Here is a 288,358-nt window from a genome sequence, read left to right as displayed (position 1 = left end):
GAATGCTTGTGGCGTGGGCGCATAGTTCTAATGCGTAGAGTGCTCAATGCTATTTTGGTGAAGCCATTAGCACATACAAAGTTAATGTCTGCTGGAAATATGCAGAGCGGGCAGATCATGATGTCAAGTAGTGTGCAACATTAATGTGACACCAGAGCTGTCATTTTGGAGTTCGGAACGTCAGCTGACACTCTCTTTTAGCCCCGCACAGCTGAACATGGGTTAAGCAGCAGGCAGAGTCTCTGATCATCATAACTTAAAGGGATCATCAACTGATTTTGGTTTATTTCTTCAGGCTGTTGCCACTCTTCTACACATTCTCGGCGCTTCCCAGAGTTGGTTCAAGTTTCAAAGGTCTTCAGGGAGTGATGTGGCAGGTGCTGAAATACTATTTGCTCAGTTCATGGCTTGTGCATCAACCAGTTGTGTCCAGACATGGGTGCACAAATAGGCATCTCTCTTGGGATAAGACATTACTGGGATAGTGAGCAGAGTTCACGCAGAGCAGGACAAGCTACTGGAAGGAGGAGGAGAAGGAGAGGGAGAAGGAAACTCAGCAGGAAGGTACACGTATCCAGGGTGCTCAGGGAACAATTCTCCTATCTGAACATCAACAACAGACAATGTCGGAGACACCTAGGCTTCACAAAAGGTTTCATCACTGAAACCTACCAACTGCTGAACCACAACTGCAACCTCAGAGCAGGGCAAGGACTGCATTGCTGGTAGTTGTGGAAGTGATCTTGACTCTGAATATTTATGTATCTGGCCTCTTCCAGACTAGAACTGGAGATATTTGCAACATCCCTCAGTTTGCATTGCATCACTATATAAGGCAGGTCATTGAGATTCTCTTCGCAAAGACAGATCATTTCATTTAATTTCCTCTCACCTGGGAATAGCAGATAGAGTGAGCACTGGAATTTGCTAGGATTTCAGGCATTGACTGCATGAACATGGCTTTGCTTATACCATATGTCAATGTCCAGCTTGCGTGCGGTCATAGGCAGAGCATCATTAAGGAATTCAGCCACCACTACTTTACACTTGTTTTTCAGTCCTTACACTGTTCATTTCAATCGAATTGATGAAGGAGATACGCTGCTAGTTGTCTTCTTCACTCAGCCCTGTTTTCCTCAGCTGCACCGATATCATCTCGTACTTTAGCAACTTGACACCTAAAAAGTATGAAAAACCCCAACATGCAAGTGTAAACCTAACTGATGGTGTTTAAATATCCTGCTCCAGCAAATTTATATCGCTATGAGAAAATGAGAAAAGAAAGAAAGAAGCAACCTACATTTACATAATACCTTTCATGACCTCACGATATCCCAAAACCAACGGAATGCTTTTGAAGTGTTGGAATATGGGAATGGCATTACAGTGCCTCATTAGGACAGCCTGCAGCTGTACAACATCCCACAAATGAGCTCACTGACCAAATAATCTGTTTTAGTGATGTTGGTTGAAGAACAAATATTGGCCAGAATACCAGGGATGTTTCCCCAGTTTTTCTTCAAGCAGAGCCAAGGGATTGTTCACATCCACTCGAAAGATGTGCATGATGGGATCTCAATTCAATGGTTCATCGGAAAGGCAGCATTTCTGACAGCGCAGCACCCCCTCAGTGCTAAACTGGAGCGTTGGCCTTGATTGTGTGTTTCGGTCGCTGAAGTGGGCCTTGAACCCACAACCTGCGGATTCAAAGTGTCTCCAAGCAAACATACTGACCTTTAGGAGGCAAAGGTTTATTGTGCCAGGCAGCTAATGTAAAAGACAATCCCTCCCTCTGGGGCGCTACCCCATCATTCACAGTCTGATTGTGTGTAACACTGCTTGAGACACCATGGTCAAGCTTTGTTTTCTTTTTTATTATATAAATTTAGAGTACCCAATTCTCTTTTTCCAATTAAGGGGCAATTTAGTGTGGCCAATTCACCCACCCTGCACATCTTTTTTTGGGTTGTGGGGGTGAAACCCATGCAGACACGGGGAGAATTTGTAAACTCCACAGGGACAGTGACCTAGGTCGAACCCGGGTCCTCGGCGCCGTGAGGCAGCAGTGCTAACCACTGCGCCACCATGCTGCGCCTAAATTTCCTTTTAAACCAAACTGACGCTTTTGACCGAGCGCAGCTTGTATATTGTCTTTGAGATTACTTTTATGGCAGATAGGTTGTGGGCTGGGCTAGGCTCCTCAGCACTAATTGCAGCCAATGATACTTGGCGTAAATGCAGGAGGATCATTCCTCAGTGTCTGCATTTTGAAGTGGCAGAAGCTGGTGTGAGGCAAGAATAATTTTTAGTCTTGTCTGCTTTTTTACATTTGTCATGTCACCGGCATTAAAGGTACTCTTCATCCCTTGAAGGTTATCTTATCTTGTCAGGTACATGACAATCTCCGTCGTATTAAACAAATGAGAAGTGCTGTTTCGATCAGGCTGCAAAGCGGGGGAGCAAGCATTATGTACTGCTTAACTGACTCTGCTTATCCTGCCTGCTCATTCCCTATTGTCATAATGATCACGTGTAACTACATTGGAGGATTCAATTACTGACCCAGCTCTGCGTTAATGCGGCTGACATGTAGTCCTAAACAAGCGCCTGTTCATTTAGACACAACACCAGTTCTTTGGCATTTTCATACATATCCAATATTCATTTTTTCCCTGGATTTCTTTTTTGAAGGAAGATTGAATATGGAACTTTTCTGGATGTCCCATCGGTGTGGCTGGCAAATGTAAACCACACAAACCCCATGTTAGATCTGCAACCTGTGCTGAGTTAGATGGCTGTTTGGCTACAACTTTCTTCAGTGTTCCCAGGTCAGAGATGGGAAAAGTTACCCAAGCTCCAGATTGCTGGCTCCCTTCCAAAATCACCCAAATCTAAGCAGATACCTGGCCAAAACTGTTCCCTCCCAATGGTGCAAATACTGTCACGGTCCTTATTTTTCTCCTTATCTTGTTTCCATTCCCAACTCCATTTCTTAATTCCACATTGTTAACCATCCTATTCTACTGAGGGTTTGAACATATCATGGAATCATAGAATCCCTTCAGTGCAGAAGAAGGCCATTAGGCCCATCAAGTCTGCACTGACCATCTGAAAGAGCTCCCTATCTAGGCCCACAACCCCACCCTATCCCCTAGCTCCACCTAACCTTGGGAAACTAAGAGGCAATTTAGCATGGCCAATCCACCTAATCTGCACATCTTTGGACTGCGGGAGGAAACCAGAGCACCCGGAGGAAACCCACGCAGACACAGAGAGAATGTATAAACTCCATACAGTCACCCGGATTCGAACTTGGGTCCCTGGCGCTGTGAGGCAGCTGTGCTAACTACTGTGCCATCGTACCACCAATAATCCAGTTTAACCATCCAGTGTGGTACTGAGGGAGTGCTGCACTGTCAGTGGAGCCCATGGGTGTTTGTGGGAGCTGCTGTGCACATATTGGCTGCAGCATTTCCAATATTGCAACAATGATTGCTCTTCAAAAAGTACTGAGTTGGGTGTGAAGTGCTTTGGGATGCTCTGCAGTCATAAAAAGGCGCCATATAAATGTACGATCTGCCTTTCGTGTTGAGGTGTAATTGAATCCTTGTTGAGCCGACCTGCCTCTGGGGACTGCAGAAATGAGAAACCTGGCTGATTTTCCCAAAGTGTAGGCCGGGGGCTGCAGAAGGTGTTCTTCAGTATCGGCTGTTTATCCGGCTCCTTCAGTGTAGAGCCGACCTCAGATGAGGACACGGCGCAGTTTTATTAAAGATCTCAGGTGAGTAAGGCTGAAGAAGTTTCTGTCATTTCTGCTATGTAAGTAGACACACTCTGTAGTGGACCTGAAGGTTTAGGAAAGCAAAGAGAAGAATATATCAAAGAGTGTCAGTTTGACTCCACTGCCCAATCATAACTGAGCTAACCCATTACGTTGTTATGGAAAGAGGAGGTCACATTGAGCAGCTTCAGTGAGCTGCCAAATACCTCCAGCAACTTTAATAGACAGTCACTACTCTTATGGTCAAATATCTTGGTGAGATCATTGAAAGCAATATATAGTGGCCTCCTTTGTGCATGGCACTTCTTTTCTAATTACCAAACTGAGTTGATGTCAATCATTTTTTAAATTATTTTTATGGGGTGTGGGTATCTCTGGCTAGGCTAGCATTTAATGCCGATCCCTAATTGCCCTTGAGAAGGTGTGATGAGCTCCCTACTTGAACCATTGCAGTCCATGTGGTGCAGGTACACCCACGGTGCTGTGAGGGAGGGAGTTCCAGGATTTTGGCCCTGCAACAGTGAAGGAACGACAATGTATTTCCAAGTCATGATGGTGAGTGGCTTGGAGGGGGAGTGCAGGTGGTGGGGTTCCCAGGTGTCTGCTGCCCTTGTCCTTCTAGGTGGTAGAGGTCATGGGTTTGGAAGGTGCTGCCTAAAGAACCTTGGTGAGTTCCTCCAATGCATCTTGCAGATGGTACACACGGCTGCCACTGTGCACCGGTGGTGGAGAGAGTGAATGTTTGCGGATGGGGTGCCTATCAAATTGGCTGCTTTGTCCTGATGGTGTTAGGTTTCATGAGTGTTTTTGGAGCTGCACTCATCCAGGCAAGTAGAGAATGTTGCATCACACTCCTGTCTTGTGCCTTGTTGATGGTGGACAGGCTTTGGGTAGTCAGGAGGTGAGTTACTCGCTGCATTCCCAGCCTCTGACCTGCTCTTGTAGCCACATTATTTATATGGTTAGTCCAGTTCAGTTTCTGTGCTTTTAAGACTAATTTTAGTCAACTTTTATATTGATAAGCTATTTGCTTATATGGTCACAGCTGCTGTGAGTGCCTAGAATCAGATAGCTCCAACTTCCACTGGTGAAATTAATTAAATGAAAGTACATTGACAGCAGCTTGAGGTCCATATGGACAATACTCTCCACAGTAAGCACTGGATAGTTCTTGGTTACAACAATCTGCTTCTGACAGCACGTTATTGTTCAAGCAACACTGTCATTCCTGAGTTGGAGGAAGTTATGATAAAAAATACTTGTGGCAAATTGGTAAAATTTTATTTGAATGGCAGAATTATCGAAGTGTTACCTTACCTCAATTTCCACCAGATCGACTGCTCAGGGTGTCACCCCCTTTAGGAAAGGACAGAGGAATGCAAATATTTATTTCTGGGATAGAATCATAGAAGATTCATAGAATCTCTATAGTGAAGAAGGAGGCCATTCGGCCCATTGAGTCTTCACCGACCCTCCGAAAGAGCACTCTACCTACGTCCACTCCCCTGTCCACCCCGCTCTATTTCCATAAGCTAACCTGCAAACCCCTGGATACTAAGGGGCAATTTAGCATAGCCTATCCATCTAACCTGCACATCTTTGGACTGTGGGAAGAAACCGGAGCACCCGGAGGAAACCATGAAGACATGGGAAGAACGTGCGAACTCCACACAGGCAGTCACCCAAGGCCGGAATTAAACCCGAGTCTCTGGCGCTGTGAGGCAGCAGTGCTAACCACTGTGCCACCTTGTTTGATTTGATTTTGTGATAAGAGGCTCAACTTTTTCTGCTTGGTAATCTGAAGGGTCTAAGTGTGGGGAATGGAGCACTCGTGTTATGTGAACCTGTTTAGCTTCCTCTGTTTTGCACTCATCAGTGACCCTGATCTTTCAATCACCGGTTTATTGGAGACTCGTCATATGATCCTGATGCACATCGGGATCCCATGGAAGTCCTGATGCACAGACTTACTGTGGAAATTGTCCATGAAGTTTGATTTTCTGATGGGCAGTTCCCCAGCTCCCCAGGTCCATCATTGAGAGTCTCCAACTCTGAGTTACACTTACACTTACCTACCTGGATAGTTACCCAGGAAATGTGAGGAAAATTCCTAGTCTTAATCCTAAATATAGGTTTGGGGGATAACTGTTACATAGAATAGAATAGAATCCCTACAATGTAGGAGGAAGCCATTTGGCCCATCAGGTCTGCACCGGCCCTCCGAAAGAGCACTCTATCTAGGCCCACTCTCCCACTCTCCCCCTGTAACCCTGCGCATGGATCATGGCCAACACACCTGTTCTCCAATACAACATCTCTGCAAAACATTGGAATCCTGCTTCTCCCTCATCTATCCCTTCCTTTTCCCTTCTGAGGTGTGTTGGGTGCCAATCAACCGGAAGTACCTTGTTCAAATGACGATTGATTTGATTTATTGTCACATGTACCAAAGTACAGTGAAAAGTATTTTCTGCGGCCGAGGAACGTACAAAGTACGTACATAGTAGACACAAGAATAATCAACAGGGAACATTGACAAATGGTACATCGACAAAACAGAGATTGGTTACAGTGTGGAACCAGGGGCCAAACAAAGCAAATACATGAGCAAGAGCAGCATAGGGCGTCGTGAATAGTGTTCTTACAGGGAACAGATCAGTCCGAGGGGGAGTCGTTGAGGAGTCTTGTAGCTGTAGGAAAGAAGCTGTTCCTATGTCTGGATGTGCAAGTCTTCAGAACTTCTACCTTCTGCCTGATGGAAGGGTCTGGAAGAAGGCAATGCCTGGGTGGGAGGGGTCTCTGATAATGCTGTCTGCCTTCCTTAGGCAGCGAGAGGTGTATACGTAATCAATGTGGGGTGGCACGTTTGTGTGCTGTGTTGGGCTGAGTTCACCACAGTCTGCAGTTTCTTGCAATCTTGAACTGAGCAGTTGCCATACCAAGCTGTGATGCAGCCGGATAGGATGCTTTCTATCGCACATCTGTAGATGTTTGTGAGAGTCGATGCAGACATGCCAAATTTCTTTAGCTTCCGCAGGAAGTAGAGATGTTGTTGGTCTTTCTTGACTGTTGCATCAACGTGAGTGGACCAGGACAGACTGTTGGTGATGGTGACCCCCAGGAACTTAAAGCTGTCGACCATCTCCACTTCGGAGCCATTGATGCAGATGGGAGTGTATGTCTGCTGTGCTTCCTGAAGTCGATGACCAATTCCTTGGTCTTTCCAACATTTAGAGAGGTTGTTTTCGGTACACCGTGCAACCAAGTTATTTATCTCCCTCAATTAGTTATATAGGCATTTGCAATCTTTGCAGGCTATTCAGTTTCAGGAGACAACACAAGCAGTACTGAACATGTCCTCACCCAACACGGTCACTGGCTGATGGTCAGGCACAAAATTCCTGCCCATCTTTCCCTCCGCTAAACCAGGGGAACCAAGGCTAGCTATGAGATCAACTGGCTTAGTTCAGATTGGAGATGATAAAGCTCGGAGCTTTCTGGTCAGTCAAAAATTTAATCTTGGAGCTAAATGTTGTTCTGTGATCCCCATTGGCTTCCAGTCCAGCAACACCTTGATTTTTAAATTCTCATCATTAGGATAAAATTCCTCCCTGCCTTCTGTAACTTCCCCAAGCACTGCACGCCCCCAAGATATCTGCAATTCTCCAACACTGGCCTCTTGCACATTCCCGATAGCCATTGCACTCCAGCCTTCAGCTGCCTAGGCTTTACACTACAAATTCAATCGCTAAACATCTTCACCACTTCACTTCTCTCTTCTCCATTAAGTCACTCCTTATAACCTATCTCTTTGACCCAGCATTTGATCACCAGTTACTAATGTCTTCTACTCTGGCTCTGTGTGAAATGTTGTCTCATCATGCTCCTGTGAAGTATTTTGGAGATTTCTACTGAATTAAAGATGCTATATAAAGACAAGTTATTGATGGCATTAGGGGATGTGCAGGAGCAGCCCATTAGATGAACACTCTGCCTTACCCTCACTGTCCAGAGTCGTCTCCCCCCACCACACGCACATACACACAGCGGTTCAGTGCAGACAACTAACTCTCAGATCGTTGGATCGTAGGTGTGAATTTCAGTTTTACCTTCCTGCACATAACTTTAATGCACCCATGGTGTAGAGGAAAATCTGGCAACTGCAGTAGTAATATTACAAGACAAAGGTAAACAGAGAAGTGACTTGGTGTATTATGAACACAAGAATTGAAAATGTAGTAACAATTGATTATTACGTTCATTTTAAATCTCAAGATATTCAATCTTAACATTATTTTAAAGGTCAGTTCTGATTGTCGATTCATCAAAGTGTTGAAAATGAAAAGGCAGCAGCTGTAATTATAAGGCACAGCTGGATTCAAACACCATGCAGTGTGGTATAGTAAGCATTCAAATGTATACATAGAGTGACTGAATGCCCGAACACTCAGTATCTTTTGATGCCTGTAACATTACTTAGCATTAGGAGAGTGGAGCAGTTCCTGTGCTGGCTGTTGAGAGGCAACAGCTGTTTCCTACCTCTCTGTGGGGGACATTATGTTGGCTGCAATCTGTTCCAAGTGGGGAGTCTTCCAGTTCTGCTCCTAAAGCCAATTCACATTAGGGAAAAAAAAGAAGCAATAAACTTTTTTAATGTTCCATATTTTTTGCCACTGATAATATTCTGATGTTCCAAGTTGATTTAATCAATGCTAAAAAAAAAAGACCATTTATTAAAGGGCTGGCATTGCCAAGATTTAAAAGCTTGTGTTTCATTTTTCTTTCAGGGCTCAATAAATAAGCCACCTCACCTGCGAGTCTGCGGAGTAATTACTGAGCCATCTTTTCCTGGAGCAGGACTTCTAACTGTCTCGTGTTTATTAGAATTGTCCTTACATGTTCAGGGATTTTTAATTTTCTGCTTGGCAAGATGCTGGAAGTACGAACTGATAAACTGAGCCAACAGGACTGGCAACTGTGTGTCTCTTTAACCAATCAGATCAAATGACTGAGAAATGAACTGAGAAGTGTTGTGTTTGACCTTTTATACCATACAAAGGAATCCACCAAACACCTCGATTTGTCCAAACCAGAATCTTTATTGAGTCTCGTGTGGTAAGATAGACATCTGTTACAGAGCGCGTTATCATGGAGTCTGCTTATTACTCCTCTGGAATCTGCACCTAACATCGACCACTCACTTGTATGTCTTATTACCCTCTCAATCTTCTTCTGAAGATGGCTGGATGTGTCTCCCCTTATATGGGAGTCGCTGGTCACATGACCTTGGTCTTGAGACCGCATGGTGTGCCTGTACCACCACCTGCTGGTTGGAGGTCGCACACCACCCAACTATGACATAGCCCATAGACATATCACCACAAGAGGAACTGAGGGGGAAGTGTAAATTAGAAGGGGTAGACTTAATGCTACATTAGGTGGGCTAGGAAAACAAAGGTAGTTTTAAAGTATTTATATTTGTATGGTAAAGATTAGAAATAAAATATAGATTTAGCTGGGTTTAATTGAATGTTTCTGTGCCTGGAAGGGACCTGGTATTAGATTTATGCTGGGCAAAGGTGTTTGTGTGTGTGGGGGATGTTGGTTAACTTCCATCTGTAATTGAGGGAGCTACAACGGGAAGAGTAAATATAGTTCCTTAGCAACTGGAGGCCCTTGTAAGAGAAATAAAAGCTCTCCTTTGTTCTTTAGTTTTAACTGGACGTTAGGGTAGTTAGTAGGGTGCATCTCCCACAGCTTGTGAGCTGGTCAGGAGAGTCACGGCAAGACAAAGCAGTGGTGGTGTGAGCTGTATAAAGAGCTCCAGGGCCTCTGGTGAATAGCCTACTAAGAAAAAACTGAAGTCTGGAACAAAGCAGGTATAAAGATGATTTATTGAGGTATGGCTTTGTTAATTGTACCAGTACAAAGCCCATGCCTGTTATATGTAGGGAAGTACTAGCAAATGAGAGTTGGATGCTAACAATGTCTTACTTGCAGACATCTTTTCAATTCTAAATGAACTGAACCTCAAATTGCAAGGGAAGGATGATGATTGCTTTCGGCACTGTGAAGAAATCGATGTTTTCCAAAAGTCACTGAAAGTTTGGCAAGTGCGAGTACAAAGTCAAAACTACTACATGTTCCCCACTCTGCTATGACACATTGAAGAAAACAGCATTAATAAGTCTCAATAGACTGGCAAGCCTTATTGAGTCGCATCTGGCTGTGCTGATCAACAGTTTTTGTTGACACTGTCCAGAGAAGTTTCAGATATTGAAAGAGAAGAGGTGGGTGAAAAAATCCTTTTGAGTTTGAGACCCCAGAGACAATTATTAACTTACAGCTGACTCCAAATTAAGAGACTGAACTTCTGGGCCTGACCAGGCACAGAAACATACAGCACATTAAAAACACACCACAAGTCCATGAGGCTGTCAGCATTCTACAGTAGCGTCTCCGAGGAGTAGGCAATGCTGTATAAAACAAGCATTTTGTTGCTATTGCCCTTCAGAACGGCCTACATGTGCGAGGTTGGATTTTCCTTCCTCACAAAATTGAAGTCAGCATGGTGGTGCAGTGGTTAGCACTGCTGCACCATGGCGTCGAGGTCCCAGGTTCGATCCCGTCTCTGGGTCACTGTCCGTGTGGAGCTTTGCACATTTACCCCGTGTTTGCGTGGATTTCGCCCCACAACCCAAAAATGTGCAGGGTAGGTGGATTAGCCACGCTAAATGAAATGAAAATCGCTTATTGTCACAAGTAGGCTTCAATGAAGTTACTGTGAAAAGCCCCTAGTCGCCACATTCCAGCGCCTGTTCGGGGAGGCTGGTACGGGAATTGCCCCTTAATTGGAAAAAATGAATTGGGTATTCTAAATTTATAATTTTTTTAAAAGTTGAAGTCAACACAAAGGAATCGGCTGAACTCTGCACCTGATATGTGCATTGCCCTCTCCTCCTGTGAACCTAATTGGAGTGAGATTGTGGCATTAAAGGTAAGAAAATTGGTGTTTTGCAAAGGTCAGTCAGCATGGGTCACGAAGGTCGCCTGGTTGGGAAAAATGGGTCCCAGGAAAAAAGGTTTGAAAAACCTGGGTTGGATTCCCTGTTTCAGCGGCTAAGTGCTGTTTTACGATGCCAAAATCGATGCTGAACCCTCACCGATTCCAGGATTGGTGAGGGGCCCGCAGCGGCGCCAGGTGAAACTCCCAGCTCCCATGTCGAAACCAGCCGGGTCCCTGGCCGCGCATGCACACGGCGACGACCTGCAGCAGTCAAGCCGTTCAAGATGGCGACGGCCATGCGCGGACTCGACCCATCATCTATGACCCCACAGGCCACCCCTGGCCGCCCCCACCAGATACCCCAGCCCTCGCGGAAGCACCCCCGGCCGAGTGTGGCGGCGCTGGACACAGTCCGCAGCTGCCATGCTGGGCTGAGTCCACACGTCGACCGCGCAGTCGGGAGCTCGGCCCATCGTGAGAGGACCTTCCGATGACGTGCCAACGCCTTTGCAATGGCGTGTGGCGCACAAGATGATTATGCCACCGTGAGGGCGGAACATGGCTGACTGGCATCAAACTGGCGCCAGCCCCGATTTGGGCGTCGGAGCCCATTCTCTGCCCGATCTCCAATTACGATATCGGTGTTGGGCAACAGAGAATCCCACTCCCTGTCTTAAGCATAAGTAGATTTCAGAAAAGAAATGCAATGTTTGAAGAAAATGTAATAATGTTAGTTTCATAACAGTATTTATTGAAGAAACATGTTCGCAGCTTAGAGGCTGAATTGATGTGCAATTTAGATCAAAAAAATCCATATATAAACAACGTAATCAGGTTAAAAATATGGAAACACAGGACACTCATATAGGAACAGAATTAGACAAAAACATTCAGCAAGTACAGGGAAGTGGTGGATGGGATATTAAAAGGAGTAGTATTGAATTGAGATCATATTAAAATTACAAACTGGGCAGCACGGTGGCGCTGTGGGTTAGTCCTGTATCCTCACGGCGCCAAGGTCCCAGGTTCGATCCCGCCTCTGGGTCACTCTCCGTGTGGAGTTTGCACATTCTCCCTGTGTTTGCGTGGGTTTCACCTCCACAACCCAAAGATGTGCAGGCTAGGTGGATTGGCCACGCTAAATTGCCCCTTAATTGGGTACTCTAAATTTATTTATTTTTTAAAAATTGCAAGCCAATACACCATTACTACATAACGGGCACTGAAGGATATGCAGTTTTTATAATTTGAGGTATGTCATTGAGGACCCAAACCATATAAGGAATAGGGTTACATTGGTAATTACCACCCTACATCTTATGGGATTGACTTTAATCAAACCCCTGAGTTGCAATGGCTCTAGGTATGGTGGTAGCCGCTTCCCAAAATTGGGTAGATTTCATAAGGGATCCATTTATTTTGCTCCACTCATGGCCATACAATGTCTGAAAGGGTTTTACGCTGAATAAATCTTTGAAATACTATCGCTACTTATGCACAGTACGGTGCCATGACCAGCAATGAGATTATCACTCATGTGTACTGCTTTTATTGTTGTTTGAAGGACACTGGGGAACTCTCCTCCTCTTCCTGAATAGGTAAAGGGATTTTTATTTTACATTCTCCGGGCAGCCAGACAAGACCTTGGTTTAATATTTCATCCAGAAAGCCCCTTTTAACAATGCAGTGCCTCCCTCTGTGTGAAAATAAAGTAGCAATGTGTTCTTCCATAAGTCAGCAATAGGAGCTCCAACTCTGAACTAAGGCTGACCTTTAGAAGTGTAAGTTGTCCTTTCGACAAGGGTCAGGCCTCTTCCCAAAAAGGAAATAGTCTTGCCATTAGATTTTCTGTGTTTTCCAGTGATTTAGAATCTACCATCACTTCTATCTGAATGTGTGATGGGTCACGCAGACACATATTCACTTCACTCCTCTCACTCTCTTTGATGCATGGCTTCAATTTTGAGTGTGTGTGTGGGAGCCACATGGCCTGGCTGTATATGTGTGTGTATCTGGCTGTGTGTGTGTGTATATGCGTGTGCATTTGAAAAGCGAATTGATTTCAATATTAACCAAATAAAGTAAGAAGTTTTACAACACCAGGTTAAAGTCCAACAGGTTTGTTTCGATGTCACTAGCTTTCGGAGCGCTGCTCCTTCCTCAGGTGAATGAAGAGGTATGTTCCAGAAACATATATATAGGCAGATTCAAAGTTGCCAGACAATGCTTGGAATGCGAGCATTAGCAGGTGATTAAATCTTTACAGATCCAGAGATGGGGAAACCCCAGGTTAAAGAGGTGTGAATTGTGTCAAGCCAGGACAGTTGGTAGGATTTCACAGGCCAGATGGTGGGGATGAATGTAATGCAACATGAATCCCAGGTCTCGGTTGAGGCCGCACTCATGTGTGCGGAGCTTGGCTATAAGCTTCTGCTCGGCGATTCTGCGTTGCCGCGCGTCCTGAATGACGCCTTGGAGAACGCTTACCCGGAGATCAGAGGCTGAATGCCCTTGATTGCTGAAGTGTTCCCCGACTGGAAGGGAATATTCTTGCCTGGTGATTGTCGCACGATGTCCGTTCATTCGTTGTTGCAGCGTCTGCGTGGTCTCGCCAATGTACCACGCTTCGGGACATCCTTTCCTGCAGCGTATGAGGTAGACAACGTTGGCCGAGTCGCACGAGTATGTACCGCGTACCTGGTGGGTGGTGTTCTCACGTGTAATGATGGTATCCATGTCGATGATCTGGCACGTCTTGCAGAGATTGCCATGGCAGGGTTGTGTGATGTCGTGGTCACTGTTCTGAAGGCTCAGTAGTTTGCTGCAAACAATGGTTTGTTTGAGGTTGCGCGGTTGTTTGAAGGCAAGTAGTGGGGGTGTGGGGATGACCTTGGCAAGACGTTCATCTTCATCGATGACGTGTTGAAGGCTGTGAAGAAGATGTCGTAGTTTCTCCGCTCCGGGAAAGTACTGGACGATGAAGGGTACTCTGTCGGTTGTGTCCCGTATTTGTCTTCTGAGGAGGTCAGTGCGGTTTTTTGCTGTGGCGCATTGGAACTGTCCAAACAAAGGAACAGGAGGAGACCATTCAGCCCCTTCGGCATGTTCTGCCATTCAATTACATTGCACCGTAACTCTATTTATCCACCTTGGTTCCATATTACTTACTTACCTTACCCAATGAAAAGCTTTGTTTCAGAATTTTCCCCTGGCCCCAGCCTCACCAGTCTTTGAGGGAAGAGAGTTGCAGATTTCCATCACCCTTTGTCTGAGGAAATGCTTCCTGAAATCACCCTGAACTGCCTCGCTCTTATTGTAGGGTTATGTCACCTTGTTCAGCTTTTTCCCTCCCAGGGGAAATAGTTTCTATCTACCCTATCGACCCCATTAATCCCCTCAACCACCACAATGAAATCACCTTTAATCTTCTCTGCTCAATCGATTACAAATATTGGGATGGCCTTCTCCATTTTCTTGTCGAAACGGGGGCGGGCAATTCCAGTGGCGCCGTTCCTCCTGTTACAAGTTACTATCAGATTGGTTTCCAGACAGGACATTCCAGATCATAACACGTCTCTGCATAAAAAAGTCTCCTCATTTCCCCCCTAGAATTTTTGCCAATTATTTTAAAGGTAATTGTGTGGGCGCATCACTGGTGGGTAGAGAGGGATGGAGGAACTGGCATGCAGTGGATAGCTGAACCCCGTGCTATGGCAAGGCTTCCATCTCTGAAGCCACACTTCAATTTTTGTGCAGAGATTCTTGTGTTTCACTTTCCAGACACTAATTCATAGAATTTACAGAGCAGAAGGAGGCCATTCGGCCCATCGAGTCTGCACCGGCTCTTGGAAAGAGCACCCTACCTAAGCCCACACCCCCACAACCCAGTAACCCCACCTAATCCCCATAACCCCACCCAACACTAAGGGCAATTTTTGGACACTAAGGGCAATTTATCATGGCCAATCCACCTAACCCGCACATCTTTGGACTGTGGGAGGAAACCGGAGCGCCCGGAGGAAACCCACGCACACACGGGGAGGATGTGCAGACTCCGCACAGACAGTGACCCAGGCCGGAATCGAACCTGGGACCCTGGAGCTGTGAAGCAATTGTGCTATCCACAATGCTACCGTGCTGCCCTACAATGCTACCGTGCTGCCCTACAATGCTACCGTGCTGCCCTACAATGCTACCGTGCTAATGGCAGGAGAATTAAGCAGTCATGGTAACCAAAGTGATCATTGACGACACTCTGCAAACCAATGAGTTGTAGATAGGGTGGGATTTAAGTTACGACTTCTGAAGGAATTCCCATAAACTATGTATTTCACAGCAAGCAATATATAGTTATTGAAGTCTGTTTAAACAGTGCACTACATCAAACAGTCTACAGAATCTACTTGACCAGAGTCTCAATGAACAACAGCAAACAGAACATGACTGAGACATGACTGCAACATCTTCTAATAAAAGCAAAACCATTTCTCCAACAAAATGAGTCGAGTTCAGTTGCAACAAGGGCAATACCAACTTAGATTTAAAAAACACTCTTGTTATATGGCACCAATAACCTGCTTCACAGGAGCATTTTGAAACAAAATATGACCCTGAACCATGTTAGGAGATATTTGGTCACCTGACCAAAACCTTGGTCAAAGAGATTGATTTGAAGGAATGTCTTAAAGGAAAAAATCCAGGCATGGAGGGTACAGGGAGGATAGCCAGAGTAATACAAACAGAAAATGCTGGATAAACTCAACAGGTCTGGCGGCATCTGTGGAGAGAAAACAGAGTTAATGTTTTGAGTACATATGACTCTTCTTCAGAGCTGAAGAGAGGTAGAGATGTGATAGAATACATAGTTGGGAGGGGAGTGGACGAGGTGGAGCAATATAGAAGGTATGGGATAGGTCACAGCTAAGGAACGAGTGACAAAGAACTCATGAGCACAAGACAAAGAGGGTATTAATGATAGCATTAAGGACTGACGAAGGTGTTGACAGTGGCATAAAGGTAAGATTGCAGAATGTGTTAAAGTTCAGTGCTCAGTGAAAGCAAAACTAAAGAATAAGTGACAGATGGCCCTGTGGGGGAGGGGGTGGTTTCCATTGGGACAAACAAAGAATACAAAAAAACATAAAAGGAATAAAGATGGAGGAGAAAGTTCACAGTTGTTGTACTCCATGTTGAGTCCAGAAGGCTGTAACATGTCCAGTCGGAAGATGAGGTGCTGCTCTTCCAGTTTGCGTTGCAGCAGGCCAAGGGCAGACATGTGGGCACAAGAGCAAGGTGCTGAGTTGAAATGTCAAATGACTGGAAGGTTAGGTTCTGTCATAACCCACATGGGATTAAGAAGTGGCAATGATTAAACTCCCCGTGAGGCTCACTGAATACGAGCTCCTCCGCTAAAGGGGATGGGGAATCTTAAACCATGTATAGCTAAACGCCTGTATAAAGTCAGCCAGTTTGGGTACCGACGGCAAGAAGAGACCCAGCTGGGATCCTTTGTGCCGTGTAAGTAATAGTTATTGTAATTAAACTTTACTTCCTTCTACAACTCAGTGTGGACTCGCTTCGTGGTCTACTAAAGGGTCATGCTTGTGGACTGAGTTTGTGTTTGGTCTCCTCAATAAAGAAGAAGCTGTATTGGAAGCAGTGAATGTAATAAACCAAATTGAAGGAGGTGCAAGTGAAATGCTGCTTTATCCGAAAGGCGTGTTTGGGGTTTGAACAGTGAGGAAGGAAGAGGTAAAGGGGCAGGTGTTACACCTTCTAAAATGGCATGGGAAGATGGCGTGGGAAGGGGATGAAGGATTGGGCAATGGAGGAATGGTTTACTGTGTTTTTACTATGAGTGATATAGGTCTACCTCAGCAACGATATCCCATTCCAAATAAAAAGTGTAGCGTTGCGTAGAATTCCATAGTATTCACTGCATAGGTAATTTCACCCAACAGGGTCACACTGGCCTTTATGCTCCCCATGAGTTACCACCTAACTATATTTCACCCAATCAGCATATTCTACCATGTGTATACCTATCACTTCTCAGTCCGTATAGTCCGCCTCAATCACTCCAGGTGGTCACAGTTTCCTTGAAAGCTGATGCACAATCAATTACACTCAAGACGAAGTGATTTCAGAACTGAAGGCTTTAATCTACTAGAACTCTTTCCCCAGCAGCTTCGATACAGAAAGTGAAGGCTGCTGGGACGGCACCGTTCCCTATACTCAGCCTGTCAGGGCAAAGCTACGTACAACAGCCAATGATAGACTCCTGGGTCTAACCAATGGTCATCAGCCTCTTAGGTACCGCAATACCTGGTACTACCACATTCACCCCCTGTTAAAAAGGAGCACGGCGGGGGTGGCGGCCAGCATTAATACTCGTCTTTAGCATGGTATGACCAGGTATGGAGGTACCGTGATGTCGAGAATATTTATAAAGTGTTCACAGTGCAGCAATCAGTCAATCGGGCGGCCTGGTCGTCCTTCTGGAGCTTCTGGGTTTCGGCGGTGAATCTGATGGGGGTCCCGGCGGTTGCGACTCCGGGAGCGTGGTTTTGTCCGCCCTGGCATCTTCGTCACCCCTAGGCGGCGCTGTGGGGGCAAAAGGTTGACATGGGTGGGGGGGCGCCTGTAGGGGGCGTCGGTGGGTGGTCGGGCCTAGGCAGGAGCGGCAGGAGTACTGACCCTCTAGTGAGGTGCTGTGGGGGAGGTGGGGGTGGGGGCAATGGTTCGGGTGCGCGTGGGGTTCCGGCGGGCGCCAGGTCCCAAAGGGAGACTGTGTCTTGCCGGCCGCCAGGGAACGCCACGTAGGCGTACTGGGGGTTAACGTGCAGCAGGTGGACCCTCTCGACCAACGGGTCCGCCTTGTGCACCCGCATGTGCTTCCGAAGCAGGATGGGTCCGGGTGTCGCTAGCCAGGTTGGGAGCGAGGTCCAGGAGGAGGACTTCCTGGGAAAAACATGGAGACGTTCATGAGGTGTCTGATTTGTGGTTGTACAGAGCAGCGACCGGATGGCATGGAGGGCCATTGGGAGGACTTCATGCCAGCGGGAGACTGGGAGATTCCTGGATCGTAGGGCCAGTAGAACGGTCTTCCAGACCGTTCCGTTCTCCCTCTCTACCTGCCCGTTACCCCAGGGGTTGTAACTGGTCGTCCTGCTCGAGGCGATGCCCTTGCTGAGCAGGAATTGACGCAGTTCGTCGCTCATAAAGGAGGACCCCCTATCGCTGTGTCTGGAAGCGGGGAAACTGAACAGTAAAGATACCCTGGAGGGCCTTGATGACGGTGGTTGTGGTCATGTCTGGGCAGGGGATGGCGAATGGGAACCGGGAGTACTCGTCAATCACGTTCAGGAAATACGTGTTGCGGTCGGTGGAGGGGAGGGGGCCTTTGAAATCCATGCTGAGGCGTTCAAAGGGACGGGAAGCCTTTATCAGGTGCGCCCTCCCTGGCCGGTTGAAGTGCGGTTTGCACTCCGCACAGATTTGGCAGTCCCTGGTGACTGACCTGACCTCCTCGATGGAGTAGGGCAGGTTGCGGGTCTTGACAAAATGGAAAAAGCGAGTGACCCCCGGGTGGCAGAGGTCCTGGTGGAGGGCTCGGAGGCGGTCCACTTGTGCAGTGGCACAAGTGCCGCGGGACAGGGCATCAGGAGGCTCGTTTAGCTTCCCCGGACGGTACAAGATCTCATAGTTGAAGGTGGAGAGTTCTATCCTCCACCGCAAGATCTTGTCGTTTTTAATCTTGCCCCGCTGTGCATTATTGAACATGAAGGCAACCGACCGTTGGTCCGTGAGGAGAGTGAATCTCCTGCCGGCCAGGTAATGCCTCCAGTGTCGCACAGCTTCTACTATGGCCTGGGCCTCCATTTCGGCCGAGGAGTGGCGAATTTCGGAAGCATGGAGGGTTCGGGAGAAAAAGGCCACGGGCCTGCCCGCTTGGTTAAGGGTGGCCGCTAGAGCGACGTCGGACGCATCGCTCTCGACCTGGAAGGGGAGGGACTCGTCGATAGCGCGCACCGTGGCCTTTGCAATGTCTGCTTTGATGCGGCTGAAGGCCTGGCGGGCCTCCGTCGACAGGGGGAAGGTTGTGGGCTGGATCAGGGGTCGGGCTTTGTCTGAGTAGTTGGGGACCCACTGTGCATAATAGCTGAAGAACCCGAGGCAGTGCTTCAGGGCCTTGGGGCAGTGAGGGAGGGGAAACTCCATAAGGGGGCTCATGCATTCAGGGTCGGGGCCTATAACTCCATTTCGCACTACGTAGCCGGGAATGGCTAGACGGTCGGTGCTAAACACGCATTTATCCTTATTGTAGGTCAGATTAAGGATTTTCGCGGTCTGGAGAAATTTGCGGATGTTGGTGTCGTGGTCCTGCTGGTCATGGCCGCAGATGGTGACGTTATCCAGATACGGGAACGTTGCGCGTAAGCCATACCAATCAACCATTCGGTCCATCTCTCGCTGGAAGACCGAGACCCCATTAGTGACACCAAAGGGAACTCTTAAAAATTGATAGAGCCGCCCATCTGCTTTGAAGGCAGTGTACTTGCGGTCACTAGTGCGGAGGGGTAGCTGGTGGTAGGCGGACTTGAGATCCACCGTGGACAAGACCTTGTATTGTGCGATCCTGTTTACCAGGTCGGCTATACGGGGGAGAGGTTACGCGCCCAGCTGCGTAAACCTGTTGATGGTTGATGACCATCCTATGCTTCTCCCCGGTCTTTACCACCACTACTTCAGCTCTCCAGGGACTGTTGCTCGCTTCGATGACCCCTTCCCCCAGCAGCCTTTGGACCTCTGACCTGATGAAGGTCCGGTCCTGGGCACTGGACCGCCTGTTCCTGGTGGCGACGGGTTTACAATCCGGGGTGAGGTTCGCAAACAGGGAAGGTGGGTCGACCTTAAGGGTCGCAAGGCCGCAGACAGTAAGGGGAGGTATAGGGCCGCTGAATTTAAAGGTCAGGCTCTGCAAATGGCATTGGAAGTCCAGCCCCAGGAGGGTAGCCGCGCAGAGGTGCGGCAGGACATACAGGCGGAAATTGTCGAATTTCTTTCCTTGGACAATGAGGTTCGCTAGGCAGAACCCCTTTATCTCCACCGAGTGTGACCCGGAGGCCAGGGAGATCCTTTGATTTACAGGGTGGGTTACAAGTGAACAGCGCCTTACCGTGTCAGGGTGAACAAAGCTTTTTGTGCTCCCAGAGTCAATCAGGCAAGACGTCTCGTGGCCGTTGATGAAGACCGTCATTGTAGCTGTTGCGAGTGTCCGGGGTCGACTTTGGTCCAGTGTCACCGAGGCCAGATGAGGCAGTTGCAAGTTCTGATCGGGCAGCGTGTAGTCGGCTGTGCTGGGGGCCTGGGGCCCCATCCAAGATGGCGTCACCATGGGTCGCACATGGTGTCCGGGGATGAACAAGATGGCGGCGGCGATGGACAAAATGGCGGCCCCCACCCATCCAGCGTGGTGTCCGGGGGGCAAGATGGCTGTGCCCGTGTGTCGCAAGTAGCCCTAGGATAGGGCCTGGCGGTGAGCGCTGGCCGGTCGGGGCCTGAAGGGGGGGTTGCCGCAGCGGTCCATAGTCGCTGAAGACCGCGGCCATGCGCGGGCCTGGCAGACCCCCACAAAGTGGGCCTTCTTGCCGCACCCTTTGCAGGCGGCGGTGCGGGCTGGGCAGCGCGGGTGGGGATGATTCGCCTGCCCGCAGAAGAAACAGCGGGTCCCGGCGGCGTTAGCGGGCCATCTCGTAGCGCAGGCCTGCGGGGTTAGGGGGAAGGTCTGTGGGGCTGCCGCAGCGGGGTGCCACGCAGCCCAGGGGGCTGCCGCGCGGTCGGGTGCAAAGGACTGCGCGTTTTTGTAGGCAACGTCCATGGACCTTGCCAGGGCCCGTGCCTCTCTAAGTCCCAGAGTGTCCCTTTCTAGGAGTCTTTGGCGGATATCTGGGGAGCTCATACCTGCTACGAAAGCATCCCTGATTAAAAGTTCCGTTTGCTCGCTCCCCGAAACTTGCGGGCAGCCACAGTTTTGGCCCAGCACCAGTAGCGCCCGGTAGAAATCTTCCAACGTTTCCTCGGGGCTTTGCCGCCTAGTCGCAAGCAGGTGACGAGCGTAGACCTGGTTTACAGGGCGGATATAATGTCCTTCTAGCAGTTCGATCGCGGCAGCATAGTTCTCCGCCTCCTCAATAAGGGGGTAGATCCCAGGGCTGACCCGTGAGCGCAGGAGATGCATTTTCTGTCCTTCTGTGGGGGTGCCTACGGCCGTGTCGAGGTAGCCTTTAAAGCACGCCAGCCAGTGTTTAAAAAGTGCAGCAGAGTTCTCCGCGTGGGGGCTGAGCTGAAGGCACTCCGATTTGATTCGGAGATCCATCCTTCCAGCTTAAGTTATAGTCGATTAAATTGATGCGCAATCAATTACACTCAAGACAAAGTGATTTCATAACTAATAGGCTTTAATCTACTAGAACTCTTTCCCCAGCAGCTTCGATACAGAAAGTGAAGGCTGCTGGGACGGCACCGTTTCTTGTACTCTGCCTGTCAACAGCCAATGGTAGGCTCCTGGGTCTAACCAATGGTCATCAGCCTCTTAGGTACCGCAATACCTGGTACTACCACAAAAGCACCTGATGTTTTGTGAAGTTTCTTTTAAAATTTAAAGTACCCAATTATTTTTTTCCAATTAAGGGGCAATTTAGCGTGGCCAATTCACCTACCTGCACATATTTGTGTTGTGGGGGTGAGACCCAACCAGACATGGGGAGATTATGCAAACTCCACACGGACAGATTGAACCCGTGTCCTCAGCGCCGTGAGGCAGCAGTGCTCACCACTGCATCACCATGCCGCCCAATATTCGCAGAATCAATTCCTGTTGTCCGATGCACGTTTGTTAATGTTGGTTAATCGTTAAAGGCTAGGCAGAGAGCTGGTAAAGAGGTGCTAAGATAAGGCAAGTTTGGAAAGCTCATTGTGAAATTCTATTCCTGGATACTTGACGGTAATGGAATATTTATGTTGTTTGTAGGCCACGTCTGCGGGAATTCTCAATGTTTCTATGTAGAGTTATAGTTGGAGGGATATCTTGCAGTGGTGCCTGGATTGAGGATGCAGCACAGGAGAGGAAACAGCTGGAGGTTGCACAATGCTGCTGACGAGCTGTGTGAGGTGCTAGGTCTCATGCTGTTGGCCATACTCACCTGACAGCTGTTCCGTGTAGAAAGACACTGTCAGGGTTGACCTCCCTGATTACTGTGCAAATGATTTTGTATACAGCCATTTCTGAATCCAACTGGAGTTGGAGATTTGAGTCAATAGGGGAGAATGTCGGAGCCCTGAGATTTTGCTGGGATTCATGGGGTTGGATTCTCCGCAGCCCGATGCCGAAATCGCGGCCGGCGGCGGGGCGGAGAATCCAGTTTGACGTCGTTATTGGGCCTGGCACCGGTCAGGCCATTTTCCGGTCATCGTAGAATACCGGGGCCATTACCAGAGGCCCGCTCAGCAATCCTCCGCTCCCAACCGGCCGAGTTGCCGATGGCGTGGAACTAACCACCTATTGCCGGTCGGGATGCTCGCGTGGCGGCTGCGGACTCAGTCTGCGGCCGCCCGGGTCAGGGGCGTGCGGATCGGAGACCAGGGGGAGCCTTAGACGGCCGGGGATTTAGTGTGCGGGGGTTGAGACTCAGACACGTGGCCGATTGGGGAGTCTCTTTCTTCGGTCTGGCTCCGCAGTCCGGATCCGCCATGGAGCACGGCATGGCCGCTGGAGGCCGCAGCTGTGCGCATGCACGGCCTCTGACCCGGAAGCGCAGGGGTCCGTATCTGAAGCAAAATCTGCGAGATTCACTCCAGGTCCCTGCTCGCCCCCTGCAGGGCTCAGAATTCATTTAACTTTTTGTGGTAGTCACCACTGTTTGTAGAAGATGTGTATTAGAGGTAATACGGTAAGGGTCCTGTACTACAGGTACGGGGGTAGATCCTTGCCTGCTGGTTCCGCCCAATAGGCAGAGTATAAATGTGTGTGCACACCGAGCTGCTACCATTTCTAGTAGTAGCTGCAGGAGGCAACACATCTCTGCTTAATAAAGCCTCGATTACTCTCTACTCTTGTCTTGTCATAATTGATAGTGCATCAATTTATTTAGCAGAGATGTTACAGCGATGTAACTACACCTCAAGCCTGATCGCCTACTGCTGCACCCGCAAGCAGTCAACGCCGCTTCGGCCTTGAAACTCCAGGTCCTCTACTCACGGGTGAGCTCCGATATTTTCCCCCTTATCCGGGATGCGCCTACTTACACGGAAGCAATGGTGCTCCTGAAAGGACATTATATCCGCCCAATCAACAAACTGTATGCCAGGCACCTCCTGTCCACGAGACAGCAACTCCCTGGTGAGTCTTTAGATAATTTCTGGCGTGCTCTGCATATTCTGGCAAGGAACTGTGATTGCCAGGCAGTTTCGGCAGTTGAACGTACTGAACTTTTAATCCGGGGCACTTTTGTTACGGGCATGGGGTCAGCGTACGTCCATCAGCGCCTTTTAGAAGGGGGTACGCTCGACCTTGCGGCAACCAGGCAACTCGCAAACTCACTGACTGTTGCCTCCCGTAACGTACAGTCATACGCCCCCGACTGCACGCCGCCCTCATGGACATCGTGGACCACACCAGCGGCCGCCCCCAGCCAACCCCAAGGCTGCGCCGCGCGGCAGCCAGCCAACCCCGGGGGGCCCAAATGCTACTTCTGCGGCCAGACAATGCACCCCAGGCAGCGCTGCCCGGCGCGGAGTGCAATCTGCAAGGCCTGTGGGAAGAAGGGACATTTCGCTGCAGTGTGCCAGGCTCGGTCGGTCACCGCTCTGTCCAGGCCCATTGTTCCCGCACCCCCCACGTGCGACCCATGGGCGCCGCCATTTTGATCCCCGCAGCCCACGTGCGGTCCCTGGGTGCCGCCATCTTCCTCCCAGCAGAACACGTGCGGCCCGTGGGCGCCGTCATCTTCCTCCCATCAGAACACGTGCGGCCCGTGGGCGCCGCCATCTTTACCGCCACCCGCCACGTGTGCCCCATGGGTGCCGCCATCTTCAGCGCCATTTTGGACGGCGCCTCAGGACCCCTGCTCGTCGAACACCTCATCTGGCCGCTCATCGTCTGCCACCGCCGCCGACCAGCCGGTGGCCTACCTACACCGGCCGCAGCTCGCCTCCATCACGCTCGACCAGTCCTGGCCGCACAACCTCGCAGCTGCGACGACGGCAGTGAAAGTTGATGGGCACGAGACATCCTGCCTTCTGGACTCCGGGAGCATGGAAAGCTTCATTCACCCCTCTACGGTAAGGCGCTGCTTCCTCGCGGTACACCCCATTACCCAACGCATCTCCCTTGCCTCCGGATCACGCTCCGTGGAAATCTGGGGGTACTGTATCGCCACCCCCACCGTCCAGGGCGTAGAGTTCAGCAACTTCCGGCTCTACGTCCTCCCCAACCTCTGCGCTGCCCTGTTACTCGGCCTGGACTTCCAGTGCAACCTCCAAAGCCTAACTCTAAAATTCGGCGGACCCCTACCACCCATCACCGTTTGTGGCCTCACGACCCTTAAGGTCGACCCACCTTCCCTGTTTGCACACCTCACCCCGGATTGCAAACCCGTCGCCACCAGGAGCAGACGGTACAGTGCCCAGGACAGGACCTTCATCAGGTCGGAGGTCCAACGGCTTCTGCGGGAGGGCATCATCGAGGCCAGCAACAGCCCCTGGAGAGCTCAAGTGGTAGTAGTTAAGACTGGGGAGAAACACAGGATGGCCATTGACTACAGTCAGACCATCAATCGGTACATGCAGCTCGACGCGTACCCCCTCCCACGCATATCTGATATGGTCAATCAGATTGCGCAGTACCGGGTCTTTTCCACAGTGGACCTGAAATCTGCCTACCACCAGCTCCCCATCCGCAAGACGGACCGCCAATACACTGCGTTCGAAGCAGACGGCCGCCTTTACCATTTCCTTAGGGTTCCCTTCGGCGTCACTAACGGGGTCTCGGTCTTCCAACGTGAGATGGACCGAATGGTTGACCGGTACGTGCTGCGGGCCACCTTCCCGTACCTAGATAATGTCACCATCTGCGGCCACGACCAGCAGGACCACGACGCTAACCTTTTCAAATTTCTCCACACCGCCAAACTCCTGAACTTCATGTACAATGAGGAGAAGTGCGTGTTCAGCACCAACCGCTTAGCCATCCTTGGCTATGTGGTGCAAAATGGAGTTCTAGGGCCTGACCCCGACCGTATGCGCCCCCTCATGGAACTCCCCCTCCCCCACTGCTCCATGGCCCTCAAACGATGCCTGGGGTTTTTCTCCTATTACGCTTAGTGGGTCCCTAACTATGCGGACAAGGCCCGCCCACTCATCCACTCCACAGTTTTCCCCCTGATGGCTGAGGCTCGCCAGGCCTTCAACCGTATCAAGGCCGACATCGCCAAGGCCGCGATGCACACGGTCGACGAGACCCTCCCCATTCAGGTCGAGAGCGATGCATTGGACGTCGTTCTGGCCGCCACCCTCAACCAGGCAGGCAGACCCGTGGCATTCTTTTTCCGCACCCTCCATGCCTCCGAAATTCGGCACTCCTCCGTCGAAAAAGAGGCCCAAGCCATCATAGAAGCTGTGCGGCACTGGCCGGCAGGAGATTCACTCTCCTCACTGACCAATGGTTGGTTGCCTTCATGTTTAATAATTCGCAGCGGGGCAAGATCAAAAATGATAAAGTCTTAAAGTGGAGGATCGAGCTCTCCACCTATAATTACGAGATTTTGTATCGCCCCGGTAAGCTCAACGAGCCCCCCGATGCCCTATCCCGAGGTACATGTGCCAGCGCACAAGTGGACCGACTTCGGACCCTGCACGACAATCTCTGTCACCCGCGGGTCACCCGGTTCTTTCACTTCATAAAGGCCCGCAACCTGCCCTACTCCATCGAGGAAGTCAGGGCTGTCACCAGAGACTGCCAGGTCTGCGCGGAGTGCAAACCACACTTCTACCGGCCAGATCGCGCGCACCTGGTGAAGGTTCCCGCCCCTTTGAACGTCTCAGCATGGACTTCAAAGAGCCCCTCCCTTCCACCGGCCGAAACACGTACTTCCTGAACGTAGTCGATGAATACTCCAGATTCCCCATTGCCATCCCATGCCCGATATGACCTCTGCCATGGTCATTAAAGCACTCAACAGCATCTTCACCCTGTTCGGTTTCCCCGCTTACATCCACAACGACCGGGGATCCTCCTTTATGAGATATGAGCTGCATCAGTTCCTGCTCAGCAAGGACATTGCCTCGAGCAGGACGACCAGCTACAACCCCCGGGGAAACGGGCAGGTGGAGAGGGAGAACGGGACGGTCTGGAAGGCCGTCCTGCTGGCCCTGCGGTCTAAAAATCTCCCGGTCTCCCGCTGGCAGGAGGTTCTCCCCGGCGCGCTCCACTCCATCCGACCGCTACTCTGCACTGCGACTTATGAAACCCCCCCCCCATGAACGTCTCCTTGCCTTCCCTAGGAAGTCCACCTCCGGGGTTTCACTCCCAATGTGGCTGGCAGCTCCAGGATCTGTTCTCCTCCGCAAACACGTGCGGCTCCACAAGGCGGACCCGTTGGTCGAAAGGGTACAGCTGCTGCATGCGAACCCGCAGTATGCCTACGTGGCGTACCCAGACGGCCGCCAGGACACAGTCTCCCTCAGGGACCTGCCGCCAGCAGGATCCCCACCCACGGCCCCACACCACTTGCCACCCCCCCCCTCCGATTGCCCCGGCGCCACCCACCCTCCACCCAGCGCACCTCAGTACAGCCCCCGCCCAAGGACGATCCGTCCTCCCACTGGTTGCACCCGGGGATGAAGATGAGGACAACACGCTCCCGGAGTCACAGGTGACCAAGCCGGCGCCTGCATCACCACCGGGACCGAAACGTTCACAGCGGAGGATCAAGGCACCCGACCGGCTAAATTTGTAAATTTTCAAAAGACTGGAAACTTTAAATTCTCACATACTTGTAAATAGTTCTCTCCCCCCCCCCCACCCCCCCCAACTCTGCTGGACTCTTTTTTAACAGGGGGTGAATGTGGTAGTCACCACTGTTTGTATAATATGTGTATTAGAGGTAATACAGTAAGGCTCCTGTACTACAGGTACAGGAGTAGATCCCTGCCTGCTGGTTCCGCCCAGTAGGCAGAGTATAAATGTGTGTGCACACCGAGCTGCTACCATTTCTAGTAGTAGCTGCAGGAGGCAACACATCTCTGCTTAATAAAGCCTCGATTACTCTCTACTCTCATCTCGTCGTAATTGATAGTGCATCACTTTTTTGCAGGAATTTCAGGAGTAAAACTCCGCCGCTTATACGCTGGTGTGGGGACATAGTCTCAATATTGGAGAATCCAGCCCATAGTTTTCGAAAATGAGCCGAGAGAGAAGCAAACCCCCCAATTGCTCATCCATAGATTGAAAACTGTGTCCTTCCAGGCCTCATTTTCCTGTCTGCACTGTGCCCAGCAACTCAGGATGCCCAGCAACAGCGCGCCAAGTAAATCCCTCCCCCTGCCCTCTAGCCTCTCTCCTGTACTTTACATGATAGGCTTTCAAGTGGAGTTTCCTGGAGCCGAGATTGTTTGTGAGGAGATCCTAAGGGCAGCAGAAGATCAGGAAATTTGGCAAAGATTCCTCACTTGGTCTTTTGTTCCAATTCATTTGAATCATAGGGGGTGATTCTGAGCCCACGTTAGCTGTCGGTGAGAACAGAGAGCGATTCTCGCCAGCAAGATCGTGTTTCCTGATTTTCCACACCCCTCGTTGGTGATGTAACGAGATTCCCGCCATAGAAGGTCAGGAGCCTCATTTGAATACATCAACATATCATTCACGGGCCCTCCTGCCGGGACATCCCCCTCACTGAATATTCATCAGTTGCCAGCATGACATCACGCCAGCGTGATAAGTGCTACTCGGGGCTGGGGGTTCAGTATCGGCATCTCAGAGGGTGGGGTCAGTCGCAGGCCTTAGCGGTTCTTCATATCTGTGAGCCTCTAGGTGTAAAGAGGTTTGGCAGCTGGTTTGCAGGCAACGCTTCCCTTGTTCTCCTCGCTGGGCTTGTGGCAATATCACCGCTGAGGGATTACCCTTCAAGAGTGGCACCTGGAAAGTGGGTGGGAGCAGGTGAATCCACGGGGCCAGCACACGAGGCACCTGTTGAGGTACCTGGGTGGAGGCACGTGAGATACCAGGCTGCATGGGCAAAGTAGGGTCCTTGACATGGGGCACTTCCCAGCTTCATGAGGGCAGCAGGGGGTAAGACGAGTGCTGTCAGAATTAACCCCACCCTCACACTGCACTTTGCAGTCAGAGGGCATGATCTGTCTGGAAGTGCAAATCCACTGGTTATGGAGGCCAAGCTGTCAGGAATTAGTGTCTGGGTGATGCGCTGTTCAAATTGGAAGGCTCGTTTAATCCACAGCCCATGAGAATAGGGGGAATGAGGTTGTCCTCTAAGGATGAAGTTGAATGTAAATTTCAGTCTTCACATGCATCAGATGTGCCTCGCCTGCTACAAGGGGAAGCCAGTTGCCTAATCAGGGGCGTCATTCTCCGACCCCCCGCCGGGTTGGAGAATCGCCGGGGGCTGCCGTGAATCCCGCCCCCGCCGGTTCCCGAAGTCTCCGGTACCGGATATTCAGCGGGGGCGGGAATCGGGCCGCGCCGGTTGGCGGGCCCCCCCGCTCGATTCTCCGGCCCGAATGGGCCGAAGTCCCGCCGATAAATTGCCTGTCCCGCCGGCGTGGATTAAACCACCTTTTGAACGGCGGGACAAGGCGGCGTGGGCGGGCTCCGGGGTCCAGGGGGGGGCGCGGAGCGATCTAGCCCCGTGGGGTGCCCCCACGGTGGCCTGGCCCGCGATCGGGGCCCACTGATCCGCGGGCGGGCCTGTGCCGTGGGGGCACTCTTTCCCTTCCGCCTCCGCCACGGTCTCCACCATGGCGGAGGCGGAAGAGAGTCCCTCCACTGCGCATGCATGGGAAACTGTCAGTGGCTGCTGACGCTCCCGCGCATGCGTCGCCCGGGGATGTCATTTCCGCGCCAGCTGGCGGGGCAACAAAGGCCGTTTCCGCCAGCTGGCAGGGCGGAAATTCCTCCGGCGTCAGCCTAGCCCCTCAATGTTGGGGCTTGGCCCCCAAAGATTCAGGAGAATTTCGCCCCTGGTCTCTGACCCTTCCTTCATGATTCAATTATGCCAATTCAGCTATCATTGCAATGCATGAGTGTGCCACTGATGGGTGCCCAATCAGGGGAGACACTACCGGGTATTCCAATGTAGAACTTCCTATCTCCAAATGTCAGAAGACTGCATCTGTCCTGGGGGAAAGTGGAGCATCTATGCCAGTTGATGCAAGAGTTGGCACCACGTGGACTGGGAGGTCACCCCATGGCCTGTGGACCTGAAAGTTACTGCCACTCTGAACTACTATGCCATTGGCTCGTTTCAAGACTGCACGGGTGACCTGTGACGCATATCCCAGTCAGCAGCACACAAGTGCATAAACAGATGCACTATTTGCGAGGGGCCACACGTACATCAACTTGGATTGGGACCAGGTGAGCCAGAACACGAAGGCCATGGGCTTTGCCCACATAGCAGGCATGCCCCAGGTGCAGGGTGTCATTGACTGCACCCACATCGCTTTGTGTTCCCCATGGCGGCATGCAGTCGTACTTGTGAACTGTAAGGGATTCCACTCCCTCAATATCCAGATCGGCTGTGACCACATGATGCAAATCATGCAGGTGTGTGCCCGTTTCCCGGGAACCATCCATCATAGTTGCTTCTTGGGGTGCTCGCAGATCCCAGCTACTTTTGAAGGGGAGCAGCGACTGGAGGGTTGGTTCCTCGGGGACAAAGGTTGCTCACTCAGGAGGTGGCTGATGACACCAGTGGGGAGGCACAGCCTGCTGAGACTCGCTATAACAAGGCTGGTGCATCAACATGTGCACTAGCTGAACAGGCGATTGGACTGTTCAGGATGCGGTTGCGGTACCTGGACCAGTTGGGGGGGAGCCTCCAATACACCTCCCAGAGAGTGTCCTGCATCATTGTGGTCTGCTGCGCTCTGCTCAACCTGGCACTGCAGCGGGGAGAGCAGCTGGGTGAGGAGGGCATGGAGGTGCGCCACAGATCCTCAGGTGAGGAGGATGTTGAGGAGGGTGGCGAGAGGGAACCCATAGAGGAGGAGGAAGGACTTTGGGTGATGTGCAGGGCCCTCACAGGGTGCAGGGCTAGGGGCGCCTCATTGACTCTCAGTTTGGAGATGCTCAGGACTAGAGTGTGAAGACCTCTCCCAACATGAGGTCTTACATTCTCTCACTACTGTGGTGCCTCTGGGAGGTCATCATGATGGTCGCCCTATTCATGGGCAGGGCACTAAAGTGACTGACCGGACGCTGCAGGAGAATGATGATGACTTGCAGTGAGGACAGAGTGATGCTCCTCTTATCCTCTGAAAAATGTCTAACTCCTGCCTGACAGAGAGCTGAACGTAACCTGCCACTGAACAGGGTGATCGAGGGACACAGAGGGGCCCAGAGAGGCAGAATAACACATCTCAGCTGCCCCTGTCTCCCCTGAGGTCAGGGGTCCCGGTGTGTTTCTCATCGTAGTGATGAGGTGGACAGACTCTCACACCCTTTCAGCCCTTGGCATCCTCCTAACTAGAGAATACTGGCAGGCATGAGAAGCCTGAACATTGGTGGGAGACGTGGGGCTGGGGGGGGGGGGGGGGGGGGAGCTGTGCAGCAATGATGCTGCTTTACTGCGTCGTCAGTGTTGGAGGTGGGGGAGACATTGTGCTGCCGTTCTCACACTGCACAGGAAGGAAACGCCAAGGGTGCGCAGGGCTTGTGGAACATGGCGCCATGACTTGACAGCGTGGAGGTTCTTTATGGGTGAACAAAGTGATTGTGAATACAAGTGAGTTATTACAATGATGTCTTTTCTCTAATAGTGTCTAAGGGTCACCCGTGCCCACTAGGTGCCGATCGTTTATTGTCTCCCTCGCCCTCCTATTGCGTCCAGGTGTATCCCCAGGACCCAGAGCTGAGGTTGAGGAGGCCTGCTGACTTCCGCACCTGTTGCCTAAGATTACCTTGGCGGGTGTCCGCTGGGGGGGCCGGGACATTGAGGTCCCGCCTGCTTTGGGCTGCGTGGATGTTGCAGTGCTGCCCTCCTCAGTGTGCGGGACTGGAGATGTGTCTTTCACAAGGAGGGGGATGTCCGATGGGCTGGACAACCACAGGGTCTCCTGGGTAGAAGGCCACAGGCTGCATTCCTGACGATTCTCTGTCTTTCGGGTGCCTGGGAGCCCTGGGTTCCTCCATGGGATGGTGGGGCAACTGGAGTGAAAGCCAGACGACCTGTTGACCTCTGGCGCTGACACTCATGGATTCCCACTAGTGCCTGCTCCATGCAGTTGAAGCCCTGCACCATGGAGTTCATGAGCTGAACCATGGAGCAGACATATCCACCATGGAGTGAATCTCCTGCACCAAGGTCTCCACTCTAAATGCCATCCTTGCAGCATGGGGCACATGGTGTCAGATTGATGGCATCAGCTCCTTGGATAGAAGGCGATGGGACTCTTCCAGCTGGCCTTAGTCTGAGGATTGCTGTTATCCCTTCCTAATGCGCACGACTCTACATTTGCCGTACCAGCAGCTCTGGGTCGACCGGACGCAGGGACACATCATCAACCTGGGGCTCAGCAGTGCTCTGTGCTTTAGTGCCGGATCCCTGGAATGTCCCTGTCGCCGCCTGCTGTGGATATTCAGCTGAGAGGTGCTCACCAATGAGTGACCCAGAAGCTTGAGTACTAGTTATTCCCACCAAGCATGACAAGTGCTGGGACCCTGTGGGAGAACACCATGGAGATGTGATGGGTGTGCGAAGGGTGCAGCGGGAGACATGCGGAGGCAGACCTCCCCTGGCTGCACGGAGAACTGGCACTCACTATCACGGTCACTGCCTCCCAGGCAGGGCTGGTGACCTTGCTTGCTGGATGTCTGGCTGATCACGGGCAGAGGATGTCAGCCCTTTGCTCAACACTCCAGGGGTTTGGTGAGGACTCCCTCCGTGAATCGTGGTGCTGTCTTCCTGGCAGGAATTCCCGTGTCTGGCCTCGGAACAAGTGCTGGGGAGGCGTTTAAAAGGAGCGTCCCACTGATTACAGAGATTAACTGTTCCCGGGGCGAACGAACCAGAGGCAAGCCACCACGAGCGCAGCATAAAACACGGTGGGGGGGAAAATTTGTTCAAGAGCTGAATATATGGTGATTTTTCCCATCGCCAGTGCTGGCCGGTAAAGGGGCCGACACTTTGAAAGAAAATCAGAAAATTTCGCCCATAGATTCTTTCAGCATGGAAGGCAACCATTAGGACTACCATGTCTGTGCTAACCCTTTGAAAGAGATATCCAATTGGTCTAACCCCACTGCTTCTCTCTGTTCTGTGTCAAGAGAAAGGTGGTGACCATGGGCACAATCTTTCAGCAGCTAATTGCACAGAGGCTGGATGAATTAATGTCAACCGAGATTGGTCAACTAGGTTCTTTGAGAACTTGTGTCTCTTTGCTATGCTTTTGTTAGTTCAAGAATCCCGGGAACAGTTAATCTCTGTAATCAGTGGGACGCTCCTTTTAAACGCCTCCCCAGCACTTGTTCCGAGTCCAGACATGGGAATGGCTGCCAGGAAGACAGCACCACGATAACAAAAAAATTCTATGAGTCCTCACCAAACCCCTGGAGTGTTGAGCAGAGGGCTGACATCCTCTACCCGTGATCAGCCAGACATCCAGCAAGCAAGGTCACCAACCCTGCCTGGGTTAAAATTGCTGAGGGCATCTACAATTACAAACAATTTAAACTCCATTATTCTATCTAAATCCATTTCCCACTGTGTCAGTCCAGTTTGCAACAACCTGCAGACATGTCAGTTCAGCCTCTGTTGTAAACAATGGAACATGAGACAAGGGCCAGAAAGTTGCCATTTGCATGTCAATCCCAATGTCAGGACGATTTCTGAGTTGGGAACCCAGAAGTGCGCATGATGGGACAACCAGGGTCATCTTCCCAGGCCATTTAAGAAACTGCCTGTGCGAGTGCTGTCCAAATAGGGACGGCGGGTATGCTATGTATGTGTGAGAGCCAATCAGAATGCCCAAAGTGAATTGTGGCTGAGTCCCAGTGTGCTGCTGAGATGAATGGAGAGGAAGATGGTGGCAGAAAACGGAGGTATTGTATTGTCATGTGAGAGTACCTTTAAGAAATGGGTGTTTATAAATGGGTGTGTATATAAGTATCTGTAGTGAGAGTACCTTTAAGAAATGGGTGTTTGATTGTGATGTCAGAGAGTGGGTGGAGCTGGGCTGTCTGTCAGCTTTTTACTTTTGTTTTAGGCTATTTGCTGCAGGGTATGTTTTAGTTTCATTTTCAGAGCTGGATGGCTGCAGTCACAGCCAGAAGGTGTATGAATCTCTCTCTGTAATCTAAAGACTGTAAATCGATCCTGGTGATTTAAAACTAATAACAGTCATGACTTGAACCTGATGTGCTTCTGGTAAAAGGTGTTTTACGTCTTATGGATGTTAAAAGGAAAGCTTAAAGGATTACCTAGTGTTGTATTCTTTGGGGGTTGTATTTGAATTAATGGTTGCTAAGATATTCACTGTATGTTTTAAAAACGTTAACTTGAGTTCATAGAATAAACATTGTTTTGCTTTAAAAAATACTTTTCCATTTCTGCTCTTCCACACCTGTAGAGTGGGCCGTGCGCTCCCCATACCACAATCTATTAAAGGTTGTGGGTCAGGTGAACTCCATGATACACTTTGGGGTTCTCTAAACCCTGGCCCATAACAGTATTGATGCTGAAACTACATGTGGTCCAGCATTATCTAGTGGATCTGTCTGCAGGAGAATCACTACCAATTGAAAGCATTTGCCTATGGCTCTCTTGAAGACTGTGCTCCATTAAAGATTAACTCTGATGATGGAATTCGTGTCTCTCTGGTCTCATATTGTGCTGTTGCGTTTGGTGAGGAGATGAGCTGCAGACACAGTGGGGAGTTCCTATGCACCTCCAACGAACAGTCTGAGGAGAATCCCAATTAATTGCCGCTGTTATGACCAAAATTGACTTTCTGCTGCTGATGGGCGCAAGTCTCATTATGTATTTTTTGCTGAGAGCCCTGACTTCCGTTAGAAGACTGACAGTCCTGAGCCCAGGGAAAATAGTGCTTGATTGACAACTCTAGCTCTCTGATCTATGCTGCCAATTGCATAATGCTTATTACACAAAATGAAGAGGTTTCAAAGGCTTGCAATTTTTAAAATGTATTTATTTTTTTTTTTTTTTTAAATTTAGAGTACCCAATTATTTTTTTTTGCAATTAATTGGCAATTTAGTGTGGCCAATCCACCAAACCTGCACATCTTTGGGTTGTGGGGGTGAAACCTGTCATAATATGCACTCATTTTCATAATGAGATACAGACAGACAGTGATGGACACACACAGGAACCAATCACTACACAGAATATAGAACAACCAATCACCAGGCAGGACACTACAGGGTACATTACCACTATAAAACACATGAGGCAGGAAGGCTCGGCCTCTTCGTACTGGTGATAGCTGTAGCAACAGTCAGGGTGCAATGTACAGTCAGCACCTACTACACATGGCACAGATCAAGTCTGGACAAGCCAGAGCAAGGTTAGCAAGCTTAGATTAATAGAGTGTCGACCCACAGTGAACTGCGTACATAACTCGGCAAGTTCAATAAAGCAGTGTTGAATCATCTGCAGCGTTGGAAGCCTGTTTTCAAGTGATACTGCATCGAGTTGCAGTCCGTGTTTATCCAACATATGTAACCCATCATGGCACCAGAAATCTATTAACTCTAACGGACCTACCTCGAGTAAATCTGAAACGACCGGAAAGCAAGTAGCAAACAGCCAGCGGTATGGAGAAGATCCAGGCCCCTCCACAGCTCCGGATCTCCGGCAACCTCGGCACCAACTGGAGGGTCTTCAGACAGAAGTTCCTCCTACACCTCGCAGCATCCGACCTTGAGGAAGCATCAGATGCCAGGAAAATCGCACTGCTCCTGTCGATGGCGGGGATCACGCCATCCACATCTTTAACTCGCTCACGTTTGCCCAAGAAGAAGATAAAGCAAAGTTCCAGACCATTCTGCAAAAAGTCGACAGCCACTGTGAAGTCGAGCTAAATGAGAGCTTTGAACGGTACATCTTCCAATAGAGGCTTCAGGGTAAGGACGAACCTTTTCACTCCTTTTTGACCCATCTCTGCATCTTAGCACAGTCATGTAACTATGACTCGACTGCTGATTCCATGACCGGGATCAGAGTGTTTTCGGGGTCCATTCCGACTCCCTGCGGGAGCAGCTCCTTAAAATCAAATGTATGACCATCCCGATCGCCATCGAAACATGCGTTGTCTATGAACATGCCAGAAATCGCTACTCCCACATCAAGGCGGCAGAAACGGCAAAACTAGCCTCCCACAAGGCAGAAAGTGTACAGGCCATCGTTAGGCTGCAGGGCCTGAGCATTGAGGAGAGCGGGTTTCAGTGACTGTTTCGTGGGCTTTCCACGGGGCCCTGTGCAGGCACACTGCGACTGGGAGGACAATGCGGCTGAAAACCCCACTGCGCATGTGCCAACGTCGGCCGACCGCACTGCGCAGGCACGAAGGCGCACGGAACGCACTGACGTCAGCGTCATGACGTGCTAAAATTGTGGCTCCGCCCATTTAAAGTGGCAAGGCCCAGCCAAAGGAAGGCGATGTCTACAATGTGGAAAGCTTGGGCATTATGCGGCCTTATGCAGGTCCGCTCCACCGGTCAAAAGCCAGCGATCCCAGCTGCAATGCAGACCTGTCCACTGCATACAGCAAGGCATGCAGGATTCCGATCCCGAAAGCCCAACGGACCCATATGATGACTGCCTCGAGTCTCCATATCAGGTGGGCATTATCACCACACGTGAGAATGTCTCCTCCACTCATGCAAAGCGCCTCTCAATCCTAAGTGTGGATTCTGGTGACGAATGGCGCGCGGTCGTTAAAGTGAGTCAGTGCAGAATCCAATTCAAACTGGACACTGGTGCGTCTGCATCCGAGACCAACCCAAAATTCTTCCGCCAGCCTGCCAGCTCATTGATTACAATGGCAATGCCATTGCTGCTAGTGGATCGGGTCATCTAGTTGTATCCCACAAGGCAATCACGGCGACGTTAAGATTCAAGATTGTCAGGCCTGACAAGGCATCCCTGCTCGGTGCCCGTGCATGTAAACTCCTAAATCTGGTACAGCAAATCCATGCCATGTCCTCTGCACCTCCGGCTGCCTCATCTCACGTGAATTCACAGTCTGACATAGACGACATCCTCACGCAATATCCCGATGTGTTCGATGGGATGGGCACGCTCCCGTATCACTACAAAATACTACTCAAGCCGAATGCCACCCCAGTCATTCATGCACCACGCCGGGTCCCGGCTCCTCTAAAGGATCATTTAAAAGCGCAGCTCCAAAGCCAGGGCATCATTTCAAGGGTCACGGAACCAACAGACTGGGTCAGCCCCATGGTCTGCGTGAAGAAGCCCTCAGGCGAAATACAAATCTGTATCGATCCCAAAGACCTCAATCGCAACATCATGAGGGAGCACTACCCGATCCCGAAGCGGGAAGAATTAACCTCTGAGATGGCACAAGCCAAATTCTTTACCAAGCTGGACGCCTCACGTGGTTTCTGGCAGATACAACTGGACGACTCCAGCAGGAAGCTCTGCACGTTTAACACTCCGTTCGGCAGGTACGGTTACAACCGCATACCTTTCGGTATCATTTCAGCCTCCGAAGTCTTTCACCGCATAATGGAGCAAATGATGCAGGGCATCGAGGGTGTGCGAGTCTATGTGGATGACGTGATCATCTGGTCCACGACCCCCGAGGAGCACATAGATCGGCTCAAGCAGGTCTTTAAAAGGGTCCACGAGAATGGCCTCAAGTTAAACAGGGCTAAATGCTCATTTGGTCTGTCATCAATCAAATTTCTGGGCGACCAAATATCCCAGCAGGGTGTGCAACCTGATTCCGACAAAGTAACGGCAATCAATGCCATGAAGACCCCAGAGGACAAAAAGGCGGTACTACGCTTCCTGGGGATGGTGAATTTTCCCAGAAAATTCATTCCTAACATGGCATCCCACACCACAGCCCTCCGGCATCTCGTAAAAAAGACCACAGTATTCCAGTGGACACCAACACATCAAGCGGAGTGGATGGAGCCCTAGGCAAAGCTCACCACGGCCCCAGTCCTGGCATTCTTTGCCCTGACCAAGGAAACAAAAATATCCAGGGACGAGAGCCAAGGCAGCATTGGTGCGGTGCCCCTCCAGAAAGGTGACTCCTCGTCCTGGGCTCCAGTGACATACGCATCCAGGGCCATGACTCCGACCGAGCAAAGGTGAGCACAGATTGAAAAGGAGTTCCTGGGTCTCCTAACAGGAATCGTTAAATTCCACGATTACGTATACGGTCTGCCAAAGTTCACGGTGGAAACAGATCACAGATCCTTAGTCCACATCATCCAGAAGGATTTAAATGACATGACGCCCTGGCTACAGCGCATTCTTCTGCGACTCCGCTGATATGATTTCAACCTCGTCTACACACCGGGCAAGGAGCTGATAATCACGGATGCCCTATCCCAATCCATCACCGTGCCCTGCGAACATGTAGACTTCATTCGCCAAATTGAGGCACAGGTGCAGATGTGCGCCAGCAACCGCCCGACCACTGATGAACGTGTCGTCCAGATACGAGCAGAAACTGCCAAAGACCCTCTGCTGCAAAGGGTAATGCACCACCTCGCAAATGGGTGGCGCAAGGGGCAATGTCCCCAGTTTTTTAATGTCAAGGATGATTTGATGGTTGTTGAAGGGATCATTCTGAAACTGGATCGAATTGTTATCCCCCACAGCATGCAGGTCTGGTGCTCAAGCAGATCCATTAGGGTCACCTTGGAGTCGAGAAATGCCAACGCAGAGCTCGACAGGCAGTTTACTGGCCTGGGATCAGCCAGGACATCTCCAATATGGTCCTCAATTGCACCACATGCCAGAGATTCCAACCATCTCAGCCCAAGGAGACGCTCCAACAACATGAGCTCGTGACCTCTCCGTGGTCCAAGGGGGAATAGACCTCTTTCACGCAAATGGGCGTGACGATGTACTTCTGATCGATTACTTTTCGAACTACACAGACGTTGTGAAGCTGTCGGACCTCACGTCAAAATCAGTCATCAAGGCCTGCAAGGAGACGTTTGCCAGGCACGGTATACCACTCACAGTGATGAGCAACAATGGTCCATGTTTCCACAGCCAAGAGTGGTCCATCTTTGCACAATCCTACCACTTCAAACAGGTCACATCCAGTCCCCACTACCCGCAGTCAAACGGGAAGGTGGAAAAAGGGGTCCACATTGTGAAACAGCTGCTCTGCAAGGCTGCAGACTCTGCATCTCATTTTAACCTCGCGCTGTTGGCATACAGGGCAACCCCTCTGTCGACTGGTCTGTCTCCGGCTCAACTACTCATGAATTGCAACCTGCAGACAACTGTTCCAGCCATCCACGTTCCAGACCTTGATCACCTCACGGTGCTCAGATAAGTGCAGCGACTCAGGGACCAGCAGAACATCACGTATGATGCTCATGCCACTGATTTGCCTGTGCTGGCTCAGAAGATGTTGTTCACATCAAGCTGCCTGAGGGAGGTTGGTCAGCCCCAGCTGTAGTAGTACGGCAGGCTGCCCCCAGGTCTTTCGTTGTTCGTATGGCTGATGGCTCCATTCACCTGACCATACCCCTCCTTATGTCGAGACGCCTCCTCCGGACATATCAAACCATGAGCCCGCCAATCTGGCAGCAATCCCGCTTGTTGAGACGCCGGCGTCCCCCCCGCCACCTCTGAGGCGGGAGACAAGAACCCGTCGCCCACCACAAAGACTGGACTTATAGACTTTAACTGTGTAAATTTTGTTCACCTTGTTCTGTATATGCACGATAGACACCTTCCCATGTATATATGTTCACTCACTCACCATTTTGCACATAGTTCCACGTGTAAATACAAGCACACAGCCACAAGCATTCAAAATTTATTTAAAAAGGAGAGATGTCATAATATGCACTCATGTTCATAATGAGATACAGACAGGCAGTGATGGACACACACAGGAACCAATCACCACACATACAGAATACAGAACGACCAATCACCAGGCAGGACACTACAGGGTACATTACTAGTATAAAACACACGAGGCAGAAAGGCTCGGCCTCTTCGTACTGGTGATAGATGTAGCAACAGTCAGGGTGCAATGTACAGTCAGCACCTACTACACATGGAGCAAGTCTGGACAAGCCAGAGCAAGGTTAGCAAGCTTAGATTAATAGAGTGTCGATCCACAGTGAACTGTGTACATTACTCGGCAAGTTCAATAAAGCAGTGTTGAACCATCTGCAGCGTTGGAAGCCTATTTTCAAGTGATACTGCATCGAGTTGCAGTCCGTGTTAATCCAACATATATAACACATCAAAACCCACGCAGGCACGGGGAGAATGTGCAAACTCCACACGGACAGTGACCCAGGGCCGGGATTTGAACCCGGGTCCTCAGCGCCACAGTCCCAGTGCTAACCACTGCGCCACATGCCGCCCAGGCTTACAATTTATGCTATTGATATTTTAAAGCAGGATTTTCCAAAGTGCAGGTCACGACCCACGGGTGGGTTGCGTTCAGGTGTCAAGAGGGTCAAGGAGCGATCGGTTGCGGTGGTCCTGTGATGTTCCCGATTATGGGAGAAGCGCCCAATGGCTGTGGCCAGCTTTTAAATTGAGGATGCCAGCCATGACCAACTTTTAAATGGAACGATGCAATCTTCCGACCAGAAGCAGCGACAGAGAGCAGGTCACGTGCCCAGCACGTACACGGACGTCATGCGACGTGTGCGTCCATGTTTTTGGCTTAAAATCATAGCGGAGAGATTCCTCCATTTTCTAGAAGCAATTAAGCAAGGCAAGGAACTATGAAGAACTGAAGATGGATCATTTGTTATAAGGAAGAGAGGGCCAGAGACACAAACAGGCAGTGTACCTATTGGCCAAGATCTCACAACTGAATCTGCTGGAAAGAGCTGCCCAGGAGAGTCCATGGCAGGACAAAGTAGTGCTAGTATTAGCTCTGTACAGAGTTCCAGGGTCACTGGTGAACCGCCAACAAAGAAAAACTGAAATTGAGAACAAAGAAGTATAAAGATGATTTCTTGAGCTATGGTTTTGTTAATTGTGCCAATGCAAATCAGGATGCAAAGCGAATATGTGTTATATGCAGGGAAGCACTGGCAAATGAAAGTTTAAAAAGCTCAAAACTTCAAAGGCATTTGAAGAATAACCATGGGGAGTTTGAGGACAAACCTATTGATTTTTTCCAAAGGATGCAGCAACAACTTAATTCATCAGCTGAAGTCCTTTGTAGAAATGTAACATTGAATATCAAAGTAACTGAGATCGTGAGGACCAAGCAGACTCACCTTTCGCATTTAAGGTAAGCAAAGGTTGGCCAGTTGGTAAAAGTGGGTCCTGGGAAAAAATGTTTGAAAGGACTGGTTAATTGACACTTTTATTGGGCTGCAGTTAAAAAGGTTGTTTTATGAAAGTCTAAAGTTATCAATGACATTCTTTAAAGCTTGTTTTACACATCCTACTGTCATTACAGGTTTCCATTGATCTATATGGCGGCTGGAATTCTTTGGCTGTTGCGAGTAACTTTTCTGCCAGCTGCGCTCCCCCTGCCCAAGGGTTTCCCGGCAGTATGGGATGGCTTCAATGGGAAACCCCACTGACAAGCAACGGGAGGACAGAATTCCGCCGCCAGTGAATGTTGCGCCGCCGGGACATATGCAGCGGGGGAACCGGAGAATCCAACTCGGAGTATAGTCAGTAAATAGCCACATAGGAAGTGCCATAGCTTGGCATGGGGCATAGGGGTTGTTTGGGTGCATACCATGACAAGGGAAGCCATTATGTTTGTTGGGGGCATATATTTGCAGGGGGCAGCAGGCGTAGGACATTTTGAACTTATCATTCCAAAAGTTTCCTCATGCAGACTATAGTCCACAACATCTCTGAGGTGCCGTGAACCACAACTCTTTGAGAAGCTGACTCAACTCCATGAAAATTGTGGAGGATTAGGACATGCTTATCCCTACAATGGAGCCAGCCAGATCGGGAACTTAGGGTGAGGGCTCACGACCTGAACCAGCCCACACCCTTAAAAGGCCCTGTTGAAAATTGGAAACCCTGGGAATGGGGTCAGGAAACACAGAATCGGGACCTGGCCGCCACTTTCAATATCCAACCCCATGAAAACCCAATCCCACTAATTGTGTGGGAAGGAGAAACTCAACAAAACATTTATGGTCTCCAAATCCCGCAAACCGGTTATTAGTCTGTCTGAAATCTTTGGAACTTAGGTATTAACCGTGCTCATTGCGTAACACTCTCAGCTAAGTCAAGAAAGTTGTAGGTTCGTGTCCCACTGCAGGACTTGAACACAAACTCTAGGCTGGCACTTGCAGTGGTGCGTAGCACTGTTGGAGACATTGTTTCCTGGGTGATGTGTTAAACAGAGGCCCTGTCTACCCTCTGCGCTGGATGTGAATGATCATACAGCAAAGATAAAGTGATTCTTAATGATGGGTCCAATTTTATATTCATTGGACCTGCCACTAAACGTGACCACAGAGCTCTGCCCGACAGCAAGTTGCAGAAATGCTTGTTGGACTTGTGTAAGAGTAACGAGCTGTCTTGTGGTGTGCATGATAGGATTCACCCTCATGGTTCACTGCACCCATGTGTATCTGGGCTGTCCAAGAAACACAAAAGTGATGTCCCTCTACAACCTAACTTATCCATGACAAGTTCTGCACAAAATGAATTGGCTAAGTGGTTGAGTGAGCTGCTATAATCAGTTTTGAGCAGGTTTTCCACATAGGATTCCTTCATCTTTGCAAACTAGACTTGCATATCAATAACACTGCCACATCCATGTGCTTGTTCAACATTGCTAGATTATTCACCAATGTAATGCTTAAAGAAGCCATAGACATTTACACTGTACCAGTATATCAAGCCAATCTAGATGTGCTGCCATGTTTTGAATCCAGATTCATTGAGTTCATGAACTCAGCAACTTGGCCTGTTGAGTTCAGGTTAAACAACGCTATGGGCAGATCTTTCTCATTTTCTGTCTAGGTAGAACCCGGATGGGTAAAGCAAAAGAAAAGCCTCCCCCACCGTCCGCACAGCCAGCTTTCCCACCATATTTTGAAACATTTAAGACAAAATAAAGTGATGGACGAGTCCCATGACGTCAAGCTACTGGGGTGTGTTCTGAATGAGCCTGCCCTAACTCCCCTAACTAAATATTCATACCTCGCCAACGTGACATCGACAGGAATTACAACAGGTTTGGTCAGATGGGAATCAATTGAGGGGGTCTCTCCAGGGGTACAGAGGTATGTTTAGTCCCGGGAGGGTGAGGGGGGATGCTTCGATGCTCCGGGCAGTCGGGCAGTGCCCTGGCAGCCTGTGCTGGAGGCATGCCAGCGATGGGCCCTAGTGGGAACCCCATGGTGGGAGGGGATGGGGCGGAGAGGGCGTTTCATTTATGGGTGGGAGCGGGGGTGCTGGGGAGTCTAGACATTTGAAGTAGAGAGTGGGGGGGGGGGACCCATACTGCCCGTGGCCCTAAGTTGACAGCAGCATGCGCAGCTGCATGGCTGCCTTGCCGGCTGTGTCAATGGTGTTTCGTGCCCATCCACCCCGACCCCACAGTCCATCTACTGGTCACCCCCGCTACTCCCCCCGGCCCTGGCAGAAGACCCCGGCCAGCGGCACAACTGTCAGCAAATTATGGTGAAGTTGGACACTTTCCGTCCCCCCTCTCTCTTCTCCAGCAGCCACGGCGCCTGTTTGATGATTTTTAAAAGCAACAGCGAACCACACTGTTGGGAATTCCCCCAGGTGGAGGCGGAGAATCGTGGAGGCCCCGGAGAATACCGGGACAGGCCCGCTAATGACATGACAACGGCATTTACAGTACGTATGGAGTGGAATGCATTGGCGCCGCTGTCGATGCATGGGAGAATTGCGATTTGGCGTGAAAACGGCGCCCGCCACGATTTCGGCATCAAACCAATTCTCAGCCCAATTGCGTGTCCCGATTCCGGCATCAACCGGCGGAGAATCCCGTCCCTGGTCTGTGCAATTGGAGAGTTCCAGTGTTCAGTCTGAGCCCGAGACGTTACCAACTCCTGGTAAGAATCTGTCCGTTACTTTGCTGATTTAATCTCAGTTTGTTCATTTATGTAGAAATGTATTTCACGTCAAATAAAATTAAGTGCTTCAAGATAAACTATCTATAAGGTTCACACTGCAGGGTGAGCTTTTATTTTCTACCAAATTACAGAAATGTGGCATACAGCATTAAACTAAAACAATCAAGATATTACAATGACGTCATGTGAAGTTCGATAGATTTATGAAGACCACCTGTGCATTAGATTTATTATAGAATTTTCATTGCTTGTGGGTAGGAATTATGATATATAACAAAAGTTATTAAGAAGAAAGTGTCTTGCAGTTTTAATAAAATATTGATTCACTAGCTCTCCCAACGGCTCAGATTGCAATGCAGTTAGGAAATCAGGTGCATTTGCCCCGATATTTAAGGAAAGAGAAAACAGTCATGAAAGGGGGAGCTTGTAAATCATGGCATGTGGGGGTCCTGCTGAATTTAACTGCAGGATCGCAAATCATTCTGTTTTCATTTCCCGCCAACAGCCACCACATTGATAGCAGGAACCCAGCAACAGGGGCCACAGCCAGGGATTTCTGGGAATAATCCTGAACAACTGGGTGGGATTGAAGATTGGAGAGTGGTGAGGAAGGGAAGATAGATTGAGGCTGATGCTCAGTGACTGATGGTTGTGTGGGGTGTTATGGAGCAGGTTGGAGACTCGGGGTTTGTCAGGATATTCAGATAAACATCATGGTGCAAACACACACACACACTGATGGACAGATCAACGGACCAATCAACACACACGCAACATCACAGCCAATCACAAGCAAGGGCACACACACTATAAAACGGGGAACACCACAGTTCCCGCTCTTTCCAGCAGGAGACAGCTCAGGGCACAGAGCTCACAGCAAGCCATTCAGACATTCACCATGTGCTGAGTGCCTCTTCAAGATAATGTTAGGGCTAGGTCCACAGGTTAAAGGGTAATGAACGAACCACAGTAACAAGTTTACAGATGTTGTTATTGATAGTAATAAAACAGAGTTGTACCATCTGCAACCATGTTGGTTCGTCTGTGTAGCAGAGCACCCAACACGACAGGGTTTATGGCTGGTAGAATAGGGCGTATTATCAAGCGGTATAGTGAGGACAAGCTACAATCAGCAGTATGGAGGCCTAAGGTCTTCTCGGGGGGGTGGGTGTGGGGGGGGGGGGGACGGTGTATCACTATTGTGTGGATATTGTGGGAAAGTTGAGGCTGGGCAAGTAGTTATGGTTGGTGGACACTCGTATTCCTCCTGGATCACAAGGAGTGCTGTATATGTTTTAAAAACTAGCCTACTGGGGCCTACTGCCCTGACACCATTTTACTGCTGCTGGTCTGACAGCATCTGTTAACTTTCAATCAACCAATTTAAATATGATAACGAAATGCCCCTCTGGAAGACAGTCACATGCCTGACAACCCAACGCCCCAATAGCAGCAGTCTCAACGGCAATAGGTTGTGTATGCATTCCCCGAAGGTTTTATATTTATTTCTCTGTCGGCTCCCATCTGTTGTTGGGGTTAAGTATTGACCCCAAATACTGCCAAGTCAAGAATACACCTCCTGACCTATTATGTTATTCCCCGTTGCACAGCTTGTCAGTAGGATGGCCCCAAATGTCTATTGCCCTCTAGTTATTACCCAAAAGCTCTTTGTTGAATGTTAAATGTGCAGTGGCCAGGGAGAATTGGAGCTCGGCTGTGATGGAGAACCCCTGCTGACACACAGTCTCCCACCCCAGTTCGGTGGGAAATGGAGCGGCGGGGTGAGGGTAGTGTGGTTAAAACGAGAGGTACCACGTACCCCCACATTCTGATCACGCTGCCTTCCCGATGGGTTTGAATATAAAAGCTGTTTGTTCGAACAGGAAGGCAGCGGGGTTGGAGGGACCCAGCCTGTAATTATGGTTGATGGCCAGTTGGGGGAGCAGTGATGGCAGCAAGGGTTTCCTGAGACTGAGAGGCAACTTTAAACCCCCCACCCCCCACCCCCCCACCTCACCTGGCAGGAGTGTTGGACAGCAAACCTCCAATAGAGTAGAGGCAGGAATGGTGGGGAGACGGAACTGTGGGTTGAGGGGGCCATTCTAATGGAGGAGGAGTGGACGAGGAGCGGTAGGGAGGTGTTGACCACTTCGTCCTGGCTAATTGTGATCTAATGTTACAGGTGCCAATGGCACTGCCCTCTAGCTCTTTAGATCTGGAGCTAATGTCACCAGTCACCCCAGCTATTTTAACCTGTGGCCTGGGTGGGGGAAGGAGGGGCAGCAATGGCTCCTGCACCTGGTCAAACCTCATAGCCAGAGTAAGCTCAGATGGGTGTGTTTTTGGGGTTTTAAACAGATAGGGGCTGTTTAGCACACTGGGCTAAATCGCTGGCTTTGCAAGCAGACCATGGCAGGCCAGCAGCATGGTTCAATTCCCATACCAGCCTCCCTGAACAGGTGCCGGAATGTGGCGACTAGGGGCTTTTCACAGTAACTTAATTGAAGCCTACTTGTGACAATCAGTCATTTTCATTTCATTCATTTTTAAAAAAACATTTGTTACGTTCTTTGTTCTTCCAGACCCCAACAAGAAATCTTTGATTTCCCTTTTCCCTAAGCCGGCTGTGCATGGAGACTGGTCCATGATGACGAGCCTCTGTAAGAGAAGGGAAACCAGGCAGAAAGTTCCCAACTTCTCCTCAATCTTGAGATGGAGAAAGGCACTCGAGCCTGAAGGCTGATTTGGGAATACTTTGTGAAAACGCACCCTGGGCTATCCAAGTTGGACAAAATACTGAAGGAACTTGGTTCTGATCCATTTGATGACATGACCTTCGTACAAGGCAGCCAGTCACCTGAAAAATATTCAACAGAACCACAAGGAAATGCTCGGAAATGAAAAGCTCAAAGCAAATTGAAAGTCTGGGTTTACTTTCCCAGTGGCTACGTCCTAAACATACTTTGGCATTTGTTGTTTTCCCTAATCGATCCCTCTTGAATCATCTCCCAGGATCAGGCAGCACATTCAGGACAGAAAGGAGAAAATGAGCAATTGCTATTTTGACACATCATGGGCAAGATTTTCCCAAAAAATTGCCATGCATCAATTTTGGCTCGAAAACGAGCGCAATTCCCCTCAGCGCGATTCCCCTCAGCGTGATTCCCCTCAGCGTGATTCCCCTCAGCGCGATTCCCCTCAGCGCGATTCCCCTCAGCGTGATTCCCCTCAGCGCCCAATTCCATCAACGCGATTCTGGTCTCGACATCCCAACGTACCCCGATGCTGACTGCCTCGAGTCTCCATATCGGGTGGGCATCTTCACCACACGCGAGTTGGTTTCTACCGTGCCTGCCAACCGCCATTCAATCCTCAGTGTGGATCCTGACGACGAGGGGTGTGCTGTCATCACGGTCAACCAGTCTCGCAACCGATTTAAATTGGACACTGGCGTGTCTGCGAACCTCATATCACAGTCGGCCCTCGACAGCATCTGACACCGAGCTAGCATTCTTCCACCAGCTTGCCAGCTCCTTGACTACAATGGTAATGCCATAGCTGTCAGTGGATCGTGTCAGCTAGGTGTGTCTCACAAGGCAATCAAGGCGACGTTGAGATTCAAGATCGTCCGGCCTGACAAGGCATCCCTACTCGGTGCTCACGCATGCAAACTCCTAAATCTGGAACAGCGAGTTCATGCCATGTCCTCGACACCGGCGATGGCCTCGCCCAATGCGAATCTCCAGGTGGAGAAGACGACATTCTCACACAATACCACTGTGTGTTTGATGGGATGGGCACACTCCCATATCGCTACAAGATATTGCTCAAGCCGAATGCCACCCCAGTCATCCATGCACCACGCCGGGTGCCGGCTCCTCTCAAGGATCGTCTCAAAACACAGCTACGAGAGCTCCAAGACCAGGGCATCATCTCAAAGGTCACGGAACCCACAGACTGGGTCAGCTCCATGGTCTGCGTCAAGAAACCCTCTGGCGAACTCCACATTTGCATTGATCCCAAAGACCTGAATCGCAACATCATGCGAGAGCATTACCCGATCCCGAAGCGTGAAGAATTGACCTGTGAGATGGCGCACACCAAATTCTTTACTGAGCTGGACGCTTCCCATGGCTTCTGGCAAATTCAGTTGGACGAGTCCAGTCGGAGGTCCAGTGCACTTTTAACACTCCGTTCGGCAGGTATTGCTACAGCCGCATGCCTTTTGGTATCATATCAGCTTCCGAAATATTTCATTGCATAATGGAGCAAATGAAGGATGCCCTATCCCGATCCATCACCACGCCGTGTGAACCGGGTGACTTCATTCGCCACATTGAGGCACAGGTGAAGTTGTGTGCCAGCAACCTCCCAGCCACTGATGAACGAGTTGTCCAGATACGCGAAGAAACTGCCAAAGATCCTCTACTGCAATGCGTGATGCAACACCTTGCCCATGGCTGGCAAAAGGGGCAGTGCCCCCAGTTCTTCAACGTTAAGGACGAGTTAACGGTTGTCGAGGGGATCCTTCTTAAACTAGATAGAATCGTCATTCCCCAAAGCATGCAAACCATGGTGCTCAGAAAGATCCATGAGGGTCACCTTGGGGTCGAAAAATATCGACGCAGAGCTCGGCAGACAGTCTACTGGCCTGGCATCAGCCAGGACATTGCCAACACGGTCCTCAACTGCACAACATGCCAGAAATTTCAACCAGCTCAGCCCAAGGAAACACTGCAACAGCACGAGATCGTGACTTCTCCGTGGTCCAAGGTGGGGATAGACCTCTTTCACGCAAATGGGAGAGATTACGTGCTCTTGGTCGACTACTTCTCCAGCTACCCGGAAGTGGTGAAACTGTCGGACCTCACGTCCAAGTCAGTGATTAAAGCCTGCAAAGAGACGTTTGCCAAGCACGGGATACCACTCATAGTAATGAGTGACAATGGTCCATGTTTCCACTGCCAAGAGTGGTCCGACTTTGCACGATCCTACCAGTTCAGTCACATCACATCCAGTCCCCATTACCCGCAATCGAACGGAAAGGCCAAAAAAGGGGTCCATATTGTCAAGCGGTTGCTGTGCAAGGCTGCAGACTCAGCCTCGGACATCAACTTGCCGCTGTTGGCATACAGGGCAACCCCTCTGTCGACTGGTTTGTCTCCGGCGCAGCTGCTCATGAACCGCAACCTGAGGATGATTGTTCCAGCCATCCATGTTCCAGACCTTGACCGCCTCACGGTGCTGCAGAAAGTGCAGCGATCCAGGGACCAGCAGCAGATCACATATGATGCTCATGCCAAGGATCTGCCTGCGCTGGCTCCAGACGACGTTGTTCGCGTCCAGTTGCCTGAGGGAGGTTGGTCAGCCCCAGCTATTGTCATCAGGCAGGCTGCCCCCAGGTCCTTCATTGTCCAAATGGCTGATGGCTCCATTCTACGGCGCAACATGAGGGCACTGCACAAAGTTCCCTGCCCACCGCCTTGCCGCATGAGGGGAATCGCGCTGAGGGGAATCGCGTTGATGTCATCATGCCTCCTCCGGACATCTCGCTCCACGAGGCCACCGATCTGGCAGCGATCCCGCCTCTCCACGAGGCCACCGATCTGGCAGCAATCCCGTCTCTCCATGAGGCCACCAAAATGGCAGCAATCCCACCTGTCCACGTGCCGGCGTCCCCCGCTCCACCTCTGAGGCGAGCGACAAGAATTTGTCGCCCGCCACAAAGACTGAATCTATAGACTTAAATCTTGTAAATTTTGTTCAGTTTGCTCTGTATCGGCATGATAGAGACCTTCCCATGTACATATGTTCATTCACTCACCACTTGTATATAGTCATGCATGTATACAGCCACGTTCCAAAATTTACTTCAAAAAGGGTAGATGTCATTATATCCACTCATGTATATAATGAGATGCAGACAGGCAGTGATTTACACACAGGATAACCAATGAACACACACAACACATAACAACCAATCACCAGATAGGACACCACTACTATAAAGCACACAGGGCATTAAGACTCGCCCTCTCTCTACAGGACACAGCTACTGAGATAGTAAGAGTGCACAGGCCAGTGAGCACTATCACCATGTGGTAGAGAGTTAGTCTGGTCAAGCCACAAGGAGGTTATCAGTTAGATTGATAGAGTGTTAACTCACAGCAGACTATGTACAGCAATCAGGAAGTTCAATAAAACAGTGTTGGACCATCTCCTGTGTCAGAAGCCTGTTCCTAGTTTCACTGCATCCAGTTGCAGTCAACGTCGAACCAACTTACTTAACACATCACCCTCAGCGCGATTCCCCTCAGCACGATTCCCCTCAGCGCGAATCCCCTCAGCGCGAATCCCTTCAGTGAGATTCCCCTCAGCGCGATTCCATCAACGCGATTCCCGACAGCGCGAATCCCCTCAGAGCGATTCCCCTCAGCACGATTCCCCTCAGCGCGATTCCCCTCAACACGATTCCCCTCAGCGCGATTCCATCAATGTGATTGCCCTCAGCGCGATTCCATCAACGCGATTCCCCTCAGCGCAATGCCAACAACGCGATTCCCCTCAGCGCGATTCCCCTCAGCGCGATGCCATCAACGCGATTCCATCAACGTGATTCCCCTCAGCGCGATTCCATCAACGCAATTACCCTCAGCGTGATTCCATCAACGCGATTCCCCTCAGCGCGATTCCCTTTCGCACGATTCCATCAACGCGATTCCCCTCAGCACGATTCCCGTCAGCACTATTCCCGTCAGCGCGATTCCATCAACGTGATTCCCCTCAGCGCAATTCCATCAACGCAATTCCCCTCAGCGCGATTCCCCTCAGCGCGGTTCCATCAATGCAATTCTCCTCAGTGCGATTTCATCAACGCGATTCCCCTCAGCGCGATTCCCCTCAGCGCGATTCCCCTTAGCGCGATTCTCCTCAGTGCGATGCCCTTCAGCGCGATTCCCCTCAGCGCGGTTCCATCAATGCAATTCTCCTCAGTGCCATTCCATCAACGCGATTCCCCTCATCGCGATTCCATCAACGCGATTCCATCAACGCGATTCCCCTCAGCGCGATTCCATCAACGCGATTCCCCCTGCGCGATTCCCCTCAGCGCGATTCAATCAACGCGATTCCCCTCAGCGCGATTCCATCAACGCGATGCCCTTCAGCGCGATTCCCCTCAGCGCGATTCCATCAACGCGATTCCCCTCATAGCGATTCCATCAACGCGATGCCCTTCAGTGCGATTCCCCTCAGCGCGATTCCATCAACGCGATGCCCTTCAGTGCGATTCCCCTCATCGCGATTCCATCAACGCGATTCCCCTCAGCACGATTCCCCTCGCCGCGATTCCCCTCAGCGCGATTCCCCTCAGCGCGATTCCATCAACGCAATCTGGACCACAGTTTTTAGGCACTTGGAGAAAAGAAGTTTCCCCAGCTGAAAAACGCCGCGCCTGAGGTGCAATGCGCAAGTGCAGGCGCAATGCGCCTGATTCACCCATCCCGGGGGGTCATCTGAGCGTTTAAACAGCTCCATGGCAACTACTCTCATTCAAAACCGGAGGATGCAGCAAGGACCCCTGCTCCTCGAGGGGCCCTCACCCGTATGCTGGCTATTGTGGAGGAAAGACGGGCAACAGTGTACCCTCAGGCCAGCAGGAGGACCTCCAACAAGATGATGCCTGGGAGATGGTCACAGCACTGGTTAGTGCCAACAGCCCGCTCAGGAGGATGGGGGCACAATGCCACAAGAAGGTGAACGACCTACTCCACCAAGGTAAGTGCTCCTGCTATCCTCTCTGCACTCCACCTGGCCGTCACCTCGCGGAATGTCAGCTCGAACTCACATACTGCCACTTAGCATGGCCCCAGCACCCGACCTCCCACAAGCTTCCTTAGACCCCCTCGCACTCCTCTACAGAACCCCTCCCTGCTGTCATGCAATGCCCACAAGTGTCAGATATCATCGACATCTTGGATTGGATTGGATTTTGTTAATTGTCACGTGAAAAGTATTTTTCTGCGAGCAGCTCAACAGATCATTAAATACATGAAAAGAAAAGGAAATAAAAGAAAATACATAATAGGGCAACACAAGGTACACAATGTAACTACATAAACACTGGCATCGGGTGAAGCATACAGGGGTGTAATGATAATGAGGTCAGTCAATAAGAGGGTCGTTTTGGAGTCTGACCCACCAGGTGACTAGTGCACATCACTCCCATTCATGTTCCTGCCGGATAAGCTTGACTACATCCCCGGTGAGCGAGAGAAGACGGGCGGTGGGATGCCCAAATATCCTGACTCCTTTTGAGGTGAGAGCCCTGGAGCTTGGAGGGGAGAAGCAGGAGTGCGCTTGTGCTGAGAGCAAGGTAGGTCTGCAAGGGAAAAGTGAGGAGCCACTGCACCTTCATCCAGAGAACCAATCCCAAGTGAGCTCTGTGTATCCCAGACCATTGGCCTGACCATGTACTAATACCATGTCCCTTTCATTGCAGGAACATCACTCGATCAGCATCGCTCATCCACCAGCATTGTCCTACCTCTCACCCTCGACACGACCTCAGAGATCTCGGAGGACACAGATGAAGCATCACGGCTGTCACCTGCACCATCCACCAGTGCAGAGGTACACATCGGTGGGCGATCAGAGCAGACAGGCTTCTGAGTCACTATCTGGTGAGCACCACATAGCTTCTAATGCACATAGGGCTGAGGCAGGGACATCCCAGGGATTGGCCTGTCAGAGGTCTGCTGGATCCCAGGGCTCAGCTGAGCCCCAGCCAGGTGTTGTGCCTCTGGACATGTTCGTCCCTCACATGCTGGAAATGCAAAGGCAGAGCCGGGAATGCCAGGAGGTGTTGTCAGCGACACCCCTGTGACTACAAGGCCGAATGGAGGAGTCCCAAAGCCTTCAGTCGCAGGAGATGGTGCCGGCAATGCATGACACCCAGGCCAACACTGAGAGGGTGGCATCTGCAGTGGAAAGCCTGGGCCTTGAGGTCAGATTCTTGGCGGCAGAACTCTGAAGCACGGCTCAGTCCCTAAGGACCGTGGCTGAGGGCTTCACATGTATGGCTCAGACAATGGCAGGCCTCCAGGCGGCACCAGTTGACATTGAAGCTTCTGGAGCTGACGCCAGCTGCCCTTCCATCCCATGAGAAACCCAGGGGCCCACAGACACCCGGAAAGAGAATGATCCACTGGAGCACACCCTGGGGCCTTCCACCCAGGAGACCAGGGGAGTGACCAGCCAATCCGAATCCCCCTTCCTGTGACTGGTGCAACTCAGGCACAGCGGACAGAACCTGGTGTTGCTATAACACCAGCGCCACCTGAAAATAGGTTGGGACTCACACCAGGATTCAGCCCTCCAGAAGACATCCGACAAGGGCATCTCAGGCGATAGGGCATGGAAGGCAGCAGGCTGCCTCCACCTCTGATCTGCATCCTGGGAACATGTAATGGGAAGGTATGAAAGTGGAAGGAATTGTAGGAATGTGGTGTGGACACAGGGGACGTTAGGCACTAGTAGTTGGGGGACATTGGCACATGTCACATTTTGATATGTCAGATATATAATACATTAAATATTATTTATCTCCTCAGAATCTTTAACCCACCTCAGAGTGACTTGGTGCTTCTCCCCATCGGGACACAGGTGTTCTCAGTGGGCCCCAGGCCCCCTCAGAGCAAATGTTTCAAATGCAGTGACAGGACTCAGGCATGATTCAGTGAATCCTAGACCCTTGCCCCTAATGCCCCTCCACAGCAAATGGACAAAGGAATTTAGGGCCGAACCTTACTCAGTCATGGGCCAGGGAGTCAGTGCGCTGGCAGCAGACAGACAGGTGTCAGACATAACCGCTGGTTGAGGAGCATCACAGACTATTGCTCACAGTGAGTCATCATCACCCAACGACATTGACCGGGCAGGAAGCACTCAAGGACTCCCCAGCCCCAGCACCCTGATGATGGATATGTCGGCCACCTTCATCCTCTGGTCGCAGAGGGGGTCATACAATCCTAAGGGCGGATGGGGGGCTCACGCTGTTGGACAAGCTAGTCTTCCTCCAAGAAGTGGGAGACATTGAGGGTGTCTCTAGCCCTCCGGCCCATGTGCACCCTCGCTCCCGCCTGGCCTCCATCTTCAGGCTCCTCCGTAGGCTCTTCCTCAACATCCTCAGGCACATCCCCCTCATCCAAGGACATGTGCCACTCCTTGAGGTCAGCCTCAGGAAGCTGCTTGCCCCGCTGAAGAGCTAGGTTGTGGAGGGCACAGCAGACAATGACAAAGCGGAAGACCCTGTGCAGGTTGCATTCTAGACCCCACTAGACCTGTCAAGGCAGTGGAACTGTACCTTCAACAGGCCAAGGCACTGTGCGCCTCATTGTACCTGATCTCCTCAGTGGTCTGCAGCCTCCACATTGGTGACAGGCGGTGACCCTGAGGAGATATCCCTTGTCCCCAAGGAGCCAACCCCATAGCCTGCGGTGTTCTTTGAAGATTCCAGTGATCTGTCACAGGCCGAGGATGTAGCTGTCATGCACAATCCATGAAAAAGGTACACATGTGCACGATACTCGTTTGCTGGTCGCACGCCCGCTAGGCATTGAGGGAGTGGAACCCCTTTTGGTTGATGAAAGGAATTCCCTGGTGCCACAGGGCCCGGGGAATGACATGGATAGTCTATTGCCCCCTGCACCGGTGGCAGGCCAGCATTGTGTCCAAACTACATCCTGCCTGGTCCAGAACAAAGTGGATGTAGTCCAGAGCCAAGGCACACAGTGTATCTGTCACAGTCTCCACCATAAGGCAGAGTCTTCTACGGCAGATGGTGTCGGACAGCGCCATGAAGGACAAATGGGTCCGGTAGATCCTTTGTCTTCTTTGGTGCCTTCATGCCCCATGCACGGCTGCAGCCTCCAGCTCCTGAGCCTTACCTCCTGCCCCCTGGTTCTGCAGGGTCTTCCCTCGGTGCGATCACATGTTGCTGCGGGAGTCAGTGTTCCTCCAGCGCAGTGACTAGTAAGAGAGTCAGCTCCACTCTCTCAAAACCCCTTATGATTTTGAATACTTTTGTTAAATGACACTGAAGCATCCCTGTCCTCACAAACCATGAAGGAATATCTAGCGTCGAGACAGTGCAGGAATGCCTTTGATTGCAATGCACTGAAAACTGACCAGCAGCCACCAGCATGTGGGTAATAAGAAGACCTGTGACTACTGGAAAGAAATAGAAAATGCCAGGAATGCCTCGCCTGCCAGAGAGATTCACTAAGGAGACAGCAGTGAACTGAGTGCTCCAAATACTGACTCAGTGTACAGTTGCAGCAACTGACACCACTTAGTATCTGGCGAGATGATGGCCCTCATGGCCCAGAGGCTGAACTCTTGGCTGTGGGGCTGCCTGACATTCTGATGGCTCCTATTGCAGATTTCATCAGCTCAAGAGGCTGATAACCTTGAGGTTATGAGACGTCCGTCTTGGACAGCTGCCGCTACCCATCACACCCTGAATCTTTCATCAATGCAGCTGATGGAGAAACAGTGACAGCTGTCAGGACACATCCTGTCAGTCTGCCGGCCTCCCCAAGAGGAAGTGCCAGTCCGACATCGGGGTACCATCCTTCCAGGATTGTCTCTGGAGTCTCGAGGGATTAAAGGCCCTTCCGAGAACGATCCACCAGAAACAAAAGTCAGCGGGCTTAAAAAGGTCTTTGAATTTACATTTATGACTTATTGGAGATGAAGGAATGGTATGCTTGGCTGGGTGGGGTGGTTAGAGGTGAAAGTTCATGTGATGAAACCTACAGGAATATGTTCAACCAGAGTTGGCAACCCTAGATGCCCATGACTGAAAAATCTTGTCAGAATTCTACAAGCTCCATTTTATTGTTCAATTATTTTGCCCTGTTAAAACGCCACCCCCAACCCAAAGAGATTTAGATTTAAATCCCTGCTTAGTCCATATTATCTGCACTGTTCAATTTGTCTTTCTTGAACGTTACGGCCCAATCAGTTGAAAAAAGCTTCCATCCTATTGGTGCAAATGTTCTAATTTTCACTTGATGAATTCTAGTGGAAGTAGAGAGCAGAACACAGACACAAAGATGAACCGAGAGCAGTCAGAAGTCAATTGGAAAGTGGTACGGATTAGTTACAGCAACCTAATTCAATGGAAAGTGTGCAAAATGCTGTCAATCAATACCACATCATCTCAATCCCAGGACATCACTGTCGGAGTTCCTTAGGGTAGTGTCGTTGGTCCAACCATTTTCAACTGCCTCATCAATGACATTCCTTCCATCATAACGTCAGAGGTGGGGATGTTCACAGATCATTGCACAATGTTCAGCACCATTTATGACTCCTCAGATAACGAAGCAGTCTATGTCCAAATGCAGCAAGACCCATACAATATTCAGGCCTCATCTGAAAGTGGCAAGCGACATTCGCACCACACAAATGCCAGGCAAAGTCTATCTCCAACTAGAGAGTATTTAAGAATCTACCTTTGACTTCAAAGGCATTACCATCACTGAGTCCCCCACTATCAACAACCGAGGGGGTTACCATTAATCAGAAACAAAACTGCACCAGCTATATAAATGCTGTGTCTACAAGAACAGGTCAGAGGCTGGAAATCATGTGGCCAGTAACTCATCTCCTGACTCACCAAAGTCTGTCGACTATAAAGCACAAGTCAGGTGTGTGATGGAATACACCCCACTTGCCTGGATGAGTACAGCTCCAACAACACTCAAGAAGCTCGAGACCCAGGACAAAGCAGCCGCTTGATTGGCACCTTTCCACCACCTTCAACATTCACTCCATTTCCCACTGCCGCACAGTGGCCGCAGTGTGTGCCATCTACACGATGCACTGCAGTAACTCACCAAGGCTCCTTCGACAGCACCTTCCAAACCTGCAACCTCTACCATTTAGAAGGACAAGGCAGCAGACACATGGTAACACCACCACCTGCAAGTTCTCTTCCAAGTCACTCACCATCCTGACTTGGAAATATATTGGCCGTTCCTTCACTGGCACTGGCTCAAAATCCCGGAACTCCTTCCCTTAACAGCACTGTAGGTGTTGTAGCCACGTAAAATGGCTGCTTCCCGATTAAATTGGCCAAAACCTGGGAAAAGCAGGTAACAAGACAGAAACGGACAGCTGCAGACAGAATAGCATATTCGGCTCTGGGGAAGTTGGCCCAGATCGATACTCAGGGCTATTAACAGCCCATCCACCCAGACATCTGCAGTGTAATCAGCTATCCCCGGGAACAATTGCAACATATTAGCAATTGAATACCGGGCCAGACCTGTCGGTGTCTGCAGTGGCCGAAACAAAGGCAGGTGAACGACCATCCCCCGATCGGGGAATCGCCTCGCAATTGGACGTATCGACCCCAGTGATTGGGAACAGGTCCAATCACTTGGGACTCAGGGTCAAGGGCCGCCCCGGGAGGCGGGAAGCCCCTGGGCCCTATAAAGTGAGGGGCCAAGTTCAGATCACTCTCTCTCTCCCTTCTTCGCCTGCTCGAGACCTTCGCAAGAACAGCAACCGGCAACTGTAAGTTTGAATCCAGCGATCGCTATCCGGTAAAGACTCCTAGCCATCGACCTGTAGCTGCCTTTTGAATCCCGCGGGCCAGATCCGATTGGATAAGCCATTCGTTTCCCTGACCTGGTGGGCTCTTCCTAAAGTTAAGTATTGGCCAGTAGTGATAGGTTTATTATATAGATAGTAGGATTATTGTGTAAACATTACTTGTTGTATATAATAAATGACCGTTGATTTCAATCTTACTAAGCGGTGTGCTGACTTATTAATCATAACTTGAACTTGAACCACGTGGCGGTATCAGAAAGATACCTGGCGACTCGTGAGCAAAGGTGACGTAATCAGAGCTAATAAGCTAAGGCTAAAAAGAGCAACAGTGTACCTACACCACATGGACTGCAGCGGTTCAAGAAGGTAGCTTCTCAAGGCAATTTGGGATGAGCAATAAATGCTGGTCTAGCCAGTGAGGCCTATTGGGTTTCCTTTACCGAACTGTTTGTAAAGAGAATATTTATTTTATTTACAACAACAATTTTCATAGCATCTTGAACACAGTAAAACTTCCCAAGTCACATCACAAGAGCATTAGATGACAATTGCTTTAAGGAGCATCTTCAAGGAGAAAAGTGAGGTAGAGGTTTAGGGAGGGAACTCTCGAGCTGAAGGCTATAGAAGCTGAAGGTACAACCACCAATGATGGAGAAATGAAAATCCGAAAGGCTCAAGACGCAGGAATTAGAGGATCACCTTTGGGCCTGAGGTGGATTCGGAAATAGAGAGGGGCAAGGCCTGAAAAGGATTTGAAAAGGGTGAGATTTTAAAATCAATGCATTGCTGAACCCAGATCCAATGTAGCCGAGCGAGCACAGGTTTTTTTTTTAAACAAACAATTTTATTGAGGTATTTTTTTGGCATTGTAAATAGTTACAGGTAACAGAAATGTGCAAACATCAATATAAAACCACTACTTCAATCAAACCATACTGCACGTGCCCGCTCCTCTCCCCTAGACACTACCCGCCTATTTATCCCTCCTACTCTACCCTAATCTCCCCCCTCACCCTCCCCCCTCTTCCTCTCCCCCCCACCCCCCCTGCTGACGTTCACTCTCCCGCGAAGAAGTCTATGAATGGTTGCCACCTTCGGGCGAACCCCAATACAGATCCCCTCAAGGCGAACTTAATTTTTTCCATACCCAGAAAACTTGACATGCCCGAAAGCCATAGTTCGGTCTTCGGGGGTTTTGCGTCCCTCCATGCCAGCAGTATTCGCCACCAGGCTATTAGGCTATTAGGGAAGCAAAGGCCAGAACATCGGCCTCTTTCTCCCCTGGACTCCCGGGTCTTCCAAAACACCAAAAATTGCCACCCCTGCACTCATCACCACCCTTGTTTTCAGCACCCGAGACATGACCCCCGCAAATCCGTCCCAGTACCCCCTAAGCTTAGGACATGCCCAAAACATGTGAACATGGTTCGCTGGTCCTCCCGCACATCTAGCGCACTTGTCCTCTACCCCAAAGAATTTGCTCATCCGAGCTACCGTCATGTGGGCCTGGTGAACGACCTTAAACTGAATCAGGCTGAGCCTGGCACATGTTGCGGTTGAATTTAGCCTACTCAGAGCTTCCGCCCACAGCCCGTCCTCCATCTCCCCGCAGAGCTCCTCCTCCCATTTGAGTTTCAGTTCCTCCGTCTGGGACTCTTCCCCCTTCATGAGCACCTTGTAGATATCCGAGACACTACCCTATCCTCCTTCTCCTCTAGAGACTATTCTGTCATGGATCCCTATTGGCGGGAGGCGTGGGAAGGATGGGATCTGTCTGCGTACAAAGTCCCGCATCTGTAAGTACCGAAAGTCATTTTCCCGTATCAGCCCAAATTTCTTCTCTAAGCCCCTCAAACTCGCAAAGCTCCCCTCCAGGGACATATCGCCCATCCACCCCACCCCCGCCCGCTGCCATGTTCGAAACCCTCCATCCATGTTCCCGGGGGCGAATCGATGGTTATCACATATTGGAGCCCAAACAGACGCACCCCCCCCCCCCCCCCCCAATGGCCCCATATCCGCAGGGCCGCCCCCACTACCGAGCTGATGGAGTACCTGGCCGGCGACAGCGGTAGGGGAGCCATGACCAGGGCTGCCAAACTGGTGCCCCTGAACGAAGCCGAGCGAGCACAGGTTTGATGGGCAAATGTTTAACGGTGAGTGTAAGGACACAGACAGGAGAGTTTTGGATGTGCTAAAGGTTATGGAGGGTGGAAGCTGGGAGGTCAGCCAGGACCCAATAGAATAATCACGTCTGGTCACGGTATCTTCCCCAATAATTGTGGAAGGTCTGTATAGGCTAGAATGTGTAAAAATGCCTTCAGAGGCAGTCTACCACTCGCCAAAAACAAGGTTCTGAGGGCACTGTTGCTTGTAGCAATGCTAGAGCAATTGGCCTTGCTAGGCAAGATCTTCAAGGTCTCACTTAATATTTGAGCCTTCAAGTCCAAAATGATCGATTTTTGTTTGGTGAGGACACCAAGAGATTTGAAGCAAATGGGTTTAAGGTGCAGTGCAGCCTTTCCGGGTTGTCGTGGCATCTCCTGGGACTGACTACAATGTCCAGGACACTGCTGTCAGCCACCCAGCAGAAAAATCATTGAGGCATTCAAAATTACATTTTTATTCTTGATAACAATATGGGATATGGAGAAATAAGGCTGTTTGACCAATCATCCAATTGGGTAACAAAGCATCTCTTTGCTTTCCAATTGGCCAGGGTAGAGGGTGCACCAAGACGACAGTGGACCAATGGCAAGTACATAGGATGGGGTGAGGTTATTGACACCTCCGACCAGAGTTAGACAATCCTAAGAGGCCATTTAAAAAAAGCCAAGGTCACTTCTTACTAGCTAACCTAGAACAAACCACATGGAGACGAGGATTTTCAAAGCCTCACTTATTTGCCAAGTCAGACGTTGATAGATTTTTGCCTGTTCAAGGTATCGAAGAAATGAAGCAAAGAAGAAAATTGTGAGTTGAACAATGATGCCATTGGAGCAGGTTTGAGGGAGCTGAATGGCTTACTCTTACCTACCTTTCCTTACTTGCTGCTTGTTCTCCTGCTGAAAATATGGCTGCCATTAGTAGTTGGAATTCGGGTGTAATAAAAGGTTCACGTTTCCAGAGTAGAGGGGCAGTTTAATTTCCCCTTAGTTAGTGTGTTCACCTGACATTGCTCCATTGTTAAAGCACTTGCTAACCATGTAAAGTCAGCACGGTCAATGACTGTGTGACAATGGGCGGGATTCTTCGGTTCATCAGCTGTGTGTTTCTTGTGGCATGCCATTCGCTGGTGATGGGATTCTCTCTTGTCAATGGGATTTCCCATTGAAGACACCCCACGTTGCCGGGATGTGCCACCGGCGGGAAAGGAGAATCCCAATGGCCGGAGAATTCCAGCCAATAGCTCACCCATGGCATTTTAAACAATTGCGTCGAGCGGAATTACCCGAGGTGTGGTTCAACTTCAGGCTTCACTTCAAAACCAAAGCATTTTAAAATACAAACACACAAACATATCAAATGGTTTTTTTTAATATTCAGTTTATTGATGAATAAAGTATAAAAATCTGAGTTACTAAAATGCTTCAAAAGGAACACTTCGTAAAACTCTGAAGTATCAATAAAAAGTTCCACATAAGTGAGTTTTATACACTATCAGTGTTTCCCCCTTACACACGCAAGATTAAATGTTTATACAAACAGAATCAAAACATGACACCCCCCTCGACAGCTCATTTACAAAATGTTTTGACGCTTTTTTTTTTAAATTTCCAAAATAATTTTTTTAAACCCCTTTTAACTATTGTATTTTTTTAAAACTGTTTTACACATAACAGGAACACACTGACTGTTAAAGGAAGTTCACAGAGCAAAACCCAGGGTGGACCAGCCTCCTGCTTGCTCTTGTTTTTCTATTTTTATGGTACTCAAAATTACAAAAAATCTTTTATCGTCCACTAGCAGCTACTTTAGAGAATCCAGTCAGTCAACAGTATTGCACTTTAATAACTGAGGAGATTTTTTTTAAGGGGGAAGGGTGTGGCGGGTTGGGGGGGGGGGGTTAGTGATTTTTTTTTGTAAATCATATTGTTACAATGCTCCTTTTTAAAACAAAAACATTAGTGGCTCTTTACAAGTATTAGTACAATCCTCTGTTTTATAGCAGGAGCTAGTTACAGGAGGGATTTAAAGTGTCATCATTTAAAACTATTTTCTGGTTGAAGTACACATCTCGATGCAAAGCCAGAAATCACTGGTAACAAAGAGACTGAAGTTGCATTCAGATAACTTGTTACATTTTATTTTGTAAATAAAAAGAGCATCAACATCACAAGTTGTACATTTAGCTAAGGTCGTTATCTCCCCTTAATGCCCAGAAGGTACCTCTCACCTCGAATAGGGACAGGAGCTAAATGCAATGGGGAGGCACATCCTTACTTTACCCATCCTACAATCTGACATCTCCTAACTCCTATAAAAATCTCATAAAAGAGAGAAAGAAAAAAAACTTGCATTTCTAGAAGCTCCTTTCACCCAGCTCAGGATGCCCCCAAGCGCTTAACAGCCAATGAAGTACTTCTAAAAGTATAGTCACTTTTCTCAGGAAAAATGCCAAAAGATGTCAATTAACCCCAAACTGTACGGTTACAAAATTACCACAAACCAGTTTTAAAAACATGGAGATTCAGCATTTTCTGATCAACCTTAGCAAAATGCGCTTTGAACTTGTGATGCCTTTGCACGAACTGTGACAGAACAAAACACAGAGCTTACTTTTTATTCATAGCATTGTTAAAATAGTGTTATTGTTTTTAAAACAAGGTGGTGGATTATAAATTCAGCATATTTTGGCAATGTGTAGTCAGCTTTTCCAGACATAAATCTGCACCATTTTCTTAGTGTAGCCAGAATGATTAATCTATGGAATATACACCTTGTAATGCTTGACCACAAAGGATTTTTTGAAATAGTGCTGACTTGAATCGAGATGATCCATTTGATGAGTGTGGGTAGTGTTTAGAATCAATGTTAACAGGTGCTACTGCTAGGAACCGTTGCCCCCCCCTCCTGCTTAACAGCTGACAACAGCTGTTAAGGTGCTAGCTCTCTGATTGTTTCCTGACACAAAATTCTGCCGCTCACAAAGGGGTGAAGAGTTTTGTCAGTTTTTTTGGCCTGGTGCCTAAGTGGGGCTGACCTCGGCCTATGCTGATGTGAGTGAGCAGCCCAGTAAAGGTAAAGGAAAGAGCATTTGGACAGGTGCCCAGAAGGATTGATGTGGAGAGGAGGAAAGAATAATGAGCAAGAACCCAAATGAACAGCAAAAACAAAAATATTCCGCTAAATTATTATCCATTAGATGCCTCACTAATCTCCAAGATTTTTTTAAAAGTCTTTATTTAGAAAGAAAATATAATACAAGAGCTTCAAAATAAAGGAACTGTTTGTCCTACCTTAATTGTACCCAAAGGTTATGGATCCCTGACTCGGGTGTGAACTTTATTCTAAGCTTTCATTCATATCCAATAGGTATTGTACAAAGAAATATATGCAAGGTTTTTATCCTGGTGATTTGCAATCGGTTACAATAGACTTGAGAGAGACAATGTAGGAATTTAAAGGTTGTATCATGGACAAGGAGGATATGGTGCAGTTGTTCCCCTTAGTCGAAGGGTCAGTTACAAGGGGACACAAGTTCAAGGTGAGGATTTGAGGAATTTTATTTTTTATTTTTTTTACAGAGAGGGTGGCGGCGGTCTGAAATGCATTGCCTGGGAGGGTGGTAGAGGCGGGTTGCCTCACATCCTTTAAAAGGTGCCTGCATGAGTACTTGGCATGTCATCACATTCAAAGCTATGGGCCAAGTGCTGGCAAATGGGATTAGGTAGGCAGATCAGGTGTTTTTATGCGTCAGTGCAGACTTGATGGGCCGAAGGACCTCTTCTGCACTGTATTCTTCCGTGAGTCTGTGTGAATTGATAATATTATTGTAATGGCCAATTTCGCTGTAATGTGACACAGTGACAATTTTTTTTTTTCTTTAATAAATTTAGAGTACCCAATTCATTTTTTCCAATTAAGGGGCAATTTACCGTGGCCAATCCACCTAGCCTGCACATCTTTGGGTTGTGGGGGCGAAACCCACGCAAACACAGGGAGAGTGTGCAAACTCTACACGGACAGTGACCCAGAGTCGGAACCTGGGACCTCGGCGCCGTGAGGCAGCAGTGCTAACCACTGTGCCGCCATGCTGGTCCAGTGATAATTTTTTAAGTTCAAGTCCATCATATGAAGGAATTCTGCAGAAGAGTCATTTAGATCTGAATCATTAACTTTATTTCTCTCCACAGATGCTACCAGACCTGCTGAGTTCATCCAGCATTTTCTGTTTTTATTTCAGATCTCCAGCATCTGCAGTATTTTGCTTTTAAGGTGTTGGGTGTCAGAAAAAAATGTAATTGGGTATGGAGATGTGAAAAGGCCAATGGAAAGGTAGCAAATTAAACCAGCAAATACTGGAAATTCAGTCAGGAATTGATAAAAGGGACGCGCTCTCAAATATAATCTGTGGTTTGTTCAGACGCTGACTGACTTATTGTCTTAACTTCGGCATTTTTCTGTTTTTATTTCAGATTTCTGACAGTGTACTTGTACTTCTGCTGAACATGGACAAATAGGGTGTAATAACTCGGCAGGCAAGAATCTCACAGGATTGAGTACAATACTGGTTTTACACATCATTCATTATCACTCGCTGGTGACTTCAGTGAGTATAAATCAGGCAGTATTCCACCTGATCGAGTCAGCTTCCGCTTGGGTAGGTTTAGTTCAAATTAACCCCCTGGTGTTTGTAAATACAGGAAATAATATTAGCACGGCTCCCATGTGCATGACAAATAGTGTAGGGAGAGGACACAACACAGTGTTACACAGTACTTGTCAGGTAACAGACAAAATAACCTGATGTCCCAGCCTAGCAAGAGTTGCCCTATAAAGTTGAAATTGGGTCATCTGAAAAGGGACCAATACATCACATTCACAACATTTAATACTTGAGAGAGTTTTGTTAAGCTTTGAGAATACATTATTTTCCGACTGCTTCTGTCTTGCAACAGGATTTCATCTCGGGAGTAAGGAACTCAATTTTAAACAAGCAGGGATAACAAATGCATTTTGGGCCCATTCAGTGACCAATAAGATGCTGGCGGGATAATTGACTTGGACGGCAGAACTAAACAGACGATATCACATTGCCCAGTCCCATTAGAGGGCTGCCACTGGCTTCATACCTCTGGCTAAAATGCGCTCCTGCCTGCCACTTCTTGTCCTGCTTTGGAATTATGGCTGAAATGTTTATGTTCATTATCTCACCAGTTTAAAAATAAAACTCGCTTGAAAGTGTGTGTTTGATTTCCTGCCATTTGACACGCTTTTCATTTATAAAACCCCACTTGAGACACAAAATGTCGACGAATTCAAATTAATAAAGATATCCGTGTCATCAAAAGAGCTGCAGCGAAATACCAGTCTAACAGAGGCCACATAAAGCTAGACTGTCTTTACACAATGTTAATTAAAATTGTATTTGCAGCTTCTCGGGAATCTAGAGGTTAATTAAAAAGGCGGTGAAACAAGACGATAGTTCTACCAGAAGAACTGGTTGCTCTGGTTACAAGTGCGCATTACATTCTGAGGAAGTGGCCTCCCTATGACTGAACATTTCCCATTCTGATAGCTCTGATGCATTCTGGTCTCCTGCAACAGGTGCAAAGTGCAGAGTCTCACATAAGTTGTGCATTTTTTCCAGACCCATAGTCAGGGCACACTGATGTTTTGAATACTTTTGTGTATATACTGAAAAGGACTTGAGCATTAAGCTTTCGGAATATCACAGCAAACACTTTAGTTTAAAAAAGGAACACATTTTGGGATGAATTATTTCAGAGAACTTAACAGTGAAACTGAAAAGAATGGTGAAATTACTTGGTTTGTTTTGAAAAGTAAAACTGGTCAGGAGTCGCTGGTGTCAAAAAGGCTTTCCATTTGACTTTATTTGCTAATGTGTGATCTTCAGCTGTTGATCCCACTAAAAATTATGACAATGCCTGATTTTTTTTAGATTAAGTGACTTTTATTAATGATGTTAGGCACCAGTGAATGTTATGATGAAATTTGAATGGCCCAACTTTAAAAGCCCAACTTGTTCAACAGGGACACCTCTGCTGTATTTTTGTTGATATTATTCACCATAAGCTCCTGCAATACTTAGTTTTAGATGTATTCTAAATATTAATCAGTTCTGAGCCAAAGACAATCCGCTTGGTGGGGGATTTGATGTGGTTGGACTGATTCTGAGCACAAATGTCAACTGTGTCCACTGGGCATGCTCAGTGATGTGGTGCATTGTGGGAATGTGTCTGGTGAGATGGTCAGGGAAGACACCACTCCCAAGGTGCACTAGAGTCCAATACATGAAGAGCGTATACTGTAGTTCCACTGACGTGGATTCAAGTGCAAGTGGTTTGCAATTTCCCTGCAAAAGAGGCCTTTTATATGATTCTCTGCAGTTAATACCAATATGGAGTGAACTGCGAGTGGCATTCAAAGGTTAGTTGTAATTGTCTGTACAACACATATAAGTATCTATATACACAAATACAATGTGAAAATCTCTCTCCTCACTCTCGATTGTCGGTGATCACCTCTCCTTGGAAGGCATTCGGCAGTGAAATAAGTGCTCTCCATCAACACTATAGTTTTCTTACTTAGTCGCCACCTAGGCAAAATACTGTTCGAGTTCACTGTGAATTTACATCTGTCTATCCCTGGAAGAGTTCATTGATCTCACAAGCTATAAATAGAGCTTAACTCTCTTATATCTCTGACAGGTCAGATTTCCCAGTCATTGGAAAAGACACCGTTCAGACATTTGATACAGGACATGAGTAGACCAATCTGACAACTATACATAAAAGTGCTTCCCTTGCCCCAGCTGAACTGAATGAGGCCGAGAAGGAAGTAATCTGTGCTGTAGAAAAATACAATAATATAGTATCTCTTCTAAAACTTATGTTTCTCTTTTTAATCGACATGCTCCAAACTCAGACGATGCTCTTCACCTGAAGTGAAACTGAGGCCTTTGACCTCTGCATGTTCAAATATGACATCAAACAACAGGCGGTGACCACCAGCACCAGCACAGGATCCTAATCAAAAGGAGCCAAAAAATGTCCGGACTAGATGGTGAAATGATGTCATCCTATTCACTCGTATTAGGCGCGTAAACCATTCTTTGTCTGTGCCTGCGGGGAGCCTTGCTGGTTGGGAACACAGGTCAGCTAACTTTCCCCAGACTGACAGGCACCGCTGGAGGCCCGTTCTGGCAAAAAAAACAGCGATGGACCGGGGTAGCCACTTCTTGGGAAGTTCCAATGCTTTGTCCCGTCTTTATTTAGTTTTCCCTGAAAGGCGCAAATTCTTGATGCCACTCCACCTTTGTTTATACCTTAGCAAATGATGGGCACACCATCCGTATTGAAGATCATGCCTGTGGTTGGCTCGTATGTTCCAGCCAAATGATACAAGTCCTCACTATCTTGGTACTTCTTAGTCTTCGCCATCAGCTCATACTGGTCAAGGTTGACTACCTGACACTTGTGGGAGATGGTCTGGACGTCATTTTCGTCTATGTGCGAAGACTGGTACAAAGCACGCTGAGGAGGGAAAAGGGAGAATATCATGGAATCTTACAGCACAGAACATGGCCCTTTGGCCCATTGTACCCCTGCTAGTTTTGAATACAAAATTACACAAATGTAGACAGCCCATCTGCATTTTGCTTTTGCACTGGAAGTATGTGAGCAGTGAATCAGCTGAAAGGAAAAAAAATTCTGTCCACAGTCATTCATTTTTATCTCTCTGATGAGACTATTTAAGACCAGATCTAACTCCATGTTGCAGATAAGGTGGAGGGATGTGCATCCTGAAAGGAGGCGCAATAATAATAAATCAAATTGGATCTTCCTAATTTCCGGAAAGAGTATCAGAAATGTGTGACATCAACTCGCCCAGAAATTCGGGTACATCAGTTCATGGAGGGGGCAAACGGTAAATGCCCTGTGCTAGAAAGATTGAGGCCGAACCTTCCAGGGTATTGAGCCTTGGAGCTCATTGTCATGGAGCAGGTGCAGCGGCCCACTGGTAAAGACCACAAAAAGTCTGAGGATAGAATAAACAAACAAATCCAACTGCTGCAAGCACTGCATGGCAAACCGGTCTTGGCGAGGGAGACCCTCAAACAGTCCTTAGGTCTCTTGTTTACACATAGTGCCTCTTCATTCATTTGCCCGTACCCAATTTGGCTGTCACACACTTCCTATCTGGCTTTTGGAGTCATCCATGTAACCTGCTTAATGTCTGAAAAATTGAACACTGTGTGTCTCAATATCTAGGCCCCTAAGTTTCCAGGATTTTCTATTTGGTCAGTCGAATACAGAAAACATAAGTCTTTCCCAGTGGCTTGAGGAGTTAACTCAGTGAAGCAAGTGAATCATATAAACTAGGAACTGTGAAAACTTGACTGGTACCCATCCTGGTGGCAGGAAGGGAGCCACCATTGGCATCAGCACTATCAGGTTAGGAAGGGGAAAGATTGCCATCCAGTACTGTGTGCTGGAGATAGATGTCTGGATGTTGGGAGGCAGACCCAATTAGATTTGCCTATTATGCCCTCTGATGTTGAAACGGAATACCAACACCCATTGTCAGGGCTCGTTGATGAATAGTTGTTTGTGGCCAATTATGCTGGAGCACAATGGAAACTACTGACTCACGTGGAACCATACCCCAGAAAAACACACTTGCTTTCAGGAGAGGGAGCAGGCAGAACACTGTAAAGAAAGGATCAGCAGGTTGATGGTTACTATCTCAGGATTTTCTAACTGGTTAATAGTTGTCTGGTAAAATGTTGCAATCAGGAATGTGGCTTGACAAACCAAACCTAAAGATGAATGAAAACCTTACTGGTAACAGTCTGATACCAATTCATGTGCTGCTAATCCTAGAACAGAATCATAGAACCCAACAGTGCAGGAGGAGGCCATTTGGCCCATCGAGTCTACACTGACCCCCCCTGAAAAAGCACCCTACCCAGGCCTACCTCCCCGCTCTACCCCGTTAACCCAGTCACTAAGGGGCAATTTAGCATGGCCAATCCTTCTAATCTGAATTTTGGAGTCCTACTATAATCCATAAAAGAAAATAGATCCCCCGTAAATTGCAATAGTCATTCAAACGTTGAAGTATATTCATTACCAGAAAATTACATGACCAGGAGCTGCTCCCAGTGGTGTTAATGGGTTAAAGGTGCGAGTTTAAAATCGACCAAAGATTACTTTCCAAACTCACCTTGCCATCGTTGAGTTTTTTGCCCAGGTTGGTCTCTTCTGGGTGGTAGAACCATTTCACTCGCACCACCATGTTGTTGCCCCAGGACTCCCACATGCTTTGAATCCTACCAATGTACGGCAAGTTGGGGCGTCCGGCAGAGAGGAAGACGGCACAGTCTCCAAGGCGAATGATTTCTTTGCCTCTGACAATAGCTTTGTAGAAGAGTTTCTTCGCTTTCCCTTTCATTCCTCTCCTCTGCATAAAGATGAGGTGTGTTAATCATTAGTATAGTAATCATGACGTTTGCTTTCCAGCTTATAGACTGATGATACAGAGGCATGAACTATAAGAACAGTTTCTGGTGTTCATTAAGGTAAAGTCATTTGTGACTATATATGTCACAGCAAGTAGATTTTCAAACACATTGTAAATACAAATATTACAAAGCCTTTCTATAGCCTTTCCTTTCAGAATCTGTTTTTGACACAAACTGATGCTGTGGAATACTGAACTGGGTGAAAATATTTCCATTGATAAGTAACTCCATATACCTACACTACACGACAAAAGCAGAAATTTTTTAAAGAGCAGGCTTCTCGAAGGAGCCCAGAGCTTTTAGCAGCTGCCATTCCAGTTTAAGTTAAATAGGAAACATTACAACAATACTTCTTTTTTTAAAAAATCAATATGTTCCGTAAAGTATTGTTGACTATTTCTTCTCCCCAAAGGGAGTAGACAGGAAGAAACCTTTTCCCCTTGGTGGAGGGATCAATGACCAGGGGACATAGATTTAAGGTAAGGGGCAGGAGGTTTAGAGGACATAGGAGGAAAAGTCGTTTCAACCAGATGGTGGGAACTCGCTGCCTGAAAGTATGGGGGAGGCAGAGACCCTCAGAACATTTAAGAAGTATTTATAGATGTGCACTTGCGATGCCAAGGCCTTCAAGGTTATCGGTAAAATGCAGGAAAATGGGACTAGAATAGTTGAGTGTTGTTTTGACTGGGGCCGACGTGATGGGCCGAATGGCCTTTTCTACGCTGTAGACCTCTTTGACTCTATAAAATGTTTTGCTCAGAGGGCCTTGAAAGGTCTAACATCTCTATCAATCTATCATCAGATTTCTGTATTTTTCAGTATTGGTTGAAAAGCTACCATCTGAACTTTGTGGCTTTAAATATATGTCAATAAACAAAATGTTTTCTGCAATATTAGAATCGAAAAGTAGAAATGTGATTGCATTGAAGCTTAGTTGGACCACACTACCATGTGCAGCTCTGGTCTCCATAATATAAAAAGGATACCGGGGCACTGGAGGGGGCGGGGAGAAGATTTACAAGGGCAGAAATGTGTGGGTTTACATATCAGGAGACGATTGACAGGCTGGATCTCTTTATTCATGAAAAACGAAAGCTGCGAGGTTTTTAAACCTCGAGTCTTTAAAGTAATGTAGGTATTTGCAGGCTAGATAGTGGGCAAATGTTCCCACTTGCAGGGGAAGTGTAAAACTAGAGGCCATTAATAAAATACAATCACCAAGAAATCCAAAAGGAAATTCAGAAGAAACATCTTCACCCAGAGAGTGGTGAAAATGTGGAACTGGCTCCTAAAGGGCATGGCTGAGGTGAATAATATAAATTAATTTAAGGGAAAGCTAAAAAGCCAATGGGGGAGTAGAGAATGCAGGCTAATGCTGACAGATGAAGGAGGATGGGAAGAGGCTTGAGTGGCAGTAGTGATTGGGAAGGCCGAGTGGCCTGTTTCTGTTTCATACATGCGGCCCTAATACAAGAAGGGGTTTCCTCAAACAGAAAACTTTGTAAAGTCTTACAGCAGCATATCTGGCGCTGAATTCATATTGCTGACATGCTTCCGCTAAACAGCCCCGTTTATGCCACCCTAACACAACGCCAGGTCAGCAGTGTTTTAAAGTCATTGATGTCCCGAGCTATGTTGCTTGGATCTGTGCAACCTTTCCAATTGCTGAGGATGACAACAGTGAGCGAAACTGCACATTGCTGGGCTGATGTTTGAGAGTTTAGTCAGAAACATAGGTCTCTCCACTTACATTTATGACCAGAAAAGAAAAAGGCTTGAATTTATATAGCACCTTTCATGACCAATGGACATTTCAAAGCACTTTACTGCAAATGAAGTAGTTCTTGCAGTCACTGTTGTAATGTAGGAAGCACAGTGGCCAATTCGCATACAGCAAGATCCCACAAAGAACAAAGTGATATTGACCAAGATCATTAATTTTGCTGATGTTAATTGAGGGATAAGTATTGACCAGGACACCAGGGAGAATTCTGCTGCTACACTTCGGAAAATATTGTGGGATCGTTTATGTCCACTTAAGAGGGTTCATTGTGCCTTTGTTTAACAAATGATCCGAAAGCCTTGCACTGTGCTCCTGAACCTGGTGTGGAACCCACAAGCTCCTGATTCAGAGAGTGCTGGCCACTGAGCCAGGGCTCACACCAATAGGAGACATACTAACACCATCACAGGTTCCAGCATTGGTCAGAAGAGGAAAGGAAACAGGTCAAATGATGGTATGTGATTTGTAATTGTTAGGACTAGATTCAACTTAACAGGAATTTGATTCACTGTGAGTCAGTCATGGAGGAGTTGGTATTGTCAGGGTTACTCAGGAGCAGTCAGGAGGGGAACCCATGGAGATATTTCTGTTGTCCAGCCTGAGGAAGCTCAGGTTAATTGTTAACCTGGGTGGGAAAAGCATTTCGCGAGGGCTGGGGGTACTGGTGGGGGTGGCCAGGGGGACAGTACTTGGCAGGTCGGGTCCTCGCATGGCCGGCGCCATGTTTTTCGGTGCAACCGCTGCAGGTCGTCGCCGAGCGCATGCGCGGCCATGGACCTGGCCATTCTCCGGCCGTTTTTGTCATGGGAGCCGGGAATTCCCAGGATCGGTGAGGGTTCGGCGCAGGTTTTGGTATCGTAAAATGCCACAGTTCCCACACCGTCATTTAGTTGCAAAATTGGTGAATCCAGCCCATTGTCTTTATCTCGACTCCTGTTCTTTAACCAATTATTTTATATCAGTTTTAAGATTGAAATTGCCTCTCAATGAATTACATTTTCTGTGACAAATTGTGCAGATTCTAGCCAATTTGAACCCAAGACTGGAACACTATTCTACAGGAAACCTGGACGTTTCTCTATAGAACATATTTCCTGGGTTTCCAGGCCCACTGCATCTTCGACACTGTTGGACTGAGTGTGTGTGGCTTGCCTATAGGCTGATCTTGTGGCAATTGCTGTCCCAGGTGATCTGCCTATAGACAGAGAGCATGGAAAATTCTCCCTTTAAGTCTTTCCTGATGTACCTATCAACATGCAAAGTGTCCATCACACAGGGGAACTCTGCCAGGCTTGAGCACAATGCTGCTATTGAGACATAGAACATACAGTGCAGAAGGAGGCCATTTGGCCCATCGAGTCTGCACCGACCCACTTAAGCCCTCACTTCCACCATATCCCCGTAACCCAATAACCCCTCCTCACCTTTTTGGTCACCTAAGGACAATTTATCATGGCCAATCCAACTAACCTGCACGTCTTTGGACTGTGGGAGGAAACTGGAGCATCAGGAGGAAACCCACGCAGACATGGGGAGAGCGTGCAGACTCTGCACAGACAGTGACCCAGCGGGGAATTGAACCTGGGACCCTGGTGCTATGAAGCCACAGTGCTATCCACTTGTGCTACCGTGCTGCCCATAAACTGGTAATTTATATCTTCTGGAGCCAGGATGAAAACCTTCAAATTTTACGTTTAATTGGAGATCTCAACTCCATCAAATTCTCAATGCCTCAGCACCTCATCTCATTCACACACTCCATCCTTTACCAGTCCCTCCCAAGTCTCCGTCAGTCCACCCAGATCCTCCAGCACTCTAACTCAGAGCTCTCTAATTAGCAGTTTCGAAGCCGCGTGTGGCCTTTTAACAGTTCATTTGCAGCTCCCAATCTTTTCCGTAACAGAAAACCGCAAAGTCAAGAAAAGTAACGGTAGTACTGTTGTCGTGAAGATAAAAGGCTAACGCTTTTGTTGTGAGGAGCAAGTTTTATGGTTGCTTCCAATATTATTTATAAGAAAACTGAAATGATAAATTATTCGAAATGCATTTTTAGAAGTAAAACTTTCAATCATGAGAATCAATAGCAGAAAAAAATGTCTTAATTCAATGCATTTTAAGTTGAAGTCCATTTTAAAGATGATTTTCGAACAAAATGATGGTTTAAAAAAGTTAAAACACAATAATTCAGAGCTAGGTCTATTTTAATTTTGATTCCCCCCCCCCCCCACCCCCCCTTCTACTGATGAATAAATTCAATGCGTATATTTTGCATATTATATGTGCAAATTGTCCATTTGGTTTTGAAATGTCAGATTTTAACCTTGCAGCATCTGATAGTTTTCAGTTTTCATTTGAAATGTGTTTCAAAAGGTTCGTCAGGTGAAAAAGGGTTGCTGAGCCCTGTCCTAATCCCTCTGACAACCAATGTCACCCCAACCTTCGATGCTCACCCAGCAACATGGGGCTTCGACCAGTTTATTGTTAAAGAATAAATATAACCTCATACAAAACGATGCAAGCATTGGAAATATTCCTCTCTTTTTTTATTCATCACGATTTGCTTCGTAGTTTTAATCTGGAGGTCCATTGATTGAATGGGTTATGATATTTCAACTGTACTCATCTTATTTTTAAGATATGGATAATATTTACCTGAGTAGGCTTCCCAAACCATTTCCAAAGCTGTCTGGCGGGAAGAAAGGCAGCAATTTTAGGCCGGTTCTCCACCGACGGCAGCCGTTGTCGTTTGGCTAGCTCTTTTGTCGTTGGCAGGTGGATGCCTTCCCGTTTCTTCGGCTTACTTTTGCCCTTACTCTGCTGCTGTTTCTGCTTTTGCCTTTGGGCTTGCTGCTGGGGCTGTGGTTCAGGGGGCAGGCGGGTCTGTTGCCCTGACGGCACGGTGGGTGCAGGGGTGGATTGGTAGCTGGATTCCTCGTCAGAACTGCAGGACGAGTCTTCGTCTGTGGTCGATGACGAAGAGGACGAGCTAGACGAGGAAGAGGAAGAGGATGAGGACGAGGAGGATGAAGACTGGGACGACGATGATGCTGGCGATGAAGCTCTCGAGCTTGTTGTACTGCTGCTTCTCGGAGCCTCTCCCGTGTTGTTTGGTTGATCATCGTCACCATCAGACTCGGGACTGCTACTGCTGCTCGCACTATTTTCCCCACCTTCCTTCTCCTTGTTCTTTATTTTGGTTTTAGTGTCGGAGTTGTTACCAAATGTCCCGCCAGAGTAAGCAGCTCCCACATTGGGTTCCTTCTTCACACCCTTACTTTTCGAGAGTTTCTGCTTGAATTCACTGCTGCTAGTTGCTGCTGTGAAGGTCAGGTTGAGCAAGGCTTTGTTATCTATCTTGCACGTTAGGTTTTGATCTTCCATCATCATTGCTTTGGTCTTCTTCGTTTTGGGTGACATCACCCCTTCGTGGTCTAACTTAATGAGAATCTCCGCCTCCAGTTGTTTCCTTAGTCCCTTCCCGACTGTCCCAAATTCTTGACCTTCTTCGTCCACTTTCTTCCCCTTCTTTGCTTTCACATTCGTTCCAGCATTCTCGGAGGCGGCAAACGAGTCCAACTGCCCTGGAAGCTCACCATACGTTTCCACGGGAAGAACGTTCCCAAAGACGGGAGACGGGAAGGCGGGGGGCTGCTGTGCATTTTGTTTTGGGACAAGCCGCACTTTACCCACTTTCTTCTTCTTCTCATTGGCGACTCTCGATGGAGCTCCATCAACGTTCCTTTTTTGGAGACACTTACGTGTGGTTTTCATAACCTGTTTGCTCTGGCTGTCTGCATCGTCCTGACTCTCCACCAGCTCAGAAACCTCGGTCTGATCGGAGACTGTCTCAGCTCCTAAACGAGTGTAAGAGAGAAGAAGAGAAACCTCTCAATTATTTAATATTTTCTTCCATTATTTCCTTGTGCAAAGCATTGCCTGCTCATTCAGATAGGCAGAAAAGGGGCCATTGTTCTAGTCAGAGAAGTTCAGGAAGTTCCCCAGTGACATGGCCAATAGTTTTCCCTCAACTACATCACTAAAAAACAGATAATCTGGGAATTTTTCACATTGCTATTTGTGGAGTCTTGCCGTGTACAAATTGGCTGCGGTGGTTGCTACATTACAACAGTGGCTGCACTTTGAGCCTATTACCTGCCAGCAGACAGAATTTGGCACCAACGGATGCAATGGCATAGTGGTATTGCACGAGACTAGCAATTCTGAGACCCAGGGTTCAAATCCCACCATGGCGAATGGTGAAATATGCATCTCAGTCTAATGATGACCATGGAACCACTTAGGGAAGAAAATCTGTCACCCTTACATGGTCTGGTCGACATGTGACTCCAGATCCACAGCAATGTGGTTCGTGGGCAATTAAGGGTGGCCCAAAAAAATCTCACTACAGGGCTGCTGGAAACACCAATAAAGGTTAGGAACGCAGTAGCACCTACATTCAATTAGACTAACCTGCATCTGTATCTTGACTCCCTTCTGTATACCCAACAGAAAAGTATCAAACTTGGTTTTGAAATTTTCATTGACCACGAGCCTCAGCAGCTTTTTGAGGAGAGTTGCAGATTTGTGCGTGAAAGAAGCTTCTGTCACAACGATTTACCTTCATTATCACAGTCAATCTAATGGTCGACTTACCAGCTTTCCCTTTGGTGGATGCTTTCCTCCCACGGCCTTTATTTTTGGCTGCACTGTTATCGGTGCCCTGAGCACTTGCCTCCTTGCTGTCCACGCCATCTTTGCTGGCTTTCCGACTCTGTCGTTTGGTGTTAGGCACCAGCAGAGCAGGCGATGGCTCTGCACCTGTTAAGAGGAAGCCAGTCTCTGAATCAGACACTGACAGACATAGCCACTTTTAACTTTTGTGCTACTCGTAACAGCAAAAGATTAAACGAACGGAGGAAATAAAAAGAGAACACAAGGGGAAGGGACGGGGTCGTTCCTGGAGGGTGACATTATCGCACACTCCACCTGATGGTGGCCATTGCTTTCGACTCTCAGGGATGTCTGTTACTCGAATCTGATAGACATGGTTGCAAACTGTTGTGCGCCAAGGTCTTTCCTATTCTGGAGAGACCAGAATGGTGACAATAGAGATTAGGGGTTGGGGAAATCACTTATTGGACTTCTTCTGCCTTCCAAAGTGAGCAGAGGGCTACATAAGGATTGGAGGGAGGAGAGGAGAGAGGAGGATGGAAACTTTAAGGGAAGAAAAAAAAAATCTCCCAGCAACGTTATCTATTATGTTCACTGTTACAGTGGAGAGATCTCCTTCTACTGTTCATTCTGATGCTCTCCATTCAAATCAAGCCAATCAACTCTGGGTTGGTAGAAGCAGCCTTTTTATCACCACCGCCTGCAGTTCTTATCTACAATTTAATGCAACCCCCCCCCCCGCTGATTTATCCCTTTTAAAAAAAAGAGCCAGTGCAAAACCACGGCTAAATTGCTTTCAAGCCACTTGAAAAGGTTCCTGTCAAATGTCACACGGTCATCCTTCTAACATGAACGGACATAGTTTGATATGAGGCCATCGGTTTTACGTACATTGGATCTTATAATCTGGAGGCAGCAGGCGTATGTGGGAAAGAGGAATGCGTCCAGTGTCACCATCATCAAACTCCACCGTGATCAGATCCTCATCTTCATCAGGGTCCGGACTCCCTGGAGAAAGAGGGAAGCAAAAGGGGAAAGAGGGTTAGGAGCAAAGCTAAGGGAAGGGCTGGAGATCTGGGTTGTGGCTGGAAGGAAATACATGGGCAGTTGGATACAGCATAGTTAATGTCAGATAACGTGCCATTGTACAAAACATAACCAGAAAATATACCTCTCTTCAGTTCTGAAGAAGAGACATATGAACTTGAAACGTTAACTCTCTTTCTCTCTCCACAGATGTTGCCAGACCTACTGAGTTTATCCAGCATTTGTTATTTTTGTTTCAGAAAACATACCATACCGATTGGAAGAAGATCTACCCTTAGGTAAAAGTAGGACTGCATGCAGGGTGCTATAAAATCCTCACTGACATATCTGACAAACAGGGACTTGTACACATAATCTGGGACGATGGTCGGGTGCAGTGTTAAGGGACTTCTGCACTTTTGATGGCATTGTCTTTTGACACAGACAACAAATTGAGACCTTACCTGCTCCTTTAAGTAAATTGAATCGTAGAATCTCGACAGTGCAGAAGGAGGCCATTCGGCCCATCGAGTCAGCACCAACCCTTGGGAAGAGCGACCTACCTAGGTCATGCCCCCACTCCATCCCGTAACCCCACCTAACTTTTTGGACACTAAGGGGTAATTTTTTTTACCATGGTCAATCCACCTAACCTGCACATCTTTGGACTGTGGGAGGAAAATGGAGCACCCGGAGGGAACCCACACAGACACGGGGAGAAAATTCATACTCCACACAGACAGTCACCCAAGGCCGGAATTGAATCCGGGTCCTTGCTGCTGTGAGGCAGCAGTGCTAAGCACTGTGCCACCCCCAGTTCCCATAAAGGTTCCCATAGCACCCTTCAAAGGAGAGTAGGGGAGGTCTGCTTGGGAGACTTGGCCAATATTTATTTTTCATCCATTACTAAAAAAATATATTATCTGATTATTATCATCTTGCTGTTTGTGTAATCGTGATGTTGAAAGATTGGCTGCCATGTTGTAACAGTCGTTACACTTCAAAAGTACTTCATTGTCCACAAAATGCTGGAGGCCATCCTGATGTTGTGGCAGCGCGACATAAATGCATGTCTTGATTTCTTCCTGGATCACTAGCTTGTTGATGGATAGTGATTCAACCAGTTTATTGTGGTGGTTTAAGAAAGATAAACAAAGTGTAGCTTTCATGCACTCGTGACCCAGTCTGTCCAATATGTATCTGTGGAGTTTTCTTTAGTAATGTGTCTGGCAGCGTATCAATTCAGCAGACCCTGCGAGAATTGCACGGGAGTTGGTAAGTCTGCAGATTGGAAGCGATGAGGAGCTGTTTTTATTTTGCACAGTCCATTACCTGGTGACATTTACCGAACAGTAAGAATCTTCCCCACCCTATTCTTGCATGGCGAGTATGACTGAAAAAGAATGGGCCGTATACACAATAACAATTCTACGTAGTAAAACAGTCCAAGGCACTTCACAGGAGCGTTATGAAATCAATGACACTGAACCACACAAGATATATTAGGACGGAAAACCAAAAAGCTTGATCATAAACATCGGGTGCAATTTTCCCAAAATTGCACAGTGTTGGAGCAGGTGGGAAAAGCCGTGTGTAACATCTTTTCTCGTCTGATTAAACAGCACTCTGTGGATTTTAAGAGTGCTCCCGAGGATCACAGTCAGCTGGGGGAGGGGCTCCAGGGCCTAAACACACCGGCAAAGCCGGGATTCTGAGATCAGGACGCAATTCTTTTAAGGGAAGGGCTCCCCGATCTCAAAGTTACATTAAAGGCCCCCCTCCCTGTCCATGGAGAATGGAACCCCCCCCCTCATGGAGATCAGGTGCCCTCTCACGGAGATTGGGACATGCTGCCACCCCCCCCCCTTCCCCCCGCCAATAACACTTGGAAACCGGGGTGCTCCCGTGGAGATGTAGGGGCCCCTTCTCCAAGAATTGGGTTTACCCGGCCCCACCATAATGTCAACATCAGGGCACAACCTCTCCACCCCGATCTCACAGGCATCGGAGCGTTCCCCCTCGCAGACTCTTCCCTCTCCCCCCAACACACATCAGGGGAACCCACATGCCCAATGGAGGCGTTACCCCCCCTGCCACTACCCTGTTGGCAGAGGGGTAACCCTGCCAGGATGCCAGGGGCAATGCCCAGCCAACCCCTGGGGCTGCAGGCACCTCGGCGTCCCAGGTATGGTCATCATAACCAGTTTCGCTTTTGAAAACCAGGAGCAATTTGTGCAGGCGTGACGGATCCGTCGTAGGGTGAGCCCACTAATTATATTAAAATGTATTTAAATCTATGGAAATCAGGTTCACACCCTCACTTGAGAACCTGATTACATGACCGGTGGGGAGCGGGGGGTGGGGTGATCTCAAACTGCGATCTCGCTGGCCCAAATCCACTTTAATGTCGCTTGAAAGATTTTACGGCCATTACGGGATTTGCGTCCGTGGCTAACGGGGCCCCGAGACCATGGCCATTTATCGTAACAAGAGAACAGCCCAAGTGAGATACTGGGAAAAAAAAGAGGCTACAGAATGATGGGCTATAGTCTGAAGTGGCAGCCAACATGCCTGGACACACAGAAACTCTGGTTATGCGAGCACAGCAAAGATCCTCAGTAACAAGTTGCTAGTTCGGTGGGGCGGGGGTTGGGAAATATTAAATGCCAATTTAGAAGTTGAGAACCAGAAAGCGTTCAATATGATGTGGTGCTCTCTAGCTGCGGAAAGTTGAAGCGCCCCATTCAAAAGGCAATTAGACTGTGATGATAAAAGAAAGGATTTGGAGAGTCCTGGGTAGAAGAGCACCAAGTGACCAGCTCACCCGGAGAGCTGCTGCAGCCACAATGAGCTGAATAGTCTCCTTCTGTGTTGTAAGGATTCTGTGATGTGGAGTTATGTGAAAGTTTTACTAACCATTTCATTCAATCCTGAACTTGGAGTGCTGAAAACAACTTCAGAATACGAACAAAGTGGTCTTAAGATCATGTGGTGCAATAGGAATTTCTGGTATAATTTGGTGGAGGTGGAGATACAGTGGAATTGTCTGGAGAATGGTCAAATTTTAACAACTCAATAAAGTATCTGGAATTTTTAAAAAACATTGTCGATTGTCGTAAAAATCCTTCTGGTTCACTTAATGGCTTTTAGGGAAGGAAATTTGCCGTCCTTATCTGGTCTGGCCTACGTGTGACTCCAAACCCACAGCAATGTGGTTGACTCTGAACTTGCCTCTGAAATGGCCTTGCAAGCCACTCAGTTGTATCCAACCGCTACAAATGGAACAAAAAAGGAATGAAACAGGTTTGACCACCCTGCATCGACCAAGACACTGGAAATGACAACTGCAAACCCAGCCCTGTCGACCCTGCAAAGTCCCTCTTGCGAACATCTGAGGACTTGTGCCAAAGTTGGGAGAGCTGTCTCACAAACAAGTGAAGCAACAGCCTGACAGTCATACTCACGGAATTAGACCTCACAGATAAAGGGCGGGATTCTCCTTTCCAGGGACTAAGTCCCCACACCGGCGGGAAAACCGGCATGAACCACACCGGCGTCAACAGAACCCGAAAGTGCGGAATTCTCCGCACTTACAGAGGCTAGGTGGACTGCGCCGAAGGGCCAGCGTGATCTCGCGCATGCGCGGCACCGCCGTCGTGGTTCAGCGTATGCACAGACCGGCCAGCGTATTCTGGCGCATGCGCAGAAGGTTGTCTTTTCCGCGCCGGCCATGGCAGAGCCGTACAGGGGCCGGCGCGGAAGGAAGGAGTGCCCCAACAGCACCCGCAGATCGGCGGGCCCCAATTGCGACACACAAGTGCCAGGCTATGACTATCTCCCGACAAGGGAGGATCTGACCATCGCCCTTTGACATTCAATTGCATTACCATTGCTGAACCTCCACTATCAACATCTTGGGGATTACCATTGACCAGAAACTGAACCGGACTAGCCACATAAATACTGTGGCTACAAAATCAGGTCAGAGGCGGGAAATCCTGCAGCAAGTAACTCACCTCCTGACTCCCTCAAATCTCTCCATCATCTACAAAGCACAAGTCAGGAGCGCAATGAAGTACTGTCCATATGCCTGGATGAGTGCAGCTCCAACAACACTCTAGAAGCTCGACAGCATCCAGGACAATGCAGCCCACTTGATAGTTACCCCTTCCACAAAAGTCTATCCCTCCTCCACCGATGAACAGTGGCAGCAGACACACTATCTACAAGATGCACTGCAGGAATTCACCAAGGTTTCTGAGGCAGAATCTTCCAAACCCACGATCTCTACTATCTAGAAGGACAAGGGCAGCAGATAACAGGAACCCCACTACCTGGAGTTTCATCTCAAAGTCAAACACCACACTTGGAAATATATCGCCGTTCCTTCACTGTCCCTGGGTCAAAATCCTGGAATTTCCTCCCTAACAGCACAGTGGGTGCACCTACATCTCAGAGACAGCAGCAGTTCAAGAAGGCAGCTCACAATCACCTTCTCAAGAGCAACATCGGGTAATAAATGCTGACCCAGCCAGCGATGACCACGTCTCATTAAAATGATTTCTTAAAAACTCTAACATTGCCTTAGTTTGGGTGGCAGGGTGGTGCAATGGTTAGCACTACTGTCTCAAGGCACTGAGGACCCAGGTTTGATGCCGTCCCCAGGTCACTGTCCGTGTGGAGTTTGCACATTCTCCCCGTGTCTGCGTGGGTCTCACCCCCACAACCCAATGATGTGCAAGTTAGGTGGATTGGCCACGCTAAATTGCCCCTTAATTTGGAAAAAAGAATTGGGTACTCTAAATTTATATTTAAAAAAACAGTGTCTTAATTAAATCAAGGAAAAACCTATCAAAACCGATAATTTGAACATAACATGAAGTATATTGCTGTCAGGTTTTAAATTTAAACCATGGCTCTCAAAGGATGAAACATGCATTTTCTGATTTGATGTTTTGGCTCTGGTTATAATCACATACAAGTGTCAGTTCACAGTGAAAATGAATATTACACCTCAAGTGAAAGTGTTGTCTGCAGGCTGCTTTCTGGAACCACTTAAAACTGGAGCTAAACACCGAGTGTGTTACTAAGCTGTGTAGAACATATAGGTCCAGGTTCGATCCCAGCTGTGGTGCGTTAGCTAATCTCGGGGTGGGGGTGTGGGGAAGGGGTGGACATAATGGCCACCTTACATTGGGATTCAATATCCCTCACTAGAGAAGGGTGCAGCTAGCCAGGGTTCCTGCTCCTAATTGCTAACCATTATCTTCTGTTAACCTTGTATGTGACCAGACTCATCGGTGATTCCTCTCCCGAGGTCTATTAACCTGTTGGGACCTGCCTAGACTTCCACCAAAGAATAGCTCTGTAGAAGAGGAAGGCTTAAGCTCGTGAATTTCCTTTCTAAATCTCTCCGTCTCCCTGCCACCCTCTCCTTTTTTGAGACTCTCAAAGGGGAGGCAGTGGCGTAATGGTATTGTCATTGGACAGAAACCCAGGGCAATGCTCTGTGGATCCAGGTTCGAATGCCACCATGGGAGATGGTGAAATTTGAATTCAATTTGGAATCAGAAGTCCAATGATGACCATGAAACCGTTGTCGATTGTCTTTAAAAACTCATCTGGTTCATTAATTTAGGGAAGGAAATCTGCCGTCCTTACCTGGTCTGGCCTACATGTGACTCCAGATCCACAGCAATATGGTTGAGTCTCAATGGTCTAGTGAGCAATTAAGGATGTGCAGTAAATGCTGGCCCAACCAGTGATGCCCACATCCAATGAATTTTTAAAAACCTCCTCAAAACGTTTGGTCACCTGTCCTAGTATTTTCTGTGTTTGGTAAAGCTCCCATGAGGGGCCTCGGGGTGTTTCAACTAATCTGAAGGCGTTATATAAATGCAAGTTCTTGGTGTCATATTGGATGATGGCTGGAGACCAGCCCGAGCCCTGCACTAGGGGGTGAATATCAAGTTCAGCAGCTGACCGACATTCTACTGCAACCCAACTCACTGCTCGCGAGGAAAGAAAAAGGTTCCAGTTACCCAAACGTAGATGTTGGCGTGTCTCAGTTTTGATAAAGGCAGACCATCATCCTGGGTGCAATGTCCAACTCGGATTGGTGATTCCTCTCCAAGATCTACTCTAGTCCAAGGAATTCTACAGTGCCTTTGCGCTGCGGGTGGAGAGTAAACTGGGTCTTATGCCATTTCCCCTGGAGCCTATTCAAGCAGTTGTCGGGGACAAAGTCAATTCTGTTTAGAAATCAAAGCTTGCTTAGCGTTTTATTCTTTTTGCCTTTTTATGGAGATGATTACAGTTGTGGCTGCTGTGTAAACACTCAACATGTTGAATTGTCTTGTATGCCTCTCCCGTCTCTTCAGATGTGATTAGCTACCATCTTGAGATTTCCCTAAGCAGGAATGAAGATTAGGGGCGCAATTCTCCCGAAACGGCGCGATGTCCGCCGACTGGCGCCCAAAACGGCGCCAATCAGACGGGCATCGCGCCACCCTAAAGGTGCGGAATGCTCCGCATCTTTGGGAGCTGAGCCCCAACATTGAGGGGCTAGGCCGACGGCGGAGGAATTTCCGCCCCGCCAGCTGGCGGAAACGGCCTTTGTTGCCCCGCCAGCTGGCGCGGAAATGACATCTCGGGGCGGCGCATGCGCGGGAGCGTCAGCGGCCGCTGACGGCATTCCCGCGCATGCGCAGTGGAGGGAGTCTCTTCCGCCTCCGCCATGGTGGAGACCATGGCGGAGGCGGAAGGGAAAGAGTGCCGCCACGGCACAGGCCCGCCCGTGGATCGGTGGGCCCCGATCGCGGGCCAGGTCACCGTGGGGGCACCCCCCGGGGCCAGATCGCCCGGCGCCCCCCCCCCAGGACCCCGGAGCCCGCCCACACCGCCTTGTCCCGCCGTTCAAAAGGTGGTTTAATCCACGCCGGCGGGACAGGCAATTTATTGGCGGGACTTCGGCCCATCCGGGCCAGAGAATCGCGGGGGGTGGCCCGCCAACCGATGCGCCGCGATTCCCGCCCCCGCCGAATATCCGTGCCAGAGACTTCGGCAACCAGCGGGGGCGGGATTCACGCCAGCCCCCGGCGATTCTCCGACCTGGCGGGGGGTCGGAGAATGACGCCCTAGATGAGGGTTTTCTTTTAAAAAAACAGCTCTAAAACCTACTTTCAACACATTCCTAATCCAATCCAAGAGAGATTTTTTTTTAATATTGGAAGATTGGCCAAATGTGCTTCTGGCTGCAGTACAGGGGGAACAAAAAGCAGAGTTTTTTTCTGGTTCCCTTTATGTAGCCAGCTGCAAACGTTGGTGTTCCCACTATAAAGGGAGCGGAGAATTGCAGATTTATGGCAATAATTAGAGGATAGCAGTTATCACAATGTCAGCACACCATGATAAATCCCCGTATCACATTCAAGAGCAGAGTGATAAATCTGCTCTGAAAGCAAACGGCCCAAACACAATTAAAAAATAAAAGTTACAAGCTTCGAAGACCTTCCTGTCAGCGTTAGGGACCAGCTAGCCATTTGGGTACTCCACTTAAGTGCAAGTCCCTTAATTCTGATTTATTCTAATCAATACATTGGATCAAAGGGTTGTGCAGCAACCAGGAAGAAGTAAAACGGAAAACTCCTTAAAAGAGTTTTTCTTGGTGTGGGATTTATCATAACGCATATAAATGATCTGACAGTTTCAGTAAGTGCTGAACCAGGGAGGTTAAAGTGAATGCTAATTTCTGCCTTTTGTAGGAATCTCACTGGATTTTATTTTATTCGTTCGTGGGATGTGGGTGTCGCCGACAAGGCCAGCATTTATTGCCTGCCCCTAAATGCCGTTCAGAAGGTGGTTCATCTTCAGGAACCGCTGCAGTCCATGTGGTGTAGGTGCACCCACAGTGCTGATAGGGAGGGAGTTCCAGGATTTTAACCCAGTGACAGTGAAGGAACGGCCAATATATTTCCAAGTCAGGGCGGTGTGCGGCTTAGAGGTGATCTCGCAGGTGGTGTTGTTCCCACGTATCTGCCGCCCTTGTCCTTTTAGATGGTAGAGGTTACAAGTTTGTAAGGTGTTGTCGAAGGAGCCTTGGTGAGTTGTACATCTTGTTTTTTTTTTAATTTAAAAAAATTTGAAGTGTCAAATTCTTTTTTTTTTTACCAATTAAGGGACAAATTGGTGTGGCTAATCCACCTACCATGCACATCTTTGGGTTGAGGAATGAGACCCACGCAGACATATGGAGAATGTGCAAACTCCACACGGACAGTGACCTGGGGCCGGGATCAAACCCAGGTCTTCAGCGCCATGAGGCAGCAATGTTAACCATTGTGCCACCGTGCCGCCTGGTAGCACATCCTGTAGATGGTACACGCTGCTGCCACTGTGTGGTGAATATTGAAGGTAGCGGATTGGGTGACGATCAAGTGGGCTGCTTTGTCCTGGATGGCGTTGAGCTTTGTGTGTTGTTGGAGCTGCACTCACCCAGGCGAGCGGGGAGTATTCCGTCACACTCCTGACTTGTGCCTTGGAGGTGGTGGACAGGCTTCGGGGAGTCAGGAGGTGAGTTACTTTCCGCAGAATTCCCAGCTTTTGACCGGTCTCGTCGCCAAAAAAAAAAAAACAGCCATGAAGACAGGCACAGAGGCTGCCGGCGCGAAATTTGTTCACTCCCCTCCCCTTCCAAAAAACTGCGGGCTAGCATAAAGAAACCCTCATCTGCTTGTATCATGGACCGCTGAGCCTGTCCAAGGCCTCTCCTGACAGGAATCTCTGCTTCACAGCTGACATTACAACGGAGCACACAACCCCAAAAACCTTGTCCTAATACCCCCACTGCAGGTGGGCCCTTACCCTTTATTTGAGAACCCCGGACCTAGCGAGTTAGTGTTGGCTATTCATTGGTCAAGACAACTTCTGACCAGGGGCAGCACGGTGGCGCAGTGGGTTAGCACTGCTGCCTCACGGCGCCAAGGTCCCAGGTTTGATTCCAGCTCTGGGTCACTGTCTGTGTGGACATTGCACATTCTCCCCGTGTTTGCGTGGGTTTCGCCCCCACAACCCAAACGATGTGCAAGGTAGGTGGATTGGCCACGCTAAATTGCCCCTTAATTGGAAAAAATGAATTGGATACTCCAAATTTATAAAAAAAGAAAAAAAAAGACAACGCGTGACCTGTCCTTTGGATGAGCTAGTAAACAAAAGCACGGTTTACCCTCTCATGTGGATACAAATGTCACTATTTCAAAAAGAATGGGTGTTCTCCCTGGTCTCCTGCCCAATATTTATCACTCAACCAATATTAATAAAAAATAACAATTTAATCAGTCAATATCTCAATGCTGTGTGAAAGTTGACTGTCACATTCCTACATTAGAGCTATACTTCAATAACACTTAATTAACTGGCATGTTCTGAGGTTCTGCAAGATGTTTTATAAGTGCTACGTTTTTATCTTGGCGTCACACACTCGTACTTTTCAGTGGCTTATAATCTGGGACAGGCTAATACTTTCCCAATCTCTCCGAGTGGTCCAAGAATACTGGAATATTGGCCAAATGGATACCAGTTAACAAGTGCAGGAAGAGAGTGTGTCTGGAGCCCAGGCTCTACCCGTGTGCGTCACGCACTCACTGGATAAACTCACTGCTGACCGAGCCCAGAGCATTTTACTGGACTGGCCAACTCTTCCCTACTCTCCAAGTCATTTTATGTTCCACAGCAGACCTCCCCTCCCCTCATTTCTCCTGCACTCTCCTCTACCTCCTGAGCCCTCCCCTCAACCATCACTCTTCTCTTCTCACCCTCTCCTCCAACTCCCCTCTGCTGTACCTTCAATTCCATTTCCCACTCTATCCCCTCCCCTCACTCTCCTCCCCTTCTCTAAATGCCTCCCCTCTATCACCTCTCTACTTCCCTCTATCTCTTTTGTCCTCCAACTCCCCTCTACCTACCCTCCATCTCTCAACTCTAGCACCCTCCCTCCTTCTCCTCCAACTCCAATAACCAGATTTTGTTTCCAGAGTATTTAGATTTGAACCGCAATTTACATGGAACAATGCGTTTTTGTTTCTTCTAACCCCCTCGTCTCTCACTGTCCTCTCCTCCAACCCCGTTCCTCCAATCCCCCTCTTCTCTAACTCCCCTTCCCTGTACCTCCCAGCTCTACCATCTTCCCTTCCCTCTGCTCCGCTTCCTCTTCCCTCTCCTCTCACTACCCTCCCCCTCGTCTAACCCACTCTCCTCTATCCTCCTCCTCCTCAAACTCCACTCTCCCCACTTTCCTTACCCCCTCCCCTCTAACCCCTCTTCTTTAAACCCCGCGTCTCTCACCACCCTCCCCTCCTCTCCCTCTTCTCTATACCCTTTCTCCTCCAACTCCCCTCCCTTGTACCTCCCAGCTCTAACACCCTCCCTCCCTCTCTTTCAACTCCCCACCCCCCAAAATGGCGAGACAATGTCATTTCAAACCCCTTCTGAAATCGTTTGGGAAATAAATACATTCTACTAATTAGAAATGTGGGAAATAAGAGGGGTTATTTTTTGTGCTCAAAGGGGAGATCAGTCTGCACGTAAAGCAGAGCAGATCCTGTGATTAATGCACTTCAAGGTGAACACATTAGAGCCTCCATTGCTGAATCAGCATTAAGCCATCATTCTTAGACTGCCCAAATGGGAAGTTTGGATGATAGTAATTTTTAAATTGATGACAGCGTGACAAGACAGGACTTCCATTTTGGCATTTTGCGTGAGCTACTAATAAACAGTGACAGTACCTCTGACAACGGTTCCTGGGTAGAGGCAGCGATACTGCTGGCTCCAGTAGGCAGCAATTCGGGTGCCCTCGGGCAACAACCTCACAGAGGTGGGCTTAACATCAATGATCTGCTTCAAAAGAAAAACAAGATCCAAAATTAAAGCCGCGTCTGAATTTCAGAACAATTCGATTCTGACAAACTAAAGGCTGATCTCAGAAGCAAGGCGATATCCTTAGGCCATCACTCACTGAGTTGCAAGTTGAAAAAGTTGTGTTTTATAAAAATTTGCATGTTTCTGCTTGATCTTTTTGTATGTTATAAACTGAAGGTTTTCTGAATAAAAATCGTTTTTTTTTGAAAAAATAAAAAATTGTGCTTTAGACGAAGGACAGAGTTTCACTAACCTCCAGAATACAGGGGGAGAAGGTTTGTGCAATCGGGGGAAATGGGTTGTTTTGACACTCTGACCACATCCTGCCGTCAGGGAATTTTACTGAAATTGGATATGCCGCCCACTTGATTGAGACAACCAGCTCAACCACCTGGAGGAGGCTGCCAGCTAAATAAAGGCATAAAGATGGCCTCCCAGTGCGAAGAAAGGTTATGTTAAAGGGAAAAGGGGCCCAAAGGCCTCTATGATATCCCTGGAGGCGTTTCCCTACCAGCCCTGGGCGCTGGATTTTTTTTGCCTGCTTTCCTCAGCAGTGGTAACTGATGGCACTGCTGAGAAAGTGGCCCTCTGATTGGTCTAACTGCTCTCAGGAATGGGCTGATAAAATTCAGCAGAAGGCCCACTGGCCATCCTGCGCGTGCTGGCAACACCCTTTTTCTGCTGATGCCAGGCTGTCCTCCCAAGCTGATAAATAACAGCCACAGATTCAACACTGGATAGTCCCACAAGAACACTGGGGCATCCATGCAGCGGAATCGGGCTTACAGTGTGGACAAATTTCCAAACTTCAACTGAGAAATAGCTGAGCATGTGCAGTTTGGCACACGTGTGTGTGCTGTTTCTGTGGTGAGGAATATGGTACACAGCTTATATATGCTAACACTGACTATTTACATTTCCAGCTTCTACAAGATACCCTGGCGCGATTCTCTGCTCCCGTGCCGTTTCAGAGAATCGCCTGGGTTGCCATATTTTCCCACGACGCCGGTCCGACGCTCTCCCGCAATTCACGGAAGCGGGCAGATCGGCACAATCACGTTTTGCGCAGCGCGGTCCAGTGAATCGCCCGAGACAGCCAAAATGGCGATTCACTGGTACCCCCGTGATTCTCAGTTCCGGATGGGCCGAGCGGCCTGCCCAAAACGGCGGGTTTCCCCCGGCGCCGTCCACACCTGGTCGCTGCTGGCGGGAACGCTGTGGGGGGGGGGGGGGGGGGGCTGGTGGTCTGCGGGGGGATCCTGCACCGGGGGGGGGGGGGGGGGGGGGGGGGGGGGCTCAAATGGTGTCTGGCCCGCGATCGGTGCCCACCGATCGTCGGACCGGCCTCTCTGAAGGAGGACCTCCTTTCTTCCGCAGCCCCGCAAGATCCGTCGCACATCTTCTTGCGGGGTGGACTCGGGGAGGACGGCAACCACGCATGCACGGGTTGGTGCTGGCCAACCCGCGCATGCGAGGGTGACGGCAGTTATGCGGCGCCGGCCGCGTCATGTATGCGGCGCCACCTTTACTCGGCACCATGGCCTGGCGCGCGTAAATGACACGGCGCTGCTCCTAGCCCATTTTCGGGCTCTGAATCGGTTGGGATAGGGGCCGTTTCGCGCCGTCGTGAACCTCAACGGCGTTCACGACGGCGCGAACACTCTGTCTCCATTTTCAGAGAATCGCGCCCCTCGTGTTGTAACCTGCATGGCCTTACGGGGTAGGATTGATCCATTACCCATGGAGGTTGGAGAATAAGAGTTCTCTCAATAAGAGGGAGGAGGACCCTTAATTAAGGCAATGTGCCATTGTATAGAGTCGGCCAGTCAGGCAATGACTAGAGAAGACCCAGTAGGGAACTACTGGAGCAGTGTATATAGTTAACGTGTAAAATTAAAATACATTATTTTTCTCTACAACTTGATTTGTTGTCCCTTACAAAACCTTGGAAAACTACCTCGTGTGCCTGGCAACAGGAGCTTGACTTTACTGACCTTCAAACTCTAAATTGGGGTTTTAAATTAAACACACTGTCGTGTAGTGTCGGGGTGGGGGGGTTAACATAGAACAGTACAGCGCAGTACAGGCCCCTTGGCCCTCGATGTTGTGCCGACCTGTGAAACCACTCTAAAGCCCATCTACACTATAGCACATAGAACACTATAGAACAGCTCAGTTGGCTGGACGGTTGGTTGATGTTGCGGAGTGGCACCAATAGCTCGGCTTCATTTCCAGTAATGACTGAGGTCATTCATGAAGATTAATGTAGGTTCGGTAGGGTTACGGGGATAGGGCAGGGGAGTGGGCCTAGGTAGGCTGCTCTTTTAGAAGGTCAGTGCAGACTCAATGGGCCGATTGCCCTCCTTCTGCAATTAGGAATTCTATGGTTCTATGAAGGCCCTGCCTTCTCAACCTAAGGTGTGGTAACCCTCAGATTAAATCACTACCAGTCAGCTCTCATTCAAAAGGGAGAGCAGCCTATCGTCCTCTGGGACTGTGGCGACATTTACATTTTAAAGTGTGGTCTACCCCACATAAGACAAATATACTGTTTGTTGTAACGATCTGTGTCAAAACAATGGGCAATAGGGAAAATCCATAGACAAATAATTTCATTGCAAACATACTTCCAAAGGAAAATCACATCAAATCCTGTGTACTGGGTTGGTATTATAAGCAGCATCTGCAAAGGGACGTTTCTTGCTATTGTTCTCAGACGTGTACAGCATAGAGGAAAATGATCCCTCATTTAAAGTGCTGATGAAGACATCAGATGCAATGAGGAGCTCTGAGCCTTTTAAAATTTTGATGGGTTTTCCCTGTCTGGATTCCACAATGAGTGATTTCACTTTGCTATCTGTACATCCAGGACTGAGGAAAAACTGACACGATGTCGTAACTAAGCCGAGCAGCATGTGGCGGAAGAGCACCTAAAACCGAATCTTAGAGGAACTTCGGTAATCAAAAACAAGCCTCTCACCGCTTCTTGTAGGAGCTGCTCCAAGGAGTAGATGTGAGGACGGTTTCCCCTCTCTCCCTCTACAACCACACGGTATCTAGAACAGATATGTTAATGTTTTAGGCAGGGCAGAGTGTTTACACAGTGCAATCTTTCTGTATTTCCATTAAATCAGAACCTCAGAGTTGTTGTTTTTTTAAACTTAGAGTATCTAACTATTTTTTTCCAATTAAGGGGCAATTTAGTGTGGCCAATCAACCTAACTTGCACATCTTTGGGTTGTGGGGATGAAACCCACGCAGGCATGGCGAAGAACCTCAGAGTTATAGCTGGAATTTAAACACTTCTTTAAAAGAGAAATCTCTGTCCGTTCCAACAATTGTTGAAGAGAATTTGAAATAAAGGAGATTGGACTCAAATCAAGCCAGGGATTTGTCATTTTAATCTCAATGGGAGGTCACTTATTACTCCCACTGCATAATAAGTGCAATTTTGTGTTTCTCTTTTCTTATCCAATGAAGTCCTGTTTTCTGTGTACAGATAATACAAAGGACATTTTGTAGATCACTACCAACGCATTATCATCGGACTTTAGCGGCTCTGTCGACTGCTCCTTTGGTAAATGCCAGAAGAGTAGCATTCATACACAAACATAGATTTCAACTTTGCTCCACGTGATACTGCCCCACTGAACTTTCATCTGCATGTACAAGCAAAAAACACACACATCCAGATAAAAAACAACACAGAGCTCGTCATATTTGCATCTCCCCGCCCTCTGTTCCAGAGTGTGATGACTCAAGTTGCTTTCATATTGTTGCACACGAGGACAGAGGGGCCTTGCAGATTTAATTACACAAAACGAAAAGACATTTCGACATTCACTCAGCGCATCGCAAGTATTCCAGGATAGTTCTGGCTGGAATGAAGTGGTTGGAGCTCCTTTACTGAAAGAACACTCAACAAGGATTTCACTCTTTTGGTCACTTCAGTTTTACTGAAAAAGAAAATGTAGATAAAGGGATTTCTATTTCTACACATAGTACCTTTAACATCGGAAAAGACCAGCCCATTGGACAGTGGTTAGCACTGCTGCCTGACGGCGCTGAGGACCCGGGTTTGATCCTGGCCCCCTGTCCGTGTGGGGTTTGCACATTCTCCCCGTGTTTGCGTGGGTCTCACCCACACAACCCAAAGATGTGCAGGGTAGCTTGGCCACACTAAATTGCTCCTTAATTGGAAAATATTATTGGGTACTCTAAATTTATTTATTTTTAATCGGAAAAGACTTGCGTTTATATAGCACCCATCATAATCTCAGAATGCCCCAAACCGGAGTACTTCTTGAAGTATTACCATTGTTTATTGTAGCCAACTCAAACAGCCATATCCCAGAGGGACGATTATTGGCTAGGCACCAGGGAGAACTCTCCTGCTCTTCTACAAATAGCACCATGGGATCAGGAGTGCTCATCCAAAGCTTTGTTATAAAAATCTCACCTGAAAGTGGACACCTCCAACAGTGCAGCACTCCCTTCAGCACCGCACTGGAGCATCCATTGATATTATGATCTCAATCCCAACCTTATGACTTAAGGGCAAGAGTTGCTACCCATTGAGGCACAGCTGGCACCAGACGTAGTGCAGCTATTTTGGCACAGGCTAGCTGTGTTCGGATCTGTTCTGGGTTCCTCATGTACACAAAAACTTATTTTTGTATCAAACCCTCTTTGTTAAAACATCCCTTGAAGCTGGAAGTTAATCATTTGAATGGAGGAGGAAGAAGAAATATATTAATTTGTTTTGGACCTATTACTGGACAGTCATTGTTTCTGCGGAGTTCAGTTCGAGTACACGTCAGGCACATGATTACAGCATGGCTTCACAGTTACTTCACTACAATGCAGCTATTGAAATCAGGCAGATAGAACATGGAACAAATATACTCTCCCAACCATATTAGGATTCTTTAATTTCTTGCACTGGCTGTTCAATAGGGGGAAACGTGAATAGTTTCCTTCAGCCTCAGACACCAAGGACAGACATTAACGAAAGAGAAAATGCTAGAAAATCTCAGCAAGTCTGGCAGCATCTGTAGGGAGAGAAAAGAGCTAACGTTTCGAGCCCGATGACTCTTTGTCAAAGCTTTGACAAAGAGTCATTGGACTCGAAACGTTAGCTCTTTTCTCTTCTTACAGATGCTGCCAGACTTGCTGAGATTTTCCAGCATTTTTTCTTTCGTTTCAGATTCCAGCATCCGCAGTAATTTGCTTTTATCCAAGGACAGACATTACTTCTGGGATCCGTCTCTCGCTGCCCTTTACTACAGGAGAGTTCAGCCGTTTTCGTCAAGCTCAGCAGAAGGTCGCGGGATAAGCCCATTCTGAGACCTGAACGAATAACATAGGCTGCTGAGGGAATGCTGCGCTCTCACAAGCACCATCTGGCCGAGGAGATGATAAAACAAGGCCTTGGGCTGTCTTTTCATCACGAGGACAAGAGACAGGAGACAGGTTTGTTTCTGGTTCACTAACCTTCAAGGGGGCGCGGGGCGGCTGATTAAAGTTAGGATGTTCACGTGAACCCTTAATTGACATGGAGACAGGCTTCCTGTCCACTAAACAGTGGTGGTAGGCTCTCGAAGCTAGCCAATCAGAGGATTTCCAACTTCAGAGGAGCACCTGGCTAGTAAGGGGAGAATGTGCAAACTCTACACAGACGGTGACCAGGGGCTGGGATTGAACCCGGGTCCTCAGCACCGTAAGGCAGTAATGCTAACCACTTCACCACCATGCCACCCTCCTAAATGTACCTTGAACAAGTACTACTTCTATTAATCCCTGGGCCTCCTGCTCCGGGCAGGTGCTCTCCCCACCTTGACAGCACCAAGGCTCTGCTTGATACGAATGGATTTTGACCCTGAAAATGGTCACAACGAAGAGGAATGAGCTAATCCTTCCAATTGGAATCCAGCAGTGTAAATTTTCCCTGTGTGGGTCAGGAGATCATTGGGCTACAGATTTGATCAGTCTGGATTTTTGTCGTAGTATTGAAAGCATTCCAGATGGCTGAGAATCTGACAAAATGGCCTCAGGTAGGCCATGGGGTGGCCAGGGTGCTCTTGGGCATTGTTGCCACATTGCCTAGCCACCTCCTATTTTTGATTGTCAGATTGTCTGGGCAAAGGTGTATAAAAGATTGCCCTAAACAATGCACATTTCAATCCTTTCCTTTTGCTCATACAGCTGCCAAACTTACATATCAGGAGAATGGACAGTTTTCACATATCCAGCATAAAGCAACTTGTCATCCATTGGAATCAGCACCCGAAGACCATCTTTCAACTCATCCTCGTCAATCACACATGAGCGAGGAGCTGTGGAAACAGAGAGAAATCTCTCAGTAATGCCTTAGTGATGAATCTCTGCATTCACAGAACAACTTACAATTATAGAACACCTTCAATGTACCAAAATATCCCCAGGTGATTCCCAGGAGCACTATCCAACAAAACTTGATACCCAGCCATGGAAGGTGACCAACAATTTGGGTTGGGATTTCCCGGCCCCACCCACCACCGGGATCTTCTGATCTCCCCCCCGCGAAAGTCAACTGAAGTTTGGCTGGCCTGCGGAAACCCACGTGACAGGGCCAGGAAGTGAAGCAGAGTAAAGGAATTCTTCGATGCATTTAAGGAAATGCTTGAAAAATAGAGGAGGGAGAAAGGGATAGAAGAATAGGATACAATGGAGTAAGGTGGAAAAAGGAACATAAAGGCCAGCACAGAGCAGTTTCTGTGCTGTAAGCTCTATGTACACTGATTGAAGTAAACACAGAGCGGGATTCTCCATCCCCCAGCCACATGTTCCTCAGCAGCCCGCCATTTTTTGCTGGTGGTGAGATTCTCCACTTCTGCTGCTTGTCAATGTGATTTCCCATTGAAACCATCCCACACTGCCGGGAAAACCCCCGGGCGGGATGCGTTGGCAACAGGAACAGGGAATCCCAACGGCCATATAAAACAAAGTTGTTCTGAGCATAAAGAATTTTAACGATAGTAATCGTCCTGTGAGGCCACTTGCAAATAAAAAACAATGAGGCTTTTAACAGATTGCCGATAACTCATCTTGTCAGGGAAAAGGGAAAGACAAAAATTGGGAAAGGGAAAGAAAAAAAGAATTTGCTTAATCAGCCTATCATGTGAAGTAACATTTTCTTGCAAAGGGCTCACACCTGTGACTCCGCCACCTGTCACAAGCATCTAGAAACACTAAGGAGGGATAGCTAACACAGGTAAGAATGAAAGGTGCACAAAGGGCATAGACCTCAAACATCAGTCATCTCAATAGCTGAGCATGGTCACAGGAGTTAACAAAATCATTTGTAAAGGAAAGATGATAATGTGGAAGACTACCCAGCTTCTTAATTCATTTTGATCAAAACATTATACAATGGTTATTGTCACAACTATATGCAGCACGGTGGCACAGTCGTTACCACGGCTGCCTCACTGCGCCAGGGACCTGTGTTCAATACCGGCCTTGGGTGACTGTCTGTGTGGAGTTTGTCCTTTCTCCCCATGTCTACGTGGGTTTCCTCCGGGTGCTCCAGTTTCCTCCCACAGTCCAAAGGTGTGCAGCTTAGGTGGATTGGCCATATCTTTTTATTAAAACAGTAAAAATATATACAAGGCCATTTTGTGTTGGAGAAACAGGGTACCCTCCCCTCAGTACCAATGTAGGGGAGGGGGGGGGGGGGGATACTCTGATTATTAAAACAGTTCACAACACGTTTCTACAAAAACCAAATGGTACAAGCACTAAACTTTGCGCTGGAGAGACCAGTGGCCATGCTAAATTGTCTAAAAGATGTGCAGGTTAGTTGGGGTTACAGGATAGGGTGGGGGAACGATGCTCTTTCTCAGATGGTCAGTGAAGATTCAATGGGCCGAATGGCTGCCTTCTGCACTGTATGAATTCTATGATGACATGAAGTTATGACATAGGACAATGGCTTACTGTTGTTTCTCCATGCACTGAGTTTGAAGGACTGTATTCGAATGCTCACTTTCAATTTAAAACTACGGCTATATAAGCAGTTCAACCTGTTATTAAGACATGTTTATTTTTGCAGGGACATCTGTTGAATGACTAATTTGATAGGCATTCGTCCTTGTTTTAAGTCTTGGGGACACCAAATGTGAGAATCTAGTAGGTTCTATTTAACGAGTGTTAAAACACCCAATACTTGAAGTTAAGAACAGGTGCTGGACGTTGGTTTGTTAATTATACTCAATTGTATAAAAGGAAGAGTCAGCCAAGACTGACGGCCTGGTGTGCCGGAGGGGAATAAGCTGGGAGAGTTTGTCTCTCTGCTCAGCAAGTTGAAAATAAACCTGAATAACATAAAGACTAGCATTGGACTGATTCTTCTGCAATATGCATTTATCAGAGTTGTCTTTGCTTGGTTGCGTTCTTAGGTTTGTCGTCTTTAGTCAAGTCCAAAATCAGACTTCCCGCACAATAGGCAGAGGGTAGAATAATTCGGGTTTAGTTTTACTGACGATAGGAGAACCTTAATTTACCCCATAAAATAAGAAACAAATTAGAAAACAATTATTCAGACAGAAGAAAATCAGATTTTACATTTTACAAGTTCCAGCATAGCCCAACACAACGGGCGTGGAACTCTCCAGTACCACAGGCCAGTTCTCCCTCCACATCTTGAGCCACTTCGCCAAACAAGAGTGAAACCAGGCCAAAAATAACCCAACATCTCGCCCCCCCCCCCCCCCCCCCCCCCCCCCCGCCTCACCCACCGACTTCCAGACCTGACAGACCTCACCCCCGCCCCAACTTTCATTCTTGGCACCGCACCGCCCCCCCCACCGTCCCATTCACTCCAGATACCCATTTCCATTCATCGCCAGTATGCCCATTCAACCCCATGCCCCTGGACCACCACATGTCGACAAAAAAAACCTCTCCCCTCATGGGGCTCCCACTAGAGCCTGCTCATGGCACTGCCTCCTGGCATAGGTTGGCGGTGCCAACCTGTGCCACTGGCCTAGACATGTTCCTGGGGGCTATTCTCACCTCTGCACTCCAGAGGATTCCCGGGACAACTTTACGCCTGGCCCAGCCTGTTGCAAACCTCGCTGACATGGTGTGACATCGGCGAGGTTTGAAGATCTCGCGAGGGGGCTTCATGTGGCAGAGTGACAATTAAATGAATTGGAATTTATTCGAATGAGGTTCAAGTCCTTTGTGGCCGGGAATCTCTGACGCCGCCGACGAGGGGCAAGGAAAATCGGAAACGCAATCTCGTTGACGAGAATCACGTTTCCTGATACTCCTGGGATTTTCACCCAGCATGACCATCTGGTCTTACAAAGTAGGTTGCTGACAAATTCCAATGATTGTCATACTGGTGCCTCATATAGACACCACGTGTCATGAACGGAGGTTCAGCAAGGTTGACAATGCAGAATATTTTATCATTGGCACCAACTAACCTGGTGTGGAGGGCCTCTCAATGAGCATGCTCAGTGGTAGGTTCTCATCTTCAGAGAAGCTGCTATCTTGGTTCTGCTCGAAATCCTCATCAGCCGCCATACTCTCCATGAGTTTACTGACAGCGCCGCCTTTGGAGCGTGCCTGCTGAAGAGACGAGGCAAATGATTGGCAGTAAAGAAAAACTGCTATCAAAATGCAAGTCTTTCTTAAAGTGTCATTTTTTGTTTCTGTTAAAACAAATCTCACTAAGCTTCCACCACCCGTGGCCCTCCCATGCTGAAGGCCCCCAACTCTTGTGTCGGTGTGATGTACCACAAGGTCTGGTTGCAGGATGATACACAGATACATGTCTGTGTGTACCAGAAACAATTTCTAACAAACAGCAATGAAATTCAGTAACAGATTACCAGCTTCAGTAATGTGTAATAAATATTGGCCAGGAAAACAGTGCCATTGGATATCTTACAGCCAAAGAAGAGAGAAATAGGGGTGTCTATTCAAAGTCTCATCTAAAGAAAGTGTCTCCAACAGTGCAGCACTCCCTCAATGTTGTATTGAGGTGTCAGCCTACATTACGCACTCAAGTCTCTCGGGTGGAACTTGAACACACAACCTCTTGACCCAGAGGCTGCAGTGCTGTCCATTAAGCAACAGCTAACACTTTAAATGTAGGCAAAGATACAAACATTTGATAAGGAACCAAATAGGGCAGACCGAGGAAGGTCTTTCTGACCTCTTGGGTGAAAGGTGGTTAGAGTTTTCCTGAGTTTGAGAGTTAGTTGCAATCTCAATGTGATTATTACAGTTTTTGTCCAGAACAATGGGAGTCAAAACTGTAGCCTGACATGTTACACCCCACATCAGGTCCGAGTATTGGGTATTGGCAGAACAATAGAAATACACAAGGAGTATCGCTTAATTATTTGAGATGAAGACATAAGAATCAGGAGCAGGAGTAGACTGCTTGGCCCATCGAACCTGCTCCGCCATTCAATACAATTCATTTTCCTGCCCTTAAATGTATTCAACGATGAAACATTCACAACCCTCTTGGAGAGTAGAAATTTCCAAAGATTCTCAACCCTTTGAGGGAAGACATTTATCCTCATCTCAGTCCAAAAGGATTCCCACACCCCCACCATGTTTTGGATTCTCCAACCTTTGGAAACAATCTCTAAGTGTCCACCCTAATGATCCCAATATTTCACCTCTCATTCTTCTAAACTTGGGAGTTTGTCTAGGTTGCCCCGTTCCTTTTTGACTGCCTCACACTTAAACCATCAAGACGGCCATTATGGCTAGTCCAGAGGTTGGATGTGAAAGAACTTGTTTCAATATATATTCTCGTATCGTGTGACAGAACCCACTAAGAAAGGATACACAATATGTCAGGCAACTGATCCTCAAAGGTCAGAACTCACAGGATGGCCAGAAAAACAACATCTACAGGGGCGGCATGTGGCAGAGTGGTTAGCACTACTGCCTCACAGCATCAGGGACCCGGGTTCAATTCCGGCCTTGGGTGACTGTGTGGAATTTGCACGTTCTCCCTGTGTCTGCGTGGGTTTCCTTTGGTTTTCTCCCACAGTCCAAAGATGTGCTGGTTAGGTGGATAGACCATGCTAAAATTGCCCCTTGGTGGTGGGGTTACGGGGATTGTGGGGGGGGGCTTTGGTAGGGTGCTCTTTCAGAGGGTCGGTGCAGACTGGATGGGCTCCTTCTGAACCGTAGGAATTCTGTGATTCGGAGACCAGGTTTGATCACCCTGGGTATGCAAGAGAACCAGGTTGTGTAAATCTATTGTACAACCTTTCATAATTATTATGTTATCAGTGTCTGAGTAATAAAACTTACATGGGGACATCACACTCAAGCCTGAATCATGAGGAATCATTTATCTATGTTGGAAAGATTTCCTAACATCGATAAAGGCCCCGTAGGATCATCTGTGATCAGTAACTGGGCTTTCACCAGTATCCTGGTCAATATTTATCCCTCAACCAACAGCAGCAAGATAGATTATCTGGCCATTTTGGCACTGCTCCGTGCCATGTGCCATTCAGCTGACAGGTTTCCGTACATCCTAACAGTGACAGACTTCAAAAAGCACTTCATTGGCTGTAAAGCTCTTTGGGATTTCAGAGGTTGTGAAAGATGTGATGATAATGCAGGCCCCTCTTTCTTAAACAATGAACAGAATATTTATTCAACAGTCTGAGAGGCCATCCTGGAAAAAGGATCCACTTGGTATGTGCCTCAATAAAAGAGAGAAACAAGATAGTGCTTTGTGTGAGAGGGAAAGGACAGCTGTCAAAATAGACTCCAAAAATGTCCAATGCATGAAATGAAAGAATGGATTGAGATGCAAGGGATCAGTTGAGCACTTATTTTGTGTGCTGCTTTCAAACTCTAAGAGAATCTGTAAATGTACAGCTATTATCTGGAGAAGGTCCACTACATAAAGCGAGCTGGAAAGCTGCAGTAGGTATGGAGGTAGGTGGGGACATGGGGAGTGGCCGCCTCCTGCTTCTAGTTCTTATGAAATTCTTTGTTAGGATGGGGTGTACAGTGATTAAATTTGTTTCCGCCATCCCTCACACTAGGGTGTCAGCTGTGGCTCAATTGGTGCCACTCTTGGGTCACTGTTGTGAAGTCCCAATCCAGAACTAGGCCTCAGAAATCAAGGGTGATGCTGCAGCTCATCACCTTTCGAGTGGCACCTTCACGTAAGATCCCGTCTGCCCTTTCAGGTGGACGTAAAAAATCCCACAAATATTATCCTCAGTGTCCTCCGCACAATCCCTACATTGTCATAAATCCATAGAATTCCTACAGTGCAGAAGGAGCCATTCGGCCCATCATGTCTGCACCGACCCTACAAAAGAACCCTCTACCTAGGCCTACTCCCCCGGCCTATCCCCATAACCCCACCTAACCTACACATCATTGGACTGTGGGAGGAAGCCTGAGCACCCAGAGGAAACCCATGCAGACATGGGAAGAACGTGCAAACTCCACACAGTCACCCAAGAATCGAACCCAGGTCCCTGGCGCTGCGAGGCAGCGGTGCTAACCACTGTGCCACTGTCCTGGCCAATTTTTATCCCTCAACCATCATTGCAAGATTATCTGGTCATTATCACATTACTGTTTGTTGCTGGAGCTTCTTGTGCCATGTTCCCCATGTTGCAGTGGCAACCCCTCAAAACTGTAAATTTGCTGCAAAATGATTTGGGACATCCGGTGCTCCTGAAAGATGCTCTAATAATGGAAGTCTTAAATGCACTTGTACACACCGACTAATTCTATACCATGATTGGAACCTGACAATGGTGACAATTCTTAAACCCCTCGCATCATCCCTCTTCCTGTGCTAGTTTGGTTTGAAATGGGATAGGACCTACTTAAGAACACTAAGGAGAAAGTAGATAGAAGCATAAGGGAGGAGGAATAGAAGGTTAAATGGATCGGGTCAGAAGAAGGAGGCAAGTTTACAGCATGGAGCAGATGGGCTGAATGGCTTTACATTCAATGTAATATTCTATGGTGTACGACAGCATTAAGTGTTTCTACAAGAAGATTCACCATTGGAAAATTCACCCACATATTTCCTTGCTACCTAAACATTGCAGTGAACTAATCAGTGTAAACCAGCTGCTCGTTTTGCTGTACAAATGCAATCTTCGACCTACGCATATACACAAAAGAAATATAAATCTGTGTTAATGTAATAAAACTCCAGAATACAACCTACTGTGCATTTATACAACAGTATTACCTCTTTTTTTCCGTCCTTTGCTTTCACTTTGATTTTATTCTTTTTGCAGGGGCTGGTGCTGCGTAGGAGACTGACCCTGGGTTCAGGTGTGTTACTCGCCATCTGGGCTGAGGGCAATCCGGGGGACAAAGGCTCCTTTCCTTTCTTCCTCTGAAAGTGGAAAACACAGCAGTGAATCAATAAGCCATCCCTCAGCTCCTTCAGAAATCGCAGCACATCAATACTTCCCAGCTCATGTTCCCAGTGCAGCTCCACAGTGTGGAATATGTATTTGGGGTGCCTGCCTTTTGGGCTGGATCTTCACCAAGTTAAGGCGATTCAGGAGCCCTTTAAAAACCAGATTCCGTGACTTTCTGATTTCAGGGAGTGCCTTTTAAGGGGACTGGCTGGGCCAGGTTGCGAGCCTGCACCCTGGACCTGGCCTGCTCCATTGCAGAGATAGGCATGACCTGGTCCTCCATAATTACCTTGGGGTCAAGCCAGCTTCTCAAAGACTCATTGTTCACAGCACCTCAAGGGGGGCCTCTTAAACAGCATTCCCCAACACCTACCAGCTCCTGTGACTGGCTCTGAACCATATCCAAGGTCAGCTGACCCAACTGCAGCCTGCAGCTCCTTCCCCACTGCTGGAATTAAAGTCTGGACCTTGCAGTCACTGAGGCTGGTGGACGAAGCAGTGAATCTTCCGGACTCCTGTTACCCACCTTGAGGACAAATGTCCAGTCTGTTACCTTTCCACAGGCCAAAGCCGATTTCAATTTAACCTTTCCACAGGCCAAAGCCAATTTCAATTTAACATGAGTGGAGCACTTTGAGAGGCTCATGAAATCGATGGGCATTGGTATGGGATTTGGGTCACACAAGTGCTGCACAGAAAAATCAATCAAGCCTCAATACCAGGCTGTCTTAAGAGCAGGATAGTGACCCTCAGTTGACCACCTGGCACCTGGGAGGGGCGGGGAATGCTGGAAGGAATAGTATGAACTGGAACGTTCTTTAAGAGGGATCTCACTACCTTGTCCTTTGCTTTGTTCGTCTCTTTCTTTGGGCTTGCCACTGAGTTCTTAATGCACCGACTGGCTTTAATGGCGGGCACTGCGCTCGGAGGGACTGTCGGCGACAACACGGCAGAAGCACTGGCGTCATTGAGGAAAATCCTCTCGCTCCTCCGCCGGTTCCACAAGTCGTCATCACTGGCCTCGGGACCAAAGTCGAAGGTGAACTCCCGGGGAGATTTCTCCTTGCGCTTCTTTCCCTTTTTCCCTTTGTCGGCTCCCCTCAGCTTCTCCGGGCTCTGCAGCTCGCTGCCGATGCCCACGGCGCCCCCTTGCTCCTGAACGGATTTCTTTGCTCGTGGCAAAGCAGCTGGTTTCTGTTTGATTTTGATGTCACTCTCCGAGTCTGTGTATTCAAATTCCGTGCCTACGTAGACAAAAAGAGAGACGCTAAGATAAAACAGTTTGAAAATGTTATCTAAAGTAAAGAAAATAAGGGCAGAAGTCTCCCCTCCCTGCTGCTTAAATCGGGAATCCAGATCGGGTGGAGAATCTGGCATTGGCTCAAAAACGGGATCGGTGCAGGGTGCCAGACCTGTCCCTAGTGTTCAGTCCCCGTCCCCCCCCGGGCATAGCACACCTCCCGTCCTGCACCAGCAAGAACGTACAAACAGTTCATATGCATTCATCTCAATGCAATTAATGGACTGAAAGCCTAAATCCCCACACCCTCATGATGCTCCGATCCCCACACTTGGAACTTCACCGGGTGGGCTTTGCTGCAAGTGCTATCCTGGCAGGATAGATCCCCAAGGGGGTTCAAGGAGGTTAGTTCATTGCTCATGTCACCCTCTGCTCTTGCCAGACTGCAGAGGGAGGGTCCTGGGGTTGGGTGGGTAAGGGGTTGACACCGGCACACTCCACTGCAATGGGGGCCCTGTGTCTGGACTGCCCCTTCTAGCCCTCGGCACCCTGAAGTTCATTCTTTATATTTATCTTTCCCTTCTTGAATGCACCTGAGGTACCCTCCATTGATCATGCTTGAATGCATCCCAAGTATGTAATGTTTATAAACACCTATTTCTGATTGACAGCTGCTGGCCACTTCAACAATGCTAAGTGCTTTCTGCAATTAGAAAAGAGGAAGTGAAAGAACTTAGCGGGTGGGATTTTCCACTCCCGCGCCGAAGTGCCCACGCCGTCGAGGTTCACGACAGTGTGAAACGGCCCCTATCCCGACCGATTCAGGGCCCGATAATGGGCTAGGAGCAGGGCCGCGTCATTTACACGCGCCAGGCCTTGTCGCCACGTAAAGGCGGCGCCGCATAACTGGCGCCACCCGCGCATGCGCGGGTTGGCCGGCACCAACCCACGCATGCATGGTTGCCGCCCTCTCCGAGTCCGCCCCGCAAGAAGGTGTCAGACGGATCTTGCGGGGCTGCGGAAGAAAGGAGGTCCTCCTTCAGAGAGGACGGCCCGACGATCGGTGGGCACCGATCGCGGGCCAGACCCCATTTGAGGTCCCCCCGGTGCAGGATCACCCCCCCCCCCCCCACAGGCCGCCCCCCCCCAGCGTTCCCGCGCTGTTCCCGCCGGCAGCGACCAGGTGTGGACGGTGCCGGGGGGAACCCGCCGTTTTGGCCTGGCCGCTCGGCCCATCCGGGCCTGAGAATAGCAGGGGTGCCGGGGAATCGCCATTTTGGGTGTCTCGGGCGATTCTCCGGCCTGCGCCGCGGGGAACTCGGCGGGGCCGTTCTCGCCGCTTGGGAGAATCGCGAGAGGGCGTCGGACCGGCGTCGCGGGAAAATTCGGCGACCCAGGCGATTCTCCCAACCGGCGTGGGAGTGGAGAATCCCGCCCAGCATATTTGAAGAGGTCAACAGCTGTCAACCAGAACAAGGATGTTTATAAACATTGCGGTTAGGATTAATGGAGGGTACTTTAGATGCATTCAAGCATGAAGGGAACGTTAAATAACCAAGCCTGATATGTTTAAACCATTAGACTGTCAGGTGCGGGAGGGGCAGTGGCTATGAGAATTGGGTTACCCTCATACGTGCATGGTGTGTGGGGCGGGTGCCTTTCCTTGATGAGGGGTTGGAGGTGCTCCCCTTGTCAGCGAGGGAGGGAGGTAAAGCATGCTGTCTCTGGATGTTGGGATCGGGACCCCTCTTTTCAAAATGGCGGTACGAGATCACTAAGTGCAGGGAGACCGACATGCTCGCCACAATGCGTAATTTAGCACAATAAAGTTAGGAGAATCCCACCTTGGCGACATTCCTAACGCCAGCGGGTCCATTCTCCTCTGGCGGGAGCACTTAGTTTTGAAACTGACGAATCACACACCAATTGTAGGAAATACTCAGCAAGTCTGGCATTGTCTGTGTTATAGATTTTATACTTTCAAAAAAATTAAATATAGAAAAATGTGAAAAAAGTTAGGGGGCACGATTCTCCACTCCCACGCCGGTTGGGAGAATCGCCTGGGCCGCCGAAATTTCCGGGGACGCGGGTCCGACGCCCTCCCGCGATTCTCCCAAGCGGCGGGAACAGGCCGGTCGAGTTTCGCGGGCCGCAGGCCGGAGAATTGCCGGAGATAACCAAAATGGCGATTCTCCGGCACCCCCGCGATTCTGAGGCCCGGATGGGCCAAGCGGCCAGGCCAAAACGGCGGGTTCCCCCCGGCGCCGTCCACACCTGGTCGCTACAGTCGTGGACGGTGCGTGAACGCTGGGGGGGTGGCCTGTGGGGGGGCGAGGGGGGATCCTGCACCGGGGGGTACCTTGAATGTGGGGTGGCCCGCGATCAGTGCCCACCGATCGTCAGGCCGTCCTCTCTGAAGGAGGACCTCCTTCCTTCCGCGGCCCCGCAAGATCCGTCCCCCATCTTCTTGCGGGGCGGATTTGGACAGGACGGCAACCACGCATGCGCGGATGTCATCCGTTATGCGGCGCCTTCCGCGTCATCTATACGGCGCCGCTTTTACGCGGGCGACAAGGCCTGGCGCGGGTAGATGACGCGGCCCCGATACTGGCCCATTGTCAGGGCCTAAATCGGTCGGGACCGGGGCCGTTCCGCGCCGTTGTGAACCTCGACGGCGTTCACGACGGCGCGGCCACTTCGGCGTGGGGGTGGAGAATCGAGCCCAGGGTTTTTTGAAATCTAATTTATATTAATCTTTGCACAACCTTTCATTTTTAAAGCTTCAATGGGTATGAAATTATCTAATGGGACCTAGTAGAGATATATATGGCAGGATAATGAAAATAACCTGCCATTGTAAAAAAAAAAACAGGAATTTGTTGTCATCCCTCCACCCTTCCTCTCAACATACACATCCATTTCCGATGGCGTGTCTTCCTATGGTGCTGTTGGCTGAAAGGACACTCCTTGGGATGCAGGTTTTGCCATAAGTGCCACCCATGAAGCTACCAAGCGTGGTTGTGGGTTTTTGTTTTCAGCATTGGCATCCGTTGCTAATCCATTGTAGCAACGGAATATCGTGGTGGCACTGGCCAGTCCATAGGAGGCGTTACCATTTTCCTCTTGTTGTCAGCCACTGATTCCCCAGGTGCGCTAATCGATGCCTAGCGCCTTCATCACATGCTGACATCCGTCCGTAACGATGGAGATTGCAACAGGTACAGGGGCATCTCACTCTTTAGCATCACAGGGAAGGCCTTTGCTAGGATTAGACTTAAAAGATTCCATCTGCTTGCAGACCAATGTACCCTGAAGCACAGTGCGGTTTCTTTTTTTTTTTAAATATAAATTTAGAATACCCAATTCCTTTTTTCCCAATTAAGGGGAAATTAGCGTGGCCAATTCACCTACCGTGCACATGTTTTGGGTTGTGGGGGCGAAACCCACGCAAACACGGGGAGAATGTGCAAACTTCACACGGACAGTGACCCAGAGCCGGGATCGAATCTGGGACCTCTGCGCCGTGAGGCAGCAGTGCTAACCACTGCACCACCGTGTGGTTTCTGCTAGGTACGTGATCTTCTCCATAGGCCCAAAAAGTAGAATGCAGCATAACAAAAATACAGGCTCCAGATAAATGAATATCTGTTGAAGCACAGTCTCTCTATAATAAATAATTTCTTACAAACGTTCCCTTATATCTAATTTATTTTCCATGTATAACAACATATAATTCTGATCCAAATACACAAAAGTTGTCAATAATTTACTGGGCGCATTCAGGCCATTTCCTCATTTTATGTGAAGACTGCAGCATATGTTAAGTCTAATCTTTTGTGCCCACTTTCATTTCAGCTATTTTCGCAACGGTCAGATGTTTGGTATTATGAAATTCTGTTACACAATGCTAACTTGGGCTAAGGTCCTCACGTAAATTCCATTGAATGGCTGATTCCAGCAGAATTTGTTATGACAGCTCTGCTGAATTGGTTTGTTTAGCATTCAGTGTACTGCCTCTTTGACTCAAATCAATGTTGAATTCCTGACAGTAAATTACATACATATCTATATTGAAAGGAGTAATGTAATTGCATTAAAAACACGACTAAACATGTCTTATTGTATGAGGTCATTGAGCATTAAAGGGCCATCATCAATTGAACTTACAGATGCATTAAGGTTTGGTGTTCACATTTTAAACTAAACGGAGGGCTTTCACTGCTCCTCACAGCGCCAAAGACACGGGTTCGATTCCGACCTCGGGTGACTGTGTGGAGTTTGCACATTCTTTACCGTGTCTGCATGAGTTTCCTTCTGGTGATCCAGTCTCCTCCCACAGCCCAAAGATGAGCAGGTTAGGTGGATTGGCTACGCTAAATTGTGACTAGGTGGGATTACGGGGATAGGGAGGGGGATTGGGCCTACGTAGGGTACTCTTTCAGTGGGTTGCTGCAGACTTGATGGACCGTCAGGCCTCCTTCTGCACTGTAAGGATTCTATAATTCTGTTTTGGAAGGAGCAGCACAGTGGTGCAGTGGTTAGCACTGCTGCCTCGGGGCAGCACGGTGGTGCAGTGGCTAGCACTGCTGCCTCATGGCGCCGAGGTCCCAGGTTTGATCCTGGCCCTGGGTCACTGTCTGCGTAGAGTTTGCACATTCTCCCCGTGTTTGGGGAGGCGAATTGGCCACACTAAATTGCCCCTTAATTGGAAAAAAAAAGAATTTGGCACTGTAAATATTTTTTTAATTAAAAAAAAAAAGATTCTGTTTTGGAAAAGGCTCGAGTGATATTTAAACTACTTCGAGTGATCAGGTAGTGGCTGATGTGGGTCACCTTGTTTCTTGAGCTCAATATAACTTTAACAATGTGCACTGATATTGAAACCAAGATGTCAATCGAATTCAGTAAGATCAGGGCAGCCTCGGGTTAGGCGCTTGCTTTTCACCTTGTCCAACTTTACGCTTCACTGAACAACTGTTGGGAGGCCCAAACCGGTCCTGATCTCACGGGGGTGGGTATTAATAATAATAATCTTTATTGTCACAAGTAACCTTACATTAATACTGCAATGAAGTTACTGTGAAAAAACCCTAGTCGTCACATTCCGGCGCCTGTTCGGGTACACGGAGGGAGAATTCAGAATGTCCAAATTACGGGACTTGTGGGAGGAAACCGGAACACCCGGGAGGAAACCCACGCAGACACGGGGAGAACGTGCAGACTCCGCACAGACAGTGACCCAAGCAGGATTCGAACCTGGGGCCCTGGTGCTGTGAAGCAACAGTACTAACCATGTCCTACCATGCTCAGGATGTCTAAAAATGTGAATGTATTTGCTTTGCACTGGGTATATCCACATCAAGTTTGCACTAGTCAATGAATACAGACGAGTTGTCCATTGGCTTTGCATTGACTATTCTGCCAGGATCTATATTATCTGCTTTTCATGGGTAAGTCACTTGCTTAACCACGTCACAAATGCAGGGAGAAACCAATTTTGCAAAGGGGTCCTGAAATAAGCTTATTCGTATAAATAAAAAAGCTAAATTCCGCGGCGACATGGTGGCACAGTGGTTAGCATTGCTGCCTCAATGCGCCGAGGACCCGGGTTCGAACCTGGCCCCAGGTCACTGTCCGTGTGGAGTTTGCACATTCTTCCCATGTCTGCATGGGTCTCACCCCCAAAACCCAAAGATGTGTAGGATAGGTGGATTGGCCACGCTAAATTGCCCCTTAATTGGAATTAAAGAATTGGGTACCCTAAATTTATTTTATAAAATGTTGAACTCCTGTTACATTGGAAGTGCGTCCCAGACATGGTTAGCAACATTTTATCCAATGGAAGACTACAATGTTTAAAAACAGACTGTTTCAGACAGAATCACGTCCAATATTCCCTCTAACTTTTCTTATGCTGCACAGCCTATTTATTGCACCTCACAGTACATTCAGGATTGTTGTACAGCTGCACGCCCATGCAGCTCAGAGTTCTGATGTTTCTGTCCACAGATGCTGCCTGATCTGCTGAATATTTCCAGCATATTCTGCTTTTATTTCAACCTAGGAGAGAATGTTGGTCATGACAGGAGCCTATGGGCCCGATCCTCTGAACAAATTTCCAAGTGCTGTAGCGAGTGGGAATTCCCGCCAGTTTCCCCGGCGCTCGGCCCAGGAAGGCCGGAAACACTATTCAACTTAATTGGTCTACTTAACGAGGCTTCTCGCTTCGAATGCTGGCTCGCCAGCTGATTCGCCGGGACCGGGCTCGCCAACCCCCCCACTAACAACATTGAGCAGCACATGGGGTGCACTTGCTCAGCCAATCCCATCCAGCTCGAAAACAATGGCGCCAAGGAGACCGGCCTCAAGATTCGGGGATGATGACTTGGGAGGGCACCTGGACATTGTGGAGGCCAGGAGGGATGTCCTGTTCCCTCGGGGGTCTTGGAAGGTGAGCCACAAGGCAGCCAGTGCTGCCTGGGACGAGGTGGTAGCAGCAGTCAGCAGTGTGACCAGGAGGATTGGCCTCCAGCATGAGAAGAAGGTCAACACGAGTAAGTAGACACCAATGCCCCACCTCCCAGTCCTCCAAGGGAGCATTCCCCCAGGCGGCCCCAAACCCTCCCTCCATCCCCCTCCCCCTTCAGCACACCCTCCACCCACGCCTTCAACCCTCCCTCCACTCCAACCTTCCCTTCACACCCACCCCCACCACTGTGAACCACAGATGTGTCTAACGATGCCCTCTGTGTCCCCTCAGGAAAAGCTCTCCCATAATCAGTAGGAGAGGGCCCAGACTGGCGGCGGGGTGACGGACTTGAGAATCCTCACCTCCTTCGAGGAGTGGGTCATGGAGGTGACCGGGGTGGTGAGGACAGGACAGTCACCAACTTGGAGGCTGGTGGACACCACAGAGGTGAGGGATCCCCAGGTTCCACCCGGAGGATCTGTCAAACGTGAATAGTGATTGCCTTACTGACTGACCCAGCCCTCCCACTGACCACATGTCCATTCCTCTGCAGGTCCAGCAGAACACCTCGGAGGAGAGCTCCGAAGATGTAACTGTTATAGTCGTGGCACAGCTGTCATCCCCACCCTCCACCAGCGCAGATACACGCACCTCGGTGGAACAGGTTAGTAGTCAGGCTTCTGGGGCACAATCTGGTGAGCACCATACTGCGTCTGATGTACATCTGGTGGAGGCAGGAACCCCCAGGTGAGACAGTAGTCGGAGGTCTGCTGGATTCCTGGATCCAGCTGGGTCCCAACCTGTTGCAGAGCCTGTGGAACAGAGTTACCCGGGGCAGATGGGGATGGTAGGGACCAAACTGGACGTTCAGAGGGAGATGCCAGCATCACTCCAGCAAATCCATAGCTGATTGGAGCAGTCCCTGAGGCTACGGGCAGGAGGTGACACTGGCAATGAATGGCACTGAGGCCAACACTGCTCGGGTGGCGACCGCACAGGAGAGCCTGATGCACGACATCAGCACCATTAGTGAAGGTGTCCAAGGCATTGTGCAGTCGGTGACAGCCATGGCGGAATGTCTCGGTAGTATGTCTGCCTCACTGGGGGTGTCACCCAGTAGCAGTACGACCTTGATGGGGTCCTACGGGACATGTCCAGATCTCAGATGGGAATGGCCGAGGCGCTGTGGAGCTTGTCCCAGTCACAGGGGGATGTGTCCCAGGAGCAACGCCAAGGGCTGGCAGAGGGGGTGAACCCCACAGCCCTATGGGCACGGACCAGGAGGAGGTGCTGAGTGCCAACCAGGGCCTGTCCCATGGGGTGGCGAAGGTGGCCACCAACCCTCCCAAGTTCCACCCCCCTGATGAGGCCGCGTCTCGGGATCAGCACATGGGACAGGGCGGCACAGCTGGGCGTTTGCCGTCAATAAGAGAGCCGGGTCCCTCTGATCCCAGAGCCCCCAGAGGATGCCCGCCAGGTGCATCGAAGGCCACAGGACAAGGTAAGCAGCTGGCTGCCTCCACCTCAGATGTGCATCCTGGGGAAAGACCAAGACATTGTGGTCGAGTTAGGAGGGCCAGGCATGTTGAGCATCACTGAGGGCACTATCGGAAATGAGGTATTGTACAGCACATTAAACATCTTTTTTCACATCATGATGTCTCTGTCACTTTCATCCGCAATGAGGGCTGACGCCCGGGCCCTTTGCCTGTCTCTCCAGGCAATCCCCGCCCCCCTCCCCGTGGCACTCACCCCTTCTCCGGCCGTGGTCATGTCCCCAGAGCTATGTCCCATCCCTTGGGAGTTCGGATGTTGGCTGCTGTGTTTGTGGTGATGAATCCCACATAGTGTTCAGGCATCAAGGTGCGATCGGAATGCTAGGCAATGACTCCCACATGCCAGTGGCCTGCCTACCCACGGGAACCCAATTGGCATGTGTCAAGTACTCACTTAACCACGATTGCCAATTCCCTATTAGCGATTGCCTTCAACCGCGCAGCCAGAGGTCTCAGCAGTTTGTGGGGGTTATGGGTGATCGGTGGGTCAGGGGCAGGGACAGGGGTTGCTCCTGGAATGGGATTGGGATCCAGGAGTTAGCATGGTGGTGTCGCGAGCGATTCCCCCCCCCCCCCCCCGCCAAGTGCCTCCCTCCATGCCCTCCCATGGCAGCCCACCCCTGGGGAGGGACCCCCAGCCCCCGCCGAGCCCTGGGGTGGAAAGCCCTTTGCCTGTGAGCAAAGTTGGCTACACCCCTCCTCGGCTCCCCACAGAAGCCCTTCCGTCAGGTTCATGTTTGTCAAAAGGAGTACTAGTCGGCACCAGTGTGAGCACTTGTTGGCGAGACCGGTGAATGACAGGAGGGCGTTGGATTACGGGTGGCTCTCGTTAATTGTATGGAAATTGGGCTTAAGTGGTGATAATTGGTTTCTCGCCATGCTACGGCGAGATTCTGAATTCGCTTACGGGAGAGGGCCGGTTGCATTGCAAACTGTTTGGCGCCTGGCGAAGTTCCCGATTTTGGCCTCTCCCGCTAATCACCAGCCTTGTTATGCTTAAGTGTCATGAGGCCAGAAGATTGCGCCCCAAGTCATGTAAATGGTAGCATTAAAGCTATTCCACTTTCTGGCAGGCATGTCAGCATCATGTCCTTGTGGCATTCTATTCCTCATGACGCCAATGGTTTATCCGAGTAGTTCTTTGGATGTGGAAACTCTCCTGTGTCACTTATTCCCAAACTTTATCATAGTTGGTCGGAAATCAATTTCAGCAGAGGATCTTCAGAGAGGTTAGTGTGAAGGTCCTGTGGAACAAAACGCAACCCATCTGGCTACCAATTTCTGTATGATGGGGATTTCTGTTTATATGCCACAATGTCGGACTGAAAAGAGGTCACTTTAGGTTGTCTCTATAACTTAGGGTTCAAATGACCTGTTTGTAAAGTGTGTCTCTGCAAATAAAAGTTTTGGATGTGTAATGCTTAGGCTCCAGTTTTATCCTTCGCAAGTTACTGGGAGTAGAACACCTATCAGCCCTTTGGGACATTCACAAATAAGGATCAAAGTTTTTCAATTAATCAAAAACATGACAGATGGCAGCCAGATTGGCATGTTGCACTGCTGTGCCACCCTCTAGTTATCCCATATGGGATTTCCATGGATAACTGAACAGGTTCTGTTAACCCTTCCTTCTCGGAGTTGTTCCAATGTTTCATCTTGCGGGAACATTTACAGACCAAAACAAATCCTGTTTTCGTTGAATTTCTACAAATGGAATTGTGTTACTTGCAAGGAGCTTGGCGAAACAGAGACTTTGGATTCAACCTGACTCTACTAAAGAGCAAACAGGATTTATTGCTTACACCAAATAAAGAAAGTAAATCTAACTAGTTGGTTTGTGTTAAAACAAGTCAGAGCTACATTCCACTCTTATGCTCAAGTAACTGGATGGTTGGCCATTTTTTCAATGAATGAGATCTACTTACCCATCAGGTTTTGCCTTTCTTCTTTCTTCTTGGCCTTTTGCTTTGCTTCAAGCTGAACAACTGATAACGGTGGAGTCATAACCGGACTTGGCTGAGCACTGGCGGCAAACCTGGCTAGTAGACCAAGACCACTCTCATCCAGGATTGGCGAGGAAAGAGCATCACTGCAATCATTCCTATAATCCTCTTCTTCAGAGGTGTAATCTACATTGAGAAAAGTAGCAAGTTACCGACAATAACAACAATCTATGCAATAGAGTCTGGGTTGAAAGCACTGGAGAATGACACCCGTTTGTGCTTTTATTACCGTTTACTTTTATAATTGGTTATATTGCCGTTTACTTGTATAATTGGTTATAAATCCTTTAAAGGCTGGAGTCGAAACTATTTGGACTAAAACTTTAAGAAGTGGACAATAAGATTGAGGCTCTTCAGATTATTTTGGAGCAAATAATCCTTACTTCTTATTCATTTTGCCCATTAATAATCTATAACTGATTTGTGTTTAAAAATAAATGGGGGATACTGAAAGTAGGTAAAGCTATTAACAAGGATGGTGAGTGTGTGAAAAGATTAACCACTCCTCAGTCACAGGCGATAGAAACTGGCATTCAGAGTGCATGGTAACCTCCTTTCAACCTTCCCATCAATGCAAAAATCATAAGCAAATCCATTATTAGCCAACATTCTCCACTCCTCCAACCCACTTTTTTGACCAAACAAGTTGCACAGTTTATAACTATAAACATGTGAGAGCTTTAAAATAACTGCGTGTGAAGCAATTTCCATCCTGCGAGTCTCATTTAATCCTTTGACTGTCAGTGGCAAGAAGATGGGCACCTTGTAGTCAAAAGCTTAAATTTACAAACGTCTTACATACAAATGTACCGTCAAGCAGATAGATACACCAACAATTATTTTCTTTGACTTTTGTCTTTATGCATCAATGAAGTATTTGCACCAATCTCGATTAGAATTTATTTAATTGTCAACATAATTTTCTTTTGGTGGTTTTGTTTCAAAATGTTACAAACAGTGTGCACCTCTACTCAACAGTGCAAGATTGGTTAGGGAAAAACAAAATCAGAAAGCCGAATGTTAGCAGCACCGTTGTTATTTAAGGAGATATCGAGCAGCGTAAGTATGTTAAGCAAAGAAAGATTTCATCTGAGCAATTAGCACCCAGGATGACAATTCACAGCTTATTGATAAAAGCAAGCAAGCCTACTGCGCACAAAGCAGGCTGTGTGTAGGCAGACTTTGAACAGTTTTGGGTCCTTTGTTGTCATGGTAACAATTTTATCTATTTTATCACATAACAATATCTTTAATTGCAACAGCATAATGGGATGTGTTTTTCTCTCCAAAACATTTAAATTTAACTATGCTTGGTAAAGGTACAATTTATAAAAACAAGAAAAATTGCAAGGACAGTGGTCAGAGTTCATAGGTTACATGAAGAAAATTGCTGTTCCTACCTACATAACAATGTGCAAGGTTCTGCTGTCATGGAAAGTGACCCCACTGCGTGGTGTCTGCCCTACTCCCAGCCAATCACTTTGCTTCTTAGTGCAGCATGAGAGCAATGCAAGATACCGATAGACATTCAAGCATCATGGATAAGGGTCAAAGGTGAAGGGGTGTCAAGCAGCTGCAAGGAGAAAGCGAGCATTCTAGAAAAGCCAGGTTATTGTTTTAGTACTGGACATCAGGGGACAGCCATAAAGAACCCTATTACCCAAATATCCCTTGAGGCAATTAGTAACAGATCTTGCCCTTTATCAACAATACAAGGGCAACCCTTTTCTGACCTTTTATAGGCAACATACCAAAGTTCCAAGAAAAACAACTTCACTTTCAATGTACCGTTGCCAATTATATGAAAATCCAGTGGCCCAACTCCATTTCTTGTGCTCTTAGCTTAATGAACATCCTGTCTAATTGGAACAGAGCATGTCCATCATGCATCAGCTACCTTGATCTCACAGCCCTGGATATATCTGCATGCACGTACAGTGGGTTGTTCTCTTCAAACAGAACCACCACCAGAATTGATCAATTCTTTGCCACAGCAAGGACACTGTCTAGTACAGAGTCTATTGATTTTGTTGGCAGTTGTAAAATGTGTTAATACAACCAGGCGTTAATGGATTTGGCTGCACTGCAGACTGCGGAACAGGACCAGGAATGAAGGCCAGACCACTGGGTTATTTACAACCGGCATTGCGTCCCCATGAAGATTCATGAATAGATTATATCCCAAAGATAATGTCAAAAAGATATAATAAAAAGATTCAGGCTCTGTGAACCTCAACCATTCTCATAGAACTGGATGAGCAAAAGATTAGAAATGGCCCTTTCAAAGGAGCATCATTTTTTTACACTTCTATCATTTCCTGTTCATTTTCATTTGAATAAAAGCCCCACCTTTACCTCAGAGTGCTACTCCAGTGTCCTTTGGATTGATCACCTAAAGATAGCCTGCCATTTTTCACTCCTGTAAAGGAGCACAGTCAATCTCAACCTTTTGCTCAGCCTTGTTCAAATGTCCAGCCAATATTGATGACCGTTGCCATTTAAAAAAAAAACAAATGGCTTTTTGGCAATGAATACCTCCCTTCTGTAAGGTTCATGTGATTGCTTGCTGTTATGTCTCCACCTAGTCCTAATGCAAGTCCAATTCTGTGAATTTGGTTTTTTTCACCAACTGTTAATACCAAAGGTGCTAAATCAAATAAACCCTCCATTCCCAATAAACTTTGCTTTATTTGACAGAAGTCTCTGAAAACAAAAAAAGGATTCTGCAAACTCCCTGGTGTATAAAAGAGTTGGAACGTCTGCACTCTCGAACAGATGAGTGAAGAATACATTGACACATGTGGGACCCATGTGGACAATGATTAATTTACACCTACCATTTAGTTATAAAAATGGGAAATTCACCCCCTAGTTTCTGTGGTACAACACTATTTAAATGAAAACCATAACAGATCTTTAAGATATTAATACAGTTCATTGCTTTAAATTTTGTACAAATTTCTTTTTGTTGAAATAAAAGTACATGTAAACTTTCAACCAGTCCGATCGTATCATGGGATACGGCTATTATCAAGATTTCAAACAGTGACATACTTTTACAACTGGTACAACAGTTGCATTAAAATATATCACTGTCCCAAGAAAAAAGGTTTGAACTGTCAAATAAAAACAAAATTGGAAATCCCGAGTTAATTTTAAATGTTACACTGTTTGCATTTAAGTAAGTAGGATTTAACATGATAACAAAGAGGTGTACAAAGACATTTTGTTGTACTGGAAAACCAGTTTGCTATGTCAATAGTTTGAAAATATCTGGGGAAACTGCTCCGAAAACTTTAGTATCTCCAGAGACTCTATTACACGGCTGGTGACAATTTAATGCAAGGGCTACAGGTGAAATGTTATAATAATAATAATCTTTATTTTCACAAGTAGGCTTACATTAACACTGCAATGAAGTTACTGTGAAAAGCCCCTAGTCGCCACATTCTGGCGCCTGTTCGGGTACACAGAAGGAGAATTTAGAATATCCAATTCACCTAACAAGCACGTCTTTTCAGGACTCGTGGGAGGAAGCCGGAGCACACGGAGGAAACCCACGCAGTCACAGGGAGAACGTACAGACTCCACACAGACAGTGACCCAAGCCGGGAATCAAACCTGGGATCGTGGCACTGTGAAGCAACAGTGCTAACCACTATGTTACCGTGCTGCCATAAAATCCTGACAACTGATAAAATGTACTATGTTCAGACTGATCAGTCTCACATACTCTTACTCTTAGCATAAACCAATATTCTTGTCTTCAAATTATGTTTCATATTGGCTTAATACTTGATGCTAAATAGACCGTTCATAGGATTTCAACCAATTGCCAACTTAATGAATACCCCTGTATATGGTTCCTTGCTCAGAGTCACATATTACTCCGCTTTCCATTTTGGGAAATTTGCTGAGTGCTTCAGTTAAATGCTGATGTTTTTATCAGCTCAAATAGAAAATGCCAATCAACTCGCCAAGACAATGTTCAAGCTGTGATGTTTCCACACATATCTTTTCTTTTGTGATTTGGAAACAGCTTGAACCAATAAAACAGAAAATATGAGAATCAGAAAACAAGGATGTTGAAATTACTGGACATTCGAGGATGTATTAGAAACTAGAGGAGGCGATACCAGCAAGCTTCTGAGGAATAAAGACAGAAATAACCAACATTACTGCACTTTCTATAAAATTACATGAAAGGGATATCTGAATAATAGAGTGTTCTATTGCAAGTGGAAATGAAGTGAAATGCCCTTTCATCTATTAGAAGAAGGCTACATATTTTTTAAAAAAAATTAAAAGCAGATGCAAAGCAAGAGAAACAAAGCACGCTCATTTAGTTAAAAAAGAAATTAACATGTTTAATTAAGCTTCGGCACCACAATGCAGTACAAATATTGGGAAAACACACACACACACACATAGTATTCAATTTACAATTCCAGTGGTTCATTGCAGCCGCTCAAGAGGCCAATCCCAAGTGGGGGGGGGAAGAAAGGACTTAGAAATTAGCCAATTAGACATAGGCTCCAAAAGAGCCAATATTTAATCCATCACAGTTATAAAAGAGCAGCCTACACCTGCCAAATTCCAGATGGTCACTACTTTGCACCATCATATTCTCTCAACACCTGAGGTTTACTTCTATTAACCTTGATTGAATGAGTCCTCCGAACTGTCACTGAAAGATGATCCAGGCGCAGCTCCCTCCAGCAGCATAGCAAAGTGCTTCAGATTTTTCTTATCTGTTGCCCGTTGTGATCGCATAGTCCCAGTGGCAGACGCTAGTCTTTTGGCCTGCTTTGTGCCCAGCAAAGCCTTGCTTTTCTTTGATAATATGCCATAGAGAGCAGGCGCCTTCTGTTTGGAGGCTGATCGCTCGGACATACTGGAGGTGGACTGCAGTGGCCATTCATCCTTTACCAGCTCCTCCTCATCCTCATCCTCTGTGTCAGTATCTGCAGTGGTAAAGGTAGCACTCAGTGTCACCGTTCAAAGCTTCAGTTTACCACAGTATTGTGAAAAGAAACATAAAAGTCAAAGTGACCAGGCTTCCTCAATATGCCAAATGTCTGAAAACGGAATTGCAGGTGGTTGAGATGCCAACGGTTTTCCAGCTAATGCATTATTGGGTATAATCTGTTAAAATTCTCATCTGTTTTCCAATCCCTCTAGTGGCCTCACCACTCCCTACCTCTGTAATTGGCTCTATAACGTTCTGAGGTACATAGAACATAGAACAATACAGCGCAGTACAGGCCCTTCGGCCCACGATGTTGCACCGAAACAAAAGCCATCTAACCTACACTATGCCATTATCATCCATATGTTTATCCAATTAACTTTTAAATGCCCTCAATGTTCACTACTATTGCAGGTAGGGCATTCCACGGCCTCACTACTCTTTGCGTAAAGAACCTACCTCTGACCTCTGTCCTATATCTATTACCCCTCAGTTTAAAGCTATGTCCCCTCGTGCCAGCCATTTCCATCCGCGGGAGAAGGCTCTCACTGTCCACCCTATCTAACCCCCTGATCATTTTGTATGCCTCTATTAAGTCTCCTCTTAACCTTCTTCTCTCCAACGAAAACAACCTCAACTCCATCAGCCTTTCCTCATACGATTTTCCCTCCATACCAGGCAACATCCTGGTAAATCTCCTCTGCACCCGCTCCAAAGCCTCCACGTCCTTCCTATAATGCGGTGACCAGAACTGTATGCAATACTCCAAATGCGGCCGTACCAGAGTTTTGTACAGCTGCAACATAACCTCCTGACTCCGGAACTCAATCCCTCTACCAATAAAGGCCAACACTCCATAGGCCTTCTTCACAACCCTATCAACCTGGGTGGCAACTTTCAGGGATCTATGTACATGGACACCTAGATCCCTCTGCTCATCCACACTTCCAAGAACTTTACCATTAGCCAAATATTCCGCATTCCTGTTATTCCTTCCAAAGTGAATCACCTCACACTTCTCAACATTAAACTCCATTTGCCACCTCTCAGCCCAGCTCTGCAGCTTATCTATATCCCTCTGTAACCTGCTACATCCTTCCACACTGTCGACAACACCACCGACTTTAGTACCTGTGCCTCCACTAATTCTGGTCTCTTGCGCATCACAGGCTCACATTATTCAATCATTGGCAGTCATGCTCTCTGCTGCCAATGCTGAGTTTTGGAACTCTCTCTGAAAGTACGCCCTTTTCTCAAACTCTCTCGCCTCTATAAAGCCGCACCTTGAAACCCGCTTCACTGACCAATCTTTGACCATTTGTCTTAAAATCTCCATCAGGGTAGATGGCTTGTCAACCTTCCTGTGAAGCACCTTGGGATGTTTTATGAATAGAATAGAATTTACAGTGCAGAAGGAGGCCATTCGGCCCATCGAGTCTGCACCAGCTCTTGGAAAGAGCGCCCTCCCAAGGTCCACACCTCCACCCTATCCCCATAACCCAGTAACCCCACCCAACACTAAGGGCAATTTTGGACACTAAGGGCAATTTAGCATGGCCAATCCACCTAACCTGCACATTTTTGGACTATGGGAGGAAACCGGAGCATCTGGAGGAAACCCACGCACACGGGGAGAATGTGCAGACTCCGCACAGGCAGTGACCCAAGCCGTAGTAATGTAGTAATGTTTTACTACATTAAAGATGCGAAATAAATGCAAGTTGTTGTTGTACGCTGGGCAGATTATACAGTAGTAGTCGAGTCTGATGGTATGGTCATTTTTCTATACATGCAAGGTATATCTTTTAGCACCCAGCTTGTTTTTCTCTGTTAACTTGTTTAAGAATTAAGAACCTGAAATGAGAATTACACACCTAAAACTTTGAAAACTGTTTACTACTAGCTAAGCCTATCAATTAGCTTTGACTAATGAAAAGCATGACAACAGATAATTCACGTTCCTTTCTCCAACTTTTTATGTTCTCCTTTCCCAGTGGGGGCTGGGTATGGTTATACTTGTGTCGGTCGTCATCCGACGCCTGACCTCAAAAAACATCACTGGACCAGTGAGCCTCACCGGGCTATTCCACCATGAGCTCAGTCCTCGGCAAGGCATCCACACAATTTTCCACAGACATCACCAGAGAAACATCAGAAGTGGGGGCCTGGGTTGACATGACCCATCCTCCCCAGCAGTGGGAAGCTAAAGCGAAAGGTTAGCCTCTCTCCGGCTACCCCACTGAGATCATCACAAGCCAAAGAGGGGGACAATCAAACCTGCCAGCCTGCCTGGCTCACTCCCACATTGGTAATGTATTCACTCACTAAAGGCACCAAGTCAATCAAACTGGGCTATGCAGGATTCATGATAATTCACTTTAACTAGCCTTGTTAAGCTAAGTTACCATATTGAGACCTTCTCAAGTAACACAGACAATACAATAAGATGCGATATAAAATTCAAGACATAATAAAGTGCAGCATCCATACCTTTCTCGTAATGTCCGCACAATATTGGTAAATTATTTGGCAATCAAAATTTTAACATCAGATCATTGGACAATAAACCCCAACATATGTTCCAAAACAGCGGAACAAGGAGGCAGCTCATATCAGTGGCACACTGCAAGTATAAGATATACTTAGACAAAGGTAATGCTCTCCTGAGGGTTGGGGTGGATTTTTAAGCTGTCGATCAGCCAACTTGGAAACCACCTGATTTTCCAATCCCATCAATTTTAGAGGAATTGAAAGGCAGGAAGCCCCTTTAAGGGCTGGCTGATCGTCAACAGCAGCTTCACTGTTGGAGCAATGAGCTGTAAATTGACCGCCTTGTTTAGTCAAAAGTGGGGGTGAGAGGGAACTTTTGTCTGTAGCTGACCACAGTCATACCAAACCTTAGAATGCCACCATTGGCTGCCAGAAGTGGAAAGTATTTCATTTCTCCACATTGACATCCATCGCCTTGACAATCAAACACAAACAAACAAAAAATCACCAAGAACCTTATCAACAATATAATTATTTATGGAATTGTCTTAAAGCAGAGGCAGTTGACAGGATACATTTTACACCACAAGCTCCCACCATCCAACCTCATCTGAGAATCAGTAAACATGGACTGGTAGGAAGTGACATGGAGGACTTCAATTAAACATGTAGGCTACTTTCCTCTGAATTAGTAAGGCTTTTAATTTTTTTGACTGTGTGTTTCCACATCCAGTAATCAAATCCATTTCAGATAATAACAGGCTTAATTTTGAATAGTTTTTACTTGTGGGGTAATGCAAGAAATATACTTCAATTAATTTGAAAAAGTTGAACTTACTGTAGGAGTAACTGCTGACCTCTGATCTTGCTGGAGAATTGGATGCCTTCAGCCTACCCTTCAACTTTGAACTTGAGTCCAACTTCCTGCCTTTGGCTGCCATTTTGCTTTTACTTTCTTTGGAAGAAAGCATACCCGATGAGCTACTGATGCCTTTATGCAGTGCCTTCCTTCCATCCTTTCCCAGAAAGTCCTTACGAGAGCTCAGGTACCTGCAATTGTCCATAATGCTGCATTTTTGTTTCCCCGTCGAACCATCTGCAAACTTAAAGGGTGACTTTAATTTAGTTAGCGAGAGGGTTTGGTGCAGCTTGGTCGCTAGCTGATCCTGTTCACTGAGTTTCCTCTTCTTCTTGAACTTAATCTGGCCATGGCTCTGTTGGGTTTAAAGTAACAGAAGTTTAGGATTTAGAGTCATTCCAACACAAACGCCATCCTCAGTATCAGTGGACGCAGATGTGCTTGCGGAAGATACAGAACATCTATATCTACCAACCTCCTACATGCAGCCAATTGGTTGCTCAGGACTTTGGATCACCAACGACTGACGTCATGGACTTGTAGGATAAGAATTTTGTGTTGAGCCTTAATCTTAACTGTTTCACTGTGGGGAGACTAAAGAAGCTGGGATTGTTCTCCTTAGAGCGAAGAAGGTTGAGGGGAGATTTAATAAAGGTGCTCAAAAATTATGAAGCGGTTTTGATTGAGTAAATAAAAAGGGATATGCTGCCTCACGGCGCCGAGGTCCCAGGTTCGATCCCGGCTCTGGGTCACTGTCTGTGTGGAGTTTGCACATTCTCCCTGTGTTTGCGTGGGTTTCGCCCCCACAACCCATAGATGTGCAGGGTAGGTGGATTGGCCACGCTAAATTGCCCCTTAATTGGAAAAAATGAATTGGACACTCTAAATTTGCATGGTGGCGCAGTGGTTAGCACTGCTGACATACAGCGCCGAGGACCCGGCTTCGATCCCGGGTCACTGTCTGTGTGGAGTTTGCACATTTTCCCGTGTCTGCATGGGTCTCACCCCCACAACCCGAAGATGTGCAGGGTAGGTGGATTGACCACGCTAAATTGCCTCTTAATTGGAAAAAAAATTTAATATAGAAGGATATTGAAAGGTTAGGTGAGGAGGCAAAAACTTGGCAGGTTTTTTTTATTCATTCATGGGATATGGGCCTCGCTGGCTGGGTCAGCACTTATTGTCCATTCCTGAGAGCGTTTAAGCGACATCCACATTGCTGTGGATCTGGGGTCACTTACAGGCCAGACCAGATAAGAACGACATATTTCCTTCCCTAAAGAACATTAGTGAACCAGATGGGGTTTTCCGACAATCGACAATGGTTTCATGATCATCAGTAGGCTTTTAATTCCAGGTGTTTATGAATTAAAATTTTACCATCTGTGATGGTGGGCTTGGAACCTGGGTCCCCCAGAGCATTACCCTGGGCCTCTGGATCACTATTCCATGGACAATACCACTACCTCCCCCATTATGGAATATAATGTAGGAAAATGTGAAGTTCTGTATTTTTTGTAGGAAGAATAAAGGAAATGAATATTATTTGAATGGAGAAAGACTGCAAAACAGAGAGATTTGAGGATCCTCGTGCATAAATCACAAAATGCTAACCTGCAAGTTCAGCAGGTAATTGGGAAGGCAAATGGAATGTTGGCCTTTATTTCAAAGGGAATAGTGTATAAAAATAGGGAAGTCTTGATAAAAGTATACAAAGTACTAGTTAGACTGCACCTGGAATACTGTGAACAGTTCTGGTCCCCTTATCTAAGGAAAAATATACTGGCATTGGAGGCAGTCCAGGGAAGATTCCCTAGGTTGATCCCAGGTATGGAGAGATTTTCTTATGAGGCGAGGTTGAATATGTTGGGCCTGTACTCATTGGAGTTTAGATGAATGAGAGGTGAACATATTGAGACATATAGGATTCTCAGAGGGCTTGACAGGGCAGATGCTGAGAAGATGTTTCCTCTTGTGAGAGAGTCTAGGACCAGAGGGAACAATCCCAAGGAATAAGGGATTAGACCGAGATGAGGATAGTAAATCTGTGGAATTCTTTACCGCAGAGAGCTATAGGGGCTCGGTCATCAGTATGTTCGAGGCTGCGATAGACAGATTTTTAATCAGAAGGGGAATCAAGGGTTTTGGGATTAAGGTGAGAAAGTGGAGTTGAAGATTATATCAGATCAGCCAAGATCTCATTGAATGGCAGAGCAGACCCGATGGGCTGAGTGGCCTGCTACTGCTCTAATTTCTTATGGGCTAAACTGTTGGCATTCGATTTCTTCAGAATGTAAAAGAGCACATGAGGAGATTCAATGCTTACTATGTTTATTGTTTGACACAAGAGGGACACTTGTGAAGTCCAATCTTTACATGTTGCGATATGTGTATGCGCTTATGAATGGACTTCCATAACCACAGCATCACCTTGCTTTTAGCAGAAGTTTGGAATAATAAAGTACCCAAATAATCTACACATTGTGCAGTTGCTAAAAGCTTTGCTCTTGATGCAATTAGGTTTCAACTAAGATACGGCCAATATAATGCATCAGTAGATAACATGCTCTAGCCCCTGAGGTAGTGGGATCTGGATTCCACTCCTCCTCTAGAGATGTGAAGACATTCTTTAGGGAGTGCTGCACTTGTTGGAGGTGCAGCCTTTTGGATGAGATGCCAAGTTGAAGTCTTGTCTATATTCATATGTGGACACAAAAGACTCCAATTGCTATTTCAGGAAGATCAGGGTGGCTTTCCAAGTGCCCTCCTCAAGACTTAAGCCCCAAACAACAGATAGCTGGACATTTATTTTATTGTTATATGTGGGAGCTTGTTGTGCACAAACTGGCTCCCAGATTTCCTACATTCAAACAGTGACGACACATCAGAAGTACCTTGTTGGCTGTAGAACACTTTGGAATGTTCTGAAGTCATGAAGGGTGCTATATGTACACTTCACTTGATTACATTAGGAAGGGATATTAACGGCAGAGTATTCCCTTTCATTTTCATTGGTGCAGGAGTAGACATACAGCTCATTGAGCCTGCTCCATCATTCAATATGATCATGGTTGATCTTTGGCTTCAACTTCACTTTTCCACCCGTTCCCCATATTCCCCGATTGCCTGAGAGGCCAAATATCTGTCCATCTCAGCCTTAAATGTATTCACCAATGGAGCATCCACAACCCACTGGGGTAGAGAATTCCAGAGATGTACAACCCTTTCAGTGAAGACATTTTCCTCAACACATTCCTAAATAATTGGTCCCTTATCCTGAGACGGTGTGCCCTTGTTTTAGATTCCCCAGCCAGGGGGAAACAACCTCTCAGTATCTACCCTGTCAAACCCCTTCATAATCTTGAACATTTCAATTAGGTCACCTCTCATTCTTCTAGGAGTATAGACCCAATTTGCTCAGCCTCTCATCATAGAACAAGGCTATCATCTCAAGGACCAATCTGGTGAACCTTTGCTATACCGCCTCCAATGCCTTCCTTAAATATAATGTGGAGATGCCAGCATTGGACTGGGGTGAGCACAGTAAGAAGTCTTACAACACCAGGTTAAAGTCCAACAGGTTTGTTTCAAATCACTAGCTTTCGGAGCACTGCTCCTTCCTCAGGTGAATGAAGAGGTATGTTCCTGAAACATATATATAGACAAAATCAAAGATGCAAGGCAATGCTTTGAATGCGAGCATTTTCAGGTAATTAAGTCTTTACAGATCGAGAGATAGGGGTAACCCCGGGTTAAATATAGTTCCTTAAATATAGTAAGAAGTCTTACAACACCAGGTTAAAGCCCAATCTGGTTTTGTAAGACTTCTTACCATGCTCACCCCAGTCCAACACCAGCATCTCCACATCATTCCTTAAATATGAAGACCTAAACTGTACACAGTATTCCTGGTGTGGTCTCACAAATGCCCTCTATATTGTAGCAAGACTTTTTTTATTCTCATAATCCAATCCCCTTGCAATATAGGCAAATATGCCATTTGGTTTCCTGATTGCTTGGTGTACCTACCTGCCTGCTATGTTTTTGTGTTCCTTGTACGAGTACACCCAAATCCCCGTGAATGTCAACATTTTTCAGCTTCACACCTTTTGGTAAAATATTCTGCTTTTCTGTAACCTCACACTTTCCCACATTATACTCCATATGCCCACCTTGTTGCTCATTCACTTAACCTTAATATTTTTGCAGGCACTATCCACCTAGTTTTGTACTGACAGAAATGTAGCTATATCACTCACTGTTTCTTCATCTAAATCATGAATACAACAGTTGATGTCCAAGCATTGATCCTTGCATTACATCACGAGGCACAGCCTGCTACCAATTTGAAAATGCTTCATTTAACCCTACTCTCTGCTTCTTGTCTGTTAACCAATCCACTATCCCTGCTAATATATCACCTCCACTCATGAAACCTTATCTTGTGTATCAATCTGTTGTGTGGCACCTTAGCGAATGTCTTATGGAAATCCAGGTATATTACATCTACTGTTCCCCTTATCTACCCTACTAGCTACATCCTCAAAAACTCTAATAAATTTGTAAAACAGGATTTCCATTTCATAAAACCATGTTGAATTGTTCTAATCATACTATGCTTTTCAAAGTGCATTGTTAAGATTTCCGTAATAATTTCCGTGTGGAGTTTGCACATTCTCCCCGTGTTTGTGTGGGTTTCGCCCCCACAACCCAAAAATGTGCAAGTTAGGTGGATTGGCCTCGATAAATTGCCCCGTAATTGGAAATATGAATTGGGTACTCTATATTTTTTTTTTAAGATTTCCGTAATAATAGATTCCAGCACTTTCCCAATGACTGATGGCAGGCTAACTGGGCCCATAGTTCACTTTTTGTTTTCTCTCTCTCTCCTTTCTTGGATAGTGGTTATATTTTGTAAATTCCAATCTGCTTTCAAACCCTAAGTGGGGGCCATGAGGTCCTGGGGATTTGTTGGATTTTATTGTTATATGTTGGAGTTTGAGTTTATCAGGTACATATCCCTGTTGATATTAATTACTTTAATTTAGTCAGTCTTAATAGTGCCTTGGTTACCCTCTATTCCCAGTATGTAACATGTTCATTTCTTCCTGGGAATTTTCGATTATCTGCTACAGTGGATCAACATCCACTTTTACTTGTAAATATGTCCAATCAGAATAATAGAAAGTGGCTAATACTGTTTTTTCACCTGCCCATTGACTGTCTATAACTTCATACACTTGAAGAAAACCACTACTCTTAAACCTTTCCACATTCCCTGGAAGTGAATAGTTAATAGAATAGAAAAAGTATCCACTGACCAAAACAAGGCAGGAACATTGATTCAGTTTGTTATTGCTAACAGTCAGAAACATATCGTTTATACTCATATTCCCCATTTTACTACACATACCAAAGGAACAAACCGGAATCATTGGAAACGCATCAACAGGTATTTTGGGTTTTTTCCCCTCCTTTTAAAAAACAAAATTCCAATTAAGGGGCAATTTAACGTGGCCATTCCACCTACCCTGCACATCTTTGGGTTGTGGGGGTGAGACCCACGCAGACACGGGGAGAATGTGAAAACTCCACACGGACAGTGACCCGGGCCGGGATTGAACCCGGGTCCCCGGCACCTTGACGCAATCAACTGGTATTTTTATACATGGAAGAAACGGCATTCTAAAGAACGTAGCAAATTAGCAAAAAAAAATAGAAAGTTTCATTAACTGACAGTTTACTCGTTCAAGCAATCCCACTTGTGTGACCTCACTAACTAGTACAGGCTTTCTATTCTGAGAAAATCACATTGGGGAGTGAGAGACAGCAGGATACAGAAATCACTACTGATCATCTATAATCCCAAACATGATAAAATACATTATCTGTGCAATTATATTGGTTGCTTCTTATTGCTCTTGGTTTTATTTGCTGAACCTGATTGAGGCAATCTGGAGGGCAGACATTTCAACGGTCGTTTTACCATTGGTTGATGATGTGAAATGGCCGACATATATTTAGCTGCCCGTTATAAAAAGGAAAATCAAGAGGCCAATTTGGTAGTGTCTGTATACATTGTCACCTCAAGTTAAAATGACCCCCTTTGAGTAGAAACATATCCTTTGGCATGATGTTCAGGTCACTGAAGTAATGAATAGGAATGATGAATTATGGTTAGATTGATAATGTCAATGGGGCAATGCCAGTTTGAAGCCAGGTTTGTGTTGTGTGTGGTCCCCTGATCTGATGTTGTTAAAAAAACATATTTCCAAAAATACATGGTTGACAGGAGTCTCCCATTTTCTGTCTGGGTCTACATTCAAAGTGGTCCCACCAAACCACACACTCCCAACTAATTGAGCTTGAGAGATCGACAGATAATTTAGTAATTTTAATAACCATATGCATTCAGCAGTACTGTTAGCCAAGTCACACACAGGAAATGAACAAGATTTATGAAATATTATTATAATAGTTGTTTTGCAAGATTGGGAAAGAGCTCAGCAACAGTTAATCAGACTTTTTAAAATAAATTTAGAGTACCCAATTCTTTTTTTTCCCATTTAAGGGGCAATTTAGCGTGGCCAATCCACCTACCCTGAACAACTTTGGGTTGTGGGGGTGAGACCCACGCAAACACGGGGAGAATGTGCAAACTCCACACGGGGCAATGGGATCGAACCCGGATCCTCAACGCCATGAGGCAGTAATGTTAACCACTGCACCACCGGCTCTACAGTTAATCAGACTTAAGGGCAGGTCAGCAGGTCAACCAAAGGCATTTCTGGAGAAGCCTCAATTCCATTGACTCACGTCATGTGAAAAGCTGGAGGATGCATCTTGTTCATCCCACATTCGACTTCTGCCTTTCACTTTCAGGCTCACGCTTTCCACCTCATCGTCTTCATCTTGGTTTAGTGTCCTCCCTTTCTTTCTGGCCCCCTCGATCATCTCCATCTCATCCAATAGCAAGAAACCTTTCCCGTTCCTGGTGATTGAAAGGCAGGAGTCAAAATCCAGACTGAGTGCACACCATAAAATTGTGGAAAAGAAAGAATCTTCCGGAGCTGGCACGCCATTTAATAGAGGATAGAAACAAAGCAAACCTGAGCAGAGAGGTGTACCTTTTGCAGACTGGTCCTGAATTCCCTAAGACTCAAACAGTTGGTTAAGTGCTTTCTTCCAGCTTGCTTCCCTACCTTGCTTGGTCCCTCCCTCTATACCAGGCTGACAATTTTCTCATCAGAAGGTGGGTTGATAGCTAGAATTGACGAATTGCTTTGAAAAGGTGTTGGGTGTTTGATGTGTATGTGGCGGCGTTGTGGGGAGGGTGGGGGGTATAGGCTGCATTCCCCAGCCTGCAGTGGCTGCCTGGTGCTCATTCCGATAACACAGGCCAAGTCGCAGCTAATCAATGATGAACCATTTCTCTTCACGCATTAACTTACTTCCCACTCTTGCTGTCACTTCGCCCTCTATCAACATGCGGTGACGGAGTGCTTGAGCCATGCTTTCTCTTTCGCGGCCTTCCAGGTCCTCTCCGCGACAAACTCCTACTTTTCTCATCCCGTTTTTCTCTACGAAGATACAATATGATTATTTAAATGTGATTTAGCAACTAAACTTGTTAGTAGTAGAGAATTTCTGCTAGGCCTGGCCTTAATCAGGTGCATCAATGTAAGCCCTATCCCCACTTACACGTTGTAGTTAACTTTCCTAATGGGGCTCTTGTTGGGCAGGTCGACTGAGCTAACATGATTTTGACAGTGTGAACTTGCACCTTAATTGTTGTTTCAGGAAGGATGGTTTACGGTTGGGGTGTGGGGTGTTTTTGCTATGCATTTGTCAATATGCAGCTCTCTTTTATGATGACTGAGTTGCAGTCGCTAATGGTGGTAAGAGACTCTGAGGGTCCCAGATTTATCTCCTCTCTGTGAAGATTTCAGTCATTGAACAGAATGGCTGTACCAGCTTGCCTCGGATTTGCAGGCCGTTCACTGGCTTGTCTTTGAGGCCATGTCACTTACTCTGAGTCCCTCCTCTTCTGGAGTTTGGCTAGTTCCCTTTGCTTCTCCTTGTATCTCCTCTGTAGTTCTGCCAGCTTCATCCTGTAATCCAACTCCATGGTGCCCATCCCCTCAATGGCAGATTTAATGGAGAACATCTAAGTTTGAAAGCACACTGTGTCAGAGACATGATTGAAAGAAGCTCGCAGGAAATAACTGTTTGGAATGGAATGAATTTACATTGGGCGAGGTTCTCCATTTGGGAGACTATGGGCGCGATCTTCCCAAATGGGAACAAAGTCCTCAAGCGAGCGCGTTCAGCCGCGTGTTTCCTGGCATTCGCAGTGCCGAGAAACACGTGACTATTCAACCTACTCGTGTTGAATAAGGCCGAGGCCGCACAAAGCCCCTTTTTTTTACAATGGAGAATTCCGTCGCCGGAACTCCCCGTTGTAGCGAGAGATCGGGACGCCATTTTTAAATCCGAGATCTCCCGAGGCCCACAAAAAAAACCCTGACCTCCCCCAGCCCGAACACAACCCTTACCTCCCCCGGCCCCCTCGAATATACACAGTGGGCATGCCCGGCCCATCTGCACATGTGTAAAACATGCCATATTGGCACCTTGGCAGTGCCAATCTGACATCCTGGCAGTGCCACCGTGGCACCAGCAATGCCAGGGCACCACCCTGCCCAAAGGGCATTCAGCTGAGGGCTTTCAATCCCCTTAGAGACCGTCACAAGTGCCATTCCGTCTGGTCCCCGTTTGTGGGGACCAGCACCAAACAGCGCTCGCCCAAGGTCCCCGGGGTGAAGGGATTGAATCCCAAAGCCTCAGGTACCTTAGGGATCTGCGCATTAGAGTACGGCTTACTGCCTTGCTCTAATATGAAGATTTGAAATTGTGGGCGGGATTCTCCTTGCAACGGGATTACGTTGAATCTCGCGAGACATTGCAAGCCAGCTAGATCCCGGTGATGGGGTCTCCCGGCTTTCACCGGCCACGCTGCGCCGCGGTGAGATGCTTTTCCAGCGCAGCATGGCCAGATGATCGTGCCCTTTGTTTTCCCGCCGGAGCTGAATTGCAACTGATTTGCGTTCCCAGGAAGGGATTCCCAATCCTTGGCCGTGTAAATTAATGCAGGGTGAAGATTGCGAAGGATTCCCGAGGGAATCCCGCTATCAAGCTGCCATTCTAGCAGGCAGCCCGATAGCAAGGTTCCGTGGCTGGCCATCCCCCACATTGTAATTCGTCCCCTCACCCCCGGATTTTCCTGGTTCCCCCCCCCCCATGTCCGCCAAACACGGGGGTGACCTGACCTGCCCGCCCCCCCAAAGACCCCCTAAATAAAGAAGCCACCCAGAGAGCCCTTAAATAAGGAGGTTCCCCTGAGACCCCCTAAATAATGAGACCCCCTCAATAAAGTGACGCCCCACAGAAAAGAGATTCCTGTCAGACAGCCCCCCACTTCCAGAAGAGAGACCCTGTCTAGAAGCTGGAGAGCAATCCAGACAGAGACAGTGAAAATAATTCATGTTGTAACACTCACCTGGGCATACACCTGCTGGCTTAAACACAGAAAGCACCACGCAACAATTCCTGGAAAGAGAAGCAAGTCAGTTGTGTTTAAACCCCTCAGATCCTTGTGCTGAAAGCCATTCATTCATTTCTCTTACTAGGCTGTGATTGACAGCTTCCATACATGCACAGCTGTCAGCCTTGCTTCATTCATCTTGCATCAAGGATGAGTAACCCTGAAGTGCCCTAACCACAATGTTTATTAACATCAACCACTTCAAAGAGAGTTAAGTGCTGTCAATTTCCAGCTGGTCACTTCAAAAATCCCTCAAGGGTGATTGGAAAGCACTTAACACTCTTTGACATGGTTGATGTTTATAAACATTGTGGTTAGAGCACTTCAGAGTTACTCAACCATGAAGGAGGATGAATGAAGCAAAGCTGACAGCTGTGTGTGTGCGGAAGCTGTCAATCACAGCATAGTAAGGGAAATGAATGAATGGCTTGCAGTTCAAAGATCTCAGGAGTTTAAACACAGCTGACTGATTTCTCTTTCCAGGAATTGACATGTGGTGTTTCCCGTGTCTGAGTCAGCAGGTATATTGCCCAGTTGAGTGTTGCACAGTCATTATTTTCACTACCTCTGCCTGGGCCACACTCTAGCTTTCAGGCAGGGATCCCTTTTCTGGGGGCCTCCTGACAGGGGCCTCTTTTCCGGGGGGCTCCTGGCAGGGATCTCTTTTCTGGGGGTCTCCTTATTTAGGAGGTCTCGGTGGGGGAGTCTCTTTATTTAGGGGTCTCCGGGAAGAGACTTTTTATTTTGGGGTCTCTTTATTTAGGAGTCTCTTGAGGGCTTGGGGGGGGGGGGGGGGGGGGGGACGGACCGTCTTGGGGTAGGGGGTGGTGTGGGCAGGTCTTTCATTGTGGGACGTGGAGGTGTGGCCCTCGGATAGACTTTGGAGGCAACTTCCTTCAGGAGTCACCTCCTTGGCCCACTGCGAGGGCCACCATCTCGGGGCCACATTTTTCCAAACCTGCAGTAATCCTCGCCCACTTGATTCCTGGACTAGAGAACCGGAGAATCACACGAGCCGCAAGAATCTGGTGCCCGGCCCGTTTATGATGCTCCGGCACCCCTCGATTCCGCTGCCAGTGGGACGACTGGAGCATCATAAACGGGTCAGCGCCGCGCAGGATTCTCAGCCTTGCCGGGAACTCTTCTCTCCCAATCAAAACCTTTCAGGGTGTAATTAGGTCAAAGATTCATATCTATGTTGGCAGTGTATAGTTTGTAGTTTCAAAATGTTACAACCATCGGCTTAAAATGCAGGTGGACTCCTCTGACTATCTCCACCAGATTTTAATAACTTCCAGTAAATATTACAAAGACTAGTAATATAAAATCTGATCCTTTTATGAAAATACAGAAGTTATGTAGTGGACGTGCACATTCTGTTGTTTTATGTAATTTAGTTAAATATAAACCCAAAAAGCACCCTCTATTTACCAGTAGAAACATCAAAATGGAATAAATTGAATGTCCCCTTGTATTATTAACCTGCAGTATTTAAATAAAACATTTTCATTCATGTAAGCTCTGTGCTTTTGCCTGTGGTACCTGGTTTTGGGGGTGGGTGTTTTCCAGGTGATCGGAGGCACCCCGGGTGGTCAGCCTCCAGGGTGGCACCCTAGCACTGGGGTCACCTGGGCACCTTGACACTGCCAGCCTGGCATCATGACCCTCCCCCCCCCACCTTATAGGTGAGTTAGAGTGTCAGGGAGTCGAGAGATCACGACAGAATTTTAAAATGTGGTCTCGATCTCTTGCTGCATTGAGGAGCTCCATTCGCCGGAGTTCCTCAGTGCAGGAAATGACGCTGAGTGCAGCCTCAGGGTGGTGGGGCGTTAGCCACCGCGACATGAAAAAAAAGAGTGCAGTTAGATAGTGGGGTCGTACCCGGCGTCTGCCCAGAACAGACACTATTTTTCCTTAGTTAGATCACCACTGTGTGGCATGGTGGTGCAGTGGTTAGCACTGCTGCCTCTCGGTGCTGAGGACAAGGGCTCGATCCTGGCCTGGGTCACTGACCATGTGGAATTTGCACATTCTCCCCGTGTTTGCGTGGGTCTCACCCCACAACCAAAGATGTGCATCGTAGGTCACGCTAAATTGCCCTTTAATTGGAAAAAAATAATTGGGTACTTTAAATTTATTATTAAAAAAGTTAGATCGCGCACCACATCACTATTTCAAAGAGGATTTGACCTGGCAAATACTGATCCCTCAACCGACAAACTAAATAGATTATCTGGTCATGGTCACGTTGCTGTTTGCGGGATCTTGCTGTGTGCAAATTGGCAACTGTATTTCCCATGTTGAAACAATTTTGCAGTCTATACCTCAAAACAAGTTTTTCATTGGCCGTGTCACGAGTTGTGAAACATGCTCTATAACTGCAAGCCTTCTTTCTCTCTATAATCTTGGAAGGACTATGCTCGTGTTTTTTAATCGACAGTAACCTAACACAGCTCTTGTCTTTAATTTTAAATTCACTCACGGGTTCATCCTTCTTCTGCATCCAGCTGTATCTTTTATTTGGATTTAGCTCACGAGGAAGCCTGATGATTACCGGTCCGCTCTTTGTATCCTCAAGAGCTTCAGTGTTCATGGAAGGCATGGAATCCATCATCAGCATTTGGGTGCTGGCAACCAGGAGACTTTCCAAATCCAGGTGGGCCCCTCCTCCTTCCAACCCTTCAAAATAAATGGGAGCTTTGCTTTTAAAAGGTTTCTTGTTCCCTTGTTATAATCTCATTATATATATTTTTTTTAAATACACATGCCTCTCATTTATTTTTTAGTCAGTATGATTGTGCAATGGTTATATTCCTGGACATGTAATCTAGAGGTCTGGGCTGATAGTTCAGAGACTGAGAGTTGAAATTCTATTGTGGCAGTTTGTGAATTTGGATTCAGTGTAAAAGTAATCTTTAAATTAATAGCCGGTGCAGAATGAGTATAAAGATACCATGGGGCTGTTAAGTCACTATTAAAAGAAACAACTGATTGTGCTCTCCTTAGCTGGTTGGGCCGATATGTGACTCTAGACTCACAGCAATAAGGCTTGTTAGGTGAATTGGACATTCTGAATTCTCCCTCAGTGTACCCGAACAGGCGCTGGAGTGTGGCGACTAGGAGATTTTCACAGTAACTTCATTGCTGTGTTAATGTAAGCCTACTTATTATTCTACAGAAACGTTAACTGTACACTTGACAAAAGTAAACAGCTCCATGGTGCCACAACCACGATTTTATGAGTGTGTGACCATACATCAACTATTGGAAATTTATTTGAAAGAGCTCCTTTGATACTCCAATTTAAAATCCTGGTTCCTAGCATCTCACGAGGTATGAAATCAGTGAAAGGACATTTAGATGGAAGATAACGGACGGACTTTTCCAGCCGTTCCTGCCGGCAGGGTCCTCTGGACCTGCCGACAACGAGCCCTCTCTGCCGCCAGGGTGAGAAGAATGGGAAAACCCATTGACAGGAGCGGGACTGGAAGATCCTGCTGCTGGACAATGGTGGGCCCTCTCTGTCGCTGCAAGGTGAGGGTGGAACCCCCCCCCCAAAATGTTCATTTGAAGTAAGAATGTTTAAGCTTACTCATCTCCAAATGATGGTGGGAGCAACAAAATGTGAAAGAACAATGCATGATTTTTTTTTTAAGAACTGGCCTCTCACTTTGGCTGCAGATTTGAAATCCTGGAATATTAAACCCTAAGCCTGACGACAATGGCGGTGTCTGCGGGTTTGCCTCCTCTACACCAGTAATACTGTTCTGGATGGTGGTGACTTGCCAAAATGCAACTGACAAAACGAAAAGACATTACATCAATGAGCCTGATCAGAACAACAGAAAAGGCTGCTGTGATTACCTGGCAATAAGCATCCATTCATAGGAAGTCAGATATGCCTTTATTCATTTACTTCCTCGGTAAAAATGGCACCAAACATTCCACAAGGGAACCTGTGGTAGAATGTTTACTGTTGAAGATCTGCAGAAAAGCCACAATTGGCTTCAAACCGTTGCAACAACAACTTGAAGGCCAAACTGTTGTGGTATTGAATGGGTGGATGGAAAAAAAAGTTTCCATTTATATTTCCTTTGGCACATTTGTATGCTAATTAATTCTGGCAATAGATTCCCTTTCCAACTTTTGGCACTCTTTATCAGATCAAGGAGTCCTGGATGAGGTACAGCAATAGCCAGATGCGATGAACAGCTCCCTTACTGGGAATAGGGTGCTTTCAACACCAACCCAATGGCGCCTCTCCTCAGTGTAATGGTTCTACCTTATGGTTTCTCTCCCTTTGCCAATTAAGGCTCATGAGAGGAGACCAAACACAGGATAATCTCAGCTGAGATTGGTCTTTCGGATTTCCCTTAGGATGTTTGTGGCCATACAAAGGCAGAAGCCGTTCAATCTATGATTCAATCTTTCACATAGATTTTAACTAACATCACTCAGTTATATTGAAATTAAGTCAAATGTAAACATTTCTCGCTCAATAGATTAGATCACATTTTGCGTTGCAGGATGGAAATGACTCTTGTGTGTAGAATAATTTTGATTGCAAGTGGCTTCTGGTCGTAAAACGGTTGACCTTAAATGGGGTCCTTTGTATTTTTGTTGCAAGGTTTTGTTTTGCATAATTTTCAATTTGAGTTCTGATTTTAAAAAGTGGATTTTCAAAGCTTTTAATATTTGGATTCTAGAGTCCAGTTGCAGAGGCATCTCCCAACTTTACTGACTGTAAGGGATTGTGTGCAAGGCGAGTTTAGGCAGTTTTCAATGTGACACTTAAGGGCCGGATTCTTCGGCCTCCCAGCGGCATCTTTCTCTGCGGCGGGAGGTGGCGCCCCATTAGCTGGTGGCGGGATTCACTGATCCCACCACTGTCAATGGGAATTTCCAGTGCAGCCACTCCACGCTGCTGGGTAATCCATGGGTGGGGGTATGCTGCGATGGAGCAAGAGAATCCCGCCGCCAGCGGCTGGCCAGAGAATTGCGACCTAAATAGTTTATCGTACCCTAGAAAAAGATCCTGAATGGTTGGTTTGACAAATGCAATGATCACATTACCGCAATGGTGGAAGTGGAGAGAGGTGTTAACTGAAGTCAGCACTAAGCCAATTCTAGGATTTGCTAGCCCCGCCAATTTACTGCGGGACCAGACAATCCCAGCAGCAGGTGGGGCTGGAAAACATCGGCCAATGTTGTTGAGTCAAAGTAGATGGATGCTTAAGCTGCATTTAGTTGTTCTCTGCCTGCCGAGAGTGCTAAATGTGTCCTGCTGCCCGACGCTAACATCCCCGGGCACCTGGATGAGTGGAAATTCCCTGGGGACAGGGATCGAAGACGTGTCGGGAATCAAAGCTTACTTACGTTTATTGATCTCACTTGGTCTACGTCGTTTCAGTTCAAGTTCAGCGATTTCACTCAGGAGAGCTATGCCAATAAGGGAAGAACTGTCAGCCACACTGAAGTCAGAAGGCATTGTGAGAACACTAGACATAGTTGGCTCAACTGGTAAGGAACATGCCTGGGGAAGCTCGACAGCAGCCACCAGCGCATTCATTCCGGCCATAGGATCGTCTAGTTTTATTTCTGGTGCTTGATTATCAGGAACCTGAAAAAATAACAATTCTCTTTTCAGCTCAAATTGTTCCAAAATGGGCGCCGTTGTATCTGTAGGTGCGGAGTGTAGTGCATCTTCAACGGTGCTCTCAATGTCCGCCTGCTCAGTTTTAAAATAATGATCATTATGTTCTGACAATTCCTCTATTTTTGAACTATCCACTTCCGAATGTGTCAGAGTGCTTTGATAGTCACCATGTGGAGAGCTAGTCTGCACTTGTTGCAGCTCAGCTTTGGCCTCCACCTCCGGAGTGTGAGCTATTGTCTGGTAAGGTGACTGACAGCTTTGGTGGTCTTCATGACTCTGTAAATTAGCTGAGGCTTTGTGTTCTGTGGTCAGGTCGGTTGGCCCATTGTTCATCTCTACGACAAATGGCATGGGCTTGCTTTGAACCTCGAGATGTCGATCGCACAGGGTCTTGCTGTCCTCGAGATCACTCAGATCCTCACATTGCACTTTGATCTCAACGGTCTCAGCAGCGATGCTGGGGCGCAGGTCCTCTTGCACTGCTGTGGGATGCAAGTGTATTGGCTTGACATCAGGTGAGGACGGAGCAATAGAAGAGGACATGGGCTCGGAGGACTCTGGTAGTGGTACATCCGGTGCCAAACCATCAGCATCAGATGCAGCAGTAGGATGCAGGAGGTAGGGGTAATGGCTGCCAAAAGATGTTGGGAGGGACCGATAAGAATATCCTTGAGGAATTTCTATAAAATACAAAAGAAAACAAGAGTTATCTTCCACCAAAATGGACAATAAATGTTGGCCTAGCCAGCGATGCCCATATCCCATGAATGAATAAAAACAATTCACATAAACACTGGTTTCTCTAATGAAAGAGCGAAAAACACAGGTGGACTGCATCCCACACAGATTACAACATCTTACTGATCTTATTTAGAAATCCATTCACTAACATTCTGCAAACAAATGAGTGACCTGATAAGAAAAGGTTCATCTTAAAACACTTTCACCTATTTTAATTTGGAACATTCCTCGTATCAGACAGAACCAAATGTGAGTGGCAGTCACATCTGGTTCCCATGATGATCAATGACAAAGCCTAATACCACAAAAATAATTTAGAGCCTTAGCAAATATGAATGGCAACAACCTTTTTGATGTATGTATTCAAATGGAGGCTCAGAAGTGAAGAACAGGGCCGTCGACATGTATTGAACAATGATATTCACATTAGCTTCACAAGGAGCTACGCACGGCAGTCCAGGCCAGTTGGTCATAACAGAATCCCTACAGTGCTAAAGGAGGCCATTCAGCAAATCTAGTCTGCACCGACCCTCCGAAAGAGCACCCCACCTAGGCTCACTTCCCCATCCTATCCCCACAATCCCACCTAACCTGCACATCTCTGGACACTAAGGGACAATTTTAGCATGGCTGATGCACCAGCCTGCACTTCTTTGGACTATGGAAGGAAACCGAAGCACCCTGAGGAAACCCATGCAGACATGGAGGAGAACATGCAAACTCCACACAGTCATCCAAAGCCGGAATTGAACCAGGGCCCTTGGCGCTGTGAGGCAGCAGCGTTAACCACTGTGCCACCACCTTCTGATACCAACCCAATCAGGCAACGGCATGGGCATCTGACCGTGCAAACACCACTCATGGGAAGGAAGCTGGCTCAACATTAGTGAGGAGGTCATTCTCCAGCAGAAGCAAGGTCAGGCATGGCATGGATGCCAATATGTCCCTGGCCAGAATGGTTTGAAACTTGTAGAGATCGCGCAGTACTTGATGCAGTAGATGGTCTGACTGATATCCAATGTTAGGAGTGGCCCTGTTCAGCTTAAGATTTCCTCACCTCCATTCAGCACTCAAATATTTCACTGGCACGGCACATGATGGCAAATCTCATCAATGAAATGTAACTCCTTACCGGGAAACAAGGTCTGAAAAGGAGTGGAGGCATCTTTCTCCAAGCCTTTCTTCTCAGACTCTTCGGATACTTCCACTTTCTGGGGCAGAGCTGGGGCCGGAGGGGGTGAACCATGTGGAGGACTGGGCGGATGGGATGCTGGTGACGGCGAATGATAAGCTCGTGGGGGCAATGGATCCCCCACCTCAGCTCTCACGTCAGGCTTCAATTTTAATCTGGGAGATGAGGTATGCGATGAAGGAGGTGGGGTGCCTGTCTTGTGAAAGGATGTGGATGGCGCTGGAGAATGGGATGAGTGCCTCTTCTGTAATATTCCTGAAGAGGAGGCCACGAGCCCGTGTTTGCTTCCCTCAGAGCTTCTCTTGCATACTTTATCTTCCATCTCATTTCTTTGCTCGTTCGCTTTCAGCCTTTCCTGGTGTAAAAATGAAATGGCGGCACATGTAGTGAACACTGTTTTCCCCCTGCATCCAACCTTTCTTACTGCTAAATAAAGAGCAACGGGGAGCATACAAAGTGTTTTAAAAAAAATAAATTTAGAGTACCCAATTCATTTTTTTTTCAATTAAGGGGCAATTTAACGTGGACAATCCACCTATCCTGCACATCTTTGAGTTGTTGGGGCGAAACCCACGCAAACACAGAGAGAATGTGCAAACTCCACACGGACAGTGACCCAGAGTCGGGATCAAACCTGGGACCTCGGCGCCGTGAGGCAGCAATGCTAACCACTGTGCCACCGTGCTGCCCTATACAAAGTGTTTTTAAGGGATTCGTCTATTTTGGAGCAGGGCTGGCAAACAGGTGAAGGGTTACCAAACCAAATTCTACAATAGCTTCATTTACAAGAGCTCAACAACAACTATACTCTATGCTGCAGATGCTACAGGGGGGACTTTCCTGGGCTGGTGCCCAGAACTGCCCGTATTGAGAATAGGATAATGGGCAGGTGGATCAGAGTTTATTTCTCTAACGGAACCCTCCTGGTTATATGGCATTTTCCATGTCCAGATAGTTTCTGGTTCGGAAGAACCAAGTAAGGGATATTTGCCAATTGGCAGCCTATTGGTACCAATACTCTCAACAAATTCCAACATGCGCCATATTAATGCAACTGCTGAAATGACACAGGGAAGGTGCTGTGGTTTAAGGATATTAATAACAAAAACAGCACCAAATGTAAACTAGATCCTAAAGATCCCTGTGATGATTTTGTTGCTACAACTAAAACATGTTTACGGAGAGTTACACAAAGGTGTGCTGCCCCTATCAGCTGTCAGCATTAGCTCCGTGGTTAGCACCTCCAATTCAGAGGCAGAAAGTCAGGAGGTTCAAGTTCTATTCCAGGGACCTGAGATGAAAATCTAGGCTGACAATCCAGTGCAGTGCTGCACTGTCAGAGGTACTATCCTTCAGGTGAGAAGTTACAACTGAGGCCTATCAGCCTTCTCAAGTGAATGTAAGAAGATACCACACTACTATCAAAGGAGGATGTTAGGACTGCTCACTGTTGCCACAGGCTGTGGTTAAAAGGTAAAGTCGCTGTGTCCCAGGTGACCATAGGTTACTTTCTCCTTTGAGGGGGAGAGCTGACTGGTGGTGATTTAACCTGATGGTCACCACACCTCAGATTAGGGGCACAGTTGAGAAAGCGGGGCCTTCATGAATATTTATCACTTATATAGATTACATGGGTTCGTCACATTTTGTATGAAGGACTTATTGCCCACAAAGGGTGCAATTTAACAAAAAAACAAACTGAGTCCAACGACTTGCTATCTAACTGCACTCTTTTTTGGGAGGCCTCAGTGGGGAACGCCCCTCTGAGGCCACATTCAGTCGCATCTCCTGCACCGAGGAACTCTGCTCGTGAGTTCAAGAAGAGATTGAGCGCCATTTTAAAATGGCCCCCCAATCTCCTGACAACTGGGGAAATGGCAGGCTTCCAGTCGAGGCCTTGCCCACCCTAGCGAAAAATCGCTTCTACATCGGGGGGGGGCAGCAAAATGATGGCAGTGGCCACTTCCAGCTGCTTGCTCCATTTTTTCTGTTGGTGCCTCTGGGGTTATGTAGGTAAGCCCTAGAACCAGTAGGGAAATTGTAGCGATAATGTGCCGCTGGCAGCATTGAAGTTAAAATGCTTGCCATGAAAGGTCACTTTGTCAAACATCACGCCTCACTGGCTTTCAACAACTTGCATTTATATAGCACCTTTAATGCAGCAAAAATGTCCCAAGGTGCTTCACAAGAATGTTATTGAATAGTATGTGACACCGTGTCTCCTGTTCAAGAAGCATCTTAAAGGAGAAAAGAGAAACAGAGAGGCCAGAAGGGGAATTTAGAGCTTGGGGACATGTCCTGGCTACTTGTCCTGCTGATTTAAATCAAGTTATACCTCAACCCCTTGCAGCTAAAAATAAAATCTCCAGCTCAGCTCACTAGATTCACCTGTTAACATTATTGACTCCTCTCCAAATCTTGTTCAATGTTGGGGGACTTTTGGAGAAAAGGTTGAATCTGTCAACCTAAACTTCCCTCCTGCTCCGAGACTTCACCCCCTTTGACGTTGACCAATCAACAAGGTCACACTTCATCTCCTCTGACTGTGCGTGTGGGAAGTGACTTGTGAACAGGACCGGGCAGCGGAGAGAAAATCTTTGCTCTCCTGTTCGCAAGCAACCTGCCAGCGCAGCTAACCTGATGGCGAAGGAGTGAGGGATGATGGAGTGAACTTACCACGAGCTGTGCATTGCGTTGGATTTCCATGGCGTGGGCTGCCTGTTGCTGCAGCATGTAGAGCTCGTGCTGTCGGAGGAGCTGCTGGTGTGACAGTAACTGGAGCTGGTGAGCGTGCTGCAGGGAGCTTCCCGTCGGAGGGTACATTGAAGGCCACAGAGGCCGCTCCATTAACTCTGCTGCAAGGAAATGCACATAGAGGTCACAATCAGGACCAGAAACGAAAAGCTGCACAAATTGTGTCTATTCAAGACTTTCAGATTCTTCAACTATAAGGGAGTCGAGTCGTGGGGAACAGGCAGGAGAGTGGAATTGAGGTCAAGGTCAGGTCAGCCATGATCGTATTGTATGGCAGACGAGGTTCGAGGGGTCGAATGGCCTATATGCTCCTGGTTCTTATGTTCTTATCGGCAGCACAAACTAAAGCAAAGTGAGAAGCTATTAAATACCTCAGCAATTCAGCTGTCAAAGTCCCTCCCGAGCTTGGTAGTGCATAGTTGTCCATTAGATAACAGACAGGTGGACAGAACCCTCCCGAAATGGACACCGGATAACTAGGAGCTCTTCATTGGCATGGGGATCATCAAGTGTGCCTCCTATCCACACCCCATACTCCACCGAATGGTCCTCATACAAGATGGAGGTGCTAAGCTTCAGCGGCAGATGCTGGTCTCCCTCCAATCTGATCATGGTGGACACCGAGACATTGACTAAACCGATCCATATTCTTAGCCTTGGTCTTCAGGAGGCACATTCGGCCTACAGCAATGTGACATAATCGGGACTGGCCAGCAACAACTGTTACTGTATCAATCAGCTGCCATTTTAAGACTGTTTTTGAATACAGGACCTTGCCCTCGAGAAGGAATTTTAACATTCCAGTTTAATTAATTTTAAAAAATAAATTCAGAGTACCCAATTCATTTTTTTCCAATTAAGGGGCAATTTAGCGTGGCCAATCCACCTTTTCTGCACATCTTTGGGTTGTGGGGGCAAAACCCACGCAAACACGGGGAGAATGTGCAAACTCCACATGGACAGTGACCCAGAGCCAGGATCGAATCTGGGACCTCGGTGGCGTGAGACAGCAGTGCTAACCCACTGCGCCACCGTGCTGCCCTAATTCCAGTTTAATTCATGCGTACACAGGCCGGCCTGACCCTTTCTCTTCCAACATACCAAAGTGCGGTATATGTTCTGTCGGGATTATGACCAGCTGGCCAGACTGTGGGTCTCTCGCGAACTGGTATGTGGATGGGATTGAGCTGGGTATGCTGGGGTGAAATCCTGGTGACATTCCCTGGTGTAAAGATGGATGAGTCAGACCTGCAGGAAACAACAGAACAAATTGGACGTGAAGACAGTCTGAAATAATCCTGCGTCATTACACTTCCTAAATATAAATAATAATGAAGTAACACTTGCTCAATGTGCAAACTAAATGGAATAATGAAAAACTGTGAAACAATTATTCTGATTCATTCGGAGTTCAATACAGGCTCAGTAGAAAGATTAAATAAGGTCACAGTCTGCCTGGTGACTGTGTCTTTCATTAGCAATTGGATTGTACACAATAATGACCAGTTCAACATTAAATGGGAGAAGAGCCACCGGCCATTTCACTGAACTGCAAGGTGGTTTGGGTTCAATTCCTGCTCTGTGGTGTAAGCTGGGGAGTACTTTCTATGCCTCCAAACCTGGGGCAGGTAAATCCATCAAGCATTCACTTGTGTGAACGCTGCATTAGAAGAGGACTGGGGAATCATTGTTGCCTCGGGGGCTATCTTTTCTGTCTGCGGCGCCATTGATCCCCCAGAGGGCCTTCCCCTCCAGTTGGCAAGCTCTTCCCCCCCCCCCCCCCCCCCCCCCTGTGACTTTCAAATAATACTTACCCGCCCCAGAGTGCTTCCATGGTGCCTGACCGGCCTGAGCAGTGCCTGCCTCTTCCAGCGGGGCTGTCAACGCTTCAGAGCTGCCAGCCCCCCCGATTTGGTCAAGTAGGAGGGCTTCTCCGGGAATATTCCCAAGCTGGGCCAGTGCAGGCTCAGGACCCCCATGCGTCTGGATCCAAGAGCCCGTAGTAAAATTCAGCCCAAGTTAAAACAGTGTACCAAAATATCTGAGCGAGGTGGGTGAACGTTACACAGTTGTTTTTAAATTTAGAGTATCCAATTATTTTTTTTCCAATTAAGGGGCAATTTAGTGTGGCCAATCCACTTACCTGCACATCTTTGGGTTGTGGGGGTGAAACCCACGCAAACAGGGGAGAATGTGCAAGTGAACATGACATATTTAACAATCAGATCCATGCTGGTATCCTCACCAATGTCATTACCATAAAATAAACCGCCTCAAACAGATGGTGAGAAAGATCAAGAACCATCCTCCTGTTAAAGTAAGGCAGGTCACATTGGCAACAAATACAGGGTCTGAACTTCAGCTGCTTTCAGTAGATATATTCACTTGTGCCATTTTCTTAGTCTTAACCCCTTCATTTGCAGGTGCAGTGTACCTATCTGCACATCCACAGGAAGTTATTGATCATCGGGCCATCTTACCAGGGTACGTCTTGACTTTGTGTAAAATGGGTGATAGTGAGCTAGCCCATTTGTATCTCCATTCGAAGGAGGGATGTGATACAAACCTGCTGACTCGCTCAGCCACCTCACACCGAGTCACAATAGGCCAAACAGGCATCTCTCTTGGATAGAGAAAGCTGAGACAGTGACCTGGTGGACGCATTAAAAATTATGATGGGTTTCAATTCCACTTGTGGGCGGGGGGGGATTTCAGATCATAAACATATGATAGTCACTAATAAATCCAATAAAATATGAGGAGAAACCTTTTTACCCAGAAAATGTGTAAGTGGCTAACACATGGACTAGCTGAGTCAACTTTCATATGATGAATTAAAAGAAAAGCAAGATAAACATATGAGGAAGAAAGGAATAGAATGTAATGTTGATGTCGCTCATGTGGGGCAGAATCACTGAGCCACACCACTTGGGCCAAATGGCCTTTTCTTCTGCTGTATATTCCTGTTAAGACCTCCCTACAACATGTCAACTTGCAAAATAAATGAAACGGATCCATCTCTGGAGTTGTACTGACCATACGGATGTCCTGTCAGCCACATGGAGGGACTCCCTGTCCGAGGAAGCCACGGGTGAGATGCTAAGTGTGAGGTGGGATCGGTAGGCCAGCGAGCAGTTCCAGTCACAGCTGGGCCTCCCATCACCATCAGGTTAGAGTTCAGACTACTGGTACTGCAGCCTGGAGGGTGTAGCCGAGCAAAATCTGCCAACTCCTTACTCTCTCTGTGGTTGGATGAGAAAATAGCCAATTAGATTTAAACAAATGTTAATGCAGAAAAGCGTTGTTGCTATTAGAAAGTCTCTATATACATTGAAAAATTCCTGCAAAAAGGAATGTGGACAGAGGTCATAAAATGGCAACAATTGTATTGTGGCTTTAATTACTGAGCCAGGCTGGTTGACTAATTTATAACTGACAAGACTATGAATTACATTTGATCAAAAGTCCCAGAAGAGATTTTTAAAAATCCAGCTGCACCAACGTATCATGACATATGCTGCTTATAATGCTCGCACTTTCATTTGGAAAGTATGTGTAAATTTTACTGCTAAGGTGGTTTTATGTAGCCAGGGGAAAGAAAGCAGAAGGAGCTGCTTACATACATTAATATCATCTGGAGATCTATTAACTTGGCACAACTACTGCAAAGTCGGCTGTGGGGCACGTCCAGATATTAGTCTTCTTCCTGGTATATATTAGAGGGACCTTACTAGCTCTCATTCAAGCACAACCCAGACAAAGAGCAATAACTGAGCTGTCATCTCGAGCAAAATATTTCCTCAGTGGTCTGGGGAGAAGCGGGCAGGTGGGCAAACGATCTAAAGGACTATATATTGGAACATGTAGGCTGGAATGAATAGGTAGGCCGTCTGATTTTTCTTTATCACAAAATATGTCTTAACCTGTTTAAAGAAAATTGATGACCATTGACCGGAGGAGTGAGCTAGCTTGCTTGAACACTTGCACGGATAGCTCTGTTTAAAATGAAATGAAGGGTAAAAGTGCAAAAGTGAAGACTAAGTCCTGAGGTACCAAGAGAATGGCCAAACATTTTGATTGTTGTTTTGCTGTTCAGTTTTTACAGGAACGTAAAGAGGATGGATGCTGAGGGACAGATTTCGAAAATGTCCTGACCTTTGCAGCAACTCGCAAATCTCTTTGGTTCAAAATGCAGATTGTTGGGTTTGCAGACCTTGCCATGTTATCTTTTATGTACATGTATCCAAGTTTCTCTAAGTATTGTAAGGGAGCTAGGAAAGTAAAATTCAAAAGCACTTTGCAGAACAAACATCTTTAGCTTTCATCTTTGACTTATCTGTGCAGGCAGAAAGGCAGGAAAGCATAAATCACTTAACAGTATAACAGCTCTGTACCTCAGTGGAGCGAAGTGAATAGGCCCCCTCTCCCTGTACACACAAACACACCGAACTACACTGACAAAAGACAAACAAACAACTTCAGAGGAAAGCAGCCAATACCAGGGTCTCCAGTCAGTTGTTTCAGAAACCTTTCATCCCAGACAAATGAAAAGAGGGCCTTAAAGAGATTTTTTTTTAATATAAAAAAACGATTCTTTCCTCTCCAAAGGCAAATCCCCCAACAAATGCGCTTTCATTGTTCTGTGTTTCCAAGTGAAGGCTAAAAGCATTTTTTCCATTCCCGTAAGATTGAGCAGGCACAACAGAGAGCTGTTTCTTAGAGTGGAACTGCAGGATTCAGATTCCATCAGCTACAAGGTCAAGTTTGGAATAGTACCAATCAGCCGACAGAATAGAGCATGCCCAGTTGTCACATCTGGCACCCTCCCCATCTCCTTGATGCTAGGCTGGTGCAAGGCACAGTTATACATGGTGGGATGTAGAAGCTATATATTGGAAGCAATGATATCCATTGGCAGTACCCGTGGGGAGGGCACAAGAGGTAAGGAATACATTATTTTTAAAACACACAAGAACACTAAAGGTGTAATCATTGACAAAGCATGCAGCTCCCCTCACCTGCTCTCCCCCACCCATCTCACCTCCAAAAGTCGCCTTTGCAGCTCCCCCAGCCTGACACCCGAGCTTGCTCATCATGTATGGGAGTGAGTTCTGTCAGGATTTGGCTGCTCTGACAGGTGGGACTTCCCATTGCAGGGACACACGCACAGAATCGGTGGCTGAAGTTGGCCTCTGTAGCAAAAGGTTTTTGTTTTCACATGAGCCACACCCTCAACTGGCACCAATAACACTTGGGGACAAACTCCCAACAACCCCATGTTATGGGGAAGTTTTACTGGCACCTTAAAGCAGTCACCCTACGATTGGTGAGTATTTTTTTAAACTTACTCAGAAAATTTCCAAACCATTGAAGCGATTTTTCACTTGTGTACTAGCTGAACCTAACAGTTCTTTATGTTATATATAAGCATTTGTCAGTCTTTCATTTAAACACTTCCAGACAAACAACTAAAATTGTGCACACAGTAGGGAAGTTGCTAACTGATTAATTAATTATTGTGAAGTGAATTCAATGTTAACAATTCTGCTGAACTGCCCTCTACTCTTAAATGACACAGAGGGAGATATCTGTATGTATCAACATTGCTCAAGGACCCTATTTTATACTCTCCAACTGCTGGCTCAAGTAGATAACTTTATAGAGCACTCCTGTTCTGACAGGGCGTCCAGAATACACAGTCCCCAGTTGTGATGCTTGTGATGTGAAACATGACTTCACAGCAGATCGCCACAAAATGTCCACTCCTGGGTTAGCCCCAACCCACAACACCCGGATCCAAAACTGAGTGACAAGGCAGTGACTCAACGAAACCACTAAAGGCACAGATATTCCCTTTTGAGGTGCCAGCTCTGGCTCAAGTGAGTAGCACACTTTGCCTCCGAGTCAGAAACTATGATGAGTTCAAGTCCTGCTCCAGAAACCCGGGTATAAAACCTAGGCTGATACTCTAGTGCACTAATGAGAGAGTGCTGCCCTGTCTGTCTTAAGTTGAGGCATTAAACTGTGGACTCATCTGCTCTCTCAGATAAACGCAAAAGATCCTATGGCTCCATTTCAAGGGAAAACAGTGAATCCTGGCCCGTATCAAATTCGCAAACACAGATTACCTAGTCACTATCGTAGAGATGTTAGCGGGGGTTTTCTATGTGCACATTGGCTGCTGTGTTTCCTACCTTACAACAGTGACTGCAATTCAAAGACACCTCATTGGCTCAAAAGTGCCTTGGGATGCCCTGAGTTGTGAAAGGTGCTATATGAATGCAAGCCTTTTCTCTCTATTTTAATATTTAAGATTATGGGGCAATTGGTGGAAGAATACCTCTGTTTCCCCGGGCAAAATGCAGCAATGGATGTGAGGGATTCATCATTCATCGCATACCTGCTACATTTAGAACTAACTCCTTTTGTGTTCCCGTACAAAATACTTATGAAAATATTGGAGCATTCTGCCACTTGTCTGACCACATCACAAACTGTTTTTATTAAAAGCAACTCAAAAGTGTGAGGTTAATGTAAGAGGATATCTAAAAACATAAGTACCAAACAGTAATTCAACTGACAGGGGGAAAAATAGCAACAGCTGTAAATCAGGATTAAATAACACAAATCCGATAAAGGGGGTCTTTGTGTCCCTCCAACAGCCCTGTCAGCTTGGATCTGTGCCAGCTTCAGATAACACAGCTGTACCCTTGCCATCCCTATCTCACTAACTGCAGTTTGCGCCGGCTGAGACTTTGTTGCGTCTCGTTAATGTCTCTCGAGGCTTTATAGGAGCAGACACAGAGAGGGTAAACTACAGTCAAAAAAACATTCCCTCCAGGGAACCATGAGTAGTAAACATAATAAGAATAATTCCTCCAGTATACACAGTACAGCTTTTATTTTTAAACTGTTTGTCTTGGATGGCTTAAACATAATAACACTTGTAGAACTTGGGAGTATCGGAATTAATGAGGCTACTTTTAATTTCACACAACATTTTTCCAAGGCCAGTGAATGGGCCTGATTGTTACTTCAAAGAAAAAGCATTTGTTACACTTGTCCTTTTGACTGAGGTCATTGTTGAGCTGGTCGCTCTACGATCTCTATAAGACATTACATCAACAACCAATTCCTGGCATTTTCCTCTGTATGATACTTTCCTTTTTAAAATTATTATGAGCTGATATGCTATGGCATTACTCAAGGTGAACGACAAGTCAAAGGTGCATTTATATAACATCTATCAGGGCCTTGGGATGTCTAAAGTGCTTCACAGCCAATTAGGTATTTCTGAAGCATTCTCAATTTTCGGACATTTTGATTCCACAAACAGAAAGGATTCGCTATTCAGCTCACTGTCTGACACCATGCCTGTTTGTTGTCTCCTGTCACTCCGCTTACCACCTCACTTGCTCACCGCCCCCCTCAACAATCCACTTACTGCTTTGCTCTCCCCACCCACCACTGTACAGAAGATCTGAAAACGGCAATAAACAAAACTTGTACCTTAAATGTACGTCTAAGTTTCAAATAAACTTCAGCTTTCTGTGTTACAATGGAGTTCCATTTCAGTGCTCTTTGATGCAGGCAGCTACCTGTGAAGTCACATGGAGTGGCAGCAAACGTATCCATGAATGACTAGGCCATCTGCTCTTTGGTGATGTTGGTTTAGATTACATACTTGGCCAAGGAACCAAATGCTTTATCCCCATTCTAAAATGCCACCCGAGCAGACAAATAGGTCCTGGGTCTAATGTCTCATTTGAAAGACGCCATCACCCAACAGCATGACTCTCTCATTATTGCACAACTTAAATGGATTCAATCACATGACTTGCCCCTCCACACTCAAGCCATTATTTTGCCAACAGATGGCATTCCCACACCAGTTGGAAAGAGACTCAATACCCAACTGGATCATGCCTCAGTCAAACAGTCATTTCCCCCCATTTTCAATTTTTTAGTAATCCGGTAAAAAGAAATGTTCAAAGAAAATGACAAAAAATCTTTTTCTAATGTCTGAATGATTTTTCTCCAGGGTTGCACACAGCCTGGTTCTTGAGATGGATCTTCCGATTCCTGGAGACTCCAAATGAATCCTGGAGGGTTGGTCACCCTAACTGCCTGCCTAGACAATATGCTCAAGTCATAAAGAAAATACTTAAACCCATGAATGTCTGACATCACAGGGCCAAGTTGAATTAGAGGTGATTGAGTTTTATCATAATTGGGCTATTGTCAACAAAATAAGATGGGGGAAGTGCATACTGACTTAAACACTTTTTGTACATTCTTGTCCAGGTAAGAGACAGAAAGCCTACAGGGCACATTTGGTACCAAAGAGAAGATTGTGGTGGGTCTTTTAAGATTTGCCAGTGGCCTGACCCCAGTTAAGCCTATGCTGTGCCAATATGCCTGGTCCAAACATGCAATGCCCCTTTTTGAGGGAAAGCGCTGAGCTGGCGAAATGTGCACTGACTATGTTCTGTCAGGCTCCAGCCCACTCACCTCAATAGCTTCTCCTGCTCTCGGGCAATGAGGCGCTCCTCTCGATGGCGGTGCCGATCGTCGCTTCGTTCTTCATCCGTGCGTCCAGGTCCTGAGAAGAAATAAAAGCATACCTCAAAAGAATAGCATGACCTCAGTGACATACTGCAGACATTGTCACACTTTAGCCACACACCAGTTTAAAAGGAACTTTAAAAAAGTGCCGAAGTTATCTTGATCAATAAACAAGTGGCATTCGAGGCAGGGAGAATCGTGTCAGACATGGGGGGTAGGTACATAATGGTGAGTGGGAAGCTGGAGGGGGTGCGGGTGGTACTCGTGAATGTATATGCTCCGAATTGGGATGATGTGGAATTTATGAGGCGGGTGTTAGGTATGATCCCAGACTTAGAGTCACATACCTTGATCATGGGGGAGATTTTAATCGTCATTGATCTGGAATTGGACCGGTCAAAATCCAGGACAGGGAGGGTGCCAGCCGCGGCAAAGGAATTGAACGGATTTATGGAACAGATGGGGGGAGTAGACCCAGTACATGGAGGTTTGCACAGCCAAGGGCGAAGGAGTTTTCTTGTTTCTCCCATGCCCACAAGGTATACTCTTGCATCGACTTTTTTGTTCTGAGCAGGGCTCTAATCCCGGGGGTGGTGGATACGGAGTACTCGGCAATCGCAGTGTCGGATCATGCCCCACATTGGGTGGATCTACGGGTTAGTTTGGCGATAGGACAACGCCCACTGTGGAGGCTGGATGTGGGTTGTTAGCGGACGAAGCAATCTATGGGCGGGTGAACAAGTCCATCTAAAACTACCTGGAAACAAATGATATGGAGGAGGTCCCTGCAGCAATGGTTTGGGAAGCTTTGAAGGCAGTGGTCAGAGGGGAATTAATCTCGATAAGGGCCCACAGAGAAAAAGCAGAACGTGCTGAAAGGGATAGGTTAGTTGAGGAGATACTCCAGGTGGACAGGAGATACTCGGAGGCCTCAGACGCGGGGCTACTGAGGGAGCGGCGGAGGTTACAGGCAGAGTTTGGACTGTTGACTACAGGGAAAGCGGTGGAACAACTGAGGAAGGCAAGGGGGGCGATTTATGAGTATGGGGAAAAGGCAAGCAGAATGTTAGCGCACCAGCTCAGAAAAAGGGAGGCGGCCAGGGAGATACGGAGAGTAAAGAGTTGGGGTGGGATTACGGTCCTGGACCCAGTGGACGTGAATGAGGTATTTAAGGACTTTTTACAGCAAATTATATGAGTCAGAACCCCCGGCTGAGGTGGAAGGGATGAGGCAGTTTTTGGGTCAGTTGAGGTTCCCGAGGGTGGATGAGGATCTGTGGAACTGCTGGGAGCCCCAATTGAAATTGAGGAAATAATTGAGGGGCTGGAGGACATGCAGTCGGGCAAGGCCCCAGGGCCGGACGGTTACCCGGTGGAATTCTATGAGAAGTTTTCAGAGATATTGAGCCCACTGCTGGTGAGGACATTTAATGAAGCAAGAGAGAAGGGAGTCCTCCCCCATAACAATGTCGCAGGCCTCGATTTCATTGATCCTGAAACGGGAGAAGGATCCGGAGCAATGTGGGTCATACAGGCCAATTTCTATACTGAATGTGGACACCAAACTGCTGGCTAAGATACTGGCCACAAGGATAGAGGATTGTGTCCCGTGGGTGATAGGGGAAGACCTGACGGGATTTGTAAAGGTCAGGCAACTGAAGGCCAATGTTCGAAGGCTTTTAAATGTTATTATGATGCCCTCAGAAGGAGGGGAGATGGAGGTGGTGGTAGCGATGGATGCGGAGAAGGCTTTTGATCGGGTGGAATGGGATTACCTGTGGGAGGCGCTGGGAAGGTTTGGGTTTGGTGAGGGCTTCACTGACTGGGTGTGGTTGCTCTATCAGGCACCAGTAGCGAGTGCGCGTACAACCGGCTGAGGTCGGGCTATTTTAAACTACATCGAGGGATGAGGCAAGGGTGCACCCTCTCCCCGCTACTGTTTGCTCTGGCCATAGAACCAATGGCCATGGCGTCAAGAGGGGGGGGGGGGGGGGGGGCGTGGAGCAGCGGGTCTCGCTTTATGCAGATGACCTGCTCTTGCATATTTCAGACCCTTTGGAGGGGATGGGGAAGTTATGCAGATCCTCGGGGAATTTGGTAATTTTTCGGGATATAAATTGAACATGGGGAAAAGCAAGATGTTCGCGATCCAGGCAAGAGGGCAGGAGAAGAGACTGGGAGAGCTGCCGGTTAGAATGTTAGGAAGGAGCTTTCGGTATCTGGGAATCCAGGTGGCCCGGAAATGGGATGCACTGCACAAGTTAAACCTATCCCAGCTCGTAGAACAAATGAAAGAGGACTTTAAGAGATGGGACATGCTCCCGCTTGTCATTGGTGGGGAGGGTACAGATCGTGAAAATGACGGTCCTCCCCAGATTTCTGTTTGTCTTTCAGTGCCTCCCCATCTTCATCTCAAGGGCCTTTTTCAAATGGGTGAATAAGGTTATTGCGGGCTTTGTGTGGGCGGGTAAAACCCCATGAGTGAAGAAATTGTTGCTGGAGCGCAGTCGGGGGGAGGGTGGGTTGGCGCTGCCGAACGTTTGTAATTTATAGTGGACGGCTAATATAGCCATGATTAGGAAGTGGGTAGTGAGGGAGGGGTCAGTCTGGGAGCGGATGGAGGCGGCGTCATGTAAAGACTGATATCGGCACCTCTTCTGTTCTCGCCAGCCCAATACTCCACAAGTCCGGTGGTGGTGGCGGCTCTGAGAATCAGGGGGCAGTGGAGGAGATATAAGAGAGTGGAGGGAGCATTGGTTTGGACCCCGATTTATAATAATCATCAGTTTGTACCGGGTAGGCTGGATGGTGGGTTCCGGAGATGGCAAAGGGCAGGAATTAGGAGGATGGGGGATCTATTTATAGATGGGAGCTTCCCCAGCTTGAAAGCCTTGGAGGATAAATTTGAATTGCCAGCAGAGAATGGGTTTAGGTATCTGCAGGTACAAGACTTCTTGAGATGGCAGGTTCCAGCCTTCCCGCTGCTGCCGCCACGGGGGATACAGGATAGAGTGGTCTCCAGTACATGGGTGGGAGAGGGGAAGGTATCAGATATCTACCAGGAACTTTTGAATGCGGAGGAAACCCTGGTGGAGGAGCTTAAGGGCAAGTATGAAGGCGAGCTAGGTGGAGAGATAGAGGCGGGTCTGTGGGTGGATATTCTAAGCAGGGTTAATACATCCTCATCATGTGCCAGGCTTAGCCTGATACAATTCAAGGTAGTCCACCGGGCACACATGACGGTGGCCCGGATGAGCAAGTTCTTTGGGGTAGAGGATAGGTGCGCGAGGTGCGCGGGAAGCCCAGCAAATCATGTCCACATGTTTTGGGCTTGCCCGAAGCTTAGAGGGTTTTGGCAGGGTTTCGCTAAGGCAATGTCCAAGGTATTCAAAACATGGGTGGTGCCGAGTCCGGAGGTGGCGACCTTTGGAGTGTCGGAAGAGCCGGGAGTTCAGGGGACGAAAGAGGCTGATGTCGTCCGCCTTTGCCTCCCTGGTAGCCTGGAGGCGGATCTTATTAATGTGGAGGGACTCAAAGCCCCCGAGTGTAAAGACCTGGGTTAGTGACATGGCTGGGTTTCTCAGTCTCGAGAAAATGAAGTTTGCCTCAAGGCGGTCAATGCTGGGATTCACCCGGAGGTGGCAGCCGTTCGTCGACTTTCTCGGGGAAAATTAAAATGTCAGCAGAAGCAGAATTCCAAAGATGGGGGGGGGAGGTTGGGGTGTTTGGAGATTGTGATGGGGGTGGAAATGTTTTTTGTACCATGTTTATGTCGTGTTATTGTTATTATTCTAAAAACTTGCCATTACCCTAATAAAAATATATTTTTTTAAGTACCGAAGTTGATTGAGATGTATTCCTTCCAATTAGATTTATGACATAAAAATGTCACCCCCAATTGTGTGGTGTTGTTGAAGATTTTTGAAGGATTAAGAAATGTGGACAATCATACTATCACAAAATATCATTGGGCGGAATTCTCCGTCTGTTCACGGCCGGCAGCAGGATTCTCTGATCCTGCTGGCAGCGGAAGCGGGGCGGACTCGCAACGGAGAACCCTGGCCATTAATTCTATCAGTTCCCCATGAAGACATAGGGCACAATTCAACTAAAAGGGAACAAGAAAAGAAAGAAGAAAAAAAAAATTGCTTATTGTCACAAGTAGGCTTCAATGAAGTTACTGTGAAAAGCCCCTAGTCGCCACATTCCGGCGCCTGTTCGGGGAGGCTGTTACGGGAATTGAACCGTGCTGCTGGCCTGCCTTGGTCTGCTTTTAAAGCCAGCGATTTAGCCCTGTGCTAAACAACAATGTCCCATAGCGAGCGTGTTTAGCCGTGTGTTTCCCAACGCTCGCAGAGCCGAGGAACACATGTCTATTAAATGCCACCCGCGTTAGATTAGGGGCCTAAGCAAAAAACGTGTGGCCGAGGCCGCAAATAATAATAATAATCTTTATTAGTGTCACAAGTAGGCTTACATTAACACTGCAATGAAGTTACTGTAGCCCCGTTTTCAGCACTGAGGAGCTTCGCTCGCCAGAGCTCAACCCCTGAAACCCCCACTAAGCCTCAACATGCTATGGGAGGATCCCCGCAACTCCCAACACCCACACAGGGCACTCAGAGCTTGATCTCCAGCGCGCACAAAATGACAGCTTGGAACACTGACCGTGCCAACCTGGCGCCTGACAGTGCCATCTTGGCACCTTGGTAGTGTCAGACTGGCACTGCCAGGGTGCCAGATTGGAGGTGCCAGGGTGCCCAGATGGCACTAGCAATGCCAGTCACGCAGTCGAGGAACCCACTGCGGGGTAGGTTGGGGGCACCAGTGGCGGGTCCGGAAGATCCCACTGGTGGGAAGGGCCGGAAATTCTCAGCAATGAGTGGTTAAGATCTGGATTGCCCTGCCTGAGTGTGGTGGAGACAGGTTCAACTGAGGCATTTAAGAACAAATTGGATTATTATCTGAAAAGGCAGAATGTGCAGAGCTATGGGTAGAAGGTTCGAGATGATACATGCTGAATTGCCAGCACAGGCACAGAAGGTTGAATGGCCTTCTTCGGTGTTGTTGCTGTTCAATTAATCCATTAATTCTCTTTTGAAAGCCACAAAAAAAAATCTATCATCCCACTCTCAGGTAGTGCATTCCAGATCCTAGTCACTCGTTATGTAAAGAAATTCTTTATCACTTTTCAAATACCTGCTATAACTATGGTTTGGACCGAGAATTCCACATTCCTAACTCCCTCTGTGTAAAGAGGGTTTCTCGAAGTTGCCTGAATTCTTCTGTTCCTGTCAATATGTGACGCTGCTGACAATCTGTTGCTATTTACTTTCTTAGTAAGCCTCATTAATCTTGATTATCTGCTGTAAATCCTCAACAGAGAACACTGCGATCAACCCGGGACAGATTCCGGTAGCACGCGTGATTAGCCGGGTGTTTCCTGGCGCCATCTGAGAAGATCAGGGCCCTCAGTGGGGAACGTGTGGCAAGTCCGCACTTAAATGGTGTCCCAATTTCTTGATCCCCCAACACAACTCCCGAACACCCGCAAGCCCCAACACACGTATAAGGGGGTACTTGGCCCTTTCCGCACCCATGCAGAGCAACCCCAGCAAAAAAACACCATGCAAAAAACACTAGCTTGGCACCTTGAGCCTGGCAATGCTCCTGCCAGCTGGTAGTGCTATGTGGGCACCATGGCAGTTCCAGGCTGGCACTGCCATGATGCCAATGTGACCAGGTGGCATCAGCAGTGCTAGTGTGCCAGCCTGCCCAGAGAGCAAGCAGCTGGGGGCCTCCTGGGTAGCACTGCAGCCTCACAGCGCCGACGTCCCATGTTCGATCCTGGGTCTTGGTCACTGTCCGTGTGGAATTTAAACATTCTCCCCGTGTTTGCGTGGGTTTCACCCCCACAACCCAAAGATGCGCAGGGTAGGTGGATTGACCATGCTAAATTGCCCCTTACTTGGAAAAAAAATGATTGGGTACTCTAAAAAAAATTTTAAAGGTTGCCTTTAAATCTACTGCTGTCTGTCGCTGGATATTAAAATGTCAGTTTTTTTTGTACATTGACATTAAAAATTCCTGTGATACTGGAACATTTAACAGTTCAACGAACAATATTGGATTGGATTGGATTGGATTTTGTTTATTATCACGTGTACCGAGGTACAGTGAAAAGTATTTTTCTGCGAGCTGCTCATCAGATCATTACCAGCTCAACTGATCAGTTAAGATAAGAAGCATTGTACCAGAAAAGACACTAATATTTTACTCTTCTTGATGATGCTAATTAAACTTTAAATGGATAAGTTGCTGTTTTGATGAGACCGATGTTCGAGTACTTCAGGGTTAATCAATCGGCTGCTGTCATATTGGTTAGGTGGGGGTCAGGAGCAATCGAAGGTGCCTAAAAGACTCCATGGGAAACAAAGACCTGGGGCCAGGTGGAGAAAGAAAAATATTTCTGATATCTAAACTCAACAGCAGTTCAAATAAACTCCAAGTTAACATTTCAGAGAACCTTAAAGTGCCTCCGCTGATTAAAAGAAAGACCATTTTTGCAGGCCTTCATGTGACTTAACTGAACCTGTAGAGAACTCTGCAACAGAGCAGCTCTGTTTTTCTGAAATATACTTTTAAAAAATAAATTTAGAGTACCCAATTCATTTTTTCCAATTAAGGGGCAATTTAGAGTTGCAAATTCACCTATCTTGCACAAGTTTGGGTTGTGGGGGCGAAACCCACGCAAACACGGGGAGAATGTGCAAACTCCACACGGACAGTGACCCAGAACCGGGATCGAACCTGGGACCTCGGCGCCGTGAGGCCGCAGTGCTAACCCACTGCGCCACCTTGCTGCCCCCTTCTGAAATATACTTAGAAGAATGCGATGGACAGGAAAACACGGGTAAACTGTCAGGAAGAGGATTTTCCCTGTGGGCTTTTGACCCCCCCCCACCACCACAATCAGTGTGAAAAGTGCATCAGAGGCTGGTACGGTGTGGGAAACAGTCACTCATTGTGATTTTCCCCGTGTCGGGACCAGGGGGCAGCCTTGCCATCCAATTAAAAGACGGCAGGCTCCCTCCCACAGCCTGGAAGGCCAATCAGAGACCAAAAATGGAACAGGGACGGGGTGGAGCTGGGGACCAGACGGCTGGCCGGCGGCACTATTTCTAGTGCCCACCCGCCTCAGATTAAAGAGGCCTACAAATGAAGTGCTGTTTGTTTGTAGGACCATTGAACGCCGCAAAACAGTGAACTTGGTTTTGATTGCCTCAGGAGGTCGGAGAGGAATTTACCTGAGAATTATTGGCCCTGGGATTTGTTCTCTGTTTTCTTTTTGCCTCTCCTGAGAGATTACTTAGTTGCAGGAGGGAGGAAGTGTTTTGTGATGATGCTCTGGCCAATAATGTGGGACTGGCTTATAAGGTGATCTGTCTCAGCCCTTCAATGTTGTGCGCTTATATGTAACTGTGCTCACTGCCACATTCTGTTCTGATGAGTATAGCAGTGGGGTGGGTCGGTATACAAATCATTTACTCTAGTCATTCTCTATTCCATTACATTTAATGGGGCCCCTCTTGTACTAATGCCTAACCTCTGAAGTGCTGCATTTGAAAATTCAATTTTTCAGGCGGGTGATGAATTGAGGGGTAAAAAAATACATTTTGAGCTTTGTCATAAATGCACATTTCTATGTGTAACTCATTTATTCTGTCAATAGGAATGGTTGCTGAGTTCCAGAATATAAATGGTAAAAATGTGTGTTTAGGCCTTTGGAGAAGTTTGATTTGATGAACAGCATTTTGTGGTGTTGGAGGAATTAACCTAATTTGCACAATTAACAGGAGCTTTGTCAATTTTACAATTCTGACTGCCATTAATGGAATCAAAAAATCGTTAATCGTATGGATATTAAAGCAGTCATGGCATTCATTATAATAATCAATTTTAATTTCCCTCTTCTCTCTCCATATATTCCTACAGAGGTTTTGTAGAATGAGATAATTCTGCAAAAGACTGAAAGCTGCTGCTGTTATCCATGAATAGAAGCCTTGTCTTTAAGGAAAGTAAGAAAAGAGTATGTACAGGCCCCACACCTACCATGCTCAGTGGAAAGGCTTAGTGCCGTGTCTAGGTAACCACAGTCTAAATATCAGCATTTACTCTTACAATGCTCCAGATTCGTCATCTAAACTCTGCTTTTACCTTCCTTTAAAGCTCATTCAGTCCGGAATCTTCTCTTATCACGAGCAGGCTAACATTATTACCAGACTCTCCTTGCGCAGGAGGGAAAGAAATTAATACTTTTTCTCCCAAGGCTTGTCCTGTCGCCTAGCAACTGGCTGGAAGGCCGATTAGAATTCAGTTCTTGTTTGCAGCTTTTAGTTCTGCTCAGTAAATTACATTTAATGTTAGCTGCCTGTATCCTAGTCATTGAAATGCTTTACAAACAGCTCCCTGTGTTGCCATTGCCTACTGTGGACTGTTGGGCCTTGGCAACAGCCAGGCAAACTACTTCACAGACAAAAGATTTCAACGGTAGACCACATGATGTCTAGCCTAAAGAATTTCTATACAACGACATGCAAAAGAGAGGGAAGTGTTCTCCTTTATTCTCTCCCACTGTGTCACCAATCAATTTGTACATTAAAAACACATCATATTGTTGATGATAGACAGGACTGGGTCATGTGACCGGCACACAGACATACTGGGTTGAATGGTGCAGTGTTGCTTTATTCTTTGCCCCCCTGCTCATAAATAAAGAAAAAAGGAGGCTCCTATCGTTTGGCACAAGTATAAAGCCACATTCCACCCAGCTAATGAGTTCAAGGTAAACGTCAAAAACACACTCTTGTACATCTGAATAAGCAGTCGCTTTAGAATACTATGGACGTGGACTCTTTGAATTTTTTTTATTTACCAATACACAGAGCATTCTGATTTTTGTTAAATAAGCATCAAGTAAGTCAATAATCCTAAAGACGATACGTTCCTTCTGCCTCAGGCTTTTGCTCAGAACGCAACCTAGCCTTGGGGCCCCAAGATTTCACTTCGTATTTTCTGCAAGATTGAGATGCCCAATGTTATTTCTTAATTGTAAAGCCATAAAAAAAACAGACTGCTTTGGGCTAGGCGACTTAAGCCATTATGAATGGGAAACCAACATCTAATTTTATCAATTGTTTGACAAACAATTCTGTTGGTTCCAATATTATATTATCGCCCTTCAACTGCATTCTTGTTCCAATGAGAACAGTCCCAGCTTCTCCGACCTATCCTTGCAGCTAAATTCCCTCAATCCTAGAAGCATTCTAGTAAATCTACCACCTCCATCCTTTCATGGACCGCCACTCCTTTCTGACAGTCTAATGATGAACTGGATGCAGTTGTAGGTTGACCAGAGCTTGGTAAAGGTTTAGCATAAAGACTGACACTAAGATTTTCTACAGATATGTGAAGAGAAAGATGTTGGTAAAGAGAAATGTAGGCCCACTGCAGCCAGAAACAGGGGAATGCATAATAAGGGACAAAGAAATGGCTGAGCAATTAATTACATACTTTGATTCTGTCTTCACCAATGAGGACACAAATCAGGGGCGAGATTCTCCGACCCCCCGCCGGGTCGGAGAATCGCCGGGGGCTGGCGTGAATCGCGCCCCCGCTGGTTGCCGAATTTGCCGGCACCGGATATTCGGCGGGGGCGGGAATCGCGCCACGCCAATTGGCGGGCCACCCCCCCCCCCCCCCCCCGAGATTCTCCGGCCCGGTTGGGCCGAAGTCCCGCCGCTAAAATGCCTGTCCCGCCGGAGTAGATTAAACCACCTACCTTACCGGCAGGACAAGGCGGCGCGAGCAGGCTCCGGGGTCCTGGGGGGGGGGCGCGGGGCGATCTGGCCCCAGGGGGTGCACCCACGGTGGCCTGGCCCGCGATCGGGGCCCACCTGTGCCGTGGGGGCACTCTTTCCCTTCCGCCTTCGCCACGGTCTCCACCATGGCGGAGGCGGAAGAGACTCCCTCCATTGCGCATGCGCGGGAATGCCGTCAGCGGCCGCTAATGCTCCCGCGCATGCGACGCCCGGAGATATCATTTCCGCGCCAGCTGGTGGGGCACCAAAGGCCTTTCCCGCCAGCTGGCGGGGCGGAAATTCGTCCGGCGCGGGCCTAGCCCCTTAACGTTGGGGCTGGGCCCCCAAAGATGCGGAGCATTCCGCACCTTTGAGGCGGCGCGATGCCCAACGGATTTGCGCCATTTTGGGCGCCAGTCGGCGGACATCGCGCCGATACCAGAGAATTTTGCCCCTGATCCCAGAAATGTTGGGAGAATGAAAGGTTTAGTGAGAGGGAAGAACTGAGGGAGATCAACATTAGTAGAGAAATGGTGTTGGGAAAACTGATGGGATTGAAGGCGGATAATTCCCCAGGGCCTGAGAATCTGAATCCCAGAGTGCTTAAGGAGGTGACTCTGGAAATAGTGGATGCATTAGTGGTCATCTTCCGGGATTCTATATACTCTGGAACTGTCCCTGCAGATTGAAGGGTAGCTCACGTCACTCCGATATTCAAAAAGGGAGGTAGAGAGAAAGGGAATTATAGACCAGTAAGCCTAACATCGGTAGTGGGGAAAATGCTTGAATCCATTATCAAGGACTTTATAGCGGAACATTTAGAAAGCAGTGGCAGGATCAGTCAGAGTCAGCATGGATTTATGAAGGGAAAATCATGCTTGACAAATCTGTTGGAATTCTTTGAAGAGGTAACCAGTACAGTTGACAAGGGGGAGCCAGTCGATGTGGCATATTTGGACTTTCAGAAGGCGTTTGACAAAGTCCCGCATAAGAGATTATTGTGCAAAATTAAAGCGCATGGGATTGGGGGAAATGTATTGAGGTGGATAGAAAACTGGTTGGTTGAGAGGAAACAAAGAGTAGGGATTAATGGGTCCTTTTCAAATTGGCAGGCAGTAGCCAGTGGGGTACCACAGGGATCGGTGCTGGGACCCCAGCTATTCACAATATATATTAATGATTTGGACGAGTGAACAAAAATGTAACATCTCAAAGTGTGCAGATGTAACCAAATTAGGTGGGAGGGTGAATTGTGACGAGGATGCAGGGATCCTACAGCAAGATCTGTACAGGTTGGGCGAGTGGGCAAACCAATAGCAGATGCAGCATAATTTGGATAAGTGTGAGGTTATTCATTTTGGAAGCAAAAACAAGAAGGCAGATTACTACCTGAATGGTTGTAAATTGGGAGAGGGGAGTGTGCAGCGGGACCTGGGTATCCTTGTGCACCAGTCGCTGAAGGTAAGCATGCAGGTGCAGCAGGCGGTAAAGAAGGCTAATGGTATGTTGGCCTTCATTGCAAGAGGTTTCGAGGATAGAAGCATTGATGTGTTGCTACAATTGTACAGTGCCTTGGTGAGGCCACACTTGGAGTATTGTGTGCAGTTTTGGTCTCCTTCTCTGAGGAAGGATGTTCTTGCTCTCGAGGGAGTGCAGCGAAGGTTTACCAGACTGATTCCAGAGATGGCGGGACTGTCATATGAGGAGAGATTGACTTGGTTGGGATTGTTCTCGCTGGAGTTTAGAAGAATGAGGGGGGATCTCATAGAGACTTATAAAATTCTAACAGGACTAGACAGGGTAGATGCAGGGAAGATGTTACCAATGATAGGTGTGTCCAGAACCAGGGGTCACAGCCTGAGGATTCAGGGTAAACCATTTCGGACAGAGATATGGAGACACTTTTTCACACAAAGAGTGGTGGGCCTGTGGAATTCCTTACCACAGGAAGTAGTTGATGCTAAAACTTTGAATATATTCAAGAGCGGCTGGATATAGCACTTGGGGAGAATGGGTTCAGAGGCTATGGGGAGAATGCAGGATTAGGCTATTGAGTTGGATGATCAGCAATGATCGTGATGAATGGCGGAGCAGGCTCGAAGGGCCAAAAGGCCTCCTCCTGCTCCTATCTTCTATGTATCTATGTATAACTTCCCTGCCTTTGTACTCAATTCCTCCATTTCTGAGGCCCCAAATCCTGTGCTTTGCTCACTGCTCTCTCAATGGCCTGGGTTTGCATCCTCAAGGCAGGTAGCCACATCCTTGACCTTGCCTTCTCATAGAGTCATAGAGGTTTACAACATTGAAACAGGTCCTTAGGCACAACTTGTCCACGCCACCCAGTGTTTACCACTAAGATAGTCCTAATTGCCCGCATTTGGCCCATTTCCCCCTATACCAATTTTACCCATTTAACTATCTAAATGCTTCTTTTTGTATAAGTTTAGAGTACCCAATTCATTTTTCAAATAAAGGGGCAATTTAGCGTGGCCAATCCACCTACAAGGCATGTCTTTGGGTTGTGGGGGCGAAACCGACACAAGCACGGGGAGAATGTGTAAACTCCACATGGGCAGTGACCCAGAGCCGGGATCGAACCTGGGACCTCGGCGCCGTGAGGCTGCAGTGCTACCCACTGCGCCACCGTGCTGCCCTTAAATGCTTTTTAAAAGACAAAATTGTGCCCACCTCTACTACTGCCTCAGGCAGCTCGTTCCAGACACTCACCACCCTCTGTGTGAAAAAATTGCCCCTCTGGACCCTTTCACCTTAAACCTATGCCCTCTAGTTTTAGACTCCCCTACCTTTGCGAAAAGATGTTGACTATCAATCTTATCTATGTTCCTCATTATTTTATAGATTTTTATCAGATCACCCCTAAGACTCCTATGTTCCAGGGAAAAATGTTCCAGTCTATCGATACAGCCTCGACTCAAACCATCAAGTCCTGGTAGCATCCTCGGAAATCTTTTCTGCACTCTTTCTAGTTTAATAATATCCTTTCTATAATAGGGTGACCAGAACCGTACACAGTATTCCAACTGTGGCCTTACTGATGTCTTGTACATCTTCAACAAGACGCCCCAACTCCTGTATTCAATGTTCTGACCAATGAAACCAAGCATGCCGAATGCCTTCTTCACCACCCTGTCCACCTGTGACTCTACTTTCAAGGAGCAATGAACCTGCACTCATAGATCTCTTTGTTCTGTAACTCTCCCCAACACCTTACCATTAACTGAGTCGGTCCTGCCCCGATTCGATCTACCAAAATGCATCACCTCACATTTATCTAAATTAAACTCCATCTGCCATTCATCGGCCCACTGGCCCAATTGATCAATATCTCGTTGCAATCCTAGATAACATTCTTCACTGTCCACTATGCCACCAATCTTGGTGTCATCTGCAAAATTACTAACCATACCTCCTAAATTCTCATCCAAATCATTAATATAAATAACAAATAACAGTGGACCCAGTACTAATACCTGCTGGTCACTGGCCTCCAGTTTGAAAAACAAACCTCTACAACCACCCTTTATCTTCTGTTGTCAAGCCAATTTTATATCCAATTGGCTACCTCACCCCTGGATCCCGTGAGATTTAGCCTTATGCAACAACATACCATTCGGTACCTTGTCAAAGGCCTTGCTAAAGTCCATGTAGATAATGTCGACTGTACTGCCCTCATCTACCTTCTTGGTTACCCTTTCAAAAAACTCAATCAAATTCATGGGACAGGGGGCTGGATTCTCTGCAGTCCCGCATCAAAATCGCATTTGGCGCGGGTGCGGAGAATCGAAGTTCCCGTCCGAATCGGGTCCGGCGCCACTCTGGCGATTCTCCGGACCCCGGAGAATCGCGCATCCGCGAATTACGCTGCGCGGCTGGGGGGCCATTGCCAAAGGCCCTCCCAGCGATACTCCGCTCCCGACGGCGTGGAACTAATGTGTATGGCCGGTCGGGACTCAGTCCGCGGCCGCCCTGGTGGGGGGCCTGGGGATCCAGCACCGGGAGGTGCCTTATGGCCGGCTGGGACAGCGATCGGGCCGGTCCGATGCAGCGGCGCGTGGCCGATCGGGGGGGCCTAGTTTGTTCGTGTCGGTCCGCAGTCCGAGTCTGCCATGCGCGGACTCGGAACTGAAAGTGTGGGGGCCCGTTACCGCAGCCAAAGCTACGTGATGCTCCCAGGGTCCCTGCTAGCCCCCAGAAGGTAAGTGAATCACCTTTTATTTTTTGCAGGATACTAGGGAGTGCAACGCCAGCATTCTTACCCCGGCATGGGGACATAGCCCCATTTTGGGAGAATCCAGCCCATGATTTTCCACTCACAAAGCCATGCTGCCTGTCCCTAATCAGTCCTTGCCTCTCTAAATACCTGTTGATCCTGTCTCTCAGAATACCTTCTGACAACGTACCTACCACAGACGTTAGGCTCACTGGTCTGTAGTTCCCAGGCTTTTCCCTGTGGCCCTTCTTAAACAGAGGTACAACATTTGCTACCCTCCAATCTTCAGGCACCTCACCTGTGGCTGTCGATGATTCGCATATCTCTGCTAGGTGACCCACAATTTCCTCTCTAGCCTCCCACAACGTCCTGGACATTTAATCAGGTCCCGTAAATTTATCTACCTTGATGCGCTTTAAAACTTCCAGCACCTCCTTCTCTGTAATATGTACTCCTCAAGACATCACTATTTATTTCCCCAAGTTCCTTAACATCCATGCCTTTCTCAACAGTAAATACCGATGAGAAATATTAATAGATGACCTTGTAGATCCTTAAGAGGCCCTACTCTCTCCCCAGTTACTCTTTTGGCCTTTATGTATTTGTAGAAGCTCTTTGGATTCTCCTTTGCCCCCCTCTCTAGTTGAGCCATCCACATACTGAATGAGAAATTCCTCCTGAATACAATCAACAAATTTCTCTCCATCCAAGCCCCTAATGCTATGGCTGTCCAAGTTAATGTTGGGAAAGTTAAAGTCCCCAACTATTCCCACCCTATTTTTCTTGCAGCGCTCTGTAATTTCCTTACATATTTGCTCCTCAATTTCCCACTGACTATTTGGGGGCCTGTAGTACAATCCTATCAAAGTGATCTCTCCCTTCTTATTTTTCAGTTCTACCCATATAGACTCAGTGGACGAACCCTCGGATATATCCGCTCTCAGTACTGCTGTGATATTCTTCCCAATCAAAAATGCAACTCCCCCTCCTCTCTTACCTCCTGTTCTATCTTTCCTGTAGCATCTGTACCTTGTGGTTTTGTGAGTCCCCAATTACAGATACGGCCATCTCTGAACACTTCATTGTATCGCTCCCCACCCACAAGCCCTTTCACACCCCAACCCTTCTGCAGCCGTTGACAGGTTCAAACACATCGCCCTCCTCCGATGCCTCGCCACCGTCATCCAGCTGGATGGGACTGCTCTCACCTGGTTCTATTCTTAACTATCTATTCACAGCCAGAGAATCACTTGCAATGGATTCTTTTCCTGCTCCCGTACCTTTACCCCTGGTGTCCCCCAAGGATCTATCTTTGGCCTCCTCCTATTTCTCACCTACATCCTGTTCTGCGACAACATCATCCAAATGTACAGTGTTAGTTTCACAATCACACTACGACATCCAGCTCCATCTCACCTCCACCTCGCTCAACTTCCCCACTGTTGCTAAGTTATCAGACTGCTTATTCAACATCCAGTGCTGGAAGAGCAGAAACTTCCTCCAATTAAATACTGGGAAGACAACAGCCATTGTTATCAGCTGCAACTTCAAACTCCATTACCCATCGACCGAATCCACCCCCTCCCTAACAGACTGAGAAAAGCCAGTTTGTTCACATCTATGGGTCGTGAATTAAACCCCAAACTGAACCTCTGTCCACATATTCATCCCACCACTAAGCTGCATATTTCCTCCTTTGTAACATTGCGTGACTTAAGGTGGGACGGTCTCTCTCTGTCGCTGGCAGGTCAGGTACAGGCAATTAAAATGAATGTGTTGCCGCAATTCTTGTTCAGTGCCTGCCGATCTTCCTGCCAACGGCATTTTCCAAGGAGGTTGAAAAGATGATTGCCTCGTTTATATGAGGGGGTGGAGGAAGGTGGCTAGGATTAGGAAGGTGCTGTTGCAGAGAGGACGGTAGTTAGGGGGGGTTGGGTCTTCCAAATTTACTATATTATTACAGGAAGGCGAATGCGGAGAAGGTTAGGAGCTGGGTTGGGGGGGGCGGACTCCCAGTGGGTTAGAATGGAGGAGAGAGGGCAGCACGGTGGCGCCGTGGGTTCGCCCTGATGCCTCACGGCGCCGAGGTCCCAGGTTCGATTCGGCTCGGGGTCACTGTCCGTGTGGAGTTTGCACATTCTCCCCGTGTCTGCGTGGGTTTCGCCCCCCACAACCCAAAATATGTGCAGGTTAGGTGGATTGGCCACGCTAAATTGCCCCTTAATTGGGAAAAATGAATTGGGTACTCTAAATTTAAAAAAAAAAGAATGGAGGAGAGTCTGTATAGGAGATTGGGGCTGAGGGCATTGGCAAGAGCGCAGCTCCCGATGGCCCCGGGGAAATACTCTGGGAGTCCGGTAGTAGTAGCAACGTTGAAAATCCGGAGGCAGTTACGCCAGCACTTTAAGCTGGGGGCGGAGTCAAGGCAAAATGCCAATTCGGGGGAATCACAGATTTCAGCCAGGGAAGTGGAATAGGAATTTTAGGAGATGGGAGGAGAACAGAGTCAAGGCATTAAAGAATTTGTATCTAGTTCCGGGTGCGGCGATGACCAGCTGAGTCGCACGTTTCGGCAGCTCCCGGCGGAACGGACTTTTGGGCTCTTAATAGGAGCCCCAACGGCAATTTTAACGGCTAAAAGTACTGTGCGATGAACCAGAAGGGAATCCCCCCTTGATACGGATGGAAAAAGGAGAGGAAGGTGGCCGGATTGCGGTGGATCCTTTAGAGCAGCGGCAAGGAAGGCAAGCAAAAACCAAGATGGCGTCGGAAGGTGGCAGTTTAATATGGGGCCTTGAACAACACGAGTTTTTGAAACGCTGCGTGGAAGAACTCAAAAAGGAAATGAAGAAGGAGCTGTTGGCCCCGATATTACAGGCGATCGAAGGGCTAAAGGATGAGCAAAAGACCCAGGAGCGGGAGCTTCGGGCCGTGAAGGCAAAGGCTGCCGAGAATGAGGACAACATACAGGGCCTGGTGGTGAAGACGGAGATGCACGAGGCACACCATAAACGATGTGTGGAAAGGCTGGAGGCGCTGGAGAACAACGCGAGGAGGAACAACCTAAGGATTCTTGGTCTTCCCGAAGGTGCGGAGGGAGCGGACGTCGGGGCATATGTGAGCACGATGCTGCACTCGTTAATGGGAGCGGAGGCCCCGGCGGGTCCGCTGGAGGTGGAGGGAGCATACCGAGTGATGGCGCGAGGACCGAGAGCAGGAGAAATTCCTAGAGCCATAGTGGTGAGATTCCTCCGTTTTAAGGATAGAGAGATGGTCCTTAGATGGGCAAAGAAAACTCGGAGCAGTAAATGGGAGAACGCGGTGATCCGCGTATACCAAGACTGGAGTGCGGAGGTGGCGAGAAGGAGGGCGAGCTTTAATCGGGCCAAGGCGGTGCTTCACAAAAAGAAGATAAAATTCGGAATGCTGCAACCGGCAAGACTGTGGGTCACATATCAAGGGAGGCACCACTACTTTGAGACGGCGGATGAGGCGTGGACTTTTATCGTGGAAGAAAAATTGGAATGAGCGGGTTATTAAAAAAGAACGTTTAAAACAAAGTGGTGGGGCGAGTATGGGGGGCGAAGAGGGGGGTAAAAAGGGGGGGAAAAGGAGTTTTATGTTATTAATCCTGGGATGTGGTAACTTTTCTCTCTTCCACAGGTGGTGGTGGGGGGAGGAAAGGAGGTGGAGGAGATGGGGCGTTGGCCATTGGGGGCGGGGCCAAGGGGGAAGCGCGGGCTCGGTTCCCGCGCTATGATAATCATGGCGGGAATAGGGAAGCAGGAAGGAGGGGGCGTCGCACGGTGCGAGCCGAGGTCACGGGGGGAAGCCGAGGTCGGCCAGAGTTTGCTGACTTCTGGGAGCAACATGGGGGGTGTAACTACGCTAGGGGGGGATCTAGCGGGGGGGGGGGGTGGGAGGGGGGAATTACTGGGCTGCTGCTGCTGGGGAGAGGGGGGAGCTGATATGGGGTGGGATGGGCGGGGGGGGCACCGCCTGGGGGGGGACACAGCTGCGTGGGAACCGGGTGAGGAGCTGGAAAAAGGGGATGGCTAATCGACAAGGGGGGGGGGGGTAAAAAGCCCCCCAAACCCGGCTGATCACGTGGAACGTGAGAGGGCTGAACGGGCCGATAAAGAGGGCACGGGTACTCGCACACCTTAAGAAACTTAAGGCAGACGTGGTTATGTTACAGGAAACACACTTGAAACTGATAGACCAGGTGAGACGACGCAAAGAATGGGTGGGGCAGGCGTTCCATTCGGGGCTAGATGCGAAAAACAGGGGGGGTGGCTATATTAGTGGGGAAGCGGGTAATGTTTGAGGCAAAGACTATAGTGGCCGATAGCGGGGGCAGATACGTGATGGTGAGTGGCAAACTACAGGGGGAGACGGTGGTTTTGGTAAACGTATATGCCCCGAACTGGGATGATGCCAATTTTATGAGGCGCATGCTAGGACGCATCCCGGACCTAGAGGTGGGAAAGTTGGTAATGGGGGGAGATTTCAATACGGTGTTGGAACCAGGGCTGGACAGGTCGAGGTCCAGGACTGGAAGGAGGCCGGCAGCAGCCAAGGTGCTTAAAGATTTTATGGAGCAGATGGGAGGAGTAGACACGTGGAGATTTAGCAGACCTAGGAGTAAGGAGTTTTTGTTTTTCTCCTATGTCCACAAAGTCTATTCGCGAATAGACTTTTTTGTTTTGGGAAGGGCGTTGATCCCGAGGGTGAGGGGAACGGAGTATACGGCTGTAGCCATTTCGGATCACGCTCCACATTGGGTGGACTTGGAGATAGGGGAGGAAACAGAAGGGCGCCCACCCTGGAGAATGGACATGAGACTAATGGCAGATGAGGGGGTGTGTCTAAGGGTGAGGGGGTGTATTGAAAAGTACTTGGAACTCAATGATAATGGGGAGGTCCAGGTGGGATTGGTCTGGGTGGCGCTGAAGGCAGTGGTTAGAGGGGAGCTGATATCAATAAGGGCACATAAAGGAAAGCAGGAGAGTAGGGAACGGGAGCGGTTGCTGCAAGAACTTCCGAGGGTGGACAGGCAATATGCGGAGGCACCGGCGGAGGGACTGTACAGGGAAAGGCAAAGGCTACACGTAGAATTTGACTTGCTGACAACGGGTACTGCAGAGGCACAGTGGAGGAAGGCACAGGGTGTACAGTACGAATATGGGGAGAAGGCGAGCAGGTTGCTGGCCCACCAATTGAGGAAAAGGGGAGCAGCGAGGGAAATAGGGGGAGTGAGGGATGAGGAAGGAGAGATGGAGCGGGGAGCGGAGAGAGTGAATGGAGTGTTCAAGGCATTTTATAAAAAATTATACGAAGCTCAACCCCCGGAGGGGAGGGAGAGAATGATGGGCTTTCTGGACCGGCTGGAATTTCCCAAGGTGGAGGAGCAGGAAAGGGTGGGACTGGGAGCACAGATCGAAATAGAGGAAGTAGTGAAAGGAATTAGGAGCATGCAGGCGGGGAAGGCTCCGGGACCGGATGGATTCCCAGTTGAATTTTACAGGAAATATGTGGACTTGCTCGCCCCGCTACTGATGAGGACCTTTAATGAGGCAAAGGAAAGGGGACAGCTGCCCCCGACTATGTCTGAGGCAACGATATCGCTTCTCCTAAAGAAGGAAAAGGACCCGCTGCAATGCGGGTCCGATAGACCTATTTCCCTCCTAAATGTAGACTCTAAGATTCTGGCCAAGGTAATGGCAATGAGGATAGAGGATTGTGTCCCGGGGGTGGTCCATGAGGACCAAACTGGGTTTGTGAAGGGGAGACAGCTGAATACGAATATACGGAGGCTGCTAGGGGTAATGATGATGCCCCCACCTGAGGGGGAAGCGGAGACAGTGGTGGCGATGGATGCCGAGAAAGCATTTGATAGAGTGGAGTGGGATTATTTGTGGGAGGTGCTGAGGAGATTTGGTTTTGGAGAGGAGTATGTTGGATGGGTGCAGCTGTTGTATAGGGCCCCAGTGGCGAGTGTGGTCACGAATGGACGGGGATCTGCATACTTTCGGCTCCATAGAGGGACAAGGCAGGGATGCCCTCTGTCCCCATTATTGTTTGCACTGGCGATTGAGCCCCTGGCAATAGCATTGAGGGGTTCCAAGAAGTGGAGGGGAGTACTTAGAGGAGGAGAAGAACACCGGGTATCTCTGTATGTGGATGATTTGTTGTTATATGTAGCGGACCCGGCGGAGGGGATGCCAGAGATAATGCGGATACTTGGGGAGTTTGGAGAATTCTCAGGATATAAACTGAACATGAACAAAGTGAGTTGTTTGTGGTGCATCCAGGGGAGCAGAGCAGAGAAATAGAGGACTTTCCGCTGAGGAAGGTAACAAGGGACTTTCGTTACTTGGGGATCCAGATTGCCAAGAATTGGGGTACATTGCATAGGTTAAATTTAACGCGGTTGGTGGAACAAATGGAGGAGGACTTCAAGAGATGGGACATGGTATCCCTGTCACTGGCAAGTAGGGTGCAGGCGGTTAAAATGGTAGTCCTCCCGAGATTCCTCTTTGTGTTTCAGTGCCTCCCGGTGGTGATCACGAAGGCTTTTTTCAAAAGGATTGAAAAGAGTATCATGAGTTTTGTGTGGGCCGGGAAGACCCCGAGAGTGAGGAAGGGATTCTTACAGCGTAGTAGGGATAGGGGGGGGCTGGCACTACCGAGCCTAAGTGAGTACTACTGGGCCGCCAATATCTCAATGGTGAGTAAGTGGATGGGAGAAGAGGAGGGGGCGGCGTGGAAGAGATTGGAGAGGGCGTCCTGTAGGGGGACTAGCCTACAAGCTATGGTGACGGCCCCATTGCCGTTCTCACCGAAGAAATACACCACAAGCCCGGTGGTGGTGGCGGCTTTGAAAATTTGGGGACAGTGGAGACGGCATAGGGGAAAGACAGGAGCCTTGGTGGGGTCCCCGATAAGAAATAACCATAGGTTTGCCCCGGGGAGAATGGATGGGGGATTTGGAATATAGCAAAGAGCAGGAGTAACGCAACTGAAAGATCTGTTTGTAGATGGGAAGTTCGCAAGTCTGGGAGCGCTGACCGAGAAATATGGGTTGCCCCAAGGGAATGCATTCCGGTATATGCAACTGAGGGCTTTTGCGAGGCAACAGGTGAGGGAATTCCTGCAGCTCCCGACGCAGGAGTTGCAGGACAGAGTGATCTCAAAGACATGGGTGGGGGACGGTAAGGTGTCAGATATATATAGGGAAATGAGGGACGAGGGGGAGACTATGGTAGATGAGCTGAAAGGGAAATGGGAAGGAGAGCTGGGGGAGGAGATTGAGGAGGGGCTGTGGGCGGATGCCCTAAGTAGGGTAAACTCATCGTCCTCGTGTGCCAGGCTAAGCCTGATTCAATTTAAGGTGTTACACAGGGCGCATATGACTGGAGCACGGCTCAGTAAACTTTTTGGGGTAGAGGATAGGTGTGCGAGATGCTCGAGAAGCCCAGCGAATCACACCCACATGTTCTGGTCATGTTCGGCACTACAGGGGTTCTGGGTGGGGGTGACAAAGGTGCTTTCGAAAGTAGTGGGGGTCCGGGTCGAACCAAGCTGGGGGTTGGCTATATTTGGGGTTGCACAAGAGCCGGGAGTGTAGGAGGCGAGAGAGGCCGATATTTTGGCCTTTGCGTCCCTAGTAGCCCGGCGCAGGATACTGTTGATGTGGAAGGAAGCCAAGCCCCCGGCGGTGGAGAATCTCGCCCCATATTCGGTGAATTGGATCGGGCAGGGTTGGAAGCGGGAGGGATGGCAGATGTTTTAGCCTTCGACTCACTGATGGCCCAAAGGCGGATCCTGTTGGGGTGGAGGTCAGTCTCTCCATCCTGTGCCCTGACACGGTGGTGGGATCTGTTGGAGTTTTTAACACTCAAGAAGGTGAAGTTTGAGTTGAGGGGAAGGATGGAAGGGTTGTACAATTTATGGGCTTTGTTTATTATGCACTTTCAAGAATTGGGTGACATTGAACATTGGGCGGGGGGGTTGTATATGTAATTTTTTAGCAAACATTTTATTACGGCATTTATGGTTTTATAACAACAAAAGACACAAAATACAAATGTAAACATAATTCAGTGCGTAACACCCCCCCAACCAAAAACCATACCCCTCCAACTAGGCCTCTACACACACTCCCCAAGTCCATTTCTTCTCGCTGTACCAGCCTAAACTAAACTAAACTAACTCACCCTACCTCCCTTATTCCCTACCCCCCCCCCCTTTATTCCCTAATCCCCGCCCCTTATTGTATCTGCGAACAGTTTAGTTTTCCCCGAAGAAGTCGATAAACGGCTGCCACTTCCGGACGAACCCTAACATTGATCCTCTTCGGATGAACTTGATTTTCTCAAGCCTGAGAAACCCAGTCCTGTCGCTAACCCATACCCCCGATTTCGGGGCTCCAAGACCCTCCACGACAAAAAGATCCGTCTCTGGGCTACCAAGGAGGCAAAGGCCAAAACGGCAGCCTCTTTGGGCTGTGTATGTTGTTGGTGACTATGTCTGGGTGGATGGTTTTTCCTGAATCAACAAAGAACAAAGAAAAGTACAGCACAGGAACAGGCCCTTCGGCCCTCCAAGCCAGTGCCGACCATGCTGCCCGACTTAACTAGAATCTTCTACACTTCCTGGGTCCGTATCCCTCTATTCCCATCCTATTCATGTATTTGTCAAGATGCCTTTAAATGTCACTATCGTCCCTGCTTCCACCACCTCCTCCGGTAAGCGAGTTCCAGGCACCCACTACCCTCTGTGTAAAAAAAACTTGCCTCGTACATCTACTCTAAACCTTGCCCCTCTCACCTTAAACCTATGCCCCCTAGAAATTGACCCCTCTACCCCGGGGAAAAGCCTCTGACTAGCCACTCTGTCTATGCCCCATATAATTTTGTAGACCTCTGTCAGGTTGCCCCTCAACCTCCTTCGTTCCAGTGAGAACAAACCGAGTTTATTCAACCGCTCCTCATAGCTAATGCCCTCCATACCAGGCAACATTCTGGTAAATCTCTTCTGCACCCTCTCTAAAGCCTCCACATCCTTCTGGTAGTGAGGCGACCAGAATTGAACACTATACTCCAAGTGTGGCCGAACTAAGGTTCTATACAGCTGTAACATGACTTGCCAATTCTTATACTCAATGCCCCGGCCAATGAAGGCAAGCATGCCGTATGCCTTCTTGACTACCTTCTCCACCTGTGTTGCCCCTTTCAGTGACCTGTGGACCTGTACTCCTAGATCTCTCTGACTTTCAATACTCTTGAGGGTTCTACCATTCACTGTATATTCCCTACCTGCATTAGACCTTCCAAAATGCATAACCTCACATTTGTCCGGATTAAACTCCATCTGCCATCTCTCCGCCCAAGTCTCCAAACAATTTAAATCCTGCTGCATCCTCTGACAGTCCTCATCGCTATCCGCAATTCCACCAACGTTTGTGTCGTCTGCAAACTTACTAATCAGACCAGTTACATTTTCCTCCAAATCATTATATATACTACAAACAGCAAAGGTCCCAGCACTGATCCCTGTGGAACACCACTTGTCACAGCCCTCCAATTAGAAAAGCATCCTTCCATTGCTACTCTCTGCCTTCTATGACCTAGCCAGTTCTGTACCCACCTTGCAGCTCACCCCTGATCCTGTGTGTCTTCACCTTTTGTACTAGTCTACCATGAGGGACCTTGTCAAAGGCCTTACTGAAGTCCATATAGACAACATCCACTGCCCTACCTGCATCAATCATCTTTGTTACCTCCTTGAAAAACTCTATCAAGTTCCTTTTCTTTGATGTTTTTATTTAAAATGTTGAGGGTTGTTTGGGGGTTGGTGGAAGGGAGGAATTCTTGGCCAGGGAATTGACATTGTATTTGTCACCGTTGATTGTTTGTTGGTGGGTTGGTGTAAATTTGGATGAAAATGTGAAAAAGGCGAATAAAAATATTTATTTTTTAAAAATATTGCGTGACTTCACCAGTGTCTCAGCTCTTCTGCTGCTGAAACCCTCATTCACACATTTGTTACCTCTAAACCCCTGGGTGGTCTTCCTCATTCTTCCCCTCTGTAAACATGAGGTCACCTAAACCTCTGCTGCCCGCGTCTTAACTCGAAGCAAGTCCCGTTCCCCCACCACCCCCAATACGCGCTGCCCTACCTCGGCTCCCAGTCGAACAACGCCTCCAGTTAAACAAAGTCTTGATTTTAAAATTCTCTTCCATGTTTTCAAATCCCTCTATGGCCTCACCCCTCTTGATCCCTGTAATCTCCTCCAGTCCCACTACTTTCTCTCTCGATAGCCACTAATTCTGGCCCCTGAAGCATTGCCAACTTTAATTGCTCCAAGGTGTGGCCATACCTTTGGTTGCCTAGGCCCCAGGCTCAAGAATAGCTCTCTGGATCTCTCTTATCTCAATCCTCAAGGCCCACCTCTTTGGCCAAACTTGTGACCGAATATCCCCTTATATAGCTCATTGTGAGATTGAGTTTTTTAATGCCCCTTTGAAGCATTTGGAACATTTTACTACATTCAAGGTGCTTTATAAATATAAGTTGTTTGTTGTTGAGCATAAAGGATTTCAAGCAAAATTACAAAGTGAGTGGCACTAGAGCTTGCTCACACCTTTTCCAAAATAATTTTCAGCCAAGAACCAACATATGTCCCTTTTTTAGATTAAATTTAACTAAAATTATGGGCAGCACGGTGGCACAGTGGTTAGCATTGCTGCTTCACGGCGCCGAGGTTTGATCCCGGCGCTGGGTCACTGTCCAAGTGGAGTTTACACATTCTCCCCGTGTTTGCGTGGGTTTTGCACCCACAACCCAAAAAAGATGTGCAGGGTAGGTGGATTGGCCATGCTAAATTGCCCCTTAATTGGAAAAAATGAATTTTTGAAAATAAATGTAGAGTACCCAATTAATCTTTTCCAATTAAGGAGCAATTTAGCGTGTCCAATCCACCAACCTTGCTCACCTTTGTGTTGTGGGGGCAAAACCCACGCAAACACGGGGAGAATGTGCAAACTCCACACGACAGTGACCCAGAGCTGGGATCGAACCTGGGACCTCGGCGCCGTGAGATGCAGTGCTAACCACTGCACCACCATGCTGCCCGGGTACTCTAAATTTATATATTTTTTAATGTTTTTATCTAAAATCATAAAACAAGAAAATAAATTTATGAATTTCATTCATAATATTAATCCCAGTGCTGGCTACATCCTTCAGTCCCTGTGGTGCCCAAACAATGCAGGAGGTCTCAGATGTACTGGTGGGCACCATGCACTCCTTTCCCAGGTATACCCAACTTTGTGAGGCAGACAGCCAGAGTGTTCACCCCTGACAAGGCCCCGTCCAACCTGGTCCGTGGACACCCACCTTGGCCAGGCCCAGAGGCCGAGTCACAAGGTGTATCCTCCAAGCTGCAAGCCCTTCCCCTCTATCCTCTGCCCATGGAGTTCACAAGAACCCAGGCATTCCATGATTGGTGTCAGAACATATAATTTGCCCTACTGCAGGCCTCTCAAAGTTATGTCGGCCATGTTCTTACCTTTCATGCTGTTCATAGAGAGCGACCGATCCCTGTCCATGACACCAGGACCAGGTTTGCTGCTGTTGTCTTTCTGACGGGCTACCGCCACTGCAATCCCCACAGGTGGATGCCTGACCTCCACCTCGCCCTGTGTTCCGTATCCATCTCTCCCGAATGATTTTGCACTCTCTGGCCTCTCTGGGTCCTTCTTGAGTTGTTTGTTCAGTTGTTGAAGTGGCAGGTGCTGTATCTTTGAAATGCTGTGCTGACTGGAGTCAGTCTTCATGTTCCCGAGTCCTCCAAATGGACTCTTCTTGCCGCTTCCCGGCCGCCCCGAAGCCTCTTTAGCAAAGCTGCCGCTGTATTTTATTAAGCTCTGCATGGCCGACACCTCGTTGGGATTCCCCACCACAGCCGATCTTTGAAGACTTGCTGGGTCCAGAAAAGCCTTTTTTTGTTCCTCCTCCACTCTGCTCCCGTGACCGTGCTGTGCAGCCAAGGCTGCCATTTGAGTGGTTGCGTAGGTCGCCATTTCAAATGGTTTCCATTTTGTCTCGGGAGTGCTAGATCGCTTTAGTTGGGATTGCTCCAAGTGCAGCCGTGCGACGTCTACCCCATTAAAAACTTTTGAAGAATCCTTCAAACTGGACCTTTGGAACCGTTCCCGCTCTTGAGTTCTGTGATCGACTTCAAAGCCTGATCTGACCAAATCTTTCGATGTGGCACACGAGTGCAAGTCTCTAGTTTCGGAAGGACTAAGGCCTGGTTTGTTCAAAAACAGTTCAGAGGTCATGGGCCTCTTCATTGCTAAAGAGTTGGACCTAATGACTGAACCTTCTTCCCTCGTGATGTCTACCCTTTTGCTATCTGCATGCACAGGCAAATCCTGTGTAACCATTAACCGGGAGGTATCCACCAGTGTCCTCTCAGAGGGGCATTGCAAAGTGCCTGCTCTGTCACCAGCTGCTCTGTTGATATCTTTGTCTTTATTTTTGTCGTTTTTATTGTCTCTTGCCTGAGATGCTATCTGAATGGGCCCATTTCTGTCCTCATAAAACCCAACCGAAGGCACAAAGGTAGGTGCAATAACTTTATGTTCCTTTCCTGGCTCCCTGGCAGTGGGGTAGATTGTGTAGATGCTGGAATGAACAGGAAGAGGAGGGAATGTGCTAGAAGATGGCATTTGGGCCGTTTGAGAAGAGTGGGGTGATGGGCAGCCACAGGAAACATGCAAAGTGCCAACTGAAGTCACCACGGTGTCACACTTGCGGGTTTTTTCAGTGTGAACATGCAGCAAAGGCCTCATGTTCTCATCGCGCTTAATAGAGTCTTTGGAGCATCTGTCCTGTTCAGTGCCGGGAAGTCTTAATGAGGAACTGGAGCCACTGTTACAATTGCTAAGAGACAAGGTCTGCAAAGGGTTTTTAGACTTTGGTTCTCCGTTGCTGTTGCCCCGGTTTGGAGAGTGATTGGTAAGAACCGCAGAATGATGCTCGCTGACCTTGGTGGGCTTGTCAAGAAGGTGGATCCTCCTATCAATTTCAGTCCGTCCGTCTTGTGTGAGGTCCACCACACTCCAGGGCCTAGACTCTTCCCTGGATTTCTCCTTCTCCTTTTTTGCCATGTTTACGCTTACCTCAGTCCTATACATTTTCTCTTTAGAGTCTTTCGCAAGATACCTCTCCGACTCCTTCGAGCTTTTGTGAGGGTGACACATTTCCTTCTCTCGCAGGATAGAAGCTGACGTGTGATTGGATGCCGTCCTGGAAATGGTGGCTTGAGAGTGTGCTGTGCCATGGAGGGCTGACTGTCCTGCATGGCCATGTAAATAATATCCATCTGTAATTGAAGCAAACAAAATGTCAACACGGTAGAAAAAGTGACAATGGCCATGGTCTTCCACGATGTGCAGAAGTCATGGCTTCAGTCGGATCAGCTGGTGCACAAGTAAAACCAAATACTCCACAGGTCAGGTCACACCAGTGGTGAGCGCGGGAGTGTGTTTCAGCTTGATCACCTTTCATCATGGACTTCTGGTGAAATGATCATCGACCTGAAAGGTTAGGCTGAATTAAATAGAGCCCCCCACCCCCCCAACCCCGTCCCGCAAGACTCTGAATACCCACCTGCTGCCCAAATGCTAATTAGACATGGCCCTTAAAATGGACCAGGTCATTCGGGATGCTAGGAGCCCGAAACTGGGGTGGGGGCACAGGCAGACAAGCTACCATGTTATAGTAGTTATAGATTGTTAACTCTCAATCGTGTGCACCACTCCATAATACATTGTATTTTAAGTGTCAGACACGCGCCTGTCCTTTCTTTAAACACGGTTGAGTTCCAATAAGAGAATAAGAGTGACTGGGGTACGGGTGCTTTAGGCAGGGTCACAGAACCAACAAATTCAAAACATTTCTCAGCTGATATTCAGTATGGGCTAACTGGGAGGAATTCTATTCATGCTCAGCTGATAGGTGGGATGTATTGCCTTCTTGAAAAAAGTTCATCTCTTCTCACAGCTTGGCTTTTGATCAATGGCCATGGATAAAGTTTACAGCCCAGATGATTCTATTCTTCTAGTTGAAGGACATATGAAGTACAGTAGGCAGCTGCAATCCTGAGCTTAATGTGGATCTTTCGTTAAAACTGGCTCCTATGTTTCAGCATAGGGGAATACAAATAACTGGATTTCCATTTCTTTCCTTGTCGGATTTACTGGGGAGGCTCACATTTTGTGTGCTCCTTTATCCAAGGAGGTGCTGTAACAAACGACTAGCCCCGGATTCCTCATGTCCTTAAGCCGCTTCACCAACACTAAGTCAGTGATGGATGCGGTACATTTGCTTTCCTACTAGCAGTTAGGTTTCTAATAAATCGCCTGTCAATTTTGAGTCTTTGGAAAAAGTATAGTCAATTCAAAAAAAAATCATACTTGATTGAAGTCTGCAGATCCACTCCAATGTACACCGTTACAATCCCAATCACTCGTACTACTATTTGTAGAAATGCTGGTCAATGCATAAAGAGTCTGTGTGGAGTTTGCACTTTGTCTCCATGTCTGCGTGGGTTTCCTCCAGGTGCTCCGGTATCCTCCCACAGACCAGATTTGCAAGTTAGATGGATTGGCCATGCTAAAATGCCCCTTCGTGTTAAAAGGTGTGCAGGTTAGGTGGGGTTACAGAGTTACGGAGATAGGGCAGGGGAGTGGGACTGGGTAGGGTGCTCTTTCAGATGATCGGTGCAGACTCAATTGCTCGAATAGCCTTTTTCTGTACTGTAGAGATTCTATGGACTTTATGGGAGATTTGTATGTGTTGTGCCCATTTATTGGGCATAAGAAAAATGTATCAGTCACAAATCATGCCAATTTGGAGTCGGGTGCCTGCACTGGAGTTGATCCCACCTAAATTTATGGTGGGTCCATATGTTTCAGCACCTTAGCAGACACCTGACACAGGTGATAGGCCCCTTGTATATGCAAACTAGGGGCCAAATATTAAACAATCCAATTCCAGGATTAGTCGGTGGTGCAACACTACAGGTCCTTGAGCCAGCAATGAAAAGTAAGTTGATTTTTTTTCAAAATAAAACCTGTCCCTGGGAGCCAGGAGCAGCAACATTGCGTCCTCCAAATCTACAGACATCACAATCCAACTTTGCCTGCTGGGATGTACCCTAGGGTTGCAGCCCAACATTCAGATTTGTTTCACTGCTAAACTGCTTGAGGATGCACAGCAGGTGTCCTCAGCTCGCTGGCCTAATTTAATTGAGGCCCAATTTTGTTCAGGCCTGAGGCCTAGCTGTTGCTGTGCAGTAATTGCTCCCTATGCCTAGTTTGTGCCAGCAGCCATGTTCTATGCATTTCTCAACCCTCTAAGATTCAAGTCATAATGACACAAAAATACCACTTTGCTCCAATTATCCATTCCTTCAATATTTGGGGAGTATAAATGATGTAATTTTAAAAATATAACTGAAGGAGATCTACATTAATGGACTAATTTTGAGTGGAAACTGAAAGTGCTGGATATCCATAGCAGATTTATGAGAAAGGTAAATTAATCTTAAGGGTGCTGGTCAAAATGTTAACCAATCATTCTGTTTCTGCTGCTGACCCATCTGCTTTGATTTTAATGTTTTTATTCCCCCTTCTCCATCCAATCTATTTATCCTGTTCCTCAATATCACTATCTTCAGGGCAGCATGGTGGCACAGGAGTTAATGCTGGTGCCTCACGGCGCCGAGGTCCCAGGTTCGATCCCGCTCTGGGTCACTGTCCGTGTGGAGTTTGCACATTCTCCCCATGTTTGCGTGGGTTTCGCTCCCACAACCCAAAATATGTGCAGGGTAGGTGGATTGGCCACGCTAAATTGCCCCTTAATTGGAAAAAATGAATTGGGTACTCTAAATATTTTTAAAAAATAAATATCACTATCTTCCAAATGAGCGTTTTGATTCTGTAGCAAAATGGGGAAGTGGGGAATATATCTTTTGTAGGCGCAAACCAATGTCGGACGCTTTCGCGTTTTAAGTTGGAAAGTTAAATGAAGGCGAGAAAAAAAATCTCAAACCAAGTAATTCACAGGAAACCAGCAAATGGTCCAATTCTAATGGGATGTGTACTTCTCAATAAATGGTAGCATTTGCCATGAAGTTGAGTTTTATGAAGGCAACTTAAGCATTCTGAAATAAAATATGTTAACGATCTTGGTATGTGCTCCCACGGAGAAACAATAGACACCATTGCCAGAAATACGTATTGCTCTGGGCAAAATATGATTTGCATAAACACCCACGTTATGACCATTCTTCACAGCACAAAGCATCTTTAGTGAGGCGGCTTTGCTACCTGTAAGATCATTCATTTTTTTAAAAAGGTTTCAGAGCGCCAAGCCAGATCATGAAGACTTTGTCACGCTCAATTTTGGGGGGGCTAATGGACTTGTTTAAATCCCAAAACTATACAGCAAGCATAAATATAAAATCAGAAAGTTTCCTCCATTAATCAGACCTTGCATATCCCACTCTAATGTAGTCTCTTCTCAACTTATTTAATCTCCTGGTCAGATATGACTAATTAGATATTTGGCTTCCAGGATGTCAATGCTCTGTTATATTTCTGTGACTCCTATTCCTCAAGGTCATCACGCAAGATGTCCGGGATGTCAATTTAACATTGCAATCCATATCATTCGACCCTGACTGCTTACGTTGATGAGATTCCCAAAGTACCAGAGGAACTGGAACATTGTGATTATTTGCAAAGGTATCAACTGTCTATCTTTACATTCCTGAATTCCATTCTAAGCACAAAGTCTTACAACACCAGGTTAAAGTCCAACAGGTTTGTTTCGATGTCACTAGCTTTCGGAGCGCTGCTAGTGACATCGAAACAAACCTGTTGGACTTTAACCTGGTGTTGTAAGACTTCGTACTGTGCTCACCCCAGTCCAATGCCAGCATCTCCACTCCATTCTAAGCCATATAGATGTACAACTCCTATTTGGATTTGTTTATTATTACGTGTACCGAGGTACAGTGAAAAGTATTTTTCTGCGAGCAGCTCAAACAAATCATTTAGTACATGAAAAGAAAATACATAATAGGACAACACAAGGGACACACTGTAAATACATAGACATCGGGTGAAGCATACAAGAGTGTAGTATTAATCAGGTCAGTCCATAAGAGGGTCCTTTCGGAGTCTAGTAACAGCGGGGAATTTATAGGGATTTAATTAGCTTGTTAACTCATTGGGTGTTTCTTTATATATCTGCTATCCTCTAGATGGGAAAAATCTCCTGGTCAGCAGGACTTGAGAGTTGCCAATTATTTGTTCTAACCTTCCATTTACACAGCTGCAATTAAATGATCCGGCTACAACAACATCATCTGTGATTTGCAGCATTTGAACATTTAGATTGCAACCTCTTTCAATCTTCCTGTCTCGAATAAAAGAGACTTACATCCTCTAGTCATAAATAAAATTTTTAGATGTTAGTCAATAATTGTTGTTCATTTGCTCCAGATGCTCCTTTGCAGCATGGACCACGGTTTCTTCAAATCCTGACGTCAGTTCCACAAATCTGCCAGGCTAGAATTATTGCATTATTCACCAACCATGAAAGATACTGTTCATCAGACATTGGTTTATGGGTGGGAGCCAAGTGTGAGCGGTAACAAATGGCATTGAGCAAGAGGCCCAAGTCCGATATTTGGCATTCCGGAGCAACCCCTAAATCAAACATTATCCAATCAAAGCACCAAAGGGTTAACTTCCCAATTTGAGAATAGCCGGATGGACAAGAGGATAAGGATGAAGTGAGAGATGTGCCAACAAATGATAGACACTGACCTTTCTGAGACTCAAACAGGCCATGCTGGCTGAGCTGGGCTAGAATGGGACTGCCATTGCTCGGATGCTCCAAGTGGCCAAGTGGAATATAAGGAGGATAAAGGCTGCTTGACAGGTGCGAATAACCTACAAAAGTGAAGAACAACATTTTACTCATGCATCAGATGGCAAGTATCACTCAAATTTGACAACAACGTAATTCAATTTCACACTGTTCCGAACATTGAGTAAATATCTTTACAATCAGATAAAATTCCTGTTACAGGGTTCTGAAAGGGAGGAAATAAGTTTAATTTATACATCGCTTTCACAAACTCAGGACATCCCAAAGTGCTTTGAAGCCTGTGAAATGCTTTTGAAGCACAGTTATTGTTGTGTCATAGGAAATGTGGTAGCCAGTGCCTGCTCAGCAAGTTCCCGCGACCTGCAATGTGACAATGACGAGAGCAATCTTTTAATGATGCCGGCTGAGAGACGACTATTAGCCAGGAAACTGGGGCGAGCTTCCCTGCTCTTCTCTGAAACACTGCCAGGGATATTTTCCAGCCATCCCGAGGGGACAGGCAGGATCTTGGTTTAATGACTCATCGAAAAGACAGCACCTCCAACAGTGCAGCACTCCCCTCAGTGCCATACAGGATTTTGTGCTCAAAGTCTTGGGGGGTGGGAAATGTTTTCAGCACCAAACCTGGGCGTGTGCAGCAAAACAAAAATCTCTGGATTAAATACAAAACAAAACAATGCCAAAATATTTCTTTTTTTTTGGTGGGGAGCGGGGGGGGGTTACTTTTTTTTAAAGCAGCTAGTGATGGAAAGGGGAACTTCTCTTGGGTAAAGCAATCTGAGGCAGAAATGCAAACTGGAGTCAGCCATTTGACAAAAGCACTTCACTCAAACTATAACCCTTCAGATTGTTCGTCGTAATATAATAATTGGTTGCAGTTGCTTCCAAAAAACGACAACGTTATTTGGAGGTTTTTTGGGGGGAGGGTGGGGGAGGAGAACATGAATCAATGAAGCAAATAATTTGCAAATTGTTCCCTTCCCAGGCACAAGGCAATCACATTAACATGAAGCGGTTCAGTAATACAAATTAGGCACTTTGTCAAACCTGCCAATAGACTATCCTATCTGCAGTGGGGCCCAGATGATCAAGGGGGGAATTGGGGGGTATAAGAAGGTTAAAAGTTCAAAGGGCAGGTCACCCAGTTTAAACAAGTATTAGCGAGGGTCAGAGCAAATGTTTGACATCAAGCATTCCCAAAGCTATGTGCGAGAAACACTAAACAGAGACCCATCTTCTGTTCTCGATGTAGAGATTGGCAAGATCTACCTCTCAGTTCTACTTTACCAGTTCGGAGATCTGCCACTTGCCAGCAAACAAGATCAGAGGCAAGGTGGGCTTTTACTGATGCACTATCTTTATTTGCTGCTCAAAAAATGAATGCTGGGACTGTTTGCCCCTGCGCGGTGAGTTTTCCTGTGGCGGATGCAGCAATCTATTTCATTTCCTGTTCACTTCTAGCGGGGCCGGAAGATCCTGCCAGTGGGAAGGGCCGGAAAATCACAAACAAAATCTTGGAGTGACAACCTTACACCATGCTCATTAATATCTCCACACATGGGAAGACAGATGGCCAGCAGCAGCAACCCAGGGGGAGAGGGGGGGGGGGTTAGTTTAGGTCAAAGATAAAGGGGTTTTGTTACTTGTGTATTGTTTAAAATTTCTGTATTGTTATTGTTGCGTTTACTTTGTAAGAGGGGAAAAATTGTTGTTTGGGAAAAAAAATTCAATAAAACATTTATAAAAAAAAAAATTAATATCTCCACACACAATGATAGCAACCCAGTGCTCACGCGAAGGAAGCCAAATGTCAAACACAAGTTGAGAGCTGAATCAAACCAGCTTGGATCAAGAAACCCCAGGAGTCCTTCGCAGGTTCTAGTTTAGGGACCCAGAGATGCTGGGCAGTTTCAGTAGCACTGCGAGTTTAGTAAACCACTGGCCAGATCTGTTGAGATATTTGGCAGAATTGTCTAGCGCTGTGCCCCCACCCCCAGTGGAGGACTTTCCCACAGGGGAGGCAGCTCACCATCAGCCCCAATGGGATCTTCCTGTCCCGCCGAAGTCCATGGTGATTTACATCCCTTGCCCGAGCAGCTGTCGGGAAACCATGGCAGGAGTCCATTTTGGCTGGACTGGAAGATCCCGCCAGCTGCAGGAAGGGCTGGAGGATTCCACCCATTATGTCCAATTCTGAGCATCATGCTTTAATGAAGGTTGTCAAGGCCTTGGCAGGGGTGTAGAGGAGATTTACCAGGATGATACCAGGAATGACAGACTTCGGTTACAAGAAGAGACTGGAGAAGTACGAGTTGTTTTCCTGAGAGCAGAGAAGGTTATGGCAGATTTAATAGAGGTGCTCAAAATTACGTACGGCTTTGATAATAGGGACAAACTGAATGGAACCAACTAGGAAACTAATTAGCTATCTAATGGAATTGATTGGTTAGCTCTTTGAATGCACCAGCTCAGACTCAATGGGCCAAACAAACTCTTTCTGCGCTGCATTGTTCTATGAATGGGCTTTGGGCAGCTTCATTCGATATTTGGACAAGTAAAACTGCAGTTTGTGTCCATTGTTTCTTGCCAGTAGGATATCACATTCAGCATAAACTAGGCACATTGTCCAGTCAACAACTAAGTTGATCTTTACTTTCTTTATTCCATCATGGGATGTGGGTGTTGCTGGCTGGGGCAGCATTTGTTGCCCATTCCTAATTGCCCTGGAACTAAGTGGCTTGCTAGGCCATTTCAGAGGGCAGTTAAGAGTCAATCACATTGCTGAGAGTCTGGAGCCACAGGTGGGTCAAAGGACAGCAGACTTCCTTCCCTAAGGGGCATTAGTGAACCAGATGGGTGTTTATGACAATCAATGATAGTTTAACTGAGACTAACTTTCAATTCCAGACTTTTTTATTAATTGAACTTAAATTCCACCAGCTGCAGTGGAAGAATTTGAACCCATGCCCACTTAGCATTCGCCTGGGACTCTGGTTTGCTAGTCCAGTGACATGGGCCAACATTTTCCAGTCCTTCCTGTGGCGGGAACCGTCATGTGTCGGAATGTAAAATTTGGAGAGGCAGCTAAAATCCACTGACAAATAAAAATAAGGCAAGGATATCCCACTCAGAAAAGGATGGGTTAGTTCATGGGGAACATGCTTGGTAATAGATACCCCATAAATCTCTTTTTTGTCAAACCGGTGACTTTGGCCACCAAAGGATTTTCTTCCACTTTCCATCAACACAGCAGCAGAAAAAAAAATCCATAAACTGGAACTCCAATCTGAGGCAGGCTTTAAAAAAAAAAGAAAAATACAAGTATGGAATGCATCTAGGAAATTTATTTGACTTGAGGTTGCTTCGGAATTTTGTGGTCGAACACAGTGCAGACAAAACCAACTGAAATCCAACTTCTCCCCAAAGGACTCTGCATTGTCAGGTTCTCTCAGCCAGTTTTCCAGCACTCCAGCTCCAGGCAATGCAATGCTTTCCATACATCAGGTTTGTAACAGGCACCAAATATGTAACTGTTTACTGAGGCATCACATCCCTCGTAACCACCCTTGGTAGTCTGATTAAACTTTTTTTTAAAAGAAAGGAAGCGCGTTATCCACTATTTTGTTAACAAATGAAAATATTCTTACAAATTAATGCGTGCCTTAATATTCTTTTAAAGGAGATGATGTTGCAGTCCGTGGTCACGTAAAACCTCCCCAGAAAATAAAATCCATTTCTCTCACAATATTAGCTTGATTCCCCAAGTACAGGTTGTAAATCATTATGTGCCAGATGCTTCACATTGTGCCGTACATTGTCACACAAATCAGCAGCTCAGGAAGGCAACTATGAGGTCTGCAGTTTTACTAATGATTTTAAAGCTCCTCCGATTAAATACTAATTTAAAGAAGCCCGATCATCTGGGAGAGTGCTTTGCAAATACAAGCGTTGACCAGTGTGTCATTCATCTTTGCCAATTTTTTTCTGCTAATATATCAAATGAGTCTGCAACTGTACATTGCAGGATAGTCTCATAGCCCCTTTTCTTTTTGGCGGAATGCAGCCGCACATAGAACACAATGAGACCATTCAGCCCACTTTGTCTGTGCTAGCTCCTGCAACAGGCTATCCAAATTAAGCACACTCCCCATGCTCTTTCTCTGTAGCCTTGCAAATATATCCTTTTCAATACATGGGCTATCACATTGGCAAGGTTGAGGCGAGGAGCACAGATGCAACTAAGGGGGAGCTAGGTAAGTAAATGAGGGAGAAAGGTGTAGAAGGATACATTGATATGATATAGATGCAGTGGAGTGGGAGCAGGTCCAGCATAAATCAGTTAGGATGAATCGTCTGTTTCATTCCTTGTTACTCTGCACAAGTAATTATCCAATTACCCTCGAATCAGTTTGCATCATCCTTTCAGACAAAACATTTCAGGTTCTAACAACTCATGGTTAAGGAAAATGCCTTATCATCTTGCCCCTGGTTCTTCTACCAATCAGTTAAGCCTACATTTTCTCATTACCAACTCTCCTGCTGGCGGAAAGAGTTTCCACTTATTTACTGCTCATAATATTGTCCACCTAGATCTTTGCTCCACAGCTCCAAGGAGAACAATCCCAGCTTCTCGAGTCTCCTTGCCTAATCAAAGTTCTTCATCCTTTGGCAGCCATTCTAATCTGGGGAGGGGAGCAAAACTCCAGGATAGACAGTGAGTCACCTCAGGCTACCACTGCACCAGTTCCACTATCTAACTTCAAAGCAGTCCTTCCGGTCTCCTGTGTAGCCTCCAAGCTAGTGAACAACGTACAACACAGGGAGACCGAGCGGAAAAAGAGGAAAGGGGTGGGGAAACAGAAATCTGCAGAGTAGAAATTGTGATTAAAACCCATTGATTCCGGTCAAAACGTTATTTGCTTCATTTCAATGGTGCTGAAGCCCAATAAAAGAAATAGGCTGCCCCCTATTATTTCACAGCATAATAAACTGCTTCCTTTACATAAAGAATTGCTAATCACATGATCTGAATAATTGGTTATTTTTAGCTTTGCACAATTGCTCAGACCACTGTTTGAACAAGATACTATAACGTGTTGGCGACCACAAGAGACTCAGTGACATTTTTAATCCGCTTTAGTTGGAGAAAAACCTAAAGAAAATAAATTGCATTACATTCGTCTAATTGGATTCCGTGTTCATTACTGATGGTGACTGAAAAGTTATTTTTGGGGGGGGGGAAACATTTTCCCTCCTCACAGACTTGTGGCGCACTGGGTTCCTGCAGTCACCGTCGAGTTTTCATGGTGAGAAGCAGCAAACCTGGGAGCCCTGCATGGCCCTATTAATGAGCCTGCACAGCCTCCAGCAGGCAAGGCTGGATAACTACCAGGAACCTCGGAAGACATTCCGCTCCACAGTCCGGGGGTAATGAGGTCACATGTCACACACCAATGGCTGCCTAGGTCTAATAACCCAGCACAGTTCTGGATCAAACCCGAAGCACATACTTTATTTTTTTGTGCGTGTGTGTATTCGATTATCACATTTGCAGAAGTAATTTTAAAAATGCACTTATCTTTCATACTGCTACCGGTAGCATAACTATTAAAGACAAGACTGTTAAAACTGCAGACCCATCATGTGCTGGGAACTACATTTCAATAGAAACATAATTAACAGTAGGGAATATATGCAATTTTTTGTTTAAAAAATGGATTTACTTTCACATGATAGGTCCAGTCGGAAACTGGTGCTTTAGTTTTATTGAAGGCCTGCATCATTTATGTGGGTCATTATTCACAAGAGAAGATCAGTCATGAACAAACCTTACTGCTGGTAAGGGGTTAAAGCAAAATGTCTTACAAGCTGCCTGGTTTTCCAAAGAGTCAAAGATGGCACTTATTATGAAATTCAGCTCGTCTCAGGTTTGTCCTCCAGTTATCTGCTTTGCTGAGCCGAAGAACAATCATTTTGGTCCCAAAGGGGCTATTTTAAACTCAGGATTAAAACCCAATTTCCTACTTGCAGTGTTTACGTTAGCAGGAAGCGCATTTGTGTCAACCGCTGTGGTTAGGTATGCCATCCATGAAACGGTCTCCCCCCAACCCAGAATGGATTAGAGGTTCAATTAAACTTTAATAGGAAGAATAAACCTTGGAAAGTGTACGGGGGGAGGGTGGTGATGGATGTCTCCACAGCACCTTGTAAACCACCCCCTCCCTGTCTCCCCTCAGGCTGCCTCATTCAGTGGGCCGGAGAGTGGTGGGGAGGAGGAGGGTGGCGGGGATTAAGAACAGCTGTCACTGCAACTCAAATCCAAAATTGCTCCTCATCGATCTTTAATGAGAACTTTGCTAACGGAAACAGAATTATATTTTAATTACACGCACATTTTAAGTTTGTCAGCCAGCTTAAAGATTGTATTGGTCAGTAACTGACAGGCGTCTTGTGGCATTGGCGGTCAACCTGGTGCCAATTTATTGGTTCAAATTGATTGGCAACAGAAGTGCCACTGTCTCTGCAATAGGGGGCACTCTTTCAGAGGTTGATATTCCAAGTAAATCACGAGTAATTAAAAGCGTAATGTTCAAAAGGTCAACACACTGAATTTGTACTTCATGACACTGGCTAGATTCGGGTCCGCCTCTCTGAATGACATTAGTTTAAGAAAGAACGTTGAAAAGAGAAAGGTGGAAGAGCTATTGACAATAATTAGTCAACATAACAGTAAATATGTAAAACAATTTTAGCTAATGGCTCAATTGAAATATTTCTCATTCACATTTAAGGAACAAAATTGGATGGATTTTACAAGGTAGATAAAGAGAGTCACTGGTGAAGGAGTCCAGAACAAGGGAAATCATCTTAAAATTAGGACTCGGCTGTTTAAGGTTTGATAAAACACTTCTCCACGAAAAGGAAATCTAGAATTCTCTCCCCCCTCAAAAAGACGCTAATGCTGGGGTCAATTGAATATTTCAAAACTGAGATTGATAGGAATATTGTGGGGCAAGGGTATTAAGGGTTATGGTTCCGAGACGAATAGTGGAGTTAAGATACAGATCAGCCATGCGGATCTAGCGGAATGCGGGACAGGTTAAAAGGGTTGAATAGCCTCCTCCTATAATGTTGTATCTTTTTGAAGATTCACAAATATAAGATGGCAATCAAGGGCTAAAGACCTAATTATTGGCGCAAAGTTACGAAGAGGTGTGGGCCGATGCGCTGCTGATGTAAGACACTTTTTACTTGACGCTGTGAAAGACAGATAGCCACTTCTTTAACCATTCGTGGCACTCAACAATATAATATGAATTCTCCCCCACCCCAGGAGCCGATTCAAACTCCCCTGGGCCTTCCCACCTTAATCTGGCAGGAAAAATAAAATAAACAGGGAAGAAGAGGGCACCGAGCTCATAGGTTCTATTTGAATACCAGTGGTACATAGGCCTGTTTATAATGTAAAAGTGCTGATAGTCCACTCCATCCAGGACTTGCAGAAACTGTCCCCACTACCATATTCCATTAGGAACTTGGCGGATCATTTCAAGGGAGGCGGCGCAAGATTTATGTAAAAGGCTGTCTTTATTTTGTTTTATGTCAGTATAGTAATTGAGGGCACAACACACACTGGATCAGTCGGGGAGTCAAATTACAATGGATGTGAAAGAACGTCACCAGTCACTTTCTCAAAAAGGACAGCTGGTTTTCTGTAGCTCCCTCGGCCTTGACATGTCATGGGTCATTAACGGCAGCATTCCCAAGAACAATACCTACTGTGATCACACACAAAAAAATCCCCTCTGGAAATATCTGAAGAGGTTAGCCGATATAATCCATTTTGGACAGCCTCCTCTTCTCCTCTACCCAGCATTAATAAACAGAATTTAGATAGCTATCCTGGCTTTACCATCGGCAGATGAAAAAAACAAATCGGAGACACAATTCGAGCCTTTGCTAAGTGGGAAACAGAAACCATTGACCGTTGAGCCATTAACCGGGGTTCAGAGGGGGTAGCAGCTCATCTCCAAGTCCAAGATTTGAGCCCCACCCGAGAGATGGAAACACAAAATCGAGGCTGATATTCGACTGCAGTACTGAGAGAAGGCAGCGCAGCCATCTTTCTCAAGAGACTTTGAGCCAAGGCCCTGTCTGCCCGTTCGGATGGCTGTAGAAGATTCCATGACACTATTTGAGGAAGAGGAAGAGTCCCCCCCCCCCCCCCCCCCCATTTAACCCTCAAACAACATTGCTATTTATGGGACCTTGGAGTGCTCAGATTGGCTGTTGCATTTCCTACATCATTGACTTTAAAGCCCTTTGGAACATACTGAGGTTGTAACAAGGTGCTTTATGGGCTAAAAGACAGGAAGAAGGGAATAGGGGGGCTGCAGCAGATGCCAGCGGTGGGCGAACGCAGAGTTCTCAGAGTATGGCTGGAGGTCGGAGAGCTGGAGAGGAGAGTTGCCGGGTAGGGATTTGAACATGGGCATGAGATTTTTAAGTCGGTGCTGTGGGTTAAAAGCCATTGTACAGAGTATAGGGGGTGATGGATCAATGGGGTCTTGTACACATTATAATTGGAAAATAAATAATTGGGTACTCTAAAAAAATGTTTTAAAAAATCATTGTGGGTAGCAGTTTTGGATGAGTTGAACCTTGTGAATGGGAGGCTGGCCAATACAGCATTAGAACAGTCAAGTGTTGAATTGGCAAAGGCTTTAGCTGATGTAGGAGTGGAGCTGAGCAATGTTGAGTAGATGGTATTTGTAACAGAGAGGGCCTGGGGTCCAAAGCACAGCTCAGAATAAAATAGGAGATTGAGGCTCTGACTGAGACAATGGCCAGGGAGAGGCCTGAAATTAATTGGGTGAGGGTACAGAGTCTGAGTAAAAGAATAGCTGTGGTCTTCCAAATCATTGGGGAAATTGTTGCTCATTGAGGACTGGAAGATGGACAGCCAGGCAGATCAAACAGGGACAATGGAGGGGGAGGGGGGCGGTTGAGATAGAGCTGGGCATTATCAGCACATAGCTAGAATGCGACAAAAAGAGGGAATTTTCCCAGCCTCGTGGAGATCGCAACAGGCAGGAAGTCTTGTTTGCAAGAAGCTCCAGCCAATTGCAGGTCAGCAACTCATTTGCTCAGCAGCGTCACTGGGAATGTGGTGGCTGCTGCTGGAAGGACATCTGCCAGGGGTCCCAGAATCATGGAGCAATCCAGGCCAGAGGCAAGTGACGGTGGGAGGGGTTTCGCAGGTTGGGGGTCGCAGGGGAATAGCACCTAGCTGGACCCCTCCCTCTCCCTGATGCCGTATCCCTCAATCAGGCACTCAGTTCCACGGAATGAAGGGCCGACAAACATACGAATTAGGAGCAGGAGTAGGCCACTTGGCCCCTCGAGCCTGCTCCACCATTCAATAAGATTATGCACAGGTTTTGTTGTTGCGCTCCCCACATGGTGGCACAGCCACTCGCTCCCCGTTTCATATCAGCTGCAGTAGGATAAGGCCCTTAAGTTGTCATCAATTGACCATTTAAGGACCTCAATTGGATGCAGTGGGAAATCAACCATGGTCTTTCCCACCATGGAACTAATTAGGGTGGAGATGGGAAGGTGAAAACATCCCCATCTGCTCACACCTGATTAAATGCCCCTCACTATCATCAAACCTGTCATGGGGAGTGTATTAAATTCAGTGCCTGCATATGGTTAAGGAGGAGTGGGATGTTGCTACTGGGACAGTTGCATCAGGATCAGCTTTCTGACTCTTCCCGCCTCCCTGTGCTTCTCATGAAGGGGCAGCAACAATGGCAACTTGCCCAGCAGTAGCGAGAATGATAGCAAGGTCACTAAAAGGCCACCTAACGGCTATTATCGGCAGTGTAGTTGACTGTGTCAAAGCCCAAAATGGGGTCAAGGTGAAAGGGAAGGATGTGTGCATCCAGGAGAACATGGTTTCCCGTTAACTACCCAATGACTCCGATTAGGACGGCATTAGTGAATGTCAGATGATGCAGAATCAGGCACGGTTGTGCTAACACCATGGCCATGCTGATTTATTGTCTCTCCTGCCAACTCGGGCAAGCTGTTCAGTGACTGAAGCTGATGATGAAAATGTTTTTAATTTTTAAAAAATAAATAAATTTAGAATATCCAATTCATTTTTTTTCCAATTAAGGGGCAATTTAGCATGGCCAATCCACCTAACCTGCACATCTTTTTGGGTTGTGGGGGCGACATCCACGCAAACACGGGGAGAATGTGCAAACTGCACACGGACAGTGACCCAGAGCCGGGATCGAACCTGGGACCTCGGCGCCGTGAGGCTGCAGTGCTAACCCACTGCGCCACCGTGCTGCCCTGCTGATGATGAAAAATGGCATGAGCTTTTAAGAAAGGAGCAAGAGGAATGGAGGGTAATAAGAGCTGGTATCCTTACAGCGTTCCATCAGATTTTTGCAGCAAAGCATTCGGGAAAATTCCTGACTAGTGCCAAAGTCCTGACCAGTGTGTTCCTCAGATAGTTTCCCATCATGAAATGCGACAGGCAGTTTTTAATGTGTTTACAGTAATAAATTAGTATCCCAGTAATTGAACCCCACTTGGTCTACTCAACTTGGTTTTCAGCCAAGGCATAGGTTGACTGCCAAGCTAATGGAAAGTAAAAATCTAAACTCTGTTTTTAGGTTTGTTCACTTGGCACCCTCCTGTCTCTGATGCCCGGTAAAACAGGCCACTGATCGCCAAAGGCAACTGCATGCATCGCTACAACTGACTCACCGGAAATAGGTCAAAGTGCTTTGATTTCTGAAAATGCTAATTGTCCGATTGTGTAACTGAGCACAGCCCTAGACGTTCTGAGCTACAGTCTCTATATACAGCCTTCAAGGTCTCAGTTTAGTTCAGCAATGCTGAGCCTATCAAATACTCTTTAGAAGTAAGAATCGGAGTTTCAAAGTCAATGGAGCTCGAATTACTCATACTTATAATTAAGCAACCACCTCCTAAATCTAAAAATCTGTGGTGTAAACCATAATTTGTTTTGTAATGTTATTAAGAGTAATTCACCAAAGATCAGGATGAGTGGGTATCACTAACAATATCAGAAATCATCATTCACCACAAGTCCCTCTCGGTATCTGGAATACATTACTGATTACTGGTGGAACTGAGACTACCGTGGCTCTAGTGGAGTCCTGCAACTCAACTATGCAGGAGTGAAGGGGTTAATTCCATTTTTAGTTTGCTTCACAGATGGATGGAACAGAGAAATAGGATTTGTCACAATAACTGCATGAGTCATTGCAGAAGAACAGAAAGCTTTGCCTGAATTGACTCTGTTTCACCGTTTGCCAACCACACCTAGTTTTTTATTTATTTTGAATGGCGAAGTAAACTCAACAAAGCAGGGAAAGGCCGGGTTTAGCTTAAGCAGATGGCATCAACACTGTGAAAACAAGACCTTTTTAATTAATTAGGATGGTTTTGATCACCCATCAGTAACCCAATCTCAGCTCTTTCTCACTCTATTCTACAGCCACCCAATCAGCTGGCAGACTGGACTCGTATTCAGATTTTGTAAAACTAAAACTAACCAAATTTTTTACCTGTGCTGCGATTTAGAGAAAAACGTCCATTGAACGTACTTCACAGAAGCAGGCCATTCTGCCCAATAAGTCAATGCTGGTGTTTATGGTCCGCACAAGCTTCCTTCCATCCCTCTTCCTTTCACCCTATCAGCATCCTGACTTGGAAATACATCGCCGTTCCTTCATTGTCGCTGGGTCAAAATCCTGGAACTCCCTCCCTAACAGCACTGTGGGTGTACTTACACAACATGGACTGCAGCGATTCAAGAAGGCAGCTCACCACCACCTTCTCAAGGGCAACCAAGGATGGGCAATAAATGCTGGTCTAGACAGTGACCCACACGTCCCACAAATGAATTTTTAAAAAGAAAAGTCTTCTACTCCTGTCTCCTTGGTGAATTTAACAAGCTCTCCTTAAATGTATTTGTCTCAACTAGAATCATAGAATCCCTACAGTGCAGAAGGAGGCCATTCAGCACTGATCCTTCTGAATGAGCACCCTACCTAGAGACACCCCCCGACCCTATCCCTGTAACCCACCTAACCTGCACTCCTTTGGACATGAAAGGGCAATTTAGCATGGCAAACCCATCAAACCTGCACATCCTTAGACTGTGGGAGGAAACTGGAGCACCTGGAGGAAACCCACGCAGATACGAGGTGAACATGCAAACTCCACACAGTCACCCAAGGCCAGAATTGAACCCTCGTCCATGGCGCTATGTGGCGGGAGTGCTAAATACTGTGCTGCCTTGCCGCCAACTATTCCATACGGTAGCAAGTTCCACATTCTAACCACTCTTTGGATAAAGAAGTTTCTCCTGAATCTTTTACTGGATTTATGAGTGATTCTTTTAATCATGGCCCTTATTATTCGATTCCCCACAATTGGAAACATCTTCTCCATGCCTATTATTTTATTAGACCAGAGTTTGGGATTTCTGTGGAGCAGCACTATGTCACTGACTGACAAGGCACAGATCAGGAGTGTGATAGGACAGGCTTGGTTTGCCTGGACAAGTGCAGTTCCAACAACACTCAAGGTGTTGAGCACCATTCAGAGGCCAGATCATTCGGTCCTACCGAAAGTCAATGGAACTTTTTCGGGGCCGCCAAATCTCCTGCAGCGGGTCCAAAGCAGTGCGTTTGATCAGCACCTCATCCACTGGCTTAAACATCCACTCCCACCACCATAGGCGTACCCTTAGCTTGAGTGTGTGCAATCTACTGGGTCAACTCGTCACGGATCCATTGGCAACCTCTTATAAATGCACAACCTTCACTGAAGAACATCAACTGGTGAGTTTTTAGGATTGAAGGCAGAACCGTTGAACCTGAATGTAAGGACAAAGTTTTTCTGTGGGATCCTCCGCCTCGCTGGCAGCGTATTCACACCCGGGGATTCCCTGATAGTGTGGGGGTGGCCAATGGGAAACCCATTGGCTGGCTGCCAAGATTGAGGATCCCGCTGCTGGCGGGGAGCATGCCGCACCAGAAAACTTGTCTGGCGGGAGGGAGAATCCCGCCCACAGTCTTTAGCCACCTCAGGTGAGGGGGAGCAGCAGATGGGACACAGGCCTTCTTTAGGGTTGCTGCTGAGCCTGACACCTCTCTTCAGTGATGTCCACGTGGGGACGGTATAGAAGAGGCAGCAACCAGTGTCAGATAATATGCATGGGGCCTTTTGTAACTGGCTGGAGATAGTAGGCAAGATTCTCTGGCCTCCTCGCTGCGTGTTTCTCGACAGCGGGAGGCGGCACACCGTTGGCTGGCAGCAGGATCTTCCGGTCCGGGCAAAGTCAATGGGATTTCCTATTCAATGTCCCCCACACCACCGGGAAACCTGCAGCAGAGGTGCACCGTCGACGGGATTGGAAGGTCCCGCCGGCATGCATAGCCAGAAGACCTCACCCAGTGTGTCTGGTCAACTTCGCTAATTGCCCTTAGTGTCCAAAAAGGTTAGGAGGGGTTATTGGTTTACGGGGATAGGGTGGAAGTGAGGGCTTAAGTGGGTCGGTGCAGACTCGATGGGCCGAATGACCTCCTTCTGCACTGTATGTTCTATGTTCTAATACTACAAAGATTCTGATATACGGTTTTTCCTTTTGTTTTGTTGAAAAGCTTTATACCGGTTGTGTGCCCTCCTAGATCGGTTTTCCTGTTGACACTTGTCCCAGCCTTCCTCTTATTAGCATCTCAAAAGGCACAAAAGCTTAAAGTAGGGAACCAGTGACATACTTGGGAGTTTTGAAGGTCTGGATCAGACAGGGATGAACCACAGGGACAGGCCGAAGGGAAAAGCTTCAGTCAGCTGTCCAGCTTCTGCTTGTGGGGTTGAGTTTCCAATGCAGGCCGCCGTATATCTGCTGCAACCCGAATTTCTGAAGAGCACGGAACTGGCAAAATGACCGTGGTCAGGTACGGGCAGCTGAGCTGATTGGTTGTCACTAAACACTTGCCTCAATAAACTTCTAGTTATGACAACTTGCATTTCTGCAGTGCCTTTACCGTAGAGAAACATTGCAAAGCTCTCCAGGGGAACGTAATGGGACAAAGAAAACTGGTGACAAAGGTAACGCACAGGTACAAGAGAACAATCAACTTGGGGAAATGCAACGTGATGCACTGTGACAGGATTTTATGTAGAAGAACATGTCTAGCGTGATTTCCAGTGGTTTCAGAAGTCCCTAGGTACACACCTTTTGAAAAATGCACAGATGTATCATCAGGAGGGTGCATACAATTTGGTACATTTAGAACACCATAATAATTTAGTGACTCACACACAGGTTACATCACTCAATGCTCAAATCCTCTTCCGCTACATGACAATTTTAGGTTGCTTCACCAGTGTAATAGTACGCTACGGTGAACTGTAACACTGTTGCCTGGAGGTTGGAAGCATGGGAATATGTATCTTTGCTAAGCAGTGTGTAATAACTCAGAGGAAAACTGTTGTAAATGAAGATGGATTTATTTACATATTTACAATAGTCTGCACAATGCAGCATCTTATTCCCAGTGCAATCCGAGCTGGGAGGACTTGTTGAACCGGACCGTGAGTTGGGCCTGCTGTTATACCTTGCTCATAACTACCCCAGGTGGTCGGCCTCCGCTCCCCATCTGGGGAGCCATACTCCATGAGTCCTTGGGGAGATCAATGACTGTTTCCCCATGATCCTCATGGGGGTTATGACACCATTGCCTGCCGTTGGCAGTAATGACAGGGTCGCCAACTCTGGCTGGAGGTATCACCACCTGACTTTTCGTCTGCAACCACCCCATCCAGTAGACTAGGTCAACCCCAATATTTTAAACTAATAAACCAAAGTGCTCAAAGGAAATGCAAAAAAAAAGAGCACACATTTTTAATTTGATGTGGCTATGATTATTCTCTTGGGTTTCTCATCATAGTGACTAGACTAAGCTTGAACTCTTGGAGACTCTAGGACAATCCTAGAGGGGTTGGCAACCCTTAGTAATGAGTGTGACGGTAAAGGCAACATGAGATGACAGGTGAGCTCCCTGTACAGGAGACTGGTTGAGGAGCAAAAAATAATATTGAAAAGGGGAGCTGAGCTGCGATGATACAGACTGATTTCAATTCCGAACTAGTCACCTTTCCCTTGGATGTGGGTGAGGGAAGAGCGGTGCCGCAAAATGTGCAATCCGAATTCAGTGGCAGAATGATTTTCTTCAGATTGAACAAAAAACAGAAAACACTGGGCAATCTCAGCAGGTCTGACAGCATCTGTGGAGAGAGAAGGGAGCTAACGTTTCGAGTCTGGATATCTCTTTATCAGCTTTCACAAAGAATCATCCTGACTCAAAACATTAGCTCCCTTCTCTCTCCACAGATGCTGTCAGACCTGCTGAGATTGTCCAGTATTTTCTGTTTTTGTTTCCGATTCCAGCTCCTCAGTAATATGCTTTTATTTTGTTCAGATTGGTTGGGAAAACGCAGAAAAACAATTCATTCCATCTTCTGCCTCCTTTTTGATTCTGATCCCTACCAGTTCCTCTGATTCAGCATCTCACAGAATCATAGAATTTACAGTGCAGAAGGAGGCCATTCGACCCATCGGCTCTGCACGACCCTTGGAAAGAGCACCCCACTTAAGCCCACCCTATCGCTGTAACCCAGTAACCCCACATAACCTTTTTGAACACGAAAGGCAATTTATCATGGCCAATGCAGCTAACCTGCACATCTTTGGATTGTGGGAGGAAACCGGAGCACCTGGAGGAAATCCACGCAGACACGGGAAGAACGTGCAGACTCCGCACAGACAGCGACCCAAGCCAGGAATCGAACCTGGGACTCTGGAGCTGTGAAGCAACTGTGCTAACCACTGTGCTACCATGCTGCCCTTTGTATTCCTGCAGTCTATTGTTTCACCTCCATCATAGAATTTTAGTGCACTGAAGACCATTTGCTCCAACCTACTTGTGCAGACCCTTTGAAAGAGATTTCCGATTTGCTCCACAGCACCCTACCCCCCCCCCCCCCCACCCCCCCCACCCAACCCCCAGTTTTAACCACATTGCCCTTTTATTGCTTTTCCAATTTTTATGAAAGGTACCATTGAATCTGCTCTCTTCTTCTACAGCTCCTTGGGATGGACGATTTGTTTCCACTCTAGTTCATTGGGTCCTAGGGTGGCCATCCACGCTTTCAGACAGTGCATTCCAGATCAAAACAAAAATGGTGCGTAAATCACTTCACCTCTGCAGTTTCACCCCACCCCAAACCCTTTCCCAATGACCTTAGATTGAATCCCCCCCACCCCCGCCCTCGATTACAGCCGCCATGTAAGTGAACACAATTCCTCCCTATTTCCTCAGTCGATAACTCTTGATCATTTTGAACACTTTCAGTAAATCTCCCCTTAACCTCCTCTGCTCCAAGGAGGATGATCCCAGCTTCTCCAACCTCTCCACGTGGCACCAACATTAAAAACAAGAAAGTGAGGATATGAGCATGGACACTTAACAAACTGGAACGAAAAGTGACAGTTTAGAAGAATGGAAAAACTACAATTTGGGGCACAATTCGTTACAAACAGCAGAGCAAACAAACACACAAGGTGCACCCTGTCAGCTGATAGGATTGACGTCACTCTATTTGCTGGGGTGATTGGGTAACAGGAGGTGACAGTGCGTGCGTGAATAAACAAAGTCACAACTGTCCAGGGCCTGTCGAGCGATGACCAGCTCCAGATGAATTATGTGGGAGAGTTTACGACCAGGTCGCGTCTGTTTTCCAGCTCATTCCAGCAAAAGCTTTGCAACACATGTATTTGCTGATTCCTAAGCCTGTTGTTAATCCTAGCTGCCAGTAGGCTTAGCATTGGCTGTAAAACCAAGAAGTGAGTGCAGTAGAGAGTTTTATTTTTGTTATTATTACCTTCAGGAGGGTATGCAACCCAGAGCTGCGCCATCTGGATATTTGTGGGGTTGGGTCCACGGAAGGAAGGGTCAGAGGGCAAAGGAGCAGGGGTTCCAGGAGGTGCGGTCGAGGTCCCTAGACCACTGGCGACGAAACCCCCAAGAAAAGGAGTTGAGCCACCGGAGCAGGCATCACCTGATTTGGGGAAAGGGAGGGGGAAGGGGGTGAGAGACAGTACAGTCAGGATCTGCAAGATCATTGTCCACAGTATTAACCACTCTACAATGCACACAAAGAAATCCCTACTTACACTCAGTGCAATTCAAAACACAGCAAAAACAGCAGTATAACATTTACTCTTATTATACATTATTTTGAATTAAACCCACCGCCTTTGCAATGTCTTTTCAAAACCACCTTCTGAACGAATGGATTGAAATGGGGCGGAACTTAAAAACAGTGCCAGTTCCCATGCCAGTCTGTAGAACTAATAGCTATGGTGCACTTCCCAGTCTGTGCTTGATAGTGTTAATTCCAAGTGTATGTTCAGAAGCAATGACACAATCACAATGCTGGGCAGATTAGGGACTGTCCCAAATATTCTAATCGCCAATGCAAGTTCTGAGAACCCTACCACATTAATGGGCTATATTCATTGTAACTCATATCTTTTAAAAAAAATCAAAGGGGACTGCAGTCTATTTCCCAAACAGAAACGGAAGAGAAAACACACCGGGCAGAATCCCCCCCCCCCCCCCCCCCCCACGCTGGGTGGGAGAATCGCCGGGGCGCCGCGCGTGTCCCGCCACGCGCCCCGACGCCCGCAAACAATCCCCCCCCCCAAACCAGCGTGGTGAGAATCATGGCTGGCCGCTGGGAGAATCGCCGCTCGCCGTTTGCAACGGGCGATTCACTGGCCCGGATGGGCCGAGTGGCCTGCCCAATACGACGGGGTTCCCGCCGGCGCCGTCCACACCTGGACGCTGGGGGGGCGGCCTGTGCGGGCGGGGGGGGGGGGGGGGTTCCTGCACCGGGGGGGGGGGCCTCAAATGGGATCTGGCCCGCGATCGGTGCCCACCCATCGGCGGGCCGGGTTCTTTGAAGGCAGACCTCCTTTCCTCCGCCGCCCCGCAAGATCCATCCGACATCTTCTTGTGGGGCGGCCTCGGGGAGGATGGCAACCGCGCATGCGGTAAATGACGCAACGCCGCTCCTAGCCCCCCAGAGAATAGGGGGCTGGGAGCGGGCTCCGACGCCGGATTGAAACACTCTGGGTTTCACTCCGGCGTCGGCACTTAGACTCCCGATGGGAGAATTGCGCCCGCCGTGTGTCAAATATGCAGCAATAAGCTATGGAATCCATAGACTCCCTAGAAGGAAGCCATTTGGCCCATCACGTCTGCACTGACCCTTCAAAAAATCACCCTACCTAGGTACACTCTCCCACCCTATCCCCGTAACCCCATCTAACCTGCACCCCTTTGGACATAAAAGGTCAATTTAGCAAGGTGGACCCATCTAACCTGCATATTCTTGGGAGAAAACTGGAGCCCCCAGAGGAAGCCCACGCAGGCACGGGGAGAATGCAGTCAGTCACCCAAGGCTGGAATTGAACCTTGTCCCTGGTGCTGTGAGGCAGCAATATTAATTACTGTGCCACCATATATTTATTATACATATTTATTAAACTGTAATTTTTTCTTCCTCTCCTGTTCCATCTCATTTCTGGGCATAAACAAGATAAGTGCTTTCACTTCATAACTAGCCTTAATTGCACAGTAATCAGAGGTACGGGCTTACGGTGAGAGAATAAGTCACAAATCCTTTCTTTATGGGTTTGGATTCTGGGACATTTACTGGGGCTTCAAGGAATTTGGGCTCTGCAATTCTGTCCCTTTTTTCCAGTCAAAGCTACAAACCAGTGGCATTCCCAGATTGGCATTTAACAAAGCATTAAAAAGAGGCAGATTTGAAGAGGTAAAGAGAGGCCACAGCAGCAACAGGGCAAAGTTACATGCTGAAGTATTACAAAGCATATTGCCTTGAGTCCATTTGAGCCAGGAGAACTGAAATATAAGCTTATCCAGTTACATTGCAGGATACATCGATGTAAAGTTACTGTGGCTAAACCCTCACTGATCAGTTGGAAAGACAAAATGTACAATAAGCTTATCTGATATAAATGGGCCACACACATGTACAACAAGCCTGAGTTCAGTGGCAGTGTCCTTGATTCTGATCAGACAGTTTTGGTTCAAGCCCCACCCAAGGTCCTGAACACAAAATCTAGTAACACAGGAAAGCAGGTTATAGTGCAAATATTAGCCCCTCAGAAATAAAACGGTGCACACAATGTCCTGTGAGAGTCGAAGGTCATGACTTCACAGCAAAAACTCAGATACAAAAAGACAATGTTAAAATCAACAGTACAAAATGTTTTACTCATAAACCGGGACTTCCTTAAACACTGCCACTTTCACTCCCGGATCCTGCATCAATGGAAAGCAAACAAATGGGAAGCAGATTAGCCATGATTGTATTGAATGGCGGAGCAGGCTCGAGGGGCTGAGTGGCCTACTCCTGTTCCTAATCCCAATGTTCACCTGGATGAATTTGCTACAAAACTCTCAAGGCAGGGTCAAGTTGTGCATGCATGGGCAGCACGGTGGCACAGTGGTTAGCACTGCTGCCTCATTGCGTTGAGGACCTGGGTTCAATCCCGGCCCCGAGTCACTGTCCGTGTGGAGTTTGCATATTCTCCCGTGTCTGCATGGGTGTCACGCCCACAACTCAAAGACGTAAGGGGTAGGTGGATTGGCCATGCTAATTTGCCCCTTAATCGAAAAAAAAAATTTAAGTTGTGCATGCCTCATGGTTCCTGAAGGGAAGCTCGAGGCAACTTGCAAACCTTTTATAACTCAAAATATCAAACTCCACTTGAATTGCAGAGGACCATGCACTGTCCCATTGACAGAGATGCAATCAGTAGAAGATTAAATTTACACTGTGTTGGTCGCATGTTGTTGGATTGAATGGACAAATTGGTTACTTGCTTTTAAGTATTATAACTTTGCTACTACCGTTCAGGATTTCAGCAGCAGATGTGCTGATGCAAGGAACAGGATCGGGCAATATTACAGAACTGAAAATTGGCTCTTTAACATAAGGAGCCTTATGTTGCAATTATGGGGAGATTCTGACACCCTCTCCCTTCCTTTTCAACAGTGATCAGTAAAATCTCTTGTACATCTCATGAACACGGCAATCCGCAAAACTGATTGGGCTTGTTTCACATCTAATAATTCTCAGAACAGTAATCTCAGCTTCTCCCACTGGCTCAGATAGTAAATTCCACAAATGAGCTGTGGAAACTGTACTGTATAAACCAGGAGACTCCAAGCCCTGCCTGTGCAGCATTAGGGGACCCCAGCCTCAGGAGGGTCATATAGTGAGACGATTATTCCCGGACAGATTGGAGATGGTTGAGTATTCCTGTCAATCATGCTTGGAGATCACACTGCTATAAGTGACTGGGATTGATTTTACTCATACAATTTATATCACGGAATTGTCAGTGCTCTCCTAATTTTTGTTGTTGTGTGACCTGATCATTTGAATGTGCAGTGCACTACTGTAACTTTTCTTTTGCAAAGCCAGTCACGTGGGGTGTCTTAAAGGAGACAATGTGTGAGCGCCTTGTACGGTACTTTCTGGATTGCTGCCCTGATGCATGCGGCTCAGCTAATGAGGAACACTGGTAACTGTCCTCTATCTTTCTGTATTCTGCTGGGGAAATCACTGTACTTTTATCGGGAGATGATGCGATAGTTTTAGTCATGAGTTCTGTTTACTAGAGTTCACAGAGAATCTTTTTAATTAGACACCACAGACTATTGCTTTGGGGTCTCACTTAAGTAGTCTCTGTTTGCTGATAAAATAGACTCTGTTGGCTGTAAGACAAACTATTTGTTTTGTGTGTTCCATGATAAAGGCCTGTCCTGCATCTAACGCATTGGTTTCTGCGGAAAAACGTGGCTAAGATTTCTCACTCCAAATTCCAATCTTGTGGCTGCTACACCATAAAGAGTGTGATGGATCCTGCAGCTGCAAAACCCATCTGCGCTTACTGTTTAGTCTCATGTTTGCAGAAAGACCATGCCAGTAGGAACCCGCAGAGCTCTACTCCAATGTGAAATGGAAGGGGTCTTTTTTTAATTTAAAGTACCCAATACATTTTTTTTTCAAATTAAGGGGCAATTTAGCGTGGCCAATCCACCTACCTTGCACATCTTTGGGTTGTGGGGGTGAGACCCACGCAGACACGGGGAGCATGTACAAACTCCAAACAGACAGTGACCCTGGGAGCAATTGAACCCAGGTCCTTGGCGCCGAGGCAGCACTGCTAACCACTGCACCACCGTCCCACCCTGTAAGGGTTTTTTCTAGGGGTGGGCAATAGCAGAACAAGAGCAAAAGGAAAAAAGGAACAAAATAGCAAGTATTTCAATTGCCATATTCAACCTGCATGGGATGGGGGACATATTCACACATGATAATACAAATTGTGTCTGTCACAATTAGCTTCTGCCTCACCCAGTTTTCCATGATCAATATTTATCCCATAACCAACATCAATAGAATAGAGCCGATTGTCTGGTCATTATCACATTGCTGCTGGTGTGAGTTCACTGACTGCAAATTGGCTGCCACATTTCCTACATTACAACAGTCACTACACTTCAAAAAGTATTTTCATGGTTGTGAAACACTTTGGGACATCCTGAAACTGGAGAAGCTGCTATATAAATGGTGCTATATAAATGCAAATCCATCTTTATTTGATTTCAATAGGCAACCATCAACCTAAGAGCCTTTTTCTTTTCAAGAAAAATTCACAGCCTTTGCGTGCTCTAAGCAAATATTTATCGGCGTTTAAGTCATAACCACAGTTGTCTGCCGTTGTTTAATTAGATCTAGTTATCAGAGTTAAATATTAGGCCAGTACGACTGTGCTTGTTTACGAAAGGACCCTGCTAGGTAATGTACAGGATGCAGCAAGATATATTCAGAATTCATTTGATGCTAACTAGGCAGCTGCATGGAACTCAGAGGCAATTTGTTTGAACTACCACAAAGGTTTACAATGAAAGTGGTTTGTATTTAAAAAGCACTGAGGACAGAACAAGAAATGCTGACAATATACAAAGAGACGTGCCAAATGTAAACTTCATGTTTTCCCACCCAACTGCTGCATTCTATTAAAAAGCCTTGCCTTAAGTGACATAATTTTATATATATTTGCCTCCATTCCTAATAAACAATGTGAATTCCATTGTTAACACTTGCTGGCTCCCTCCAATCTTAACAAGATCTTGGAGGTTGAGAACTGTTAACATCATTTGTATTCTCAAGGTAAGCTTGGGCGGGGGGGGGGGGGAGGAGGGAGGAGTGACCTTTCACAGTTGATTTTGTTAAACAAAAGAAACAACTGGTTCTCTAATGTCCTTTCGGGAGGGAAGCCTCCATTTCTTCACTGATCTGGCAGAAATGTGACTGCAGTCCCACTTGCCTTCTGAGGTGGCTTGGCAAGTCAAACCTCAGACACTGGCCAACAAACGCTATCTTTGCCAGCAATCTCCACATCCCAAGAATGAATTTGAATAAGAAAATTGCAGTGCTGAAAATCTCGACCAAGCACCACAGTTTTCGCTTAAAATGTAACGGTCATGTCTGTCCTCAATCCAACACCACACCTACTCTCAAAGCAGCTGATTTGATACATTCAGGTCCATCTGCCCTTCAAAGTAGCAGCTACTTAGAGTTCTCGTACTGCATTCCAGCGAACAATTAAAGGGCAAAAATGAGAACGGCTTTTTAATTTGTTTGAAGGAGTGATACCTTGTCCGAGAGCTGGCTCATTGCGGGTTAGCCCAGGATTAAAGAGCAGTGTCACAGGTGGAAAGCAGTAATAATCGCCAGAGATGAAACAAGCAGAAATGGAAATGTCACCCAGTCTCTAAAGTGCTTCTTCCACACCCGGCGTAACTCCAAAGGTTTCATACATGTAATTTTCCACCAAAAATGGGCTTACAGTAAACCCCCGTTACTTTCCCAACCCTCATGCTCCAAAGGTGTGCAGGTTAGGTGGATTGGCCATGCTAAATTGCCCTTACTATCCACAACGGTTAGATGGGGTTATTGGGTTACGGGGATAGGGTGGGAGTGAGGGCTTAAGTGGGTCGGTGCAGACCTGATGGGCCGAATGGCCTCCTTCTGCACTGTATGTTCTATACTCAAACAACAAATATCACTGAGATATGACAAAGAGTTTATGACAAAGGGTTATCCAGACTCAAAACGTTAGCTCCCTTCTCCCTCCGCAGATGCTGTCAGACCTGCTGAGATTTTTCAGTATTTTCTGTTTTTGTTTCAGATTCCAGTATCTGCAGTAATTTGCTTTTATATTAATAAATATCACTTACTAGCTGCTTCTAACATGGTGAGTCCATCAGTAGCAACTGCTCAAGAGCAAAAATAGCTATTTTTAAAAATAAAATGTATTTGTGTAAACATTTCCCTCAGAAGAGAGATCTTTTGGCGAAACCGATAGTTGTCTGCTTGCAAACATCTCAGCGATATTCTGCACAGCGTTCTAAGAACAATAGGATATCAAAGGAATCCATTTCCCTCTGGGGACTGAACTGGTTAACATGCTGAAAGGGCTGATGTTTGGGCTTGGTTTTAGAATGAGAAAGAGGGCAGATTAACAGCTGGCTAAAATATATCTCTCCCTCAATTTATCCCAACAGCCTTGTTGTTTACATATGCCTTCAAAAAGGAACTGCACTGGAATCTGGCTGGGGCAGAGATCATGGATGGAATTTTCACAAAGTTTGTTAAGATTGTCAGGCTCTGACTGAAAACCGGTGTGTATCTCTCCAGGTGCAATGCTGAGTTTTCAGACCATTCGTGATTCACGCTGACCAAAAAAAATCAGGGCCACGATTTATGCCGTCAGTCTAGTGGGTAGGGCCAGATAGAACTGACAAGGCTGGCTCCACAGATATCAGCACTCCATCTTTAAAGGGGGCCCTCATTCATAGAACACACAGTGCAGAAGGAGGCCATTCGGTCCATCAAGTCTGCACCGACCCACTTAAGCCCTCACTTACACCCTATCCCCGTAATCCCTCCTAACCGTTTTGGACACTAAGGGCAATTTATCATGGCCAATCCACCTAACCTGCACGTCTTTGGACTGTGGGAGGAAACCAGAGCACCCTGAGGAAACCCAAACAGACATGGGGAGAACGTGCAGACTCCTCACTGACAGTGAGTGACCCAGCAGGGAATCGAACCTGGGACCCAGGTGCTGTGATAACTGCTCAGTTAAAAACCCAGACTCCGGATTCACTTGGTGCCCGGGATTCATTGGCTGAGCCTGGGAGACCGTGTAAGGGGCAGTATAGTACTAGTCCACTCAAAAGTGGACCAGACGTAATGGTACCTGGGGGGGTCTCCCAGGCCATTGGAGAAAGGTCGGGGACAGGATATGTTGGCACTCCCTTGGCACATGGACACCTTGGCATTGCCAGCCTGGCACCCTGACAGTGCCACCATGGGAGTACCATCCTGGCACTGCCAGGGTGTCAGGGCATCGCCATGTGCCAAGCTTGCAGTTCCAGGCTGGCAGTGCCAGGGTGCCCAGTTGGCTCTGCCTGGGGTCAGGCCGGGGTTGGGGCTTTGCCAGGTAAAAGGGGCTGAGAGGGGGTTCCCGGGGCCCTCCCCAAGATTGGGGGTGAGGGTGGGGGGCATCAAAAAAGATGGGGGGAGATTGGGGCTGCCAGACAAAATAGCTCCCTGATCTGTGAGGAGCCTTTCAAGCAGGAAATCCCTCCAAGTGTGGCCTCAGCGCAGAGAATCTCGTCGAGGCCAAAAACCCCCAGCTATATGCCATTGGATAGTAGGATGTTTCTGGGCGCTGCATCCACGATGAAACACCCTGCCATGCCATTCAGCGGACTTTAACTTGAGTTCGCTGAATCGCACCCCATGGTCACTATATTCTCGCTCAGGCCTAACCAATGAGCTATAATGGTTTAACATAACTCTTTTGAATTCTACGAAGCCCCGGGGTCTGTGGATTTCTTAGCAATTTAATCACACCTTCGGCTTGATCTAAAGAAATGAAAATTGCTTATTGTCACAAGTAGGCTTCAAATGAAGTCACTGTGGAAAGCCCCTAGTCGCCACATTCCGGCACCTGTTCAGGGAGGCTGGTACGGGAATTGAACTGTGCTGCTGGCCTGCCTTGATCTGCTTTAAAAGCCAGCTCTTTATCCCTGTGCTAAACCAGCCCCTAGGAGAACCGTTTACATTCTGCATCATTAGATGCAGACTGAACAAGCTGGAAATTATTTGATAGAGATATACAATCATGACCACACAGCGGAATTGCTCACTGGAAGATCTCTGTGTTTTGTATGCAGTAACTAGGTGGTCACCTTTTAATGAATCCACAAACTGTTTTTTTGTAAAGAGCAGCAGTTAAGGCAGAGTTAGCACAGTTAGCCTGAGGAAACACATGGGTGTTAGGGGAGGAAACAGAGAAATATTTCCTAATTGCCAATTTTTGCTCAACTTCCCCTGTAGAAGCTGAGTAAAGTGCCTTCCTGCAACTCCCTCTGCCTTGTGAAGCCACATGTAGAAACGTAATTATACACAGAAGGCAAGTTTGACCAGTCTGTATTATATATAACATACATACTTCCAACATTGTAATTCTGTTGCAAATAAAGCCAGCCAATCTTTCCTAAAAACAAAATGGAGATGCTTCAAATTCAGTCCGCACAGTTTGCAGGTCTGCTGGTTGTAGCACCAAAATTCTGTTGTTGTCACTAAATATTTTTCCTGTAACTCAATAATTAGAATGAGCCAGCTGCGGGAGCAGATGTCGGAGCCCTGCTCTTTGGCTGGAGGGAGGAATTTCATCCAGGTACCCAGCTCCCGATTGCTACCCAGTGATTGGTACTGGCAGTGTGGGGGAGGACAGGGGCACCGCTTGGTTGTGTATCCTGGCACACGTCCACCTGATTAAATGCCTTCCCACCCCACACTGCCCACCACCCCACCAAACGATAGGAAATAGGTTAAAAGACCCATCTGCCTGTTTGGATGGGTTAAATGGAGTCTGTAGTGCTGTTTGTAGAAGAGCATGCAACTCCTGGTGTCCTAGACAAGACTCCCCACTTATCCATCAGCACTAACTGGAGGAACTGGCCATTTATCAGGCAATCATGTGAGAGCCTATTGTGCTGCGTTTGTATACAAGGCAGCTCTGAAAGCAGAATGGTGCTGCGGGGCTATATAAATACACAATGGTCTGTTTCCGCAATAAAGCCTTTGGAAGACTCCCTAGTGCCATTGAGTTTGAGATACCCAGATTCTCACAGCTTAGGTTAATATCAAGAGTATGTGCCTTGTGTTCCTAGCTCCAAACCGGGCTCCCAGATAGGCTGGAAGGTATGAGGGCAAAGGGCACTTTTCAATGGTGCATGTTCATGAACTTAACGTGCCTGGAGATTTTCTTTCACGTATTGAAGCTGATGGTTGCCGTCGTATTTCACAAGATCAACTCCCAATATCTTAAACCCGTAAGATCTCAAATCAGACAAACGGAAGATGTTCCTACGAGTTTAATGTCATTCACACAGGCAGGGACAATCTCAACATAAACTGGGTTTGCTTAAGGCTTTGTTCACAGAGGTGTGAGGGTCCGAATGACCAACGTTAACTCACATTTATGTAGTAACCGAGAGCCATCAGAGAGGAAAATCAATGCCATGGGTCTCCTGTGGTGGAGAGCAGAAAAGGGGCAACGGTGCTTTATTGCTTGCTGTTCATTAGGAGGATCAATCTATCGGCTACTGGTTGCATGGAAGGGAAGGGGTCGTACACAGCTAATCTTGGTCCATAGAAGGAACAAGATAAACCATGTAATTGACCTGATTTTACTGGGATTAGGAAAGGAGGATGCAACTTTGTGGCCAAATTTAGCCTCCAAGAGGCAGGAGAGAAGAGATTTACCAGTAGAATTCAGTCAGCAGCAAGGGTGTGCTTCTTAAATATCATGCAGGAATATTTACATATCAATTCTCAATGCTATTTCATATTTGATGGTTCCAATGCCCACATTGATGGCAACTATCTGCAAAACGCTGTTCAACAATTCTCAACACTTCACCGTAAAAAATATATTGAGAAGCAGCACTAGACTGGCATAAGTGGTGTGGTTATATATTAAAAGATAGGGGCATATATTCTGAAGTCGTTTCACTTGCAGTACCACAATATTCTGCAGGTGTGATTTAAGCAAGTCCCAATACAGATGTTGAATATCCAAAGCTAAAATCATCTCAATCCTTCTACACTTTCCCAAACCTAATTCTTTCATGTTACCACCGGCTTATGGTTTGAAACATTATCACAAACTATGCTTTAAAAGAGGCCGGATTGAAATTGCTTTAATTAGTTTAAAATGAGGGAACGTAGAGAAACGTGTCATGTGAAAGTACCTTTCAGAAATGGGTGTTTATAAATGGGTGTGTATGTAAATATCTGTAGTGAGAGTACCTTTAAAAAATGGGTGTTTATTACTGCAGTGATATCAGAGAGTGGGTGGAGCTGGGCTGTCTGTCAGCTTTTTACTTTCGTTTTAGGCTGTTTGCTGCAGGGTGTGTTTTAGTTTCGTTTTCAGTGTTGGAGTTGAAGTCAGACAAAGCAGCTGTACTGCTGTTCTCTCTGCCATGAAAAGACTATCTCTTGATCATTTGGTGAATTCAGAATTATAAATATTTTCAGTAGTGACTTTAACCTGATGTGCTTCTGTTAAAGGTTATGTTTTTTGTAAGTCTTCTGGATGTTAAAAGGACAGCATAAGTATCACTTAGTGTTGTACTCTTTGGGGGTTGTATTTGAATTAACGCTTGCTAAGATGTACACTGTTTGTTTTAAAAAGGTTAACTTGAGTTCATAGAATAAACATTGTGTTGCTTTAAAAAATACTTTTCCATTTCTGCTCTACCACACCTGTAGTATGGGCCATGTGCTCCCCATACCACAATCTATTAAAAGATGTGGGTCAGGTGAACTCCATGATACACTTTGGGTTTCTCTAAACCCTGGCCCATAACAAATTGGGGGCTTGTCCGTGATAAAAGTCTATCTATTGGATTGGCTTAGTGAACTTAAAGACAGTGAGGGGTGAGCATATTGTGGTTGCTTTTCAGGTGTGGTATTCTAGTTTAAGTAGGGAGTGTGTTGTGGACAATGGCTCTTTCAGAGGCTCAGAAGTTTTTGGAGGTGGAGACGGTCATACGCAGTACCGTACGGACAGAGACGAAAAGCAGACTGTCAGATTTGGCAAAAACATTGCAGTTAACATTACCTCACAAAATGCGAAAAGATGAGGTAATTATGGCGGTGGCTAAGTTGCCCGAGATACAGTCTGACTCATTGGAAATGGCAAAAATTCAGTCACAAATTAAACAAATGGAACATGAGAAAGAATTAAAGCAGCTTGAATACCAAAGAGAGAGAGAGGAAAAAGAGAGAGAGGAAAAAGAAAGAGAAAGGGAGATACAGATTAGGGAAAAATATAAAGAGGGAGAGTTTGAACTTCAGAAAATGGCCATGAAACATGACAGTCAGTTAAAATTGGCAGGCGTAAAGGGAAAGGTACAGTTGGATGATAGTGATGAGGATAGTGAGAAAGAGGGTCATAGACGAAGGTTTGGGGGGGATCTATTTAAATATGTCCAAGCATTGCCAAGGTTTGATGAAAAGGAGGTAGAAGCCTTTGTCATTTCATTTGAGAAGGTAGCTAAACAAATGAAATGGCCATAGGACATGTGGGTATTACTGATTCAAACAAAGCTACTAGGTAGGGCTAGTGAAGTGTTTGCATCACAATCAGAGGAGGTATCTGAGTCATCTGAGGAGGTGAAAAAATCCATCTTGGGTGCATATGAACTAGTGCCTGAAGCCTACAGACACAGGTTTAGAAATTTAAGGAAAGAACCTGGTCAAACATACATGGAGTTTGAAAGGATCATACAGAGTAATTTTGATAGGTGAATAAGGGCTTTGAATATAGACCAAACGTATGAAGCTCTCAGAGAAATTATACTTTTGGAGGAGTTTAAAAATTCAATTCCTGATGTAGTGAGAACTCATGTGGAAGAACAGAGGATTAAAACTGCGAGATTAGCAGCAGAAACGGCAGATGATTATGAATTAGTTACATTTTCCTCGGATGGTGATGTCTAGCACGAGGGGACATAGCTTTAAATTGAGAGGAGATAGATATAAGACAGACGTCAGAGGTAGGTTCTTTACTCAGAGAGTAGTAAGGGTGTGGAATGCGCTGCCTGCAACAGTAGTGGACTCGCCAACACTAAGGGTATTCAAATGGTCATTGGATAGACATATGGACGATAAGGGAATAGTGTAAATGGGCTTTAGAGTGGTTTCACAGGTCGGCGCAACATCGAGGGCTGAAGGGCCTGTACTGCGCTGTTATGTTCTATGTTCTAAATCAAAGCTTGGTTTCCGACATCAGTTTCAGCTTGTGAGGGATAAACGCTGGGGACATGAGAAATACTCAAGTGGTAAAGGTAAAGGTGATCTGATGGGCGATAATAAGGAGAGTGTACCTCAGATTTTTTTTTAAATCCAGGAGGGTGGAAAAGAAATGAAAAGTTTCAAATATTTTCACTGTAATAAACGAGACCATGTAAAGTCACAGTGTTGGTGGTTGAAGAAAAGCACTGGGAAGGCTGATGTGGTAAAACAGAATAAGACAGTGGGGTTTGTTAAAGCGGTAAAGGAAAGCCCAAGTGAAGCGAAGGAGGTGCAAATGATTGTACAGCCTGATCAAGTGATGATTGATAAGAAGGTGCCATATCTCTTTAAAGAATTTACTTGTGTGGGTAAAGTTTAGTCATGTGTATCAGGAGGAGCAGGTAAAGAAGTCACAATTTTAAGAGATACGGGAGCTAGTCAATCTTTAATGGTAAGAGATGAGGAGTTATGTAGTTTGGGAAGAATGTTGCCAGAAAAGGTGGTAATATGTGGAATTCAGGGTGAGAGGAGTAGCATTCCATTATATAAGGTAAGGTTGGAAAGTCCAGTGAAGAGTGGTGAAGTGGTAGTAGAAGTAATAGAGAAACTATCTTGTCCAGGAATCCAGTTTATCTTGGGTAATGATATAGCTGGATCGCAGGTGGGCGTGATGCCTACTGTGGTTGATAAGCCAGTGGAAAATCAGACAACTGAAGTGTTGAAGGACGAATATCCTGGGATTTTTCCGGATTGTGCAGTAACAAGGTCGCAAAGTCACAGGTTAAGACAAGAGGAGAAATCAAAGAATGAAGATGAAGTTGAAGTGCAATTATCAGAAATGATTTTTGATCAGATGGTTGAAAAAGAGCAAGAACAGGTGGAAGAAGAGGCGGATATTTTTACTTCAGGAAAATTGGCGGAGTTACAACAGAAAGATATAGAAATAAACCGGATGTATCAGAAAGAGAAATCTGAGTGTATACTGATGTTATTACCATAAAAGTAATGTCTTGATGAGAAAATGGAGATCTTTACATATGCAGGCGGATAAAAAATGGGCAGAAGTTCATCAAGTAGTATTGCCGGTAGGGTATAGAAAGGAGGTGTTGCGAGTTGCACATGAGGTACCAGTGGGAGGTCATTTGGGAATAAGGAAAACTCAAGCTAAAATCCAAAAACATTTTTATTGGCCTGGACGACAAAAAGATGTAATTAAATTTTGTCAATCATGTCACACATGTCAAGTGATAGGGAAACCTCAAACAGTGATAAAACCAGCACCCTTAATACCCATTCCAGCATTTGAGGTACCTAATTGATTGCATAGGACCACTTCCTGAAACGAAAAGTGGGAATCAATATCTTTTGACTATAATGGATGTGTCTACTAGGTTTCCAGAGGCTATTCCAGTACGTAATATTACAGCTAAAAAGATTGTGGAGCAGTTACTTAAATTCTTTACTAGATATGGACTACCCACAGAAATACAATCGGATCAAGGATCAAATTTTACCTCAAGGTTATTCAAGAACTTATGGATAGCTTAGGAATAAAACAATTTAAAATCAACTGTGTACCATCCAGAATCGCAGGGAGCGTTAGAAAGGTGGCATCAGACATTAAAGACAATGTTGAGGGCTTATTGTCACGATTATCCAGAGGATTGGGATCAAGGAATTCCATTCGTACTGTTTGCAATTAGGGATACACCTAATGAGTCAACCAAATTCAGTCCTTTTGAACTAATTTTTGGTCATGAGGTAAGAGGACCACTTAAATTGATTCAGGAAAAATTGGTGAGTGAGAAATCGGAAATTACATTATTGGATTGCGTGTCAAATTTTAGCTGAAGTCAGACAAAGCAGCTGTACTGCTGTTCTCTCTGCCATGAAAAGACTATCTCTTGATAATTTGGTGAATTCAGAATTATAAATGATTTCAGTAGTGACTTTAACCTGATGTGCTTCTGTTGATGGTTATGCTTTTTGTAAGTCTTCTGGATGTTAAAAGGACAGCGTAAGCATTACTTAGTGTTGTACTCTTTGGGGGTTGTATTTGAATTAATGCTTGCTAAGATGTTCACTGTTTGTTTTAGAAAGGTTAACTTGAATAAACATAATAGAATAAACATTGTGTTGCTTTAAAAAATACTTTTCCATTTCTGCTGTACAACACCTGTAGAGTGGGCCATGTGCTCCCCATACCACAATCTATTAAAAGTTATGGGTCAGGTGAACTCCATGATACACTTTGGGATTCTCTAAACTCTGGCCCATAACAAACAAATGGCCTCTTTTCATTCTTTTCCATTCCGTGCCAATGCCAGCAAGGCTGTGGCATTGGGAGGTATTATAAAAAGGAACTGGTGCCCGTGATAGATTATAGGCCTAATACCTGTACATGTGTGGCTAGGCCAAAAAGTAAGAACCTGCATTTGTGTCATTCCTTTCACAACCTCAAGTTATCCCAAGCATTGGAGGTTCAAACTCTCTGTATGACCTGGTTTAAATATCACCTTTCAAAATCAGTACTGCACCACCTATGGCTTGTTGCTAAGTCCAATGGTGTCACCAGGTGGCCCTCTCTAGAATAATGAGGTTTTATTATGAAAGGCCAGGTATTCAGAACATTTCACATTTTGTCCTGCTCTTTAACAACTTCTTTCCCTCACAGTTCAGCTTCTAGCTGCCATATTAGTCACGTCATAGAGTTACTGCCTAAACTATTAATATTAATAATAATCACTCAATGTCGCAAGTAGGCTTCAATGAAGTTACTGTGAAAAGCCCCTAGTCACCACATTCCGGCGCATGTTCAGGGAGGCTCAACCGGGAATGGAACCCACGCTGCTGCCTTGTTCAGCAATACAAGCCAGCTGTTTAGCCCAGTGTGCTAAACTAGCCCCTATTAACTGTCACCTTTTTTTCCAAAATGTACTCTCTCCACCTTTTGGTCGGAACCCCTATCGTTATCGTAGATCTTGATGATCTGGACCTCCCAAAACTTTTAAAAAATAAATTTAGAGTACCCAATTAATTTTTTCCAATTAAGGGCCAATTTAGCGAGGCCAAACCACATACCCTGCTCTCCATAACTTTGGGTTCTGGGGCCAAAACCCACGCAAACACAGGGAGAATGTGCAACCTCCACACGGACAGTGACCAGGGGCGTCATTCTCCGACCCCCCGCCGGGTCGGAGAATGGCCGTTGGCCGCCGTGAATCCCGCCCCCGCCCCCGCCGAAGTCTCCGCTCCCGGAGATTGGGCGGGGGCGGGAATCCGGCCGCGCCGGTTGGCGGGACCCCCCGCTGGATCCTCCGGCCCGGATGGGCCGAAGTCCCGCCCAGGAATTGCCTGTCCCGCCGACGTAAATCAAACCTGGTATTTACCGGCGGGACCAGGCGGCGTGGGCGGGCTCCGGGGTCCTGGGGGGGGGCGCGGGGCGATCTGACCTCGGGGGGTGCCCCCACGGTGGCCTGGCCCGCGATCGGGGCCCACCGATCCGCGGGCGGGCCTGTGCCGTGGGGGCACTCTTTCCCTTCCGCCTCCGCCACGGTCTCCACCATGGCGGAGGCGGAAGTGACTCTCACCACTGCGCATGCGCGGGAAACTGACAGCGGCCGCTGACGCTCCCGCGCATGCGCCGCATTTCCGCGCCAGCTGGCGGGGCAACAAACGCCATTTCCGCCAGCTGGCGGGGCGGAAATCCCTCCGGCGTCGGCCTAGCCCCTCAATGTTGGGGCTAGGCCGCCAAAGATGCGGAGACTTCCGCACCTTTTTGCCGGCGCGATGCCCGTCTGAGTTGCGCCGGCTTTGGCGCCAGTCGGCGGGCATCCCGCCGTTGGGGGAGAATTTCGCCCCAGGGCCGGGATTGAACCTGGGACCTCGGCGCCGTGAAGCAGAAGGGCTAACTCCCAAAACTTTTTAGTGTTCCATTTTATGTTGTATTATGAGATAATCCCTAGACCTAGGTGGAAATAATGAACACTGCTCAGCTCCCAGGAGCCTGATAATGAGGAGTGTGAAAGAAACAGAAATGCTTTGTTCATTTTAGCAGTGACAAAGGAAAGAAGGTTCACCTGGAAAGCCCACGGTACTGAGATTGTCATATACATAAATATGTGTATGTACACTTACATATACGCACATTTACATTTTCTTTAAATAAATTTAGAGTACCCAATTATTTTATTTTTCCAATTAAGGGGCAATTTAGCGTGGCCAATCCACCTAACCTGCACATCTTTGGGTTGTGGGGCTGAAACCCACGCAGACATGGGGAGAATATGCAAACTCCACACAGACAGTGACCCAAGGCTGGGATTCGAACCCAGGTCCTCAGGGCCGCAGTCCCAGTGCTAACCACTGCGCCACATGCTACCCTCACATTTACATTTTCAGCTGATGAACTGAAATAGGAATTCAGTAACTCCACACATTGATATATTTCACGTAAAGGGCAGCACAGTGGCGCAGTGGTTAGCACTGCTGCCTCGCGGTGCTGAGAACCCGATCCCGATCCCGGCCCCAGATCACTGTCCGTGTGGAGTTTGCACATTCTCCCACGTCTGCATTGATGTCACCCCCTCAACCCCAAAAAGATGTGCAGGTAGGTGAATTGGCCATGCCAAATTTCCCCTTCATTGGAAAAAAAGAATTGGGTACTCTAAATTTATTTAAAACAAAGATATATTTCACGTACTTGCACTGGATACACAGCTGGACGATACTGTTTGCCTGTGAAAATGTACTTTGTTGACATCTTTGTTCAAAGAAAACTGATACCAATGAAAATGGGGAGCATTTACACTGCACTTTACCATGCCCTTCAGGGATATCCCAAGAGTATTTCACTTACAACAAGGTACTTTGATGTGATGTCCAGGTGCCAGAGTGTGGCGACTAGGGGATTTTCACAGTAACTTCATTGCAGTGTTAAGTAAGCTTAATTGTGACAATAATAAACATAATTATTATTATGTGGTTAAAGGTTGTGGTCAGCAAGATCCTGCTCACAGTGATTGGTAGAATGACCAATTAAATCCATTGATTATGAATCAAAGCCTGTTCAATAATGAGCAATATTGATGAATTTAAGGTCAATTTGATATACATCCTGGTACAGAGAGCATCATAGCCGGGCTCGGTGTCACAAATTCCTATTTGGATCCTAACAGGACTTATACAAAAGGGATTTGGTCCGACAAAACCAGGCGCATTAGCTCAAATCGGGCAGAGGGTATAAGTGTTGGGGTGTACCTCTGCCAATAAGTCGACCGAGGAATTCTAAGATAAGGGGATTAACGTAGGAATGGTGAGACACATCTCAGGTGGCCATCAGCTCCACTGTGGTGAGGCATCCAGCACAGCCAACTGGTTCTGGCTCACCAAGAACCACCAATCCACTCTTCCTTGGAGGGAACTCCGAAACTCTTGATACATTCCCAGTGGCTCCCTTCTAATTTGCAAAGACAACTCTGCTCCCACTTGGGGATTCCTAGGCCATGATCCCAATCTAGAGTCCCCCCCAACATGGATGTAGTGTTCCCTCACCGCCACTCTGAAGCAGCCTACAGTTAGTTTTGTGCTCAAGTCCCTCAAATGTGGCTTCAACCCACAACCTTCTGGCTCAGGCGGTGACAATACTGCTCCTGAAGCCATGTTGACACCTCTGGATAAAAGAGTAGTGCCTTGAAACCGAAGGTAAACAGCATGAGTTAGGGGTTTAGATTGTGTGTTTTTTTTGCACCTCGCAACCCCTAGGTTTTGAATGGAAACAGCTGGGTTGTCTGTGGATGCAGCAGCTGCAGTTAAGTCAGGGCTAAGTAGAAGCAGTTGTTTCGACTTTTTTGTGAAAAGGACATTTTTTTTCAATCGGGCCACATGACAATCACAGGAAGCAGTTTGCCTCGAGGCTTGAGAGAGTCCCGCCCCCCGCCCCCAAAATAATAAAGTAGTCCAGATGTTTCTCGTAGGCCTAGCATTGTGCAAAGACAGCTGAGGGCTGGACTGTTTCAAACACAGCAACCAAAATGGAAAATGTGACACCACATTATTTCCACGTGAATGGTTTTTAAATAAAATACTTAATTTCCAGAGCCTCAAAATCTCGGGAGCCGCTCTGAAATATTATAAAATCAGTACTTTCGCCCCATCAATCAAACTATAAGCCCGTTGACACTCAAAGGGGGGAGGGGGGGGGGGGGGGGGGGGGGCTCCCCTTGGATAATGAAAGCCATATTTGTTCTAGGGTCACTACTCCTCTCTGGCTGGCTGAAATTATGGTCTGCAATGACATGCATTAATAAAACTGGAGGCTGTTCATCTATTTGTGTGTGCGGAGGAAGCTACTGAGAGAGCAGTACAGGGCTGATTTCTATACATTTAACGTGGTTGTACACACCGCCAAAGTGCAGCAATTTGACATTGTAGATGGAGTAGTTTAACCCTCATGTTTAACTGGAGTGCTGCTGATTGTATCCATGTGGTTCCACCTCTGTCGGCCGCACTCCATATAGCTTCGCTGTATAGATTCCAGCAACTCGTGAATAGATGGCATTGAACAGGGCCCTTCTGAAGGACAATTAACATTTTCAAAAAGTGGGCGAGTCTCAATGTGTGCATTGTGCAAAGAATGCCAAAACTAGGTGCTTACTTTAAAATGACACACGTGACAGCGTTCAATAGGAGAGAGGCTTTCACAGTAATGAAACAGCAACAGATTACTTCTTCCAGATAACTGCATGCTTAATAGAGGCACATGTTGGACAGACTCCAGTTTGGACACATTTAATAAATAGTTAGCTGCTGTAATCAGAAAACTAGGGCAGGGGCGAGAGAAGGGGAGGGAGAAGAAAGAGAGAATCGGGAAGGGGTTGGGGAGAAAGGGAGGGGGGAGGAGTTGTGGAGAGGGTGGGGGGGGGGGGGGGTAGTTTGGTGCTCTGGAAAGATGGATAAATTGGCCTGAAGGGGTTTCTTGGTCTGAATTTATCTCGTGATCGTCTCATCATGAAAGATTAGTGGCCTGAGGGTTAACAGCAGGGGCCCAGTAGTATCCAAGACAATGGCAGAGCAATGATCTGCTGCAACCTTTGCTACCATGTGTGGAAAAGTTTTGTAATTTTCAAATGTCTATTGTGCTGGCCAATTTGCTCCCAAACAGATGCTTTCCGCTTGCAAGCCAATAATGTCTTAATGTCTCCACTTAAAAGAGGCGGGCATTGGAAATGGTGCAAAATACCAGCTCACACCTTCGATAATTCACCTTGATTCTGCAGCTTTGCCTCATTTACACTGTGTTTTTCACCACTGCTTTGATTTATTGTGAGCAGCTGATCTTCATCTTTCAAAATAATTTGGGGATGAAAGGTATCTAATTGCAGAGGCACAGTTGGGCGAACTAAAGCAAGAGCTCTGGACCTATAACTTCACTGTGGTAATCATGTTACTCCATCAAAGGATTCTTCAGAAATAATTGGTGATTCAGCCATCATTCTCCTTGCAAACTCCAAAGGCCAAGGCAAAAGTCAAAAATATTGTGGTTCTGTTTATCTTTGGGATTCGCAAAGTGGGGAACTAAGGATTAATGTGGAGAGCCTTACATCCCCAGCCCCAGCCCAGCCCGTCCCACCTCACGTCTGACTCCCCACAGCAATGCAGCACCCTTTTTACAGACTCTGCGACTCTTCAGAGAAAATGCTATGCACCATTGCACAGTTACTTCCCTGGAATCCGGGCCTACCAGTGTGCAATGGAAGATAGGATTGTATTCCTGTGAAAACAAAATGCCTGGAGACATTGGTGGAGGTGGCTGGTGGTCAATTGACTCTTAAACCAAATTACCTGGAGGCAAAGGGTGTGTGTGTGGAGTAGATTCAAAGAGGCATTATACGGAATGGGCCTGGATGCAGCCTACACTGGGGGCCGGGTGGTGGGGGCATTGTTTTTATGTGACAGATTGTTGTCTTTCAATCGGAATTGTCCACCTGCTCCTCTGCTGGATGATTCTGCTCTGCTGGACAATTGCTAAAGGCCTGAAGTGACAGGCAAATTGCTGTGTGAAGGTGACATCATTGGAATTCACCAACACCCTCCCGCGTATTAGTATTCCAGGCAGGGAGACAGGCAGCTGAAGGACAGTATGTAATCAAATATAATTTTGTAACGCACCCGACAGAACAGCCACACATTCAATTTCAAACTCACAAAAGATTAATCTGACCTGCTGGGAACAATAAAGTTGAGAGTGAAAACTAAAGCAGCCAATGATGGAGTTTGTATATATAAAAAGAACAATGGTCTGTAAGCACAAGATTGCTGCTGCTGTGTTTATATGTTGTGTACATGTTTATGGAGCTTGACAGGTTGTGTTTAAATGGCACTGGATGACCCAGAGACCAAGAGAAAAGAAGCAGTGTTTTCTATTCCAGGACTATAATTAAGTGACTATACCTAATGATTTGTGAGAACATCTGCGAAAAGCAAATATCAGACAGACATTTACAATATTAAATGTCACAAAATACAGCAATTACTAATACTTATTGTTGGATATTCAAGGGAGAGCTTCTCACGAGATTTCAAGAATGCAGCAAGACAAGAAACAGAATGCGAGGATTTAATTTGATAGTGAATGGACCATTATTTCTGAAATGGGATAAACAGACCGAATCCAGTGTCCAAACCTGACACGAATAGAACACTAAAGCATCGAATGCCACAATTTAAATTTACATTTCTTTAAAAGTCTTCCCACTGCTTTATAGCTGTGGGAGGGTTGCACGGGCATAGCAACGCGCCAATACCTTCCCAACGGTGCCCAACTTCGACTGTCTGCCAGGCCTAGCCCTGTCCTCAATCGTCAGGCTCACAAGCCCAGGGGAACGATCCGGGCAGTAACCAGCTCTAGTTTTGCTCCTCCCTGTTTCCCGATGCTAGTGCAAGCTCAGCACTGGTTCGAATGGGCTTTTTTTGATACTTGGTATCAGTTCCACATTGAGCAGTTCGCTTGCTGACTGTGCGACTTGCAGCTTGTGTGAGGGCAGAGAGAGTGGCCTCGAAAGAGCAGAAGCCCACTCGAAGTTTCTCAAAAAAAAACCTCTTGTGGCAAAACAAAATGCTCTATTTCACTCCAATGTTTTGTCTTAAACTGTGAGGCGGCAACCAGAATTGTAAAATCATTTCAACGTGCCATTTCTCTCTCTTTGTTCCTTTTTCCAGATTCTGTTCGAAACATCAAGTCATTCCCTGATGAGAACGAAGAGTCAATCACAAAGATCTGCACTTGTACAATTTACGACTAAGAAAACATCTCTTTTTAAGACTCCCAAAACACACCGCATTAAGGATCCACAGGGTTGCTTACCCGGTGTCTGATTTTTCTCCATTTTAATTCACAGGCAATGGCTGCCCAGCTTTTTTCTTTTGTTGTTTGCCTTTAACTTGACTCAACTTAGCCAAACATGGGTGGTGGCGCAGTGGGTTAGCCTTGCTGCCTCACGGCGCCAAGGTCCCAGGTTTGATCCCGGCTCTGGGTCAATGTCCGTACGGAGTTTGCACATGTGTTTGTTTGGGTTTCACCCCCACAACCCAAAGATGTGCAGGGTAAGTGGGTTGAGCACGCTAAATTGCCCCTTAATTGGAATAAATGAATTGGGCACTCTAAATTTATTTTTAAAAACTTAGCCAAACACAAACAAACTGGGGCTCAGCTCTACTGTACCACCAGGATGAACAGTGATGCTAGGAACATTATTTACCAGTATCTGGCTCTGTATGTCTTACTGCCCGAGTTTTAAGAGCGTTTAAAATATCTTTGTTCCAGAGCTGAGCAATGTCTGGACAAATCAGTCCATTAAAGGCTGTTGCTTTGGATTGAAACAATATTTTTTTTAGGGAAATTCCTCCAATTTGTAGCAGTAATGACATAATGTTAGTGAGCGTTTGATGCTTCTGCGGGTATTTCTATAGCTTGAGGCTTAGCTGTGTTTATTTATTCTGAGCAACTTCATGGTATAGGTTTAAATGTAGTTGTTTCTCTATACAACTATAATGTGAAGTACGGTTACTGGAGCAGCAGTCCAGGTCCTAAATAAAACTGGAAATGTAATACATCTACTGTGTATGATTTTTGTCAGTTCTGCGTCAACTTAAGTTGATGGAAGGAGTAGGACATTTTTTCCCCCCCCCAAGTCATTTGCAAAGGATTTTTTTAAGGACATGGGGGCACTGCATTGTCAAAGGTGCTGGCTTTTGAATGAGACATCAAAGACAGGCTCTGTCTGCTCTTACGGAGTGAATGCAAAAGATTCCACACTGCTATTTTGAAGAGGAGCAGAGAAGGTCCTCCCCAATTCTCTGGCCAATATATATCCCCTCAACCAATGTGACTACAACAGGCTTTCAGGTCGTTATCACATTGGTGTATGTGGGAGCTTGCTGTGCACAAAGTGGCAACCACCTTTCCTACATAATAGTCCCCATACCTCAAAAGTACTTCATTGGTAGGGCAGCACAGTGGCACAGTGGTTAGCACTGCTGCCTCACTGCGCCGAGGGCCCAGGTTCAATCCCGGCCCTGGGTCACTGTCCGTGTGCAGTTTACACATTCTCCCCGTGGGTCTCACCCCCACAACTCCAAAATGTGCAGGGTGGGTGGATTGGCCGCGCTAAATTGCCCCTTATTTGGAAAAAAAGAATTGGATACTCTGAATTTGAAAATAAAAAGTACTTCATTGGCTGTAAAGTACTTTGGGAATGCCTGATATGCAAACGCATGCCTTTCTTAAGGGACCAAAGTTATACTGCCGCCTCTGAGTCACTGTACATTCAAGGGAACTGACATCATGCACCCTGTTCCCTTGCTATCCAAATATTGGTTTTAAGGTTAACGGGTGCCCTGGGGATGCATGATAAACAGGAAATCTCAAATGTATAGTAAATCTAAAACAGGCCTTAAAACAAATCTGTAAAACAAGCCCTTGGATGTTTTAACATGCACTTAGTTCCTTTACCGTATTTGTGTCAGCATCAGCATTTTCTAAGCAACGAGGATTTATAGAAGCAAAACCTCAGATTTTATTCTGCGAGTATGAAGAAGGAAACGTGTCAAACCGCATTCAATCGAGACAGTTTTGTAGAATATGATAATTAAATGAAGAACGCCTCGGGAAAATGTGGACTTATATTTTGACTGATTACAATATTATCATCCGTCAGGTTTTGTTTTGGACATTAGAGCTGAAACTCGGCGGTCATGTTAGAATATAACCTGTAGCATGGAAATGGGAGGAGAGAGAGGACCTTTGAAATGGACACGAGAAGAAAACTGCCATCAATAATCTAGTAAAATGCTCTTCTGCAATATCCTGATATATCAGTGCAGACAATCCATGGCAAAGCCTTTTACATTACATGACAGACCATGGGTTGGGGGGTTGGGCAACCCACTAGCACCAATTCTCTTAAACTCATCCTCAAATCACAGCACTGCAAACTGGTTAAGAGGGAGTACATATTTGTGCAGAGCATGCGAGTGTCATTTTTGACATGATGACAATATGCTTGCATGAGATCATGGCATCAAGTTATGTCACCACAGACGTTCAGCACTACAATGCCCCTCATACCCCCTGCCCCTACACCCATTGCAAACCATTTCAAATGCTGAATTGTCACCAATTAGAAATTTATGTGCCGAAGGAGGCCATTTGGCCCATCAAGTCTGCACCGACCCTCTAAAGAGCAGCCTACCTTGGCCCCCGCCCCCAACCTTTCCCGGTAACCCCACCTAACGTTTTGGACACAAAGAGGCAATTTTATCATGGCCAATCCAGCTAACTCGCACGTCTTTGGACTGTGGGAGGAAACCAGGGCTCCCGGGGGAAACTCACACAGACACGGGAGAAAGTGCAAACACCAACGGTGAGAATCGAACCCGGGTCCCTGGCACTGTGAGGCAGCAGTGCCAACCACTGTGCCACCCCTGTCCTGGATTCAGAGATAATCCAATGACAATCATTTTGCGCTGAGAAAGAAAGAACTTCAAAGAAAGACTTGCATTTATATAGCACTTTTCACAGCCACCCGCCAGTCCATAGTGTTTCACACCCAAAAGTAATCAACTTGTCACAGTTAGATAATTTTACGCACCAAACTTGGGACAATATCCAATAAACACTGGATAAATTTAATGCAATTGGAGAGCACCAGGTCTCCTCAACAGATTCACATACATTCATATCCAGCATAGCTCATTGGACAGGATTGCTTTGCTTTTCTTCCTTCCCTCTCCCACCCCTCTTAAGGAGTGCAGATGCCAGCTGTAGTATCACACGCACTACCCCAGCCCACACAGCTCCACCCAGGACCTGCCTGGGCTGCACAGTTTCACTTCACAATATAAGGTGGATTTACCCCATCATCATTCGAGGGAGTTTGAAGAAAAGTCCTGTTAATCCCATTACAAATATTTGTAACCAATTGCTGGAATCCCCAAAATGTCAGGCAGGAAAATAAAAACAGAATAAATAGCCCTCTGGGTTTCTGTTGCTGATAACTGAAAATTAATAGAAGGTCAGAACAGCTAAACCGTACACAATTGATAACTTCAATTTCTGCCCAAAAATATTTATGCCCTTGTTTTGCTTAGTGTCAGATCTTTCCTAGACGAATGATGCAATTTAAATCAACTAAATATGTTTAATAGATACAACGCTGGAGAAATAAGGAGGGACGATTCTCCAGCCACATTGCACCTGGCGTACATCCCGCTATGCCGAGTGAACAGCGGGAGAGCCCCTGAACGGGGTTTGTGGCAGGTACCGGCCAGTGCAAGATGCTCCCGATCCGCAGCAGGTGGCCTGATCTGGTTCACACCTTCGCTGGGCATGAACCAGATGAGCATACTTAAATCAGCATTTAAATATCCTCCGTTAGTTTCAACCCAGAGTCTCCTGGAATCCTCCCCCACCATCACCCCATTCTCCCGGCACAGCTGAAGTTGGTGGGAATCACTCCTGGTCTCCACTACCTGATTTCAGTTGAGGGGGTGCTTTGTTGGCAAGAAGGGAGTGAGGCCTAAAGGGACGGCCATGGTGCCCCGATGCCAGCGCTCCTTAGTGTGGTGAGGAGGGTGCAGAGAGGAGGTTGCGATCTGGATCGCACCCAACCACCCACTGGGAATCACACCACATTTCCCGCCAGAGGCCCCACTTAGAAATCATTTGGGAGAATTCCGCCCGAGAGTTAAAAATCATGGGCGAGATTCTCCGATATCGGCGCGGTGTCCGCCGACCGGCGCCAAAAACTGCGCGAATCAGTCCGGCATCGCGCCGCCCCAAAGGTGCGGAAGTCTCCGCATCTTGAGCGGCCGAGCCCTCACCTTGAGGGGCTAGGCCCGCGCCGGACTGATTTCCGCCCTGCCAGCTGGCGGGAAAGGCCTTTGGTGCCCCGCAAGCTGGCGCGAAACTGACTTTGCCGGGTGGCGCATGCGCGGGAGCGTCAACGGCTGCTCACGGCATCCCCGCGCATGCGCAGTGAAGGGGGTCTCTTCCGCCGCCGCCATGGTGGAGACCATGGCGAAGGCGGAAGGAAGAGTGCCCCCACGGCACAGGCCCGCCCGCGGATCGGTGGGCCCCGATCGCGAGCCAGACCACCGTGGGGGCACCTCCCGGGGCCAGATCGCCCCGCGTCCCCCCCAGGACACCGGAGCCCGCCCGCGCTGCCGTCCCAAAGGTGGTTCAATCCACGCCGGCTGGCGTGGGTTGACAGCGGCGGGACTTCGGCCCATCGCGGCCGGAGATTCGCCGGGGGGGCCCGCCAACCGGCGCGGCGCGATTCCCGCCCCAGCCAAATATCCGGTGCCGGAGAACTCGGCAACCGGCGGGGACGGGATTCACGCCAGCCCCCGGCGATTCTCCGACCCCACGGGGGGTCGGAGATTCCCGCCCCATTAATCACTGAGTGAGTGAAACCCCAGGCAGCCAGACTGCTAGAGGGACCTCCTGTCATGGCAGAGAAGGTACAAGACAGAACCTGGGGCGGGATTCTCCAGTATCCGGCGGGCGGGCCATACAGGCGCAAAAGAATGGCGTGAACCACTCCGGCGCGGGCCGCCCGGAAGGTGCGGAATCCTCCGTACCTTCGGGGGCTAGGCCAGCGCTGGAGTGATTGGCGGCGTGCCAACCGGCGCCGAAGGGCCTCCACCAGACGGCGCGAGTTGGCGCATGCGTAGGTGCGCCAGCGTGTTCCCAGAACCGCTGGCGTGATTCCTGCGCATGCGCAGGGGGTTTCTTCTCCGCGCCGGCCATGGCGGAGCTTTACACAGGCCGGCGCGGAGGGAAAGAGTGCCCCCACGGCACAGGCCCGCCCGCAGATCGGTGGGCCCTGATCGCAGGCCAGGCCTCCCGTGGGGCCGGATCCCCCCGGCCCCGCCGAGGACTCCACAGGCCGCCCTCAGGGCCAGGTCCCGCCGGCACAGACCTTGTGTAATTCACGCCGGCGGGACTGGCCGAAAACGGGCAGCCACTCAGCCCATCGGGGACCAGAGAATCGCTGGGGGGGGGGGGGGGGCACTGCCAACGGCCCCCGACTGGCGCGGCGTGATCCCCGTCCCCGCCAAAAAAACTGCGGCGGAGAATTCAGCAGCCGGCGTCGGAGCGGGATTCACAACGCCCCCTGGCGATGCTGGGTCGGAGAATCCCGCCCCTGATCATTTGGTGTATTGGTGCTACCTCTCTACACAAACAATGGGTTTAATTCTACACATTTGCTAGGTTGCCATACCTCTTTAATCTCATTTCCTTCTATCATCTAGCTCACCTATTCTTAAATATTGACATGGGTTTCTGTTCCAATCACTAAATCTGGTAGTGTACCTTACAAGGCCACAACCCTCAATGTTAAATCATTTCTCCTCTGTTCTGAAGTTCAAATTTAATTATATCTATATTCCCTTATTCCAAACCCATCAAGCAGTGAAAACTGCACCTAACCTATATACCCTTAGATCTACTCCTCCTTTGTCCTTCATTATTTTAAATCCTCTTATCAAATCACCGTGTACTATTTATTCTATTCGTCCTTGGGCATCACTGGCAAGGCTCGCATTTATTGTCTATCCGAGGTACCCTTGAAAGGTGTTTGTGGGGTCTCTTCCTGCTGCAGTCTGGGTGGTGTAGATTATCATAGACTTTACAGTGAAGAAGGAGGCCATTCGACCCATCGAGTCTGCACCGGCTCTTGGAAAGAGCACCCTACCCAAGGTCAACACCTCCGCCCTATCCCCATAACCCAGTAACCCCACCCAACACTAAGGGCAATTTTGAACACTAAGGGTAATTTATCATGGTCAATCCACCTAACCTACACATCTTTGGACTGTGGGAGGAAACCGGAGCACCCGGAGGAAACCCACGCACACACGGGGAGGATGTGCAGACTCCGCACAGACAGTGACCAAAGCCGGAATCGAACCTGGGACCCTGGAGCTGTGAAGCAATTGTGCTATCCACTATGCTGCCGTGCTGCCCTAGATACCCCCGCAGTGCTGCTGGGAAGGGACTAAGAAGCAGTGACAATGAACGAATTACAGTATATTTTCAAGTCAGGATGGTGTGTGGTTTGAAAGAGAACTTGGAGGTGGTGGTGTTCCCTTGCTTCTGCTGCCGTGTCCTATTGGCTGTTGAAGATTACAGGTTTGGGAGGTGTTTTTGAAGAAGCCTTAGCAAATTACTTGAGTGCATCTTGTATATGGTACACACAGCAGCCAGAGATCACATATGGTGGAGGGAGTGGATGTTGAAGGTGATGGATGGGATGTCAATCTTACAGACTTTGTCTTGCATTGTGTCGAGCTTCTTCAGTGTCATTGGTGCTGCATTCATCCAGGCAAGTGGAGAGTATTCCATTACATTCCTGAGTTGTGTCTTGTAGATGGTGGACAGGCTTTGGGGAGTCAGGAGATGAGTTATTCACCTCAGATTTCCCAGCCTGGCTCCTTGACAGTGCCCTTGACAGTGCCCCTTGCCAGTGCCACCTGGGCACCCTGGCATTGCCAGGGTGTATGGGTGGCACTGCCAGTATGCAAGGCTGGCAGTGCCACAGTGCCTGGTGGCATCAGGAGTGCCAAGGGACCATCCTGCCCAGAGTCTGACCACGCAAGGCCCCCCAACGCCCAGTCGGGACCTCCAAGGGAGGGGCTGTTCGATCCCGCACTTTGGGCAACTCCAGCATAGACATATTCAAGTGAGACTAACTGCTCACTTGAATGTGCAAATCTGGATCTTGCCCTTTGAGGACGGGATCCAGGTCACGATACCTAGCGTGACCCTGTTAGATCTCACAAGACTTAATAAGCATCGTAAATCTCATGAGAGGCTTCTCATGAGATTTACCAGCCTCATCGCGTCCCAAGTCAGGTGCAACAAGGCAGATAGATCGCGGTCCCGATGAGTGACGGGCAACCTAGGCTGGTGAGTGGGCCACGGGTGGTCCTCCTTCGTCTCTATGGGCCGCAAGATTGAAATTGGGTTTGTTTAGGAGCGGCATGTGGCGCAGTGGATAGCACTTGGACTGCGGCGCTGAAGACCCGGGTTCGAATCCCGGCCCTGGGTCACTGTCTGTGTGGAGTTTGCACTTTCTCCCCATGTCTGCGTGGGTTTCACTCCCACAACCCAAAGATGTACAGGGTAGGTGGATTGGCGACGTTAAATTGTCCCTTAATTGGAAAAAAAATAATTGGGTACTCTAAATTTATTTTTAAAAAGAAATTGGGTTTGTTCACTAACTATGACCCCATGAATAAGATTAAATATGTTAACTACACACCGGCTATTGCATCAAGAGTTGTAGAAAATGCTTCATGATTTATATATTAATAGAACTCTCATCAATTTTGAGTGGCAAAAACCAAAGAAATATTTACACTTTTAACTCAGAGGGAGCACACGGCTCTCACAGTGAATGTTGTGTGCAGTCAGCATTCACTCGCTTCACTTGCCCTTGCTTTACGTGTGTATCACGTCAGTCATACTGGTTGGAATTGAACTACATGGATGGAAATCAGTGGAATCTGACAACCCTGCACGTGGCAACAGTTAGCAAAATGTCTTGTGGGCCACACTCAGAACCCAGATGCGCCGCATGTGGCCTCTGGACTACAGGCTGTCTACCACTGCACTAGATAAATGGACAATGGAGAAAGGAATAAAAGAATATGTTGATACAGTGAGAGGAAGTAGGGTGGGTGCAGACCTGTGTGGAGCAGAAAGACTGGTGTGGATGAATTGGGACAAATGGCCTGTTTCTGTGCGGTAAATACTTTGTAAATGTATTTCTTCCTTTTAGGTTACCTGGCATCATCACAAGACAGACCCTGGCAGTCATCCCAGAGTTATCTTAATGTGGAAAGTTTTTGATTAATACTACCTACTCCTGTATGTTCATTTTTTGGACGAATGGAAATGAGAATGATTGGGCTATGCACATTGCATAGAAAGACCTTTCTGCATGCAGAAAATACATTAATGGATGAGTTAAAGAAGTGACTTTGGATTATAAGTGGACTGTATATTAATGCATACACCTTTGCACACATGCATGTACGCACACACATAATGCTGTATACAGGTTCGGAAAAATATCTGTCTATGTCTCACATTCTCCTTCATTCACAGTATCCTGCAATGTGCTGACATCACAGGTGTCCTGCATCTAGGCAAGTGTTGCCAGGGCTAAATTACAGCTTGCAAACAACCTTGAGAGCAAGGACATGAGGTTGTTTATAGCGACAGTTCGGGGGGAATGGGAGAGGCAGCAGTTTGAAATACATCTGTGGCCATTTTCATCGCGATTACTCACTGCTGCCACTACCTTGTGCTATGAAACTTAAAAAAGGAATCAAATGTGTTTTGTTCCCCAATGCCTTCCACCATCAAATGAACTAACCCCAGGTAAGCCACTGCCAGAAGCAACGTCTTATTTTGAAGTTAATGCCAACATTCAAACCCAAAGCTGCAATTAGGAACAGAATGTATTGCAGGAGCGAGTGTGGACTTGTTTACTGGTTATTAAATTGTGCCATATTTTAATGTGCATCATAAATCAGAGTTATGGATGTGTGTGATGGTTGAAAGAGAGGCAGGTCACCTTTTGGCATGCCAAGCCCAGGCCAGGTTTCCTTATAGAACAATCCCAAAAACCAAGACTGTACAATGATTCTTTTCATTTCTTTCTTGTAAAAGTCAGATTGGAGATGTGATGTGAATTCATTCATACAAGTCATATACTTTGTAGCACGTCAATTTAAAGAACTCTGTAAAAAAAATGAGTTTGTGATGTTCAGGTCCATTGTTTCGGTGAACAACATAACTTGCATTTATTTATGGCTGTTCACAAGCTCAGGACATCCCAGAGTGGGTTGCAGCCAGTGAAGTACTTTGAAGTATGGTCACTGATACACGACAGCCAAGTTCTGCAAAGCAAGATCCCACAAACAGCAGTGAGGTGATGATTTGATAATCGGTTTCAATGATATTGAGGGATAAATATTTGCCAGGACAGGACCCATCTGAGAGACTGTCTTGCTTTATCATTTCATCGGAAAGATAGCACATTTCTTTAAAATTAAAACTGCCTAATTTTTTTTCCCAATTAAAGGGCAATTTTAGCATGGCCAATCCACCTACCCTGCACATTTTTTGGGAGTGTGGGGGTGAGACACACGCAGACACTGGAAAAATGTGCAAACTCTACACGGGCCAGGATCGAACCCGGGTCCTCAGCGGCGAGATGCAGCAGTGTTAACCACTGCACCACCGTGCTACCCCCTGAAAGGTAGCACCTTTGACAGTGCAGCATTCCCTCAGTACTGCACTGGCCTGTCAGCCTGGATCACTGTGCTCAAGTGGGACATGATCCCACATCTTGGGCGGGTTTCTCCGACCCCCGCCGGGTCAGAGGATCCCTGGGGGGGCGGCGCGAATCCCGCCCCGCCACCCCAATGGCAGCTGCCGTATTCTCCGGCACTGTTTTTTGGGCGGGGGCGGGACTCATGCCACGCCAATTGGGGGCCATTGCCAGCGGCCCCCCTCCCCCGACGATTTTCCGGGCCTCAATGGGCCAAGCGGCCGTCCGTTTTTGGCCAGTCCCGCCGGCGTGGGTTACGCATGGTCCCACACAGCAGGACCTGGCAGATAAGTCGGCATGGGCAGTCCTCGGGGGGGCGCGGGGGGATCCGAGGGGGCCCATGGTGGCATGGCCCGCAATCGGGGCCCACTGATCTGCAGGCAGGCCTGTTCCATGGGGGCACTTCTTCCTTCCGCCGCCAAAATGCGACTAACGGTCTGTGCATGCGTGAAATCACGACGGCTGTTCCGTGCATGCGCAAACTCACGCAGTCCCTTTGGTGCCGGCTAGAGCGGCGCCAATGACTCCGGCGTCCACCGAGCCCCCGAGACAGGTGAGGATTCCTCACCTTGGGGCCCGTTGACACCGGAGTCATTGGCGCCGGTTTTCCCGCCGGCGTGGGGACTTAGTCCCCGGAAGGGAGAATCCCAGCCCTTGTGTGTCAGAGGTAAGAGTAAGTAAAGTAGCCATAGTCCCAGGTGACCATAGGCTGCTTTCCCCTTTGAGGGGGAGAGCTGACTGGTGGTGATTTAACCTGAGGATCACCACATCTCAGATGAGGGACAATGTTGAGAAGGTGGGGCCTTCATGAATAGCCTCAGCCAGTACGGGAATTGAGCCCATGCTGTTGACCTTGCGCTGCATCATGAACCATCTGTTCAGCCAACTGAGCTAAACGGAGGTAACAGTATACCAACTGAACTATGGCAGAAGGATCAGACTTAACTGTGACAAAGCAGCCTGGCAGAATTCACTTTCTCAGTATAGATTGGCCATGTGGCTAACTTAGAGCTGAGGCTATGCTCAGCTTCCATCCCTGAGCAGGGACAGAGTTAGGATTCCTAAACTGGAGTGTGCTACTTGGAACATTAATACCTTGGGCTAGAGACCCTAATACAGGGTAAATTGGAGAGGAGAACATTTGAAGAATGTAAAGAACTGCATTGATAACCAAAAGCTGTTACTGATTTAAATTATTTGTGTTAGGTGTACTCTAGATTCTGTGGTTCCACTCTAATACAATTAAAAACAAATTCTCATTCAATAAACAGTCTGACTAAACTTACGCTTTTAAGATCCCACATTGTAACATTGTGAATCTGTCTGAAACGGCTGCCATTACTGTAAACTATCTCAACAACACAGCCATCATCTAAAGCAGTGCTAGTTATTTTTATAATGCATATTACAGCAAGGGGCCAGGGTCTGTGTGAAAACCAAACATAAAACAGCCATTAAGCAGCAATCATTAGCAGAGTCTGTTTTCTTTGTGTGTACCAGCCGTTTTGCTCCTGGTCAGTTCTTGTTTTATAAAACAAACACACACACATAAATCTGGTTTAATTGGTGGAGCAGTGATTCCTGCAGAACCCTCTTCACAGTTCACTTCCTTGCCCTGCCCTTACTCTCCTGCTTCATATCCGTTGATTAATCAGCTTCAGAACTGCTAATATTGTGATCATCTCTCCTTAAGACAAAACCTTTGTCCTTTGCATGCTGGAGATTGGGAGCCGGTCGGTGGCTATTTATTGACACCGGTGTTCCATCCACTGCATTTTGGGGAAGGACATGTGCCTACGGAGGTTTATGAAACACTAACTGGTGCGTGTCTATGTGGGCGAGGAGGGAATGGGCTGCCAGCTCCACTTCACTCTCACCTGCAGGTAAAATTCAGCTCATGAATAATTGAGAGACGCTGGCTACCATTGATTCCCTCCCTTCCTTTAAGAAGCTCCTTAAAAACTATCGCATTGACCAAGTTTTAATTCACCTGTCCCCCCCTCTTTCTCTCTTCAGGCTCTAAGAGGATGTTGCCAACTGTGGATTTCCATGTTAATCTTGCTCTATATGCGTGGGTCATCTTAGTGGTACATTCATCCAATTTGTGAGGCTCTATAAAAAGATTGTTCTCTGTCTACTTTGATCTCTTTCCCCATTGATTTTTCCCACTGGCATTAGACTTTCTTCCTACCTGCCCAAGACATTCCAACTGTTTCTGATTAGCAGAGTGTTTTTGCTCTCAGATTTTCCTCTTCATTCCCTTTTGTAGATCGGTGTCAAATTGTGTTTGATAAAACGCCCTTGGGGTGTTTTTGTTCCATTACAGGTGCTATATAAATGAAAGCTGTTGCTGGTGTGGCATTCCTGCTGCCGTAATTTTGCCATCAAGGAAGGGTTAAAATAAACTGGAGCCACTGCCACTCAGAAAGCTTCTCTGCAAATGGTTTTACAATGCTATTTTCCAAGAAACAATATAAAATAGCTTTTAAATTACCCTCATGCTGAGCACACCTGGGCATTTAAAAGAAAAAGCTACAAAATTTCCTTTATCGTGTTTTAACCACAACAGAAAATTCATTAATGTAGAAGCACTTAAGCTGTTTAAAGGAGGGCCATGTAATTTTCTGCCGTGAGCTCTCTAGTTCAATACTGGCAGAGTCAACACTGGCGGGAGCCACACATCCGTTCACAAATGGTGAAACTTGCCAAAAATATGACTCTCATTGTACTTTATTCCAAATGGGTTAAATATCCGTGAATATGTATTATCACAAATGAGAGCAGAATCGCCCTTATTGCGTCAATCCAACTCCCATTTGTTACTGTGAACAAGATAGCTCAACTTAGAATGGGAGCTCTATTCCCTTGCAGTGCAGCCTGACAGAATTGGGACTGGGGTGGACAAAGGAGAAAGCAAGAGTTATAGGCAACAGAAATAAAGAACAGATATGAGCTGCTGTAACAATCTTCAAATATGTGTCAAAGGGTAAAGCAGCCACGTATTTATACTGTATTTGAAGGATAAAAAAATGGAACTGATTTTAAAGACAGATGATTTGGCTCCATTTTGTCCCACAAGACCTGCAGGAAACAATGAGAATATGTCTGGAATGGAAACAGATTCTAGAAAAAAAACCTGGAGTCAAAACTTTATAGATCTTACAATCCCTCGCGTGCCTGACAACATGAGCTGTATCTCTTTCTGGCCTCCACCCCAGCCTTTCCCATTTCAATTTATGCAGCCTGTCTCAAGTTTCTTTAACATTTACTCATTTCAGAAATGATGCAGGTCCTAACAATTCGCAGCCAAAAATAAGAATCTAGCCGTACCATAAAAAACCTTCCTTAAGGACGCAAAGAAAATTCAAATCATTTCTCAGCCACTCCAAATATCCATCAATTAATCTTGGCATCACTGGGCTCATTAAGGGTACATCCCATTCATTATTGTTACTGTACTAATGCTTATGCTGAATTCATGCAGTACAGTGGCACTAAATGAAGATATTCTAATGCATCAAACATCTGGGTACCAACGTGTCCAACATAATATAGCTGGTGCCTGTTTTAATCTGAGATTTTGTTTGCAAAAGTTTTGATTTACAAATTCGTGCTGGGCACTATTACCCTTATAAAATGGGTTGCAATAATTAATTTCATTCGGGACCCTTATTCATGCCCCAGGTCACTGTCCGTGTGGAGTTTGCACATTCTCCCTGTGTTTCCGTGGGTCTCACCCCCACAACCCAAAGATGTGCAGGGTAGGTGGATTGGCCATAGTAAATTTCCCTTATCAAGAAAAAAAAGAGTTGGGTACCCTAAACGTATTTTAAAAATAGACCCCTATCCATTCCTGCTACATTCCTGTGGTGTAATTTGGCAAAACAAAGAAAAACGCTTTAAGTGTTAACCCCCACATTACGCAAAGGTGTCTATCTTCCATTGAACGCTAAGAAGGGAACAGAATTCTACACACCTGTTGCAACACAGACTACATACATTTTCAGTGTGAGACAGATATTATTATTGGCTGTCGCGCTCCCTTTGGTCCCCCTCTCTCCTCCCTACACTATGTTGGAGGAGAAATTGACTTCCATAGGGTCTGCCACCTAGTGCCTTGGAGGAACATTGACAAGACTCAACAGCACCAGGCATATTCAAGTCTCAGGTGACCCTGGAGCTCAACCCAATTGTTCAAACTGAACATGTTCAACTATGGCCTGTGCCACAGTTGAGAGGAAATGGATTCAGTCACCATAAATAGGTTTCCCCTCCCCCCTTTCTTACTGTTTTTTTTGGTGGCTAAGGTGAGAGAAGATCCGTCTTTAAAAGGCTGTTCTGCAGTATCATGATTAGCAAGTTACAATGATACCTTTAATAAACACTTATAATTGTACCATGATGGGCTGTAATTACAGAGACATCCTTCGCCTTTACTGTGCATCTACATTTAACCTTTTGACTTTAATAAACAACAGATCTGCCATTTGTTGTCCAATTAGCAAACTCCAACCCTGTACTTTACATGCAGCTCGAGAAATGAAAAGGAGGTTTGGGTTATTTGAGGAACATTGCAATCTGTGGTGCTTTTTAGTGAAGCCACCCAAAGTCTGCAGAAATCTGTGAGCTCATTCCTTCCAGCTGCTGCGTTCTGGAATTTTCCATGGTAATTGTTCATGTTTTTCCCATGCACATCAAATATCTGTTCATGACACGGTCTAATTACATGTGCAAATAATACTAGCCACTTCAGGTAAATGCTATGCACCTAGCTTTACTGTTGGATGGGTGTGGAGCAGCTCAGTCGCACATTTAACATGTGTGTTTGCGAGGCGTGTCACATGTATATTAGCAGAAATACTATGCTGCAATTTGATGAATCATAATCTTCAGTTATTAACCCACATTTAGCTGGATCAATTTATTTTTTTGGAAGCCCAAACTGGGATGATATTTAATGTCAAAAGGCCTGCAGTGACCAGGAGACAAGGCGTGTTTGAAGAAAAATTATATATTGCTCCCTCGCTAGGAACAGCCTGAGTCTCCTTGTCACTTGAGGATTCCACACGTCTACCTTTAAATTGAACTCTGTTGCCATAAGAGGAATATGAACAGCAGACCACAGTGAGGAATGGAAAAGATACTAAATATGGCCACGTGTAGCAAGCAGACAGTAAACGAGTATGCAGCCAGAACTAAACTGCAGTCACCGAGCGTTGCACAGACTGCTCAGGCTGTGATCTTGCTGATGTGACAGGGGACAACAGTCTTTTATATTGGTACCACGTACTTTGTCTATTTAATAAGGGAGTCAACACCAAGTAAAATATGAATGTTTTATTTACGCAAATTATATGTACACTATCCAGTAGATCCCTACCGGAGTCCTCTCTGGTTGGTGCCTTACTGGCCGACATTATATACATTGGGTAATTGAGATAGCCCGCCTCTAGCAAGGGAGCTCATACTCTGAAAGGAGCACAGGGAAGACAAGCATTCCCACCCCATAGGTCACATGCAGGATATTACAGTCTGCCCCATAGTTTCTTAATTGGCTCCCTTGGAGAATGAAGCCACACAACTCTCCAAATAATCCAAACTCCTTACATACTTAGAATTTAAAACATATCTGCAAAATGGTATTTCTTGGTAACATTAGTTTCACCTGAATTGGTTTGGGTCAGATTCCATTGACGGGTGTCTGTGAATCAGTTTGCACTGTTCCGTGGCTAACCCACCTCCCTTTGCCTTCTAAAAAAACTCTGAATGTTTGTGCCAAAGTGCGAGAGTTGAATTTTGCAAAGTCAGCTATCAGGAGCTGGTTCACGGAATTTTTCAGAATCCCACCTCAAACCTCTGTGTCCTATTCAACATGAGCTGCGTTTCCGACTCCATATCCCTGATTGTCTCTTCCCACCTCTGTCAATCCACCAGTGAAACCCTCATTCACACCTCTATGTCCAAACTATACGTCTTTACCTTCGATCCTACGAATCAACTCAACTAACAACCTGCTGCCTTTATTCTGCCAAGTCCTTCCTGCCCATCACCCAAACAGTGGCTTCCTGTCCCCCCAATGCCTCACATTTCAAATTTGCATCCTTCTATTTAAATGACTCTACGATAGCACCTCTCACTATTTCTGTCACCCCCTCTAGCCCCAAACTACATCACCTCCCCTCATAATGTTTTCTCTCCCTAAACTCTTCATTCTCCTGACTCGATTTTTACGGGCATCACCCCCTCACTTTGCCCACCACTGGTGGTCGCCCGATACTCTAGAATTTCCTCAATTAGGACTTCCGCCTCTCTATATCTCCTCCTACTCCAAGAGTCCTCCTTAAAATTCAATTCTTTGACATAACTACTGGTCAGCCCTCTCAGTCGCTCCTTCCAGGGTTCCACAGGTGTTTTCCCCCCTCATGCCTCTGTGAAGCCCCTGAGATATTTTTTGCCATGTTCGAGGTGCAATATCAATGCAAGTTATTTAAACAGAGCTGGTAAAAACTCTCTTTGCCTGAAACGCAGATGAAAAGTTGTCAAAGTAAGGAAATCCATACTGCCAAATTCTATAGCATCTAAACCACAGAAACAGACTATTCAGGCCAACTGATCCATGCTAGGGTATATGTTCCTCCCACTTTGCTTTGTGTTACCCTACAATATAATCTTCTAATTCTTTCTCACTGACATCTAGCTTCACCTTGTCGGCCAGATTCTGCTAGACAGGCATGTTTCCAGATGTCAATCCCTTTCCTCTGGTCTTGATTTTTTAAAGAGTTAATAATTGTGTCCTGGTGCTGATGTCTGTAATCTCTTCAGAGAATGGTAATTATCTTCAGCCCCCTGACGAGTACAGATTATATACCACACCTTCCTCAGCAACGCCACTTTTAAGAAATGTCTTTCCATGATTAGATATGCTCTGGTGCACCCAGTTTGAGACACGATGCTGTGCATTCGATGCAAGGAATTCTCCAAAGATGGCCCTCAGTGAAATACTCCCTAACCACAATCAAATCACCGGAGTGCATCTGCACACAGACACCAGTTGGTTCCATTTTTAGAGTTTGGGAAGTCACAGCCACCAAACAAAAAGGAGCATTTTATAAACAATCTGCTTGTATCTGTTGAAAACCTGGGGATTATGGACTGACTCAGCTCTCATCAGACAAGTAAAATTTGTTTACAAAAACAAAAGCATTTGACAGAGAGCATGCACTGAGCATGTGTCATTACCAGCAAAGCAATGATCCTTTCAGGCCTGAATGTTTCTGCTGTGTCTGCTCTCTCACAAAATATCCTACTACATCTCTCCACTCAGCCACCTACCACAGTGCAATGCATGTTTTAGGAAGTTAGACACCCTACCGGACTTCCCCAATATCTGTACAGGTTTCAACGAGTAGTTGAGGCCTAAAGCCTGGGAAGTGGAAGATTTAACCCTTGAACCACATTGATCTGAGCAATTATCTTCAGGATCCTGAGTTAGGGAGGGAACAGATTGATCAGGTTTCCAGTGCCTGGTTTTGTTATGCAGCAATTGTGTGTTTTTGTGTTTACATGTGTATCTGTGCTTACATGTATGTGTGTGTGTATGTGTGAGTATGTGTGTTTACAAGTCTGTGTGCTTACATATATGTATGTGTGTGCTTATCTGTGTGTGTTTGCCTGTGTGTCTTTACATGTGTGTGTCTGCCCAGTGAAGTCTTGTATGGGTTTAGTTCTGATGCCTTCCAGTATGTGGATGAATATTGTGCCAGCATCCACTGTCATTGCTCAGAATTTGCAATGGTTGGTGCCCAGCATCTATAACACTCTATCTCAGCAAGGATTCCATGTCACTGGGAGTTGGCAGGGGTGTTAAAATGGTAATTTAGGAAACAGAGTTTCAATTGTATGTGCTCGTGGACTGCTCAGTCCGGGCGTGTGCTCCTGGGTGCCCTGGAACATGGGCCAAGAAGATGTAATGGTGGATGAAATGACAGTAGAGACACAACGGAAGGTTTGTTTTGGCTTGGCCACTCAAGGTTCTTGTTCCTGATTACTGTGCATTAACTCAGGCTAAAGAGTGCATGTGAGGAAAGGCTCTCTCTGCTGACATTCCATGTGTGAAGAATGATCCTTTTGTTAGGTGTGTGGGGGGCTATTAGCAGCTATGGCCACTTCCTAAGCATTTTCTCCTGGAAAAGTGGGTAGTCGGCTTGGAATGGAGGGGAGCATTTCAAACCATTGGGCATGGGTTTTGTAAATAAAATCAGAACCTTCACTATTGCTATGAAGATAACTTGTTTAATTTTCATTTTTGTAGTTCCCAGCTCTTCATACAGACGCTTTGTTATTTTCCTCAGTTTCTTTCACACTGGCTCATGACTGGAACATCTATTAGCTGCAGCAGTGTTCGGGGGAATGTTTATTCAAAGATGTGCCAACCTGAGACAGATTCTGCTGGATATTGTTAATGAGTTTACCTGTTCTTCATCAGTGCTGTGAGAGGGAACCTTGTCGACTGTGATCTCATTGAAATCAAATTTCCATTTACATTGGTTCCAAGTCACTTTTGTTTCATGAAGAAAAATATAGTTGAAAGGTTGAAAAAAAAAGCGTGACATAGAATGCCACAATCAGTTCCATTTGACCAGTATTATTGTAAACTGCCAAGTTTACGGTCTGCATGTGTTTCCTTACTTCTACTGGTTCTTGTGCCTGCATCTGGAGACACATTTCTTCAATTATACATCAGTTATATTGCCCATGTGGCAATGAAGATATTTGCTGTGGGTGGGACATGATGTCAGCACAATGGTATGCATCGTAATGAATCAGATGTGGGGACAATGTGGAGTAAAATTTTGTCACTAGATCATGACATGGACGGCAAATGTGATCATTCTGCACATTGGAAAACCCGTTTGTTAGAACGTCCAGTATCACCAATCCATACGGGTAATACTGAAGTCTCTGCATTATCAGATGTGCATTATCCTGAGGCACTTTATGTTGCATTATTCTGAGACCCTGTTCACTTCCAGGTAAAAGATCCCTTTGAAAGAAGCACATATATGTCCCCATGTACCCTGGTCAAACTGATCCCTCTACTAACAGCACCAAAACAGATTGCCTGGTCTTTTACTCATTTGGGGAGTTGGTGGTGTCGTGGTATTGTCGCTTGACCAGTGATCCAGAGATTCGGGGAAATGCACTGTCCATGACCGATGGGGAAATTTGAATTCAATAAAAATCTTGAATTAAAAGTCTAATGATGACCATGAAATCATTGTTGATTGTTGTAAAAACCCATCTGGTTCACTAATGTCCTTTAGGGAAGGAAATCTGCCGTCCTTACCTGGTTTGGCCTACATGTGAATCCAGACCCACAGCAATGTGGTTGACTCTTAAATGCCCTCAGTTCAAGGACAATTAGGGATGGTCAATAATGGCGCCCACATCCCATGAGCAGATATTTTAAAAATTTACATAGATTGGCCATCAAATTAACCGACGTAGCAATAGCGACTTCACTTCAAATGCAATTTATTAGGTGTCAAGCATTTTTGGATGTCCTATGGATGTAGAAACTTCTATATAGATGTATGTTGATACGTTTCCTTTTTGACAATCAAGCAGTGGATCTCTATAAGGTGTCCTGGGATATACAGCACACCACCAGCTTTATAGGTTTCAGGCCAGACATAACTACAGTGTGCCATATACTGAGTGAGATTACTGAGCATCCCGATTTCATTGCCCGATCACTGATACCATGCCTTCATTAGCTTAGGCTCCAAGCTCTGTAATTCGCTCACTTAAATCTCTCTGCCCTACCTCTCTCTCCTCTACTCAGAGATATTACCGACATCTTTTTTTTATAAATATAATTATTTATTCATTTACAAGTTTAAAGTGCCCAATTCTCTCCCCCCCCAATTATAGGAAAATTTAACATGGCCATACCACCTACCCTGCACATCTTTGGGATGTGGGGATGAGACCCATGCAGACACGGGGAGAATGTGCAAACTCCCCACTGACAGTGATCCAGGGCCAGGATCAAACCCAGGTCCTCAGCACTGTGGGACAGCAGTGCTAACCGCTGCACCACTGTGACACCTCAAAAACGTCTTTGAGTACACTTTTTAAAAAATATTTTTATTAACGTTTTGAGTTCACTTATGATCACCTAGTCTAACATCTCCTCATGTGTCTCAGTATCAAATTAAGTTTGATAATGATATTGTGAAGCTCCCACTTCAGAATGTTTTACGAGGGTTGAAGGCACAATGTAAATGTAAGTTGTTGATACATGAGAATTGAAGACATTACAATTTTCACGCATCTCTCTCCTTGCTATAGTATCTCTGAGAGTTCGGTGATATATTTTACACTGAGGATTTGAGAAAGCTTCATCCAGGAGACACACTGAAAATAATATTAAAACTGTGGATTTCTTTCACAGGATATACATATCTCTGCAAAGCTGCAGTTTTAAGGAAAATTGATGAGGAAATTATCAAAAGAGAAATGGATATTAAAATGAGAAAATGAATTGTTCTATTTTAAACCTAGTTACAAAGTGGTTGAACTAATTGATGTTTAAAGTGCAAATTTGTAATTTGAATTGAATTGGTTTGCTAATGACTTGTTTACACAGGTTGTTGAAATCCACAGTATCCTTTGGCCTCTGTGTCTTCAAAGTATGAAGTTCCACAATTCCCTCCCTAAACCTCTTACCCTCCCTTTCCACTCTATCCGCGTTCTAATATCTTATGTGGCTTGGTGTCAGTATTGATCTGATAACACACCTGCAAAGCAGGTTGGGACATTATATTAAAAGTGATCTATAAATGCAAGTTGGTGTTATGCATTTCAGAAATGAGATATGAAACAGCTGATTGATCTATTACTAAAGTGTAAGCCACAGATAACGGTTGTGGCTTCAGTTTATCTGTAGAATTGGTGGATAATGAAACACCATGGGCGAGATTCTCCTACCCGCCCCGCCACATTTCTGCCCCGACTTGCCGGCGGGAGTCTCCGTAACACCGGCCGGTCAATGGGGTTTCCCATTGTGGGGCAGCCCCACGCCGTCGGGAAACCCCCGGGCGCCGGCAAAACGGAGACTCCCGCCGGCGGAGAATGACGCCCCATACTACTGCTTCAAAATTACATGAATACAATTGCTCTTTATTCTCCGCATGATTATTGAAATCTTGCACAGTGTTGCGGTATTTCAATGCATTGTGCTGCTGAAGAGAAATGGTTTGAAACTGACTGGCTGGCATGAAGTGCGTTCCATCCTATGCTGGTTGCACTCTCCAGTGAGACCCTGTTGGAGTGAAGCTGTCCAGAGCACAGTAGCTGACTCTTTAGCCTGAAGATCTGGGACTCCTGGCAGATTGATCCAGCAGTCGTGGTGACTAAATCCTTCAGTTTGTGAACCTGCATCCCTCTTGTGCCCCAGTGCCAAACCTTCTCTCAATTTAAAGACAGCAGATTGTTCAACTAGCCTGGGATAACCACTACTTTACAGACTATGGTGAATAACAAACACCAAATCAAAGTCCAGTACCATATCTAAAAAAAAAGATTGAATGTTATGGTGCAGTTCAGAATCTTCACTACTTAACTTCCCATTGGGTTACATGGTAGATCCATGGAATGAACCAGGTGCAATTCTTTTCTTTAAAGTGGTATTAGGACAGCCTGGCTAGGTAGGTGATGGGTGGCGACAGGAACCAGCCTCAACTGTGCCACTCAAAAAGGTTAGGTGGGTTATTGGGTTATGGGGATAGGGTGGAAGTGAGGGCTTAAGTGGGTCGGTGCAGACTCGATGGGCTGAATGGCCTCCTTCTGCACTGTGTATTCTATGTTCCCCATGGTCAGCCTGTCAACATTTGCTATCAAGGATCCCACATGATGAATGGCCACTTAACCAAGTAACAGGAGTGGGGGTCAGGACCAATGTGAGCACAGTGGGGCGGAGGGTGGGGGTACTGGTGCCTCACAGGTGAACAGGATCGCTTTGGTTAAGCTTAAGTAACAAAGGGTTGAATGCGGCGAGAGAGCAACAAAGGCACAGATGCGAGTTTTCAACAGCAGATGAGCTGAGGCTTTTCCTAGCGTCAAAAATCGTATTCTTGCTGACTCAAGTATTTTGACGTAAGTTTGTTCATTCTTCAAATACACCAAAAGTAGAAAGAAGCTATATTCACTAGCATTAGTAGCTCATAGTTTAGATGATCTGTCATTATTATTAAACCTACTTAAGCTTTAAGCAGAAAGTCTTTGGGAAGATTGAAAAATATGCCCAAAACTTTTTTTTTAATTCATTAAAGTAAATTATATGCAGTGAAGCTGTTGAATGTCAAAAGTCAAATCAGCAAACTGTATTGGAGCACGGGACATTTCATATCGGCCTTTTTTGAACAAGCAGCAGTTAGAAACAATGGGGGAGAGGGGAGGGTTTGGGGCCTGGAAGAGGTGAACGGCAGCCATCTTATCAAGTTTAATATTGCTGTGATTCCGAAAACACTCACCATTTTGCATCGTCGAAATTCCAGTTGAAACATAATTTGGTAATTGATGCCATGTTAAAAAGTTAAAGAATCTTTCACCAAGGGGAGAAAGGTCAGAGCTTTCATTAGAATAACAGATACAGATTTATTGGCCACAGCTGAACTGTGCAATAAATCATTGTTACCTCTTGTTAGGCCACGAACACCTTTATTCTTTTGGGGTACCCCATTAATCTTTATTAGGGCAGTGGCAAGTCAATTATTTTTGTGATGGAATACTCAATCCATTACTGATTAAATGAAGAATTTGCCGTGTGTGTGAGCTAATAAGCTGAAACGCTAAAAATCTAGTTCACTGTTTGTGTGTTAGTGCAATGTGGCTAACTGGCCTCCGTACAACAACTTAACCATTGGATCAGGTTCATGGGCCATATAGCACTGTGCTCAGACCGCCTCAAGGACAAATTCATCAGCTGAGTATCTATTTTTAATAAAAATTTAGAGTACCCAAATCTTTTTTTTTCCAATTAAGGGGCAACTTAGCATGGCCAATTCACCTACACGGCACATATGTTTGGGTTGTGGGGGTGAGATCCACGCAGACACGGGGAGAATGTGCAAACTCCACACAGAAAGTGATCCGGGGCCGGGATTGAACCCTGGTCCTCGGCGCCGTGATGCAGCAGTGCTAATCATTGCGCCACCGTGCTGCACCAGCTGAGTATCTATTGCTATAATAATATTGTTCCACAGTTGCCAATATTCCACATAGCACATTACAGGTTGGCCAAGTCCTTAACAAAAGCTCAAAATGATGTCAGTAAATGGCTATAAGTCACAAAGTATCACGATTCCCATTCTATTCAAAGCCTCTGGTATTATTATGCGAGAGACTTTTTGTGGAAAATGTAGGATTTTAAATCTGTTTGCAGCATATAGTACCATTTTAAATCTGTGCTCCATTTTGAAGTGATCAAAGTCACAGTATATCACAGATTTTAAATATTCAACATTACAAAGCAGAATTTCAACGAAGCACAATTGCACTGAACAGTACTTTTGTGCATTTAAATACATGGACAATATCAAAACATGCTATTATTGGTGAAACAAAATATCAATCCCCAAAAGACTAAAATCCAACCAAATAGACTTCCTTCCTTTGAATATAACCTAGCATTTAGAGTTTTTTTAAAGTAAATGGATGCAGACGCCCACACACACACATCGCACAATGACTTGCAACACACATACACTGACAGAAACAGACACACAAATGCACACAATTGCAAACTCACAGACACAGACATACAGCGACACACAAGACAGACACACATTCAAACAGACACAGACACACTCATAAATACTCACTCACACATTTGTGCACACATTCAAACAGTTAGACACATACAGACAGGCACAAACATGCACACAAACACACATTTCTATCCTCCAGTATAATGTTTAGCATTAAGGCTGACTTGCACAATCTTGTATATGTTTGGCGATGAGAAACAGAGTCAGGCTCTGTGAAATGTAAGAAACCATTCAGTGGAGTTAGCACGGACATTAAAAACATTTTTGTATCTAGCGCTGTTGGGTATTATGCAATCTCCCAAGGGTTACAGAAAACTCAAGATGAGGCAATTAGACCTTTGCCAAGAAAGAGATTGCCTTTTAAAGCTATAACATTAGGCAAACACCATAAAGGAACCGAGTCCCTGTCAGGGCTAATAAAGGACATAATTCCCAGTTTAACACATAAGCAGATAGTTCTGGGAAAAAAAGTTAATGTGCAAACAGGGCCCCACCACAGACCCAAGCAAACGCTCTCTTGTCAAAACATGTCCAAACAGCCTCCCCCCACAAACAAATAAAAATGCTTGTGACCAAAAGTCTCACTTTTCTATATGGAGAAATTATTTTAGCTCACTCAACTTCAAATGCAAACAAATTGGAGGATGGTCCTGACGTAAGTATCTACGGTGTAGGATATAATAGCCTTTTGCCTGAGTGAAATGGTATCTAGGACACACTGATACTATTCAGGGACAGAAAATCCTATAATGTGCACAGCCTCCACTGAAGCAATAATTCCGTCTTTAAGCTACTTCTGGGACCATCGAAGTGTAATTTCACATATGTGAGTCATCATTCCAGATAGTACACATGTTGAATATTAATCCTGTGAGAAACAGGATTATCACACCCACAAACATGAAACTGCATGGTGCTAACAGAGAGAGAGAACAAATTCTAAGATATAAACAATTCAGAAGAAAATGTTTCACTGCAAGGATGTTTCAGATGTAAAGCTAAAGTCTTTTATTTTGGCATAGTTGGGTATATATAAGGGATACTTTATACAAAGGGAAAGATGAACTACTCCGCTGCTGGATTCTCTATTATCCCTCTGGAATTCAGCATTGAAGCTGTTTATGCCTTCTGTTCCACAGAATCTGTATTATACAGGCATTCTCACCTCGAAAGAGCAGGGCTTTTATCAGTATTCTCCTTCTGCCACATTTGCACACTGCTTACAGCACAGAAAACCTCATCGCTCAGAGATATAATCAGACCAATTTCAAAGAATCTTTTCATACTTCTTGGTGAGGGTAAGAATGGTTTACTTTAGCTATCAAAGGTTAGAAAGTACAAATTTTCAAAGGGGGAGGGGCGGTTACTGTTACAGATATGCTTGAGCAATATTATTGCACATTGGAAACTCAACTGTTCTCAGTATTGGTTTTGCATTGATTAGATCCAGGGCAAGAAAGGAAGATTTGAGTAGATAGAGCTCCAAAATGATTTCAAATATTGCATTTGTCAATACATTGGCTTTGAATGATTTGCATAGAATTACAAACGTGACAGCAATTCTTCTGATGTGTTGGTCTGAAGGCAGTAATATTTCAGAAGGGGAAGCCACCAAATTTCCTGTAATGTTACTCTATTTCCTCGACCATTGCCACACTTGGTCTCATTTTGGAGATTAATAACCATTTTCTGCTTTTATCAGTCAGATGTAAATAGGGTGGCAACAATTTGTTACAAAGTTTAGAAAAAGAAATCATAAAAACCAATTTCATTGTCACCTAAGACTGAAGAGGGGTTTTTTTTGGAAGCTTCTGATTGCTTTTATGTCAATGAGTGTTCAAGTCAGAGGGTGTTAGAGAGATGTCACAGACACTTTGCCGCTGACAGACACACCCCACTAACTGCTAATAAAACACATCAGTCTTCACTTTCAAATTACCACCTTCCAAAAAGAATGCCCCAAGACTTTTGCAGCCTTTTTTCCCTCAGCGGCCATTACTCCATTCTCCAATCCCAGGGCCACCTCAAATTTGGGTTAAGAAGGAACTGTTTCACACCTCCTGTCTCTATTCCACGTTATAAGTTATATACTGTGATTGTAAAATGTAATATTTCTTCAAGAGTACTTTTAAATTTACACTAAGCTTCCACAGCGTCACCGAAACCTGTGACCTCCACTGCCTCAAACGACAAGGGAAAACAGCGGCCCCTAAATCACACTTTCCAGATTTGGCTACATATCACCATCCCTGCATTGATGCAGGGTTAAAATCCTGGAACTCACTCCCTGACAGCACTGTGGGTGTACAGTTGAGCTGCTGCTTGAACAGGAGGCAGCTCACCACCACCTCCTAAAAGCTGCCCTTGCCTGAGAATATCTTGTTCTAAGATTCAGTCTTTGCTAATTTGGAGATTCAAAAACAATACAACTGGTTTTTAAGACAATAATTTTTATTATTGTCACAAATAGGCTTACATTAACACTGCAATGAAGTCACTGTGAAAAGTCCCTAGTCGCCAAATTCCGGCGCCTGTTCAGGAACACAGAGGGAGAATTCAGAATGTCCAAATTACCTAACAGCACGTCTTTTGGGAAACCAGAGCACCTGGAGGAACCCCACGCAGACACAGGGAGACTCCGCACAGACAGTGACCCAAGCTGGGAAACGAACTTGGGACTCTAGTGCTGTGAATAAACAGTGCTTTTTTAAAATAAATTTAAGAGTACCCATTCATTTTCCCCAATTAAGGGGCACGACTTGTGGGAGGAAACCGGAGCACTCGGAGGAAACCCATGCAGGCACAAGGAGAACGTGCAGACTCCGCACAGACAGTGACCCAAGCCGGGAATCGAACCTGGGACCCTGGTGCTGTGAAGCAACTGTGCTAACCACTGTGCTACAGGACTTGAAATTCGAATCATGCCAATGGATTATGTTTTAGCATTTCAAAGACATTTATACTGTCACTCATCTCAACGTCAAACGGTCCTAGGTGAGTATTGACATGAAAATGGCAACAAAGGTGGGGAAGTCTGGCCCCAGCCTAACCACCCAGCACCTAAACCCAGTTGCTATGAACCACTCTGGGAATCTACCTCATTCTACTTTACATTCACACCAGATGCTGCATAACATCAGGTCAAATGGATTTGCATCTACTGGGGCAAATTCTAAGCTTCCTTCTGAATGTTATAAAGTGTTACCATTATAAAGTAGCCAAGTGGGGAGCAGGGTTCCATTTATGACCACCTTTAGTACCACTGCCGCTGGCAGTGTAACCCCAGCCTCCTGTCATACTACACATAGCTGCTGAAACAGTACACAGGAATTGAACTGAAATTAACTGAACAGCTGGATAAAGAATATTGCTCTGTCTCTGTTTGGATACAGGAACCCATGTAGCTCAGCCTTTTGCAAGTGTACAGAAGTAGAATGAAGAAACATTCCAGGTTAATGGCATTTAGCCACTGTGCAACATCACAAGCAACTCCCTCCATAAAATCCTGAAGATGGAAACGCGAAGACACGCTGTGGTTTTTTTTTTCGGCTGATCCAGTGCACCAAAACAAAAAAACACACACCAGTGCGTCTTCCATCGACCGGCCCTGTGCCTTGCTTCTAAATGGAAACTAAAGTCGGGAGGGTGGCTAACACCAGTTTTCGTGAAGTTATGATGTGAAATGGGTGTACGAGCCAGACTGCAACTACACCCGGCTGGGGTGGGCAGATAGTGCATCAATTCCCATTTAACTTGGCTTGGTGGTTAAGGTATGAATTTATACTGCTGGCATAGACCCACCCCCCATCTCCCATCCAATAAAATACAAAACACATCCACTTAAATGGTCCACCATTTTCAAAGTGCCCAGACAGATGGCGCCCCTCTCCCCTCCCCAAAGCAATGCACCAAAGAGATAAGACAATCTGCTGACTCTCAACAAATAAAAGACTTGAGAAAAAGAAGAACCCTTTGCGCTTTTTACTTTCCAAGTTATGGATTGGCACTCATTTCAAACGGATTTATACATTATTCATCTTGTTCTCCTTTTCCTATAACTCCGGTCAAAGGAATGGGGGGGGAGGGCGGTGGAATAGTGAACAGAGAGGCTTAAAGAAACTGTGACGAGGGATTTGAGCACAGGGGGCTGTGGACTGTAATGAAGTGACGGGGCTGTCAGACTGGAATCTGCCTTGTGTCTCTTTAAAAGTGAGCCTGCACCGAGGGGAGAGCCGCCAGCAGTCAGCCAGACTCAATCATTTGAACTGATAACACGAAAGCTCAGAGAGTGATGCTCTGGAAGTGTGCGCACCATGGAGACTACAGGAGAGACTTTAAAGACTTGTTTTACTCTCCCTCGCCATTATTGTCTGTACATAAAATTATCAAATTCTACAGTGAGAATATGCTCTCAAATATACAACTGGGCTTCATAACATCTGTACAGGTCTGTGAAGAGAATTTTTTCCATCTCCCAACATTTCTACAACAGTGTTATCCTATCACCCACTTACTATTAATACCGCGCTGCTAGTGTGAGTTTAATCTTTTTGGCATGAGTTTAACAAAAAGAGACATTTTCCATCCGGCTCAAGGGCAATTAAAGCAGTCAGGTAGGACAGGACTGAGAAAGTGCGCCCTGGATAATGTGTGTGTGCTATCTGCTCAGTGGTTGGTTGGGCTTTTCGGAGAGATTGTGTTTCTTGGGGGTTTTCCACCTCGCCCCCTGGAAGGTTGACTTATCCTAAAGCGCTGTGGAGACATGGGTAGGGGGAGAAAACTGGGCAAATTAATCCTCAAAATGTCAACTCCCAACAAACAAAAACAAAATCAACCAGATCTGGACTTATTGGAGTTAAGTCCTAAGAGTGTTGGTGCAGTCTTGCCTCTCCCTGGGCAATGAAGACATGACAATGTGGAGACCAGGAGCACACGGCTGCCACCTGTGCTGTTGCCTCTCCCTTCCTGTAGTTAGTTAAAAAAAATAATAAACATTTCACAGCTGCAACATCTTATAGCACTGTGACCAACCTCCTCCACCCACACACAAACATACACCTGTATATTCAAACCAATATCAACACTGTTCGATACAAATCAACACTTCCAAATGGCCTTGTGCCCTTTCCTGGGCTGCTAACCCCACAGCCAATCGGCTCTTACCTATAAGCAAATCCTTGGAACACTCGGCAAATCGCAGAAAACCCTTTATTCAGACACTCACAAAAAAGTGGAATTCGCTGTCTCCTGAAGCTGCAGACGATGATACAACTTGTGTCCTTTCTCTGAATTGCAAAGCCTAACATCTCCATGTCACCACCCATGGCCGTTTAAAAAATGTTAGCCTGCCCAGAAATGTTCACCCATGACCAGGCTCCACCTATAGAGCGATGCACCGCAGCAAGTTCGCAGCCGGACGGATGGAAGTACAATTCGCCATTTCAATAACCTTTGCTACAGGAACTCTGTCCGCAAAGACGGGTGCGGGTTTTAAATGGGGGGTGTGGGGGTGGGGGGGATTCAGCAGAAATAAAGATGCGCACGAATTAATGTCTTAATGAAAAGGGGTTGTTGCTGCAATAGATTAAAAGGCACATCTCGAACAGATGAGATTTTTAAGATCAAGGTATAAAGTGAGAATCTTGGGAAAGGACTGCACAGAGTCATTTCCAAGCGCCGAGCCTGTGAGGGGGATCGCTACTTGACATTTTAGATAATTACGTGTATTGCTTTAATTAATGTTGTGGGTGCCCAATGTAAACGGCACCATAACCACTAAAACACTGACAAACGTGTCTTTAATATACTTTACTGCCTGCAATACAGGCAGCCACTGTTAACTTACACCCAGTATAGCGCTGCAGACCATGTCCCAATAAAGCACACATTTATCTTTTTTTAAGTCAATGGAAGGATTATTAATATCTGATGAAGCACAGCAGAGATTGACCCAGTTTGGGTTAGAAATGTCCAAAAATATAGTAATCACCCCCTCCCCATCCCTCTATCTAACACAAAAAAACTCGAGCAGCACTCATACATCCAGCAATGTGGACAAGTTGCAATCTTTGGCGAAGAACACTGACCGGGAGAGAGGGGAGTGTGTGTGTGTGTGTGTGTGTGGGGGGGGGGGGGGGGGGGGGGGGGAGAGGGGGGGGAGAGGAGAGAATGTCAACCCCCAATCGGGGGGGGGAGGAGAGAATGTCAATCCCCAATCTCAATTGGGACTCTCTTTTCCTCCCCAACTTCTCCAGCTTTATTTAAACATCATCTGTACACTTAACGCAACATCCACCTGTCCCATTGGAAACAAGCTGCCTGGGCACACAGAAACTGGAGTGAACTCTATCACACCATCTCTCCTTTACATTGCCTGCCCTCGGCCCAAGTTACCGCTGTGAGGAAGTTCACAATAATGTGAAACACAATCATGCGTTTCCATAGAAACTCCGCTTTAAATGCGGGTGAATATTTAACAAGACCTGACAGACAATCTCTCTCCCACTGGCATTTTGTGAATGCGGGTGAAAGGACCATAAGACCTGCAAATCCACATCCAGCCCGAGATGGCAATTCCGCGCCCATCAGCTCCACGTACTGTCTCTGGGGCTGTGGAAGGAGGTGATGGGTCTGAGTCCCGAGGACTGGCTGCCCCCTTGTTTCTGCACCTGAGGCAAAGCACAAATATCCAGCAAAACTGCATTGATATGGCGCCTTTCTTACGGTTATGGTCAGTTTTGTTTTAAATAATGTAATGAGGGGTAATTTAACCTGGAAACACAGGTTGACCAAAAGCTTATTCGAAGGGGTAGTTTTTTTATGTTTGAAGATTATTAGGGAGAGAATTCACAGACTGGAACCGCGGCGTCCAGTGGCGGAGGGGGTTGACACAAATGAGATTGACAATGCCGGTCAAAGCTCCAAACTCCTGGCTTCTCCCATTGCGCTGGTGGTCGCGCCAAGGTGAATGTAAACCCCTCAGTCCAAAGAGAAATGCGGTGAATGTTTCTGAACACAGTCTGTCAACCACATCAACTGCGGCATCTATGGATAGGGGAAATTCCGGTGCGCTCCAAGACAAAGCCCTCTTGTAACTTCTGACTTGGCCGCTGCTTGTTCGTCACATGACGAGAGTGGCTTTCTCGACCAAAACCCGCGTGTTCTCCGAGAAGATTCAGGACTTGCTTTTGGGACAATGTGTCGAAATAGATACACACACATTGAAAAAGGGCAGGGCTGGGGGGGGGTGGGGGGAGGGCAAAATACTTTTTCAACCTTTATGATTTCTAATCGATTATTTATCGTGGAACGTTGGGAGTACAGTAGCTCGGCAGACTTGCTCGAAGTTCCAGGGCAACAGCAATTTTGCTAATGTTTCCGAACTAATGGACGAACTAAAACCTAGCTGACAGTAACTCCCCACCCACTCACCACAGTGCAGCTGCTATTGACTGCTGCATTGTACACTACACACTAACTTCTTACTAATAGCTTCTTAGCCACAATGTCCTTCTTCAGAAATTGCCAGCAATAATTGCCTCGATATTTTGGGGAGGGAGGTTGGAGTTAAAGCAAAACATACTCCTTATTTTTTTTGGCAAGTGGCGGCTGGATCGTGGGGCTCAGTCTGCCAAAGACAGCATTTTGGAAAATCTACAACACATAACACAAGACTCTCACACATGCAAGGGATTTTTTTTTTTTTCCTTTTGGCACTTTGATATGTCGCCCACTCACTCCTGACCCCTTCTCCCGGATGACACTAACATGTCAAAATGTGAAGTTAGGGAAACTCTGCTTTCGCGCAATCATACGGCATCCGGAAAAGAAGCCAATCGGTCCAGCCCGACTCTTTGAAAGAGCTTCCCCACTGAGCCTCACTGCTCGTTCCCCATTCGCCGCAACCCCCCCACCCCCAATGATTTATCGAATTTACGAATTGAACCAGTGTGTCCCAGATCATTCCAACTTGCATTGGTGAAGAATGTTCCGTCTGCAAAAGGAGATTTTAAAAACGATGCTGGGACGTGGGACTCTAAATAAACTAAACATTACGAATATTTTTTGCTTGCTGTCCCATAATCGTTTCAAACTAAGTGTCCTTCCTCCCTCCAGTGACCCGTTTTAAATACATACACTGCATCCCCCCCCCCCCCCCCCCCCCACCCCTAAATGTGAAAATACAGTTAAGCTGTTACATGCAACAAAAATTATACTGGGTGGCTGGGTGTTCTGAAAGGGGTGGGGGGGGGGGCGGGAGCGCAAAGAATATTGTGGAGGGTGCACTTATTCAGAATGAGCTAAACCCCCAACACTCCACTCAACACCAGGAAGCTTTTTAGAGATTATTTGGGAGGAGGACGGGAGAGGGTTAAATTCTAATCTGTCAAAGGATTCAGTCCAGGGTAAAAGAATGCCTTGGGAATGGGTCACATGGCGCAGGCCAGCATTGCTGGTCCGTCACCCTTCACTGAGAGAGTCTGTGGTGGTAGCCAGCACTCACTAAACCAGGGGGGTGCTGTTCAAAGTTATGATTACATCTACCTATTGAATGTGTATAAACCTGATGAGTAAAAAGTCTAGACTAAACCTCAAGGGGAAGGAAGGAAAATAAATGTAAACATGGAGCCTTTTTTAAAAAAAAAATCTTGATCTTTGTGTGTGGATACTGATGTGGAAAGCAGGCTTTTCGGCAGTTGCGAAACGGATATTGTGGCCCAGGAGATAGTGAGGGAGCGGCGGGGCTGCACTTTTGTGTCTGATCTTTGCAGATCGCTTTGGTGCTGACGCTTCAAACTGTCTTTATTTTTCTCTTTTGCTGAAGATTCCCCCCTCTTGTCCCGGCAGGCCGCCCAGAATCTCTCACTAGCTCTTTGGGAATCATCCTCTCGGCATTCGCAGTCCTGCCAACTCTGCACTCACCTCCCTAAATTTAACCCTTTGGATGCCGGACAGCTCGCTTGGCCGCATTCCCCGTGTTACACAGAGAGAATGCTGGCCACAGGGACTAGCGGGCCATTCGGCCCAGCTACTCCAAACTGGCGTTTAAGCTTCACGCCAACCTCCTTGTTGCACAACTTCATCCCAACCCCATCAGCATAACCAACTATTCCTTTCTCCCTGTGCTTCCGACTTAGATAGTCCACAAATGTTCATCATCTAAAGCCTGTTCGGTGGAAGCTATAACTTTAGGTCTCAGAAGCCAGACGAACAAGACTCTGTTCCTGACAGAGGTGGGCTTAAGGAATGAATCACATATCTAATTAGCTAGCTAATATGCTCTCGCTCTATCCCCCTTTCTCTATATCTATCTATTCATCGCTCGCGCTCAATATCTATCTCCTGCGCTCTCTCTATATATATGCGTTTATCTATATATACATATGTTTCTCTCTCTATATATATATAATGTATCTGTCTATCTCTATCTGTCTCTATACATATATCTCTCTAAATATATAGGTCGATCTCTGTCTCTATGCATCTCTCTATATGTCTATCCATATATCTCTATATATAATCTCTATATATACACATGTCTCTTTATATATATGTATATGTCTATTTCTCTCTCTCTATATATATATGTCTCTGTACATCTCTTTCTATATAGGTATGTCTGCCTATCTATCTATCCATCTATCTAACGTCTTTTACAGCTTCACCACTCACACAAGCTTAAACCCGCACCAAATAACTTCCATTTTTGGAAGCGGGTTAAATTGTCATTTTAAGCCATTCTGACTCATTTAGCAGCCACGGCCCTGGGCGTATTAAACCCGATTTCTCGTTTAGACACTGGATCAGTCAGTGATCAGTTGAAAGCAAAAAAAGGCAGGACCACGCTGTCCCGATAAATCACAGACAAACCCGAGCGCAATTCGCCGCATTCAAGCCAGTCGAGACAAGCAAATGCCGGACTAAGGCGGAGGCAATGTCATTGCCTTTGGCCCAAGCGTTGTGGCGACGCGACACCGTTTGGAAGAGCCTGCCCTATTACCTCATTTTACCAGTTTAATTATTGTACTTTGTTGATGTGAATTCCGACCTTTTGACCGTCTCCACTCACTCTGGCTGGGCTGGGGGCAGCCACTCCGGGGGGGGGGGGGGGGGGGGGCGCAGCCACTCCGGTCTTTGGTAGTCAATCCCGGGCTGGCATAACCTCACTCCAGGAGATTCGCTGGGGGAACGTTACGCCACAGAAGGAGAGCGAAAGAAGCTGTAATATACTCCCCCAGATCTGGGGAGTTGTGGTGTGGTGGGGCAGTAAGATGACAGTATCCCTCTATGTCAGGCGGAACTTTCAACCCCAGCGCTGCTGAGAATTTGAACCCGTTTCAGAGCGGACACGGGCTTAATTTTTAACATGACTGGAATTCATTTCGGCGAAATCAAAGACGGAGAGGCAGTTCCTTTAAACAGCCGGTTAAAAGGCGGCATGTGGGGCAGTGGTTAACACTGGGACTACGCCGCTGACGACCAGGGTTCGAATCCCGGCCCTGGGTCACTGTCTGTGTGGAGTTTGCACATTCTCCCCGTGTCTGCGTGGGTTTCACCCCCACAATCCAAAAGATGTGCAGGGTAGGTGGATTGGCCACGCTAAATTGCCCCTTTAAAAAAATTGGGTACTCTAAATTTATAAAAAATACAGCCGGTGAAATGGACATGGAGACGGAGATACCTGGGAGGTCTGTGTTCCCAGTTAATACTGTACTTTGCAAGGACACTGGTGGGGGCAAGAGGAGAGTGGGAGTGGAGAATATGCAGTCCCACAACAAGATTTCCAGGCCAGTGATTTCCCTCAGTCACTAAGCTGCGCTTTCTTGGGACTTTTCCATTAAAAAAATACGATATTACTGACCATGCTTCTTAATCTAACATTCAACCTTGTCAGCAAACCTCCAAATTGCCAAGCCCAGCATAAATGGCCCACTAAAGTTGTCCACATTAAACTCTGCCCTTTACGTTTCACGAAACCTGTAAAATAGACGTTCTGCTTTGCTCTATATTTAGAGTTCCCCTTTTGCTCACATCAATAAGCCTGACTCTTAAGTGTTCCAGTTTTTCACCTATAACCCCTGTACCTATTTGAAGAGAATCGCTCATACTGCTGTGAGCTGGAGTTAAAGCTACAAGCTCGTGCTCTTGAAAAGATCGCGCATTCTTAATTTTCATTCGCAACCTCCCTCCGACTACAAGTCTGCCGATGTCTTTAATAGTAACTTAAAACCACTGTCCATAATTTAATATTCAAAATGCCATTAAGGTAATGGGGGATTAGACATATGGACAGCGAAAGCTGCTATTCATAGTAATTATTGAAGTTAAAATTTAAAAGTTAACCTCACTCGTGTCTGAATTTGAGAATAGCGACTGGAAGACCCCCCCCCCCCCCCCGTGAGGCAGACACACCTTGCAACAAGGGACCTAGCACTGCGTGTTAACACTTGAACCACCAACTGAGTAATGCACTGAGTAACGTCTCTTAATATTTAACCAGGAGGGAAACCAGGAATCCAGGAGGTTTCAGTTCTGCCCCTGAACACACAGAGTGGGAGTTCAAATCGTCTGCCTCCATTCTCAGGGGGTACACACCCAGTCAACCTCAGCACTCAGCTGCCGCCGCAGCCAGAATAAAAGGGAATAAAGTATTTTTTTTAAAGCGGTCGTCCCAAACACGAAGCCGTCAGAGGCGCTGATAACTCGGTAACCGAAGGGGTTTGCATTTATATAGCGCAATCCGGGATCGCAGTACGTCCCCAAAAGGCGCGTTAAAGCCTTTGAGTAGTCAAGGGGGCGATCTTGAGGCACTGTCCTTGTTTTTAAAAAATGTTGTAATGTACGGGAAAAGCTCAGCGTTTTTGTTTTTAAACAACGGAATTTAAAAAGGGTTTCAGCTTTGTCTACAGGGATTAAACTGGAGGCTCAGACCCTCCACTACCCAACACACAAGTCACATCTCAGCTGCACCCGGGCAAATGCTGTAAATACAGCAATTCTGAAAAGCCAAACCCCATACTTTTTTCTGCGGAATGGTGAACTGTGCCGGGGGGGGGGGGGGGGAGGGGGGGATTCGCACATTAGAAGCTGCAATCGCTAATATTCTGGCTCAACAGATCGCGAGGCGGCCAATGAGGATTACATGAGGTGGGGGGTGGGGGTGGTTTGCAACTTTGAAACAATGTCCTCAGAGTTTGCAGCTCTAGTTTATAAACGCAGAGTCAAAATATTGACGGCGGCCTGAATCGCGGACGAAAGGACTGGGTTTACAAATACCAACGATTATTCATTTCCAAGGTACGGTTGTCCTAGCTGCTTGGAATCTCGAACTGCTTACAAATCATCTTGCCATTTTATACAGAGAGATGGCGGTACAATAAATTAAATATCTGTGGCTGTTCACGGATGCTTCACCATTCCCTTTCTCTCGCTCTCTCGATACAATGGGTGAATCTACAATCTGCGCAATTGTTATCAACCCTAACAGGCGTTGAATGTCAGACCATTCGCAACGCTTGTGGGGGTGGGGAGAGAGAGAATCAGCCAGGCACAACTTCCTGGAGAAACATTAACAATTCATTTAACCAGCTGGTGGGGACCCTAAACTCCCCCACCCCACCCGGTACCTTTTATTTCGCTTTATAATGTCTAGATTTCTGTCTTTTGTGTGTGTGTTTAGCGTTGCGCTGGTTCATTGCCGTCACAAACTCTTAAATATAAAAAAAACAAAATGGTGTTGATTGAGAAGTGGGATCCTGGAAAAGATCTACTCTAAACACACCAATTCCCAGTCCTGCTTCAGCCAAAACTCTATCTCTAAAGGAATATCCTTCTCACGTAGACCTTGAGCGCTAAGACTACCGCCTGGTATTTTTGCCATTAATGTGTGCACATCAAAAAGCACAGAGGATTAAAAGGGCGCTCGTCGATTTTGGATATTTGCTCCAATTTACTAATGATACTGGTTTTAAGACCCTTCCCAACTTCACTTTGGAGGAATGACTTGAATCTTGCTGCTTTGTCAGTCGAGCTGTACAATCTCTGCCTTAAACCTGGCAATGGTCACAAGTTTTCTTGTTCCTCTCGTACCGCGTTTTTACATAAGCGGATTTTTTGTGTGTGTGTGTTTTAAATGAGGAACCGTCCGTCTGGCACCGCGTAATCTCCGACTAGAAATCAAACGCAAATGCCACTTCCTAACCACCCTGGAATCGACACCAGCTTTCGGTATGGGATGGGGGGGTTCAGGGAACCACTGCTACAGGAATACAATTCAAAACTGAAATCCAATGGAGAAGCTGTCTTCACAGCTCGCTACTCTCTGCGACCCACAACGTTAATTCACAGGTCACATTTCAAACGGCTGTTTAGGCTGACGGGGGATATGCTAAACTTGAAGGTTTTCTACCCCACCTTCCGCCGATGCAAGTAAGCCTCCCGATGGAAAACTAAACAGGCACAATGCACCGAATAAAGGGCCACTTACTTCAATAGTTATCACCCATCCGAACCAACAAACATTCACACCGACCCCACATTGTGGAGAGTTGTGCTTATCATTTGAGAAAGGTGTAGGGGAACAGATACAACATCTGATTGCACTCAGTGAGACCTCGATCGTGGAGATGTGTCGCTGAATAACATTGTGAAGGACTATTGTGTTAAAGGTTTAACACAATTAACATAGTAATCGGGTCATTGTATAGAAAATAAAAGTAACTTTGCAGAACTTCTCAGCGAACTTTTTGAACCCTGACAATCTCGTCTCCCCTCGATTTGTAAATATATATATATATTTTACTGAGCACAAACTCTCGTGGTTTTGAAAAATCATTGGTTCGAAACAGGTTTCCAACAAGCCGAAAACGGCCCCACCTGGAAGACAGACCAGCCTTCATTCCGAATCTGCCAGAGATCACAACGGCGGCGACAGTGGAAAAGGCGAAATAAAAAGTCCACTCACCCGAATGCCCGTGCACCGAAACCGGGGACGAGAGGTACTTGCCCGGGGGCAGATGAGAGGCCAGCGCCGAGCTCATGTGGCCGGGCGAGGGGGCGATCCTGCCGGCCGGCGCCCCCACCCGATGCGCCTCCATGCCCAGCCCGGTGAGCAGGGGAGACGGGACGTGAACAGTCCGGTGATGGCCGAAGTCTCTCCCATCCATAATCTGGGCAGTGGGAATCCTTTCAACTTGTGCTCCGCAACAAATCCCTGCTGCTTAATACCGGACGACTAGACAGTCCCAAGATTTGCAAAGATATCAGGGTTTCTCCAAGGCATTCTTAACGACATCTGTGCAAAGAGGGGAGAGAAGCATTACCTTAAAAATACTGGGTGCAATTCTTAAAATAATATTCATTCTTCAGCTCATACATTCACATGAACTCCCGATTCACAATAAAATGTCCTAGTTAATTGAGACGGGCTGAGAGTGCCCTTTGTGCTTTACATTCAAAACATTCCCCTCATTATTTGTGTTCTTTTAGCAGAGATTGCAATTTCAGATGTCAGCGTTCAGTTCCCAACAGCTGCCCAAAGTCCCGTCTTTTTGTAAACAACTATTTCAGCAAACAACTCAAAGTCTGCCTCACTGAACAATCCGCAGAGACTCCAGCCTTAAAAAAAAACCCCAAAAGGGTTGCTTTCGGAAAGGATTCCGTGGGGAAATGTACAGAAACCCCCCTCCAACTCCCATTCGCCAGCACATCAACAGAAACAGTTTATTTTCTGTCCCTCAGATCTTTATTTTAACTTTACAGCCTGGGTAAATGCTTTAACGTGTGGGCTCACAATTGGGGGAAAAAAACAGCTGGCTGTCTGGTCGTTACCCGGGAGGGGAGGAAAGTAGCAAATTGTAAACAGGAATCCCTCTGCATATAAAACAGAAATCCTTCTAAACACACAATGCACCAAAATGTTAAATATTTTGTAAAGCATTTTTTTATCGACTCAAACTCAACCCATTCAAATTAAATATCTGGTTACTATTACTGACAGAGAGCTGAACTCTTGCTAAGAATATGTTGGATCTACTCATTTACTACAGGAACGGTCTTTTTCCCGGAGCGCTCCTTGTGAAAATAACCTCCCCCCCCCCCCCCCCCCACCCCCAGCCTTTAACCCCCTCTGGTCGTTTCACGAAAACCACTCCAATCCCCCTCCGTTCCGTCCACGTACCATGGACTGATTTGTTTCCTCGGCGCTGGCTTTGCCGTTGAGAATTTTAGCCTCTTCTGAAATCCCAAGTTCATTCACAAATGACTGCTTTCGCCCCAATATGCGATGCACCAACATGCTGCAACATGCAATCGTCGAACACGCACAAATGCCTCAAAACTCATCGCTTCGGCTTGGGGACGAGGAGAGTGGGGGGAGACCTATCCCGAAATGTCCCTTGTAGAAGAAGCAAACATTAACAAGAACATCCTCGGATAGATCCTTTTTTTTCCCTCCCCCATCCAGAAAGCTCCGGCACATTTGCCAAGTGAATCCTTGAGGAGCATTGATTCAGTTTCCTCCTGGCTTTGGCCAGTGTATCATGAAATGGCTTAAATCCCGATTTAATTAAAAACAGCCATTTGATCAAAGACTACTATCGAGTGCAACTCTCCCCCCCCTTTTTTTTTTACTTTGGAATAAAATGTAACTTACTCTTTTTTTAAAAAGAGGGAATCAAATGCACTTTTGATTATTTACACATTTTATTTTATTTTTAAATAGAAGCACATTTGCACCGAGATTCTTACTCGGCGTTACAACGGCTCCGGTCTAACTACAGCGGAGAGCAAAAAGAGCTTCTTCGACAGCGATAGTTTTAAAATATATCTACATATATCTAGAAAGAAACAATCCCAACCTCTGTTCCAGTAACGTCTAGTGTTCCAGTGACTCTTCCTTCCACAATCCAAACTTGTGCGAATGCGCCCGGAATACTGTTCTTCACGGTTTACGCGCCATCTCATTACTTCACATCTTTTACAACACGGTTGACTGTGCAATAGTTTAGAGGGGGGTCGTTAGGCGCAGAACTTTACTCACGTTGGCGGACCATTCAGACTGCTAAATAGAGAGAGAGGAAAAAAATCCCCCCTCACACACACAGCTTCACTTAACTTCCAGTTTTCTTTGAAAGTCCAAGTTTTAGGTGAACGCCGATTGTGGAATCGCCACACAGAAAACAAAATACCGAATCCATCACACCCACCCCCACCTTCTCTTTTTTTCAAAAAAAACCTCTCTTCAACTCTGGCCACTCTTCCAAACTCTTTTTTTTTCGCAATGAAACACACATTGTTTGGCCATCGCCTGCCTCCCCTGTCAATCAGCCCGTGTCAATAAGCCTCCGATTGGCTACAGTGGCTGTCAATCAAACCATGTAAACACGCCTTCCGATTGGCCCGGGGCCAGTTTAGCCCCCTCCCTCCCTTGCGACGGCCCTGAAAAACCAATTAGAGTGCGGGAAGTTTCAAGGCGATCCTTTGCCCGGCATTGAACGATTACAATAGCACTCAGAATGCCACCGTTTCCAGGCTCCCCGCTCTTTCGTGAATGATCAAAATAGTAATAAGAACCTGGCGCGCGAGGAGTTTCAAGATCCCCCCAGCACCGCCTCATCGACTTTGCCTCGTCGCGGTTTGTTTCCCCCCCACACTCCCTCCAAGGCAGTTTCAAGTTGCTCCAGTTGCCTAACATAAGGAAAGGAACTAAAATAGTAATGTGCTCCCCCCCCCCCTCCACCTCAGCCAGCGCCAGGGGAAACAACCGTCTGAATATCTGGAAGAGGCTCATCTGAATATCTCCCAGGCACAATCGCGCCTCGAATTAAAGAAAAGCAACTTCTGGAGGACTCATCAACGTTGTGTTTGTCTCAAATTGGTGACAGGATCGTGAAAGAAAGTGAGAGAGGGAGAGTTTGCACACAGAGAGAGGGGGGAGGGATAATTAATGCGGATTGACTGATGGCAGCAGCAGAATGCAGAAGATTGTGAATGATCAATGGAGCAGTAATGACTGACAGCTTCCTTCTAACTTACGTTCCTCCCTCCTCTCCTAATGCTAAAGAAGTTGATATATTTTTAAATGTAGAAAATCAATGCATTGCATCGGAACAGCTAGCGATTAAATGCATCGCCTGCTCCGGGGATGGTTTGTGTGTGTGTTTGTAGCAAGGAATCTAAGGGCAATTGGTTACGTTTAGCACGCTGTGATTATTTTTCTCTTCTCTTTCCCCGATTTTGTTCACAGTGTGTGACTCATTGTTTTAAAACACTTGGATGCGACAGTAGCTGTAATGTGATTAGGTATGTATAACATTAAATCGCCTCGTTAATAATGCGCAGTAAATGTTCGTGTGTCTTTGTGTGCTGTCGGGAGTGCGCCATTGCCGTAAATCGACAACAAAAAAGGAATGGGGTGAGGATCAATGTTAATGTTTTAAAACTTAAGTGCGTCATAGATGCCGGTGACAGAACTGTAGCCCTGTGATTTCACCTTTTTAAAAAAATACATGGGGTAAGGGGGATAGTCGATCAGTTGGGAGCCATGTTTGAGGAATGAAGGGCAAACTGCAGCGGCAAGGTTAACCAGCTGTATTTATTTTGCTGCATGCTTTCCATGCATGGAAGTAGCCCTTGAGTTGAAGGCTCATTTTAATATATATATTTGCAACATGCCATGGTAAACAGCACTGCCTCTGTGACTACTGGCCTTCGCTGGCGTGTTACAGTTTTGCTGGCAGGCGTATTGGCTGCGACCCTGGCAGACATTAACAACACGTGGCAAGGTGCTGGAGTTGAGGAAACGTGCGGCCAATGCAGCCTTCCAGCTCGCAGCAACCCCCCCCCCCCCTTCCAGTTTGCACAATACATTCCATTTCTTCGCCATCGACATATCACAGATAGCTTTCGCTTTTATATATAGACGTTTTAATGAAACCACCAGTACCCCTCCCCCGCAGCCTTTGCAGGCAAATTCGAAGTCCTTGCTTGGCAAACATTTTGGGATCACATCAAACTGAGATAGGAATGAAAGTGCAGGGCAGCACCCTGGCGCAGTGGGTTAGCCCTGCGGCGTCGAAGTCCCAGGTTCGATCCCGGCTCTGGGTCACTGTCCGTGTGGAGTTTGCACATTCTCCCGTGTTTGCGTGGGTTTTACTCTCACAACCCAAAGATGTGCAGGGTAGGTGGATTGGACACGCTAAATTGCCCCTTAATTGGGGGAAAAAATGAATTGGGTTCACTAAATTTATGTTAAAAAAAGGAACGAAAGTGCTGGGAAGATAATGACTCCCTCCGCCGGGACTAGAAAAGACGGGCTGTGTTCTGAGGATTTAGCACCGCTGCCAAGGCTCTCTCATCAGGGGGGGGGGGGGGGGGCTTTCATAAAGCTGCTTTCAGAGAGAGCAGAAAGATAGGGAGCTGAGGAAATCGGATTTCAAATAGTTTTCTGTGCCCTCCACGGACCTCAAACATATTTCCGATCGCGTTTTAAGACGGAACGCTCTGGTTCCTTATATTAAAAAATGCTTACGTTTCCAGTTTCCTGCGAGTGGGGGAGGGGCTTTGTGGTTGGGTTGCCGGCCGGCTGTAAATTTTGCACCGACAACTGAGTCTTTTGAATCAAGTGTACCATTGCCAGGCTTTCGTTAACAGTTGGGTAACTTGTCGTTGTGAGCTTTCTACAGCTCTCTCTGACAAAATGTGCATTGCAATCCCACAAGAAAGAGTGCTTGAGTTTGTTATCATTTCATCCGGTAGGTTTTCAGAGCTAGTTAAATAGTATCACAGCAGTGCAGTTCCTGACAGCCCGTGTATAGATCATTAGTTAGTTGATTGATTTTTGAATGTATGTGGAACGCGACAAGGCTTGCAAAAGGGAAAGAGGTGCTACCGCCTTCAACCGGAGATTAAATGTTTGAAGTTGAAAACATCTATACATTTGACAAATTGAGGTTCAATTTAAAACTAAATAAAAGGGTGTTTCCCTCTTTCTTACAAAAAAAAGTGACTTTCAAACTTCACTCGAGTTCTTGACGCCAAGCAGGGCAAATATAAATCAGAGGATGAAATAATGTGAATCCAAAATCTAATATTACGGTGATATAGCCATGCCACTTGGAAAAGCCTTGTGTAAACAGAGCCGATGACTCCTAGGATATTGCCCAAGAGCTGCCGAACTCAAATCCAATCTATTGTACTAATGGAATTGTTGTGTCATGTAACTGGAGTAGGCGATGGCTGCGAGGGAGCATTGTAGAGGACACTTGGTGAGGAGTCAATCGGTGCATTGCATAACCGAAATCCATTTCATTGATAGTGCCATATTTCCAAAAATATTCTTTTTTGCAGCGGGCTTAACTTATGGGGGCCTGGCATTATTATTTTTTCTTTCTTTCAAGATATTTGGTGTTAATCAAAAATAATGTCCTTCAAAAAAACTCCTCGTTTCTGCTGGATTTTGCAGCAGTGTGCTTGCTGACTTCGAAGAACAGGATTTTAATTTTTTTAAACTGCATTCTGATTTTCTGGAGGAGGGTGTCGTTTGGCTACGCAAGAAATTGTACTCCCTGCTATTGAAATTCAAAATCCGAAAATCGCCCCCCCCCCTTCTCGTCAATCTATAACCTCCATCACCAGAAATTAAACCCACCCTCACTGAGTTTGCACTTTAATGGTAGTTTCTGAAACAACGTTTATGTCGCTGGGGAATCGCCACGCATTTGGATTCTGAGAATACAACGTTGCCGCAATGTGCGGGTATATTAACACGGCAGAAAACGAAAAGGGATGTGGTAAAACTTTCAAAGATGAAAGAATATTTCAAAGAGCGCCACTTCCTTGGTGTTCTGCTTAAGGTCTCCATGTGTCAATCAACATAGCGTTTGATAATGTCTCTGATTGTAATGCTACATGGGCCAGGCTCTGAGAGGAATTCTGAGAAGGGGATTAGAATGGGGCTCGACAGCAGACACAGGCAGTGAGATACACACCATTGGATCGCAACCCCAGCCTTCGTCGACACCCCAAATCGCCCTTTATTTCTGCAGAATGCCCGTTCAGCTTTTTTCTTTGCTCTTGGAAGTTACAAAAAACTGCGTTCGGGAATGCAAATTCCAAGTGAACTTTGCACCAAGATATGCTGCAATTGTGTTTGTGTGAGAGAGATGGGGGAGGGGTATCTGTGGACATATAATCTGTAACCTTGGCATGCAGTTGATAAGAACTTCTTTGCATCGTTTATATTTGCTAAAGTAAATAATATTTTCTCTGTGTGTATGTCTGCCCGCTCATTGATTCCGTTCAGTTAATTTTCCCGGATATTTGCATTGCATCAATGTTTCAGATCAGAGGGGCAGTTGTGGCGATAAATCTCACCGGGCTGACCACGGTGAATGATGCCAGGGGCGTTGCTGTTATTTTCTGAACCCATCTATTTGTCACCGTCCCAGCTCCTATACAATCGATATGAATGAAAATACTGACCGCGTTCTTGTATCCTTCAACATATCAGACCCCCCCCCCCCCCCCCCCCAACTACCCAAAAACACAGGATTATAAATAGAATGTGCGTGTTTGGAAGCAAAGATAAATCTAGCCCTCCGCAATGTAATGTCGATGCACATTCAGCAACCAAATTGCTTGCTCTGTATTACTTGCGCTGCGAACAGCAAACCAGGCCGGCGTCTGAAACCATGTCTGTTTTACACTTTTGACAAACTCGCGCTCGATGCTTCTTAAGGCGTGCAATTTCTGAGCACTTCGCCACTTGTATCAGTGCGGAGCCAAGCCGCCTATCTACAGGCCGCACAGTAACCAGAGAGAACTGGCTGAGGGTATCTGCAGAGAAGGCTGCTGTGCATGCCCTTTCCCATTCAACTAGATCCTTGACAAAACAACCCGTGTTTCAGCCTTAATAAAAACAGGCAGCGCGCAGAGATAATGAAACAATGTAGCGGTCAACAAACCAGTCTGACACAATTCTTTCTGGATCTTGTTTAGGCACCCCCCTCCTCTCTAACCCCGGTTACTGCTGAGGGAAGGGAAGAAAAACTCGCAGCAAACGTTTCTTAGCGCTTCCGGTTTCAAACCCAGATCAGGACGACTTCATTTGAGAGCACTTGCCGTTAAAGTGCATTACACGAGAGTTATCCAGGGCCCGCCACATACTAATATTCCAGAGCGGGCCTTTAAAACTGCTCCAAGAGTGTGAGGACTTTCTTCTGGCCCTGAACGCCTTCTCGTTTTAGTGAGAGGTTTTGCAAGGGGACAGAATTACTATGGATCTCTGATAAGGTACAACGATTCCTCTGACCACTTGTCTTTCCGTGTATGAATATCCTGAAACTCGGCAACATACTCACATTGAAGTCACGCTCTACAATCATAAATACACATTAAACAAAGAATCACTGTGCACCGTGTAACAGCACGTTTGTTTCATGGGGAGGTGAATGCTGAATCTCCGCGCTGATCTTAACTCCAAGTGGCCTGAACTACACTAAAGGCTACATACACCTTTCCTTTAAAAAAAAAACCATCTGCAGGCAGGAAGGAACGACACTGCAATGCCATTTCATTCTCCAGTTTTTGACTTTAAGCCGAAAGGACTTTAGAATTGTGAACTGTGTTTGGAGTAAGGGGAAGTATCAGGCCTGGGAATAGTCCCTTGCAGTACAAATACATACTGCAGTCTTTGACAGATATCTCTCCAAATGCACCTCCAAGAAGATTCAGCCAAGAGAGTTTTAGAAGAGACGTGCGGACACACATGATGGGGTCATTCCACAGCCAAAAGAACACCATCGTTCTGGGAAAGGGTCAGCACCAGGAGCCCCAGTCAGTCAATTCAAACGAAACTAAAATGTGGTCTCTCGGCTTCTAATCAATCAACTTTTTGTGTTCCGGGCTATACCAGTGAAGTCAAATAAACAACAAGCCAAGCAAAATGAATGCCTGAGAGCCACTGGTGCGAATGTCAGAGACCTGGGACACTAGCACTATGTGATAACTTAGCCAATCCTCCAGGAGAAAATGTGCCTCGCTGATGGCTACATATGGGCCACTTTGTGCAGCGACTTGTTTTGGCACCCAATGCAAAACAGACAATAATTTGCATAATTGAGCCTTAAATCTGGATTTCCAAATCTTCTTTTGTGTAAAACAATAGTTGGGGGGGGGGGGGGGGGGAGGGGGGGGGGGGGGGGGGGGGGGGGGCGGATAAAGCTTAGCGGGGATTTTGAGAGCAGGCTTTTGGAGATGAAAACTTTCATGTCCGCCATGAGATTAAAGTGGGCCTTGCAGGCGCTGGACTCCAATCAATAGGTAAATACGACTCAAGCCTGTGCTGTTAGTCATGCTGGCTGCGGTAAAGTTAGCACGCCGGCTAAATCCGTCCCCCAGAGCTTACTTGAAGAGCCTGCAGAAATGTCACCTGATTTGAAAAAAGGATCCTTGTTCTTTCACTAACATTTTCCATAGAGAACGCTCTGTCATTTTTACAATTGCTACACTGAGTTCATGCGAAAGTTCCTTAATCATCTCAGCACACATTCTGCTCCAGTTCCAAATAGTATACAGCGCATTTCCCAGGGTTGCTCGTGAATTGGACTGTGTGTCCCATTTAACTCCACATTTCCCAGGGTTGCTAGTGAATTGGACTGTGTGTCCCATTTAACTCCACATTTCCCAGGGTTGCTAGTGAATTGGACTGTGTGTCCCATTTAACTCTGCGCATTGCAAGGGTATGGTTAGCTCCCTGCTGTAAAAATCGAGCAGTTTCTTTGCGAAACGCTTCCCTCCCCTCCAACGTTTCATTCGATTTCCTCACAAGAGTGATCCTCACAGGATAAGCAGGAACACAAGGATCCGGGGACCGTTGAAGAATACACCGTTCCCAATATCAGAACTAAATCACAAGTTGAGGGCTACACCAGGACCCGGGGGACCCGCATGTGTCCATAGAGAGGTGGGGTGTTGGGAAGGGGAATCCAGTTCCTCAGCAACTCACTAATACATTTAGACTAAAAAGGCGAACTGCTACAGTGCCACCGAAGAGCCAAGAATAAGCTCAATGGCAGGCGCTTGGTTGTAACCCCGACACTGAACAACACTCATAGAGTCCAGGTCCTGCCAGTGGATCATTATTCAGTTTTTCCAGCCACTCTTAATTTGTCACCATCATGATGAACGCGTCCCGAAACAGACTCCAATAACGGCTACCGCTCTAAAATAGCTACCTCAGATGGTTGTAAGTTACCAGTGCCGGGTTCTTTATACATTACTGTCGCCTCCACATCTCTTCGACGCGTTCACTTCCTCCGCCTGGGTCCTCTGTGTCAGGCTAGCGATAGAGCAGCTGACAGAAAATGAGAGCACCCCTTATCCTCGGGAGCATAAATCAGCTTGTGCTCCGAGCAATAATCCCACTGGACAACGGGAAGGGAGTGCTTCACCAACAATAAAAAAAACAGGTGGGAAGGAGTGGGGAAGCGCGTGTGTATGGGGGGGGGGGGGGGGGAATCTAATGATGAACACAAGGTCCGTGGGATCTGCATGCGCCCCTGATCAAGGCGCGGAAGGGACCTGGCTAAGGGTGCATTTTGCTTCGCTCCATCATTGGAAACGCGCTAAGCCGCCTCTGAAATTCGAAAGCAATCTCTTTTCGAGCCCTTGCTCCCCATAAAAGAGCACCTCGTCAAGTGACAGAAAATGCTGGACAACACAGCCAGTCCAAATTCTGACTCAAGTTTGTTAGAACATGCTGACAGAAGCCAGATCACCCACTGTAAGCATTTGGATAGTCACAGTCCAGGCTCTCTGCCTATGTCTCCCTTCAGAGTTAAAGAGGTTCACTTTCGTGTACTTTGTTCCTGTAAAAATCCCCAGCCTTCCACATCCAAATTGAACAAACAACATATTGTCCCATGTGGGGTTTAAATGCATGTGATCATTTCATTCCGAGTTAGCAAAAAAAAAGAATCATCAGCTCTGGCGCCGACAGTAAGTTGTTACATTTCTGTGGGGGCCACCGGTTGATTCGGAAACTGGAGAAACTGACGCACGAAAGTGACAAAGTGGATTGTCGGGGGTAGGTGGGGAGCTGGGGAATTCGAGCAATGGATGTAACCTCTTTCTGCATTGTTACAACATCCACTGGTATTCCCCAGGAGCCCAGGGCACCTTGCTTAGACATCATGGTCATCGATAGACTGGAAGATGTCTATAGAAGTGAATGCTCCCGCAGACCATTTCCCAAGATAGTGAGAGAAGAGACTATTTAAGACAGTACTATACTTGCACCACATTAAACAGCATTAATCCTCAGCCAGTGTGTGGCTCCCAATAGACAGTCTTTTAAAATCTCTTGAAATAATGAGCACTGAACAATGGATTACAGAATAAATGTTAGTTTCTTGCCATCAAAAAAAATCTCAGCACAGTATTGTGACCCAAGGCACTGTTACACAACTGATAAATAATGCAGAGGTTTTGAAATGGTTGAGGCTGGTAAAGTTGCAAGGTGACAAAAAAAAAGCAAACGCATTTTCTCCTGTATTTATTATTTTCTCCACGCTGTCTCTGTCTGCAAAGCGTATGATTTATTACCGGGGATAAAAGGAACGGGGAATAAAAGGAACTTTGCGTACTGTTTGCTAATGACTGCCCCATATCAGCTGCTCCACTGGGAATAAATCATGGTGGGAGAAGTAAAAACCGAGTGAAGAGAGAATGAAAGAGAAGGATAGATAGAGAGATAGGACACGGTATCAAGCGGCTCTGGGGAATGGACGGTGGTGGGAGAATTAAAATAAGCAAGGGAGACAGAGAGTAATTGAACGTAGAAAGGGGAATATTCCAAGACAAAGATCAGTCCACATTCAATCATTCTACACGCAAGTGACTACAGCAAGGGGGGCGAATTTTAGCGACCGCCTTCACCCTGCTCCGCTTCTTTTGACGGAATTACTTTTCACGCTTTGCCGATTTTTGTGGCCCCCAAATCACCTCGCCAAGTGCCCTTTCTCTTGGTTTTGCATATCTGCCAAATATCACCAGTCTCGAGGATAACAAATTCAGTATTGACCACCTCTCTGCAGTTTTCTTATAGGCAAAATAAAGCCGATCTTGTGCAGTATTTGCTAACGGATGAGAAGGAGGACACATCTATGCCTTGTGTATCTAGCCCCTTTCCATTACTGCTTGGTATCTGAATAAGCACATTCTAACATTTAGCGTGCCATTCTTTGATGTGCATGGACTGGAGTGTTGCGATTCCCAATGTATGGATTACAAGACAACCTGACAAGCAAATGTTGACCAGCCTTTGCGACACGATGACATTGGCTCACAAACTTTACAATGCTGCACTCATGACTTGTCCCCTGCAGCACCCATACAGTGTTACCTACATTAGTCCGGTTACCTAGTGATCCATTTAATTGTACTTAATATCCACACATATACTGAAGGCCAACATGGGCGCTGACATCCATGACCCGAGGTGATCTTCTGTCGTTTTGATGTCACGGAAATCGATCTATATTTAAATTAATCCCATAAAAGGAAAATTGAATGTGTGGAGAATTCAAGTCACCAGGCAAGTATGTGAAACGCGTATATTTCTTCCTCTTGTGGGTTTTGATTAATTAACTCTTCTTTTGATTTATTTTAAAATGGTGCTTTGCCCCCCCCCCCCTAATTTAAAGGGAAAATATCGTTCCCAGTAAATATAGACTCATGACTTGTTTGTTGCGGAGAGTGTATAATCACTATTTGGAGTGGCTTCCAGCTGAACAAATATTCAGGGAGGAGAGAGGGGGAAAAATACATATTTAGTAATCAGTGTATTCTCTTTCTCGGAGAGTGGGGCTGTTCATGTTTATACATTGGAGGACAAAATAGAAGCACCATAATGCCGTGTCATCCGGCATTGTTTACGTATTGCTACACCCACCGGATTTTATTTATTTTTATTCCAGTCATGAGATCTTCTCAATGGTAAAGGTACAATCGCGCGCGTTGCAGGTTTGACTGAACTATCTTGCATAGTCGACAGTTTAGATGTTGTTTAATGTCAATAACTTGGTGCATTTGGACAGCAAAAGCAATCACAGATCAGCAAAGTAGGGCGGGGGGGGGGGGGGGGGGAGCGAAAGGAAAAAATAAACACTTTCTGTAAAATAGGCTGGGGATACCCTGATTTTAAGCCGGGAAATGTCACAAAGTCTCTAGGCAGCCCCAGCAATGCAAGTATCGAACTGACAGTTCCAGTGTAAAAAAACAGAAATGGATGTTGCTTATATGAAACATCACGTCTGATTTTGGCCCAAAGGATCGAAGCAAAATCGGCTTATTATTTAAGCACCGCACTTTCATCTCAATAATTTAATGCAAAAATGTGCAAATATAATTAGGGATTAGACGTGACCTGAAACCCGGTGACTTCAGAGGTCGGGGGCAATATATTTTAATTACCATTGTCACAGCAAAAGCAAAGGGCCTTATTTGTGGATTTGGGATATCAGAACTGGGGTGTCATCGCCAAAACTCTCCCAAGGAGAAAGTGAAAATATGGGAGGTAAACGAGGACCATCTCGTGTTCGAGAGCACCGACGCTCGAATTAAAGGCTTCCAACAAATAGTTGAGACTTGGGACCTTATTAACAGCCACCTTTGATGTAATAGGATTTAAAGATATCTGGTGGCCCGCCATGGGGGGGGGGGGGGGGGCTAATCGGGATCTGACTATAATGTATGCAAATGCGAATACTGATTATACAGCTAGAAATATACCAATAATGATGATATCGTAACAATGTATTCATAATTCCATTGTAATTCAAAACAATATGGGAAATAATATAAGGGTTGCACAAAACTTAATACAACGTTTGTTTCCCAGTGCTTTAATCATAGCGACTGCCAGGGAGACGAAAAAGCGCATTTTGAATAATTTAATGATATGAAGTCGTCAGGCAGATAGAAAATTGATTTTTGAGGGCGTACTGGGACTTGGTAAATATCTAGATCGCCTACCTTTGCCTCATCTCGCGCGTCAAGAACATTTCTTTTAGACTGTCCCAGAGCGCCAGTCAAACCAAGTGACCCATATTACAGAAGTACAGAGGCAAAGGGCGGCAGTGGTAGCTGTTTCCATTCGAAATTCCTTGGGGAATATTTGACAAGAGTTGAAGGAGAATTGTGAGTGATCATAAAAAAAAATAACTGGACGTCTGTACAGCGTCTGTTTCAGCGGGACTGTGGTGGCGGGGGGTTTGGGGGTTAAGGCCAGGTCAAATTGCTTCATAATGCATTTCCAGCAAGTTTCCACAACTTGTCCCTTCCATGTTTTAAATTAATGATGCAATCTGCCAACATTCCTGACCGGTTTTCAGCATTTAGGGAAACGATCGACTAAAGTACACTATATGAATACTCGTCTACGTGAATCAGGATTTCAATTCATTACCAAACATCTTGGATAGGGTGGTGGACGAACTCTGAAACAGGAGGACTGTTTTCAAATTATCCCACCAAAACCCTTTCACTTTCCGCCATTTTAATATGATTCCTAAGGGTTCTAATTACCGAGGGTCGGGCCATTAAGATTCGCTGATTTAAATTTGTGAAACTGACCTGAAATAGATTGGAAACAAGTCTTTCTCTACTTGTAGGTATGGCACACGCATACACACATATATAAAAACAGAGATTGTGTGGCCATTACAGACACTGTGGATTGATACTATGCCAACTGCTGCCTGTATACAAGGTTGGTCTGCATCGCAATTAACTGGTTCTCACACACAGTGAAGATCCACGGCTGAACACAAACATTCACGGCTTTTTTTTGGGGGGGGGGGGGGAGTTGGTTAGCAACTAGTGAATGGTGCCTGAGAAAGGTTTGAAAGGGGGGAAATTCTACCTTCCAGTGGAAGGTTAGAGGCGAGGCTTGCTCGTACGGCTTGTCTTCTGCCAAAATTATTTTTTAAAAAACAGGAGGACGGTGTGATTGAGAATAAACCTCCACCAAGCAGCTACACTGCGCACACATGGTGACCTCTCGGAAGACGCAAAGCTGCCGGACTCTGCTGTGGCATGTGTGAAATCTTTATTACAGAGCACGTAATCGAGGTCAGCATGGACCTGCAGATACATGCCGCATTTATGTCTGCCTTCCTCCCACCCCCACTACCTCTCATTCAGAACGATCTGCTTTTAAACACTGTGCCCAGATGAAGGAAGGCGCGGCCGAGCCTGGGGTGTCACTTCCATTGCTGGCTTGCGACGCCTCGTCAAGCTTCAGTGGCTCCTGGCTCGCTTCCAAGCTTAGCAAACGCCAGCTGGAGGGGGAGGGGGGAGCATAGCTATTCCAAACAGGCAAACCAAACCTCGGTCTAACAAAGCGATCTGCGCCAAGTTTTTTTTTAAAAAGGATGTTGTTGGATTTTAAACAATGAACGTTTGCACAACGCGTGGACCTTTCGCGTGAGGTAGTCTTATACGAAACCTTATTTAACACACACACACACAAATCAATTTTTTTTTTACAGAAGCCTTTTTGCTTTCCTCTTAGCCCACCGAGCCCCGGGAAGTCTGAACGAACTTGTAAAAATTCAACCCCATTTTTATACTCAACTAATCTCAGAGTGGAATGCTCTAGTCCAGCTGCAGTAAGTGCGGAAGTGTCTCCTCCAACACTCCTCTCAACAGCATTCACCCACCCACCCCCCTCCCCCAACGTAGCAAACGACCACCCTCTGGCGCTAGCACACAAAGATTGAGTACTTACTGAGACACAAGCGGTTTAAATTCCAGCCTTAGAAAAGGCATGGAACAGAGAGTAAAGTGTAACTGCGAGAGAGGCTGCCGATTAAATGGAGCAAAATGGTGAGGCTCTGGTTTTGTTTTTTGCTGCCTGGATTTTCCTATCAAATGCTCGGGACCGGACTGCTGATATGGTGCGTAGGAGTGAAGTTCAGAGCAGACGGTGTCTCCTGTGTCGGGCCGGCTGGTTTAATCTCCCTCCCGCTTCGCCAGGAGGCCCCGGGCCCTCTGGTGTCGCTCCCAGGCGAGTCTGCAGCGCCGGGACACCAACATCAATACAATCGCCACCCCATGGCCACATGTCGCCCTGGGGAAGGCGGGATCGGAAAATCCACTCACAAAAACATTCCCTTTGCCTTCAAGCGACGATTTCGCGCTCTCTCTCTCTCAATCCGAGGCCAGACTGATTTGTAATTGACTTTTAACCCAATTTTCAGTTTGATCTTGAATGCAAAAGGGGTTTCGTAAAATGGCGAGTCAGGTCCTCGTTTACAACTCAATCATCGACACAACAGCACATTTAAACTAAATGGCTGCCTTTTACTGTGGACAATCGAGCCTCTGGTATTGTTAAAGAGTTGGTTGCTTGGGTCAGGTATTGCAAATGACTGATTTTCTTTAAATGAAAGGAACAACTTTGTTAAATGCGCCTGTTTGGGTTAAAATGGCTCAATTTAATCCCACTACAAGGCGCCTTGTGCGTTTTTAAAGCGAACACAATGGGCCAAATCTCTATTTTGTGTTCCCCGGGAAATGATTACCTTTGGTGAAAACTGCCTTCAAGGAGTGTCCATTTGCTTCAATCGAGAAGCCCCCTATAAAAACAAACAAGACTGGAGACGGCAATCTGTCAGGCGTTGGTAACTGGGAACATTTATCGTCTCCTCCTGAAGTTAGTAAACGAAATGAATGGCAAACAGAACTCCCTGTGGCCCTGGCCGGAGGGCGGCTTGCATTGTCATTCGGAATAATTACAATCGTTCCCTTTATCAAGCGCTTTCAAATCACTGGCGGATGGGCTTGTTGCTAAATCAAGTCACACCAATTCAAGGTTGTGGGGGGGGGGGGGGGGGGGGAGGGGGATATCCCGGAGTGAGGAGAACGTTGTTTTTGTCTTTAGATTATCGGAGTTGTCATGTCACCAGCGCCTAATCCAGAGGAACAAGTCGAATTAAGGGCTTGTACCTTCCTCACCCAGACCGTTAAAGAGCCAGACAGTGGAGTCTGGAGGACTGAGCGCCTGATTTCCTCTCTGGACACTCCAGACAATCTCACCTCATTGTTTGCAACCGTTTTCGTTGCAATATACTCCGCGCCTTTAAAAATATTTCGAAAATAGAGGCAGGAGGAGGCCGTTCGGCCCTTCGAGCCTGCTCCGCCATTCATTATGATCACCCCCGATCAACTTCAATACCTTTAATCGCGCCTACTCTCCCCCCCCCCCCTCCCCAAATCCACATCTATTACTGCTTGGCAAGGATATGGAATTGACTCCAAATTCGCCATCTCGTTATTTTGCGTGTCTTTTCTAACCCCTAAACGCCACATAAATCCCAAGGGTTCACTGTAATTCCCCCTCTCCTCCCTCCCTCACCCCACCTTGTACAGAAAGAGCGCTTCGCTACTGAACACCAGACCCCCCCCCCCCCCATCTCGATTTAATTGTGAAAGCAATCGGTAAAAATAAAGACTGTGAGCTTTCCTGGTACCTCACCATTCCTGCTTCATAGGCTCTCCGTGCCGCGGTCCCGCCGCCACCACAACCAGTTTTATGGGTTTTTAAAAATATATATATTATTTTTGGTTGCACAACATTTATTTTTGAAGCGGAAACCGCAGCGCGGCGTCGAATCTGTTGGACCCTCCTGAAGCGACCGCGAGGAATAGAACAAAGCAATAAAATGGAGCAGCATGGAGCCGATTCCGTCTGTGTGTGTGTGTATATATGTGTGTGTGTACCCGCTTTAAGAGGCTGGGGGAGGGAGGCGATTGACTGGGTGTGTGAATGTGTCTGAAAGCTCTTCCTCCCGGCTCGAAGCCCTCCCTCCGGAAACGGAGCAGAAAGGGTCGAGGACATCAGATGCACCGTCATATATTTCTTTTTCTCATTAACCAGTTCGACGATTTATAGATTTGCCGGATTCCCACTTAGCAAAGGCGAGGCTATTTTAAACAAAGACAAAATCTCATTTATCGCAACGATATATGTTTTATTGGCGGTGGTGGGAGAGAGAGAGAAATGGGGGATTGTTCCTATTGTCTCCAGCCACGGAGCCTGGTTCTGGTCAGATTAAATATGACCTTTCCTTTCAATAGCTGGGCTTCTAAGTACTGTATAAGCAAATTCCTTCAATGTTACTAGCTTGTTGTTTTTCAGCTTGAGCGAATCGATGCAATGGAGAATTTGCCCAGACGTTTCTCAAGGGCATCCTGGAGATTTATTTTGCAATCTCAACATGAACAGAAGCAAGCCAGATCAAGCTAATCTCCTCCCAGCCCTCTCGCACCCTGTTATTTATTTGCTAAAGAGGGTAAGTGGGCTTTTCTTTAGAATTGGAAGGGCGATGGAGGGAAGGATGTTTTTTTTTTGTGTGTTTTTTTATTTAAGAAGGGGAGGACGTCGAAGGAAATGAAGCAACTTTAATACGATTTGAGCGCGCAATCTTGTGCATTCCTGTATAACCCGCCATCCAATCGATCGACCTGTCTGTATTCCACATACATATGGGACTGGTTTTTACGTTTGATCTGGTCTCACTCTGCCTTCCACATTCTGGGCTTAGACACGCTGATAAATAACAGCTTTGACTCGAAACAGTTTATTTTATCCTCGGTACTATTACGAGACGGCCGGGGCCCAAGGCTGCTTTCCAAGCTCCAGCCAGGACATTGTGTGTGTGTCGAAAACCTGTATTTCCCCCTCCCCCACCACAACAATGTATAGTGCTGCGGATTTGCAGGAGGTTGAAGTCGCCCACAGCTATAGATATATATATATATATATGAAAGCTGATTGACACTGACGTCTGGGGAATTAAGGAATAGAGTTGCGTTTGGCGTTTTGTTAATCAGCTGGATGGAGTTCACAGACAGATGAGAAGGAGGCAGAGGGCCAAGCTGCCTGTCCTCCGGGGAGGCTGCGAGTAAAGGCGGGGAAGCGAGAATTGAGGATTCGGAGTGAGCACTCTGCACACACACACAAAAACAGGAGTCCCATTAACCACCATGAACTGGGAATGCAAAACTGGCTGAATAACAAGCCCACATTGGGATCCGTGCATAATTTCTCCTTTCAATACAAAAACATCGCACCCAATAAAGTAATTTCAGAATAAGAGACAGACGATGTTACAAACAAACGTAAATAAAGATCGGGTTGAGATTGAAGTAAATAATTATCCAGTTCTACCCGAAACCTTCCTAACTCTTAATAAATATCACAGCCAGAGGTAGTCCGGCATTACCTCCACAGCATTCGGCCGCCGAAGAGACTCTTAAGATCATTTGCAAAATGTTCCATTTGAATTACAAATGTATCTGTATGTGTCGTATGTGGAGTTTTTTTTGCCAACTCTGTCATGTGGTATGGTGTGACCTGAATTATATTACATCTGGAATTTGTATCTTTATATATTTATTGTTTTTATGCTGTAATTATATAGAGTTAATAGAATAATGGTCACAAAATGTAGACCTTTACGTTTGAATGCGGTCGCTGTCTTCAACCTAACTAAGACCACGAAGAGGGGATTAAAAACATCTTCTTTCTTTCACTTGTAGGTTTATCGATGAAGGTGCCAATTGACTCTTCGGGCTGAAGAATCTCACATCGACCAAACTAAAATCGTGAACTTTCCTTTTTAACAAAAAAACCAAAAAAAAAACAGGAGCTGAAGGTTTGAGCGCTGGAAATGTTTGTTTCTGGGGCCCCACTATCAAGGACAAACGAACGGGGCTCGGTTTATTGAAAGGTAGGTGCTATGAAAGAACATTAAAAACATGAAATTACTTGGTTTGTGTGTGTTTATGAGTGAGGGATGAATTAAATAATTAATTCGAAAACAGAGATACAAAGAGTCAACCAGTATTGCACAGAAATCTCGGCCTGTATGTTTAGATACAGAAAATAGCCTAATTCAGAGATGACTGAGTTATAACGTCGAGCGGCACGCGCAATATAGTTTATAATCCCTTTAGGAATAATGATAGGGACGAACTTGTACAAACCGGCGGAATGTAAAAGACGAGCAAGTACTGGGTGCCGTGATGCATTTGACCCATTGCTCACGGGCTGTAATTGTTATCCGGGTCTAACACTATAATGACCGGGCATTTTAGCGCTACAATCATTAGAGCAGGAAATTAGACAGAGAGTAGGAAAAATGCCTCTCCCACGTCGTTCCATTGTTGTTGGTGGTGTTGGGGGGGGGGGGGGGGGTCAGGATTATTTTCAGCCCTCTACGGTTTGATAATGACAGTAATCTTATTTAAAGAAAAATATATATACTCAGTGAGTTTATCCTGCATCAAACACTGACGGTATACACCTTATCTTAGTTATTCCGTGCAGGTACATGACATTCTACTTTTTCCAATCATTGCCCCCATTCAAAGAACCATTTTTACATCGCCCTTAACTGTGATTCCCCCCACCGCCCCCCAAAATCTGCTTCTTGCAAACTGACCCACTATCCATCCACAGTATGTTAAACATTCATTTTCATGTCCCAAACGCTTGCTGCGACTCTCAGTTTTCCAGTTACTCCCATTCCCTATCCTGGGGTGAAGCCGCAGCAAAAGGGAATGGGACATTGCACTTTGAAACCAGTTTCAAATCTGGTCTGATTTTCTAAATCAATTTGATTTTGCCTAAAATACGTATTTTTGAGGGAAAATGTGCATTTGCTGTTGGGAGTGTTCCTGTGGTTTTATTTCCGTCTGTTTCACCGTGTCTCTCTGACCACACAGAACCAAGTCCAATGATGTGCAGGTTAGGTGGATTAGCCATGCTAAATTGCCCCTAAGTGTCCAAAAGTTAGATGGAGCTATGGGGGTGAGGCGGAGGGTTACGACTGGGTAGGGTGCCCTTTCGGAGGATCAGTGCAGACTCGATGGGCCGAATGGACTCCTGCACTGTAGGGATTCCATTCTATTCTACCCCGTCCTTGTTTAGTGAGTGTGGGTGTGCTGTGTTAAATGTATATTGTCTGTGATATCTCCAGTTATTCATTGGGTAATCTACAAATCTTTATACATATCCCGGTCTATTTCTACTTGCGACGTATATTGTTAATGTTCCCTTTCACGTTCCTCTATTTCTGTTCCACTGTAATTACAGCTTTATCTCAACCCACAACCCCAGAATGTCCCAGTTGGGACATGGAGGGTTTGTTTCACCAGCGGCACCGTGCTCCCACAGCAAGATGTTCAAATGCACTGTCCTCCTGTAATTGTGCAGCGGCAGGAGAGCAGACTGAGGGTCCAGCACGCTGAGTGCCCCATTAGTTTCGGGGCACGTATTAAAATTCCAAACAAACAAAAAAAAACTCGAGCTATCAATTGGACCGACCAAAGTTAGAGCCGGGAAATTTGGAGCATTTGCTGGCGGCTCAACCTGGGCTTCCCAAGTGAGAAAATCAAAGCAAATTCGCAAAGGCTTGGCCACTCCGCCGTTTCTACCGAAAGGGGTCCGAATAGTGATTTGGTAGCAAGATTTGAAAACACAAAGCTTGTGGTTGGCATCGAGAGGCATCCCTACCCCCTCACCCCCCTACTCACACCTACATATATATGCCGGTGACAATAAGCGATTTTCATTTCATATTAAAACACTCAATAACCCAGCGCACATTATCGGGACTGACAATATATGAATGGATCTCATTGAGAGCCTGATGTTTTTGATCTACAGTGTGAATGTAGAGGGACAGACTGGGAACCGCAAACACTGGCAGAATGATGACGTTGCTGTGATATCAATAGTTAAAATCGGCAGCTTATTCATGTTTAGACAGTCGAAAATAAATATTAAAATGTATATAGCGCTAACAGTGGAGTTCAAATGGAAGTCCCTCGCAACAGACCCTCAGTGATGTCAAACCGTAGAAATATTTAGAAATAATATAAATATATGGGCCCTACCATACCTTGTGATATACATTAGTATAAACATGTGGGTAAATATGGGGGGTGAATATGCAGAATCAAAGATACATGAGTAATTAATAGACGACCAAAATTTAGTGTTAAACAATGAACGCGTTGGGGAGAGTATGAGTCAAGCAGAACGATAGAAGCAGTAAGAACATTGCTGGGATTTCATCTCCCTGGGTTGTCTCTGCGCGTCTGGACGGGAAGTTCAAGGTAAACTTGGGCCCTTTGTTATTACAGAACCGTCCATCAGTTCACACAGTCGGCGAGGAGTTGATGCCGAACTGTTGTGTGCCTTTCGGGGGCTGCACGGAAACAGACCCGCGCCCTTAATGAATGCAGCCCTGTATAATTAAATAATTGACTGTTCCCCGGAGGAACTACTCGCCGCATCTGTTCCCTGACTCCACGGGGGTGGTGGGGGGGATCCTAGACAATGCAGGACAGGCCGAGACTGAAGGAGGCATCCCAGCACATGGTTAGTTTCATCAGACGCTCTTTGGGCAACCGCCTTCTGCTGTCGAAACAAGGTGGGGAATGGGGAGAGAGAGAGAAAAATCCAATAAATACTTCATAAAATGCATTTCAAAATAAAAAAAAATGTGACTCCAGAAGTGTTTGAAATCATACAATCAAAACATTACCCATTAAAAATAACTTGAACCTTGTGACAATTCTGCACTTATTGGGGAGCCAGGTCTCAGTCACCCTCCTACAGCCCGGGGACTGATGTTGAATTCAAAAGCTGCTTTGGAGGCCAGGAAGAAAGGAATGAATGTTTTGTCTGTAAATATAAAAGAGCAGCAAATGCGGGGCCAAACGTTTGAAGTGAATCATGTGCTGCTAGTTTCCTTTGCAATGTGCTTTGGCGGCACCTTGCACAGCGGTAGAAGGTTGTAGCTTTTGGATGAATCCATTCATGACTCCCAAATGATTAAAATTGCTCTAAAAAGCTTGAAACAGGAATCGGGCAGGACAAGGCTGCAGATGTGACTGTGATTCCGGAGGACAATGTGGTGTTGGATTTGTGACTATATTTCTGTATTGCCTCAAAATTTAAAAAAAAACAGGAATAAAGAGTTAATGAACATGTTTTTTTGTTGTTGCATTTATGTTAATTCCACTTTCCAAGAAATAAAGCTCGTCCTTTAAACTCATTGTCATTGAGTGCCGGTTAATCAGTGATCACAACAGCGGCCGACAGCAGGACCTGTTTCACACTGATCTGTAAACTCTTCACTGATATCCGCATGTCTAGAACACAGCGAACACCAGGCAAAACCCACTGTGAAAGACATTTAAATGTATTGAATGTACCTGTCCAGATTGGTAGGACATCTCCAATCCTTTCATGATCCTGTTATGTAACCGGTTACCGTGCCAATATTTTTTTTTTTAATTTAGAGTTCCCAATTTATTTTTTTCCAATTAAGGGGCAATTTAGCGTGGCCAATCCACCTAACCTGCACATCTTTGGGTTGTGGGGGCGAAACCCACGCAAACACGGGGAGAATGTGCAAACTCCACACGGACAGTAACCCAGAGCCGGTATCGAACCTGGGACCTCGGCGTTGTGAGGCAGCAGGGCGAACCCACTGCGCCACCCTGCTGCCCTACTGTGCCAATATTTTGAGTGAGACTCACAAGGGGTAAAAACGACGGTTTTTTTTTAAGATGGCGAGGAAATTAAAATTAAGTGCCTGGTATCTTGCAGAGCTGGCACTGTCGAAATTGCGTGTTTTATTGCCCTTTTCAGAGGTAGTTTAATGACCAGAATGTGAGTGTTATTATGCTTTGCATCGTTGCCATTGACTTGTCAGCGTTTGAACAGCTAAACATCATTGGCTGTAAAACACCTTGCGAAGTCTGGTAACACTGCAGAAATACAAGTCTATTTAAAAACTGGATTAGGATTTGTTTTCTAGGTTTCTAAAAAGAAATGCGTACTTTGAGAGTGGGCTGGTCGTTCCAGCCACTTGAAGTTTACCCTTGCACACAAGCAAAAAAAAAATGACAATGTTGCCGCAACACCTCGGTCACCTTCAATAATCACATTGCGGATTGAAGTAGACCCTTTTTTTTCTGGAAGCGGTTCCCGCTTCAAAAAGCCACCCGTTTTAACGACAGCTGCAATCGTTTCTTTGAAAGAAAAGTCATTTGTGTGCACTTAGACAAAGCCGTTACCTTCCCCAGTCAGGAACTGGGGATGCTGATACACCGTCGCCACAGTTTCAAAAGCCAAAGTTATAGGGAAATATAAAAATAAATCATCTGACAAGGCACTTGCAAAAGAAAACCTGATAATCCAGTCCCAGAAGGTTTTGGTTTGAGTGAATTTCTCCCATCCCCCCCGCCCTGTTAAGTAAAGTCGAAGCAGAATCTGCCATCCCAGTTTTTACACAGGGCGATCCCACCGGGGGAGGGGTTGAAGTGCCAGTTTTAGGGACTGGCAAGGTGCGGGAGAACGGTAAACCCAAGTGGGTATCCTTCACATAACCATCTCCTGTTCACACTCACTATCCACAGAGCACTTCACAGTCATTACGGCAAGGCACTCATGTCGCCACCAACGCCAATGCAAATCTACCAAGTTAAAGGAACAGTTGATGACAGTGGAGTTAGTGTTCACTCTGACCAGTAACTAGCTCTGACCAAAGGTCATCTAGGGGGGGGGGGGGAAGAGAAAGTAAATAATCGCGTCTCTCGTCGCAGCCACTGCCCGACCTGCTGAACATTTTTATTTCAGATTCCGAGCGTGCACAATATCTTGCTTTTGAACCCATTTGTTTACAGATTGCTCTCATTATCTAGTGTTGCTTACAAGAGGATGGACTGTTTGCTCAGCCTGTATCGCAGTCACAGAGACCCTGCTGTGGGTGGGATGGGGTTTGGAAGGTCGGAATTGGATGCCTGTTGTCAATCCATGAGGAGAGGGTTATGTAAAAATCAAATTGCACAGCAGAGCGGAAACTATGCAAGGAATAAATAACAATGTACAAACTGCTTCCGAGTAAAGGGTTCCTCGTTTCAATGCTTCATTTAATTAATTTACTTTTTAAATCATCTTTATTGTCACAAGTAGGCTTACAATAACACTACAACGAAGTTACTGTGAAAAGCCCCGAGTCGCCACACTCCGGCGCCTGTTCGGGTACACAGAGGGAGAATTCAGAATGTCCAAATTACCTTTCAGGCCGGGAATCAAACCTGGGACCCTGGAACTCTGAAGCAACAGTGCTAACCACTGTGCTGCCGTGCTAAACCCACCGCTCAAAGTCAGGGAACAGAATCGGTTTCGGAGGATTTGCCTTGGACAGGAAGAAAACGGAGCGAGGAATGGAGCTCACTGCATCCCGGCAGGTCCATAAAACAAATCTAACAATCGACTGAAATGAAGTCTCAAAGTCAATTACTGAATGAGAGACGCTTCCATGCTGTCTCCGGTTCCCTTAGAAGCGCCTCCAAGCTCTGTCAGTTTGGAAACACTCAAATAGTCCAAACTTCCTACAGTTCTTCATTTTGCAAAACCGTTCCCCGAAATAGAATGTTAGGTGCAATAAATTTTGATGCGATTCTGCAACAAACGGGTTACATGGTGTCAAATCCCTCCTTGAGGCGAGCCCTGGGAATTTCTCTGCTATTTTAAGTAAGACATATTCACTGGAGGCATCTCGCTAGAAAACGCTCCAAGCTCTCTGTTGACCTTGGCGCAGTCCTGCGGGGTAACACAGAGAGAGGCTTGAGTGGACTGGCTGACCCTGGGTTCAAGGTGAGCGGTTGCTCGGCTGGGGATGGCTGGGTTATTGCAAGGGTACTACGGGCATCTTAGGAGCCGTGAATGAGGACATGGAATATTGCTCTTCATCACCGCTCCCCACGCAGCACCCCACCTCCAGCACTACTGTCAAGTCAACATGGAGATAGCCTCAGCCTACAATGTCCCATCCCCTGTAAGGAATAGCGAGCTCCAGTACAGGCAGCAATGCACAACGCCTAAACAATTGCACACACTATCGATTTCCTGGGTGTTGTACAATTATCTCACCCCACGTCTACGCGTAAAAAACTGCCGGCGATGTCTTTTTTCATCTGGGTTAGTGCGGTCCCAGTTGACCTAACTTTGAATGAATGGGACTGATCTTAAAACATTAAAAGCTACGAAAGATGGAGGGTGGGGAGGTGATTTGGAAAAGACAGGGACTCCACATCATCTCTTGGAGAAGTTGCAATCTTACTGGAGGACGGATGTGAGAAGTGGTGGTTTCACTGAAACATCTTCGAGATCACCTGAGTAAGTTCACACACACACACACACTGGATCGGAGAGGACACGAACAATTAAAAGATAATAGAGTTCCCGACCTTCTCTCAGCTAAAGTGATTGAAGTTCAAGTTAAATCGCCAGTGTGACACTGTCAGTGTGAACACAGCTTAACCGCCCCACCCCCACCCCGTGCCTTTTTATTTTAGAAAACTTCCAGCAATAACCGTAACCAGAATAAGGTTAATGCTAATCAAAGTAACTGGCGCTCCAACCCAAATGGCCTTTTTAAAACACATCACATCCACTTTAAAAAGGTTAGTTTGTTTCTCTCCCTCTCTCCTCACATGCACGTTTCAATAAATGCTGCATTCTGCTCGGAAACAGGGCCGAGTGGAAATGATTTAATTGCATTTATGCAAATGAGCGAAGCAGTCAATAAAAGGAGAGGGGAAAACGGGTCCATTCAGCACTTTTTATGCAAAGGCAGTAATGTATAAACAAAATGGTTGTGTTGAACAGGCTGGAGGAGGTGATTGAAGGGGTCCCCTGAGAAATGTGAATGTCATAGGATCTTGCAATATCACTTACGTGAAATTTAATATGAGCAAATACTTCAGCATCCAAATGGGATTTAGTTTATGAAAGCCGAGTCTGTGTACAATACCAGCCAACCCTGCTATGTGCGTGGTTGGTTTGATTGCAGTTCTGTGGTAGCTGGAAGGAGGTTTGTACGCGCTGAGGGTTATTTAGAAGCAGCCAGACCAAATTAACCCATGGTCCATAGAAAGTCATTTGCAGTTAGCAGCAAAAAGAAATCAGGTTTGCAAACACACTACATCAGCAAAATGGATTTTCTATAAAGTTCCTACACTGATTCTTCGCAAGTTAAATTCCTGAATAACCAAGAGCCTTCTTTCAAACTCCGATTCAGGAAAATCTTACACAGGGGTAGCTCCCTCATTAGTATAACTTAATCACCAAACTCCTATTAAACGGCCGGGCAACAGGAATTTTTCAAATGCTTCTTGGAAGGAAAGGGAAGCAATAAATGAAAGAGAAGCAACTGCAATTTGGAGAGTAAAGAATAAAGTTAGAGAGTGAATTATGAGAACTTTTCAAAAATTGCTGACATTTATTTTTCATAAAACGATTCAATCGATCCAGCCCTGCACACTGTCCATGTCCTGGCCATCGCCCAACATCGGAATCACAATAAGCTATGAAACTAAGAGGGCAAAAGAGGCCGAATGCCCTGACACTATGCATGAGGCCTGTGCCCGAATTTGAAGAGAGTTGCAGACCATTGTTGAGCAAGAGAGACTCAAAGACTTGTAATTACACAAGAAAATGTGACAGGGAGGGCTACCAGGACACTGGTATGATATTACAATGTACAGAGGTTTCTGGACCATTATTTCAAGTCCTCATCTTAGACTAAGGCTGGAAGACCACCACCACGTGGAGGCCGTCTTCCTGCCAACACGATGAAGAATATAACTGGTAAGTCTGCATTCAAAGCTTTCAGACATATTGAGTGTCACTATAGAAAGAAAAGTCTATTAGCAGTAATATAAATTCAGTTTAAGTGTAGCTGATATGCTTTGATGTCACAAACTGGCAGTATGGTGGCACAGTGGTTCGCACTGCTGCCTCACAGCGCCAGGGACCCGGGTTCAATTTAAGCCTTGGATGACTGCCTGTGTGGAGTTTGCACATTCTCCCTGTGCCTGCGTGGGTTTCCTCCCACAGTCCAAAAACCTGCAAGTTAGATGGATTGGCCATGCTAAAGTGCCCCTTCATGTCCAAAGTTTAGGTGGAGTTACGAGGATAGGGCGCGGGAGTGGGCCTGGGTTAGGTGCTCTCTCGGAGGGTCGGCGCAGACACACTGTGCTGAATAGCCTCCTTCTGCACTGTAGGGATTCTATACTAAATAATTCATGTGACACAAAGAAGGAACTTGCCTTTAAACAACAACTTTCAGAACATCTCAACAATCTTTAAATATTTTTGAAGTATGGTGACTGCTGTAATGTAGAAATGTGGCAGCCAAAGTGTGCAGAGTAAGATCCCACAGATAGCAATCAGACAAATGACCAGATTATCTACTGTTGCTGGAGGGATGAATGTTGAAAAGGTCACTGAGAGAACTCTTTGATTAGTATTGTGAGGGATTTCAATTTTTTTAATTCATCGTCCGGATGTGGGTATCCCTAATAATCTGGGGGAAGTCTTATTCCTTGAGCTGCTTTGGCCCAACTACCTTTCAAAGGGTCGGTAAAAGTCATGTTGGTGTGGGACTGTTATCACATTTAGGCTGGACTAGGTCAGGACAATAGCAAAGCAGTTTGGATTAGATAATAATCGAACGGTTTTGTGGTCATTTCTACTCATGCCAGTTGTTCATTTACAGATTATTAAAAAATTGAACGCTAAATCCCAAAACTACCATGGTGGCATTTGAGCTCCAGATTATAAATCCAAACCTGTGGACTATTAATCCAGTAACATAACCACCATACGCCTATCCCCCTGTATACCGTAACCTTCACTGAGTGAGACGGGCTTTGGCTTGACATTTCATCTGAAAGACAGAACTTCTGATACAGAACAACACTCCCCATTATTCAACTAGGGTGTCAGCCTAAGTTATGTGGTTAAGTCTCTGGAGTGAGGGTTAAATCCATGACCTTCTGATTCAGTGGCAAGATAGCTACCACTGAGCCAAGGCTGACACCTGATAAGATGCATTATTATATAATCAATGAGTAGGAAATAGATTGGAGTTTTGGAATTCCGCAATTGTCATATAAAATTGCATGGTAATATATCCAGCCATTGATATCTTTCTATGATTCAGATGATGTCATGAAGTTTGAGAGGAAAGCTTGAGCAGTTGTTGAAAAACAGATTTGATTACAGGCCCGAAATCAATTGATTAATTATTCTGCAGCACAGATATTTTTATATATGTGTAACATAAAATACAATACTCTGCCAGCCCTATTATTTTCAATCAGGGCCCTTTATATTGAGGCTCTGTGGGGTAAATAATCAGTGGGCTGATTTGAATTCGCCGCTATCATTTTAAATTGTGTCTTCAGGTGGATAGATACCTCTCTCTTTCTCAACAATTATGGGAGAAAGAGGGCGGCACGGTGGCACAGTGGGTTAACACTGCGGCGTCACGGCGCCAAGGTCCCAGGTTTATCCCAGCTCTGGGTCACTGTCCGTGTGGAGTTTGCACATTCTCCCTGTGTTTGCGTGGGTTTCACCCCCACAACCCAAAGATGTGCAGGGAAGGTGGATTGGCCACACTAAATTGCCCCTTAATTGGAAAAAAATGAATTGGGTATTCTAAAATTTAAAACAAAAAAAAAATTATGTGAGAATGAACTGGACGCTCAGTTTTTAGAAATCCTATACTTCTGACAGTATAACTCCTGCTTTGATCTTCTTTGTTGAAGGTGCTGCCTCCTGCAGGGATGAGATCTTGTGCGTTTTAGGCATCCAACACCACCCTAACCAGTGCCCATCCATCCTTCATGCACAAACCTAACTGTGACTTGGGCGGAATATTTAAGTGTGGGTTCTATCAGCTGTGACTCAATGGAAGATGTTCTCACCTCTGAATCAGGAGGTAGTGGATTCCTGCCCAGCCCAAGCATAAAATGGAGGCTGACACTTTGTTGGCACAGACACAAAGGACCAAATGGCCTCCTTCTGCACTGTAACAATTCTGTAAGTTTGGGGCAATATTGAGTGAATGCTGCACTGTTGGAGGCACTGTCTTCCACATGAGACATTAAACTGAGGCAACATTTACCCTCTCAAGTGGACACAAAACGTTTTCTTGGCAGAATCTTCAAGAGAAGCAGGGTAGTTCTCCCCAGTGTCATAGCCAATGTCTATCCTTCATCCAATACCTAAAAAGAGATTATTTGGTCACATTGTTATTTACAGGAACTTGATGTGCATAAATTGGCCGCTGTGTTTCCTATGTTACAACACTTAATTGTTGTACTTAATTGGCTGTGAAGCACTTTGTCGCATCCCTAGGGTAAAATGAGTGTTGAATAAATGCAAGTCCTTCTTTTATGGGCCAACCCTGATCTGACCCCACCAACATCCAGAGACAAGCACCTTCTCAACAGTTCCCAAATCAGAAGCAGGAACTCTGGCTAACTTGTCACAGTATTAGGGGCGGCATGCGGCGCAGCGAATCCCGGCTCGGGTTCATTGTTCATGTGGAGTTTGCACATTCTCCCCATGTCTGCGTGGGTTTCACCCCACAATCCAAAGATGTGCAGGTTAGGTGGATTGGCCACATTAAATTGCCCCTAAAATTGGAAAACAAATAATTGGGTTCTCTCAATTTATAAAAAAAATAGTTCCATAGCATTTACAGTACCGAATGAGCCATTCAGCCCATTGACTGCGAACAAACCCTTGGAAAGGGCACCCTACTTAATGCCCACACTTCAACCCTATCCCTGTAACCCACTTAAACTTTTGGAGACTAAGGGGCAATTTAGCACGGCCAAGGCGGGCAGCACAGTGGCACAGTGGTTAGCATTGATGCCTCATGCCGCCGAGGTCCCAGGTTCGATCCCGGCTCGGGGTCACTGTCCATGTGGAGTTTGCACATTCTCCCCGTGTTTGGGTGGGCTTCGCCCCCACAATCCAAAGATGTGCAGGATAGGTGGATTGGCCACTCTAAATTGCCCCTTAATTGGAAAAAAATAATTGGGTACTCTAAATGGAGTGAGACTCCACACGAACAGTGACCCGGGGCTGAGATCAAACCTTGGCGCCATGATGCAGCAGTGCTAACCACTGCGCCACTGTGCTGCCCCCTATCCACCTAACCTGCGGACTTGTGTGTCCAAAGGCTACTTGGTGTTACGGGGATGGGGCCTCTTTCAGGCTTCTCTTGCAGAGGGTTGGTGCAGACGCGATGGGCCGAATAGCTGCCTTCTGTGTTAAATCAACTGATTAAATCGGGGTTAAATCAACTGAGCCATAGCCCAGTGTAACACCGCTATGACCAACCTGGCATAGATAGGTTAACCCAGTCTAGCTGAGGGATCCAATAATGGATCTTAGCTTTGTATGATAGTGTAAAAAAGTGTAAAATCCCTATTGCCTAAAGGTACAGGTAAAAATCGGGAAGGATGTAAAACGGCCAGCTGCCTCACTGCCCATTTTTCCATTGTCGAGCACAAAGTCAAGATGGGATGTGATAATCTGATAATTTCGAAGATTTTGTTTCTCTAATGCAAACTAGCAGATGGCAGCCTTGCGGTATGACATTCACAGAAGGGAATTAAAGGTATTTGTGACATATTTACTGCAGCTTCACAGAGAAATAATCTACAGTTGATTACATGGAAATTCCAATGCAGTGTTTTATTGCAAGCAGGTTTCACTCCGCTCTGTGCACTAATAGGGACACGGCACTGCAGTCGATCGGTTAATGTCGACTTTCCCGGCCATCAAGAAGAGGCAGTCAGCAGGAATCATGACCAGAACACATTATTTTTTTTAAAAACGACGCTCTTTAAAAATTACAACCTCTGAATTGTCCACATATTAAAATATATTACTGGTAATCTTTGCATCTCTGCTCCCTAAACGCACAACATTAACACTGAAGGAAAAAAAACATTAGATCTGAATCCCATTATGCACACAAGTGGTGGTAATCCCCCTATTCCCTCTTTTTGAAGGTTCAACAGTTTGCGGCAGAGACCTTTAAACAAGGCCAGGAGGCCCCACGTTGTCCTAACAATGCAGTCATTTATGGGGGGGGGGGGGGGGGAATGACATCCTGTGGATATTTAAATACAGCGGGCGCTCTTTAAAAATAATATCAATTTAGGTAAATTGCTTGCAGGGAAATTCAGCCAGAAATATTTCTCCTGCAAGAAACAAAAGGCAGTAAACATGCAGAAATATGAAGAAAAAAAATGATTGGACTGGCACTTGGCTAGTTTTTAATAGAATACTAACAGATGTGTTCCAGAGCTAGATCCTGTCACCGACGCCCTTGGAATTCTGTAAGTATCAAGATGGTAACATAAACGATTCTCTCCGAAAGGCAGTGAAATCCACACATTATACGTTGTGCCTGGTAATG

The 288,358-nt window shown here is 46.7% G+C and overlaps 1 protein-coding gene and 1 long non-coding RNA gene across 9 annotated transcripts; one reads left to right on the top strand and one right to left on the bottom strand.

The window, feature by feature from the left end:
• Nucleotides 1–62,664: 62,664 nt before the first annotated feature.
• Nucleotides 62,665–271,836, bottom strand: tnrc18 (trinucleotide repeat containing 18). 8 transcript variants are annotated; one of them, XM_072480917.1, is made up of 30 exons: nucleotides 258,842–259,400; nucleotides 258,163–258,378; nucleotides 256,948–257,277; nucleotides 197,645–197,821; nucleotides 180,580–180,705; nucleotides 174,243–176,063; nucleotides 148,523–148,613; nucleotides 143,048–143,253; nucleotides 141,113–141,259; nucleotides 139,934–140,112; nucleotides 137,198–137,612; nucleotides 135,045–136,004; nucleotides 132,151–132,347; nucleotides 128,095–128,231; nucleotides 127,516–127,644; nucleotides 126,881–127,055; nucleotides 120,044–120,419; nucleotides 116,405–116,710; nucleotides 111,669–111,872; nucleotides 101,316–101,722; nucleotides 100,301–100,450; nucleotides 96,522–96,666; nucleotides 93,266–93,383; nucleotides 90,029–90,104; nucleotides 86,916–87,024; nucleotides 75,997–76,113; nucleotides 75,088–75,285; nucleotides 73,087–74,288; nucleotides 68,354–68,590; nucleotides 62,665–66,660 (listed from the first exon to the last, which is right to left on the bottom strand). In XM_072480917.1, exons 3-30 carry the CDS (start codon nucleotides 257,147–257,149, stop codon nucleotides 66,454–66,456), a joined length of 8,814 nt encoding a protein of 2,937 aa, XP_072337018.1. In that variant the 5' UTR covers nucleotides 257,150–257,277; nucleotides 258,163–258,378; nucleotides 258,842–259,400; the 3' UTR covers nucleotides 62,665–66,453. The 8 variants fall into 8 exon arrangements, with proteins under 8 accessions (XP_072337018.1, XP_072337020.1, XP_072337019.1 ...); XM_072480919.1 differs by lacking the exons at nucleotides 258,163–258,378; nucleotides 258,842–259,400 and adding an exon at nucleotides 271,774–271,836; XM_072480918.1 differs by lacking the exons at nucleotides 258,163–258,378; nucleotides 258,842–259,400 and adding an exon at nucleotides 266,219–266,257.
• On the top strand, nucleotides 259,471–279,050 carry LOC140394084 (uncharacterized). Its single transcript, XR_011935815.1, has 3 exons — nucleotides 259,471–260,285; nucleotides 274,186–274,339; nucleotides 275,589–279,050. It is a non-coding gene; the product is annotated as an uncharacterized lncRNA (long non-coding RNA).
• Nucleotides 279,051–288,358: the final 9,308 nt, after the last annotated feature.

The sequence above is a fragment of the Scyliorhinus torazame genome, chromosome 17 (genome assembly GCF_047496885.1).
Source record: "Scyliorhinus torazame isolate Kashiwa2021f chromosome 17, sScyTor2.1, whole genome shotgun sequence".
Lineage (NCBI taxonomy): Eukaryota > Metazoa > Chordata > Chondrichthyes > Carcharhiniformes > Scyliorhinidae > Scyliorhinus > Scyliorhinus torazame.
The sequence above is the reverse complement of the archived record's forward strand: the minus strand, read 5'-3'. Positions and strand labels throughout refer to the sequence as shown.

Excerpts from the sequence above, each read along its gene's own strand:
- tnrc18 (XM_072480919.1), bottom strand. The coding sequence starts at position 257,149 with ATGGATGGGAGAGACTTCGGCCATCACCGGACTGTTCACGTCCCGTCT. Across the intron at positions 96,667-100,300 it reads CAAAGGACGGAAAAAAAGAG|CAGGCACGCTCCAAAGGCGG; the intron begins GTAATACTGTTG and ends TCGTCTCTTCAG. Across the intron at positions 76,114-86,915 it reads CCCAGGAACCGTTGTCAGAG|GGAGTCCGGACCCTGATGAA; the intron begins GTACTGTCACTG and ends CTCTTTCTCCAG.